General features: G+C 44.5%; 1 protein-coding gene across 1 annotated transcript; it reads right to left on the reverse strand.

Annotated features, from left to right (window-relative positions):
• Positions 1-12,854: 12,854 nt before the first annotated feature.
• Positions 12,855-205,952, reverse strand: GFRA1 (GDNF family receptor alpha 1). Its single transcript, XM_090279561.1, has 9 exons — positions 205,611-205,952; positions 204,514-204,807; positions 203,222-203,305; positions 73,890-74,226; positions 47,959-48,068; positions 44,917-45,051; positions 40,509-40,690; positions 14,246-14,299; positions 12,855-13,137 (listed from the first exon to the last, which is right to left on the reverse strand). Exons 1-9 carry the CDS (start codon positions 205,648-205,650, stop codon positions 12,982-12,984), a joined length of 1,392 nt encoding a protein of 463 aa, XP_090135687.1. The 5' UTR covers positions 205,651-205,952; the 3' UTR covers positions 12,855-12,981.
• Positions 205,953-255,153: the final 49,201 nt, after the last annotated feature.

Raw genomic sequence — 255,153 nt, forward strand, 5'->3', positions numbered from 1 at the left:
TGCCCCCGTTACTGTGTAAGCTCAATGAGAAGAAAGGCCTGTTCTCTTTGATTCTCCACCCCATCCGCAGTGCCTGGAAGGAGGCTCTAGGGTGGACCCGTGTTAGGAAGGCCAGAGGGTCGGGGAGGTTGAGGGAAGAGGGCCTCCGCTGTGAGCAGGCTGCTCTGAGGAGGTGGCTGCTTCTTCCCAGAGGAGCTGGAAATGCTGGAAGCTGAGCGAGGCCCCCCAGAAGGCAGCCCCAGAATCACCTACTCCAGGTGCAAAGGCAGCTGGGCAGCCAGGGAAGGGACAGGCTCGCCAAAGGGGGCTGGGCAGCAAGAACGGAGCAGAGGCACAGAGACGGAGCCCTCCCGGGCAGAGGGCTGTGTCTGCCATATACCAGCACAGACTGCAGTCAGAACTCATTAAAATGTTTCCAGTAAAGTCATCGCCTAAAGGATCGTTCTGTTTCACTGTCAGTAAATCCCAAATTAAGAAAAAAAACCAAATGCATACATGGGTTCTTCACATTACAAGAGGATTACCAATTTAAAACCTTAGGTTTCCTTAAAGATCTAATCCCTCTGTGGCTTTGAAAAATGAGGTGATTGATGTGCAGGAAGTCTCTTTTGGAGTCCGATTGCCACAGGTTATAAACACAGACCCTCCAGTCAGGCTGCCTGGGTTCAAATCCCGGGTCTCCTCTGACCTGTGGGACTCTGCAAAGTTACATAATCTGGGAGTCCATTTCCTCATCAGCAATACTGGATGAGCAGTACCTGGCTCATAGGGCTGCATCAAAAATCCAGAGTGATGGTCAGTGTTGCTTGGAAGACTAAGCACTCAATGAATGAAGGACCCAGGGGAAACACAGGTTTCCTACTGGCAATGTGGAAAGGCAAGGAGCAAGCAGGAACTAGAACAGAAAGGATCTCGATGGCAGGGGGATGTGGGGAGATCTGGAGGTCCCAGATGGTGCCTGAGTGACCTGGGATTTGCTGGGTCTGTGCAAGGCCGGCTCACCCAGCGCCCAGAGGTAAGCAGTCCGCCAGGGGGCAGCGCTGGCATCTGCCCGGTGCTCCCTGCCTCTGCACCAGGGAGGAAGCCACCACCCTGTGCCTCTGCTGCGTTTGTTGTCCCACTATGGCTGAGATCTAGGAGCAGATGAACAGCAGGCAGAGACATCACCTGGCTGCCTGGCGCTGAGCACCTGCCTCTGGCTATCCCCTGATTACAGACAGGGTTATTCAAAGAACACTTAGTACCCTGGGAACATCACCTTGAAAAACTCAGTGGGATAGAAAAACAGAGTCTCTGATGTACTCTGCAAAAGCTGAAGTCAATTAAAATAGTTCGCAATTCCTGAGTGGGTGGAAGGATTCCAGAAAAGGAAGATGGGAAACTGAGGACAAGGCCAGCTTGTGGGGGAGTTGAGGAAGGGTGGCCGGGGTGCAGTGGCTCCTCCGTGGTTGGCCGGAAAAGGCCTTTCCAGGTCTCTCTTTCCCCATGTATACACGAGGGATGATCAGCTGCCACACCTCCAGGGCCACATGCATGGGAATGTGCTCTGCACACTCTAAAGCGCTTCCATGGTTAGGAGACATGACCTGGATACTCAACCCTCTCCAGGGACAGAAACATCTTGGAAGAAGAACAAGGGAGCTTTGCATCAGAGTCTGGTTGCTTTTCTACTGTGATATTGGTACCCATGAATGGTGTCAGGGAGTCCCTATCTATGGAGGGGAAACAGACTTAGAGGAGAAAGGGGCATCACAAGAGAACCTTTTTCTTCTCAATTTGGAGAATATTTCCTGAAGTCCCTTCCCTGGAGTTGGAATGAGATCCCTGCAAATCAAGGGGTAAAACGTGCTTTGCATTCCCAATCTTGGACCGCTTGCTTCCAAAGTGGGCGCCCAGTTCTGCGATAAGATGCAGGGAACTGTGTGACAGGAGTCCTTGAGGTGAGGACGGCAGGAGCCATATGCTGTCTCTTCCCCGCCACGTTTCAGAGGTGGGACAGGTCCAAATTTAGGGCAAGACGGGCACCAGGAACTGGATGAGTTTCCTGAGACAGCTGCTTTGCCAGGAGTCCAGCTCCTACCCTCCGTCACCTCCCCACGGGCCAGAGCTCCCGGTGTTTGCGGCCATCATCATTGAACTAGGCAGAAGAGGCCCAGGGAGTGACGGCCGTGGGGGATCTGGGGAGGTCTCCTGGGCACCGCTGGAAGTCGGAGCTGGGCCAGGCACTTGCAAAGTTGTACGATGACAGGTCAGCTACATTTTCCTGGACAGTCGGTGGGTAAATTAGATCTTTAAAAACACTTAGGCAGACTTTTGTCACTTGGTGTTAACTGTGTGCGTGGCAACTACTTTAATGGGTTTCATGTCTGGCATGAGGGACAGAAAGGAAGTGTGGCTCTCAGGGAGCAGTCCTGGCACTCAGATGACTTGTCATACTTCTTTTTAAATCTGCTATTCCTTTCCTCAAGGCGAGGGAGGTAATCTAATTATCTTCTGAAGACAAGTTTATGCTGCAGTATGTTAACTTGGGCTACTCTCATAACATGGCCCCGAGTGTGGGTAGAGCAGAATGAAGTGGGGGTGTGGGGTTACGAGGTGGGCCTGTGAACATTTCTGCTCAGAAGCCAGGAACTTTCCATCCACAAGACTGGAGGGCAGACAATAGTCTCAATAGGAACTGGCATCAGAAAACTGAATTCAACTCCCATTTTGCTTCCCTTGGCTATGTGGCTTTGTGTCAGTCACTTGCCCTCTCTGAGCCTCAGGCTCTTCGGTTGCAAAACCAGATTATTTCTATCTTGGACTTGCTGTGAGGGCTGAATGAGATCATGGGCATGGGAGCACCAAAGTGGGGAGCTCCAATAACCAACAGTCATTATTATGATTCCTCTGAGGGCACTGTCTGTAGGGCAAGGCTAAGCCTTGACATTCCTGTCACTGAAAGAGCTCCCCTTGGATGGGGTGGGACCTGTGTGTCATCAACCATGGAGTACGAAATTATTTAAAAACCCTCCTCAGCACAGCATGCCTGTGTGCCTCTGTAAAGTGCCTCTTCCCTTAATTGTGGCCGTGACTCTCCAAAGAAGTTCCGGGGGGCAGCAGCTCTCTGCACCTCAGGTTCCATGGGGCTTTGTGGATGCAGAGGGAAGCTGGAGCATATGGTCTGCAGATGCGGGGCACTGGGGCAGGGAGGGGTTCTAGCCCATAGAGTGCTCTGGGCCAAGGGGCCTCTGCCTCTTCCCTCCAAAGAGCGGGGGCCAAACCTGAGCTGGCCTCTAGCACAGCTCATCCTTCCTTTACTTTTTATCGTTTTAAAAACAATGGATAAAAAGAATACACGGGTGTAATAAAAACTGCATATCTAGGTGATAGCCATCCATCATCAATTTATTAATCCATCATTTACCTATCATCTCTCCACTTATCTATCCATCCATTTCACCCATCCATCAATTTATCAGTTCCTTCATCATCCCTCTATCCATCATCCCTCTATTATCTGTCTGTCTACTATTCGTCTATCTGCCTACCCACCTGTCTGTCATCTATCATCTATCATCTGTTTCTAAAATGTACACAGCTAGAACCATACACTTCATCGTCCTGTATCTTGTCTTTTCACTTAATAGACCATAGACCACTTTCAGTTTCAGTGAACATACATTTATTTATTTTTTTAAACAGGAGCTTGATATTCTGTCATCTAGATGTACCGTGAGTGCTTTAGCCAGTTCACAGCTGATGGACTTTGAGCTTGTTTCAGGATTGTTGCTCTTACAAGTCATCCTGCCCTGGAAATCCTTTTGCATGGATTTTGGCGTGTGGTTGAAGAATGAAGGGTAAATCCCTGCTGTGGAGTTGTTGGCTCAGAGGGGATCTAGATTTTAAATTCTAATACCTATTGTCAAACAGTGTTCTAAAAAAAGAATGTCCCTGTTTACATACGCACTCAAAGGCTTCTCAGGCCAAACACTCAACTCATCGTTTATAGACCCAGCAAATCGTCCCAGCCTGCATGGGACAAAGCTTCCCGAGATGGAACCCATTAGGGCAGCCAGCAATGCCTGTTTATGGGATTTTATGGGTCCTCCCACTCATATCTTTCACATCGCAGTTTTCGTTTACGCTTTATTTATATCACCAGACACACACCGTCTTGTATCTTGTATCTGTCACAGTTTTTATTCACTTTCTTGGTGTTTCTCTCACGGTTTTATGAGTCATTTCTTGTTCCAGCTCCTAAAGTTTCTACCACCTGCATCCTGGGGCTTTGGTTGTGGTCGGAAGATGATTAGAATACTAAGGGACTGAGGGAGGGAACACCAAGGGCCCCGCACGGCTCCCTCCCCCCTCTGCTTGGTGCTTCAGGGCAGGGCGTGAGTGTGCACTTCTTTCCCAAAAGCCAGCTGCCCTGACAGTGCTGGCTCTCTGGGGTTGGGTTCCCTGTGAGCAAACTTGGGGATCTCTGCTCAGGCTGCCCTGAGGACCCCCGCGCCCAGTGAGGTGCCTCTGTCTCAGGTTTTGCTATGTCTCTAAAACTCAAGGCCCAGGTCCAAAAGATCACAGAGGTTTTACCTCCGTTGCGGCACCTGGTGGAGATCACTCCCCACTTGGTCATTTGAAAGCAGGCCCAGGGAGCAAGGGAGGAGGAAACCCCCGTTGAAGAGAAATCACAAAGAACCAAGTCATCCTGCAGAATATCAAGGGCAACACAGCTCTGTCTTGAAATGGCAAGGGGTTCTTGATGGTAAGGGGACTGCAAGGTGCAGACTGAAAAGCCGACCACAGCGGCGAAATTCATCGCTACGTTTGTGTTTTGGTATTTTGCCTTCAAAGGTCCCAGTGGGGATAAGGCACCCAGGATGATGACTTCTGCAGAGAAGTGAGGGTGTCATATTTTGAGCCCCCCCGCCCCCCCAGTCATGACCCTAGTTCTCATGGATAAAAATCCAGCCTCATGCAATGACAAGTGACTCTTCTTTGCCAGGCACTAAGCCAAGTGTTGGTAATAAGGGAAACGACCCCCTCTAAGGCTTTACCTTTTATCAAAATACTATTTATGAGTTTACACAAGTAATTCAATACATATATGATAGTAGAGAATCCACCAACCCCGTCTTCTCATTATAAAACTTCACGTTGAAGATATAAAACCAACAACTCTACACTGCAGCCTGGCTCCCTCTGGAGAATATGGGAGCTATTAGGTTGCATCTAAAATGGTGGCTCTCAACAAGGGGAACTTTGCTACCTCCCTGCTTGCTGTCCGTGCCTTGGGGGCTGGGGGCGTGGGTTGCTACGGGCATCTAGTGGGTAGAGACCAGGGATGCTGCTAAGCATCCTGCAGTGCACAGGACCAAACACACCTCCCATTCCACCCCCCACCCCCGCCGCTGTCCCCAACACACACCCACCTGCAACAAAGACTTTTCCAAAAGCACCTGTGTCTCAGTCACATTTAGTCCTTGATAATCATCACTCATCTGCTAGACAAACCCCGATATCCTGACACTGGGGATCTCTATGTGTTTGTAGGCTTTGAGATCATTTCCCAATGAGTTCTGACATGAGAAAAAGATACCATAATAATCCTTTTTGGTTTGGTTTTTTAAAAAGAAAACGTTTATTAGGATATTCTAGGGTAGGGGGATGGCTGACGGGACTACATACATACAATCTGTAGTGCTTGAGCAAATGCGAACAGAAAATTCAAACATCACAAAACCCCTTCCAACATCCAAAGAGCAAAACGTGTTCTCCTCACACGTGGACGTTCCTCCGTGGGTGTTGGTGACAGCTGTGTGAGGAAGCCGCGTGGGAATGACCCCAGGAGGGCGCACAGGGTCCTTGGGAACGCACACACACAGGGCCATGAGATGGGTGTATTATCTTCAGCTTCTACACGTGGACAACTCAGGAAACGCACAGGATGAAATGGGGACCAGAAGGGCAGCTGCTCCCCCGAATCCTCTCCCAACCGGTAGAGTGAAGCCCACGCCCACCCTCACCCCAGCTCTGAGGCGGGGCATCAGAACCCCTGTCCCAGGACATCATCCCCAAACTATCCTAAAACCCAGAATCCTTATTTTATTCCACCTGCATTGTTAACCTGCAGGAAACAGAAAGAACATAAACCGAGACATACCCCTTGGGTTAAGAGTAAAAATGCAGCGCCGTCCAAAAAGAGCGCAACAAAAAAAGTCTCCACATCCTAAGTCTCACACAGCTCCTCAGCAGGAGTTGGATTAAACAAGAGAAAATAATTTCAATATCAAGGGATAATGCGGAGGAGGTGGGAAGACTCTTTAAAGCAAACTGTGGTGAAAAGTGTCCCCCCCTTGGGGGAGGGGGGCAAAGAGAGAAGAGAAAAGATAGATAATTAGGAGAATTATAAGGCGCTGGATTTCAAGTTTCTGAAAGCGGTTCTGTAACCCTCTGAGGACACTGAGCTGTTTCTGAATCCAGAAAAGCACGCCAGAAATATCTGACTGATGAAAGACCCCGGCCAAGGAAGGCAGGGCATGCTGCGATTTGGTGCTATGGCTTCCATTCTCATTTCCCCCATATTTTAGCTGAAGCTAAAAAATAAAAATAAAAAAATAACCAAAATCCAGATCAAGCACACTTGGCATGCTAAAAACGATAATGCTGGATCATACCGGTCTGCAGCATTTGTGACAAAGAGGAGTTTTATCTGTGAACCGCCAGTGCAAAGGTGCGGAGAAGCATGGAGTACCTTCAACTATACCTGCAGTAGACACCCTGCCCAGCCCCAGGGACAGAGGACAGGACTTTACCCACTGGTAACAGCCCCGCGCTTCCCATGCCTAGAGCATCCATCTATCAGTTGTTCCAATTCTCCAACCTACTTTAGTCTTATGATCTGTGTCACATTTGACAAGCATCAGGGGTCACTGCATGTTCAAAATTTTGCTCTTTTAAATGAGCACTGCTATTTGTTTGCTTTCTTGGCTAAAGCAGTTCTGATGTCTCCTGTTCTCATCTGCACCATGGCTGGTACCTGATGGCTGTGACAGTTTGCTGGCATGTCCCCCTGGCCACACTCACAGCCCCTCTGAGGTTCCGCGTGTGACCCCCCTGGACTCTCTGTGGCAGCCTCAGAGGCTTAGGCTGAGTGTAGGAGTGCAATGGTGGGGCTGGGGGGCAGGGTGGTATACATAGGAACACATATGGACCAGAACTTACTTCTCAGAGGCGGAGTCTGAAAAACAGCTTTGTGGACTATTTATACAGAGAAGTTAGATTCTCCAAGGAATACCAAAGCGGAGGGTTCTGCTAATCTGGAAGAGATGGGTGTCTCTCAAAGCTGCTGTCTGAGGGCGCCATATTCTTAAGTGACTCTTGGGGGACCTTCAACTCCCAATGATGGTTTGCCCCATAGAGTAGATGTTAAAAAATGCACTGAATTGGCAAACACCTGAGTTTGCTTCTCAGATTCCATCGCTGGGGTCGGTCTGGGACTGGTGGAGTGGTCCATTCTACCAGCATCCTGAACTTGAGGCAATAAAGTATCAGCAGACTCACTGGCTAACTTCCCATGAAATTCATCCACTCCATTTTGGGTCCTGTCCTTTCTGGGACTGGTTGGTCATGCTCAGCTTCTCCTGGGGACAGATGCTAGTTTTTCCTCTCTTTTCAGGAGACACAGTGGTAGACTTAAAGCTGCTTTGAATCTAATGCTTTCTTCAATTCTTCCTCCCAAGTCACCCTCAATAGCTTCAGGAGGAGCCTTCAGTGTCAATGGATAGCAGCTTGGTGCCATCAAGACTATGTGAACGGACCGGTTCTTGTTACCGTCTTACAGAATCAAGCCCTTCAGTGTTCCAACGTTTTCCATTTGCTGAGTGGGAAGTACCTACTATGGGTCATGCTTTCTGCTCGGGAAGGCTGGGTGAGTAGGAAGAGATGTTAGAATGAAGTAAGGGGCTGCTGGTCTCTGGCCAGTCTCTTGGCACTTTCCACAAAACTAAAAAGGGGGATTGGTAAGAAAGCCCGGCCTGGGCTGAAGAGAAGAAAATCAGAGAAAACCATTGATTGATGCTGGCGCTGGGCTTGGCAGCTGCCCTGCTGCAAAAATAAACTCCCCATGGCAGTGGGACAAGATGCTGATGTTGGCACCTGCCAGAGGCAGACCGCCGAAGTCGCAGCTGCGCTGGTCAGATGAGCCCGGAGACTCAGGGGGCCAAGACCTCAATCACTGGGAGCAGGCTGCACTTCTCTGCAGGCAGTTTACTGGGGCTTCGCCACCCCTCTGGGCCGGCTCTCAGAACAGTCAGAAGTGCAGGTGGCGTGTCCTGCTGCACAACCCGCGCTGCCTCCCGGAGGGAAGAGGAGCTCATCAGGAAGCACAGCGCCACAAAGGGAGGCCCGGGGAGGGTGCCGCAGGCCAGACTAAGCTAAGAAGAGGGAGCTCAGGGGAGGGCAGAACGGATGAGCTTCCCACTCGGGGATTAGCCTCATCTCCAGATTGCCTGGCGCCTGAGAAAGGCTTCTCCATCTTCCAGAAGCCAGGGTGAAGCGTAACAAAGGCATCTGATGAAAGAAGTTTCAATGTGGGTATGACTAAATTTAGAGTGATTAGGATAAAGAATTGATGGGAAGGGGCCCTGTCAGATACTTAGGCAATAAGTAACAAGGGTAGGGGCCGGGGCATCAATAATCAATATGAAATCAGCCAATACCTTAAGACAAATATTCTTGTGAAATGAAATGTCTCACTAAACACATCCCAGGTCAGAGGCAATGGCCAAATCCACAGATTTAAGGCCTCAACAGTGAGAATGTGTTTCAGAGATCTTGTCCTCGTAAAGAATTCTAGACAATAGACTTAAAACAATGGTCCCTTGAGAATAAAAAGCTGTGTCAAACTCAAGACATGTCAGATGTATACATGAGATATTTGTCTTAGGAATAACGGAACTTAGCCTCTTAGGGTAGCCATCAAAATTCTCAACTCTCTTACTCTTTTGGAACTTCAGAAGAAAAATGATCTTCTCTGTCATCCAGATAGTAGCTCTGTCTTGCTTCCCACAGACTCACTGTTGTCTAACTCAAGGGACTTCGACGCTTGTGTTAGGACAAGGTTCCCATCTGCATCAGTCAGGGACATCAGCAGACAGCACAATCCATTCGCCCCCAGCAGGCCTCTCCCTGCACCTTGATTTGCCCCCTCTCTCCAAACTCCCTGAAGTTAGCACGGACCAGCCCTGCTGCTGTGACCGTGCCTGGGCCATTCGTAATGTACTCATATCTATTGCCATGGCTTTTGGCCTTTCTTGAAAAGATGGTTCTCCCATGGTCTAATTTGCTTTATCAAAGAGCAGAAGCAACAAAGATCACAGGGGTCTGAACTCAGGAGATCAAGAACAGAGTCGAAGAAGAATTGGAAAATGTGAATTCACTTACACAGGCCTCTTCTGGCTCAGAGTTTATTGACTGAAATCAGGTGTACATGTCTGACTACATGAATGAAAACATATTTTTGAAAAGACAGCTCCTCTGAGAGCAGTCTTTTATAAATAATAACAACAGAAATACATTTATGCTGGAGTCTAAGAAAGGAATTTGCTAATTATTTTAACTCCCACGGCTCTATGTCTCTGTTCCCAAGCACTTCCCACTGACTTTGAAATGCTTCTGCTCCCCCCCTTTCCTTGTGCGGCAGATGGGCTGTTAGGGAGTGTCTCAGTTAGAGTACAAAGAGGCAGGTGGGAAGTGGGTTGCAGCTGGAGAGGGCCCATCCTCAGAGCGGATGCATGACGGGAGCAAACCCAAGGCCACCACCCTTCTGGAGGAGCCCTGAACTGTGTTTGATGAACTCAAACACAGAGCTTCTAAGACATTTTTAACTACAGGATAAACATTTTTTTAAAAATTTTCATTTTAATGGAAACCACACGTCTATCACACTTTGGATACAATTTGCTCTACTCGATGAAAAATAACCTGTGTGATTCTCAACTTACATCTTTTCTACTAGAGGCTTGAGAAATTCAGATATGGAAAAATAAAGATTCGGGTGGCATTCTGAATTCCCTCTCTTTATTGTGCACTTTCTTCTTTCATGTGCTCTATTAAAAAGATACACAAACATAGATTAGCTAAAGATATTCAACATCAAAGTGGGATGAATGTGCTTCTAATCAGTTTGGCAAATTTGCCTTACTTTTTCTTTGAAACAAGTGGGGCATGGCTAGACTTGATCTGGGAGTCATGGTCTACATGAACAGAATTTACTGTTTATGTTTTGTCAAAGTCAACTACCATGAGATGCTTTCTGCAAGAGACCCAAGCCTCAGCAGACAGCTTTCATGTTGGGTGGTTCCCTAGATGCAGGGACTGAAAGACAAGAGGTAGTGAATACATTTTGCTTTTAGCACTGCAAACGAAAGTGAGACAGGGAAAAGATTTAAGTCGCTTGCCTGCTCCAGTCCTGGGACAAATGATGGTGTTTGAGGGGCCACCGAATTAAACTGAGATCGCACCGAATGGCAGAAACACGTGCTTGGCATGATTTTCTAAGAATCTCTCTAACGTGTTGTCACTGAAGATCCTCCCCTCCCCCCAGTTATTTAATCAGCAATTTATTTTCAAATTGAGGATTTGGTAACTCTAATATGCTTCTATCGCTGAAGAAAAAATGGGATGCTTGTTGGTGATAGATGAGGTTTTACAAAATGTAATTTATATGTTGTACATTCATGCGTTCCTCACTGAAGGATACCCTTGTTAGCGCTGATAACTCCCGTTTCCTCTTGGTCACTGAAGCTAATTAGAGCTGCTGTTTACTGCAGAAGTAATCAATAGCTTCCCACAGTAGATAACATAGAATCATACCCATATGCAATTAGGCCAGTGTAGATACACAGGGATATCTTAATTAAAACAAAATATGCCTTGTAAGAGATATACTCTCATAGGTGACTGGAATTCCAAATATTTTGACACATTTAATGAGTTCATTTAAAGTAAGTCTTTAGGAAACATTTCACGAATCAAATTTGTTTGAAGAATTTTCCTTGAAAACATTTTGAAGTGGAAAAAGTTGGTCCTTAGTATTATCCATTTATGTTTATTAATATTTGGATATAAATGCACTGCAAACACAAATCGAGCTAAAAGATTATGCCTTCATCTTGTATTTAATCAATTTTCCACTCCAGTAACTTGACTAATTCTTACAAGGCAAACATCGGTGGGCAAGGGGTTCAGTATAACGTGGGCACCATGGCTTCCTCCTCCGGCCCCTCTACGGATGTGACAAGAAAGGCAATGCTCCCCCGCACTCTGTGAAGGGGGAATCACCTCTCCTCTATTTGGTTTTGGAGAAAGATGGCAACCAGCACCCCATCGATGGCTGTAGATTCTGAATCTCACCATTTCAACCAGATTTCCAAAGCGCACATTAGGGTCTACTTAGGGGAGAACGATGGAAGACGGTACTCAGCGCATGAGCCTTATATCTTCAGTCCTGTTCTGTTCTGGGTGTCTGTGCCAACCAGCTCATCTCTGCAGACCTAACGTTCACCTTGATCCATCAATCTTTCTTTTTCGCATCGTCAGCCATGGTCTGTAACGGAGGACACAGAGCAAGGTGCAAGCTGACTCCTGATGACCTCCAGGCCAAACCGCTCTCAACAGCCATCGCAGCTGGGAGTAAAGACAATCCTTAGGAGGAGAACTCTGGACCCTGGCATGGATCCGCTTCAGAAGAGAGGGGAGCATGTCTTTGTTCCCTGATGACAAAGGCAACATGAAAACCGAGGTACTGGATTGCGTTGATGGCCAGAGTGCCATTTGACATGGCAGAACACTTACAAGTGACCACCGGTTTCTTCACAGTTACGCACGCTTGCAAGCCAAGACATGAGAAGAGACAGCACTTGGCTCCTCCGTTTCCTCCTGCCTGTCCACAGTAATGGGGTGGAGAGCTTTCTGCTCAAGCACGAGGCTCCTCAAGAGTCTGCTTCTGACGGGCTGTAGTCGGGAAGTTCGTATCGGAGCTAACACCGCTTAGGAGAGGAAAATGAGCTCCGTGGGTTTTGTATTAAACCATCAGTAAAAAAATGGAGACAATATCTTTACCTTCAAAATATAGAAAGCCAATAGAGGAAATCATTTAGTAGTAAATTTTTTTTCTACATAGAACCTCATGTGTGTAAAGAGTATTATTAGAGCGACGATGCTCCCGCTATATTTGACTCTGGTTAGTTTTAAGGGCTTCTCGTTCGGGTAAGGCTCAGGAGAGTGTCGTTCAAGGACCAAGGCTCTGGGGTTTCACTCCCACGCTCACTCTCTGTTTTCACTAGAAGACAGACACTACATTTGGATGTGACAGGTGCTTTTTGTTTGGTAGGAGAGTGCAGAACTGTTTACAGAACATAAATGTTGGCGTGGAAAAGGACCGTACATACAGAGAGGTGAACATTGGTTCAAGCTTGTTTACACAAAGTCCGCCAGGATTCTCTTGATGAGAATCTTTGATTTGTGACCAAAAAACCTGTCGGGCTGCAGTTATGTCATCAGAAATCAAAGCCATTGCATGAAATATGGAAGATTCTTGGACAATACTCTTTTGCTAGCTAGTAAAGGCCAGAGTTAAATTGTTAAAAAAAAAATCATCATCATCATCATCATCATCAAAAACATGGCCCCAGTGGGCTTTACAGCCAAATTTCCACACTGTTCCTTTACAATATAACATACCCTAAAGACTTTTGAATTTGGAATGTAGCACTGCATTGGGTATCCCATAGAAGCCCCAAGGATCACAAGAAGCTTTCTTTAAAAAAAAAAAGAAGAAGAGAAAAGAAAAGGAAGAAAAAGTTTCAGTAGGGTAAAACTGTCTGAGCAATGTCTCAACTGAGCGCCTAAAACTGGAATTTCAGATATACAAGAGGACAGGAAACAGATAGCTTGATTTTTGCCTTTTTACATGTCCATATTGTTTTTGAAATGCAGCTACAATGTTCCCACCAAAGACAACGATAAAAGGGCAGGCAGGGCAGTTACCACCAGAAGCAGCCGTGCACTCAGACCACAGCGTGGAGGAGCAGCCATTGATTTTGTGGTTATGTGGCTGGAGGCATCTGCGAGACCGTCCTTTTCGTAATCACGCTGTAAGAAAGAACGTTTTCATTACCATCACCGCATGTGTTCATTCTGTCACAGTGTGTTTTAACCACACATCTTTCTCTCTTCCACCCCCTAACCCCTAACTAGCTCTGTCACTCACCAAAGCTGACCCAGGACTTTACCAATTCACTGACTGTGGTTTTATGGGAAGCATCATGAATCTGGGTGAGAGCCAGAAACGTTTGTCAACTGTCTGCTCAACATGTATTTTCTTGCTCCTCTTACATATTTTAAAGATTAGGGGGGAAAAAATGTGAGCTGCCACATATCCCCCTTCTCTCCCCAGATGCCCCAGTAGCTTTGAAATATGGAACCCTTCTCCTTCTGGGTACCATGGACTGAGGAGGCATGCTGGCTGTCCTTCCCCATCAAGGAAGGGGGACAGGAAGAATCATCTGGGAAAACCTGCCCAGGCCAGGACTGGTTCAGATAGAGATGGATCACAAATTGTGTCGGAAACCAGCAGAGAAGGCAGTGGTAGTCTTTCCCTCCATGGCCATGCAGCTCTAGGTTTTATAGTTAAGGAACCTGCCCTGCTTGCCATTTAGGAGAACCCAAACCAGAACCCAGGCTTCCGGCCTACCAGCCAGCACAGCTGTCCTTCCCCAGGATGAATTCCTCCACCCCTGCTCCAGCACCTGCTCAATCCCACTATCCTGCATCTCACACAGTGACCTATGATCACAAGAGCATCATCCATCTCCTCACCTCTGAATTGGGGAGAGTAACATGGCCTGCCCTAGACATCTCTGGGTTGCTATGGCAATGAAAGGAGCTGTAGATAGAAGACGTCCGGTGAGCAGTGAGAGTAGTTTCCTGGTATTATGTGACTGTGACATCGGAACAAGGGTATTCATGCTGGGCCCAGCTCTGAGATGGGCAGCCAGGTCCCACACTTAGTTCTAACTTTGTGTGCTGGGGTCCGATGACTCTACCTTGCTGCAAGGCCAGAGAAGCATGGAGGGTGCCTTACATTGTTTCTGGACTGGGAACCTTGTTGTCTTTGAGCCCTTCACATCACACCCTGCTCCAGGGCCCCAAAGGTTCTGTCTCTGGAAATGCAGGGAGACCCAGAAAAAACATAACTTACATCAGAAAGACAGAGGTGTGTACTGCCCGATACGTTGGATTTCAGCTTCTGTGCCTGGGGAGAGACAAACACACACACACATATAGAACAACTCCCACGTAATACGAAAGAGTAACTACTGATGATCCATTAATCAACTGTCTAGGGCAGTGCTATTAATAGAAATATGTGAGTCCCACATATAATTTTAAATTTTCTAGTAGCCACATAATTAAATACATAACAGCTGCAGTTAATTTTAATAATGTATGTTATTTAATCCAATATTTGCCATCTCAACATCTAATCAATATAAATATTACTGAGATACTTTACATTTTTTTTCCATTCCAAGTCTTCAAAATATGACACAGCCCATCTCAATTTGGATCTGCCCCATTCCGAAGGTTCAATAGATCCCTGTGGCTGATAGAGGCAACACAGGGCGAAGGTACTAAGGACAAAGTTTTGAAGTCCCTTGTATTTTGAATTAATTTATGTTTCTAAATGTTAATTTTGGGGAAGAGCCTTTAAGGTAAAACTGTTTCATGAAAAATCCCCATTTAGTAATATAGAGAGAGGTATTACTGAAGCTTGTTTGTTTGTTTGTTTGTTTATTCATCACTCCAGTCAACTCTTACCAAGCTATTTTCCAATGCTGGGCATATGGTGATATGAACAAAAGGATGTAGTCCCTGGGCTCATGGGGTGGCCCTCTAGCCAGTAAACCACCCATAGCTTAGGACCTAAGACACAGGGCAGGAACTCTTCAGATGGGTCCCCTTGAAGAACTGAGAAATCGTACAGGGCATGACAGATGCCCGATCCAGCATTCTTAGCACTCCTTTGGGAGGGAGCTGAGCTGTGAGAGCTTTCAGTTCCCTAATTCCTTGCACCTAGAACAAGTCTCCACTGGGCTTAGACCTGAGAACTGAGTTGAGGGAAACTTTCCATTGCTCAAGCAATTGCAATGGAACCTGATGACCCAATATGGCCCTCTTGTTTTTCAAAGGTAAATATTTAGGGTGTAGAGAAGTTAAGTGACTTATCCAAGGTCACAGAGCAATTTACTTGTGAGTCAGGATATAGACCAGGTCTCTAATACTCCTGAAGGAAAATGTGCTCTTTCCTGCATTACATCATTTCTCGCAGGGAATCCTGGCATGATTGACTCTTCAAGCTCTACCTGCTCCCAAATGCACACAACCCTTCCCAGGACCTCTACTCACTCAAATAGGAGCCCAATGGCAACAAAAGTCAAAAAGCTCATTTGTCAACAGGATGGCCCTGTTAAGCATCACACCAGAATCAAGGAGTATCTTGGGCAGGCAGCTCCATATGAAAGGCACTGGAAGGCCGCCTGTTGCAGGAAGACTTTGCAACTCATTGAAGACATGCTAGCTGAAATGATAGCATCTTCACCCAAGGAGTAATTTATAGGCCATAATGCTGCTTAGGAGGCATCATAATCTTCATGTATATTTCATACATGCCAGCTGTGAATATGAAATAGAAACCTTTAAACAGGCATCAAGAATAAGACACTGGGAAGCATCCCCAGGCTGTTCAAAGGTCACTGAATGTTATGTTTAAGAAGATCAGAGGGGAAATTGGAAGAGGAATTGAACTTTACTCCAAAGCCTACTTTTAACCTATATTGAGAGAAAATCTGATCTACTGCATTGTTACCTGCAGAGAATAACGTGTAGAACATCACGTTTTATTTCTGTTCAAGAAATAAATTGGAATTGTGCCCAGACACCAAAGTGGCCCTAAAACATCACATTCTGTCTTTTCTTTTCTAGGCCATAATCTACAAAAGACATAAACTTTTGCAGAAGGCCTTTGCATGACAAAGAAGTTTACTAAAATGTGCAGAGAAGGCGGCCAGACTTCCAGTCTGGGACACATTATAACTTCAAGCTGTTTCTGGACTTGTGCTCACAGCTAAACTGCCCAGAGTGGCCTCTAAGAGTTCTAAGGGCTGGGTAGGCCTCCTTCCGACGTGGTTCTGTAGAATTAGCACCAGCACCCGGTGTTTTCCTCATTATACAGCAGTCCCTCACTATATCGCGGTTCACTCATTATGGCCTCATTGTATTGCAGGATTTTAAAAAATATCATATTTAATTATTTATTGTGGATTTTTTTTGCTATATCACGGGATTTTGCGGGTACTGTATACGTATGTTGTTATGTAGGTTTAAGAGTGTAGAATAAATGTAAGGTTCCTACTTCGCGGGGGGTTCTGGAACATAATACCCACGATAAGTGAAGGAATACTGTATACACAACCGGAGATACTCACTAGTTACACATCTTAAGTCACTTCAAGCAGCCGTTGAAGTACTAGTAGAGTAGTCACCATGATTAAATGATTGTAAAGGGGCTTCCACCCATACACTAGAAAAGTCTCCTATCTTAACAGATTTTCCTAAGCGATTTATGGATCTGCATGGGTCGATTTCTGGTCCTTATTAGTCACTGAGTGTTCAACTATGTACAGGATTATAGGCATACAACCAGGTGGACATGCACAGGTCTAACTTCCCAGGCTCTTGCCCTCTATCTGGGAATGGCTGGAATAACTGTTAAATCACATGGGAAGATGCATTTAGACCGGTTCCAAGTCGGTAAAGCCTCTGGGCTCTTCTTCCCTGAAAGTAGGCATCCTGTTGGCCTCTGTGGAAAGGAAATGGTCAACTTCTGACTTTGTTTCCTTGTAACTCCCCTAGCTTCACTAAATCTGGGGGCAGCAGCCCCATGCTCATCTTGTCTCGAGGACCATTCTGGGTGGTGTAATTGGATGACAGATGCTCCAAGCAAATGCCTTCTCTCCTGTAAAACACCTTTCGACACACAGAAGCAATTAGCACTCCAGAGACTCAGTAGTCCACACACACAGGCCTTTAACTACTCTGCTTACATAGTAGATTCACACAGCTTCCCACTGAAAGGTCTGGGTGCAGAAAGGTCACGGGGTTCCAGCTGAACCTGGCAGGGATCTCAGGAAGTTCTGTGAGCCTGATCTGCCTAGACTGAATGCCACCAACTCCAGGAAGAATGACTGGCTGGATGTCCAGGACCTCTCAGGGTTCATAAGCTGTGGATGGAGGGGCAGAGCCTGGGAATCTGACCGGTGCATATCAGGCTGGTTGCATTTGACCATCAGTCCTAGATGCAGCCTGAACCTGCCAGGGACCCCTGAGGTCAGAAATCCACCTACGCAGCTCCAGTGTCCACCTATGAAAATCTGGCTTTTAAGGCCCCTTGTAGAAACCCGAGCAATCTGTCATTGCCACATTTTAAAAGCTTTTATCCTGAGCATTTTTGAAAACACCATCAAGCTATCACTGTCTGCTAGTCAAGAATGATAAATGTTAACATCAAATTACAGGGTGTCCCCCATTTTCGACTCTTGCAAAGAATATTTACATACTTTAAACGCTATCTCGGTTGATGAAAATTGGGATGGTCCCAGGAAAGTTTAAAAAAAAGACAAACAAATGCCTCAGACCTTATAAGATAGAAAGTAAGTTAGAAACCGGAAGAGCACCTTTTATCGCTGAGTTCTAGACAGGTAAAACCAAAAGCGTAACAACGCGAGTGTCGGCGCAGCGCTCAAGGTCATGTCTGCGAGCTGGCAGCCCTGCTCATTACCAGTCTGTACAGGACACCAGCCCGACCTACCCAGACAGGAACCCTTACAGTTTGTGGCTTTAAAATGCGATGTCTCTTAAAAAGGGGAGAGGGAAAAAGAAGGGAAGAGTACATATTCATCTCCCTAAAAGTCAATTTGAGCCATTGTGACAGCCTGCTGAAAATGAATTATTTAATCTCTTTTAGGAAAGAGTGTTTCCCAACAGCTAATTCATAGGTGCATGGTTACGGGGCGTAAGAGGCCTGACTTGGAGCCGGGGGGGATGGGGGGGGACACCACCACCAAAGCACAGAACCCCGAAGTCTGCATCCTGAAAACAGCTGCCCGGCTGTCCTTCTGGAAATCCTGAGAACTTGCTCTTTAGGCACTTCATAAGCCTGTCCGGCATTGTCATTAAATTGTCACTGGCAGTCATCCGCAAGTCCAGGCACATCACATAATAGCATTTCCATGGCATAGTAATTATGGGGCCAGACCTCACCGGCTCCTGGCACTAGAGGGTTAATAAATGCATTAGATGCTGTTAACCTCTGTTACCTGGAGTCAGACTGCCGACTCTCCTGCTTTTTACTTCTGTGATTAGCATTTGGAAAGCCTGTCGTGGTGCCAATGGCTTTGCTGTACAGAACGCACAGAAACGCACATAATTTATAGCTCCGAGCTGAGCCTGCTCATGAGCCACTGCGCATGCACACACCAGTTCTGCCCACAGTAGGCTCTCCCCAGCCTCGGGGGCCAAGAGTCGGGCTTTGGAGCCGCACACTTCCTCTGTTGATGGAATTGGAGACTTAAAAGTGCACCCACTCAGAACCTGGCATTTGCGGCCCCAGGACTCCCTTTCTATAGAGAAGCCAGTGTTTAATCTCAGGGTTTTAGGCAGCTGTCAGCCAGCAGGGTATGGAACATTTCTCTGCTCCCCTCCACACAGAAGAAAAGCCAGTTTATGCTCTACCTCCAGAAAATTAAACCAAAGGAAGTTGTCCAATCCAATAGTAGCAGACTGTCCAGGCTGCAGCCAAATGGTCATAATTAATGATGCTTCTGGTTCTTTTCTCCCTTGCTTTACTGATTAGAGAGATTTGCTATATTAGGAACCTGTTTGCTTAATGACAGAATACAAGCAATAAACAGAGAAATACACAGACTGTAAAATGCAATCAACTTTGCTTTCCAGCACTCACTAAGTACCTAGCTGCATCTATCACACTTGTCAATAGCAGTTTATTAGCATATGAGTCTCTTCTGCAGCATAAATTGGACCTTTGCTAGGGAAAATCATTGCATGAGTTCTTCCCGAAATAGTCCAGAAACTCGCAGCCATTTCTCAACTTAAATCTATGCACCTTACATTTTCTTATAAGACATAGGAAGAAGGATGTGTCCTTAATTCTGAAGGATAACTGAACAGACTAACCTGCTTCAGAGCCTGCATTTTTCACATTGCATTTTAATAAAACCAACTCACCTGATTACACATTATAGATCTAATGTGCAGATATATATATACCTGATCTGATGGGTAGTACTTGCTATATAACAATTCTATAGGTATTTGACTGATAATTTCTGCACGATAAAAAAAGAGAAAAGAAGCTGCCTGCTGCTGCATCCAAGCTAAGTAATGGTGGAGTGTGCCCAGTGCGCTGTAGTTTTTTACTCCCTTCAGCTTTTCGGATTTTGCCTTTTGGACTTGGGAGCGCCAGGGGAGGTTTTACTGCTGGTCTGGTCACACGCGGTTGGCCAGCCTTTCTAAAAGCCGTTCCACTGTCCATTCTGAAACTCACCTTCCTGGTGATTTGCTTTTCCTACAAACTTGGTAACAACCACTTGCAACCACTGGTCTGAAAAATGCGCAGTAAAGTCAGCTACGTAAAACAAGCAGACATCTCCCTAAGGTCTGCTCTGAGCCCTTGGGCTTGGGGTTTTGTGCCTCAGAGCCTGTGCTTGGCAGGGAAGGGGTTCATTTTTCCAAGCTGACTTATGCCAGCCCCACGGACCCTAGCACATGTCAGGGAGGGCTGAGAGGCTATGAGAAGGACAAGGGTAGGATGGAACAAGCGTCCTTCTGAGAAGGGCATGGTGATAATCCTTGGGCAGCTTCTCTACCCTGTCTCTTCTATCCACTCCCTTCAAGAAACTGTGTCTACATATAGTCTGAACCTCAGCCAAAGGCTTTCATTACATCAAGCTCTAAGAAGACCTTATAAAGATATTTCACTCAGCACAGGGTTCGGAAGCCCACAGGGTGCCAAGATTTGTTAGTCTGGCAGGCTCTGGGCAGGTTGGATCTGGCCATAGGAAGGGGGTGAGGGAAGATCTGGAGGCTTTAAGTCAAGCTTCCTTATCAGGAAAAAGCACAGGCTCCGATCCCGGTTGGGTTGCCAGATTGAGTGGGGAAGGGTTGGGGGTGGGGGCGGTAGGGGGGAAGGAGGAGGTGGCCTTGAAGGTGACATATATTCATGTTCTAGAATCTGGAAGTTCTTGGATTTCTGGCACCTGTGGGATGTTCCAAGTTGAACTGTTTGATTTGAGTTGAACCTAAAGTAGAAAGTCCCCTACCTGACAGGATTGGAGACTGGGCCTACAGGTTATCAAGTCATTGAGGAGTAAGTTAAAGGACAAAATCATTACATACTTAGAAATTATACATTTGTATCAAACTTTTTAAAATTTCACAGCTTTCTTTTTTAATTGTGGTAGGAACACTTAACATGCCATCTACCTTCTTAACGAAGTTTTAAGTGTACAATACAGTATTGTTTCTATAGGCATGAGGTTGTCTAGAGATCTCTAGAACTTATGTAACCTTGCATTCCTGCAACTGTATATGAAGAACAACTCCTCGTTTCCCCCTCCCCCCACCCTGCTCCTAGCAACCAAAATTCTATTCTTTGCTTCCATGAGTTTAACTATTTTAAGCACATTATCTAAGTGGAATCATGCAGTATTTGTCCTTCTGTGATTGGCTTGTTTCACTTAGCATAATGTCCTTCAGATTCATTCTTGCTGACCCATACTGCTGGATTTCCTTCTTTTTAAGGCTAAATAATATTTCACTGTATGTATTATAATAAAAATTTTAATTTTAAATCCGAATATCTTTGACTTACTGATTTTTGGATACAGGAGCAAGGCCACGCTCTTTTGAAAGTTTTTTTTTAAAGAAGGGGTTTACTGAGCGGAGGCCCCTGGTTTATGCTACACCTGTAATTCACAGTCTTATATAACTAAGACTGGAATTATAATTAACAATTTCTAGTCTTAGTTTCTTTAAAACAGGAGGGACACTTGACTTGTTTTATACCTCCAGAGGACTCTCTGCACAGTCTCTTTCTACATTTTTATAATTTTTGTCACTCACACCTAATCCAAAGGCTTTCTTCTTCTTCTTTTTTATTTTTTTTTAAGGAATTAGCCTTTTGCAATGTGTTCCACTTAGGTTTCATTGAAAAAACTATGTTTTCTTTTGAGCTCTTATTTCAATCATTCACGTAATATTTAATTCAACGATGTAAGCAAACTACCAAATATGAGAGCCCACAAAGGTTTGAGAACAAATAAATGTACCTGGCTCTTCTAAGCCTGCCTCTCACCTGGACAGAGCAAGGGGCAGAAGTGAGCAGAGGAGAGAGGCCAGCCACATAGGGCATTCGGTCTGTGCTGGGCATTTAATGTTTACAGGGGAATGGAGAGGTCAGCTGGCTAAGGTTCTCTGGGTGGGAGTCTTTTAAAATCTACATTGCTGTTGATGATCTCTTAGCCTCTCTGTGGTCCCTGTGCCGGTCATTCATGGGTTCGGAAAACACTCAAGGTACTTTGGCTTGTGAACATTTTATATACAATTGGCTCATGAGTGTGTGTGTTTCCTTAGATTTAAAAATGAATGCAGTGCAAGAAATACAGTCCTGGAAGATATATCAACAGGCCTCCATTAGCTAAGCAGCCCCTCGGGCTGGCCTTGACAGGCGCGCCATAAAAAGGCTGCTGCAGCCCTACACTTGTGATTTAACGCTAATGACAGGTGTCGTGTGCAGGCCCCGTCTACAGCAGAGAGCTTAACATGCACCGGAGCTGGCCTTGCTTCTTTCCATAACTGCGCAGGATCAACTCCCATCTACTTTGCTTTTCTCCAGGTTGGGGCAAACTCATCTTGCCGATGCCATCAGAAAACTGTGTGCTTTTAGCTCGTGGTTAACTAGCTTGGTTAGTAAAAAGTGCAGATCAGAAGCAATTATGAGATGTATTTTAGAAAAGTATGCCTAATTAACAATGAGATTATGCCAAACAATGTGTGAAAGACGTTCTGGTTTGGGGTGCGGGAAGCGTTCTGGAGCGCAGACATTCAGCCATAATAACACGTGTAAAGGCAACGAGGGGGGAGGCCCTGATGAAACATTTGTCTTCGCAAAACGGGCAAGGCGGAAATGCAAATGTGCAGGAGCAACAGAAAAGATGCATTGTGCTCCCTGATGGGAAGCGCAGGAGGCCCATCTCCTCCTACACGCATCCTCATCACCATCAGATAATATTTATTAAGCCTCTCATTCTCCTGCGCACTTACGTGCAGCTCAGTGCGGCCCCGTAATGGCTCTGTGACTGACAGTGGTAACTAGGGTTTGAGAGAAAACGCCGTGGCCTGGACAAATAACAGACCCAGGGCTTCTGTTCACATTGGTTCCCAAGAAGGAGCGCGGTTGGGACTGCAAAAAACAAGGTGACCGCCAAAAATTTAAAAACTTTTTAGAAAATGTGCTTGAAGTAGACAGAGAAAAGTATTTTCGAGAGCAGGGAACCAAGTAAGCTCATCAGGATAATGACTGTGATGACTGCTATTAATGAGAGCCTGCAGGGAAGGCAATCCAGCCGCATTTTACTGAATGCTCCCAAGGGCTGAAAGGACGTTCTGAGGGGAGCACTCCCCTTTTGTACAGACTTGGGGCTCTTTGCTTGGGCTGGGATTTGCCCAGGTTTCTGCAGCTTAGGCTGACTATACTGAGATTTCAGCTCTTTGACTCCAAGACCCCTGCATATAGTGACTCCGAGATAGGACCCACATAATTTTCCGCAATCTTTTGATCAACCTTGGAAGTAGTTCTCATTACCCTGGTGATCACTGGGGTAGCAGGTTCTGAGGGGGCAGGGATAAGCGCAGGTCACACAGCCGGCATGAACAGAGCCAGCTCGGACAGCCTACCCTCAACCAAGGGGCTAAAAGGGGGTACAAGGCACTAGGGGGTCCTCCTAAGCCTCACCCCAGAAACCAGAGAAGCTTGTGCAAATGTGACTCCTGCCGCAAGTCAGAGGTCAGGCCGATCCTGGTGGGTTTTGTTCCCAGGGAGCCCAGAGGCGAACATGTCTCCTGCCACACCTGAGGGGCCTGCCTCAGAGGGGCGGGCAGGAGACAGCCCCTCGGGGGAAACTTCGTGCAGTGTCCCCGCCTGCCTCTCATCCTAAGCTTCTTCTCTAGACAGCCTCAGCCATGATGTGACTCTTCTTGGGCCCCAGAGAGGAGGGGAGGGGAGCCCTGCATTGAACCCCACCTTATGGGAGCAAAGCTGTTTTCCTTCCATCGTGAGGTCCGTGGCTCAAGCACATGCAGAGCCAATTATTCAGGGAGCCACGGTTGGCTAAAAGTCCTAAGGATAAGAGGTCAGTGGGGGATACAAGAAATTGGATTTATTTATGGTACGTGATCTAAGTGTGCTCAGATGTATTCTTGTAGGTTACCCAGAACGAGAGAGCATATTTATAGCTAAGATGGTACAGACACCCTATTCCTTTTTATTAAGCATGTTTATTACCCAGAAATTGGGTTAAGCGATTGTCTGACTGCTGAATTACTGTCCCTCTGATGGGCCGGCATTATTGCCCAGGGGACCACAGGTGCAGGTGGCCTAATGGCTCTTCCCAGAATGCACAGAGGGAGCCTGGTCATCCCATCCCCATCCTTAAGTTGTTCTCATCTTTTGAGAACAGTGGTTGAAAAAAAGATGGATGGTCATAAAAAATTAGTTCAACCAAAGGCCCACTTCTGCAGGGTACTCACCCTATATGATGCCCAAGTTCATGTTCCAGATGAATTTTGGGCAAAATGTCATCAAATTCCCCCTTAGCACAGACTTCTTCTGTCACATGGTCAGCGCAGACCAACCAGGAAGATAACAAAATAATAATAAAATATCTGCTGTGCTAGAGGCTCTGTTACTGTGCTGAAGAATTTTAATTTGTTTAATTATCACAACCCTCCTAGGTGGGAGGGTTCATTATTCCCGTACAGATGATGAATCCAAGATTAAGGAGATTAAACTACTCACCATTGGAGCCCACAGGAAGGTTAGAGTTTATTGTAGCAAAAGCCTGATCCTTCAATATTTCCTACTCTTAAGCTTCTTCTTCTTGGAAAAAAACAAAAGCAGCTTTGAGAACTAACCATGCCACACTGTTGGCCTATTTGCATGATCCCTTGTCAAACTCTGACACAGTTCATGCTTAGGCTTTATTATCTCACAGTGAGCTTGGTTTCGGAGTGAAGTAAACGATGGTGGTGACCCTGCTTCCCACAGGACCTCGGAATCACAAGATGCTACCCCTCTCGCTGTTATGATATGGAGGTTGTCATGAGCTGGGGCAGATAGCAGGTGGACACAACAGTTGAAACTTGGAGTAAACACCTGTCCCTGGCCAGCCAGAATGGATTCCAGCTGTGACATCATTACCCAGATGCCCTTGGGACAGACAGCCTTAAGTTGTTTCAACCAACACTGAATTTCACCTAGAAATTTGCTGGAGCGGACAAAGAAGGGGGAGGCAACTATAGAACTGAGTGGGAGACAGAGGAAAGTGGACCCATATCATTTCAGGTTGATGCAAGAGAGGGGTGCTAGCCAATATGGGTGACCTCTGCCCAACTTACTTACCAGGTGGGTAGTTCAGCATCAGCTTCCTTACCATTCCCATACCAATACCACTGTTTATAACAAAGAGTGGAAACGGGCTGTGAACCCCAAGACCCTGGAAGGCATCCCAGACAGGAAGGTGCCCAGTGCCTGTGACTTCCCTGACTGTTGCTATTTCCGTGTTACAAAGCTGGGCCAAAGCTGGTTTGCCCTAGAATCACGCTGCATCCGAGGGTCCTGGGACCGTACTCCCAAGGCATGCTCCATGTGCTCCATGTTTGTATACCTGGTCCAGGGCCTCCTCCTCTATTGCATTCAGTTGTCTGACAACTTACCCTCTCGAAAATCCCAGAAGTACAATAACATGAGCTATAATTCCAATGACAACATGAGATAGTGCCTTCTTCCTGATGCTATATGCTAACACTTCTATCACTCCTAGTGATAGTATACAATTATATGAGAATTTAGGACTCTGTTTTGTCATTCACTTCTTGGTATGGTGAACTATGGGTTATCTGGAGGCACTAATAAGACTATTTGAGTCAGGAGCTGGGGCTGACGCAGTGTGATGAAGGGGCCAGCTGGGAAATGGAGAACCCTCTCGAAAGAGATCCCACGGACGCCCTGTTCCTGCCGACGCTCTGCTGGCCTAGCTGGTGTTCACCTCGTGCTTGGCAAATAGGCTTATTCTGGCTACAGAGATTAGGGATAAAAGAGAATAAAGGGAGAGAGAATTTAAAACTCAGAGATACGGCGCTCTGTGTGCTCAATTGGGAGGGTTTTGTGGTTGAGAAAAATAGGTGGCATGCTCTGCCTTTGTTGAGAAGGTGACATCTGGGTTTGTTAAAGGTGTGCATGAGATTTTGATAAAGGCTATTTTTCTAAGTCATTAAATTGGTTTTTAGGAACTTTACTCTTCTTCATTTGAACAATTATTAAACTGTAAAATAGAATGGCACAATTGCTAAAACCGTAATCTGAAATTTTACAGCCAGCCATAAAATGCTATATTATTAAACTATACTAAAGATGCTCAAGCCCATTACAACTTTATAAATGAATTATAAAACCCTTTAGTGCTGATCAAATAATCTTAAATGACTATTGTGTATTCTAACAATATGGTGAACTGAAGTATTGCTACAACGCAAATGTGCCAATCACAAAGAAATCATTACTTGAATTAAGTTTGCAGAAGCCCAAAATCTGATAGCATCTGCTTCAGCAAGGCAGAGAACACCTGATGTTTGCATGCTGGGCGGGAGAGCTCATCCCCCTCACCCAGCAGGTACCCTTTCACGTGGTCCTTCAACCACAGGCTTAACCAGGAGCCAGAATTTCTCTCATGAAGTTCAAAGGCTGCGCTAATGATACAGAGCAGGACCCTGTGGATTGGGAAAGGCTTGTTGTGCTAAGAGCCTTTTGCGCCTTAGCTTTGCCCCATAAGTGAGATTTTGACAATGACAAATGTTTAGTTACTGAGTACCTGCCTCTTGGTTATAGGCTGAATTATGTCCCTCCAAAATTCATAAGCTGAAGTCCTAACCCTCAGTACTTCAAAATGTGACTATTTGGAGATAGTGTCTTTAAAGAGATAAGTTAAAAGGAGGCCATTTAGGTGGGCCTTAATCAAGTCAGACTGGTGTCCTTTTATGCAGAGGAAACGCAGACACACAGAGAGATACCAGGGATGCTCACACACAGAGGAAAGGCCATGTGAGGAGCTACGGAGAGGGGGCGGCCATGTGCAAGCCAAGGAGACAGACCTCAGGAGAAACCAGCCCTGCTGACACCTTGATCTTGGACTTCCAGTCTCCAGGAATATGAGAAAAGTTTCTATTGGTTAAGCCACCCAATCTGCCAGACTTTGTTCAGCAACTTGAGCAAATGAATAAAATGTACGACACCGCACTCCATGATATGCCTACCCTCCAGGAAGCCTGGCTTTTCAGATAAAATTCCTATTTTTTTTGTACAGGTTATACTCTGCGAGCTTCCATTTCCAATAGGGTTTGAGTAAAAATTGAAAGTGCATTTTGGCCTGCTGGATTCTATGGCAGCCTTAACGGAGTCAGGCTCAATTTTGAACCCTGAATTCAAGCACTCTCCTGGATGAAGAGCTTTGAAAATGCTCTCTAAGCAGTTATTTCAAAAAGTGTTTTTACAACAGTCTCTTTCCTCCCGGGGCTAACGTGGGTGGATTCTGGGACGCAGCTTCCCTCTGAGCTCATCACTGGCACCTGCAGCCTAGGAAATTAAGTCCCAGGACGCCACTGGCAGCCCCTCCACGCAGGGAGTAGCCGGGCCCATCGCACAGGGCCCCGAGGCTACTTGGCAACCGGGTCCAGACTTCTGCTGTGAGGCTACCAGAAGCAGCCTGGATGGGGGTGGTGCTGGGGGTAGGGGGCCCTGTGGCTTACCACTTCACTAAGGGAAGACTCCCCCCACCCCCCCACCCCACAGCTCACTTCTCCCAGAGTGGGAAAATCAACTCACTCGGAGCAGGAGACCGTTATGCAAAGGAAATGCTAGGTGTAGCCAACATTTGGATTTCTTTTTTTTTTAATGAGACCGAAACAACATCAAGTGCTAGAAAACACCCTGTATTATGCAGACAGGATGGAAACCTCACAAAGACCATAAGCCCAATAGCACAAGTGCCACGTGGCACCAAGACCATTTTAAACAAAAGGCTCAGGACGTAGCAGCTGTGTTGCCACAGTCATTTAAATTCAGAGCATGCGCTGAGGGCTCAGCGTTGATGTGTCTGACTTTGGCTGTGGGATCGCAGCCAGTCCTAAAACGCCCTCCGCAAAGTCCATATGTGAGAAACCCCACTGTAGTTTGGTATAAACACTTCCATCCACTGTGGTCATCTGACAAAATTTCCTTTGAAATGACAGCTGTAGGGTACTTGTCCATGCTGCTAGAGGGATAAAAACATCACTCAAGAAGTTGAGTGTGAGGCCCTGAGGGCCGGGGACTCTGGCAGGTCCCTGGAAGATGAGAACAAGATACAGAGCCTCCGGTAAGCACACCTGTGATACTACTCAAGGGTCCCTCTCTGAGGGGAGTGTTGTCTTCAGAAAATTAATGTGTGACCCCAAATGGGCCTTGGATGGTGACCACAGCCCCTTTTCCTTTCCTTGCTTGCATGCCTAGGAAAGGTTTGATTCAATGCACCTGTCCGCTCCGACAAGTTCTGTGCTCCTTACATGTAAGGATGACGAAGCCTGACAAGACTCTCCAATGCCTCCACTTCCTCTGTTAGCAGAAGGAAATGGGGATCTTTTAGGTAGAACCCATTCACTTCCTGAAGAGTGGGCCTCAACCAGCAGTGATTTTGCCACCCAGGGGACATTTGGCTATGTCTCAGAAGATTTTTGTTGTCACAACTGGGGACAGGTGCTATAGGCATTTAGAGGGTAGAGGCCAAGGGTGCTGCTGAACACCCTACAGCCTCACAACAAATCATCCAGCCCCAAGGTCACAGGGCCAAGGTGGAGCAAGCCTATTTGGAGAACTGTTCAATTCAGAACCAGGAGGCCACTGAACAATCCTGACTGAGGTTTCCAAGATCAGCATAGAAGTGTGCAGCCCACAGCAAAGAAGGCCAAGGAAGAAGTGACTTTCTACAGAGAATCATCTGACTCTAAATTACATTTCAAACCATCACTATGGCCCTGGCCCGGTGGCTGAATTGGTCAGAGCATCATCCCGTTCTCCAGAAAGTTGCGGGTTTGATTCATGTTCAAGGCAAATACCTAAGTTGTGGGTTTGACCCCCAGTCAGGGCTCAGATGGGAGGCAACCAATTGATGTTTCTCTCTCACATCAATGTTTCTTTCTTTCTCAAATCAGTAAAAACATGGAGATCCTAGATGGTGGAGGAGTAAGTGGAAGCTACACTAACCTCCTCCCAGGACCAGTCTAGATTTACAACTTAATTTTGGAGAAATCATCTGGAATAACCAACCAAACACTAGCTGGAGAGAAGTCTTATAACCACGGAGAGACAGAAAAGGCCGCTACATCACAATATGACCGGTAGGGAGTGTGGAGACGCAGAAGGACTGGCTGGGCTCCCACGGGTGGCAGCTGAAGGGACTGAGAAACAGCTCAGCAGCCGGGGGTTTTCCCTGAGAAGGGCAGGGTCTAAACCCGCAGCTGGGCTTCCCAGCCTACAGCCACAGTGTGGAAAGTAAAATAGTATCCAGCTGTGAAAAGCAAAAAGCCACAGGGTTTCTTGCTAGCCAGAGAGAAACAGCAGGAGAAAAAGAGCTCTTAAGTGGATCACATATGAAAATATTTTGGCCCCCACTTACCCTGGGCTCAAGCAGAGGGAAGGCAGAGAGGACTGGAGACACTTGGGGAGAGTTTGGCGTGGTGGCTTTGAGGGGAGAACTAGGGTAGCAGCCGACCAAGTCCCAGGGCTGACTCATCCCCAGTACTGCAGGCAGACTATACCCCTCCAAGTGGCGTCATCCTGAGGGGAAGCAAAAGCCCTGCCTACAGGAATTAAGCTGCCACACCCACAGTCCTGAAGCCTGACAGCTAATCACAGATTGAATAGATTAACAACTAAAGACGTCAGACAAAGGCAGCAGATCCCTGGAAGTCTCCAACAGGCTGCCTAGGACCAGACTGGTAGATGATCTGACGCCACCAGAGGCAGATCCAGGAAGTGCAGATCACTCTAAGAAGCACCAACAAACAATAGGTGTCACAAAAATGGGGAGACAGAGAAACAATCCCCCATTGAAAGGAAAGGTAGAATCCCCAGAAAGAGTGCTAAATGAAATAGAAGGGAGCAAACTATCAGATATGGAATTCAAAACATGGATTATGGAGAAGCTCAATGAGCTCAGCGGAAACTACAAAGAACTCCAGGGAAACTACAAGGAACTCCAGAAAAACTACAAGGAACTTACTGAGAATTACACCAGAATGAAAAAGGACATAGAAGCTATCAATAAGAGCCAGGAGGAAATGAGGAATATGATCTCTAAGTTGAAGAACACAGTAGAAGGAATTAAGAACAGGCTAGAGGAAGCAGAAGATCAGATCAGTGAGCTGGAGGACAACTTAGACAAAAACTCCCAGACAGTGCAACAAAATGAAAAAAGACTGAACAAGACTGAAGAGGCTCTAAGACAGCTGCAGGACAACATGAAACGTAATAATATCCATATCATAGGAATTCCAGAAGGAGAAGAAGAAGAGCAATGGATAGAAAACCTCTTTGAAAAACTAATGACAGAAAACTTCCCTAACATGAGGAGAGAAAGAGTCACGCAAGTCCAAGAAGCACAGAGGGTCCCAATGAAGATGAACCCCAACAGGCCCACTTCAAGACACACCATAATTAAAATGCCAACATTCAAAGACAAAGAGAGAATCCTAAAAGCAGCAAGAGAGAAACAACTAATAACATACAAGGGAGTTCCAATAAGGCTATCATCAGATTTCTCAGCAGAAATGGCAAAAAATATTCCAAGCAATGAAAAACAAAGGCCTACAACCAAGGATACTCTACCCAGCAAGGCTCTCATTCAAAATGGAAGGTGAAATAAGGAGTTTCCAAGACAAAAGAAGGCTAAGAGAATACATCTCCACCAAACCAGCATTGCAAGAGATGCTAAAGGGTCTGCTTTAAGAAGATGAAGAAACAGAGAGAGACAGAGAGGAACATGAGTACAAAGGGGGAAAATGACAATGAATAAGTACTTATCGGTACTGACATAAGAACAGACATATAGATCAATGGAACAGAATAGAGAGCCCAGAAGTAAACCCAGGTCTATATGGTGAACTAATATTTGACAAAGGGGGAAGGAACATAAAATGGAGTGAAAAGAGCCTCTTCAACAAATGGTGTTGGGAGAACTGGACAGGGACCTGCAAAAAAATGAAACTAGACCATGTGCAGCTTGAAGCAGCTAGAGGAGCTTGAGACCTTCACCCATTGTCCTTTATAAGATTATAAAGGGTCTTAATATCTGAGAAGGAGAGATTGTTATTTTTTATTATTAAAATAATTAATTAATCATTTATTTATTTAAAAAAGAAGAATATATGAAAGGCTGAAGCGGGAGAGCTTGTATGTACGAACCATGGGCATGAATTTTGGGGGGGATTGATGGGAGGGGGGTGCTGGGTGGAGGGTAGCAAAGGGTAAAAAATTGGAACTATTGTAACAATATAATCAATAAAATATACTTAAAAAATAAAATAAAATAACTGCATTGAAAAAAAAATCGGTAAAAACATATCCTCGGGTGAGGATTTAAAGAGAAAGCAAAACCATCACCCTGACACTTTTTGTCACTTTTTCTTAGCCACAACAAGTCTGTTCTATGGGGCTTTGCCCCATTGGCTACCAAGTTTAGAAAAGTCACTGGAAAAAACAGGACCCATAAAGCAATGCATAATTCAGCCTGGCCCTTCAGAGCATTTCTCTGTTACTGAAGGTGGGACAAAGGGGAGTGGGGATATCTAAGTGCCAAAAGTCCCATACACTCATAGAGCATAAAATGCTACATAGCAGCACCGTCTCTGAGCATGCTTTACATAGAGGATCACACTTCATCCTCAAAATGCCCAGGGGGCTCTATCACTGCCACCCCCATTTCATGGATGAGGAAACTGAGGCAGAGAGAATTAAGTAAGTTGCCCAAGGTTTCGCGGCTGGTAAGTGGTGAGGTGAGCATGCTCAAAATTTCAACTGCAGCTTCCTTAAGAGAAGTTTCAAAGTTTTTCCCAAGAAATAAAATCAGAATTTGACCACCTTTTGTTCCTGGTTCCTGGGAGATCACCGCTAAATCCTTGGAAGTTCTTGAGTGATTGGGGTGTCTTTGTTATTCAGAAGCCCTTTGGAGAAGACCCGGATTTAGTGAGGTGACTCAGGATGGGGGCTGTCTCTAGAAAGACCCACCATGACTCAAGGGTAGGGTCTCAGAGCCACATGAGCTCAGCCTGATCTCCTGACCTCCAGGGAGCAAAGAGGGGTAGGAGATTGCACTCAAGTGCTCAGTGAGCCAATGAGTCATGCTTTTATAATGAAATCTCAATTAAAACACTGACACTCACTGATGCTTCCTGGTTGGTGACCACATTGAATGTGCTGAGACGGGGGCTGGTGATACACCCTATTCTGTAGGGAATTATGTGGAAGAGGGAGGGTGCGTGGCTCTCCACTGGAGACCCTTCCAGAGCTCAGCCTAAGTATTTCTCCATTTGGCTAGTCCTGATCTGTAACCTTTAGAGTAAAACTATAATGAAAAGTATAGCACCTTCCCGAGGTCTGAGTTCTTAAACCTGGGGGAGGGGGGTGTGGGAACCCCTGAATGTGTAGCTGCTTAGCCAGAGTGCAGGTGGCCTGAGGACCCCCAAAAAGTGGCCAGCATCTGAAGTAAGGGCAGCCTGGCTGAGAACCGTGTCCTGAACCTGTGGGGTCTGTGCGAACTCCCAGGCCTGGCATCAGAATTGAGTTGTATTGCAGGACACCAGTCGGTGTGAAAATAGGCATCGTTACCTTTCTTTATGCTGCTTTATGAGCCAGTCTGGTACTTCAATCTGCCAGATGTTCCACAAGATTTTGGAGACTGATTTAATCTATATTGAATGAATAATGTTATCCAGAAACAAAAAAGGTAAAGTGCTCTGATTCAGGTAATACAGTGTGGATGTTAAAAACACATGGAGAGGAAAATGTTGCTTTTCTAGTTCCCCTCTCCTGATTAAGCCCCTCTGAGTCTCAGGTCTATGGTCCAAAACGATGGGAATTACAATAGCGCTGACCTCGCAAGGCTACTGTCAGCATTAAATGTGTCTATACATATATATATATACATATATATATGTGCGTATGTATGTATATAATGTACATATAATATATTATGGAATAGATGTGTAGAATATAATACAATGCATGTATACTGTACATATACATACACATGTATACCATGTGCTTAGATGAGTATTTGACTCATGAGAATTGCTATTATACACATTTGCTTTATTAATACCAGACTGTAAAAAGCAGAGGTAATGCAGGTTATCCAAGTAAATAGTTTGGGGATCTGTCATATGATTAGATGGTTCATAATGTTTCCCAAAGTGGGGTCTTGGGACCACTGGTGTATAGGACATTAGTTAGGTGGCACAGAAACATTTTTACTGTTTTAAATTTAATATTTATGTAAAGAGCTAGCGCACGGACTCACATGCATCTCACAAATGTTATTAACAGTACATCTAGTCAGTGAGCTGGAGGAGAGACACTAAGCAAATGGGGGAGCTGGGGGAATGCAGATATGGGCCGGACTGCCAAAGCTGGGTCTTGGAGATGAAGAGGCGGGGCTAGTTCTCAGACATCATCTTCTCTGCAACTAAGAGTGGTTTCTGTTTACAATTGTGTCCCCTCTTCCCAATGTCAGCACTGATTAGAGAGACATGGCGACAGCCCCTGGCAGACAGTCCCATTCTGACTGTACCCAGGCTGGACCCAGATCTGACGGCCTCTGTCACTGCTCCAAGTGACAACTCCAAGCTGATTGATCATTAGGATGTCGCTCCCAGAAGACTCCTTCTGAGCACAGAGAGATGTATTTGGGGGCAGTGCTAACCCCTCACACCTGGCCCTTCGTTCATTGCCTTTTGGTTTCCTTCCTTCTTAGCCTGGTGTCCAAGGACCCTTACCCCACCCTGTCCTCTCCGTCCTTGGTCTACAGTGACCACATCTTAGAACCAGCGGGATATCACTTGGTTCAAATGCTTCTTACAAATTAAGGAAGCAAAATCCTAAGGCGCTCCATGTCCGTTCCCTCCTTGGTCCCCAGCCCCTGGGAACAGCCCTTTCTTTACAGAGCCAGTGTCCAGGGTCAAAGATCTACCGTATCTCTTCGATCAGGATAAGGATGGCGGCCACTGACCAAGTGCAGTGGGCTGGCCAGTCCCGCTGGGACCTTTGCATACGGGCACTCGTTCTCTTATCCTTACAACAAACCTAAGAGGTAGGTTTTACAGCAGACATCCAGAGAGGGTAAGAAACCTGCCCTAGGTCACACAGCAATAGGAAGTGAGCTGGGATCTTCACTCAGGTCCAGCTAACTCCCAAGTTTCTTCCCTTCTCCTAAAGGCAATTCCTAGGCTGTCAACCACAGGTGCAAAAGAAAGCTCTAAGGGGGTGCCCACAGTGTAGGTCTGCCTGCTGGTAGGGGTGGCATGAGTACACAGCATGAGTGTCCCCAGGCCAGGGGTCTGGTTTAGAAATAAACACTTCCCCCTTCCCTTCCAGCTTTCTGCCCACCCATCAGTCACCCCGGGCAAAATCACCACCCCAGCCCTGCATCAGGCACCCGTTCTCCAGTGGAAGATTAACGGGGCACCAAAGCACCCCACGGCTCTGCTAGCATAAATTGCAAGAAAAACATTTAGAATATTGATTAAGTGCTTCATGCTAGAAGATTTAAATTTACCTCCTGTATTTCCAGGATTAGCTGACATAATGGGGTCAGTCTGCTGGCACAAATGATTTACAGAACACCCATTGGCAACTTTCCTTTTAAAGCCCAACACTTAAAATTTTCATTTGGTCACAGTCAGTGGAGTCCTGGGTATTGAGCAGGTTTGGATAATCGCCCCCCTGTCACACCCAGGCTTTTGGGGTTTGGCCCAGAGAAGACTTTCAAAATCATTTCTGGTCTGGTATGTCCCTATCCGGTACACATGGGCTTTGTTTAGGTCTCCTGAGACATGGGGAGGGACAGGGGTGATGTTTTTCCATGATGCAAAGTCTTATTTCAGATAGAGATTATTTTCAATATTCAAATGCAGTATTCTAATATTCAACATTCAAATTCAATACTCAAATACTCTATGTAGGAGTTAACTAGATTACAAGCAGGTATTAAAGATGGGAAAAGCCCCCCTGCCCTTGCCACACCTCCTACCAGTCTGTAAACCAGGTACTATAGCCTACCAGTGCCCAGCTCATCTCTACAAGCTCCAAACTGTACTCAGGGAAGAGAAGGGACTGGAGTGCGGCTTTCCTGGGAGGCCCGGGAGGTGTAGATTTAACTGAAATTCAGTGGATATTGCAGGTCGTCCTCTGCTGCAACAAAGAACCCCACCCCGTGGCCCACAGAGGGGCATCAATGTCCCAGCTGTGGGACCCCTGACCACCAGCGTAGATGACACGCTCCTTGAGGGAGAAGGGTCAGCTGGCCTCTGCGTTGTCGATGTTAGCAGTAAGCATTCTTGCAAAGGCTCTCCATTGGGAGTCTGCTCACATCTTTTATGACTGAGAAAGCTGCCTTAAAAGTCCCGTTAGGATGGAGGGGGGGCACGGCACTGAACTTGAGATCTACAGCTGCTGGGCCCTCCATACCTCACCCAACAGATATATTTTATTTGGCTCCCCCAAACAAAGAGACAGATAAAAGAACTGACTTTGAATATGGCCTGCACTGTTCACCAGAGCTTCCACACATTGCCCATAACTCTTCTCAATCCGTCCTGCCAGCTTTGGCTCCGAGTGTGGGCTCTGATCTATTAGACTCTCTCCTTGCAATCACCTACCACACCTCTTTTGAGGAAAGCAGCAGAGGCCATTAAACTTCTCAGTGGTCCCCAACCTTAGTCCCAAGCCTGTATTTTTCAGTCTCTATAATCCTATTTGACCATGGAAATCAGGGGCCCACAAATGCTACTTTGAGAGGTCTTCACCTAAGCCACCAGAGTTAAGCGGTGGAAGTGATGACAAATAGAGATTTTGCCAATACTTACACCTCCCAAAGATATTTGCTTTAAATAAGTGACAAGTACAATCCATATACTTTACATATCCTGAGCTTTTTCCAGCTACTTGATCACTCAAGTGCACAGAAGACAAAATAATTGGTAGACTTTTAAAATATTTCTTTGTTTCTCATGTGATCATTGTTGACCGAGTCAAAGAGATGTGCCAACAATAGGATCGTCTGTGTCATGCTTGTCACTAAAAAGACTGCCAATTAATCCCAACATGGGAGCTTGGCAGGTTACCCAAAACCTGATATTTTAGTTCCTCAGGGAGCCAGCGCTTGGACATTTCCGTGACATTTTATACTAATCAATCAACTTTCCTTTTTGAAAGCTGAACCTTTCATAGAAACTACAGATGAGTCTTATACGCACCACGCCCGAGGCCACCATTTCCCCAAACAGAACTCTGTTTGGTTTGTTGATAATTACACTTCGAAGCTGACTTTTGAAAATGTTTATTCTTATTTCTTCCCTTCCAAGAGGGAAATCTATCTTAAATGTTAAGACAGAAACTTAAGTCCCCGAGAGTGTTCTCATATTATTGTATATTTTAAAATATTACAAGAAGGTGCTTCTCAAGGGAAGTGAACTTTATAGCTGCCAAAGACAGTTGACTTTCTCCAAATCGGTTATCAATGGGTCCCAAGCTGGTTTAAGTCAGTTCTATTCGGAGTAATGACATGTGCAGCCAGGACAAACACCATTCTAAGATATTACTAGGATCCCCTGGCAAATGGTGGCTTATCTGGAGACAGCCGGGCAGGCAAAGGAAGGGCAGATGGGGAGAATGAGTCTCCTGGGGGCATTATGCCAAAGCAAGTGTCCTGACTCAGTGCCAGGGACCACGTTCTCAGGGGCTGAGGCCTGTCTATCATCACTTGCTCATCCCCGATGGATCCTCTGGCCTCCAGTGATTCTTTCGACCGTTCTCCATCTGAGTCACGCTAAAGAGATCATCAAGCTGCAAAAGGCTTTACTGGCAAACTTTCAGTCCTCCCCCTGCACCCTGTCTCTGAGAACTACAGCAGGAAGCAATCCCGCCCAGATATGAGCTTTGTGTCGGCCTATCATCTGCGTCGCCATTTTCAAGCAGAACTGGGCACACGGCTCACTCAACACCAGCCTCTTCCTCTGCATCTTTTCTCCCCTCTTCAGCTTTATTGAGTTATAATTGACGAATAAAACTTGTATATATGTAAGGCATACGATGTGATGTCTTGCCATATGTAAACATTGTGAAAGGTTTCCCACAATCGAGCTAATTAACACATAGGTACCATGGCGGTGAGCTGTTTGGGAACACTTAAGATCTACTATCGTAGCAAATTTTAACTATGCAATACTGTCCATTGGATTCCCCAGGACGTATTCATCCTGCGTAACTGAAACTCTGCCCCCTTGCCCAACATCTCCCCGTTTCCCTCCCCTACCCAGCCCCTCGTAACCACAATTCTACTCTCTGCTTCTCAGAGCTCTGCCTTTTTAGATCCCACATGAACCTGGAGGACATTATGAGCGAAATAAGCCAGACACAGAGACAAATGCTGCATGACCTTCTCTTCTATTTTTTACTTCCATCTCTCTGTCCATTCCTAATTCAAAGACAGAGCCCAGGTTGTCCAAGGTCATGGAACAAGGCAAAAGTTCATGACCTTGAAACAAGGCAGATGTACCCTGGCTGTGGAGCCAGAAATGCCGGCCCTGTCAGGGAACTGCCATGTGAACTCAGTCAAGTCACTGGCCTTTCCCTGCCTCGGTTGCCTCATTTGTAAAAGGGAAGGGTGTCTGTCATACCTGGCTCACAGGCTGCTGTAGGAAGGAAAGGGCACAAAGCAGGTGAAATGTTTCAAAAAAAAAAAAAAATGACATACACCATACACCTGCCGGTGCTAACTCACACCAGTTTTCCCTAGCATAATACCCAGCCCCATGCGAGGTCTATACCGCCATCTGTTTACTATGGGGAATCAGACATTGCACGTCACATTTGGAAGGTCCCGCCCCAAGCACTGTGCCATGGCCTGCTTTAGTCCTCCCAACTCTAGCAGCTGGGCCGTCCTCTGGTTTCACAGATGAGGAAGCTGAGGCGTGGGGAGGTCCCGATGTCGCAGAGGACAAGAGCCCGGGCCTGAACTCAGCCTTAGCTGCCAAACCCCTGCCCTCACCCCTGCCTCGCATGTGCAAAAAAGCAGAAATCACCTTAGGCTGAAGGGTGAGGTTTTGTGGACTCTGAAGCGCTCCCGGCAAGGGACATGCTGTTTAGCTGTGAGAGATGTGGACTCTGTGAGTGTGTCACTGGGGAGACAGCGGTGACCATCACCTCACTGCTCGGGAGGGCACGCCTCCATTTCCCCTCTGCCGAGAACTTAAATGGCAGCCCTGACAGAAACACCATGCCTTCATTTTACTCTGCTCCCTATTTATGAGGCCCAGTTCCCACCGTTAACACATGAGAAGGAAAGGCTCTATTTCTTGGGAATAGAGCTCATGTAGCCTCTGACGTTGCCAAGGCAACGCTGCAGCGCACTGAGTCCTCCGTGCAGGGAGGGGTGACCAGGCAGGTCTGTGTTGGAGGCAACATATTGAGTGGCCCAGCCATGCACGGGGTCACGGGAAGCAGAAGTCAGGCTCTGGGTGGGGTGAGGAGCGTGTAGATAGGGGAAAGAACACCTGCTTATGGCTGACAGGCCCCCCCTCCTACTCACGGGAAAACTAAATTTGTGGTTTTCCAATAATAACTGTGCTTCTGCAATGGCATCTATGCACTTAATCTGACCTTCCAAAAATGTTGACGGGCTGCATCTGGCCTACTAGTTGTAAGGTCACCGAGGTCCGAATTTGTTTGCAATGCCCATCTTCACGAAGTTCCTGAAGCGCAAAGGAGCTTAACAAACAGGCTGAAGGCTGCCTCTGAGGTCGTGCTCTGTGCCCTGAGACCTGTGCCGAAAAGACCCCGGTTTTGCTACAGCAGGGTGCACCTCTTCGGCTGGTCAGGAGCACCTCTGGGCCACTGTTAGCACTTAACGGTGACAGGGCCCTATCTCTCCCCTGCCCACTTGTCTTTGCTGACGCTGGGATCTGAGCAAACCCAACAAGAACAAAAGGCAGAGCTCCGAGGAAGCAGGATGCTGAGCGCCAGCCAGAGCTGAAGAAGAGACTCTGCCTCTGAAAAGCTGTGTCTGGTTCCAGACCCACCTCCCATGGGCTGGGGCACTTTGTGCAGGTAAGTCACTTCCCTGCCCTGAACTTCAGGCCCCTGCTGCAGGATGCCATAGCACCCACCCCCCAAGCCACTGCCAAGCTTCCTCCCAGCCCGGCATTTTCTGCACAGTGCCTTGGAGATGGCCATGTTCAAGAAGTGCCTTAGAAGCAGGAAGGACATCTGGCTGACCTGAGGCTGTGTGGCTGAGGGTTTGTACTGGGGTGTGGAGACCCAGGAGGACAGATGACAGAGACCGAAGTGCAGATAAGTAGCGTGGAGGGTACCCAAGAAGAGGGGAGATGCGGTAGTGAGAGACGATATCAAGCTAATCAGAAGTGGAAAAAGTTGGGGGGGGGGGGGGACTGGGACAACTGTAATAGAACAACAGGAAAAAAAAGAAATTAAAAACAAAAACAAACAAACAAAAAAACCAGCATGGTACAGCATAGAGCCCTGAAATAAACCCATACCTTAAAAAATAAAGAAAAAAGAAAAACTGCCCCAACGCCTTCTAGAAAGGGAGCAAAGTGCGTGTGGATCAAGATGGTAACTGGCCAAAGAAGGCTCTGGTAAGTGTTCTGGTGGGACTGATCCTTAGCGGGGAGAGAAGGGATGATGTGCTCCAGCGACAAGTGCGAAGTGTGACAAGTGTGACAGCACAGTGCTCAGCAAACATCCCCTCCCACGACAAGACAGGAGGCAGAAGTCACCAGGTCAGCACTGCCCCACAATACAGGAAGAGCCAGGAAAGGGACATAAGGCCCCTGGGTCCCAGCGCTGGTACTGCGACTCACCAGCTCTGCAGACTCGAGCAAAAGTGTGACCTTGCTGAGCCCCCATGTCCTCAAATGAAAAAAACAAGGCTGACAGGACATTCATAATAGCATCTCTCCTGCAGCCGCCAGGAGGGTAACATCCAAGGAGGTAAAGTGTGCAAAACCACTTGGCAAACATATACACACATAATGCCTTGCCAAGCAGCTGGATACTCATGACTATGGAAAGAACCATTAGGAGGCAGAACAAACACCCTGCTTTGATAAAAGTCAAGAATCGGCTATTAGTATGGGGTGGTCTTGCCCTTGGAGATCTGCGTTAACCCCAAAGACATCTCTGGGCCATGATGCCCGGACTGTGCTCCCAGGAGGGGTTTGCAGGGCATTTCCTCACAGCTCCTCCCACTGTGGAAGAGCCTTTCCTTTTGCTTCCTGAAGAACAACCCCTACGGGACTCTACATTTGAGCTATGGCTTCATCAGTAACACTGTCTCTGGTTCACGTGTAGATACAGTTAAATCATTCCCAAGCAATGGGGACAAAGACAAAAGCTCTTTTCAAGATGCTGCTGCTTTGTAGGGAACACAGAATAAGCACAATAAAAAAAAAAAAAAAAAGAGCCAATCTAGCTTGACCACCCTACAAAGAAAATCCTTAAGGACCTATGGGCCAGGCCCCACCCCATTATTACAGGTGAAGACACCAGGGGCAGAGAGATAACCCAAGAGCCTTGATGAAAGCCTTACCCCTTGTAAATAGCAGTTGGTTCCAAAGCCCACCTTTCCCTCCACTCTGTGTCATGTCCCAATCTCCACTCATCATGGTGAAAATGCACCTTTCGGCTCCAAAGCTGGGCATCATCTGCCATTTACCTCTGAAGAAAATGAGTCTGTGTCCTGCCAGAAGCGAGCTCCGACAGGGAGTTCGGCCGCCGCCCTTACCTGCAAATTTGCACAAGGTGGTAAAACATGAGTGGGGATTTCATTCTCAGACCCTGCTGGCCCCAGAGGTTGGTTCTTGACCCGAAAGGCGGTGGTGGTGGTGGCAGTGGTGGTCTGAGCTGGGAGGGCTGGCTGCCACACGGTGACATCGGAGCCATTGCCAAAAGCTTGAATTGCATTTTCTGCAGTAAAACAGGAGGAAATCCAATTTCAAAGTCAAGCAGCAAATGTACCAGACAAGCTACATAAAGCCAGAGAGGCGCACTAGAAACTCTGACTATAGTGCTGGACTTTTCTGGCCAAAACCCATCTAACTGTCTACATGTGTGGAGAGCCAGCCATGCAGTCAGATGTTCAAAAATCAATTCATTCATTAAACACAGGGCTGAACACTTGGATTCTCCAACTGCAACCCTGATTGTGTCCCTCTTTATGCGCCAGGTCATTGCCTTGACATACTCATCTGTTGAGCCCTTTGAAGTCCAGCCTTGGACCTGTCATTGGGGATCACAACTACCGCCCCATCTTCCTAGAAGACCTTTGTGCTCTGTCAAAATTCTATACTAAAAGCAAACTCATTAGCGCCTTTTTTTTTTTAAAGTATAACATCCCTAATTATGAGACTAATGTGACTTAGTGACATTCACATTAATTTTTCAGGCAGTAAAATCACACAACAAAAAAAAATGTGATTCAGTAGCACAGAACACCTACTATGAGGCAGACATTGCTCACAGGACAATTGCAACCAGTTTCTTTAAAGGCAAGATCTCCCCAAACCTCCGTCCTAGTCTGGTGAAAATTTAAGTATTATTTTATCCCTTTCTGCTCCCGGTCTTCTAAACAAAATCTGCATAATTAGGTAGGAGCAGCCCTGCTTATATGAAAAGTTTGAAATGTAAAATTTTAAAAGCTTATTACAAGTTCATGGGATTAGATTGTTTGTATGGCAAGAGTAAATTGGTTGTGTCGTTCCCCTCCCCCAAATGAATAAAAAACAGTTTAATCAGGTCTTTGGGGATTTGGCCTGGATTTAGGAATTTCTTTATTTCATATTCATTGTATAAGAAATCAAACTCTTCCATTTGGGACCTGAATGTGCAAATTGTTAATATACGACTCTTAGCTGGCATTTTTCGATATACAAGACAGAGTAATTTAGGCTTAATGGTCCTCTTAGAAGTGACATTTTGTTCTAAAATTGTTATCCTTTAACTTCAGAAAATGGGGAACTTGTTTTCTAAGGACTTTACATTTTTAAGGCTGTAAGAAACAGCTTCAAATTAATACACACGCACTTCAGGCTTTTAGCCTCGTTACATGACCCGATAGGTGGGTGAGACGTAGTGAAAGGTATATGGGGGACTCGTTTCCTTGAATGACCCAGAGCAGTGACAACAAAAGAACAACAAAACTTTCCTTTTCCTTCTTAAGACACGTACAGTCAAGAGACCCTCTGCCATTCATTGAAACTACCTGTGCTTCTCAACGTGTCTGCATGTGGGGAGGGTGTTCACTTGCTTGTTCAGTCATTCAAATATCAACGGAACATCTGCTATGTGCTGGGCACTGCTTTGCACTGGGGATGCTGCCATGAACCATGACAGCAATGAAGGACCAAAGTCCCTGCCCCTGGGGAGGTCACATTCCGGTTGGGGGTATAGAAATAAAATGTATAGTACATTAGGCAGTGAGAAATGCTTGGAGAAAGTGGAAGCAGGTGGGGAATGGGGAGCCCTGGGTGGGAATGGGAGCTGCAGTTTAGAGGAAGTCATCTGGGGAAAGGAAGGTGACATCTAAGGAAAGACTCAAGTGACAGTAACAGTCACCTCCACCTTATCTCATTATTTGTTCTTTCTTGCCCTGACATCTGCCCTGCCCCTTTGGTGTAAAAATCACTGCTTGCCCCCAAATAACCATAAGTAAACCATAGATTGGAGTGGGGTTCGTGACAGGGGAGTCTGGGGGAGGGTTGGTTAATTTGAAGAGAGCAGAATCAGGCTATTGCATTTGGGCTGGAATTTACAAATTCCAATTCCTTCTACCCTAGGGCCTTTGCCAGAGACTGAATCTATAGCACTGTGTCTTAGGTTTTCTGTGCTCCTTCTAAACAAAGTATAAATGGGATAACTGTAAAAAATTCTGGCTGGCTTTGGTCCCTGTTGAAGACCAAATGCATTTATTTTTATTGAAAAGTCATTAGCAATAAGATATTAGACTATTCTCCCTTTCACCAAAATATTATTAAGCAGGGACAACTTTAGTTTCTCTCTAAAGGAGTTTTACAGCCAGCATGAATGTCTTTTCTCATGCTGACGTCTATTGCCATTGCTTTATCTTCATTAAATCTTATATTCCACCAGGAGAGCACACGGGATATGAAAAAGAGGATATATAATAAATACATTTTCTTTTAAAAAGTCAGGATCAAACAAGAGGCCCATAGTATGCCCAATGTCTTGGCAAATGGCTCCATACTCAAGACTAGTTTTGTGGGTTGGGATTTCTTTTAAGTATCCAAAGGCTTGTTTTACTTTTAACAATTTGGTTATAGCCACTTGACTCAAGTACCTAGCGAGCAAGTCATTTAGATTTGTCTTTTCAACAAAGGACACAATGAGGAGGTTTTAGAAAAGCAATACTGAAAAGCTTTTCCAATGTGGACACAGCAAGTTGTTAGTTCATTCTTTAGAAATTAGCCACCATACAGCAGGGCTCTCAGAGGGGTGGCTGAACCCTGACTCCTAGAAATTTGGTCCACACCTGCCACTAGGAAGTTAGACCTGGTCCCTGATGTTCAGGTATATGTTCTTGTCCAACGGGCCCTTCCACAGCAGGCATGACAAAAAATCCTCAGGGGGCAGGGGGCCGCAGAAGAAGGAATTCAGGCTTAGGATCCTGCCTTTGGCATGGACGGTCTATGAAGACCACGCATTCATTCAACTGTGAAATGGAGATATTAATACCTCCATCTCCTAGGGTTCTTGTGCAGATCACAGTAAATCGTCGGCAGCCGTCCGTCTCGAGAGACGATGGTGTAGCTTCTTAAGAGTCTATCTGCACCGCCGAGAATGGCTGTGCAGTCCGACTCGGGAGTGACACGGTATCTGTCTCCTCCCGTGTTGAATCGACATCTTGCGATGACGCTGGAGTGTCCTCTCCAGTGAAGCTGAAGCTACAGAGCCTGGGCATGGTGATATGGAGGGTCTGCTGTTGCCCATGCAGCAGACCCCCCCCTCTCTTCACAGCTGAAGGGTCCAAGGGAAACACGGAGTCAATACAGCTTGGCTTCAGGTGCGCCGCAGGAGTTGCCGGTGTTGACTACAACGTCAAACCGCCTTAGGGACTCTGGCTCCGGATTTTCTGTCGGGGTTTACTCCCTTAGCCTTTCCCCTGAAGAGGTATGCCGCAAGGCAGCGGAGGTTTTTTGGAGTCAGAGTTTTCCTTCTCTGATGTGCCCTGACTGGAAGATCGAACCAGCGACACTTAGCTCGCAGGCCGACGCTCAATCCACTGAGCCAAACCAGCCAGGGCTTTAGATCACAGTAAATGAGATGGTGTATATATTAGACTTGGTATGGAGTGAACTGAAGGTACCCAGAAAATCACAGCGGCTGCCACAAAATGTGAAGGAGGTACTCAGGCATCTCAGCCAACTCGTCACCTGGAGTACACACACTTCCATGGATGGAAGGGAGACCAGGCACAGTGTTTTTGAAGTTCATCTGATGAATGTTGTTCACACCTGTATGTTTCTCTCTATCTCTCCCTTTTTGGGAAACATGTTTCCCACTTGCTTAAAAGATACTGCAGTAATAAGCGGGACTAGTTCCAAGCAGGGGCCCTCTCCCCACCCAGAGCTCATCTCCGCCTCCGGAGACAACTGACCGTCCTGAGAGGCTCCTGCTGCACAGCCAGCTTCTCCCACTCGAGAACTGCTGCTTCTCCTCTGAGCTGACCCTGAACATCATGGAGACTACTGATGTTCACTTCCGATTTTTCTCAGAGAGCCCTTAGGGGCCTACCCCCACCTGATTTGTTGGCACGTCTCACATTGTATATTGCACTCAGGTTTTAAAAACATTTGGAACAGATATGGCGCCGGTTGCCAAGATCAAGATTTCATCTGTGGGTAGAAGTGTTCCTTCCCACAAAAAAGACCCTCGGCTATTGGAATCTCTTGCTCTCTTGAGCTTTTGGAGTCTCAGCCTTGGCAGCACCCAGTTGATCACTTGCTGTGTTCCCTGCTGCATTACACAGCATGACCAAAAGGGGCTGGATGCACCGGGAATGAGAGAGGGAGAGAGAGGGCAGGCAGGCTCCAGAAAGAAGGAACACAAGGAACACGGGAGTAGGGCTTGAGCTCAGCAAACGTGTTTCCTTTTATTTTATTTTTTTTTAAACTTACTAAGACACATATTGTCCTTGAAGAAATTCAAAAACTTGAAGCACTCCTCCAGGTCATTCCCACTGTTGCTGCAATCACACCAGGGGGCCACGCTGAGGCTACTGGAGTCTACATAGTTGGGGGTCATGACTGTACCTGAAGGAACAAAAACAAAGTGTTTTATTCCAGGGTGATGATATGGACTCTTCTACAGCCTGAAAAGAAACAAATGTTCCTCTGATGGTGGATGCACCGTAGATAATTACAAACACCGTGTCTGCTGAGTGGGAAATTATGTTAAGCAGTGCATTTTCTTGGCCATTTATCTTGAGCACATAAAATAATTTACACATTTACTTAAAAAATTATAACAGAACTCCTTGAATTGCACTTAGGGTATTTTTTTTTTTTCTGCACAAACGGTATGCATGTCATAGAGTAGGAGAGAATTAACTTTGAATGCATGAGTTGCCAAATCCCTTGCATTTTCTTGAAAATGTCATTAATCTTCATAAATAGATAAAGCTGGTTTTATATATCTTAAAAATCCTTTTAGGACTTTGAATCTTTTCCCCTCGGAAGCAAATGGCTTCTTCAGAGAAACAAGGGAAGCTTCAAAGCTATCCTTATGGGTTGTCCCACACCCTGAATGTATATAATGAGGCCTCTGCTCACCAGACTCCAACGGATTTAAATAAAGTCTTCCAAGTCATGAAGGAACTGGAAGCAAACAGTGGAAATTCTCTAAGCCGATGGCTCCTAGAACTTTGTCTCAATAGTCCTCAAAGAAATACTGGGTGGTCTCTCTTGCCTACACTTCCCATGTTTATGCTTTTTCTGTTGAGTTCTGTGCTGGCACAAATAATCAATGCATTTCTACTAAATACAACCTAATGCCTTCTCCGGGATGGCTTGCACCAGGCAATGCCTACTCATGCCAACAAGCCTTCTGTGTTTACATATTTTGTGGAAGTAAGAAGTAATAAGTGGTCAGGGATCTACAGGATACATTTGCTTCACAAACAGAAAACAATTTCTTTGTAAGCTCTTCTGGGTCAAGGACACATCTTCCTTGCCTTACATTTCTTACTGACTCAAACTCAAGTCAATTATATGCCACCATACCTTAAGATGAGAACTTTGACCCATAACAAAGAGGAAGCTCCTAACTCTGAGTGAGAAAGGACCCGAGCAAAGAGGTTAAAATGTATCTCCTAAGCATGCCTGGTACCACAGTGGATCCCTGACACATGGAAAAAGTAGAAGCAAGCTTTGTCCTCAGAGATGTAGAACTGAATGACCATTGTGGAGGGAGAGATTCGGACCCAGCAGAGAAATACATGTTGGTCTGTAGAATGCATTGCCTTGACCGCTTCTTCCCTTAAATGACAAGGATTTCATTCATCATCCTCAGGCATGAGACTGTTCGCCTTGGCAGTTCAGGGTGGATTTAATGAGCATGTGTGCCTGGAGGGCTAGGGACTAAGGTGTTAATAACAATTACATCTGGGAGTGGACTTGAAGATCCTTAATACTGTTTTCTTTGGGCTTCTCTGTTTGTGTGTGTGTTTTTCTAATGTCTTATAATGAGCATGCCTTAATTACTTCTGCTATTTCTTAAACCTGTAATTCCATAGTTGATAAGTAATCCCTCCTGGGGACTAACGTACTTAAGAAAGGGAGAGAGCATGAATGCCAATTTGGAATACTGACTTAAGGCAGATACACTCACTGAACGTATCCATAAAAAAGGTCAGCAACCTGACCGGTGTGGCTCAGTTGGTTGGGCATCGTCCCACAAATTGAAAGGTCGCCAGTTCAATTCCCGGTCAGACCCCATGCCTGGCTTGTGGGACAGTCTCCAGTTGGGGTGCCTGCGAGAGGCAACTGATTGGTGTTGCTCTCCCTCTCCTTCTCCTTCCCTTCCTCTCTCTCTAAAAATAAATAAATAAACTCTTTAAAAAAAAAAAAAAAAGGTCAGCAACTGGTGAAAGGTATCATCCAACAGGGCACAGGTTTCCTTTTAAAAGAAGTGGGATGAGTGTGCCGGTAATATCCCTGCATGAAGTACCGCTGTTGATTTTCCCATGGTTCTTGCTGAAAAGACTCTGGTGACAGAGAATTTAGTCAGTGCTGTCACTTGTGGTGTGAAGTTCCTCCTGCCTGGAGATGTGCGTGATCCTGGCAGGAATGCACGCCCTGGCTGAACCATCACGCTTCTGACCACTTCGATCTCCCTCACCCCTCCATCACCTTCACGACGCGTTGCTTCTTAAATGTCAGTCGTGACAGTTGAGCCCTGTCACTGAGGCTTCCGCAGTCCCTGGAACCTGGAGCACCCGCCTGTCCTCCTGCCTGCCACGCTAACCCATGCGCATGAATTTGCCTCAGTCCTGGCTCTCTCCCAACTCACTGGGACCCTGTTGAATTGTACTGTCTTCCCAAAAGCTGAGAACCTAGTTCTTCTAATGCCTCAGGTCTTGAAAGTCAGAAAGGACTGTTTCTGCTATGTCTATTCTCAGGGAAAATAAAAACACGTCAGCTAAACCACCACCTGTGCACCAGGAGCTGCATTACCAAGAATATTAATGGTGAGAAGGATCCCAGTCGCGAGGGGTTTTCTTTTCAAAGGGCCATTTCTGGGAAATAGCCTTTTTGATTTCCCCAGAGTGGTATGGCTTCCAAGTTCCCTGTCTCCAAAGTTCCCTGATTCAATTAACTTGGCTCGACTCGCCCTCCTCTTCCCTAACCAGGCTTTTTCTGTACTTTGGTTCCATGTGGTCAGTTCTCCAACTGGGATGCTTCACGGGTCTTCACGCTGCTGTCTTTCTGCTCATTAATGATCCCTGTTTTCTGTCTTTGCCTTTGTACGTGTCCACTGGCCTCTTTCTCGCTTTTTTTTTTTTTTTTTTTTTTTGTATACAGGCAACTCCTAGAAGCCTAACTAAACCTCAACGCCGAGGGTCACTGGGAGATTGCTACTTTCACAGGTAGTGACAGGCAACAACGGGAAGAGGATTTGTAAACCAGACATTCCTCCTGCCCCACTTCATCCGATCTTACCAATAAGCCCTGAGTAGGCGAGGAGGCAGTCTGCATAGTTTTCCTTCAGACAGCTGCCGACAGCCCTGGACTCAGGCTGGCAGTTGGTGAAAAAATCAGCAAGGCGAGATCTGTAATAAGAAGAAAGCGGAGGGGGTGCTTTAAAATAACCTGAGCCTCTAGGCAGACATAAAGTTCCTTTATTCCTTGGTTGATATGCCTTTTGCCATCCCCCCAAATATAGAAAATGTGATGTCTTAAAACATTAGCATCCTGTCTCACACGACCCCCCAACCATCCCTTCCATCCCCCAGCCCCCGCCCACCTGTGCATCTGCTTATTTGCGGAGAAGTCTTCAGGGCCTACAACTGGAGATGCTTTGAAGTTTCCATCCAATATTTATTTCTGACTTGACTTAATTTGCATCTTTAGGAAATATGCTTCTCTACATACTCACCGAAGACCCACACTGGGAAAATATTTACTTTATCCAGAAACATGTTCCTGGCATCAAAATATGCTCCTGCTGCCCATCTGCTCCTGTAATTCCTACTGGCTTTCAAACTACGCGTATCTGTCTTGTAAGTCCCCTCGCATCCCCCAGCCCAGGGAGCAGTGACCATTCCAGCGAAGTGAGAGTGAGGAGAGCTGGCCTTTCTGGAACTGAAGGGGATGCTCCCTTCCGCCATGCTTTTTCACTGTCACGGACGGGGTGTGGTGGGTCTGTGATCGGAGAGTCCACTGATCAAAATGCAGCATCTGTCTGCAGCCTGGGGACTCCCCAGGGGCCAGCTCCATCCGCCCAGAAGTCCTGGGTGCTGGTGCAGGTGCAGAGACCCAGAAGCAGATGGGGGCCGCAAGCCCCTCTGTGGTCTGGGGAGGAAGCGGCCTCTGTGTGACCAACTGGCTGCTTTTCAATCTCAAGAGGATATTGTTGGAGAAACCGTCACTGGGAGCTGGGCGCCCTCTGAGGTCATCTCTCAGCAGACAACAGCTCTGTTTCTCTGTGAGGAACACAATGGGCTGCCAGAAAATTTAAATTCTCTGGCAATTAGGGAAGACAATGAATGGTTGTCTCAGCTTTCCTCTCTTTCGCTCCTCCGAGTTGGCAGCCAACATACCCGGTGCTATTTGTATTTCTTTCCATCCAAGAAATTGTATTTACTTCACATGTTTTATGGTACAAACGAGCAGACAGAGCGAGGTAGGATGTGTGAGGATCACAATGGTTTATATAAGGCCTGTAACAAGCACATCTGGGTCCCTTTTTCACAACCTGAAGTGGTAGGGGATTCGGAGGTCTGATGACATCCTCCAAGTTCACAGCATACTGCAAAGGCTGTGCAGCGTTGGTACGAGGTTGGTCTCTCCTTGAGCCCTTGTAAACAAGGCGTGTCTGAGTCTCCCTATCTGTGCCAATCTGTGCACTCCGTGTGTTTCGTGCCTGGTTTCGTTCCTGTGAATCCCCGGGGCAGGTGCTGGAGCTCAGCTTTATTTTCTTTGCACAGCATCTGACACTCCTCAGACAGGCCCTGTAATGGCTTCCCAGGCAGGGCCATGCAGTGAGGCTAAGGGACTGGCTAACCTCTCTGTTTTAGACTTGGGCACGCCCACAGCCTGAGGTTCATTGGTGCCTTCTGACTCTAATTGAACACACTGAAGCGCATACAACCTGGCTATTTTCTATAGCCTCTTGAAAGGATTTACTTTTTGGAGGAAGTCCCTAAAGGTGGCTCAGGCTTCCTCAGTAGGCTCCAATGGCATCCAGCTTGGAATGAGTGTTCATTTCAGAGAATCTTCTTGGTCCTGAAAGTTAACGATCTAGCGGCACTGGGTTTCTAACTTTGTAAAAGCCAACTTCCGTTTCTGCACACATCCTAATCAGCTCTCTGACCTGGCAGCCCTGTGCTCCCGGCCTGGACGAAAGGTCGCTCTGTCTACGTGTCTCGCCGCTTCTCATGGTCTCTCGAGTAGACTATTAACCGAACAGCCCAGTGATGTGGATTACTGTCTCTCGGTGCAAGGCTACTGCCACCAGACTCATTTTGCTTAACAACCTCAGAATTGACTCACAATTGGGCTCTGGAATGAAAGGCTAATTGAGTCAGTCTGCTGCGGAGAGCATAGCCCTGATTGAGAGGATAAAACTCTATCTACGGCTCTGAGCAGAGCGCTGGGCAGGCTGGCATTGGAGCGAAGAGATAGCACAGAGCCTGGCCCCAGGGCAAACACTGCCAGTGGAGGGAAAGACAGCGTCCAAACTGTTGTGAGCACATGACGCTTCGCTAAAACACTAACATCTCCATGCTGCCTTCGCACGGGACCCAGCTTGCCAGGACGTTTCTATTTGGAGACAGCGTGGTCACATTATAGGATCCCCTTTTACAGAGAGAAGAACTGAAATAAGAAGTTTGCACAGTGGTGTGCTGGAGCTGGCTCGTTATTGGCTGGCTGGGAAGTTTGCAGGGATTTTGTGAGCCGGTTAACAGCGCCACTGTGGTAGCTCATCAGCGGCCTTGGTGGGAGTGTTTATGCCACAGCAATCAGCCAACGCTACAAATAAGGGCTCTGCGTTGTTCTTGCGGGACAGTTTTTACCTATTTACCAGCATAGTCCTGTTTAAGAACCAGTATGATACAGTCAATCCCACTGATAAAACATATGTCATGTCTTGGGAGTCAGTTCCAGTCCTTCCTGGGCAGATGTCCTCTCTCATCCCCAGTCACCATTGGCTGAAATGAAATGGTGTAGCACCAATGAACTTCTGGTCTTCAGTCCCTTCCAAAGAAAGGCAACAGGCCTCCCCAAAAGATGCTTCCTTCCTAACATCTTCTCCGACCCACACTGTCCCCTCAAATCTCTTAAAGCAACACATGCAACAGTTACATGTATTGACAGAGCAGCTAAATTTATGTCCATTCCATTGACTGAATGATGTGTCAAGTGCTTGTGATCCAATGATGAATAAGGTCCATGTCCCTGAACTCAAACAACTCACAGTCTAGAAGCTGAGAGGAACATGCAGAAAGAGTGTAATGATACAGTGGCTACTTTCTGAATGACAAGGTAAGAAAGGCTGCTAATAAAACTAGCTAATATAAATGAAGTATTTAGTATATGCTAGGTATGTCTTTACACCGTTAATATTTTTTTTCCTGACAAGTCTAACAAGGTAGGGACTATTTTACTCTCCTAATTTTATAGGTAAGAAAATCACAGTCTAGCAAGTTTAGACTAGAACAAAATTGTGAGTTGTAGAAGCAGGATTTAAAACCACACATTCTGATCCCCACAACTTAAGCTTTTAATATTGCACAGCTGCAGAAGCTGGTTTCAGAGAGGCCGGGGTATTGGGACTAGGACTTCGAGGGTGTGTTGGGTCTGTCAGGTAGAGGTGAAGGGAGGTATTCCAGGCAGGAGGAAGAGGCATAAGATTAAGTCACTACACTCGTAATAACCCAGGGTAACAGTAATGCGGTGCTTGTATGTGCCAGGCACTGATCTAACTGCTTGACCTGTATTCACACACTTAATTCTGACAACAGCCTTAGTAGGTGCTGCCAGGAGCCTCATTTTATAGATGAAAAAACTGAGGCAAAGCAAGGGTAAGTGACTCCTTCCAGGTGGGAGTAGAGCTGTTCGGTAGAGCTGCAATGTGACCACCTTCAAGCTGACTCTGGAGCTGGAGATCATATTCTCAATCACCATGCTTAACACAGGCATCATCCAGAAAACTGTGAGGCACTCACTGGGGGTGGCAGGGCCACAGGACGCCAGGGCTGAATGATGGGAGATGGCGCGGGCAAGACGGCAAAGAGTCTTGAATGACCAACCCAAGAGTTTGGATTTTACTCTGAAAGCAATGGGGGCCACCGAAGGATTTTAAACAGAGAAGTAACATGATCTGATGTGCTTATCAGGAAGACCCTTGGGTCTTTCAGTTGTTCAGCAAAGATTGCTTAATACCTATTCTGTGCTCTCACTGTTCTAGCGGCGATGGGAAGAGCAGGAAAATGGCCAACGATGGGAAAAATAGTGAGTTAGGAAACTGCAGCCAGCAGTGAGTCAGAGGAAAGAACTGAGGGTCGGAAGGGGGGAGGGGGAGAAAGGATGCACTGGGAGGTGGGCATCGCTCCCACAGAAGCTAAAACTGCAGGCAGGAGGGGGCAGAATGAGGGCCCGGACAACTCAGCAGACAGTGGTGCTGTGGGGGGCCGGCATGGGGGTGACAGGTCTGTAATGAAGGTAGCAAGGTGGGGTGGGACCGGGTCGAGTCCACGGTGCTGTAAGAGCCACGTGTCTGGTAGGTTGTTAGATCCCAGATCTTCATCTGTGCAATCACCAGCCACGGCCTGAGCACCTGCTATCCGCCCTCCCCAGAATCCCAGGACAGCCTCACTGCATGGGTCCCCTGCCCACCCTGGGTTAGGAATCACGCCGTATCCTGTCTGAATGGCTTCTCCACCTGGGCTGCAGTGATCCTAACCAAAAGCTTACATATCCAGTGTGGGATTAACAAAGAAAAAGTCACAATTGGATTTCTTCTGCAGACATGAAATCTCCATGACGACAGCAGTGATGAACATGATTGTTTTTCTCTGAGAAAGTGAAAATGAAATGAATAGGCACTAATGGAAAAAGCTATCTCCTCTGAAAGAGAAAACTTCCCAGCCTTAAAGAGGAGCAAAATGCCGGCAAATGCCAAGCTGGCCTTAGCAAGTCTGCTGAAGAGAAAACAGTGGTTTGTGCAGAAACTACCATATTAAAAGAAGCCTGCTGCTAACTGGAAATAGAAAAATGATTATGACGATAAAAATCTAGGAGTGTCTTCTCAAACAACAGATGGTCTTTTGACAGTGGGGGGGAAATCGTTTACCTACTTTTTCCTAACACTTTTAGGAGAAAGTGTTATGGTGAACAGGTCAAAAGCATACTATAAATGCCCAATTTAACCCATGCTGGATTATCCTAATCCTTTAAATGTCTTTCCAGGACAAACCCCACACCTGGACATGAGGTGTGTGGTTTGTGGAATGGAGCCCCGGACTAAGACTTGTGAGATCTTCGGGGAGCTCTGGATTCTGACACTAATGAATCAGAGTCCCTAAATACGTGGCTTGATTCCTTAAACTCTTGGTTCTCCCACGCACTTCAGAAATACAGTCTATGGGACCCTCGAAGCTACTTGGGAAAAGAAGAGAAAAAACCCACTTGTTTTCAAAGCATTACTATTTCTCTTACCCGCGACTGCATTCTGCCGTTGCATGTGACTTTAGAGTCAAGGCGTTTGACTCTAACAACTTTTCTAGAAGAGCCCCTCATCTCACAGACAAGCTCAGGGACACAAAGGTTCGGGTCCTGGCCAGGGTCACACTCACAGTGGGTGGTGGCACAAGCCCCTCCTTGTTCTTCAGGGCCTTCTTCCAATTGTTCCACTGATTAAGCCTCAGCCAGCACTTTGAACTCAGCGCAGGCACACAGCACGGGCCAACGGTGAAGACGGAGCTCAGCACAAGAGGGTGGCGAGTCTATCAGCAAACTGGGCTTCCCCTTACTAAGGGCCTTCGGGACCACACCACTGCCCACACAGGACTGCAAGATGTGACTCTCCAGCAGACACCCAGATCTGGGGACCAGATCCCTTTATGAATCTGCTTGTGTAAGGCATCACTAGCATTTGTCTCTGAACCCAATGTGTGCATGAGGGCTTTAAAGTCCCCGGTTTCAGTCCCAGGAAGCACAGCATGACAGACCTAAGAGTGACGCGTCCCTGTTTCCAGTCCCAGCCCCACCTTTTAAGCGCTAACACCTTAGGGAATTATTTCACTTCTCCAGCTCTCAGTTTCTTCACCTGGAAAATGGGGTCAATGCCATCTACCATCACTTTCAATGGCTGCAGTGAGCCCGAAATGACAGACACCTCACGTGCCTCACCCAGAACCCAGAATACGCATTGCCCAATAAACTTGAACTTCCCATCCCTTCATTTTTTTCTGCCCCATCCCTGGTCTCTTCCAATGTTAAGCCCTTGTAATAAAAACACACACCAAACACAGAGAAACATACATCTTTGTCTGTCTTCTGCTGCCTCTTACATTGCGTACTCTGAACAGGCTACATCTGTGTGGCTGAAGTCAGCCCCTTTGACCAAGCTGGGGACCCCGTGGTGTCACTGAAGACATCTTAGTCCTATGAACTCATAAACTAAAATCATTTTAAGAAAAGCTACTTCATTCCTCAGGGGTTTAGGAGGGAAAGGCATATGTTTAAAATGACTAAATATCAGTAAGGTTGTTAATACTGCTAATCTCTTATGCAGAATAAAAATAATTTGAAAAACATGCTGCTAATATTAGACCTGGGATGACAGAGCTGGAGCCCAGTAATGGCAATTTTCTGCTACAGTGACACAAAACAGATTTTTCTCATTCTGTTTTTAGTAAATTACCTTAGTCTTCCTTCCCTGGCAGCCTACTGGAGAGCACATCTGGAAAGCATCCTTTGGCAAATCAGAGCCTCCGTGTAATATACTTTGCAGGTTTCTGGTCTTACTGTTCCCCACTTTGGACTGTGCACACTGGCTCCTCAGAGTAGAGGCCCCGTATATACTGGGGACAGGCTCTGGAGCTGGGGGCTCAGCTGCCCTTCAGAAATCCCAGGTCCTCCCCTATCTGGGAGACAGCAAGTCACTCGGGAGCAAAGGCCCTGGGGCAGGTTCACACGCCCCAGGCCCGGGTGCCCAAAGCTCGTACATCTTGTGTTCCTCAGCCCCTGACCATGGATTCCGCTCCAGGTGGGATGATTAAAGCCTCTGCCTATTAATGTGTCACTCAGTGACTCAGCCGGACCACAGCCCCATGTTGTTGGGATGGAGCACTCTGAGGTCTGAGAAGCCTTTGAGACTTGTTTTCTGGGACGGGAAGGGCTCTGTGGCCAAGCAGAGATCAATGCCTACTCTCCCCAGTCCCTGCTCAGCATTACTTTTGGTATGCGAGAGGCCACAAGCCCTTTTACAAAACCCCGTGCCCCACTTGCCCGAAGGAACCCTGATGGCGGTTGCTGGTCTGGCTCCTTGACAGCCCCTGTGTCACTGGAGGCTGTGGTCACTGCACTCTGAGCTTGGCCAACAGGGCTGTGAGAAAGTGTTACCCACAGAGGAAGCAGTGCAGGGACCCAGGTAGAGCCAGGCTTTATTTTTGCCCATGTGTCTTGCTCGGAGACTCTCTAGGGTGAGAGCTCGGTGACTGGCAGGCTTCAGGGAAGAGCTGTGGTGATTCCTTAGCCTTTCTGACCACATCGCACTGTGGCAGCCCCTCGGAGGGAAGTCCAGGGCAGCATCGGATCCGTCTTGGCATCCCTCACGAAGCCACCTTGTGCCTGTAAACGCTGACAACCATCCATCAGCATCTGCAGAGAGGCTGATGGGGCTTGACAGCTAATCTCTACGTGGCCCATTTGAAAAGCAAGCTATAGTAGTAGCAAGGGAATCCATTCCAACCGAGAAAGGGACTTCATCAGCCTCTGCTTAGATGCCCCAGAGCTACCCTTCAGCCAGGGCCCCCTCCGCAAACCATCAACCAGTTTTCCAATGCACAAACTGATGTCCTGGTTAAGCAGACTGGAAGTCGTAATGGGAGCACAGAACATGGCAAACGACCCTAAGCGGTGCTGCCAAGTCAATCAAGCTGCTTCACACTCTCCGTGCTACAACTTGTCCATTAGTGTGGAAACCCTCACCCTGGCAGCACTTGCTTTATGAAATGGAGGAAGAAAAGACATTGGAGGTTTTCTGGTTGCTGAAGTTATCCGATAGCTTTCTGATGGGATACCAGCAGGTGACGAATACGCTCCAGCCCCTTAAGAGTAAATTTTGTCCGATGAGTCTTTTATATTTGTGCAGGGAAACTTTGGAAATCAGTTGTGTGACTTTGCACCTCAAGGAGACATAGAAATCTAGATGTTCAACAAATCTTTCACTAGCAGACCCAGAGCGTAAATCTGCAGACAACATGGTGTGGATTTATTTTGTGTAGAATTCTGCAGGCACCTCCACCTGCAGGGGTGAATCCAAAGCTGCCTCACATTTGTCCTGGAGCCTAAGAAGCTCAAGTGACCTTCTCAGGAGCCCTGGGCTACAAAGGTCACCCTCCATGGCTCCATTTAATTATTTATGCCCTCTCTTGCTTCAGAAAGCATTTTGAGATGCATTCTGATGTAGCTTTAATGCAATAGAATAAATGTAAAAAAATCAGTGAGGAAATTGGTGGCCATAGAGAAGTAAGACAGAGGTAGTAGACAGCTGGTACAAAATGGGCACATACTGCCAGCTGGATGAAAGCTATGCATTTGATTTGGTCCTGTGCCAACATCTGGGAAGAGGGGGGAAATGCCTACTTCCATAATTCATAATATACCAATATTAAAACCAAGATAGACGCTCAGAAGAAACACTACCTATGATAGGCAGAATAATGGCACTTGAAAAAAGTCTCCACTCTAATCTCTGGAACACAGGAAATGTTTTAAGACAAAGGGCCTTTGCAGATATGATTAAGGTTGTGGACCTTGAAGTGGGGGGGATTATCCTGGATTTTCCAGGTGGGCCCCAGGTAATCACGAGGGTCCTTAAAAGTGGAAGAGGGAGGCAGATGAGGAAGTCAAAGTGATGCCATGTGAGAAAGGCTGGACTGGCCTTTGCTGACTTTTTGAAAAATCCTCACCCGAGGACATGTTTATTGATTTTAGAGAAAGAGGAAGGGGGAGAGAGAAAGAGAAACAATGATGTGAGAGAGAAACATCAATGAGAGAGAAGCATCGATTGATTGCCTCCTGAACATGTCCCAGCTGAAGACTGAACTCGCAACCTTTTTGTGCACGGAACAAAGCTCCGACCAACGGAGCCACCTGGCCAAGACCTGGCCTTTGATGATTTTGACAATGGAGGGAGGGGCCTTGAGCCAAGAAATGAGGAGAGGAGGGAAAGCAAGAAAATGGATTCATCCACCCCTAGAACCTCCGGAGGGAATTCAGCCCCGTGGACACCTTGATTTCAGCCCAGTGAGGTCTGTGTAGGCCTTTTAATCTCCAGAACTGGGAGAAAATAATTCCTATTGTTTAAAGCCACCTGGCTTGTGCTTATTTATTAAATCAGCAACAGAAGACATAATCACTACGAAAAAGCAATCTACAGTAGAGGTTTTCAACAAACAATTTGAAGATGGGCCAGGGCTTAAATTTCAATTCAACTATCATGACATTTTAGGCAAGTCCCTGAACTTCTCTGAAAATTCACTTCAGTTGAATGTCACTACGGCCTTCAAAACGTCCCTGGAGGATTAGGTGTAGCTGGCACCTAACACCTGTTCACGAATGTTCCAGATTCCTAGATGAGGACGAGACTCATTGGCACTGGCACCTTCTCTGCTCTGGACCAGCCCAGAGGTCTGTCCCCGGGGGCCTCAAGGCCTCCATGAAGCCCTAGGGTAGAGATGACCACACTGATGTTTCCCTTAGAATCCACCTGCTAATCACTTGGCATGCGAAACTCCTTGTCCTGAGGTCACTAATTCACTTGTTTGACGCCTGTATATGCTCGATAAAGTCATGATTAATATCAGGCTTCTTCGTACCAGGAAGAGAAGGAGAGATTTCTCCTGTGTGTTTTCCATACCTTCAAGCAGAGAAATGCGTTCTATAGACCAGCAAATCACACCCATGGAAGCAGGCTGAGGTAACGACACAACTGGTCACTCGCTACATGGGGTCCCCATGCGATGTCCTGGGCTGGCTCGGTGGGCATCAGGCCTGTGTAAATGGAAGGAGGTGCTGTCTGCACCCTAACAAGGAAGCGCTCACATCGTGATGGTGATAGCCAGAGAAAAGAATGTCTAACTATTTTTGGGAAACATAGGTAAATTCTAGAAATTATCCCAAATGCCACCTGGCCAACTTCAGTCAAACTTTGCTTCTCTGGAGGGTTCCCAGAAGATGAAAAATTTAAATTACACAGGCTCCCTTGACTTTAATAATTTGAAAAACTCCTTCCCTTGCCACCACTTGCAAAGGACAAGCACTAAGTATCTCTGAGGTGCCTGTACCCCAAACTCTAAACTTATCAGAATGTTAATTTACCTTCCAAACATGAAAGAAACTGAGTTTCTGTGTCAGGGAGGCAAACCGGTGTCTGAATGGCTAACAGCCCACACATGCACACATAGACTTTAAGCAGAAACATAGGAAAATAATATCCCCTATTACTCTTTAATAGGGTCTCAGATGTTCTAAGGAAAAATCGTACTCAATGGTAAATGTACACGAGGTCTCTTTTCTTCCAGGCAAGTTGTTTTAAGGTCAACAGGGACTTTGAGCTCAGCAAACAGCTAGCCCCTAACATCTTCCTTCCTTTTGCTCAGGAGACAGGGAATTGTGCTGTGATATGTCCAGCGAATACATCCCTTAGTCCATTGTCATCAGAGGGTGATCCTCCGCTTGTCAGAAAATCCATACGCCTTCTTTGTAATCCAGTCTCATGGTTAATATCTCTCGCCACCAACACTCCTCGTCTCGTGCCCAGCTTTTCTACGTTCTATCCAAAAGCTCTCGGCTACTGAACTGCAGGACCTCTCTTTTCTTCAGGGCAGTGCAGCTGATTTACATGGTCCACATAAGCCGTTTTAATAATGAACTGTCCCTCCAGCCACGCCACCCACACAGGCAAACCTAAGGGATGTATGTGTGTATGTTTGTTTGTTTTATTCATTTATTTTTACCAGAACATCATGGAAGTTTAGTTCAGATGTTACAGCAATGTTAAAACCAACACGTTGAATTCTTAACCGCGTCAGGAAAACTTAGCCATTTACGTATGTTTAAGGTTCTTTTCTCCAAAACACCGATGGAGCCTTTCTCTTCCACCCCACATCCTGCGGTTTCCCAACAGTTTTGTGTTTGGAAGACTTTCGCTTGATGAGTCAACTGTTTGGGGGATATTTCATAACTTCTTCCCCCAAAGAAAAACTAATCTGAACAAATTCTGTATTGCACGGGTTGCTCTGCAGATGATTTTGACCCATTTACAGCGATCTCAAGGGTCTGTCCTCAGCCCTCCCACCAACTCCCCTCCCCCCGGTTCCAAGCCCCTAGGGGGGGCACCCATTTTGGCCCTCCTGTCCACACCCCCAGCCCATCATTTTCTATCTTACATCTTCACTCTGTTAACAGTTTTGGCTTCATCATGAGTAGGTGGCACTTAGGCTCATGCCTGGCACAAAGATGTTTACGCAATATTTGTTGAATGAGTGAAGGAATGAATGTAAGTGCTACGCACTATCGCTCCAATCACCTCCAGATCAATACTCATCATGGACATCTTGGTGTTACAGATTCAGCACAAATGAGGAGAAATGGCAGATGCATCTGATTGTTCCAGACACTATCTCAGAAACAACTACTTCGACTTAGAGCCAGTTGCTATGCCCTGTGCTTCACAGGCCGGTGTCATTTCACACCCAATCACCCGACCAGCCTATGTAGCCTTTTTCACAGTGGAGGCCAGTGGGGTCCAGAGAGGTCAGCACTCAGCCAAAGTCATAGAGCTGGTGAGAGTTAGTCAGATTTCGAGAAGACCACAGATTCTCAAGCTCATACTTACCCCCAAGAGCCCTGCAAGAAGAACTGGTGCTGGGACTTTTGCTGCCATTTTCATGTGAATTGGGCCCTTGAGAAGCCAGAATCAATGTACGTAGATACAGGTGATCTTTACTAGGCCCAATAAAGTATAATGACAGAATTGCTGGGCATTTTTTGTTTCTTTAGCTGTGCTTGCAGTTTAAAAATATAAAAATATAATACGTGTGGGTACCCCAGCCACGACTGTACTGGCTCTCCTGTGACCCCTCCTAAGTGTCAATGCCTTGCAGGGCCCATCTGGCTGCCACCTCTTATCCTCAGCTTTGCGCATCCCTCTGAGAGCAGAGTGACGCCCATCAGCCTGGGTCACCTGGCTGACATTTCCTAAGGCAGTGCATCTTTGAGTACGGACCCTAGATCAGCATCCTCATCATCACTGTCACTGCTCTGGGATGCAAGTTATCAAGGTCCACCCAGACCTCATGAATCAGAAACTGATGCCCTGGAGCAACGGCAATGGGGAGAAGTCCCTGACCCCACGCCTCCTCCCCGTGCATGTGTGTCCTGCTAACAACATGCTTACCTCTGGCCTTCTGGGCCCTGCAAAACACCTGGCATCCCAGTGTTGCTGAACCAGTGAGTAGACCAACCTTACCAGCCAGAACACAAAGCAAAAAGCACCCTTCCTGGACCATAAACCTCATTCGTAGCTAAAAATGTTTTCACCTGAATTTTTGAACCTACCATGGAAGAGGTGTTTCCATTGGCTTTTGTCCATTCTGACAGAAAGGTTTTCTAGCAGGACAGCGTCGAGGTCCTTTACTGGAGTGAACATTCTTGGAGAGATGCCATTTTCTTTCCCCAGACCCCCATCCAAAGAAGTTCAAAGTTGTCAAATGGAGCCAGCTAACTCTCCAACAGGAATTCCAACTGCGGGGCACTCATGGGAATCTAGAACTTGCAGCTTCCTGGCATTTCCGATTCTAAGGGTCATCCCTGACCTCATGTCATTATAATCCTTTAGCTCTTTCCGTGGCAAATGGTCACAGGCAGGAAGCGCAGAGAGGGGGTGGCTGTACCTGAGATGGCTCACATCAAGACCACCACCCGCTTTCCAAGGAGCAGAGGCTTACCTGTGACACACCCCCATAACCCCTACATAAGAGAAATGCACCAGAGTCTTTCTGGACACAAAGTGTGTATACACAGGACCCCAGAGTTCTGCATCACTGAGCTGAATCTGATGTTAAGATCCTTTGCTGTGCCAAAAAAAGGTAAGAAAGGGCTGTCTGTCTGGAAGGTATCACTCAGAGCCGGAAACCAAGCTGGGTCAGGGACATCAGCAGCCACCCAGCTACAGAGTGACAGCTAGTGGGAAGCTGTCACTATGTTCCCAGCACCCACTTCCTCCAGGACAGGCTCCAGCGTAGGCCTCTCACGACACCCCACAGCCCCGCCACCCCAACCGACTGGCATGTCCTGGCCTTGCGACCCTGACTTGCAGGAGCTGGTTGGTGGGCACAGGCAGCCACACACACCCAGGCTGTCTTAGTTCAAGGAACTTTTGTGCACACACATGTCTTCTAGCCCGAGATTATTCTGGCCCTTTTAATGCAGCCATTCTCAAAGTGAGGTCCCAGCACTCTGGTAATCTCAGAGGGCCTTGTAGGGCCCATGAGGTCAAAACTAAGTTCCCAGCCATGCTAAGTTCTTACTTGCCGTTCTCACTTTCATTCTCTGATGGGAGTACTGTGGAGCTTTCCCCAAGACCGCAGGACATGGGATAATGCGACAGACTGAACACCGAAGCAGAGAGTAGTGGCATCGTCTAGGCAGGCGACGCTAGATTGTAAAAGTGTAAAACAGTGCCAACTTCTCCCTAATATATTTCTGTTTCGGAGAATATAGTGATCGTTAGTGAAAATACATTCTGTTATTGATAATAACATGTAATGGGCTTCTGGCATTATTTTTAAATAAAGTAATAAATATGTAAACATTTCTTCAGCTTTGATTCCAAATATGGTAAGTATCGATAGATATTTTTCCTACAGATAAAATAAAGCCTTTTGGGATCATTAGTAATTTTTAAGAGTGTAAAGGAGCCCTGAAACCAAAAATTTTGAAAACCACTGTTTTAATGCAATGTGAAATATATTTGCTGAGGGGCACTTAAGTCCTATCTTGATGAGGTTCAAAGGTCTCTTATTTAAGCTTTTTGTTTTAAAATAAGAGTTACGGAGAACAGAGTGCCAGTTGCCAGAGGGGAGGGGGGCTGAGGAGCAGGGTGAGAAAGGTGAGGGGTTAAGAAGTACGGATTGTTAGTGACAGAGTCACGGGATGTAAAGTACGGCACAGGGGGTGCAGTCAGTGACACTGTAAGAACCCTGTATGGCGCCAGGTGGGCACCGGGAGCGTCAGGGGAAACACTTTGTAACGCACATGACTGTCTGACCACTTTGCTGTACACCTGAAACTAATACAAAATAATATTGAATGTAGACTGTGATTTGAAAAAAAATTTTTGAAAGCAAATTCTAAAATATAAAAAAATGAATACATCAATGTGACCATAAGGTCACCTCCAGTATGCAGTTGCACAGACCTAGAGTGTCTTAGGAAAGCCCCGTGGGTGGTCAGCAAGATCTGCACACTTTGTACCAGAAGCAGGCAGCCCGAGTACAGAATCCAATGGGCCATCTGCGTTTTCACTCCAACGGCACCGCTTGGGCACCCGCAGAAGTTGCTCAAGATCGCACTCGTCATCAGTGAAACGGGGAGGAGGATGACAGCCCCCACATCCAGGGTCGCTGTGAACTGCTCAGCACAGTGCCTGGCACACAGTAAATGTCAAGTAAATGTCACTCTCCTCGTCATCCTCCTCATCCCCTTCACCATCATCCACACGTTCCTGCCACGACGTCCCAGGCTCTGCAGACTTGGGGCCACTGAGTCCTGTACAACGAGCTATTCTGCCCCCGGTGGCAGCTCGCTTCCTGACGTGTTGATCGGATGATTCACAGCACAGACCCACCCAGAAGTGAGGAAGGTGCCCATCCAGGCACTGAGTCAGCGACTGCCCTTTCCTGGGCAGCTGGCGTCACTGACTCGGGCGCAAGCACCTCTAAGAACCCTCTGTTCCCAGTTACCCCGGCCAGTGAAACAGCACGGGCTGCCGGTGGCCCCCAACGCCTATTCAGGTCACACAATGGTGAATCTAGGCCTCCAGGCCCATCGGTCTCGTGGCCAGCGCCATTCACGCCTGCCTGTGTGTATCTTTGTGTGTCAACAATTGTCTGTTCTGGACAGGAATGTTGTTGCGATGACACACGCTCCAAATACCCCTGGATTTGTCAGCCCCCGCCTCCGTCTGCCAGTTTTCCCTAATGGAACAAGACTGAAAAGATGCTGATGTGTAAAACTTAGCAACACAGCCTCACAGAGGGGGCTGACATTTGCACGCGCTGCTTAAAGCCGTGGGTGCGTACAAGTGTGAAGCAGTGAGAACCTGCCCCTTCCACCCACAGATCTTACAGTGAAAGCCTCTGCCTGAAACTGGGGGGAAACGTTACATTTGGAATCTTAAACTTTCTTTGTCCCCGAGGACAAAGGGAGAAAAGAGGGGCAGACTGAGTGTTTGCTGTGTTAGGCGGCAGGCCCCGTGTTGATGGATTTGCACAAAGACCTCATTTAGTCCTCAGAGCTGCCCTGGGAAGGTGGAGTCATTACCTCCATTTGTGGATATAAAGCTGAGGCCGTTAGCTGCCCCCATCCTAGAATCGGCCAAACCAGGATGAGGGCCCAGTCCGCCTCCCTCAGGGACACACTCACAGTGACTGGAAGGAAAAAAAAAAATCCCCACTTCTGCTTGGTGTACTGCTTTTTACATTGATGGTTCTTTTAAATCCTTGTTATTCTTGGAGGCCACATTTTCTGCATAATTGATTGCTTTTGAAAATTACAGAGCGATTTCCCAGTCACTGAGTTGGAAATGCCCACGGAGATGGAAATTCTAACGCGACTACAGGATAGCAAACTTGGGGTGATGCCTGGGCGGGGCTCTGGGGGTCCCCTTGGGTGGAACAGAAGGGCCAAGCTTGGCTGTGAGACATGGGCATTCATTGTATATGACAGCCACCCAGCCACTGAGGGGGGGTTTCCCCACCCAAAACTGAGATGGCTCTGGGTCACAGGCTATGTGCACTGGCCAGTACAGGATGCCCTTGGACCCCACAGGCTGTTGTCTGGATAAGGAGGCGGCCTCTTGGGAATACCAAGTCTCCCTTTCCCCATTCTTATGTCCCATTCCTTGCTTTGGGGATAAAATGCATCTGAGCTGTATGAAATGGAAGCATCCCCTTCCCTTAGAATTAAAAAAAGAGAGAGAGATTGTAAAATCTATGTTTAGGTCAGGGCGTGAAGGCAAAGCTAGTTCTCCCTGCATATGAACTTCATGGGTCCAAGAACATGAAATGGCTATTGGGCAGAGCCACTGAAGAGGAACAAGCTGCATGAAGCAATTGGGGGTGGGGGAATCAGTCGGGGTCTCTCTTAGCTGCCTGCAGTCTCACACAGGGAGGTCTGAGTCTAGGGCCCCAGAGACCCCTTTAAGTACCCCCTTTGGCACCTCTGGGCATGATTCCAGGTCTCTCCCCATCCACACCTTTTACCAGCACTGTGCTCAAGCTGCAGTCCACAAAGCAGAGGCTTTCCTGTGATTTAATGAATTAACCACAGGGCATGGAGCAGGTAGGAGGGCAGACACTTGCATGACTCCAAGTCGGTGACATAACCATGGATTATTTAGAGCCAGTTGTTACTCTATGAGAGCACAGAATTCATTTCCCAGGAGATACACAGCCAGGTCCTTGATATCTGTCCCCTTGGGGGGACTGACAGCTGAGGACTCAGAACTTCAATGATGCTTCAGCAGGGAGTTACAGAGTCCAATCAGGTGAGCGGGGGCTCCTGGGAAATGTGCACATGGCTTACTTACATCCTAGGACCCTTGGGATCAAAAGACTGTACTCCATAAATGTGACTGAGTTCATAATGACAATAAAACAAAAAACAAAGAATAAAAACAAACCCATTGTGGTCCAGGAGGATTTTTTTCCTCTTTGTAGAAGTGACTCTTGTCATCACTAAGCTGTCACAGAGAAACCACTCTATAATAAGCAATGAGTGCTCAAAAGGAAATTAGATAAAGAACTTAATGAGCATGTATTACCTGAGTAGTTTTTCCTTTTAAATGATGCTAAGAGGCTCTGATGGACATTATGTCCTGACTCTCCGTGAAAATTGTCTTAAAGCTGATGCTGTCTTAGATACTGAGCCGTAGAGAGCGCCTGGATTCCGAGACTGCCTGGGATTATCAGTCTGCCTGCTTGCAACTCAGGGCAATAAGGCTGAACCATGTAAGAACATTGTATTCTCATCATGAAAGACAATCATTTGGAAGTAGTGACAGAAACCAGGTTTCAGAGTTAGCAAGGCCAGGTTGATTCCCAACTCCTCCACGTGGGACATGGGCCCTGCTGGGCTCGTCACCCCACTGGCTGACCCTGTGCAGGGCAGCTGTGCTAATGAAAGATGACATTTGCGAGCTGTGCGGACCAGTGCTGCTCATTGTCAAGCCCAGCACATGGGCCATTGTTTTACCTCCCAGGCGTTCTTCAAACCCACAGTCCCAGGCCTCTGCCTGGTTACTGCCACAGCTGCCCTCTCCTATGTCACTCATCCTCCCAGCCCAGCTCAGGTGGCAGCTTTTCCAGGAAGCCGTGTTGACCCGCCAGGCTGTGTTGGCTATTCTCCCAAAGTACTTTGTACCTTCCTGACCACAGACAGCCACTCCATGCTGTCAAGACTGTATGTGTGCCTGCTTTCCTCTCTGCGCTATAGGTGAGAAGCCCAGTTTTTATTCCTGGCATAATAACTGCAGGCCAGCTGATGAATGGATCGATGGGTGGTTAGATGGATGATGGATGGATGAACAGATAAATGAATGGGTGGTGAATGAATGGATAGATGCATGGAGAAATGGACAGAGGGATGTAAGGACAGGTAGATGGATGGATAAATGAATGGGTGGTGAATGGATGGATAGATGAATGGGTGGCGAATGGATGGATAGATGAATGGAGAAATGGACAGATGTAGGGACAGGTGGATGGATGGATGGATGGATAAATGAATGGGTGATGAATGGACAGATGAATGGAGAGATGGACAGAGGGATGTAGGGATGGATGGAGGGATAGATGTATTTTCAGTGTGCTAAATCCAGTGTCACTCTGAGTTCTTTTCTTGCGCCTGCCCTATGAGTGGCTAACCCCAATGTCTACCACTCCTTAATCCTAAGATTCTGTTCCCTGTCCGCTTTGTTGAGGTCTTCGCTTGGTTCTCCACTACTCCAACTTCCTACCTCGCTAAGGCCTCTTCAGACACTTTCCCTATAGACATGGTGTTCCCAAGGTTTCAGTCTTTGGCTTTCTTCTCTTCTCACTCACTCTCCCTGGGGAATAAATTCTAACCTACATCTTCAACAACCTCTGTGTTGATGATTCTAAAATCTACCCCTACATCCCAGCCCCTTCCCTGAGATCCATTCATGTTTTAAATTAATTCACTCATTTACTCACTCAGCAAATATTTAGTAAATAAAAAGCATAGTTTTAGGCACTTGGGATATGTCACAGATGGAGAACGCTGACTGGGGACTTAAGGTACAGGGAAGAGAAGAAGCAAACAGTAATCAAAGCAAATAAGAAAACTATACTGTGTTAGCAGGTGCTAAGTGCTTTGGGGGAAAACCGAAAGTTGGAAAGGTACACTGGGAGTGCACATGTCCAGTATTAGACACAGTGACCAGTGGAAGCCTTACTCAGTAGGGTAACATTTAGGGACCCTTGGAGGTGAGGAAGTTTGCCTGAGAGCATTGGGGGAAAGCGTGGCCCTGGTACAGAGACCAGCCAGAGCAAACACCTGGAAGCACAGTGGAGGACCAGCAAGGGGACCACTGCGGCTGCAGCAGAGGGAGCAGAGGCAGGGTGGCTGGAGGAGAGGCCAGACAGGTAAGGGCAGGGGGCAGCTCGTCTCCGGATTTGGGGCCATTGGAAGAGCCATGCCTTCACCTCCTAGTGCCTGGCTGTACAAGCCTGCCATCTCCACATGGACATCCTGATGCACGGAGCGCCCAGTACTCCTTCCCGGCCTCTGGCACTGAACTGCTAAAGATGGTTGCAACTGGGCCATAGTGTGCTTTGCCTCTGGCCTCAGTGGTTGGTCCAGGGATGGGAATGTGACCCAAACAAGGCCAATCAACATTCTTAACTGGGGTTTTCCTAACAGGTTTCAGTGGGGGAAGAGTCTCTGTCTACCTGATCATGAGCTGATAGGACATGTGCAGGCAGCTGCTGGCAGCAGCGCTCCCCAAGAAATGGTACCACAGAAGGAAACAGACAAGCAGAGGGGCACAGAGAAGTGAGACTGGAGCTACAGTACCCTGAGCCCTCAGTCTTGGCCGTACCTAACTACCTACCCTCCCTCCCCTGTCCCATGAGGTATCACCACCCCTCTCTCCAGCATTAGCGAGTTTAAGCTAGGTTTCCATCATGGACCAAGACCCTTGATGAACGCACCCTGCACACTTGGCACGGCCAGAACAATTCACAATCTTCTTTCCTCGCCTCCAAGGCAAGAGACAGGTCTGTCCCTCTTTCCTCAGTTCCCCGTGATGGTTCTTAGCACCATCGGCTGCAGGGTTTCCAGGCTACAGAAGCCCACGCTATCCTCTGCCTATGCCGGCAATCAATAAGTCACCCAATTCTTCCCTCCAAGGTGCTCTTGAGCGTCACAGCTTTCACGCTGTCCCCCAGGTCCCTTCTCATCTAGTCCAGTGCAATTATCTGGCCTCCTGGCCTCACCTCACTCCACCTGGGAGCTCTCTGAGGCCCAGCCAATCACGTCTCTCTTCCGTTATAAACTTTTGATGGATAAAATCTAACACTTCAACATGGCATCGAAGGATCCCCCCACATCTTGCCTTCATATTACACGGATTTTTCTCCCTCTGACTCCAGGATAGTCCCTGAGTTCCCACATCCTACCCCTTCCCTGCACCTCCCCCCCAAACTAAGCACCTTCCTTCTACTTGACTTTCCCTCCTTCTCTGTCACTGAGGCCAAGTTTGAGTCTAGCTCCTGAGACCCTCAACTATGACACCTTCTCCTGCAAAGACGCATGGGGCACCCTGTTTGGGCTTCCTGGATGGATTCAAACCATTCCTTTTCCATCCACTTTCACACTGAAAGACAGTCACAGAGGCTGGTGCCAAGACTCCATCTGTTCACATGGCTCTAATCACCTGCACAATGCTCCCATGGAAAGAGAAGGAGTCTGATTCTTTCTGTCTCACGGCCAAGCATGGCAAAAGTGACTTTGCTGAGGACGCAGACAGGCGAAAGAAGGAGCAAGGACTGTGAGGCAGAGACTCGGAGCTCGGGAGGCGCAGGGAAGGGGCCAGCTGGAGGGAGGGGAATTCGGAGTAAATCTAGACAAGCGTTCTTTCAGCGACAGGCTCCTACAGGAGCAGACAAATGGTTTTACACTTGTCTCTGCCAAAGAAGAGATAAGGAAAGAGATAGGAGGCCACAAGGCAGAGCAGGTTGCAGCAGGCTCCCGCCTGACTCACAGCTCAGGTTTCCCCTGTCAGCCAGGGAGATGCTGAGCACTGTCCCCCACTGCCACCCAGCCACCAGTCTCATCTCAACCACACAGGCTCAGGGTAGAGACCTAGAAGAGCAAACAAGAAGCCCACTCCTCCTGCCTGCTGGGATCGAGGAAGAGGTGGCGGCGGAGGTCAGTCATCCTCGCTCTTCTCCCAGTACCTCGATAAGCCCTGGGCACACCCGCGGGGGCCCCTGCAGGAGTCCAGGTGGCCTCCAGCGCAGAGGCTGGTGGCAGGCAGCTGCACAGGTGGAATGCATTAAACACCGAGCCATTTGGCACTCAGAACACATTGCTAAAGACACTCGTGTAATCGTTTGAAATGAAAATTGCTCAAATGAACTGGAAAATGTTTTACTTGTATTTTCTCATATTCCCGAAACTTCCTTTCCATGGTTCAAAAGTTTGCATTGTCTAATTGCTGATTTCCATTTGTGAATGAATCAGCGTAAAATAAAATTAAGTGCCAAATTAATCTACGCATCTCATTTTAGGCATTAATTATCCTCTGAGACATTTTCTCCTGCGCTTGTGGCGTGTCAAGACAAGGCTGGATGTAGTGATGTAGAATTCAGTTTTCAGCTCAAGCATTCAGCCAGGCAGTGGAGCATGACCTTGGTCTCTAAGGTCCACAGTTTGCCATGTGAGAGGGGTGTGATCCCAGGTGAATAAAACACATTCCTCACCTTTTAAAGCTGCCCTAACACTGTCAGATCAAGTGAGTGACTGGAGCCGAAATGTGCTGCGTGGTTTTGTGGCATGTTTCCCCAGCTGTCCTGGTTAACAACTTAACGACATTTCCTCTAAGTTTAAAAGGTCAGCCTCAGTGTGGACAACGTGGTACAGGCTGTGCAGAATTCTGGAGATGACCTATGCTACTCTTTTGGAGCTATACCAAAGGAGACCTTGTTGGTTCTGCTAAAAACAAGCAAGCAAACAAACAAACAAACAAAAAGAACAATCCAGAAGTCCACAATATAATTATAGGACCCTCAGTCCCTGGGGTAGAACCGGTGCCACCATTCCTGAAAACTATGGGGACAGATACCAGAAAGTCAGTAAATCTCCAGCAGGACCAGGAAAGACTTGGGGACAGAGGGCATACAGGTCTTTTGAGGTGCAGCATTACCAGGATCTTTCTAGAAGAAATGAGATATCCTTGGCCAAGCAGTGTTGCAGGCTTTAAAAAGGAAGGAGCTCTTGTTGAAAGCAACAACACAGATGAACTTGAGACTTCATGCTAAGTGAAATAAGCCAGCAACAGAAGGAGAGATAACTGCATGATTCTACTTATATGAGGTATCTAAAATCATCAGTCATTGGCAGTAAAGAATAGAATTGTGAGTGCCTGGGGCTAAGGAGAGGGGAAAGCAAGGAGTTGCTGGTCAATGGGTATGAAGTTACAGTTATGAAAGATGGTTCTAGAGATCTGCTGAACAACATCGTACTGTATTAGGCACTTAAAAATCTGCTAAGAGGGTAGATCCCATGTTAAGGGAAGGGAGGAAAGAAGGAAGGGAGGGAGGGAGGAAAGGAGGGGGGAGGGAGGAAAGGAGGAGGGAGGGAGGAGGCACATGACTCCATTCCACCTGGATGCACTGTCAGGACAGGGAGAACCTGGGATACAATGTGTTCAAGTTGGAGGGCTGTTTCTGGCTGGAACCCCCTAGCACCCAGCCCCTAGGGCAAACTGTCCTGCTCTGGGAAATGGTAGCTCCATACCGAGGGCGGACTAAGAGTTGTTACCCTGAAGCCCAAGGATGCAGCACCTCTGCTGTAAACGCAGAACGGCTCAGAAAGGCTTAGCCACTGGACCACAGGGCACCCTCCCAGCTGCTTCCAGCTGCCACATGGTCGGATGGACTGGTCAATAGCTTCACGATCCCTCCTTGCTTGGCTTTGGAAGCACCATTAATGGGTCTGGGGAATATAACACTGTAATTCTTAGAAAAAATAAACAGGAAGGGGCATTCAAGAGGAAGATGCTAGCTATCTTGGTAATAAAATAGCTGAGGCGTCTTCATGATTAATTTGAAAAATAAAAGAGATAGGAAGATATTAGCTGCACCCCGCAGCAGCGCTCAGGTGCTGAGCTTACTTCGGATATCAGGGTTTGGGGAAAAGGAGGTAAGCCACACACTTAAATTATGTATATATAACAACAGGGATCAGGAAGAAAGGTTTATGCTTCCTTTATGGCCAAACCCAGGCCTGACAGCTTTCAGGCACTAAGAAAGCGACCCTAAGGAGACCGGCAAGGGAGACGCTGTGCTCCAGGGGAAGACTGGCAGCTTTTACATCTCATCACACCCGTCTAATAACACCTCCGCGGGTGCTTGTCTCTAACAAGCTCCGAGGCCCCACCGGCAAGCGCGCGTCTCTCCCCGGCAACCCCAAGAGGAAGGGAACCTGTCAGCTTCCCTAAAAGGGAATGGAAGAAAGCAAAACAAAGTCAAACGGAAAAGCCTGCGTTGCATCTCCTCTGTTGGAAGGCACCAGGCGGGAGAGAGAGAGAGAGAGATGGGTTTTGCTCACAGAGGCTCCGCTGGTCCCTGGCAGAAGCGAGCCTGGGAGCGGAACTGGAAAACACCGAGCGTGGAGAAGCTTTCACCAGCCCGAGCTGCTGTTCGGTCGTCGCTGACGTGAGATGGCGGTAGGGCGTTTGAAAGTGTGAGCTTTCGAAGAATGAGGTTTTTAGGAAGTGATTTTCCCTCTTGCCCTCCCTTGTGCTCTGGGGATTCGCAGATGAAGCCGTAAGTCATCCCAGCAGCCTCACCCCCTCTCTCCCGATGGGGGTGGATCAGAGTCCATGGAAGGCAAAACCCTTCAGAAGCCCTGGCTCCAGTGGGTACCAGCTGCTGCTCTGGGTCGGAACGAGGGCCTCCCTGAGATGGGTTAAGGGGAGTGGAATGAAAGGCATCAAATTAAAGACAAAATGAATAAAATCTGATCAAAGGAAACACCACTAGACTACCTAGCAGCTTAAATTACATTCCCTGCAACTGACAGGGAGCAGGTAATCATGAATAATAAGTCCAGGCTCTGGAAAGGAATTATGGGCTAAATAACGACAGATAACACCAGGGGAAGTCCCTGATTCACCTTCCCAAGGAAGACTCAAGATGGGGCAGAAAGGCCATCCATCACACTGAGGTAAGTTTCACTTGGTAGGGTCCCTAGACAGTGCAGGATCTGGATTCCCAAACAGTTTCCGAGTTCTGCCTGGAGCCAGAAATGAGGCAGCAGCACGAAGACCACATCCAGCTGACTTTCCCCCCGCCTCTGCGTAGTGGCCAATGTCATATCCTGGCTTTGGCACAACCAGGCATAGTCAGATATTGGGCCAGGGCTGCCCCTTGCTCACATCCGCTCCATCAGCCGACGCCACACTATGCTATGGGGATACAAGACAAACAATTCCTGGAACCTTCCTACCAGGTCAGTCTGAGGCCGGAAATAGTACTTGAATCATCGTGTTATAGGCAGGTTCCTGCCCAGAGCACCCTGAGTTCCCAAACTCCTTGCCATTTGTCACTATAGCTTAACCGGAAAGCAATCCGATGCGACTCATTCACACCAACCCTCTAAGGATTCTCTCTTTTTAGAAGAGCAGGCCAGGAATTTCAGCCTGGGTAGGGGATGTCGGGGACCTCCTCCCGACCTCCTGTGCAAGATGACCTTGGTGAGAAGAGAAGGCTCCACCCCCACGCCCTCCCCCACCTCCCAGCCTTTGTCCTGTGGGTGAAAAACCCACCCACTTCTCCCTCCACCAGCTATGTCCTGACTTGCGCCTGTCAATGAACAAGATAACATCTTAATGCAGAGACAAGGAAGAGCTACAGTTGTCCAGGTTCAAGACAAGGAAAATCCTGGAAACCCAGTCCTGCTCATAGAGGAGGGATCCCTTCTGCTCAAAGACTGGAGGGGCCCAGGAACTTGGGTGTCAGACTCACAGGTCTTCAGAAAAGGGGTCTGCAGAGTCTCGGCCCCCTAATATCCTACGCCCTGAGCAAAACTCTTACATGTTCTCTGCTGTGTCCTGCTTCCCCCCACCTCCACCTCCTGCAGGGGTCTGTGACCCCTGGCTGAGTGGCTTCCCCAGGTCAGAGGGGTAGTGAGGCCCTGCCCCTTCTAGCATAGACCACCCCGATCCGAGCCCGCAGCTAAGAGGTTCTCCACAGAACAGGGGTGTGGGAGTGAGGAAGACTACCTGGCTCCTCCCAAGACCCACTTGATCACCTGGGCTCTTCCTCATAGAGCAGGTCACCTGCTTTCAACTTAAAAAGAAATTAAAGTGGAGGGACATTACTCTCAGAAAATCTTCAGCAGAAGAGGGTTCTGCTTTTATTCTTCTTTGGTCACTCTTAGAGCTAGCTTAAAGAAAGGCAGGGATCGCAGTCTTCCAGAATAAAACTTAAATTGACCAGAAACATCACCCACCGGCATCCTCAATATATCAGACCATTTTTCCAGCTTTTTAGAAATGGGGCACCTATGTGAAAACAAACACATAACACACTCTCATCTACTTGTCCACTGTGAGCATTTATTGGGCACCTAGGATTTTGTCAGAGATGACATTTGAATGTTCCTGGCTCTACCCTGGGGACCAAGTACAAATGTTGTCATTGTGATGCCTCAGCTGAATCTCCAGTCAAGGAACCAACAACCTTCACAGGCGTCTGCATCTGAGTGCCACACCAGCATCGCCTGAGGCTACAAAGACTTACCTCTCTGTTTATCAAAATCTACTGGCTCCTATCAGCAACTGAAGTCAATCCTAAGCTCTGGAAGGACTCCCATCCCACCACATTGTTGATTGTGACAGTTGGGGGCAAGTGAGAGAGGCATGAAGAGAGACCTTCTCTTTCCCTCCACCTAATGCAATATTGCTTAAAAAAAGGGGGGGGGGGCTGTTCATAGACTCCTTCAAACATTAAGACAATAAGTGGCCAAAGGGCAAAGGGAATGACTGTTTTCAACAACAGGTCCCAGGCTTAGCAGGGTGCCTGCTTGATGGAGGCCAGGATCTGGAAGCATGGCCAACCAGCACGGTGATCCCTCCTCCTAACCACATCGGAGAATAAATGGCCCAGAACAGACCGAGGGATCCTGGAAGTTGTCTTTAGGGCTCAGACACAGCTCAGTCCCTCTCTCTGGTCCCCTCCAGTGTTCTGACCTTGATGGCCAAGAGCCTCCATATCTCCAGCCCACCCCTCCCCTGACTTACTTCACACACCCCCACACCCCATGCCCCCTGGCGCATCTCAGGGCGCAGGGAGTGGGCATGTGCCTTCAAGCTCACCTGGCCTCAGGCACCTCTCCCTGCTTACTAAGCCCGGAGGTATTTTCCTCATTCCAGCATCTCTCAAAGCTTGCCCTGGGTTAAAGATGGGAACCTCCCCCAGCACAAGAGCCTGACCAGTTTTGGAAGAACCGTGTGTCAGGCAGAGGTCAGTTTCTGGCCAATTCATTCCAATGACTGCCCACCCCTCCTGGCTCTCCCCTGGTAGAGACAGGAGCTTGGACACAGAAGCAGCCACAAAGTTCTCCCTGCCACCCCATTAATCCCCCTCCCCCCAGCCGCCGGCACTTACCTGCAGATGTAATTTGTCTTGCAGGAGTCCTGCAAATTCAAACAGTTGGGCTTCTCCCTCTCCTCATAGGAGCACACGGGCACGATGGTCTGCCGCCGCCGCTCGGTGCAGGCGATGTCCCTGCAGGAGCAGAAGAGCATCCCGTAGCTGTGCTTGGCCGGGACCTTGTCAAAGAACTGCCTCAGGGCCTTGTGGCACTTGCGCCGGTTGCAGACTTCGTTGGACACGCTGGTGGTGCACGGGGTGATGTAGGCGGACCTGTACTTCTTGCAGGTGTCATCAAGGTTGCAGGCCTTGGCGGCGTCCAGGCAGTTGTTTCCTTTGGAAATGTGCTCCACTGCAAAATGACAGAGAGGCGGGCGTGATCACCGTGCTGAGGGCCCGGGCGGCTCCCACCTCCTCTGTTTCCAGCGAGACCTTGCGTTCACCTGGCAGTGCTGGGAGCTCTAATCAGCGCGGAGTTTTTAAGCTCATAACTTAATGAGTTCGAGACAAGGAGGAAATATTGAGTGCAGACCCTGGGAGTGCATGGCGGAACACAAGCTCCTAGCACTCTCTTCGATGTATAATTAGGAGGTATTGAGAGAGGCCTAGGGAGTTCAGGCACCTGCCCAACTCCACATAAACAAAGCCGCAGGAGGAGAAGTTTCCAGCTCCTTCTCAGTACACCAAAATTAGGATAAAAGGAAAAACAACAAATTATATACTTGTTCATTATACAGTATATAAAATGATATGCTGAATGTAAGTACAGCCATGCAATCCTCCAGGAATGTAATTATGTAATAAATGCATATAGTACATGCTAATTACTATATGATTACAGAGTAATTACACGGCTATTTGAGCCCAGAAGACAAAATATTATGCCAGGCTTTCTAAACAGGAAGAAGCAACTACAGCGAAGCTGTATTTAAGTTCTAGCTCATAGGCCATTGGAAGAAAATAAGAATAAGTTATATAAAAACTTAAACTTCAATTACCACTTAACTTACCACCTATAAAACATGGGATCCATGAGTATTGAGGTTGCAGATTAGAAAAATGTGACTAGTATTTTGGGTAGAATTTCAATGGGCTTATAAGCCACAGGCCTTTGGGATCTCACAAAACACATTCCACTGCCCTGACCAATGTGGCTCCATTGGTTGGGTGTCATCCACAAAGCGAAAGTTCTCTGGTTTGATTCCCGGTCAGAGCACATGCCTAAGGTGAGGGTTTGGTCCCCAGTCGGGGCATGTATGGTCCCCCAGTCGGGGTGCACATGAGAGGCAACTGATCGATGTTTCTCTCTCGCATCAATGTTTCTCTCCCTCTCTTTCTCCCTCCCCTCCCCTCTCTCTAAAATAAATAAACTAACAAACAAATAAGTGAATAAACATTGTTTTAAAAGAAAAAACATGTGCTGCCTTCTGCCTAAGCCCTCTGCTGTCAGGGACACTAGGGTCGTCCACTGGTGGCCTCCAGAGAGAGCAGAGACCGCAGGGATGGCTGGGTGGGGTGGCAGAGCCAAGCCCAATGGGGAAAGTTAAAAGGTGAGGGGACAAGAGAAATTAATCTCATTCACCACGATTCAGGTGTTTTCATAGAGAGAGGAAGAGATAAAAAAACCTCCGGAGCCAAATTAGAAGGCAGTGCATAGAAGCTCGATGGTAAGTTGTAATAGTGACCCTCTAGAAACAACAGGGAGGCAGCAAACACCACACATTGTGGGATTTGACCCCAATCAAGTTCCAGCTCAGACCTCAGCCCTTCCTTGGGTTCTGGAACCTTCTTTCAATCTCTTTACGACGACCCCAGTCAATGCACACCACGAAGGCAATTACAAGAGAACTGGCAACAGAGGAGAAAGAGTCCAGGTGGCTGAGTGGGACTAAGACAAGGCACTGCATTTAGTATACATCTGAAGGGTACATGCAATATTATGCAGTCTTAAAAAAAAGAAGAAAATCCTGCCATGTGTGACAACACAAATGAGCCTCGAGGACATTATGCTAAGTGAAATATGCCAGCCACGGAAGGACAAACACAGTATGATTCCACTTATATGAGGTATCTAGAACACTCAAACTCACAGAAGCAGGGAATAGAAAGGTAGTTGCCAGAGACAGGGGTGGGGGGAGGGGAAATGGGGAGTTATTACTCCAGGGGTATAAAGTCTCAGTTATGCAAGATGAGTAGGTTCTAGAGATCTGCTGTATGACATCACACCTATACTTAACAATACTATATTGTACACTTAAAAATCTGTGAGGAGAATAAATCTCATGTTACACATTCTTACTACAATGAAAAAAAATTTTTAAAAGTGAATAAGTAAAAGACGCACACAGCAAGTCCAACAATTCTCTTTCTGTTGTACCGACAGTGTGCCTTGCTTTAAGATAACCCCAAATGCAAAAATCTAAAAACAAAATTATACCCTGGCACCACGAGCAGTATTTTACCGTGCTCCAGGTTCATGTCCCTGCCTGTGGCATCTGAATGCGGTCATTTACTGTGGAAGGCAATAAACAAGACGTTGGCCCTTTCAAGGTGAGCGGCGCACGAAGCAGGCAGCTGCACCTCCACCCCCGCTGGTTTAACAGGTACACCTGGTGCATTTTCTCCATCACGACCTTCTCAGTCTGGCTTCTCTCTCTCACTCCTGTTTTCACACTCGGGCTCCTTGGGGCTCCGGGAGGGAAATATTCACCATGTGCCCTGACAAGATCACCGGGACCTCCAGGCCTTGGTGACACTTCTAGCCTCTTCTTCTTTGGAGACTTCTAAAGTTGTTCTATTGGGCCCATGGGCAACACAGATTTATATTCTTGTAGGTCTACAGTTTGTTTGCAGATTTCTCAGTTACGCTTTTTTGATGATAATCTAAAGTAAATTAATATGACCAAACTCTAAACCATCTACATTAGGCCTCTAAGGCTAGATATTGGTATACAATTTGCTGCATGCATTTATACTTGCCTTGGTATTCAGTGATACTCTATAATCTCTGGCTAAACAGAAAAGAGGTGCAGAGGTAGAGCTGACACTTAAATGATGCAGCCAGTGATATACAAGCCAACACTTCCTGTAAATTCAAATGGAGGAAAGCAGCAGAAGAATTAAGTCATCACATGGCCCCCAGGAAGACAGGCCCGCCAAACCCAAAAGAACCCAAGCTGAAACAGGCTACTGCCTTCTGAGTATAAGCATCAGTGTAGCTTCAGCAGAACAATATCACCCCTTATATGAAACCAATGTAATTAACTTGCATTTCATTGTTGTCAAAGTTTTCTTTATACTTAATTTGTGTGCCCGGCTTTTATGGTTGTAGAAAAGCAAAGAATAAGAACTTACATTTTTAAGTTTATCGCTTTCAAATAAAATTATAACAAAAATAGTCAAACTCAACAAGTAAGGTCCAGAAAATTTAATTTTCTCTTAATGTAGTCCACATAATACACGAGTTTTTAAAAATTGGTCTGGAAAAAAAAGCTCCTTGCATGACCCTTGACGATAGTTTTTTGGATGTGACGCAAGCAACAGAATAAAAAATAAGTGAACAGAATTACACCAAACTAAAAAAGCTTCTGCACAACAAAAGAAACCATCAACAAAATGAAAAGGCAGCTGATGGGGTGAGAGAAGATATTTGTAAATTATGTATTTCATATGTGGTTAATATCTAAAGTATATAAAGAACTCATATAACTCAATAGCATAAACACAAATAAGCCCATGAAAGAATGAGCAGGGGACCTGAATAAACATTTTTCTAAAGAAGATATTCACATGTCTAACAGGTACATGAAAAGGTGCTCAGCATCACTAATCATTAGGGAAATACCAAGCAAGACCACAATGAGATACCACCTCACACCTTAAGAAAGTCTATCATTAATAAATCAACAAGCAACAAGTATTGGTAAAAATTTGGAGAAAAGGGAACATTCATGCACTGTTGGTGCAATTGCAGATTGGTGAAGGCTCTGTGGAAAACAGTATGGAAGCTCCTCAAAAATTAAAAATAAAACTACCTATCTTATGACCCAGCAATCCCACTCTGGGTATTTATCTGAAGAAAATGAAAACACTAACTCAAAAAGATACATGCATCCCCTATGATCGCTGCAGTATTATTTACAATAGCCGGGATAGGGAAACAACCCAAGAGTCTGTCAACAAATAAATGAATAAAGAAGATGTATTTATGTATATACAATGGAATATTACTCAGCCACTAAGATTTGTCCCAAAATGCAAGGTTGGTTTAATGTTTAAAACTCATCTGACTTCACCATAGTAACAGACAGAAAGAAAATCATATGATTATTGCAATAGGCAGAAAAAGTTATTCAACAAATCTCAATTCCTATTCCATAATTTAAAAAATGTTGAGCAAACTAAGAACAGAAGAGAACCTTCTCAATCTGAGAAAGGTCATTTATGAAAAACCTACATCTAATATGATATTTAAGACTGAATTATTGACTGTGTCCCCCCTAAAATCAGGAAGAAGGAAGGATGCCCATTCTTACCACTTACAGTACTGGAAGGCCTAGTCATTGAATAAAGTAATGGAAAGAAGTAAAAGGAACTGGGATGGGAAGGAACAGCTCTATTTGCAGATGCCTTGAAAAATTCTAAAGAATAAACAGAACAACTACTAGAACTAATAAGTGAATTTTTCATAATCAAAGGATACAAAGTTAATATATATAAATCAATGGTAATTTTATATGCTATCTACAAAAACGTTAAGAAAAAATTAAAAATGACATTCCATTTCCAATAGCACCAAAAGTTAACAAAAAAAGCACTTGGGAATGATTTCAACCAAAGACATGTAAGACCTCTCTACATTGAAAACTAATGTACATCACTGATAAAATTTAAAAAGACCTAATAAATGGAAATTGTTGCCATGTTCACAAACCAGAGAATGTAATGTTGTTAAGATACCAATTATCCTCAAATCATAATACGTTTTGAAGCTGGAAAGCAGATTCTGAAACATATGGAACTGCAAAGGACATAATATAGCCAAAGCAATTTGTAAAAGAACAACAAAACTGAAGGACTTCACACCGACTTCAAGATTTACCATAAAGCTACAGTTGTTTATCAAGAAGGCATGCTATGGCAGTGGCACCACCAAATTAAACAATGGAACAGAAAACAGGGCTCAGTTCAATGCACCTGCACCCCTACCATCGTTTGGTTTTTGCAAAGTCACAAAAGAAATCCAATGCAGAAGGAAAGTCATATCAACAAATGGTACTAGCATGATTGAAAATCGATGTAAAATAAAAAACCTCAACCTCTACTTCACACCACACATAAAAATTAACACAAGATGGATCACCGACAAACAGAAAAGCTTAAATGACAAAGCTTTTAGAAGAAAGCATAAGATAATCTTACAACTAGACAAACACAAATTCATTTTTCTAGAGGACCACAGAAAGCAACAAAGTTAAAAGAAAGAAAAATTGGTGAGTTCGATTTTATTTAATTTAAAACCTCTGAACTTCAAAAGACAAAAAAAAAAAAAAAAAAAAGAAAGAAATGAAGAACAGACAAATCATGGACCAGAAGAAAATATTTGCAAAACATATACCTGACAAAGGACCCATATCTAAAATATATTTAGGAATGCTTAAAGCTCAACAATAAAAAGGAAAACAAACCATTTGAAAAATAGGTCAAATATTTGAAGCCACTTCACAAAAGAAGACATATGAATGGCCAATAAGCACATCATTAGTCATCAGGAAAATGCCAATGAAAACCACAACGAGACACACCATACACCCACCACGGTGGCTAAAATTAAAGCGTGACAACCCGAACGTTGTCAAGAATGCAGAGCTCCCAGAATCTCACATTGGTGGTAGGAGAGTAAAAGGTCCAATGTCTTTGGGAACATGTTGGGCAGCTTTTTAAAATAAAACTAAACAGACACCTACCCTTGGCCTAGCACTTCCACTTCCAGGTATGTATTCAAGAGAAGGGAGCACATAGGTCCACAAAAAGACTTGTACAGGAATATCCTAACACTATATTGATAATAACACCAAACTGGAAACAGCTCATTCATCAATAGGAAAAGAGCTAAAGAAATTGTGGTCTATTAACACAATGAAATACTACTCAGAAACAAAACAGATGACCTGCTGATGCACATAGTTACATGGATGAATGTCAAAAACACTGCGCTGAGTGAAAAAAGAAAAAAGCCTTACATAAAAAGGTACACACCATCAGATTCTATATATGTGATATTCTAGAATAAGCAAAACTATATTATGAAAAATATCAGAAGAGTGGTTGGGTCTAAGGGATGGGGGTAGGGGTTGGCTGGGAACAGGCAAGAGGGGACTTTCTGGAGTGACGATAATGTTCTCTATCTTGATGGAAGCGTGGGTCAAAACTCAGAATGGGACACTTAAGGTTTGTATATATATATATATATATATATATATATATATATATATATATATGTATATATATATAAACTTTTGTCTCAAAAGAAAAAAAAAACCTAAAAAATGAAAACTGGTTGATGATATGTATGCTGGAGCATCTAGGGGAAGTATATTGATATCAGCATTTTAGAAACTTAATGGACTGACAGGTGGACACAAGGATGGATGGGTGAGCCCAAAGCAATTACTTTCAAATTTAATGGTAGAATCCAGGCGACAGGTTGATTGTAAGTTGTGTCCACTTTTCTGTGTGTTCGAACATGTTCATGTAAAAGAGTGGAAAAAATAGATTCATGTCTATCGTATTCTGTTTTAAAATGTTTCACACACACAAAACACGGAAGACAGATCAGCCTCCACCTCCTCCTTCTCCTAATCTCCTCCCAGGTCCCCTGCAAGTCTCTCAGGTAACCAATGCTGCGTTTCCTGCTGCAGTGAAGTTCAAAATAAACGCTCCTGAAGTCACAGGACATAGAAATTGAGTTTTCACTTGGTAAGAAGATTGATCCCCTATATCTATTAAAACAACCCCCCAGGGCCCCAAACGCTACCTCAATGACTTGAGGGCAAGGGAAGAATGAGCAGAATGATTCAAGTGAGGCCACTTGAGTCACACCCGATGCTCCAGCGGCTCACACGGGCACGGAGGGGTGGGCACACGCCTGTGTTTTACCGTCTGGGCACAAGTGCCCTGTCGCCTGTGTGGGAAGGCTCCTGAACAGCTTTGCCATAACTCTGAGTGCCATCCTCTCCACAGTTCATTTTAGAGCTCGGCATTAAAATGTTGCCTTCCCTCCTCCCTTCCTCCTCTAATCTCTCCCTCCATCTGCTGTTATTCATTCTTTAACTCAGTAGAATGTCTGGGATGCTGTCTGAATGGGAAGTATTCTCAGAATGAAGGCTGTTTACTAGAAATCCCTTTCTCTTGGCTGTGGGTTGTGCTAACTAATGAGCTTCTTGCAACACCAGCCCAGCGCAGCGTTACGGAGGAGCCTTGCCATTTCAAAGTTAGACAGAACCACGTCGTCGCTTAGCGGGTTTCATGTTTGCTCTATCATCATTCTCAGCCTCTCTGGCTGTAATCACATCTGATGCGACTGGCTTCCTGTTTTCCTGGGCACGGGAGGTATAGCCTTCATAGCAACGGGTGGCCAGCTCCAAGACCATGGAATGAAAAGGGGCAGGTGTTAATGAAGAAACAAGGAAGTGGGAGCGGAGGGATTAAATTTGATCCAAATCACACAAGTGTCTTTGGACAAGTCACCTGTCCCTCAGTGGGCCTCAGTTTCCATATTTGTGGGATAATGCATCTAAGGTCCCTTCAAGCCCCAAGCTTCTTTGATTTGAAGGTTGTAATATAAATTGCCTTTTCTGATTATAACATCGAGTATTTGGGATAAAACTTGATGATCAGGGACAGAATGTAAAGCCCCAGCGCTGGGAGGCGGACACTAGCCTCTCAGCTCTTTGCTGCTCCAAAGGGTACATAGACCAATGATTTTTGACACTGACCTACAGGCAGAGCAAATGGAAAAGATCCAACAAAGGGAGATGTGGAGGTGTCAGGATGAATTATGCTCCGGGAGAAGCTTTCACATTCTAAATTCCTCTGGAGCGAGGAACTGCCTTTATCCCAAGTACAATCCTCACACTGTCCCAAATCAAAGAGGCTATCACTGTGGCCGGCAGCCTCCCATTATTTACACTTAGAAAATGCCACTGTTATTGGCAATCGCTGGGGCCAGCTAACCGGTCCAAATGATGCAGAATGAAACACAGATGCGAGCAACTAGAAATCCATTTCTATAGATTATGAGGGGAAGTAAAACAGCACAGAGATTAAAAATCTACATGGTCTACATGAAGCAGAACGTTCACAAGACTCAGTGAGAGAATGTTGTTTACAAATGCTTGCCTATTTCCGGGTATCTTTCTGCCTTTCTCCTTAGGGCGGCAGAATTGAATTCACAACTCTGGTTTCCTCTTCCTTTCTGACTTGATTCATTACCATGTAAACATAACTACTCTTTTTCTAATAGGCTCCCTCTAACATGTTATCCCGGCAAATAAAAAATGGGCAAAGAGCTCCAAGATCCTCACAAGGGCGGAGCCTTGCTTTTCTGGACCAGCCTTGCAGTCTGGTCTTTGGAGAGCCACATGGATCAGATGGCAAATCTGATCATACAGGTTGCGACCTTCGTAATCAATCCTTCAAGAGTTTGGTCTTTTCCAGCTGGGATGCCAGAAATTACATTTCAAACACACATGTTGGCTCTTGGGAGTACATTTTGTCATTCATACGCCATTGTAGACATATTGTATTACAGGATGATGAATTTCCTCCTGGTCCTGTTTTTCTGTGCCTTACGTGACTACATGAAGCCTCAATCCGTACTCAAGTTTTCTCTGGGGCTCACAGTGACTGAATTAATCTGAATACGTGTGAATTTGGAAATAACTCTTCTGTCTGGTGAAGACAGTGCCCAATGTGAAGCACCGATCATGGGCTCACCCCATGCTCACTCACCCCGAGCTCACCCGTTAGCACAAGCTGTTCCAAAATGCACACCCCATCCATACCTTCAAAAATAAGATACCATCTATAAGTGGTGTGCGAGTTACATGCCTGCTCCTACAAAATGATTAATAGGGCTGTCTCAGCAAATGGGATCATTACATTTTTAATTAACCTTTCCAACCTCATCCACCTTTGCTTTTTATTATACATGGGCTCTCTGAAGTTTTTACTTGTTTATGTTCAACTCGTTTTGCAACAGAAGCATGAAAAATGAGAGCCCGTGTTGCAGGGGTCAGGGCAAAGGTGAGGTGCCTGCGGAGGTGTGTGCCTCGTCGCACGTCGGGTCTGGGGACAGGCACTCAGAGCTTGGTGGCTGGGTTCCCACCTAATTTTTGTTTTGGCAGCTTAGAGTTATTTAATGGCCTTGGCTACCAGGAAACTGGCTTTTTAAAAAATCTCTTTCAAGCTAATTATAATTACTGTGTATAAATCATACAATGATCAATTATAAAAATCTCGGGTTCATAAATATTTAACTTCGCATTTAAATCCTCACTGCAGGAGTGCCTGAAATTCCAGAGCCCTTCTCTTTGCAAACAACTGCTTTATTACAGTTCCGATGCCAATTACTGAAAACCGAACCAAGTCTGCCTTGCAGCACATGCGGGCACATATTTGAGCATAATGCCTTACCCTGTATTAAGATGGCACAATTCAGTTATTTCTAAAATATGCATGCCTCTCATTAAAAAGATATTTTGCAAAATCTTCTATCGCCATCTTTTAATTCCTCAAGTATGAAGAGGCCCAATTATGATATTAGACATAAAAACACTCATTAAAATATGTTTTTATCTAATATAAGGTTGATTCTGAGATAACTGAGGTCAGATTTGTTTGGAAAATGTATTGTGGCATGTGCAAACACTGATGCAAAGAGGAAATGAGCTTCGAGGAGGACGCGAGCAAAACAGCTAAATATTTTTCAGCAGAATCACAAAGCCATAATTGGATTTCAATTTAGTAATAGTCGGCCTAAGACAGGTCATTTTTAATAATCTAATTATGTTCGGGGCCTACCCCAGAACTCAGTGACTGCTTCAGAACTATTAATTGTACTCAAACCCTGTTGCATCTTCAACCATGAAATTTGCTATTATGTGTAGGACTGGCTCTCAGTTATGAGTATTTTTTCCTCAATCTCAGATAATCTTTATAACATCCACAAATGCCTACACCTTCAACATCCTAAAGGTGAAATCTTGTAATGACTTTCTCTGAACCAGAATACTTGATCCCAGCAGCGCAGAATTGCGATCCTTTTACAGACAGGAGTCAGAATGACAGCTACAAACATCTTCCCTATTTTGATGAAGACAAAGAAAGAACATCCCTTGCTTTTGTCTGATTTTCATTAATTAAAGGTATTTAATTGCTCCCATCTCATTAGCAATAAAATTAATGAGTGCTTCAACTACAGGAAGAGATCTGCATGATAATGTAAACCTAATTCATTTTATGGGGGTATACACTGCAACTCCACTAATATCCAGGCTCTGCAAGCTCCACTGATATTTAGCCATTTCAGCAGTAAAGGGCTAAACCCATCTTCAAAGCCGATGCTGCCGCTCCCCAGAGAAAACTACAAATGTGGGCCAACCAAGTAACCAAGTTCCCCCTCACTGTTCCACCAACATATTGCCACCAAGAGGGCTAAGCGGGTTAAGTGAAAGGAAAACCTGAAGTAGGTTGTTTATAATAATTTTCTAAATAAAACCGTAGCCTTAAAAAAAAGGTGCCTGAACTTTTACCATAGCATACCCAAATTTAGAAATTTCTTGGGCCATGCAAAGTAACTGCTCTGCGAAGCTGGACAGTCAACCCAAGGAGGCCGCCAGTACTCCAGTCATTTCATAAAACCCTTCCCGAGGAGCCTGGGCATGTTCTCTGCGATACGGTGAGCTACAGACAATCTCTGCTTTATGGATTTTAAAAGCCAAATGTCACTTCCCACTCAAGGTGGTCCTGAAATGGCGCTGGTGTCGGACAACGCTTAGGGCGAGTAAATAAGTGAAGAGCACCTGTAAGGAATTTTTGTCCATATGCATGACTTAAAATAACCAGTGAAGTGGCTTTGCTGAAAGGGGCCAACGATAGCACTGGGATGAGTGTCTGGCTTCTCAAGGTGACTACTTGGAAGGACAAAATTCATTTGGGTGTATGTGTTCTTGGTAGGTTTGTTATCCACAGGGATCATGTACATTTGCCAGGTTTCTCCAACGAGCTATTGCTAGACGCCCAAATGTCACTTTTACTACACAATCTCCCCAAAATTGTTCTGCCCTCCAATACACCTAGACCAAAGAAGAAGGATGCATTCTAAAGCCAAAGAATCAGCTGAAACAATGAAAAATGAAGAGGCTGAAGATCCTATAAGTATCCTGGATGACGCTGAGATAATAATGAATCATTGATGATCTTAGTGGTTGTCAGGGCCCTCACAGCGCGGGATTTTCAGCAAAGATAAGCTAAATATCAGGTCTTTATTTTTAGTTAAAGAGCATAAAATTCAACACCTTTCCACCCACGAGCCTATTTACACGCCTGCTGTGCTACCTATTTGCCTTCACCTGCTTCCCAATTAATACCCCATTAAGCTGCTCCACCTGCAGTGGCTTTTATTTCACCCCAGTCCTGCAACCATCGCTCATCTGCTACAGCTCAATTGTTTCTTTTGCGAAGATAAACAGAAGCTGCATGAAGACGAAGGGCAGGACTTTGCGTCTGCAGTGTGAGTTCAAAAGCTAGGAGCCAGACGCCTAGGCCAGTTTCAGGAAGAGAACGCCACTGGCTGGGCAGAATGTCTGGAGTTCAGTGTGGCCATGTTCCAGGAGGTTGTTCGGGATAAGAATGGGCATCTTCATTAGTCAGATTTTGTGAATTCCAGAATACACACGCACACACGCACACACGCACACGTACACGCACAAATGTTAATGGTGTTTTGCTTTCATGTCAAGATGGGTTAATAATATTTTTGTGTAACTGAGGGTTCTTGGGTGACCTATTTTAATGACGATTCGCACACTATTTCTATTTTATGCAAACAGGTTGTATGTGTTGGAAAAGTTGATTTTTTCAAGCAGGGACCAAACTTAGGGGGCACCAACAGTCCTTGGAGACCAAACCTTAAAGAAAACACATTAAAAAAAAAAAAAAAAGAACTATAGATTCCTGGGTCCTGTCCCACCCTATGTGAATCCACATTTTTACAAAGCTCCCAAGTACTTCTGACGATCGGACTTGGAATTCACTGATCAGGAAATTAAACTTTTCCTTTTAGATACCCACCTGCACACCCACTTACTTTCCTAGATAGTCCCAGATTTCTGGTTGGTTCTGGTCCCATTTTCAGCAATGTCATCCCTACGAGGTGCCTTCCAGTGGAGAGCTCATTCAGGTGTCATTCCAGAAAGTTCTTGTTGATGAGAGGGCTTCCTTTGCCCATGTTCCCAGTGTAATTCAGAATGAAGCCTAGACTAGATTCACCAGGTGGCCCCCGCACAGACACGTCCAAGGCGGGCCAACACAAAGCCCCCCACCAATGTCCCACAGCCCCCACGAGCTGCAGAGGAAGCAGACAGCAGGCTGGGCGTGTGCGCACCCATCCGCATGCCTCAGTGAACCTCTGTGTTTCATTTTAATGGTGTATTGGCAGGTGCTCCTGCTCATTTCACGTCTAGCTTTAAATTGATTCCAAATGCATTCACCCATTTACCGTTCTGAGCCCCAGTATAACCGCTTGTTAGATCCCCATTTGAAGGGCTACACCAGTTAGCTCAAGGATTAAGTGCAAACCCTGGAATTTTTACATTAAAATTCCTTCGTCAAGACCTCCACTGTGTCTCTACAACTTAAATCTGTGGCTCTGTCCCCCGTGGGAACTGCAGAGTAAATACAGCCACATCCACATGGTCCTCTGTGGGCACCAAGCCACCTCTCCCTGGGAGGTGTCCTCCCATCTGGCCCCGGTCCATGGGGATGCTATGAGTCTGGCAAGGCGGGATGAAGCAGGTGGGGAACCCGGCATGCTCAGGCTCCTTGGGAAACATGTCTTTCCTCAGCTGCTCATACAAACAGTCATCTATGGAGCTGCCACGTCCCTGATGTACACGTTATGCCCCTGATGTACATGTCATTGAAGAAGCCTAGGCTAAATGATCCCAGCTCCTGCAGCATGAAAATTCTATCTAGCTATTTACTTAGTACAAAAAAAAAGGGTATACCAGGAAAATGCATGTGTTCTACTCCAAAACTCCTTTAGGCTTCCAAGTGTGCCTTTTCTGATTGAGACCTGAACTTGCACACTAGCTATTACTGTAAAAATGGCCACTTGAACAGTTACACGTAATCCTGGGTGGGTCTGAAATGGGATGTGAATATTGGGGTCAAGATGATCCCATCAGCTTTATGCCTGCACAGATCAGAATGACATTCAGCACAAGTGCTGGGGTGCAGGCCAGCTGCTAATGCTATTCTCAGCGCCCCAGGACATGCCAGAGGCACAAGGTCACCGTTTCAAGAGGGCATTCAGGGACGACAGAAGTGAGGAAGGCCAGACTCAGAATGGGCAGCCACACTGCCTGTCAGTGGGGATGTGATGAAGGGATGAAAAGCAGCGATGAATTTCTGTCCTATAAGAGATCAGCTTGGGTCCCCAACTAACCCTGCACTAATGGTAGAGGCTCTGTGTTGCAGAAACTCCTGTTTTTCTGCAGGAAAAACCACAGGAAGAACCACACAAAATCAGACCTTATATCTCTGTGATTTTAGCCTCCTTACCACGAATTGTCAAACAGAGGAATTAGCCTTTGACCTTTTGGCCTTAAAAAACGAATAATGAACAGCCCCTGAGAATTTCCTTGATGTGTCTAGAGTTGCCTCCAATTACAGGAAAAGACCAAACAGTCTTCTTGCTGTGCCTGACCCAAAAAGCCAAGAAAGTCTCTAAGGTGGAAAATATGGTGGAACTGAAGTTTCTAAGGAGAAGATGAAGGTGAAAATGGGGACTGGTATGACTCAGTAAGGAAGCGGGCAGTCCCAGGACAAGACGGAAGGCCGGTGGGCTATTGGGGTGGGGGAACCAGGCTTCCTCAGTTTCTGTTTTACTTATTGTGCAGGACAGATGATCTTCAGTGCTAGATGTAAGAGCTATTTGATATAACTGAAGGGAGATCCCTCCCCCACCCCAAGTTTTCCACCAGCCCTTTGAGAATTCCACATGAGAAGTTCTGTTCAGTAGCATCAGTGGGACCCTATTTAGTGATGTTTAGCAGTTATAGTGGTAGTTTAAGCAGTTCAGCGATTTGGCTTAGGAATATATTTGTAAAAACATTTTAAAAAGCAAGAATTATAGCTTTAGGAAGATAGATCAAAAGTATACTAACAGACAAGCAGAGTTTTAGAAATCTAATCTGTGTCCTGAAATTGAGAATTCATTTCTAGTATGGTATCTGTGTATTAGAAAGAAGGGGGGAAAAAGCAACTGTCTAAATCTATTTTTTTGACACCAATGAGAGATCCTCCTTCTGTGAGGAAGACTTTATAAATTTCCAGTAACTCAGAAACACTTTTGCATGTGAGAGAATAGAAAGGAAATTCTACATGCAATTACAAACACCACATTGTCTCAATCATCTGCTAAAGCCGAACACCACAGAGGAGGAAGAGGTATCCACGGGAGATTAGTGTGTCAGTAAATACATAAAGTACAGAAGTCCCACATATTTGACATTTGAAGAACGAAGCTATCCATCAATGTCCTGGCACAGATCGATGAAACAGAATGCTACTGCTAAAAACCTAATAGTGGGATGGTAGTAATGTAGCCATAAAACTTCTGGTCTCTAATTGACTGCTTCCACTTGAAGCTAACATGTCTAAAACAGTGACTAATGCTCACCTAAAAATTTCCCTCGCACTGAATGACAATCTGTTATACCTGACAGTAGTCTCAGTGGATGGCCTATGCCAGATAACGGCCCAGGGACAGACGCCAAGGGGGGTGGGGAGTATATCCCCAAACAAACAATGCACGTCTGTGATGCTTAAATGTGGATCTCAAGTATGTTTTCTCTTGGCCTTCAGATGGGAGGAGGCTGCCACTTTCTGACAAAGTAATTAGAAATGAGGCATCCTGTACTATCATCGCAAGTGCCTCAGAGTATCCAGGTCTTAATTGTTGAGTTTTGCTTAGTGTGCATATTACTATAAATCACATTCCCAGACCATAAGAGTGTGTGCTCTGTCTCTCTTCTTGCCATCAGTAAGCAGATGCGGAGAACCCAAGAGCAGGGGGCTGTGGTGGGGCACTGTGTTCACATGTCTTGGCCTTCCCCCCTCATTTTCTCTAAAGCTTCCATGAGTTCTGGGTGCCAATCTAGTGAACAGTTCCGGTTAAGTGGGTGTTCTTAGATGAGAGATGTGGCTAAGCTGTAGGCAGTGAGAACCCAATTTTGAAAGGAAAGCTTATTACTATCGCCCGAAGACTGAACAAAAGATTATTTACCTCTCGGCACAAATTCAGAGCCCGCCAGTAGGACAAACGGGTGCTGAAGGGGCAGGGACCACCCCGCAGTGCAGGATTATTACGGGCACAATGAGCTTGATCAAGTTCAACAATATCCATCACTCATCAGGACCAAGAAAGGGCTATGTGACACACATCTTAGTGCTTTGATTTGTATTTAACTTATAACTGAAAGGAGACGATTCTCCCAGAGTTTCATTTGTCTCCCATTGAGGCTTTACCTGTGCTAACTGGAAGCCGCTACCACTTCACTCATGCTTAATTTCAAATTATGAAAATTCCTCCCTGCCCTTCAACAGGTGCACAGTGGAGAAGCCCTCTGCATCGTTCAATTCACAGTTCTGAGTGAAACCCCTTTCTGTGTTGGATTCAAGAAAATAAAGTCATCCCCGGGTTTCATTATGGCAACAATCTCCAAGAACCTCCCTGTGCCCAGATGAACTTGCAAGTTCCTGCTTTCCAGTTAGCCAGCAACTGTTACCAAAAGCAGAAATAAATGTTTAGCCACACTGTAACTAGAAATGTTAATTAATATGTCTGGTGGCTTCTAATGGACTTTGAGTATAAGTCAGATTGCTCTGTGCCCTTTGATATATACTTAAAGGTAATTGGGTAGTCTTTCTGATGTATTTTTAAAGAGAAAACTATTGATTAATAATGTTTCAGTATTAATATAACCACTTTGTGTAGATCAAGAAACATCAATAGCAGAAAACCCATATTTATCTGCAAATTAACAACTCTATATAGATCTGTTACTTTAAGCTAAATGGAGTGCATCCACTCCTTGCCTTCCAAGGGGGGTTGGGCTCCTGGTAATCAAGATGAAAGCCGGAGTTGGCCTTATTTTTCCACTGTGCAAAATGAATGCTCTCACCACTTCGTGCCCGGGTGCAGCTGAGCAAGAGTAGCCGTAAAACACAAGTCCGCTCCCCACTCTGACAGGCCGGTATTTTTAATACCGTACTTGATAAAAGCATTTTATACTTTGGGAGCTTTAATTGCTGCCACTGCTGAGCAGAATGAAATAAAAAATGATTGTACCATTCAGGATGGAGGTGGGGATGATCCCGGCTTTATCACTGCTTAAAACAGTTGTGCGGTTCATATATTTCGAGGGTCCATTTATTCAAATTGATTACTGCAAAGAGGAAAGGCTAGAGAATTATGGAGACTTGAAATGAACCGGTTCCTGAGGCTGGGTTTTAGGATCCTGGGCAAAGCACTTCTCAAACAAATGGGAACTGTTGGTTCTTCCTCTTCTTCTTTTTTTTTTTTTTCTTTTTCTTTTAAATACCTAGAAGGGTTTATGATTCTACTAAAGAGGTTGGTGTGAACAGCATTCTTCTGTTGTCTTGAGCATGGCAGTTTGGGTCCACTAACCTTCAGGCAGTCGGTGTAAACAATGATGTGAGTGGCCGAGACAGTCTACAAATGGCAAGCGGTGGCAGTTTCTGTGCGTGGACCACATGCCAAATTTCCACAAGGGTCACTTTGCTCTGAGCTGATGACAAAATATCCAGACATTGCAAATGCTACCTGAATGTTATTTAGATTTATGGAGGGAGAAAAAGATAGCAGTAGCTGGCAGGGCTCCTTGCCCTAGTTTAAGTCTCCCTCTCTCCCCTACCATGAGCACGGCCGATTTCAGTGAAAGTCTCCGACGAGCTGGAAAAGCCACCGATGGAAACTGATACGCAGAGAACTGAGGAATGAGCACAGCGAGGTCACACGGTAAGTGTTGGGTGCCCTCAGAAGAAGGCTGGAATGGGAGCATCCCAGAGCCTGATCCTGGGCCAATGTTCTTTCCACTCCAATGGGTTTTGACCTACAGGTCTGTCTGGTGGCTTTGCTACAAGAGGAGTGCTGGCCTGAATGTCACTTCTCTATTTGGTAGAACTCTGAACAGGGCTCTGAATGACACTTCATTAAACCAGTGACTCATACATTATTTTGTACATAATCTCCTGGAGAGCTGGGGTCCCATCCCCACAGAATCTGATTCAGTGGCTCTGGGATGGGACCCAGGAGTCTGCATTTCAACACACTTCCTGGGATTCTGTGACACCACACTTTGAGAAATAGTTCACTGCTAAAAGAGGATGGCTCTTTAGAAAGCTAAGTCTATTAATGAGAACAATTTTCCGCATCCAAAGAATAAGATAAACCAATAATAATTTAAGCTACACCAAGTCTTTAAGTCCATCACACAACTCTTCATTCATTCATAGTGTTTATGCTAACATTTGCAGTGTTTACTATCAGGCTAAGACATTTAAGTTTTGTCCCTATTATTCAAAGACTAATCTATCACTCACGTTCAGTTCAAGTTAGTGAACATTAACCACACAAATGCCATGGTGTAAATGGGCTGGTTACCCGCTGAGCAAAAACTAACCCCTTCTTGTTCAAAACGTAAGAAGCAATTATACTCAAGGAGTAACCTAGTGTTACATATTTATGGAATTTGGCAGGAACTCCTAGCTGGCAAAGGATAAACTACTTAAAAACAGTCCTGTGACAACTGAGTATCCCCTTAGAAAAATATAAAATTATATTTTTAAAGCATTCATACACAAAACTAAATTCTAAGTGAATGAAAGAATAAAATGTGAGAAACAAAACTTAAAAACTTTTAGAAAAGAACATAGCAGACTATCTTTATGACTTTGAGATAAGGAAGAAATACTTAAAGAAGACACACATACCCCAAACTATAAAGGAAGATTAATAAACTGACTGCATTAAAATTGAAAACTTAGTACAAAAAAAAAAAATCCCAGAAGCAATGTACAAAGGTGAGCCACAGACTAAGAAAAGATACTTAAACTCACAAAATGACAAAAGAATGATACCCAGAAATCATATAGAACGCCTATGAATCAATATGAAAGAGAAAAATATGATGAGGTAATCAATAAAAGACTGTAAAGCCTAATAATATATTGCATGATGATAACATTCTGAGGGTGGAAAAGAATAGAATTTTAAGTTCAAAGGGCAAAAGGAGTGATATAAACTTTCTAGCTATTAAGGAAAATCTTAATATATTATTTAAATGGACACTAGTGAAAGCCAAATCATTATACTATTTTCATTTCACTGAATTCTTTGAAAAGACTGATATTTTATCTTGAAATATCTATATTAAATATTATGCAAATTAAATCCTTTCCAACTACATAGACTTACGCTGAAATGCTTTAGCTGTCAATTAGATTATGTATGAGGAAGCACACAGTTTTCCAAAACTCTTTCGGAAACTATCAGAGCACGAGTTTGAAGACCATACCTACAGAGGACCTCTCATACGTATGAATAACTATGAGGTTTCATTGCCCCTTGTTTACTTCCAATGAATAATTATTATAACCCAAGTGCTCACTGACAGAAGAGAGGCCAAATATATTACGATATATTCAAACCATGAAATACTACAAATGGCAGTGAAAAATGAATAAACAAGAGAAACACGTGTCTAGATGGATAAATTTCAAAACAATGCTTGAAAATGAGGCAGGATGGAGAAGTGTATGTGCTGGATAATATATTTATAGAGAATGAAAACCTAGAATACAGGTGTGTGTGTTTATATAGTTGGTATATGCACAGTATAAGTGATAATGATGTATACCGAATTAAGAGAGGAACAGAATCCAATATCTAAGGGGACCCCAGGTTTTGCAGGGCCACAGCATATATAATTTAGGATGCTTTCTTTAAAACATGAACACAAAGTTTTGAACAGAAAAATTCAATCTGTAAGCATTGTATATGCTATATTATCAAGGATATTCCTGAGAAGATGACTTCCAATTTCAGAAAGTGTGGATATGAGTAGAAGCATTTGCTTATAATTTGATATGTTTAATGCTTTCACATTTTTCCCCATAGGCTAGTTTCTGGCTCTATACCTTTCATCCTTTGTTTCACCTCGACTATCCACAAACATCAGATGTGGGCACCATGGGACACATTCATATTGCTGCTCTATGACCTCTGGTGCTATGGCTTCGTGACATGTTGCTGGTGAGTGGGAACAGTGGACGGTGGGAGTATTCCTGGAAGCCATGCCATTCTCTTCCCCTGGGACAACTCGCAATGACTTAACAATACATGCGAATAACTGGGACCCACGTAAATAGGGTCCATTAAACCCAAAATAAACACACCCTTGATGTCAACTTGCCCTTCCCCAGATGCTCAGCTATCTGAGAACTATTGAATCCTGCTGGACAAGGGAAAAATCAGAGCGGAAAAGAGACAGTAATCTTCACCAAGTGCAGCTGAAGTCTTACTTCCACAAACTTTATAAATTTTTACAAAAACATATAATCATGTCAACACACTGCTAGAGCCTCTCCTAGGGCCTGAGGAAGGAAGAAGCCAGCATCTTAAGTTTCATCAGCTTCCCAGTAAACACAACCCTGGGGATCTGGGGATGAGGAAGAAAGGGATCCGTAATGATTTATTTATGTGTGTATTTGTGTGTGTATGTGTGTGTGTGTGTGTAGAGAGAGAGAGATCTCAGATGCAAATATGGCAATATGTTAAGGTTTGATAAAGCTGGGTTGGTGGGTACTTGTGTGTACACTTATATTTCTGTTTACATTTGTTCTGGATGTTTGAAATGTCCCATTAAGAGGTAGAGAGAGAAACAGAGAAAACGCTGAGTGTGCTTGCATCCTGAAATCTCCTGGGGAGCAATCAGTGGCGAATTGTTGGGGGTGGGGTGGCAGCCTGATAGATCCTGTGACAGCTGTCAGTCACCAAAGGTCAAGCCCTGCACTCTCCTGGCTGGAGCTGGGAGTTCCTAATAATACACTGTCGAATTTAAAAACACACGTGTGACACATCTTTCTTCCAGAAGAGACCAGCTTATGCCCCCAGTCCTGACTCCCCACAGAAAGTGCTACCTGCTTTATCGGAACAAAAGAAATCGCTAGCACCAAGCATGACTCTGTCACCACATGTCACTTCACATCAGCTGGCACATGTCAAAGAATGACACAAAAAGCTGCCACCTGCCGTCCTCTCACAGAGCACATCAAACTTCTTTTTGTAAAACACTTCAACGGCAACAGAGAGAAAACTCCCTTTAGGAACCACAGGGCCTCCCGTGAATGAGAGCGAGAAGGAATCTCATTTCCTAGAACCAGAGACGACAGAGCAGAAAGCAACTCTGCAAAAGGTCTCAAGTTAAAAATAGACCCTTGTCTCTTCCCACCTGCAAACAAGCGTACCGCCCCCAGATATCCATTTCCCGGGGACCACAGTGGAGGTGTCAAAAAGCCATACGGAGCCTATTCTAGAGTATGAGTTGTAACAATTTCTGCTTAAAATGGCAATTATTATAGGATGTGATGGCTGGGCTATTTTCCACTGTGCTTTTATCAAAAATGAGAACAAAGAAAATTATTTGGTGGTTGTGGGAGCAAAGGCGGAAGATGTTTTGAAAATTTTGCCTTTTGTCTTCTGGCTTAACCTTGGAATACTTTAAAATAATTACCAGGAATTAGAAAGTTTTAGGGCCAAATATGAGCTCAGGGATAGTCCAGTCCAATATTCTAATAACAGTCAAGAACCATAGGATTTCACTCATGTTCAATACATGGGATATAAAAATGAAAGCAATGAATAAACAAACAAACAAAAGCTCATAGACTCAAGACAATAGTATGGTGGTTACCAGAGGGAAAGAGGGGTGAGCGGAGGTAGAAAAGGGGGTCAAATATATAGTGATGGAAAGAGACTTGACTTTGGGTGGTGAATACATCAGGTAATACACAGATAATATGTTATAGAATTGTACACTTAAATCTTATGTGACTTTATTAACCAATGTCACCCCCATAAGTTTAATCAAAATTTAAAACACAGCCCTCCTCCCCAAAAACAGAAAAGTAAAGGTGAAGGAAAACAACCACGTGCCTGAAGCCACACAGCTAGTTGAAGGTAGAGCCAGGACTCAAGTCTCCCCGTAGCAGAACCTACAGTCACGTGACTCTGGGCAGGTTACTCGGTACCTCTGTTCTTCCTTTCTTCATCTGCCAAATGGGGATATGGTAATAACAGTACATACAGACCTCACAGAGTTGTTGTGAGGATGAAATGGGACCACACGTGCCCAGCACACAGCGCGTGCTGATGGTGTGGGTTGATTCATTTTATCATTAACCAGCTCACGACCTTCTTCCACACCGCCATGACTGCCGCGATGGGCCCTGCTCCAGAAGGAGCTTTATTTGGAGGACACACAGACAGATAAATACATACAAAATGACTTTTGTAACATAACTGACTTTGCTATGAAGAAAAAAAATCATTAAACACGAGGATGCAGCTGTTTCCAGGACATGGAGCAAAGAGAGGCTGGATGACAGAATAAGGAGTTGAAATCTCGAACTAGGGAGGACACAATTGAAAAAAAGATATCTGCACTCTAGTGGCATCACTTTTTACCTTGATTCAAATTAAATTTCCGAGGCAGGCATTATTTTTTCAAAGGAAAGAAATTGTTCTAATAAAGAGAGCACACAGGGTCTAAGGAGCATCGCACACGTCCAGACAAGTAACCGGCTGGACACGGCTCCCACGCAAGTGCCCCCAAGCCTAGGGGGATCCCCAGAAAATTCTGCAATCAGTAAGGTAGCTCCGACATTATGCACATCTTTAAAATATGCTTCCAGGATGTTCCTAGGAGACAGAGCTACCATATGTTGGAGAAGTTATAGCAAATTAATAAGGACCTTGACGTGCTTGAGAATACTGGGGGTATCACAATGAAGCTATCGATACTCTTTATCTCTTTGAATTCCAGGAAAGCTAGAAATGGCAGCACAATAAGAAAAGCTTTCATTACAGTTGATTAGAAAATATCGCCTGCAGAAAATCAGGCTCTCGTCGCACTCTGCACATTAAAAATCCAAATATGTTCAAGAACCTGGGATTTTTAACCCCCCACGCCCCCACGGCTTTAACACAAAGAATCACATTAATAAGATACAATTTAGATTTGCATTTTTTAATAAGCTTGGGATCAAAGGGAACGCATAGCTGAAGGGGCATTAAGCTGTGCGCATACAAACTGCTCACAACACGTTGGAGGGAGAAAACATGTCTCTCCCCCCTGCAGAAAGACACCTATAATGTGAGAAGTTGAAAATGTATTCTTTCTTTGGTACATCATGACTGCTTCACAATTCCCAAGCATTTCCAATCGGTCACCTGCCAATCAGCTAATGGACTCAGTTCATCCTAATGTTCCAGCCCATTAATTGGGGACATCAATGAAAGAACTGACGGACGATTTCTCCTCTTATGCATATTTCTCATTATGTCAAGATAAGAGTCCGTCCGTTCCTTAACTCCTCCGTTTGGGTAGGCTCTGAGTGTGCTTTACTATTTATTAAAACATTCTTCATTATCATGAAAAATAAAACAACTCCCATTTTAAGCTTTAAATCAGGATATCAGGGTCTAAGGACCTCACACAGAAATCCTCCTCTGGCCATGTTCCCAGCAGTCCAAGAATGACCTGACTGGGGACAGTGCAGTTAGAGCCTCTAATAGCTGTGTTAGTGAATATTTCCGGAGGGCTCACCATGTGCCTCACGTGGTGCCAACTAAGAACTCTACATGCCTTAGAGTATTCCCTCACTTACCGCGGGTTTTACGTTCTAGGCCCCCCTGCGACGGGTGAAAATCCATGAAGTAGGAACTTTACCTTTAATTTAGTATTTATATATATTTCAAGGCTTTATAAACCCTTCCCACACACTTATAAACTGTTCCTAGTCCCTTATTAACCTTTCCCACTCCCTTATTAACCTTTTCCACACTTTTATAAACACTAGTTACATTCTTAAATACATTCTACACTCTTAAACTTTAACAACATACGTATACAGTACCGCAAAATCCCGCGATACAGCAAAAAATCTGCGATAAATAAATAAATATAATATTTTTAAAATCCCGCGATACAGTGAGGCCACGATAAGTGAACTGTGATATAGAGAGGGACTGCTGTGTTTTACTTTGTTCTCCCCATTTTAAACATGAGGAAAGGCTAAGTGGTGTGGCTGAGATTTGAACTCAGGCCAATGTCGAACCTCTGGGTCAGCTCCATTCCTGAAGGCCTATTACTCTTCCTCTCTCACCCACTAGCTTCCCCAACCTCAACCCACCATATCCCAAACCATCCCAGCGAACAAGATTCCTCTAATCTCCTAGGCTGTTCTACTGCTCATCACGAAAGGAAAAATCCTAGCCCCACTGCATTTCCTTCAGAGGGCTTCCCAGATCAGCACTGGCCAGCCCTGCCTGCTAATGTCCCTGCCCAGTATGTGTTCTCCCAGGCAGGGGACATGGAAACGTCTCTGAGGAGTTCTACAGTAGGCACCCCCCTGGGTGTGCACACAGTCCACATGTCCCTAAGAATGGTTTTCACACACTCACTGAGCAACCATCTGAGAGTCCCCCACCCCAGCCATCTTTGAAGGGACCGGCGGTCACCACCTGGATCAATCAAATCTGCTGCCTGCTTACACTGAGACTAGATATCAAGCCAAGGCCTCTTGGAAGCCCCGCACGTGCTTTCTGGTCCTAGGTTTCTATAAGACGTGCCTGGGTTCTTATTTCCCAACCAAGATGCCACTGACCATGAAACATCCCAAAGGGGAGCCTTGGTAGTTTATGTTACTGAATTGATGACAGGAAGGAGACCCGTCCCTGGCAGGAATGCTAGGAACACCCATACCTGCTAAAAGGCCAAGCCACTGCCTCCTCTCTTAGGTGGGAGGTAGCTGATGATCATTAATACGGCAGTGGAGCAGTAACTTTTGTCACTGGATCAATGGGACGCAAGGAGACACTGGAATAGAAACAATGAATCTGCTAGATGAGAGGCTGCCAACAAGATGAAAGGAAGGGGCCCTGTCTGAAATTTGTGACCGGCACTGAGGGAGGCAGAGGGCAGGCCTGGTGCTTGGGGAGAACAGGAAGCAGGGGAATAAATACATGAGGAAGACCTGGCAGACGGCTGGTCTTAAAAGACAGGATGGGGAGAGGCTGATAACAAGTGGCCACTCATTTATTGAATTGGTTAGTGGGCACCTAATATATCCCAGACGTGAACCACAGTTTAGAACCAGAGAGGAAGAGAAGCAATGCAAACACCCCAACAAATGAACAAGGTCTATACTGTGGAGGGAATGATATGGAAAGATGAGCAGTCAACTCTACCACCCAGTTTTAGGACGAGAAGTCAGAGAAGAGCTCTCCCAGAGGGTGAAGGTTAAGCCGAGCCCTGGGACAGGGCGAGAAACTGGGTGAGACACAAAGAAGGGGACTTTGTGTCTAAGTGCAATATGGGAAGGAGGGGGGCGGTAGGAAAAAAATGAGGTCAGAAAAGCTGGCAAGAATCAGGTATTCAGATTCATACACACGGGGAACAGTTGGGGTATTATTCTAAGTGCAAGGGGAAATCACTGAAGGGTTCTGAGCAGGGAAGCGGCAAAATCCAACTCACACCTGCTGCGGGGAGGACGCCTGGGTGTGGAGACATAGCATGGCCCCGAGAGGAAGCAGCGATACCAGTTAGGAGGCTATTGCGATAATTCAGGACCCCACGCTGTGTGATTGCCCACCGCCATCTTTACAGCCACCACTTAAAAGTGCTCACCAAAAAGCACCTCTCCGGCAGCCCATTCACCCACTCAGTGGGAGTCAGGTATACTCCTGTTTAAGCATGTTAAGGCACCGTCTTTTACGTATTTATTTATTTTGGTGATGTTTCAAAATCACACACATTTGTGACCATGGTCATCAGACAAAGCTGTCTATGGACTTCTTAACATACGTAGACGTATTTTAGTATCTGCCACATCACATTCACTAAGCGGAGGGCACTTTATTATTCAGCAAGCAATCACTGCTGGTTAGGAAGGAATTAGAAGACAAGTTCTTTTATTGAGCATTGAACTGTGTGTCGACAGTAGACTAAGTACTTTATAAAACTGGTCTTATTTAACGGTCAGCATAGTTGATCAGTTAACCAACCAACCATCCATCTCTCCATCCATCCATCCATCCATCCATCCAACAAATAGATACTGAGTGGTCCTCTTTATTGCCCCAAGTTTACAGGTCAAGAAACAGTCTCAGGATAGTTAAGTGCTTTGTTTAACACAATAAAGCCAGTAATCTACAGAGTTCCGAGCCAGGAGAGAAGATTTAGATGTTGGACACAACATTTAAAAGGTTTTCACGAGGTGCAGAGACAGGGTAAGCGAGGAAAGTGCCAAGCAAAGGATTCACCATGCCCTCTCGCTTTATACATCGTTCTGGAATCCCTAAAGCAGGAATGGGTTTGTACAGGCAAGAACTAGGGTGCTTATGAAAAGTAAGCCATCCCCTGCAGCAAACTGGTCCAGGTCAGGCACTGAGTGGAGCCACGGGGCTTTGTCAGATGCATCCCACCTCAGCAGTGCTAGCGACCCTGTCACATTGGATGTTATCTGATGCTTTGGAAATTAAACTCCCTCCCCTTAAGAGATCACCTTGGACAGCTTTCTGTGTAGCTGAGAGCTCTTTAAAAAGTACTGACTCTACTAACTGTGAAAGTAAGTAATCAAGCTTCTAGAAAGAAGGAAAATATGTTAATGACCTGGGAGAAGCAAAGATTTCTTAAAACACAAAGATCAGTGTACCATAATGAAAACTGGCAAATCGGACTGCACTAAATATACAAACTCCTGTTCATCACATGATACCCTTTAAAAAGTGGAAGATAAGCTACAGTGTGGGAAGAGATATTTACAACACATTTATCTCACAAAGGAGTTGTATCTGGATTTGATAAGCACTCCACAAAAAATCCCAAGAGGAGAGACAACCCAGCTTCACTGTAAAGTAAAAATATTGTTAATAGCTTCTCAGAACTCCTGCGACAAGAGCTTCATTTCATTTACTCCTCCCAACAAGCCTATGAGCTATGTAGTATTGTTCTCATATTAAAAATACAGAATTAGACTTAGAGCAGGTGAAATGACTTGCCCAAGGTCATGAAGCTGGTGCCTGGCAGAGCCAATGGATTTAACTTTTGGTTCCTGGGCTCTCATGTCCTTTAAAGACTTGGCACTGCTATTTCCAACACAATGACACACAGTCCCTCTAAATCTTCCACCCTCTGAAGAGGCCAGCAGGAGAGGCTACCTGTCACCTGCCTGTCACTCAGAGGGTGCTAATGGGCAGCCGCAAGATGAGAGTGATTTGCTCCAGTTCACCTGCAAAGGTCTAGAGGGGGCCCTAGTGAAAGCAATGGCCTTTCTTCCAGAGCTCAGCGATTGATAAAACATTAATGAAATACAAATGATAAAATATGTGTTGGTGTTTCACCCCCAAATTCGCTGATTTGCTGAGTAACTTTTTTCCTTCAAGCACAAGCAGGTTCAGAGAACGCGGTTAACAAAGGCGAAGCCCTGAAAGCCAAGTGCTGAGGAAAATGCAGGAAAGCACATTTATTCCTCCAGCCCCTCATGAAAAATTGAAGGTTAGGCTGTCAGGGCGTAGACAGCCCTGGTTCCGAGCCACCCAACGTCTCACTTGGCGGATGCTGGAACGACAGGCAGTGCCAGAGCCACAGAGGTTTCGGACTTGGTAAAAAATAGACGGTTGTAAAGACCAGCTCTGGTTTTTGAATCTAGCTGGCTGGAAAGGGAGAAGCCCCCCGACAGAAGAGCCTCTCCAGCACACCCACGGAAAGAAAATGCTAGAAAACAAAGAAGGCCTGAGTGGCCCATGTGAATCAATTTCACCTGATGTGGATAACGAATGAGGATGCTTTCATTCACAAATGGGTTCCCTTTGCCTCGGAAAACAGCAACGCAGGCCTCATGTCAGAGCAAGCCAGACAAAGCATGTCGCTCAAAACAGGGAACAGAGCCAGGCTTCGTGAACTCTTCCTGGTGCAGGAGCCTAGATGGTAGACCGGCGAGGACAACAAAAGACTATTCCTTTTAATGAGAATAATCTATCACCACTACATCAATTTGATTAATGTAATGGGGCCAGTTCAAAGGGAGGAAATTACAGGTCATTAGGAGTAATCTCAAATTAAGTTATGGGTTCAAATGATTTTCTTCAGTTTATTGAAGAATCCCCCCAGAATTTTATTTTTGCATGTTTCATTCACAGGACAAGTAATATTTACATGATTTTACAAACCTGTCTGTGCAAAGAACTGTGCGGAGGCCGGAATGTTGGACTCCGACTGAAACTGTTTCAAAATCTGTCTTGCCCACCCCCACCCCCGTATCTCCTATACGGTGTTTTCGGGTTCAATCAAACATGTATCCCATCCCTACCTATTCTTTACTTCTCTTATTCAGTGATAAAACAAACACCTCAACCCCAGGTTGTTTTCAAAGAGTTTGATAACAATTAAACGGCTGAGAACTACAATGAGAACAAAACTATAAATCATGTTAACCATCTGTGTTTGGCTGATAAAGGCGGCAAATGGAAAGGTTAAGTTGACACTTTGCATTTAATCGGTGCTATTGTGGAAGGAAAACCCAATTAGTGATGATATTTCATTGCGAGCTCTACACCGTTTCCCTTTTGTTGTTTAATTTGAGTTGTACCATTGTGTTACCACCTGGAGAGAGGGGGTTCATTGTCTCCTCCTACAAAGCGTTGCATGGGCACCCTCATTTATAATTATCATTGCCAATGCCGGCTAATTATAACCAGCTAGTCTCAATGCCGAATAATAACTTTGCAAGTTTAGCAGCAGAAGTGTCTTCGATTGCAACCTGCGTTGCTCTCCCGAGTAGAAAGAATAACGTGAGAGCTCAGTGAGAAGGTGCTTTCAAACATTAAAAAACTGAAGGAAAGGTTAATCCAAACATCTCCTCGGGCATTAGCTCCCTGGGCTCCACTTGGGGTGGACAGAGAAATCTAAAGGTAGACCATTTGCAAGTAATATTTTGCAGAAATGCTGTTGGTTGATCTGGACACAAATTGCTCTCCATGTGGGTTCCAAAGGAGGGATTTAGTGACTTCTTTTAGGATTCAATACTCAACAGCTACTAGACCTGGGCAGCAAATGGCCAGAAGGGGTGGACGGGCTGCTTTTTACACTTTTCTGAGCTAGCCACCTGGGGAATACCCAGCACACCAGCTCTATGGTGACTACGGGCAATAGGGGGTGTCCTACCTGTCACTCTCCCCAGAATCTACAGTCCTGCTCCCCTCAGCCTTCATTCCTTCTCAACACGCTGTCCCAGTGCTATAAGCACCTCCTTGCCCCCCTGGTGATGTCCTATTTGACCTTGAAGAAGACGCCTTCCCTGCCTTCTGCTCCAATGAGTCTCCTCCTCCTCCCTGCCCTGGCACACCTTCATCGCACTAACACTTGTCACAGTGTCTTTTCCTGAATCTGTCTGTCCTGCTAAATTGGGAGTTCTCTACTACAGAACTACCTTAGTAAGTTTTCTATTCCCAGCACCGTATACAACAGATGATGATGTGACGAAGGGATGAATGAATGGACAGACTGCCACAGTCCAGTTCCGCGTCTTGAACTTCAGGGGTGGTGATGGGGCATCTCTGATCTGCTCTCGTGCTCCCTGGCTTTGCACAAACACAGCGATCTGGACAGACAAGGACCTTCCATTCCTTACTCGGTGAGTTTGACAGGTCTTCAAACTTCTGTTATAGGAAGGTCCCTGCTCTCTGGGTGACTCCCATTAACTAGTTCTGGTGACATGACCGGTCATTCCCACTTCATCAGGGATTGTCTCTGAGTCACACTGAAGCAGAACTTCTATAAGAGCCACACGCCCATCAGTGGGGACAGTAAGATGAACTCAGCAGAGTAAGCAGTCCCTGGTCTGGAAGGTGGTATTATTCCTGATCAGAGAGTCACCTCACGACTGGAGATGTACTTTCCCTGTGACTGTAATCACCAAGAGCATCCAGAAATTACATGACCAGGTACGTGGACTGTAAGCTCTGTGGATGGGCAGAGTACCAGACTCAGAAGATATCTGTTGAATAAATGAATGATTCAGGCAAAAACCTTGGGGGCTGGGCCAAAAGGTGCTTTTCTCTCCATTTTATTCATGAGAAAACTCTGCAAGCCCAACGAGGTTGCTCTGTGCGAGCTGCCCCGGAGTGAGGCCAGTCCACGGGAAGGGAGACCGTTATTCCAGCCAGCAGTGCAGGGAGGACAGGGTCAGCACAAGGACAGTGGCGCCCAGACAATGCTCAGCAGGATGCGGAGGGCCACCACCAACAAGGAACAGGGGGAGATCTGCTCCCTTGGCCCCCAGGGGCACTGAGAGAGAATAAAACAATGAGGACTTTTGCAGAAATCCAGAGCCCAGGGTCCAGGGTCTACCCTTGGCGCAAAGGCAGTGGGTGCCCAGCGGCAAGCTCACAGGGTCACGGAGAGCTCGGTGCCAAAGGCCCCCCACCGATGCAGTCTCAGCCCTGTGAGCAGTGCATGGGGTCCTTTAAAGCAGCAGTCCCCAACCTTTTTGGCACCAGGGACCAGTTACCTGGAAGACAATCCTTCCACGGAACGGTCGGTGTCAGGGGGATTGTTTTGGACTGATTCAAGGGCATTACATTCAAGCTCACGCCCCGCTGTGCGACCCGGTCCCTATCAGGCCTGACCCAGTATTGGTCCAAGGCCTGGAGACTGGGGACCCCGGTTTCAAACCACACATACACACACTGGGACCCTGGGTGCCAGCAAACACTGAGGCTGCCCATCCTCCGCAGCAGAACCTTGCACGTGGAGGAAACAGTGCATCGTGATACGCTGAGATATGAAGGTATGATGCAGATACTTTTTTTTTTTAATGCCAACACATATCCTGACTGTATCCAACTATGAACAATGCAGCCGCGGGCCTGAATCAGTAGGTGTAGGCCAAAAGGGAGGAGGAAAGCCAAATACTCTCTGTCATGACTAAGATCAGAGTCCCGGGCTTCTTTCTGCCCCTGCCTCTCTGAGAGGGCAGAGCAACCAGGAGCCCCCTGTCTTGCCCCACGGATCTTCTGATGCAGCACGTCCCGAGTGCGCTCCTCAGAACTGGATGAAGGGCTCACAAGCAAAATGTTTCCTCCATCAAATCAATGAGAAGCGGAGCATCCCTCTCTTTTTTCTTTCTTCCACTTGCCCCCCACCTCCCACCTCCCTTGCCCAGTGCCTCTCTCTTGAGCACATTTCATCCTTGCAGAACTTGGCAGAGCCTTTATATTGTACCACGTGGCAGACCCCCAAGCAAGTGAGTGTGTCCACGATGTGTTTCCCGTCTTACGTCATGGAGTGGTAAGGGAACAGCGGAAGTACAGAACTTCCCCACAGCAAGGTATAAAGCGCCAGGTGCCCCAGCCCTGGGCCCTGGGTCTGCAGATGTCGAGGGTGGACGGGAAGCATGCACTCTGAACTTGAACCACAGGCTGCACTGCTCTTGCCTGCTTCTCACCCTCCATGGACAAGTGAAGTGAGAGATTATAGCTTCTGGGCAGGCTGGGGCAGCAGACCTGCTCTGCTGACCACCAGGTGCCCCCGAGGCATGCAGGCCACAGGGGACCACACACAGAGAGCCAAGGGAGAGCACATCTTCCCTCCTCCCGCCCACCCCAGCTGCTTGTAGGTTGATTCGGAAAACAAAAAGGGAAGACGACCTATAATCCCACAACTTACGGATCACATGTTAGTATGAATCCCACCTCCCATCAATAAATGAACCATAAAAATTTCAAAATGCAGAATTTTTTTTTTCTGTATAAAAATGGAATCACGTGAAATTTACCTTATTTCACTAACCCATGGATCAGGGACATTAGGAATCGTCGCATCCATGCCATCAACTGCATTCTACTCCCTTGTAAGAACTGTCACTTATTCCCCGGCCCCCTGTCTTTGGACGTAAAAGGCCTTTGGTTTTTGCCTTTATTTGTCGTTTCAAATAATGTTGCAGTAAGCATTCTGGAATGTATGGCTTTGCGCAGCGCCTGTTTGTACACTAAGTTCCTAGAAAGAGGATTGTAGAGTCAAAGGGAAGAATATTTCTACTTTTAGAAGATATTGTCAAATTACTCTCCCAAACTGGTGTAACTGTCTTACATTCCTGCCAACACTGGAGAAGAAGGGTGCTCAGCATGTTTCCGCGATAGTTGCGTGGGTATTGTCTCATTCCCACAACCAGTCAGAAAATGCCTACAAGGCAGCAAACATCACTTATCCATCTCTGTGTATCACGCGCTTCGCATTTCATCTCACTCAGTAGATGCTCCAGGAATATTTGCTGGAGGAATGTCAGTAAGAAATCATTAGGCATCATTCAAGTGCCTGGGATGAAACCATAATCCACAAGCAATAAACTAAGATCCAGTGTTACACAACATGACAAAGGCATACAATTATCTGTAAGAATAACTGTCCTAAATGGGCTTGAGATCAATGACCAATTAATGGGCAATATAAGTTTCACAAAAAAAATGTATTGCCTTTAACAAATCATGCATTTAGACAACCCCCGAGAGGCGGGGACCACCATGCACACAGCCATTAATGGATCCGAACATCCACTCACAGGTTGGATTCAGTTCGACGCAAGCCAGGGCTTGTCTCTGAACTACGTGGAAAGGAGGACACCTGTCAATAACAATGATGAGTTATTAATTCTTTGGTTATAGGATCTTAATTTACTGCTCACCCTCCATAGGAAATCCATGCACGTGTAGAAACCAGGACACACCCAGGACTCCTGCCTCTCAGGAGAATTCTGGGCAAGATGGTACCAGTGGCTGGAGTCACTGGATGGTTTCCAGCCTGGAGGATGGGCCTGGGAGGCATAACTCAGGCGGAAGAGCCATGGGGCCAAGCTGTTGAGGAGAGGTGAGCGCTGGTGGCCCGTGCTTCATCCTTGGGACTAACCAGATGGAGGGAAAGGTGGGATGTGCATCTTTAGCCACAGTCTTGGAAAATTTCAACTAGGAAACACACTTTCCACAATCTTCTGGAACTCTAGGTTTTCTTTCGTGAAGTCACTGGAAAGCTCAATTCTTCCACCCGATGCTTCCACCTTGACTCGTGGCTTTGATGTGCTGTTTTTCCTGCTGCTTCTGAATCCAAGACCCTCCTCACCTCCCAGCTCCCAAACATGCCGATTCTTATCTGTGATGAATCCCACCACGTTCTACCAGAACTAACTTGGGAAGAGTGGCAATTCTGTGATAGATCCTGGAAGGAAATTGACTACAACTATTCCCTGAAAATATAGATCTTATGTACAATTTTACTACTGTTGTGAAAAACAGCTATAAGCCAATATGCAAATGGGTCACATGGTCCTATTTAGGGCCATTTAAAAAATTTAGAATGACTGTAGGTCACAATACAGATAGCACCCAGCTGAGGAGGGGCTAGTTTTCCACGTTGTCTTCTGCTTACTGGTTCTTTCTCAATCTCCAGGTTTCTGAGCAGCAGCATCTTTACAACTTTGTCTTCTGAGATTATTTTATGTGCTGACCACATCATGCTTTATTAGCTCGGACAGAATCTAAAGGGTACTGAGGCTGGGATAACCAGAAGTAGATGGGCCTGAAGTCTATGCAACCAGGCCTGGCTGGACCCATATCATGAGCAGGAGGAGGTCAAGCCAGAGACCAGGTACTGAGGTCTATGTAGGGAGAGGCTGGAGATCAGAGATCCTGGGAGAGCAACCTTAACTCTCATCTCAGAGCTTGGAACCTACCTTTCTCCACCAGCTTAAGCTCTGCATTCACCGTGGTCAGGAGGTGGTTGGAGCATTGAAGGCCTCCTGGGCAGGCCTTGGCAAGCTTGACTGGCTCTGGACTCCCTTCTTGCCAAGCTCATGTGATCAGGCCTCACAGTCCTTTCCAGAGAAGCTCACCTGCAGAGACTCTGGTAAAGGCATGCGCACACACACACGCACGTGGGCACTTCATTTAATGGCCAAAGCTCCCAGGAAAGCAAATATCCCATGTTGAAGACTTTCAACCATCAAAATAGATTTCTATTGGAATAAAAAGACAATTATCCTATTGCTCCAAGGTCTGTATGTTGTGATGTTTGCACAACCTTGTGAATATACTAAAAAGTACTTTAAAGTGTGATGTTTATGGTATGTAAATTATATCTCAACTGTTTAAAGAGAAACTTTGACTTAGATTTCTTTGCAGAGGTGGTGCATGCCTTTGGTGGATGGACAATGTGACAAGATTCACAAAAATAGGTTGGAGATCTGGATCTCCTGTCTTAGAAAAGGCAACTATAAATGCATGTGGAACAGGATGGGAAGACAGTCACCTTATTGTTGTAACAGTCACAAGGCTGCTGACCATTCTAATATCACATGATGATGCTGGTCCATAGTGTGGGAAAGGACAGGTGCCCTGCTCTTAATTTTCTCAGGCCTGGATGAGGAAAATCAATGTAATGACCCATAAGAGGAACTCGCTCATAAAGAAGGTCACTAAACACCTCTAGTTATTTGCTGGCTCTTTAGGAAAGAAAATACCATAAAATTCTATGAGTAGGGCATAACCCCATGTTCCATTAACACATGTGATCTGGGGAGGAAAAGCACTCATGGGCACTCACGCTAACATTTTCTTCCTTGTTTCTGTCCATAGCAACTGCCCTTGCTTGGATCCAGCGTTCCCTAAGTACCCAGGGGCCGGGCACTTGTTTGAGAAACATCGGACATCAAAGTACTTCCGACAGTAAGATAAGCCTTTTTGTTCTCAACGCATTGAAAACGTTATCAGGAAACAATTTCCACACAGACCCAGATTTCCAACACAGACTCAGATTTCCAATGTCATTGTGTTGCCTTCAAGGTTCCGTTCCATCTTGGGTTGTCAGTTGCTAAGTGCAAACTCCAAGCCACATCTTGAAACTCACACAAATTCATGAATAAATACAATTTGTTCCTTGGAAACATGCCTTCCCCTTCCCCGGGCTGTGCTGTCTTGCTGCGGTCCCCCAGCATCGAATGGCCTGCGGCAGGTCCTTAGAACTTAAAGCACATGGCCCCCACTTGGGTGTCCTGGTTCTTGGACCTTCCCTTTTCAGATAGGAATGTACATGGGGAATGTGTGAGCCACGGAAGGAGGAGGATCTAGGTGAGCCAGAATCTCACACTCTCCTCAAACCTTGGCCACAGATTTTCTTCATGGGCCCTACTCATCCAGGGATTCTAACTCAAGTGAATCCTCAAGGGTCTACCTCCTCAAGTTGAACTTGGCTCTCTTGCACCAGGGAGATGTTAGACAGTGAAAGCAAACAGACCTTGTGTGATGTCGACAAAAAGTCCTTGCTATAGATGCTCCATAAATGTGCCCACTGAAGCCCTGGTGCTTCTTTTCAGATACACCATTCCTAATCCTGAAGAGGTGTGCTACAGCCCTGAGTCAGGAGGATGTGGCCTCTCACTCCCCCGGGGAGAACTACACACGACCGCCATGCTTCTCAGCCCTCTCTGTGTCACACCAAACCTGTGGGCCCCAGACAGAATGCTAGCTAATTCAGGCCAACAAACCCAAAGATCAGACTACTGCATGGTCTGTCGTTCCCCAGCTCCTCATTACTGGATGTCTGACTGCTCTGTATCAGTTCAAAGTCATGGGGCTTAGCACCATTCACTGGGCTTCAAAATTAGCAGCCCCTCTCAAACCCTGCATTTCTTTTAAATAAAAATCCAATGCTGACCCTCCCCGATCTTAGAATGTTTTGTTTTTCAGTTTTCCTGTGTGTGTAACCAATTAGGCTCTTTTGTGCTCTTGGTCCTGCCTTGGTTTGGGTAGGAGTGAACAGCATTTAAAATGAAGGCATTGTTTATTCACAAATCAAATAAGCTCCCGACAGCTGCCCCAGTGGCTTCCTCATTCAGTTAAATTAATGCCCAGGGCCTCAGGGTGAATGGTCTTCTGGGGAGAATGTGGGCATTTATTTTCAGATTCCTGTTCGGTGTTGGGTCTTTTAATGTCAAATCCTATTTAATGTACTCGTGTTATGTTAAACTGTGTGCAAATTTATTCTAGGGACTACTTGACAGAATTCATACTATTAAAGTCAAACACGGTTTGCACTTGAAAAATAAGATCTTTACTTCACTTTCAAACAGCAGCAACCTAGTGTTGCCTTTAACAGAGTTTAAGGCCAACCAGAACCCGCATCCGTCTACACCCGGCCCTCATTTTCCTCCCAAAAGTCCATTGTCGGAAAAGATCCTTTACAAGGACCGCAGACATTTTGTTCCTAGCTCATGAAATCATTTAAATTAAATCTCTGTACGTTTCTTTGTTGTTCTTCTTAAGCATGTAACCAGCACTGTTTGTCAATATCATACTTTCCCCCTCTACCTTGCACAGGAAAGATGGTTCTTAACAACGTGTTACTGAATTCTACCATATAACTGTCTTTCGGATGTCGTATTCTCCGGAAACACTGAGATTTAAGAGCTTTTGCCCATGAAATCTCTGACTCTGAGGTGAGTTTTGAATAAACCAGAGTCTTAGTTTCTTCAGTGGTTTTGTCTTAATATCTTGGCCAGCCTTCAACACATCGTAGTCCTCGAAAAGATCTCAGGAATGCTCAAAACAGCAGACCTATCAAGACTCTGTGTTGCAATGTTTCATGCTTATCTCTCAACAGTAATTCCCCTATTGTGGATAATAAGAAATTACGTTCAATATTCCTGAACTGCTTGGAACATTTTTCCACTTATAACACTGAGGACATCCCCAGGAGACAAAGTCTTACTCAACAGCATAGTCAAGCTGTCGTTCTCTTGAAATTGTACTTCCTGCTCTCTCAATTGGCAATTCCCATCCGCTCTCCAACCATGGCCATTAACAGCATTTCCCTTGGCCCCTGAAGTCACTTCCAACCAGGATAAGTCTGGTGGGTTATTCTTACCCTTCCTGGCCACAAAACTATTCTAGAACTTACTGTGCAAGTGTGAGGTTTCCAATTACTGGCTTGGTCTTGGTTTCCTGCTCTCTCTCACTCTTCCTCTCTCCCTTCTTTACACACACACACACACACACACACACACACACACACACACACACAGAAAGAGAGAGAAAGAGAGAAATCGGACTGCATGGCCATTTAAACTCCTACACTAATGCTCCCAGATACATATTGCTCTGCGGGACCACTTCACTTCTCTCTTGCATCTTCAATAAACCTCTCTCCTTCCACCGGGCACTCATCTGTGCATAAACACATTCAGATGTCCTTCATCTGAATGTATCTTCCCTCAACCCCTCAAATTGCCACCTAACTCCCGACTGTCTCTCCCACATTGTGGAGGCAGGGAGGGAGGCACTTCCGCTTTAGTGTCCTTTCTGCACCTGCTAGTCCCTCCCATTCCTTAAACTCTGATTTCAGCCAAAACCTGCCTAAAATCTTCCTCAATAATCTCATTAATCTCAAATCCAAATTTAACCTTTAAATAGGTTAAAGGTTCTTTAACCTTTAAATAGTAGAAGACCGTCAACTGCCCATTTCTTCATGGACTTTCCCTTCCTGACATCAGACTCTTGAGATTTTCCTAATTGGCCAATTGCTCTTTAAGCCTTCCCCACATCAATACTTTGGCTAAGAAATTCCTTGGACTTGAACTTGTGCTCCCCGTCATCACCAACTGTTTGACTCCTACCCAGCACTGCAGGACCTGCAACTTAAGGCCTTCCTTCTGGCCTCCTGTGTCTTTCTCTCCCTGAAAAACTGGAACTCTATCTGACACAGCCCCCTGACTTTCTACTTCATGGTTATCTCTGTTCCCGTTGTTTCTCCCTGGCCAGATCCTTATTGTGGGTGGAGATTGTCTCAATTCTCTTAAAATCTCCATGCATTTGGCCCAATGCCTGGTATATAATGTCTGCTGAATGCTGAATGAGTTCATTTTCAAAATTGGTTGTAACCGAAGTCATATATTTCCTTCCCATTTTCTTTGTTAGACTCTCATTTGGCACCTGTGAGACAGAAGCTCTTGGTCTTTACTGTGCATATAATCCAGAGATTCCAAGGCTCCACACTCAGATAAGCTGAAGCAGTGGTTTCTGGGTGAATCCCAAGAACCTGCATTTTCCTCATGCATTCCAAGTGACCAGGCGATGTGTGGAAGAAGGCCATTTCATATCTGTAATCCCAATATAACCACTGCTACAAAATACATGTGCGAGTTAACCTTATGGTCAGGTGCAGCATTCAGCCCTGATTCATGAAATTCTTAATTCTTATGAAGAGTCAACAATCAAAAACCTTATGGACTTCATGGATTTCTTTTTTAGGTGAAATAGGCACATCAACAATTATTTACTGAGATTTAGCACTTGGAATATAGCGTGAGTGAAAGTGAAAATTCCTGTGGCCTTTTGGCAGATCCTGGGGGCCAGGGCACCCTCCACTACGTTACCACTTACATCAGTCTCAAGACAGGACAGAGAAGAAGCCAGGAAAAGAATTGGCTCCTGAAGTTTTCACTAGGTTCAGAGCACGGATGTTTCTGTAACAAATATAACCAGTTTCCACAATGGGCATCCCTGGCCCAATGTCCTTCTGGGTCAGGCACTTCCTTCCACAAATGTCTACCTGTCCTAGTGTCCCAGCTTGGTCCTGGCCTTGCTCCACCTGTTCCCCGGGCCTCTGAAGGAAGGGCGTGGGTTCTGGCCTCTAGAGGTAAATGCTCAAGCGCCTATGGGTCTACTATGCAGAAGTCCCACAGAGCTCTCCAGTCATGGCCATTAACAGCATTTCCCTTGGCCCCTGAAATCATTTCCAACCAGGATAAGTCTGGTGGATTATTCTTACTCTCCCTGGTCACAAAACTATTCTAGAACTCACTATACATGTGTGAGGTTTCCAATTACTGGCTTGGTCTTGGTTTCCTGCTCTCTCTCACAAGCCTGTAGGGACTGGGGAGGAATTCTCTCAAGATCCCAGAGGGCCTCCCCTCTGCTATCTGCCAGGTAGAGACTGGGGCAGGTGCTGAATCTTTCCTGCATATTGGTTGCCACTAGCATTGTTTTATTCATCATTATTTTTATTTGATCCAACTGTTTCATGAAACCATCCTCATCTAGCATGCAGATTATATGCATACCAGATTTTCTTTCAAAAATAAAACCCACAATGACTCCGCTATGTAAACAATCTCAGTACTTCAGAGCGTTTCAATGGCTTCCCTTTGAAAACAAAACCCTAAGTGGCATTTAGCTGGGGGCTCCAGATGAGGCACTTCAGCGCACTTGCCCCTGGGAAATGAACAGCAGGTCCATGGCTGCAGGCCTCCATTCCCTGGCCCTGCCTACTCCCCTTGGTCACCCCACAGCCTGCTCCCTGACAGATGATTGCCTTTGCCACCCTGGAGTCCTGCCTCCAACTTTAAGACACAGGACTAGCTCCAGGGACACTAACAAACTCCCCCAGGACCCCTGAGATCATCAGGAGTCTCCTTGACTTGCCCAGTTGAGTTCACTCTGCCTTCCAAAGACTCCAGGATCCTAAACTTTAGTAAGTGACATAAGAAGTTCTTTCTTGTAAAGCTGTTCCTAATCACCCAGTTGTCAGAGGTCCCCAATGAGCTAACTTTAAGGGTAGGACCAGGAGAAAGTCACCAGGGTTCTCCACAGTGTGACACTGAGCCGGTCTTGATATGGATTCCACCAACACAGGGAACAAATGGAGGGGGACCCTCAACTACCTTTGAGCACCTGCTGGGTGTGTGGCATTGAACAGGAAAGGTGAACATCACACCCTCTCCAGGTGCCACAGTTCCCAAGTAACTGCCTCTTTACTTTCAAGTTTTGTATTGAGAACATTCACACATGATGCCTGGAATATGATGACATGGATATTGTAGTCACTTAACAGAGGGCGGCTCCACTCACCCTTCTAAACTCCTGTCTTTTGGACCAAATCAAAGGGAATCTATGTCCTATTTGGTACTGACTGCAGTGGCAGAAGTCTCTTTCACCCTCCCCTCCCCACACCCCCTGCCCTTGAACATTTAAAATGCAGGCTCCGTATCTCCTGACTTTGGGGTGCTCAATAAACATTTGATGGCACCTTATTTACGTTCATCAAGGCCTTGGGAATTTTGAGCTAAAGGCTCAAGGAGACTCAGAAGTCGATTTTCCAAACGCTCCCTGCCCTTTCTAACCTGATCTTAATAAATTCAATGAAACAAACAATACTGTTTATGTAAATTTAAACCTATCAGTTGATAAAACGGAGCTTAGATAAGCACGAAAACCCCCAAGAGTTTAGACGAGAAGGCACCAGACAAAGAGCTCCTCCTGAAAGCTTATCTGTCCTTCGGGACCTTGATTTCAGCGCTGCTGTAACCTGGTGTCTGGAAGTCCTGTGGGAATTTGTTTTAAATTTTAAAAATTCACAAGCCACCTCCTTTTGCTAACACACCCTGGCCAGGGTTCCAAAGTCATCCCCACAAATATTTGCAGGCCAATCTTTCTCCGTTTAGCTGTAAAAGCTATCAATTAGGAAAACCTCTCTCTGCTGATCAGAAACTGCGTCCCGTTTTCCTGCACACAGACACCCAATGAATCACAGGCTTCGCTAATCCTTTAAGAGTGTTACGGGGCCCATGAGACCGTTCCAGCAAAGGCAAACCCTGCCCTGTATTATGCTATTTCCTGCTAATCCTAGGAAAATGATGTTAATTTATCATGAAAAAGGGTTAATTATGCATTTATTTCCGGCGTAGGTGCATGAGATGAGCCTCAGAAATAATACTGAGTATAATTCTCTTTTAAAGGAGGATTCCATTTTAAGCATTTTTATCAAACAGACGTTCAACCCAGAGCAACTGCGCCGAAGCAAAAGAGCGACTAGGTAATGACAAGACCCGATTACAATTTTAATTAACCTTCTGATCTTGCTTAAATATATTTTGCCTTGTAAAAATCTGTAATAACATCGATCTCAATCTCCTCTGCCATTAGTTATTAAATTGAAAATGGACGCCTAGACTGATTTGGCAAAGAGATTCAAGAAACTTTTCTTTATTCTCTCTGGTTTATTAAAGTAATAATTTGTAGCCTAAAACGCACTCGGATTAAGTAATTTAGGGCAATTAAGTCACCAGACTTATTAGGCTTCCCACACAGCTGGGACGATGGTGACTGTTGGCAGATGCCAGGACACATGCCCGTTTTGATGGTGGCTTTCCTTGAACTTCCCTGCTGCTCAGACCAAGGATCTGTCCATTTCCCAGGCCCTCTCCCATGGTCTCTGAACGTCCGAAGGCCTCTGCTATCAGCTGCCTCCTGCTCACGGTGAAAGAGGAGTCCTCAGGAAGGGTCGCTCTGCAGGTGTCAGTGTGGCAAGGAAGCAATCCTGAGACAAGCCCACAGGCAACGGTCGCGGGGCCCAGGTTGGTCGGTTCTCCTCTTCCCTTCTCCCGCCTCCACGGGAACCCCCAACGGCTCCATTCGGAATGCCTTCCTCTTTTTGAGGACACACTTCAGGCTTTAGTCTCGCCTGCTCCCAGCCCTGAGGATCCCATGGAGGAGGGCACCTGGGCCAGATTCTGTCACCTTTACGGAGCCTTTGGCATTTTGCTGGAGGATGAGTAGAAAGCAACCAAGATGACTCACAAATCTGAGTGGAACATGCAGACCTGAACTTCTGCAATGCTGTTCTCTCCTGCCCATGGACATACAGGAGGCTAAAAGGTTAGAAGTGGGTGCTCATCCATCTCCGCCCACTCACCCACCCAGTGTCTACTGGGAGCCTCCGATGTGTTTCTTGCTGTGCTCTAGGGGGAGCGGGAGAAATGAAGGCCCAGTCATCCTAGTCTCCATCTGTCCAGAGTCCTTAAGAAAGGTAGACGTGAGACCAAAAATTCCAGTAAAACCCAGTAAGGTCATCTGTGGCCAACAGTAGGAAGCCGAGGCTGAGTTGGGAGGACGGAGGCAAAGGCTTTCACAAGGAAATGGTGCTTGAGTCCCTTCTGGAAGGAAGAGCAGACTTGGAGAAGGCATGCCAGGCAGAAAGCAGAACAGGTGTGAAAGCGGAGGCCACCAACGGCCTGGCCCTCTGGGGACATTCAAGTCATTCCAGCTGGCCTGGAGGGAACAGACTGGAGAGTTGGCAGGAATCAGAAAGTGGCCCTGTGTCTCAGACCGAGGAATGGGGACCTTAATCGGACAGGGCTGGACAGTTGCCCCCGGAGGGATTCAACACCACACCCTCTTTGCTGCCGGTGGGCTCACATTGGCATTTGAGCAAGGTCTCCCTGGCGGAGGTGAGGAAGCAGGTTTAGGGAAAGGCACCCGCAGGAGCCAAGAGCCCCTTGGCTAGCTGTTGCAGACACCCAGAGGTTGAGGACAAACCATGGCCACCATTCAGGGGTCCACTTTGAAGGAGACGATGTTAATTTCGATGCATCAGTTCATTCACTCACACACCAAGCATTTGTGGAATGTATTCTATGGGCCTGGTAATGAACAAAATACATATTTTCAAAATTGGAAATGGTTACATGCTCAGTTCTTACATCCATACGCTTGTAAAAGCACTTCCATACAGACAATTCAATCTCCTCACACTCCCACATCTCTGGGGACTGAGCACACCTCAGTCCCCAGGGCCGTGCTCTGAGGCTGCTGCATTTTTTGGTGGCTGATCTTCTGCTGTCTCCCGTCTCTGCATAGGAGGCTGGATCCCAGTTCTGAAGTTGAGTTTGTGGTGTTATGGCTCCCATTTTACTGATGATGAAGCAACCAAGGGTCAGAGTGTCCAATATCACATTAGCTTAGAGATGGAGTTAAGACAAAAGGTCCCTTTGTAATCTTCCTAGTGCGATGGTTTCTCCTGTGCTACACTGTCTCCAGCCTAAGACAAATTTTATATTTTAACCCGTATCCGATATAAAGAATACACTGACTGTTTTCATGGAACTGCCTTTCCAATAACTCTACACATTTCCTCTGAAGTGCGCAGGATAGACTATCACCCCCAAGGGATTCAGAAAGCCTCTTATATTCTAAACTGAGGCATAAAACCTGATTAAAAAATAAACAACAAAACATTGCATTAAATACTAACCTGAACTAGAGAAAACTTTCTGTAATGTGTCTGTTTAGTTTGGGCAGGACAGATTTTTTTTTTTTTTTTCCAGGTGAAAAAAGTCAGCCAGTGGCCAGATCTGCCAACCCTGATCTTTTCCATGAATTAAGCTTCTCAGAAAAATTGCTTTTCTTTTTTTCTTTGCAAACGCACAAAAAGTGAATATGTCCTTGTGGGCTAAAATATGATTCCAATATATTTCTGATCTGTATAAATTTACTATGTAACCAAGAAGTCCTTTCAGACCCAGATATATCTATATCTCAGGGAAGAGTGCTAAGTGAATTCTAACGAACAAAATGAGCTAATTTTGTGAATCTTCCAACTGGTCTTTTTCCCTGCATTCTTCTCCTTAATAACCTATAAATTTTAGTCATGGGAATCATTCCTCAGTGTCTGGAGCAGTAAAACTCTTGCTAAAAATCAATAGTCTGCCTACTTTCAAGACTTCAACATGTTGTTAAGTTGCAGCAGCCTTTCTTTATAAAACTCCATCATGACTGAAAGCAGATTTGATGCAAGAAATCAGAATCCTCACACTAATAGGCTTTCATTTAAGAAGCGTCTCCTAACTGAGAGCAGACTACCAAATGGGTTAGATTTTTTTCAATTTTATACCTTAGTCCATAAGTGTTAATTTCTCAGTGGGACAGCCAGATAATATACTACTAGAGATGACTGAAACCTCTAGTCACAGTTCTGAATTATTAATTTAAAAGGTTATGCACCAGTGCTAATATAAATTCTTTTAACACTATATGGGTAACATTTTAATAAGCTTTAAAACCTCATTTTTCACTCTTGATGTTGAAAGCAAAATATAATGTGGAAATGGCTCCGAGAGAGCTATGGATTTATCGTTTTTTTTGTTTTTTTTTCCAAAAGATTTGCCCGACTATTTCCCATAGCTGATGAGAAAGCCCCAACCATGGGTCCTGCCAACAAATGCGCTGTCCAAATCAATTGAAGATGGCAGGTGTTCCTTGCTCCCTTTATCCTACGACTCGAAATGAAATCTCTGTCTTCACCACCCTGGTAGAAAACCTGTACGCGGCATTCAAGCTTCACCTGAGCACATCACAGGGAAGAGCCAGGATATGGGCAGGCCCCAAGGGAAGCAAATAAAATACCAACGCTGCAGCAGCCTGCAGAAATGTCAGCTTCCCTCCAGGTGAATAGCGTCTGTTCTGTGCCCAGTGCGGAAAGTGCACCAGGCTTTCTCCTCAACGTGGAGCCATATCCTTGAGAATGAGGATGATTCAGAGAAACTATGTGACTTCTTAGCTGTCTAACTAACTACATGCCAGCTCCAAATGATGGCTTGACATTGATCAAGAAGCCTGAGCTAGCGGGAGCCCAGCAGGCTGCCTTCTGCCAAGGACAGAAGAAGAATTTTTTTAAAAAATGGAATGTTAGAGTACCATGAATAGATCATTAAATGGTGAAATTAATGCTGGTTGATCTTACGTTCATTACAATCCTTGCCAGGGAAGCTCATCCAGGATTCCCTTGCCAGCTTTGCTTGGTGAGCTAATTGAGGAATTTGGGGAAAATGAAGGACAGGTAGCTGGCCCACACCTCTGCCATCCTCAGGGTCCTTCTGTTTTGCCATAGAGCTACCATGAGGAAATGCTCACCCCTCAGCCCCCCCCTGTGGGGACTGCTCCATTACAATGTTGCAAAAATGGACACGTGAATGTGGTATTTAAAGGAAGCAAAGAATTCAGGAATTCAGTCACACAGCTTTTCAAACTCAGGAGGAAATGGAAGTCTTCTTGATTTCTCTCTTTTTATGTTCATTGCCTCATTTTCCAAAGGGACCTGCCCATTTCAACTTCGCAAGGACTGAGCATTAAGTCAAAAAGCAGGCCCACATGTGAGATGGAGTTTCCAGCTGGTTACCAAATGACCTTCCTTTAGCTTTTTCCAAAGTAGATGTTTTTGTTGTTGTTACTTTACAACAGGGGCTACTAACGTCCGATGCAGGCAGATTGTTACCACCACAAATAATCCAAAAAGTGCACCATTTTTTAAAAATGATGAGAAACAAATCTTTAATTTATAAGCAGAGAGAATAGCAACCAGTTGCCTGGTTTTTTTACAGCTCAAGAATTTTAAAGTACATTTTCCACAAACGCATGTCAGTTGGCAGGGATTTACTAAGAGCCTACGTGTTATATGCCTGCGCTCCCGGTCAGACGTGGAGCTGGAAACAAAAAGTACACAACACCCTTAGGCACCTGGAAGATGGGACAGAAGTGCCTGCATGGACGTTACTTTAGGATTCTAAATGGGATTCATGCATTCCTTTCTTTCATCTTCCCCCTTCCCCTCTCCCCCCTCCCCCCCTCTGTCCCTCCCTCCCTCCCTCCCTTCCTTCTTCCCTTCTTCTCTTCCCTCCTTCTGTCTGTTCAGCCATCTCTCCTTCCATCCTTTCAACCATCCCCACACCAGTAATGTCAGGCCTACCACAGACCACACACTGCAGGTACAGAGACCGGACTCGATGGCAGCCTTCAGAAGTCAACTTCTAACAGGCCAGGAGACAAGGAGGGGGTGGCCATTTCGTGTGGCAGGTGCCATAGTGGAGATGTGGTCCACGTGCATAGCTTCACAGAGAAGGGACCCTGAGCTGGGTCAGTAGGTAAACAAGGTAGGCGGAGACCAATGGTGGCATGAACAAAAGCACAGAGGCTGTAACGTGTCTGGCTTGTCGGGGGGAAAGTAAGAAAAAAAGTCACAGATGATGCTAGAACATAGTCATAGAACATAGATGATGCTAGAGAAGATGAGGCTGGAAAGAATGGTGGAGGCCTAACTCTAAAGACTATCAAAGGCTCTGATAAGGAATGCAGGTCTCCTCCTCTGACAATGAGGAGTCAGCCAGGGTGCTCAAACTAGAGCATATCCATGTGTTAGGGCAGTCACCCTAATGATAGTGTAAAGGACAGAAAGAGTTGGCCCATCCGGAGGCTTCTATAGTGGTCCAGACAAAATAATGAGGGCCTGGGCTAAGAGAGGAGACAGCAGAATGGAAACGAGAGTAAGGATTTGAGACAGACCCAGAAGATAGAATCCCAGGACCTGATGAATGTCCACATGCTGAGTGGGGGAGGGGACGAGCATGAGAAAATTGACTAACTCCAGGCTCGGGCCCAAAGTGGGCCACCCTCTGCAGCCGGGAGCACTGGAAGAGGGCAGCCCTGGGGTTGGGTCAATGAGGAGTCAGCAGAGGCTGCGGGACAAGCACCAGGAATAAGGATGTGGAGCTTGGGAGGAGGCCTGGGCCAGAGCTGGCAGGTTGTCATAATACAGGTGGATAACATGGAAGCAGAAGAGAGTAAGCAAGAAAGGAAGGAAGAAAGGAGGCATCAAGCATCCGCCCCCATCCTCCATTCTCCATAGGAACCCGAGATACCATCAAGAAGATGATTATTCCGTGGGGAAAATGAATCACATGAACACGAAAGAGTAAAACTGCTGCCTCTCTGAGTGGTATCGCTGTAAATTCAACACCTCTATCCAGCCCCTGCTATTTCTTCTTGCTGCAAATAAGTATACACGTGGACACATCCGGGTGCACTGAGGACAAAGCCAAATGTTTCGAGTCCTGAGCTGGAGAGGGGACACGCCATGACACAGTGTCCACCAAAGAGCCCAGGCTCATGACAACCAGAGGCAGAAGGCCCGCAGAGACCCAGTCCCGAGCTCGTCCTGCCGTCCCCACTAACAGCAGCTACTGCATGCTTGCATTTTCAAACTCTGAACTTTGGCACCTCTTCATAAGTATGCACGTTAGATCTGTAAAATGCACAGTTTTAAAAGCAAGGACAGTCCTGCCTGCAGCTTACCGAGGTGAAACTGCATACAGATTTTGTTTGCGCTTGGCATCCTCCCAACTGGTAAATTGTAACGTTTTCAAACAGTCCCTACACACAGGCATCTCCACTGTGCCAGAGCTCTGCCCTGGAGCACTCCAGCCCAAATGGGGCTGCTGGGGGCCGGGCAGGGGGGGCTTCTCTCCCCCCAAACTTACACAGCATGTATTCTTTGCTGTCTTGTACTGTCTGTTAACCGCTTCTTGATGCATTATCCTTTCCTTGTCATTTAGTCAGATGTCAGGCTTCTTGAGAATGGGCGGAGTTACAATGGTCTCTGTGCCACAAAGCAGGTACTCAGGGACTGCACCATGTCAAGAATCTAAATCAGGACAAAGCCAAATGTTTGGGAAGCCATCCAAGGTTTCAAAACTCAGTGCAGGGGACAGGTTCACATCTGATGAGTAACTGTGTAAGAGTTTAAAGGAGGCAGAAACGGTGTGCCATAGTTGTTCAGAAGATGGCGGATTAATCCCCCCCCCCCTCTGATCTGATTGGGGTCCCCCAGGGTAGGTGTCTAGTATCAGTAAATACACTCAAACAGGGGAGCCCTGAGTGGGACCAAAAAAACACTGTTCCAAAGGGAGGAGACCTGTGCAAACAAAATCATCACCCTGTGTCTTCTACAGGGGGCTTTCTCTCTCCTTCTCTCTCAGGGCTCTTCCCCAGTGGGTCAATGAGAGAACCTTGGTCGTCCTTTGAGGCCCCCATGTACCTGGGGAACCCTGTGTGTAGGTGGAGCAGGCCTGTCTGCAGGAGCCAGAGCTACCCCTGCAGCCAGGGCCGCTTCCCCTCCGCTTCCCCTGCACAAGGGCTGGTGTGTGCAGTCCTGTGTTTGATGCAGAGGGAGCCATGCTGAGGTTGGCAGGCCCCCAAGCAGCTTACCGTTCAGCTAAGGAGACCAAATCCAGCCTCAAGCTAGCTACCTAAACCCTAAGTACTGAGCGGCTGTTCTCAGGGTTTTATTTCACATGTGCGTACATCCAGCACTGATCTAAGAGCTTTACCAATAGCAACCCGTTAACTCCTTATAAAAACCCGATGAAGAAAACACTTTCGTCACGGTTTTACCAGTGAGGAAACTGAGGTATAGAGGCTAAGTGATAAGTGGTCACATGACTGGGAAGTGGCAGAGCCAGGATTTGAACCCATGCTCTTCACCACCATAGTATCTTGCTTTTTGTACTCATACAGACACCAGAGCCCGACACTGGAGACCGAAGCTACGGCCAGCCCTTTGGGGCCAGTGGTCTGAGACAATGGTCTGAGACAAAGAATTGTGCCTTGGGCCTGGAATAATGAATGGATGTGGATAGGGACAGAGGGCCAGGAATGGGCCATTCCCTGCAGAAGGTGTCCGAAACAGAGCCAGGAACTGCACAAGGGGACGATGAGCGAGCTGGCTTGGCTGGGACAGTGGCCACATGGCAGCAAGAGATGACTTGTCCCACTCCTGAAGGCTCTGAAGAGCCACAGGGTGTGGCAAACATGTATATGGACAAAGGGACATGCTTTCTAGCTACGGCAAGGCAGGATGCAAGTTCTGGAGTTCCAGGCGGCATCAGCCCAGAGAAGCTGATCCTGTGTACTGTCCCCTAAAGAGGAAGCAGAGATTCTAAGTGTCAGCCTCTAAGTTGACCTTGCAAAGGAGACTTTTTGCTTCCTACACCATGAATCTTGTAACTCTGGCAATCCGCAGTTTGTCAAAAGAATTAGATTCCTTAATAATCATTATTCCAATGCATGCCAGCCAGCAAATATTTCTTTTTGAACAAAGACATAATTAATTCAGAAAACACCTTTTTGACTCAAAGGTTTTAAAGTGCCTGACTGAGGTGAACATTCAGGAAAAATAATGGTATTTCCAAAGGAAAATTCATACAAAGTTCAATTTACAATATTGTAATAAGACTCTGCAGCATAAATTCTAGTGCACTGGACAGAAAAGCTATTTGTGTAGCGTGTGAGAACATAAATAAAAGCCAAATACTTATACTGTCCTCACAAATATGAAATTTTCTTTTGTGAATCTAGACTCCACGACACATATTCCAACAAAGTTGGATCCCATGATAAATATTTTGACTCAAAGGTCTTCATCAATATCAACTCTCTCTCTCATTATTCACTTACTAAATAAAAAGGATGGTAATAATAGGGTAACAAATAACAGAATAATATAATTAAAGTTATGTATCAACTTTCATTCAGTACTCAGTCACGACAAATTTTGTCACCAACTTCTTAACTTTTTCTCCCAACAAAACAAATTTATCTCATCCTTACTTTTTTAGCTTCTACACTCCTCAGTAGCCAATCATTGGCCTCTTGATACCTGTTTTTTCATCTTCTCTCCTCTTCTTCTAAGGTTTCTTTCTAAGTGCTCTGTTTTGGTTTTGAATTCTGGGATTGGAGCTTTGTTTATTTTTAAGATGTTATTTATTTATTTTTTGTAGAGAGAGGGGAAGGGAGGGGGAAAAGAGAGGGAGAGAAACATTGATGTGAGAGAGAAACATCATTTAGTTCAATCTGGTACATGCCCCAACTGGGGACCAAACCTGCAACCTGGGCATATGCCCTGACCGGGAACCGAACCAGCGACCTTCTGTTTTGCAGGACAATGCACAACCACTGAGCCACAACCACTGAGCCTCATCCACCAGGATGGAGCTTCTTTTTATGTTCCAATTGGAAGCAGCATCCCTTCTGTGCTTCCACAACCCCACCATCACGCCCTCCAAATAAAGTTCTTTCTAGATCTTTCTGTAAGTCACATCTGCATTCTCTTTCGATAATGCATCCCTTTTCTGAGAGCCCTGTTCCACTTCTGAATGGTGTTTATAAGCCTTTTATGGACCTACCATTTTAGCAAGGAAGAGCCTTTGGATTCAGAAGCCCAAACTCTCCCCTCCTTCTCAATCATCATGTGCACCACTGCCACCACTGTCACCCATAAATAATGTTTCCTGGCCAAGAGCCGATTCTGATGAAGCTCTTGAGGTGGATGATAGTATTAAACTGAAATAAGCCCATTGGACTCCATTTGTGAGGACCTGGGAACAAAGATGCTATTATTCTCATGCCTATAAGAATAATAACAGGCTGGCGATATTGCCTTTGCTGTAGTGTGTGGGAGACGCTGCTATCTTGTGTTGAGCAGCAGAGAGCAAGAAACATGAGCAGACATACATGGTCTGTGAGCACAGTCATCCATGCAGAATAAGAGAATGGGGTGAGGAGAGGCCAAAGGCTCTGGAGCCCAGCTCCTGCCCAAGGACTTGATAAGGATGTAGCCTTCAAGACAATCAAGGTCAGATTCTTCTATAGGCTCAAGTCACTGAGGGAGTTGAAAGAAGGAAAAAATCTGAGGTCACTGGCCTAAAAGTGGAAAGGATACTGGCCAGGAGTCAAGAGTAAGGCCTAGCTCTGCCACGCCCTTTAACAGATGTACCCAGGCTGGAAGTCTCATGTTCTTCATCTGTGAAATGGCCACAGCGATGCCTCACTGAATGGTTAGGTCATGTTTTTTCTTTTTCTTTTCCAGGAATTTATTTAAAAGCTCCTGAAGCAGAAGATATAAACTAGCTACATATACAAAAACAGGGGCTGATCTTTAAAAGTTTTCAGTGGAGGCCCTGGCCAGGTAGCTTAGTTGGTTGGAGCATCATCCTGATACACCAGGGTTGTGGGTTTGATCCCCAGTCAGGGCACATACAAGAATCAACCAACAAATGCCTAAATAAGTTGAACAATGAAAGATGTCTCTCTCTCTCTCTCTCTCTCTCTCTCTCTCTCTCTCTCTCTCTCTCTCAAAAAATCAATAAATAAAAAAAAATTTTTAAAGGGTACCATGGTAATGGTAAGAAATTGAAAAAGCATTGTAGTGTAATATATCTATATTTTTTAAAAATCATGGGCATGCAGAAAAATGTCTTGTTCAAGGATACACACATATTCAAGAACACACCCATATTCTAGAGCATATATTAAACACATGAACGGGGAGAGAGGGGAAGAGGGACAGCAGAGACTAAGGATGGAGCGAGGGAAATGGAGATAAACCATAGACGTGAGCTGTCCCTTCGCCAGTGCGATGATAAAAGTATTCGATCAAGGAGGACAGTCATCTGACTATCTGATGACCAAATGACATTAATAATAATAATGAATAATAATAACAGAAAAATAACTCTTTTGCTGGCTCTGTATTTTATCTGGGAACTGTGAAAAGAAAACATATTTTAAATGCTTAGCTAAAGAGAAAATCTGTTTTATGCAGCAGAGTTTGGACTGAACCGTGCTCTGTCTGCAATCACTCTCTTCTCTGCCCCCCAAAGTCACAAGCCTCACTAAACCCTTCAGAAAGTTGCTGAATGAGCAGATCTGAAGAGCCGTTGCTTCTGTGGTCAGTAGTATTCACTGAACTACATTCAGGAAATCCCCCAGAGGCTAATGCTGGTTCCAACACAAAGCAAGCTGGTTCCCATCTTCAGAGCTGGAGATGACCCAGACGGAGCTCAGTGACTCAGGAGCCAACAAAGCACTGCTTGCTTCATGTCTAACTTCTGGAAGCACTAGGAACTGGACTCATCCAGTTCCCAGGATCACAAAGGGAAAGAACTACAAAGGACCCGTCGCTGTCACTTTGCCAGTTCTGAGAGGTACCCAAGCCCATGCCTGGAGGGGCAGCAGAAAGCCAGCAGTGCCTCTGTCTGAAGGTCGTAGTCACTAAGATAGAAGATAATGACATCCACCTGCAAGTCTCACTGAGCACTGAGCACCCCAGAAAGACATCTCATAAGGACCTCAAGGTCCTGTTCTCTCCACACTTCCGGCCAAAAGGAGCCCAGGAGTTTGTGATGACCTCATACAGCGCCATTTACCTTTTGGAATCAAGGTCACCCAAAGGCCTTCACAAATGTCTGGCTGAACACATTTTTCCCTCTTCAACTTTCTTTACCTTCCTGACTTTCCCAAGTCTCGAGTGTTGGAGGAAAAAAGCACTTCTTCTCTGAGAGAACAAGCATGGCATTTGCTGATTGATTTTCTTTTCTCTCACCATTTCAGAACCATCTAATCAGTGTACTCCAGAAAGGTGGGGAAGGAAGCTTTGCTTCCTGGCTTAGGGTTCAAGGCTGATCCCCTCCAGTTAGACAACAGCTGCAGGGCAAGGACAGCACTCACACTGGGAGGTTACTCACCATTCAGGGAGCACCCCGATGGGTCCACCCCAGTTCTAATAGCTCTTACTCACAGAATGCAGAGAATGCCATGCGCCCATGTCCTCTAAGTAGGTTAAATGTATTATGTCATATAATTGTCTCAATAGCCCATGAGATGCCCTTTATTATACTCAGTCACGGGGAGCTCAAGTTCAGAGACGTTAACTTGCTCAAGATCCAGATGGTATATGTGAACTCTGGTTGGTCAAAAACCATGCTCTTTCACCCTATTTTAGCATTGAGTGGGAAGGGTCCAATGGATAGAGAACCAGATGTTCACATGCTAACAATTGATTGGGACATGAGGGGCAGGTAGGGAACACCACTACCAGGCTCTCTCTTTTCCCAGCCTCCTCCTCTCCAGAAAGGACCAGGACTCTTGGAGGTGGGGAGATGTCCACCTCCGGTTCTCCCCTGTCTTTCATCCCCTCCCCCTCTCTTCCTCTTCTCATTCATCTACTCTTTAGATCCACTGGGTGTCTTGCTCAGACAGGGCAACAGAAGTTGATGCTGCTTGACCCAGCATTTTTGGTGCCGTGTTGGGTAGCACACCAGGGCCCTGGGAGAGTGTTTGCTCCATTTCAGCATCCCCAGGGACATGCTCTGATTTCACTATCAGGACCTGGGACAGATCCCCAGATCGCCAGATGAATACTGTTTTCATCGCCCCACAGCTGCCCCTGGGAAACTGGCTAGAGTGGAAGTCACTGCCTGACCCAGTGCTTGAGAACATGCCAGGGTGCTGGCTGCTGAAAGCACTTCCTGAGATTGCAAAGAGCATTTTTCACGATATACGGTGCTGACCCCACCAGGAAGCCTAAGAAAGTCACTCACTTTTGCTTAAGCCTAATTGTTCATGAAATGCACACTGTGAACAGACCCTTTGCTTCTCTTGATGCTGTAAAAATAGGACAGGAAGGGCAGCTTTCCTGAGCCTCTAGTAACTAGTTCATGCAATCTCCGGGCATGCAGAGGAATTGTTAGCCAAAGCCCCCAGATGGCTTCGGGGAGCTCCTGAAAATCATGGGCTGCCAGGACCGGTTACCTCCCGGCCTGCTGCTAATGGAGAGGTCCACATAGCCTGGCGGAGGATGGATGACAGACTTCTCCCCAGGCCCACATGCCAGCATCCATCAGCTTCCCAGTTCTCAGAAATTGCCCTCACTCACCAAGCGGATGATGAATTACAGCATTTCCCCGGAAGAGCAATGTGTGTTTCTTTCCTGGGCCTACCAGGGACCTGCAGCTCCTGGGAACAGCCCCAAAGCAGCCCCCCAACTGGCTGGGGGGTCGTTTCTGGACATCCGAGAAGGCCAGCTCTCTCTCTCTCTCTCTCTCTCTCTCTCTCTCTCTCTCTCTCTCGCTCGCTCGCTCCTCTGGTCTCCAAGAGGAAGTGGCACCACAGCAGGGCTCCCTGGCTGGCTGCTCACCTCTAATCGAAATGTCTCCTCAGAGGTCACAGAGGAGACAAGAGGCTCCCTCACTGCATCTTCCCTGTTGTGACGCTGGACTGAGTTCGCAAAGCAGGAGACCCAGGGGAAACTGGCTGCATCAGTCACCCTGGCTCCCGGCTCTGTAACCAGGACCTTGGACATTGGGAGCCAGGAGCTTCTTGGCCCTGGAGCTGGGATCAGTGCAGAGAATCCCTTTGGTGGGGCACCTCTTCCCCAGGCACCCACATGCCCCCAAGGAGCCTTCATCTGAATCTGCTTTGGTTTCCTCCACTTCTTTGTCCTGCTTTCCCTGCTCCCTTCCTTGCTAGTTCCTTCAGGGGGCAATTCCTTGGGAAATCGTTGGCACACATGTTCTCACCTCAGAGTCTGCGGATCACTAGCGGGACAAGAAGTCTGGGCATGTTGTTATTGTTGTTCTTTTAACTGTCATTGTACCCTTCACAATGTCCCCTGGGACTGAATTACTCTAGGTGATATCTAGGCATGAACTCTTTGTACCTCCGGGTAAGCTGAAATTTTAACCCTTTTTCTTTTATTTTACCATCTTCTTTTGGGGGAAAAGGAAGGCATTGTGGGAGGAAGTACCAAGGAGATTTTCTTCCCAGAGCCTCAGAACACAGTGTCAACCAGCAGCAGCTATTCTGTGGCTTGACCATGGCTCAGCACAGGACCACAGGACAAGAAATGGCACCACAAGAATGAAAGCCTCCTGTGTGAACTGGAGGTGGCAGCAGGCACTATTGTCCCAGGGACAGTCCCTGGGAAAGAGGGAGACTTCTGAGGGTTCAAATGCAGTTAAAACAGATCTAGACCACATCGCCGCTTCCCAGAGAGGCTTATCATTTACCTGTGATGGAAAGCAACTCCTCCATCACCCCCTGGGGAACTAAGTGACACGAGAAAAAAGCCACATGGCTTCACACAGAGGTGGTGGCAGTTCCTAATTACTGATGCACCACTAAGCAAGGCCTTGCTAACAGCCAAATGAGCGGGTGCACTTATAAAACGAGGGCCCGTGGCCCAGCTGATTGGTTTACACATACATCTGCGACATGACACAATCCTGAAAGGCCAATCTTTCTTTATCTGTATAAGTCAAAGGGGAAAGGCTCTGTTCAAAAATCCACATTTAAATGTCATATTGTTTCCCATCCAATTATCTCTGTACTCTGTACACCGACGAGCAAAAATGCTGAATGTTCATTTTAACTTCCATCTATCATCTGCTTAATTAATCGCAAGCAAACCCCTATTTTCATTTCAGGTGAACAGAACATAAAAGAAATATTTTTTTTCTTGCTAATGAAAGTACTGTATTCATTAGGAATATGACTGCCCTTAGTGAAAAAAATAAAAATTAACTGCAATTTGCATCTCAAGTTCCTGTGACCTCTAAGCAAAATTAGAATGCTTCTTCCTCTCCCTGGCCTCAAGCGAATTATGTCCCTTCAAGCTGTTACCCCGAAAGCTGGAAGATGACTTTGTTCATATCTCGGTTCTTTTCTCAAGTACCAGTGATGTTCCTGGGACCTTTAATGTTAGGATTCAGTGAGAAAGTAACTTGACGTTTTCATAAGCATGTTCAGATAACTGCTATTTTAATGATCAAAGCATTGTATGTGGATGGAAGATCGGGTTTTATAGGCAATGAGGTATAAAAAATGATGACTGCAATACCTGCATTAATTAATAAAGGCACCAAGTAGTCTAGAAAAAACCTAACTCTTCCTGAGTGCAAATGATCTGTGAATAATTAATATTTGTATTTTTTTCATTCAAAAATGTTGGGTCATGAGGCTAGAGCCCCGGGTTCCAGTGTCTCCTTGACCAGCATCTCTGGACAACTATGACATCCCCCGAAATCACCAGCCTATAAGTTTCTTCTTCATACAACGAGTAAGTTGGACTAGGTGTTCAGGGAGACCCCCTAAGACTTCAGCCTTATTCAAGTAGTTGCTTTAATTCTCTAGGCCTGAAAACTGCTGTCTTACTTTTAACATTAATGAAGTCTAATTAGCATAACAGTCTAGGAGTTAGTGGCTTGGACAATCCAATAAAGAAGCTCATCCATGAGTCATTTTATCTGGTACAAGAACACAGGAATTGACTTTTCTGTAGTAGGCTTTAGCTTCTAATTGTTTTCTATTTAGACTGGCAATAAATTTGTTTACATTCCCTGAGCATTCATCTGAGCAGGAACTATGAGGAAGGACCCAAAAGAAATCTGGAATTATCTTCTGAAAGGCAAGCTCCTTGCAGTACAGGCTTCCCCCACTACATGAGTGTTCTAGGAACCCATCTGTATCAGTGTACCAGCTGGTGTTGTTGTGAGAGGCTGTGTTTGGCTTCAGTGAATTTTTCTGAAGACTCTTTCAGTGCATTTGCCTATTTCATGATGGGCGATTTACAAGCATGCCCGCCAACACCATGCTGAGTGTTCAGCACTTTTTGACCAAAAACAGCATGACCCTCATGCCCCATCTTCCCTATTCACCCAATATCACTCCGAGCTACTTTTTTTGTTTCCCTGGATGAAAAAAGTCCTCAAAGGGAAACATTTTGCCAGTGTGGAAGAGGTGAAATAAAAAATGGCTGAAGCACTAAAAGGCATCAAAATCGACAAGTTCAAAAACTGTTTTGAGCAGTGGAAAAAAACATTGTGATAGGTGTATCGTGTCAAATGGAGAGTACTCTGAAGGTGACTGAAGTTTAAACATGTAAGAATAAATACACAATTTTTTATAAGTAAATTCTGGGTTTTTTGGGTCCCCCCACATAGAGCAAAGCAGTCCAGAACCATATCAGGCCATGAGAGGGAAATAGCTTGTGATCCAAAAGTTTGTCATGGAGAATCTATGTGAAGGCAGCGCAAAGGCTATTAAGTATGGCAGCAGTAACTTAGCATTCATCTCTGAGGCACTCAAAACACAGCCATATGTATGATCTCATGACGGTTCTTGGCCAAGGATACAGAAAGAAATGTGTTCTTCTATCCCTCCTTGCAAGAGTCTACTGAGCACTTACTATGTGATAAACACTGAGTTACACTAAGATACAGATCTAGACATTAAGGGTCCTAGTCCTCTCAGATCTTAAAATCTGGTACAGCAGTTAGCCAACGAGGAGGAAACCATAAATAGATAGATAGATAGATAGATAGATAGATAGATAGATAGATAGATAGATAGATAGATAGATAGATAGATAGAGATAGATAGATAGATAGATAGATAGATAGATAGATAGATAGATATAGATAGATAGATATATAGATATACAGAATTGTACACTAAAATAGGAGAAATAGGGCAACAACCAGGATACAGGGACCAAGAAGAAAGGAAAGGGGACCTCTTAAGTTAGAATAGCTGGGAATGGAGGCCTCTTTAAGGCAATGCCACTTAAGCTGAGACCTTCAGGGTTAGGGGTCCAACCATATGCAGAGGTGCCCACAGGCACTGAGTTTCAAAACAATGAACACTGGTGCCCCAGCTGCATATGTGGGCTCCAGGCTATGGTCAACCAGACCCCAAAAAGGTAGGCAAGAATGAAAGAAGCCAGATGCAGAAGGACCAATAGCACATGATTCCACTTATATAAGCTACCTAGAATGTCAAACTCAGGAAGACAGCAGCAGAATGGTGGTTACCAGGGGCTGCGGGGAGGGGCATGAGAAGTTAGTGTTTAATGGGGACAGAGCTTCACTCTGAGATGACGAGAAAGTTCTGGAGATAGATAGTGGTGATGGTTGCACAACATTGTAATATATACCTACGATCGCTGAACCATACACTCAAAAATGATGAAAATAGTAAATTTTATGCTATGTATACATTTTCGCACTAAAAAAAAAAAAAAGAAAAGTGGCAAGCCAGTGGGCATTTTTAATGCACCTAAACAAACTTCATGAGTCAGTCAGTGAGTCTACTTGCAGAGACTTGGTTCTGCCTCTTCACTAACTAAACATCTTTCCCCAACGAAGTGCAACTATTTGGAGAGGCATGTATACCACCAGGAGGCACCTGGCACAGGGTGCTTCTGTTCCTTCCAATCGTAGCTCAAGAAATACTTCTTCCAAAGGGTTTTCTTGATCAACATACCTTGTTTCCCTCGCAAAGGAATACGGTCCCCTCAGCCCCGGTATGCCTCTGGTTCTTTTATTTATGTCTGTCTTCCTAACAGTCTTAGGGAGCATCATCCCTCTGTCCTTCTCCCACTCCTTCCCCCACCCTGTCCAGCTACACTCTAAAGTATGGTTTACCCTTTGCAGAAGCAATTTACATTTTCAACTACATAAATGAACCATCTTAAAAGTTGAATTCTCTTTAACTGTCAATCATAGCAGAGTTATTACTTAAATGGGTTCTGAAATTCATTCATTCACTCATTCATTCATAGTTAAAGGATGAAACACCTTTTAAGCATCATAAATAAGGAAAGCAGGTGGAAACCACTGACTTCCACAATTTTATTCAGTGCTTTGCGTTTGATTTCCTATTATAGTTTACATTTCTAATTTTATCCAGTGCAATGCTTTCTCCCAAGCCAGAAACAGAATTTTCTACGAACCATGGATGTATAATAGTTATCTATTTCTCCATTTATAGGGCTCATCATTTTAGAAGGTCAAGGCAAATGCATTAGGCCAGAGGGTTTTTTTTTTTTTGTTTTTTTTTTTTAAGGTCTCTTTTCCTGATGAAGGTAAAAATGGGCATAGTTCTCTATGAGAAGACAAATGCCCCCCAGAGAGGCATTTCAAGCCTGCTAAGAGCCCTGGGAGAGGCAGAGGGAGGACCAGAGCTGGGGAGGGTGCTGTGGCACAGCAACTGGAACTCAGCTGGAGAGAGCCCTGGTGAGTGAGGCCCAGCACTGACGGGGCCGGGGAACACAGCAGCACACTCCCTCCGAATGGGAGAAGAATCATTTATTCAACACATAGACTGAGCTTCTTTTCTCTGAACAGATCAGCACCCCTCATTACACAGAGCAGGTGCACTCAATACTGGATGGATGTTTAAACTCAAAATTCTAGAACTAAGTCATCAGCAGTCTGCTCCTCTCTTGACCCAGGCAGAAGAGATGAGCTGTGCACCCCTCTTGCTGGAGTTCAAGAGCAGTGGCTCCCAGGAACTCAGGTCCACCCCAAGACAGATCTCTGCAGTCAGTGGATGGGAGGAGGCTGGATTCATGCCTTTTTCCAGAGCTCCCCTAAAGATGCAGGCCCAGGGGCTTCTGCAGAGACCCAAAGAAAGCTGCCAGGATCCAACTCCTGTGTGAGGAAACCCAAGGTAGGATGTGTGTTTCATCCAGTCCTTCCCAAGAAGTCTGAACAAAGCTTTCCCCAAAACACAGAATCATGATCTTACCAGTTCCCCAAAGCAATTTACGAGTGCTTCCGAGGGTCAAAGTAAGGGAGGGGAGAGAAGGAGGAAAGAGGAAAGAAAGCTGAATCTGACTTTGCCTACAAAAAAAAAAAAAAAAAAAAAAAACCTTTCCTTTTCCTCCCCTTTGGGCCACCATCATGGGTCATTTTTTTGGTGACAAAGCTCTGAATGTTAATTGAATGCCTTAAAGGGATAATAACACAATTCAGAGAATTGTTTTTCTGTATTTTTAAACTTCCCATGTGCCTGGCTCCCTACAGCTTGAACAAGAACAGGTAAAAGATCTTCCCGAAATGAAAACAAGGGAGTTCGAGGTAGGGAGCAACTAACTGCCTACTTGAGAGTTCATGGGGTTTGCAGGGAGAAAAGGGCAACTGCCCGGCGCAAGGCAGTTTGGTATCAATGCAATAATTTCTGGAGAGCTGCCAGCACTAAGGTTAAAAAGCAACATTACAAGGCTTCTATGATGACAGCCTACCGGGAGACATTTGTTGAAAATTGCTTTGCCTATCATTTAGTCAGCAAAAAAAGCCCACAGTACTAGTTACGCTCGAACTCTGTTGAGTGTGCATCTATAAATGATTCAAATTGTAAGCACATAAAGCCCCCATACAGGTAGATGTAATCACTGTAAAAGCCTGGAGCCTCAGCTCTGTTCTTTTACATGATAGGCCGTATAAATGTTCACCATATGTTGCCAAATAGGAGGCATAATTATCAGGGAAGTCGATTCTGAGTTTTCAATTCAACTTTCAGAAATGAAATCAGAATGACTTTTTTTTTTTTTTTTTGGCACAAGGCAATAAACTTCTCAGAAGCCGCATCATGCCAAACTGACATCCGAAACCATACAGTACCCAAAACCTGACTTCATGTAACTATACCTTTTCACTCTGCAAAAAGGGCTAGCTTGAATGTTGATGGGGGATAATTACAAGGTTTTTACTAGGCTGTCTCTTCAAGTCTCCAAGTAGCTGAAAATATTTTAAAGTGAGCTAAAGCATTGAAAAGGAAAAGAAAGGACTGTTCCTTCAGTGATCAGGGCAGTGTGAACAAATCCAGGTTAGTTTGCAGTCCAGGGGAGGTTTGGTGTTGCCTGGCTAACAGGGCAGAGTCCAGAGAAATTTGTTCTTTTGTTCCTCACCACAATGTAAGGACTGATTTTATGTCTTACTTATTTGGGGCTTTTTACCTGCACTGGTATAAAATTCCTTGCTTTGACTCGGCACCTCCATTTTTTATCCCAATGGGCCAGGAATATGTATCTTAACGCAAATAAGTTAATCCTCATTCCTACCAGAAACTGGGAGTTTGGGCGTGTAGATTGGGTGTCTTGAGGCCCCTTGGCTGTGGAAGGAGCCAGGGAAGGCCTCTGCTTGCATGCCTGCCCTGGGCCCCCTGATAGTAGGGACATACCTGTCCTCAGCACCACCAATAGCCTTGGAAAACTCATCTGAGGTGACTGTCCCCCCGAGAGCCATACTTCCAGGGTCATCTCAGATAAGGTCAACACCATGGTCGAGTGAGGGTGAGCGAACCACCCAAGGCAAACACAACACTGGCTGTGTGTGTTTGGAGACTGAATGCACAGAGTCCAGCTGTACCATCCGAGACTCAGAAGAAGCTGCCTGCTGCATCTTCACCCCAGAGGCAATCCCCTTGCAGAACTGACAAGCTCTTGTCCGTTCCGCCTCAGCCTGTGCACACCCTCTTAGAAACGTAACTCAAAAACACACAGGAAACTGCACATGTGTGTGGCTGGGTCCCTCACGGTGCTGAAGATCCACCCTGGGCCATTCAGCAAACACCAAGGATAGAATCAGGAATTGGAGGTGCTTCGCTTCCTTCTCAACCAAGCCTGGGGATGCAAAGGCAGTCCCAGGAGAGGGCTGGACAGTGAGTTTCGATCTTTATGCTTACTTTTACGTGGTCAAATGAAGGCAGGAACAGCTGCCATCTAGGAATTAATTCCCTGTACTTTTTCTGTAACTCTGCCCTTTCATTTCTCCCCCACTTCCTTATACACACACACATACACGCATGCACACAGCCAACCCCACGACAAAGAGGTGTTCTATGATCAAGCTGGGAGACCATATTCGGCAGGCCAATTTTCAGAAGTCACTAAAGTGACCTGGAAAAATGGAAGCCAAGGAGCCTCAAGATTATGAAATAAAAATAGACTTTTTTTTTTTTTAATCGAGGCATTTTAAGAGCAATTATGTTGCTGCAGTCATAACAGCCACTTGTACTAACAGCAGGGTTAGGAAGTACAAAAGACTCCTGCCACCTCCACACCCCCTTCAGGGCTATTAGAGTTTGGGGAGGGGAAGGAAACAGAAAGGATGTTTAAGACTTAGGAGGTTTTCAAGTTGATTCTTGAAAATCTATTAGCATATTCTTTACCACTGAAAGGAAAAGAAAACCAAACACACTTTGGGGAGATGAAGTGAATAGACTACACACTGGAGGTGAAAGGTAAAGGGTTTCTTCAAGTCCCAAGTTCACGGAAATGTCGCCAATCCCTCACCATCAATCACATCTGTTCTGTATTTTCTGATGCAGCCAGCAAAGAAGGACCGGTCTCCTAAGAGACACAAAGCCCGCCTTTGTTGGGAAAATTCTGTGCTGTGCTACCTGAGAGGACAGCCAGAGGGGCGCAGAGAGTCCCTCAGCCAACCCCAGTGGGGGTACTCTAGCGCTTGACCTTGCTTCCCAGGAGCCATTTCCCACCCGCATCCTCCTCCGTTTACCACAGTTAACAATCTATCCAAAGGAAGCTCATTACAAAGCCTGACATGAGGAGCTTTAGGATGGCCAGTGAGCTTCTAACAGCGTGCTGCTTCTGGACCTGCTGTATATGCAGAAAGTCGTTTCTAAAAATTCCCATGAATTTGTTTTACTATTTACAAATTGGACCTGTTGGGTAAATCGATGTTGCCAAAGTTGACTGATAAATAAGAATAGAATACCTAAAAATAACCACATGTATTCTCTCCCACCAGAAAAATCAAAACAACAAAGCCATTGCCAATGAGTCATTCTGGACCCAGCTCACCTTTCTGGGTCACCTTTAACCTCCCCGTCTCTGCCGATGAACCCCGTGGATACTCTATGTGCTCTCATTTACCCTGAAGAAATCAAAAGGGAGTTTGAAAGGTTAATTAAAATTTCTGCTTTCGCTCTTGTCAATATCTAACTAAGTACACAATATTTAGCTGGATCAAGGACTGGGTGTCTGAATAATTAAGTATTCTGGCTGATAGAGAATTACCCTATATCCATAGATGCTCAGTAATTAGAATAGAAAAAAATAACACTGAGAAAGTTTTGTGGGTTTTTTTTTTTTTTTTTTTTTTTTTTGATGATTTAACTGTTAGCCTCTTGATTCACACATAGCAGGGCATCAGGAATTGTTTGCTACAGGACTGAATTAAGAAGACACTTCAGTATTTAGGAGCATTGGTAGGCTCATTTCATCACTATCAGTATTTTCATCTTCATTCCCTAAATAGCTAAAGGAACATTTCTGAAACTTCTGCTTCATTATGGCTTCTGACCAAATACCTGCTATGGAGACACAGCAAAGCAGGGGTCAGCGAACGCATCCTATAATGGCCCAGATAATAAATGCGTTCAGTCTGCAGACTATACAATGTTTGTAGAAACAATTCCACCCTGCCACTGTGGTGCAAAAGGAGCCATACACAATATTTAAATGAACGGTTGTGGCTCTGTTTCAAAATAACTTTATTTACAAAAATAGGCAGGCCACAGTCTGTCCACCCCTGCACTAAAATAATAGTTTCTTGTCCTTCATGGTCAAGTTTAGAAAACACGTCCCCCATGGAGCCTTCTTTAGTGCCTTTCAGAAGAACTCTTTTTCTTCCTCTACTTAAAGATGCCCTATTAATTTAGTCCTGCTTTTTTTGGTAATATTTTCACAGTTAGACTGAGACACGTGGCATGCCAGGCAGACTGCTAATTCTGGGCCTTTCAAACTAATAGCCTTTAAACAGTTGCTTGGCCTTTTTGTACAGGGCAGACAGAGTGCTATGTCAGGGAAGAGCAACAGGGACCATCAGTGGGGCACTCAGATTGCCCTGCCTAGTTCCCAACAATTCAGCTCAGACCCAAATTTGCAAAGCCATTTAGTGAAACCTAAGCCTCACTAAGGAAGAGAGTTCCTTTGGGTTCTACTTCTTAATCCAAACTCCTTATCACTTTTTTCCATACACAGCCCATATTCTTTTCAAGAAGAGTCTGTACGGTCTTCTCTCAGCCATACTTGATGTTCTAACCCCCTCTCATTGATGGATGCCCTGAGCAGGTGCTTGGCTGACCCACCCGTCATCTGTAGAGCTTATTTTCACACTTGTGGTATTATTCTTATACTAATATACTAATGTCTTATCTTCCCTATAGAACTGTAAACTCCTTGAAGGCTGGATCTGTGTCTGATTTTAATTAATCCAGCATGTCCACTTTTTGCTTTACATAGTGTCTGACATATAATAGACGTTCCATAAATGTTAATTGGATGACAAAATACATAATCCTCTTGGCCAAGTAACCCCCTTTCCTCCAGAATTTTAATCTAATATTAAAGCCCCCGCCCCCAACTATATTAGTTTCTTATTGCTGCAGTAACATATTGCCATAAACTTAGTAGTTTAAAACAACACAAATTTATTATCTTACAGTTTTGGAGCTCAGAAGTCCTAAATTCAAGGTGTTAGCAGGGTTGTACTCCTTCCAGATTTTCTAGGAGAGAACCATTTTCCTTGTCTTTTCCAGCCTCTAGAGCCGCCTGCATTCCTTGGTTTGTGACTTTCCTCAGTCTTCAAGGCTAACAGCATAGCACTTTCAAATCTCTCTCTCTCTCTCTTTCTCTCTCTCTCTCTCTCTCTCTCCTTCTCTGACTCTGATCTTTCTATCTCTCCTTTATATGTACCTTTGTGATTGCATTTTGGGCCCATAGAATCCAGGATAATCTTCCCACATCAAGATCACTGTCATCAGCAAAGACCTTTTACCCATGTAACATAACATATTTGCAAGTTTGAGGGATCAGGATGCAAACATATCTTTAGCAAGCTATTTTATCAACCCTGACCCTCACCCTAACATCACATCCTATCTCTGACTCAGATGAGCAGTACCACGCCTGATGACTTACTTTATTTAGTAAAATGAACTTCGACTGAACTTGAACTTGTTTCCAAAAGCTGGATTCATCCTCACTTAACTAACACATGCACTAGGAGAGAATATTAGAAAACCTACACTACATACTGTTGTTTTCCCTTAAGAATAAATCAAGCTTTAATTATTTACCAAAAAAAAAAAAAATTGGAGGCTAAGGGGAAGACAGGTTTCATACAGAAGTACTTGGAAGGTAACTCCCTTTGGTAAAAATGCAAGAAATCTGTTCATGGGTACTGAATCTGAAGCCACACATGCTGCAGTGCACGGAAGCTACAGCAGTCATGCTAGCACATCAAAACATACTTCTTTAACACATAATTGACAGTATGTACTTTATTTACAGGCCCCTGGCTGGTTTGGCTCAGTGGATTGAGCGTCGGCCTGCGAGCTAAGTGTCGCTGGTTCGATCTTCCAGTCAGGGCACATCAGAGAAGGAAAACTCTGACTCCAAAAAACCTCCGCTGCCTTGCGGCATACCTCTTCAGGGGAAAGGCTAAGGGAGTAAACCCCGACAGAAAATCCGGAGCTGGAGTCCCTAAGGCGGTTTGACGTTGTAGTCAACACCGGCAACTCCTGCGGCGCACCTGAAGCCAAGCTGTATTGACTCCGTCTTTCCCTTGGATCCTTCAGCTGCGGAGAGAGGGGGGGTCTGCTGCATGGGCAACAGCAGACCCTCCATATCACCCTGCCCGGGCTCTGTAGCTTCAGCTTCACTGGAGAGGACACTCCAGCGTCATCGCAAGATGTCGATTCAACACGGGAGGAGACAGATACCGTGTCACTCCCGAGTCGGACTGCACAACCATTCTCGGCGGTGCAGATAGACTCTTAAGAAGCTACACCATCGTCTCTCGAGACGGACGGCTGCCGACAACGACGACTTTATTTACAAAAGAACAAGCTTAAGTTTTGTGTGTGTGTGAGAGAGAGAGAGAGAGACAGAGACAGAGACAGAGAGACAGAGAGACAGAGAGAGAGAGATAGGGAGGCTGGTGAATAGCACCAAGTACACTATTAAAAAACAGGTACAAAACAGTTCCATGGGAGCCAAAAGGGATGACTGATTTTAACTCATTGAGGTTGAGAACTGGAGGAGAGAGTAAAAGACAGCAAGGCTTCATCAGGAATCAAATCTGCAAGATGGTCAATCCAAAGCCAAGCTGCAGGTCACAGGTAAAATCTAATGACTGCTCCAGATGTGCTCCAGTAACCAGGGTACAAAATCAAATTCTGTTCTTTTTCCCTTTGTGGGGAGAAGAGAAGATCCGTGACCCTTGAACTGCAATCTAGCTGAGCGGGAAGTCCTCCCGCAATCTGTGGATGCACACCTGTCCCTTAGAGGTGCGGATCGCACCCGGTTCTCTCCTCCAGGTCAGGCCCCCAGAGACTGCAGTCATAGCTGTGCTGCTGTGCCAGCATGGACTTCCTCCCTCCAGGACAGGCTACGCACCAAAACCCCTTGGGAAAGGTTCTAGTTCCCACTTGTGATGTATAAAGACTATACTAGGGTGTTGCGAGGATGGTGTAGGGATGCATTTCAAAATAACAACAAAGCTGCTGTGATGTGGAAGAATAAATTTGAACTTGGGGACACGAAGGCTTAAGTTTCAATCCTGACTCTTCCAAATATGTGCCTTTGGGCAAGTTAAGAAACCTCTCTGGGTGTCAGAGACCAAGGCCACAATCCTAATCTCACAGGGCCCATTAACTTGACAAATATTTATCAAGCACTGACGATGTGCCTGGTGCTGTCCTAAGCCCTGGATGCAGGAAAGAGGAACACAGCAAGGCCCTTGCATTCAAAAGGTTTATAACCTGGCTGGAGAGACAAACCAGGAACAAGAACACACACACACACACACACACACACACACACACAATGAATGAAGTAATTTCAGACAATAATGGGTACTGTATTTGTTTCTTAGGGCTGCTGCTACCAATTACCACAGGTTTAGTAGCTTAAAATTTTTAAAATGTGTTTTCTCACAGTTCTGGAGGCCAGAAGGTTATAGTATTAAGATGTTGGTAGGGCTGTATTCCTTCTAAAGCATCCAGAAAAAAATCTTTCTTTGCCTCCTCGAGGTCCCAGTGGCTGCAGGCACTCCTTGGCTTGTGGCAGCATCACAGTCGCTGCCTCCGTGTTGCTGTGGCCTCCTCTCTGTGTCTCTCTGGGTCCTCTCCTCTTCTTATGAGCACAACTAGTCACTGCACTCAAGGCCCACCCTAAATCTAGGATGAGTTCATCTCAAAATGGTTGCCTATCCCTATTTCCAAACGAGGTCACATTCTGAGGTCCCAGGGGGACATGGACTCAACCCATTGCCCATTTTGTACAAGTGCTGTGAAGAAATGAAATGAAGAAATGGGGGACAGTGTCTGGGGGTGTGGAAATTTAGCAAAGCTGGCCAGGGAAGGCAGCTCTGAGAAGGTGATTGCCTAGCAAAGAGTAGCCTGCTATAGCAGAAATGTTCCGGGGCCCCGGGGAAGCTCAGAGGCTGGGCCCAAAGGTCCAAATGAAAGCTGGAGGAGGTGACTGAGGGAGGGGAGGGGACACTCTAGAGGGAGGCAAGACCGGGACATGCTTGGGGCCCGATCACTGGAGCTGATGTGAGAACTGAACGTGGTAAAAGATCTCAAGAACTAGAATGCATGACCTCCCTCCCCAGGGCTCAGAAGGCTGAATTTGTAATCTGCCCACCAAAGAGAGTGGGTGGTCCGAGCTCAGGAAGCCCCAAACCACAGCAGGCCTCTCTTCAGAGAGCGCATTAACTGAGAGGCCTCTCTCCCCCCCGCCCCCTCACGATGCAGGTGGTTTCCTGAAGCAGGATATTAACTTTCAGCGGCTGGAGGTCCCTAACCTCCACGCAGGCCTAAAAGGTTTCCTCGGGCTTGGATAAGCCTCAGATAAGGAGTTGAACTTTTGTGGGCTTATGAGAGAACTGCACCTCCAATCCTTCAGAGATTCGCTCATCACGAACCTTAATCCGTCTCAAATAAAACGTTGTTTCCCACCATGGCTGTTTAACAGGGAAACAGAACAGCTTTGTCTGTTCTGCAAAAGCCTCCCCTGTACACTTGGCTCATGGATTTCATTTCCAAGATTTACATTGTAATTCTTAAAGACATTCAGGAGATAAATGCATCGGGAGGCCTATGGCTGCAGTGCACGGCCCTTTCCCTTTCCTGGAAAAACCTGTGTGACTTGTTTTCTTCTCTCCCCAGCGTCGGTGTCTTCCTCTTACCAAACTTAACCTGATTTCCCCCTCCGTTCTCCTCAGGACTTCCTCCTTGTCTTTCAGCCCCTTGTTCTCTTTTCTGCCCCAGTCCTCCCCTAATGCCCTGTCCTCATCTGGGGATCCTCAGATTGGTTGGTCACCTGTCACAGTTGAAGAGTGTCCCCCCACAAATTCATGTCTGCCCTGCCCCTCAGCATGTGACCATACCCACCCCTCTAATCCATCCCTAAATCTGTTTTTGTTGTTTGGATGCACTTCAAAATAAAGTATAGTCTACAGCGCACTCGCCCCTAGATACTTCAGTGTGCCCATCATTAACCAGAGTTCAATGTTTGTTTACAGATTTCTTTTCTTTTAAGGTAAAATTTACAGGACTGAAATGCACAAATCTGAAGTGTATGTTCTCTGAGTGTTAACGAATTCACACACCTGTACAGGCCACACCCCCATCAGCCAGAAAATTCCCCCTTGCCTCTTCCAAGTCAGTCTCCACTCCCATTTCCTCAGAGGCAACCAGCACACTGAGTGTTGTCCATCACAGGTTAGTTTTAAGAATGTTATAGAAATGAAATCATGCAGCGTGTCCTCAGTAGCACAGTGTCGCTGAGGTTCATCCATGTTGTTGTGTGAATCAACATTTTCTCCTTGTCATTTCTGAGCAGCATTCCATTCCATGTGAAAACTACAGTAGTTGATCCTTCCTCCCGTGGATAGACAATGGGGCTATCCCCAGTTCTAGGCTGTTATAACTAAAGCTGCTGTGAAGACCTGTACACAAGTTTTCTGGTTGACCATGGCTTCTATTTCTCTGGGTTTGGCTGGGACCTCTTGCCTGATCATGGCACTGTCTATCCTCATCCATTGGCAAGTCCACCTCAGTCTTCTAGGCCCTCCAAGCTGTCTTGTGTGATGTGGTCATTAAGAATTCAGACTAACGAGTGGGTCAAAAACTGTGGTACATTTACACAATGGAATACTATGTAGCAGAAAGAAAGAAGGAACTCCTGCCATTTGCGACAACATGGATAGAACTAGAGAGAATTATGCTAAGTGAAATAAGCCAGGCAAAGAAAGCAAAATACCATATGATATCACCTAATACAGGAAACTAAAGAGTAACACAAACAAATGAACTAAATAGGACAAAGAGTAGAATAGTAGTCGGTAGGGGGGAGGGGGAGGGAGAGAAGGGGGATAAGTAAGGGAAGGGTTTAGTCAAAGAACCTGTATAAAAGACTCATGGACATGGACAACGGGGAGGGGTATGATTGCGGGAGTGGGGGTGGGTTGGGTGGGGGGAGCAATGGGGGAAAAATGGGACAACTGTAATTGAAAAACAAAAAAATAAAAGAAAGAAAGAAAGAAAATAAATAAATACAAATTGGAGGGAAAAAATAAAAAGAATTCAGACTAAGTCTAACTGCTTGGGTCTGAACTCAGACTTGGTATTTCATTAGCTGGGAGACCTTCTGTAAAGTAAAACTTAAGCTTTCTGGATCTATTTCACTATTTGAAAAATGGGGGTAAGCATGGAGAAAAATGAGTATGCAAACCTTATTAGACTATTCTGGGGGAAAGGTGCATTCATGCATGCCCCTAGTGTATGCTAAGGAAGGAGAGAGGCCATCTTCATTCTCTGCCACACAACGTTCAGCACAGTTTTATTGTGTGCATAACTCTTGCTCTTTCTCTGCTCAAAAAGCTATCACGGCTTTCTTGACTTTCCTAGAACAAGTTTAAACTTTGCTGCCTACATTTTAAAATAACCGAGGCCACCATTGCTCAAGCTGTCTAAAATATCAAGCTAGTTTTTTTTTTATGGACTTAAATTTCATCAACTCAGAGGCATAACACTCACTGTGCTGATCAGAAATGCTGATGGGTTGATTGGTCACCCTTGAGTAGAGAGAGGAGTCATAAAATGGATAATAAAAAATGGGAAAACTCAATAACCAATACTATGCATGTGGTAGATAAAATCTTTTCAATCATCCTGGGGGGTCACAAGGGGGCAAAGACATTGCTGACAATTGGCAGGTTGTGGAAGCTCCATAACTGGCCCCATCTAATCCCAACCCTGAGCCGATGAGGTTCATGGCTTCTCGATACCCCATAAACACAACACTACGTATTTGTTTCCACCTCCATTCAGACTGTCCTTCCCTACTGTTCCCACTCATGGGCCTTTCCATTCAGACCCTCTGCTTCCTTCAAAACTACCCACAGCAGCGCTCTGCCAGCAAAAACCCCCTTTCCCAGGGGCTCCTGTCCTCTGGGACTTCCTCCAACACTGGGAGAGGACGGCACCCACTGACCCACACACTGACTAGCCTTCGGTCTCCAGGGAAATGGTCAGCTCTTGAAAGGTAAGCACAGTGTCCGCTAATACTCCCATGCACCTGGTCATGTCTTGCACAAATGTGAGCAACTAAATGTTTGCTGAGTTATTCTAGGTACAAATACTGTCCCCTCAAAAAAAAAAGAAAATGGTGGTGAAGACACAAAATGGAAAAAGATTTTGGGACTCAAAGATAGGAAATGATTTGGCTTAGTTATTAACCTGAATGTCTATGATGCTGCCAACATTCTGTCCAACTTTGTTACAGAACTTAGACTGTCAGACATCAAACAAGCATGTGCATGTCCTTACACATGTGTGCGTGCATGTGCATGCATCTACATGCACCAGCCATGTGCAAAATGTTCATCCCTCTGAGTCTTATTTCACTTCCACGTTCAGTCGTGGAGCGTCTAGTGAGTACCTACTATGTACTAAGTACTGCATTTGGTGCTAAAGATTCAAGATAAAAGACAAGATTCTTTCTCTCTGGGACTCAGCGTGGTGTGGTAAGACAAACGACTAAAGAGACCATTACGACAATGTGGGAGAAGTCCTGACAAAGTGTGAGAAGCGGATGGGCACCTCCAGAGTTGAGGGCAGGATTCCCCACCGGACCGGGCGGGAGTGAGTGGGGATGACCTAGCAGAGGAGGCTTAGGCTGAGTTTGAAAGAGTAAGCAGGAGCAGAGACATATCAATGAAGGGAACTGGGTAGCACTTTCTCAATGATTTCCAGGTAAAATGCCATCCCGGCAGTTGTGAATATTGTAATAACAAGACATTAGAGAGCCATGTGAAAATGACAGTCCGCTTCTCACAGCACTCACCCCTGGGCCGGCCACCATGATGGCACAACCTGGGTCCTTTTCTGATGGCGAGGTACAGAAAAGGACAAGGGTTGCTGAAAAGAGGAGAAAATATTCCCAACAGAGCAATCAACAGATCCAAAGGCACAGAGGCATGGGTGAGCATCTGGAAGAAGAAGGATCAATCTGGTAGGGCCTTATGGGGATGAATGGGATGAGATGGGGGAGGGGTGCCAGAAATGACGAGTGGGCAGGGCTTGAGGAGGTCTGTCCTAGTGTCCCCTAGAAGAAACTGCTTGTCGACGAGTGTCCACATCCAGCCATCAGCCTGGGAATATGCCATCAAACCAACCATCAAGTCTAAAGAACACATTTCTATCAACTCCCAAATGCTTCCCAAGATAATGCTTCATCTACCAACGAAACATTTGAATGAATCAACTACAATTGTTGGTAAGGTTCTGTGGCTTCCAGCAAGCCAGACTCCAAAAACAACAGCGGTTGAGCCCCCTGACATCATGGGGTTCAAGAGCCCCCACTCCCTGACTGCTGGCCTGCAGGTGGCCAGGTGCACCAGAGGTACCACGGGGCATTGGCAAACAGGTAACAGCTGCCTCCACAGGCGTCCCCATCAGCCAGCTGAGGCCTGCAGACAACACAGGCAAGCCTCCCAGTGAGAACATCCTCTCTGCCTGGAGGGGACAATACACTAGCCCAGGCAACTGGGAAAGGATGTCAGAGACAGGAAGTAAGGGCAGGGGGAGGGAATTTGGTGGTGGTGCCAACCCAAATAGATAAACATAATCAACCCACCATTCACCCTCCTGCCCAAGCAGGAAACATGGCCTCATAATCTGTCCCCAGGACAAACTCAGCGACTGAAAGCATGGGTCTGTCTTGGACCCCCCATGAGCAGCAATCCACCTAAGGAAGGTGCAGGGGGTATTAAACACCCAAGAGCAGGAAGATTGTAAATACATCAGTTGTTGTGTCCCTGGTCTGCCCAGGCTATGGGAGGAAGTGCAAATGTCTTAGCTCAAAAATAAGGCACCATGCAATCAACTTCTGCCCTAGATAGAGCAAACCCACTTGGGAGCTCTTGGAGCTAGAACAGGCTAAGAAGTCACAAGAGCACCCTGAGTCTGGTGTGTAAGCAGGGCTCATTGTGATGGACTGAAGGTTTGTGTCCCCTCCAAGTTCATATGTTGAAATCCTAACTACCAAGGTGATGACATTAGGAGGTGGGACCTCTGAAGACGGTCCAACCTGGACAGTAGAGCCCTCATGAATGGGACTGGCACCCTTGCCAACGGGACCCAAAAGAGCTCCATGCCCCCTTCTACCATGTGAGGACACAGTGAGAAGACAGCTGTCTATGAACCAGGAAGCAGGCTCCCAGCGTGAGAAAGAAACGTTTGTGGTTTGAGCCCTCGGTTTATGGTATTTTGTTATAGCAGACCAAACTAATGCAAGTGCCCAGTATACCCGCCCTTCTGCATCTGGGCAGTCATGTTAGGACCTGTTGGGAAGCATCAAGGACCTGTGGCTGCATCACAGCAGGGGTAGATGAAAGCTCTTCTTTAGGGAGTCACGAGAGCATATTCCATACCTGAAGTCACACTACCCGGGTTCAAAAGTCAGGCTCAGCTGTCTCACTCTGGGAACGGGAATGTACAGATAAACAAGGGGAGGGAGCTAGAATGACCCATGTGGTGATGGGTAAGAGTTAAAGACATCAGGAAGAACTCACTCTTAAGTTAAATATAGGTACACCTGGTTACATATAGAAATAGTTATGAATATGCACATATACACAGGTTAGTGTACAGTACACATGTGTATGTCTTTGCTCTGACAGCTGACAGCGCTTGAAAGAAATGACACTCAAGTAGCAACAATCACACCTCGCACTTGATCTTGGTGTCTAATATCATTCTCCCATCCTGGAGAAATGCATGACTAGAGGACAGAGGTGGGTAATACACAAGATGACCCTAGAGCATCTGGTAGTAGCCATAAGTACTGCAGAAGTGCTTTAAAAGTAAGTGACAGGGGCATAAGGAGCCAACAGAAAGCGCTCCTGATGGCCAAAGCTGGAACAAAGCTGGAAAAGAGCTTCTAGCAGCCAAAGCAAGAACACAAATAGAGCTGTATTGCATTATAACCCAATGTATACAATAAATATCTACGAGTCCATATTGACCTAAATAAATGATTGAATAAAGTAATACACAAGGAATGAGAGCCAAATTTCCCACACAGAAGACTAGTTTATACATATATTATTCCCTCAATGGGCTGAACCATAACTACCCGCTTCTTCGGTGTGGGCTTTGCATACATTTCCTCCAAAGAGTGCAGGAGGATAAGGACCTTGGCAGTGGAAAAACGTGACAAACACTACTTCAGCCAGTGGTGAAGATCAACATCAATCATCATACGTTATGTTCATAGAAGGGGCCTTTTAACAGAATGCAATGTGAGAGGCCTCGCATTACCTCAATAATCTTCCCTAAAACCCATAACCTCAGTCTCATCATGAGAAAAAACATCAAATTCCAAGAGAGGGACGTCCTACAATATATTCCTCAAAATACCTGTGTTCCTCAAAACTGTCAAGATCATCAAAAACAAGGGAAGTCTTAGAAACTGTCACAGCCAAGAGGAGCCTAAGGAGACGTGACAACTAATTGTAATGTGGTGTCCTGGATGGGATCCCAGAACAGAAAAAGGATATTAGGTAAAAACTAAAGGAATCTGAATAAACTATAGACTTTAGTTAATTATAATAATATATCAATGGCAGGTCATTGATTGTAACAAATGTCCCATACTGATGTAAGATTAATAATAGAGGAAACAGGGTGTGGGGTCTATGGAAATTCTCTGTACTGTCTTCACAATATTTTCTGAAAATCTCAAACTTTTCTATAGGATAAAGTCTCTCTATTTGAAAAAATCCTGGCTCTACCACTTACTAGTAGTTATATAACCATCACTTTGTCGGGTCCACTCTGTGCCTTGGTTTTCTCCTCTGTAAAAAGTGGGATTAGTGGTTGTAATACCTACTAACATGCAGGGGCAGATTCAATGAGAAAATGTGTGTAAAGTGCATCCCAGTGCTTAGAACATATGAGGTATAAAAATGTTGGTGTTATCATCATCATCATCATCAACCCAATAAAATAAAATTTTAAAAAGACACACTGCTCTTCTTGATGGCACTCAGAAAAAAATTTTTTTTGAAAGTTCCCCACTTCATTGATCCTGCAATTTTGAAACTCAAGCTCCTGGGAAGAAAGGCTTTGGAACTTCCCAGCTTCTGGCCTGTGATGGGAGTGGGTTCACAGCGAAAGTGCTACAATGAGAAACCCACCCCAAGGTCACCTGGCAGGGAGCAGGCAGTCCCGCGCAGCCCACGAGGAACGTGATAAAGCATCGCAGAGAATGCGATTATTTAAATGTGGTTATCGTCTTCCTCATACATCACCCCCACACACAAAGTGAATCTGTGGAAAATTAAATGGTAATGTTGTTCAGTTTGTGCTGGAAAGATGGATGCATTTCCTACATGACTCAGAACAGTCTACTGATTCTGGACCCAAAGGGGGATGATATACATACGCAGTGAGTGTTAGCATGCAGGAAACGTGGCCGGGCAGCCAGCCACTCGCCACCGTGAAAACGTGAACTCGTTTTTCTCATTTGTTGGGTAACATCATAAGACAAGTTGGATTTTTTTTTAACCTGGAAATGGTAACAATAGATTTAATTTATTCCCGCAAATCCCCCTCTCATGAAGAAAGCAATATTTCATAGCGTATAACATTACCAGAGGGACCATAATTCATAGCTAAAGGGTCAGAGCTTTATAATAGATGGCTTTTCAGAAGTGGTTGGGAAAACCTGAGCTCCAGCCTCAGCAGTTCAACCGATAAGTTTGAAATATACAGAAGAGCTCAAGCACGCTGAGAATGGCCTGGTCCCCATCACCACAAGCCCACCCCAACAATTAACAGGCTTGGCTGGGCTGCCAGAAAGCAAACTGTGATTGATTTTTCTGTTCAAGTGAGTAAAAGCACTGCCCTCCATTGTGAACGCCGTATTAATCCACGTGGAAAAGCGCCGGTGCTTCAAAATGGCCATGTGCGTAAGTTACACTTGTGAAATTGCAATTCTTTTCACCTTCATGCTCAGCCACAAGGGAAGCCTCTCTTTCACCCAAGTTCTCTAGACAACAATCAAAACCTGTAGCATGGGCTATTTCTGTTCACTAGGAAGGCAAATCCATAACACAGAGCCTGAGCACGAAGCCTAGGTGCGCCAGGGATCTCCCTGACTCTCTCATTGTAGAGATGAGAAAACTCAGGCTACTGGTCCAAGTTCCCCACAGAGGCAGCAACCCTATCATGAGCCAAATTGAGGTCTCCTAAGCATGTGAACATGCATCTATATTATTGTACCATACACATGATACACATGTGTGTATGTACTGGAGAAAAGTGGCTTTTTAAAATCTAAAGACACAGATAGGAATATCATAATGAGGCCCTTGATGAGCACTACTTGCCACAGCCTTAAGGAGTCGTGGGCACAGGGCTCCCCACAGGCAAGGCGGGCAGAAAGTGTGGCACTCAGCAGAGGCGAGCTGCTGGGAATGGGTTGCCCGGTGGGTCCCATGGCCCAGGATTGCAGAGACCCACTAAAGGGAGAAATTAGGACCTGTGGGCAGGGCCCCATCTCAGCTGGCTGGAGCCCACTCAACGCTCTGTTCTGGTCCTGCTTTGACTTCTCACACACCATCCTCGTGCATTTACACGGCAGCCAGCGTGGCAATGTTTAGTGTCAATAAGACCAGGCCACTGTTCTGCTCAAAACCCACCACCGGCTCCTTTCCTCTGATCCCCAAAGGACCATTCTTTCTCTCCTCTGCTTGTTCCTTCCACACAACTCTCTCCTTCGCTCACAAGCGCCAGCAACACTGGCTTCCTCTGGATCCTGGAACAGTGGGTGCTTCTGCCTGACAGGCTTCTCTCCCTTGCAAGCTCCCCGGCTGGTTCTCTGTGTCCTGCAATAGCTGGTACTTCTCATCGTTCTCTGGTCTCCCCATCCAAAGTGGCCCTTCTGGCCACCAGCACACCACTCTGTGATATTTCCCTCTCTGCAGATATCCCCCCAGCATTGACTGATTTGCACGCTTGGCACCCATGTCCCCCCCAGCTAGGCTGAGTTCCATGAGAACAGGGCCTTCGCTGTCTTGTCCACTCCCCCTATCCTCAAGGCCCCGAAAGTGCCTGGCGCAGTTACCGGTTGCAAAATAAACAAACGTGCTATGCTCCAGAGGTATCAGAAGTTACTTGAGCTGGAAGACAAATCCCTCCGGTAGCAAGATCCCGGCTACAGGTGGGAACGGAGGAGGAGGAATGGCCATGCCTCTTCAGGCTCAGAGTCTATAACAGACTTCAGCGCATAGCTCAGAGCAGAGAATTAACTCCGTGGTGCAGTCTTTACACTGTGCCGCCCACTTACGCTTTCAAACACCTGCTGAGTGGTATCGCTTGATTTCCAGCCTGCTTGCTCGGTTTCTGTTCGATTGCAGAATCAAGGTTGAGCCCACGGAAGAGCATTCAAAAGGTGCTTCAATAGCTTCAAATGAGGCGTGTGTGTGGTCTCGCTTTCATTATTAAAGGATTGGTATGAGTGCGCTAACACTCGAGAGTCTAGACACGTGTGCACGCAGAACATTTTCAATTGCATCTGACACAGTGAAGAGCGATCCTATAGCACTTTGGAGTTTCTGAGAGCCATCTCGTGGCTCTCAGCTCTGTGGACAGTAGGGAATGTGGGTCAAGACAGGTTCCTGGAAAACATGCCACGTGGCCCTGGAACTTATACATATGGAAGGCGCAGCTGTGGGCCCACTGACCTTGACCGTCCTCGTGCCCTGGGTCTAACCGGCCCAGCAAGCGGCATTTACAGATGAAAGACCCAAAAAAGCCATAAAGGCACAGGAGCAGAGTAGAAGCCCGCTCCTGCGTGCACACAGCACAGAGGCAGCAGAGAAAGGCCCAGCGGTGGCCGCTGCACTGTCATTGACTATAACAAGATTGATCTGCAATGAAATAAAAGGTAATGTAATCCAGAGGAAATAACTCCGGCTTCCTCTGGGGACGTCTGATGTCGTCCACTTGCAAGCCTGCACCCTCTTCTCCTGCTATGGTGCACGGCTTCCCAAACACACACAGACTCCTCTGGGCAGAAAGCCCCCACTCGCTCACGGCCAGACCCACATGCTGGCAAGGCAGTGTCCCCCCAAACTGTCCAGAAGCAAGCAGGGCTGGATGCCCACGACAGTCAGGAGCCAGAGCCACGCAGAGTTGCCCTGCATGCATGGGCTTCAGAGACGAGCCTGTGGCTTCTGTCCATCTGAAGCTGACTACTTTCCTGGTTATTTCTAGCACAATTCACAGCCCCTGTGTTTCGAGTGAACAGCGCAATTCTACAACAGAGTTTCAACCACAGAAGATGTCCCGGAGTCATGTTTGAGATTCCGCCTGTAATACACAGAAGCAGTTGCCTTGGTCTCATGCAACTGTCACTGGTACATTTTTGCCATCACGTTTTCCTGAGCATTAATTTCACAGGAAGAATGGCCAGAAGCAAAGGTAAGGAGGAGGGACCAGCTGGCAAGTTCTCTGCCATCATTTCAAGAACGTCCCTGCATACGAAATGGTCCTCAAGGCTGCTGCCATGTAAATAATTTACAAAAGTCAGCTCAGTTCTCTCCATTTGAAATCCTATGAACATCTTATAAGGGGACTGCCATCCACCACTGTGAGGGACAACGGGCAGCTAGCAGCTCCGGTCTCTGGAAGATGCTATTAAATCTCGATAGCCAGTGATTTGCAGATAATTATAACATTTGCTCTGCATATCACTGTTACTGACAGGCAAATGTCATGCATCAAATGGCATGACTGATTCAAAAAGGAGGCAGACTTGACACAGGCGGTCTGATGGGTCATTTTTTATGCCAATGACAACAACCGGGAGCGCTCACGTGCTCCAGAAAGACTTTCCAAACTCAGACGTGTTGTGCCTCCCAAGGAGAAATGCCATTCAGCATTGGGTAATACATGCAGTCTAGCTCACTGAGACACAAACAAACAAACATTCCTACCCCAGAGCACCCCACTGAACCCCAGTTTGTCACGGAAGAAAACAGCACAGTCAGGGGCTCCGATGGCAACCCTTTCATTCCATGAGCAGGTGCAGTTCCTTCTCAATTTTGTTCATATCTTAGTCTCTAGCCAAATGGAACTTATTACTTGAGCCTGTTGGGATTTATGAATTATTTATAAAAGCAGGTCTATGACTCCAGACTCTTAAAAGACAACACAACAGTCCCCTCACTCTTAACATCCACAACTGTGCTTTTATGAGGGAGGGTAGGCAGACATTCTCTATAACACGGGCTGCCCATTGGGGGTGAAATAATAGTTATGAAAATAGCAAGCCTTTAAGATTATTGGGAAGCTATTTCTGGAATTCTTGGATGTATTTTTAAACTGGTCTCTTATTCTGAGCCAGACTTGGATTCAAGAAAGATGTAGCAGACCGTGCTACAAACATACTTCCCAGCTTGAATACAAACAGTTATTCCTTGCCACCTTGCCCATTAGCTTCAGACTGTGACTTTTTAAAAGGTGGGGGGGGAGGGGGAGAGGCTGCTCCCCTTCCACGTATGTCTAGCAGGTCAACAAGGCCGTATCCACAAGTCTCCCAGAGCCCAGTGGCTGTGCATCCTAAGTGGAGACTAAGACACCTACCAGAAGACACGGTTGGGGGTTAAGCTTTCAGCCTCCAGCTCCCAGAAGATGGTTCTCGCCCTTGCCTGGCCTTGTTTCTGTTACAGGCCCAGGTGGAGGGGCACCTGGGTTGAAGGGCACAAAGCAACCAGCCAGCTATGATTGTGCCCACACGTCCAGGACAGTGACATGTTTGCTTGGCAAAGAAATGCCCACGTGAAGCTGGTATATGGAGCCGTGACCAAGCTTCAGCTGGCCCTGATAAAGGAGCCCTGAGGGCCGGGGCTCCACCTGACCCCCTCCGGAGATACCCGCTCTGCCCCCATCTCACGAGACCTACAGCATCCCTGCCCCAGCTGTCCGGGTCCCGTCCTCCCCCCAAACATGATTGAGACGAAGCACCAGAGGCTGGATGGCACTTCAGGTCATCACAGGCCATTGTCCTCAAGATGCCTCCTAAAGCCCCCGTGACAGGCCTGAGAGAAGGAGAAGCCCCATGACCCTCTGCACACAGACCATCCCCTTGTTCCCCAAAGAGCACAGCCAATGGGAAAGCAGGCAGAAGGCAGTGAACTTACCTTGCTGGAAAACATCTGCCAGGAGGGAGGAAAAACAGCAGAGGAGGGCGGGGAGAGAGAGAGGAGAAAAACAAATTAATAACGATGTCGAACATGGCGGTGATGAAAATCATAGCTGCCATATGCTAACGGCTAAGCGCTCTCCATGCAACGGCTCCTTCAACTCGGAGGCAGCGGTTTGGAGCACAGGCTCTGGAAAGAAGCCACCTGGGCTTAAATCCTGGCTCAACACCGCCCAACACTGTGGCTGGCATTCTCCAAACCACACGCAGATAAAAGGATTGGGGAGATTAAACAAATTATGGCCTGTGTTTTAAAGGCTTAAAACACTGCCCAAGACACAGTAAACACACCAGCTTTGGTCATTAATATTACTAATACTCTTATTCTCACAACTCTATAAAGTAGGTTGTATGATCACCCTCATTTTACAGATGGGGAAACCAAGGCTCTGGAAGGCTGAGGAACTCATCCTAAACCACAGACAAGTAAGTAATGGGCTCAGAGGTGATTCCAAAAACCATCCTCTTACCCACTAAGCTGCCTGACTAGTTTATAAGTGTCAGTGAAGGGAACAAGGGCGCACAAGAGGATAAACAGAGGGAAGGCCTTGGACTGCACTTAAGTTCCATATTTAAATCATGTAAATAAAAGAGTAGTTTAAGGTCTCCACACCATAACTCACAACTAATAACACCGGTCTCCATATGAAAGCCTAGGTCCAAGTCCGTGGAAACCACCAGCTGGACTTCTAGCACCTTACATTTGTTCTGACTCTTTGTGAGCTTTGTATAAATGGACTGATACAACGTGAACTTTTTCTGTCTGCCTTCTTTGCTCCACAGCGGTTGTGGGTCCCACAATGCTGTGGTAGGTATTAGATCACTCATTCTACTGCATGATTAGATCATACTTTACTGAAGCATTTCTGTATTATTCTAATTTTTGACAACGAACATGGCTTACACTTCCTGGACCTTAAAACAAGTTCTTTTCATCTCAAAAACTAAATAAGAACTATATCATCAACACCAAAACCTGCTGTCAGTCATCAGCTAAAACATCAGCTCCTACAAGGTCACAAAGAGCCAAGGGCCTGTGAATGGCGCGGATGAAATATGCGCCTGGTGAGTTAAGCAGATTGCAAGGAGAGAAAACCCGTGGGAGCAGGCTTCAGTTCAGTGGGGCACACGTGACCCCTCTGAGGAATGTCATTCGCATTCAATGCACGTGCTCCCGAGGCAACACCCAGGCCAGACTGCAGACTCAGAGTTCCCAACTCCAGAGGGTTGGCTAACAGACCACTCTTTCTCTCGCACTCTCCAAAGTTAACTGCGAGGTAAATGGCCCACCTGGTACCAGTCCGGGACAACTTGAACTCTGCTCTAATTTATACGAGCCATCCATCGTTCCGTAGCCTCGGGAATTCATCAGTAGACACAGCAGTGTGTGCCATGCCACTCACCTCCCACACCCTGACACCGTCCGGAGGCTGAGAAGAACTATATGCAGCTCCCCAAGTTACATGCATTTGCTGCCTCCAGTAGGGTTGGAACCACCCACTCTGACCAGCCTGCACACCTGGAAGAGCCCTCCTCCTCAGCCTGCGAATGTCACAGCCACTGCAAAGCTTCTCAGAGCCTGTCCCCACAGAGAGGGACATCACTATTTCCGCCTCTCTGCTCCTAATTTGTGCCCCTTGCAATTATAGCTCCTATTATAATTATTTATTTATGTAGACCCTGAGCTCCTGAGGACAAGAGGTAGGTAGGTGTCTTAATCGTGTTTGTGGGTCCTAACTGCCTGGCACGGTATGCTCCCCCAGGAGGGAAGAAAAGAGGGCTGGTTTGTCTTAACACTCACCTGGTCTGACCCCCTCACTTTACAGATGAGGAAACTGAGTCCTACAGGTGTAAGAGATTCTTCCCAAGGTCCCACATGGTGTTAAAGGCTGAACCAGGATGACATGAGAGTCATTTAACTTCAGTGAAGCACAAAAGCTCATCCCTATTATTAGCAAAGTACAAATTAGAGATTTATCATTCTCCTCTAATGAATACAGACAAAAATTTCCAACCTTGAAAACATCAGTGAAATAAGATTAGTCTTTCAAATACAGATCCAGTCTCAACATCCGTCCAGAATCCTCAACCTCCTCTCCACAGCATTTGAAAGGGAGCACTTCCTTCGAAATTCAGTGCAGATTTGAATCACTGGAAAGCATCAGCGGACAGGGAGGCAGGAAATTCAGGCAGGGATTTAGTGATCTTCTTCCTCCCAAATCCACTGTGTCTTTTATGCCTTAGCAGACAAATCTGCACAGAGTCCTATTCACATCTTCTCTTCCCCAAAACTCTCTTGATTTTCATATAAGCTATTTAGATTTTTTAAGGAACCCTTTTCAGCTTCATTTACCCTTGCACCTTTTTATTCAAATACAAATTTTAATAAACACCAGTATAATATTGCAACAATTTTGCCCAGGAGTTATCTTATAATTTACACTCTAAATTTATGTCTTTTGTAGTCTGTGGCTCTTTGCTTTGTATAATAATGGCTTGAGTACCTTCTTCAAAATTTTACTTTCCCAGGCTGAACCAGCCATCCAGGCTCAGGCTCAAATGATTCAAGGACAGAAGAGAAAATAAGTGAGAAGATGGTAAATTTTGTGCTGTTCAGCTACATTTTACTTCCACTCTCAACTGCAGACCTCACAGGATATTAGCCACAAAAATACTCTTACCATCTTCTAGGCTGGAGTTCATGTCCACCACCCCCATCTCCCAAACCACAGGGATTAGTCCCTATACCAACCAAACCACCTTAAATTTGAGTGTGATATTCTTTTAATCTAACCAACCTGTAAGAATTATTTGGGAGTCACTTACACTCTCTGAGCTTGTGTTTCCTCATTGGTAACCTGGGTATGTTTTAATATCCACGACAATGGTGTTGGGAAAGTTAAATCAGATAATTTACACAGACCTTTCCCATCAGCTGCTATGGAGAATCGGTCTGAGAAGAAGACCCAGTGCCATCTTTTCTGCTCTCCCCAGACCTGGAAGTCACACAAGTACAGAGCTGGGAGCTTCCAGTGCCCAGCCACCCTAGCCACAAGTCAGGTTGGGCCCAGAGGGCTCCAGGGACACTTGTGCAGAGGAAATGAACTTCAGACAAAGCTCTGCTCTTACTCACTTCCCAAGGGACAAAACCTCAAACCCCATTTGGTCCGGGGAACAAAGAAAGCCTGTTCTCCAGCCCCACCCCCCACCCCCTGAAGCCCTTCTGGTTCTATAGATAGATGAAAGGCCATGTATAAGTTGGTGACTCAGATGTGGGAAGAAGAAAATTAGAAAGAAGGGACTTAGATAAGCCTCAATGTCCAGTTTCTTCAGTGAGGAATGAACATCAAGGATACTTGTCATCCTCCCCCATAGCTACTGAGAGATCCCCACTCTAGAGAGATCTGTAATGCACAGAGTCCTTCAGAGACAGGGGCCATAAAGAGACTAGATTACTTATTAGTACTAATAAGTTATGGCAATTAAGCTGGGTGATTCCTAAACGTTGCTGATTAAAAACTTCCTTGAGTGCTACTCATCCACATGGCCAGTGTTTACCTCTATTAAAAATGATTTAACTACACTCTGGGTGAACCCCTCTCTTGCACCCAGGTTAATAATTATCAGTGCACAGAGCCATGTGGGTTAAGTGAGCTGGCTCTCCTTTATTTATCTATTGCTTTGTGTTCTGAGCAGAACTGGATGGCAGTCTTACTCCCCATTCAGTCTGCTAAGAATAATTTACTATATCAATCCACACTCCATAACTACGGTGGGAGAAGCTGTCACTATTATTACAATATCACACTTAGTCCACACCCCACAGCATTAAAGGTTTGCCAAACAGTGAAAGTGTGCATGACTTCCCTAAGACCAGGGGAAGAAAAGCTACTAGTTCCCAAACAATCTAATCATACTGCTCTATCAATTTTGCTTTCTCTCCTAGGTTAAATTATATATGAGGAGAGTTTAGTTTCTTGAAAATGCATGCACTTAACTCCCATTTAAGAAATCTCACCTGGGGAGACAGCTGTCTTGTGAGTTCTCCTGTGGTTTGAGCTACAGAATGAAAATTCTCTTTCAAGTACAAGTGCTTTTACAGTAAAGCCCTGTAAATTTTACTGGGACCCAACTAACCAGGGGCAAAGGAAGGGAGGTTGGGAAGAGGCAGAATGAATGCTGATCCCTAGAATGGGGTCAGGCTCACCACTAGCCAAAATCAGCTTCAAGATGGGCTAGGCAGCCCCCTTGCCAAATTTCAAAAACCAGCCAGCTCTACACACAGATTTGAAGAGTACCACAATTCAGTCTACGATTTTTGTGTCCTGCAAATCTCTGTGACTCAAGCAAATTCTTTCTTTTCTAGGTTGAAACGTGGGTCCTTCCAATGCCTCCCGTCTTGTTGAGTGACAGCACTCCAGAGGAGATCTGCTTCAAATTGACAAAGCCAAGGTCCAAAACTGGCAGGGTTATCTCCTTCTCTCGCAAATCCAATCCAGCGCCGTGTTACGATATGATTGTGGCCACTGGATTCCACAACCTAAAACTGGGTCCCAACTCACTCATGAGGTGGAAACCTCTTCTAGTCCGTGTTCTCATCTATAATATGGAGATAATAGAGATAACCTTTTTCCCACCAAAGGGATATCATGAGAATCAAGGCAGATAATGTCATCAACACAGCACCCATGACCGTAGGAGTCTCGTACTGGGTTCAGATCCCTGTAGTCCTCCATCTAAGCCATCCTGGGCTAGCTATTTAACGCCTTTGGGTCTCTGCTTCTTTGTTTATAAAATGGGGATAATAAAACTTATCTTTCCAAATTCACGAGGACCGCCAAGATCATATATGTTAAGTTCTTATTTAACACATGGTAGCTGGTTTATGGTACATGTTCAGTTAGTGTAAGCTACCACCGTTTTAATAATAAGCAATAAAGCAGGGTAGCAAGGAGCTCAGGTCTTGAAGTCAGAGCTGGCCCCACCTCTGGCTGTGTGACCTTAGGCAAATGACTGAGCATCCCTAAGCCTAGCTTTTTTCATCAGCAACAAGAGGATAATAGCAATAGCTAAATTTTGTGGTACCTCATACATCACTATGGAGATTAAATAAAGTAATACATTTAAGAGTATACAGTAACTAGCACTCAGAAAGACTTCTATGAATTGTAGTGTTATTAGTCAACAAACATTTATTGATTGCCTGCTCTTTGAAAACCTTTGCGACTTTCTATAGTTCTGTAGAAGTTATCATAAGAGGAAACCCACTAAAATAAAAACGATCATTTTAATTTCATTTTATCACGTTGCTACATGCCATTAAGAAATTCTAAAGCAATTCTCAAATATTACCTTATGAATGAATTATTCTTAATCTTTGAGATTTAAGAGGTCCAATGACATCCCATCTTCAATCAATGATCTAAGGGAGCGGTCCCCAACCTTTTTGGCAACAGAGACTGGGTTCACTCGCTCACCCACTGCTCACCTACTGCTGTGCAGCCTGGTACTGGTCTGCAGCCCAGGGCTTGGGAACCCCTGATCTAAGGGATTGTAATTAGAAGTTCCAGAAACCCAGGCCCCAGCCTTTATCTTCAGCACCATCCACTCCTCTGACATTGTCTCCTCTGGACCTGTCATTATCTCCCAAGGTTACCAGGTAAGGGGCTCACCCAGCCCTGCCCCAGGCTTTGATCAGGGTTTCAAGCCATGCTCCCTGGAAGCATAGGGTTCGAAAGAGGTGGGGACTGCACGGGGGCAGCGGAGCTGGAAACCACTCCTCAGTACCATGGGGTCCTGTGAGGAATTTCCCTGAGAAAAGGGTTCTGCTACTTTATTAAATACATTTGTTAAAGTTTGAACACAGCAAACCACTTAAATGGAGCCCCTTCCTGTCCAGGTGCAGGTCTGTGCTCTCCTGGAGCACAGCCAAAGTCAAGGGCTCCTCCAGAGTCCCTGCGTGGCCTCAATGGCACCACACGGAGGCTGTGATTAGTTTCCTGTGTCTCCAAAGCCAGACAGCTCAGGCAGCCGTGTGGCCCCGCAGCCAACATCCATGCCCTCCTGCTTCCCGCAGGCACACTCGGGCTGTTCCAACTGAACAGAACCCAGCGCGTCTTGGTTAAGGACTCCAGTCTCCAGCCTTTGGTTCCCAAAACGAACCCCTTCTTTAACGCAGACAGGCTCTGCATCCCTCTGTCCTTAATCTTCTCTGTCTCATTTTTGATGCAGGCTGGGAAAAGTTCTGTGAGCTTCCTTGCTCCTGACCTTCCCTCACCTTTTGTCATGTTATAAATGAAGATCACGACTTTGCCTGTCATTGTCATACCTCTGAAGACACATGGCATTCAGTAAATGCCTTTTATTTGTGAGTAAGAAAAAAATAAATTTAAAGCCCTGAAATATCTTCCTGCTACATTTTCTAGGGAATGTGCTACCAACATCAATCGTAGGCCATGTGCTTGTGACCCATCAGCCTACGGTGACTTGGGAAGGCAGTGCAAGGGACAGGTGCTAGCAAATCCCCAACATTTTTATAACATTCCATGCCTAGTATATCTCATTTGTCACACAGAGGGCTAAAGCTTGTAACTACTGAAAGTACATAAAAAAATGATTTAAGAATAATACTTTTTATGATTGCATTCTGTATACAGTAAAAGTTATGTTCAAATCTGCAAGTTCTTTATGTAGCTGATAAAGTAGAACAGGATGGCTTCCTAGCTAACAGTGTATTTTATATCCATTTAAAATGTTTTCTCTTAAATTGAATTACTTTTTGAGTAATTATAATAAGACTAATCTGGGCTTAATGAATTCATGTACAAATACTCTAGACTGTATTACTAAAACCTCTCTGATATGAAACTATATTAAACTCAATCCCTTTAGCAACCAGTGTTTTTCTTTGAAAAGAGCAGCATACGTGACTTGATCTGAATTCTTTTAAAGCAGCTGACTAAGAAGTCATAAGGCCATATTAATAACTCAGACAAAAGAAGAGGTTGACTATCAGTCAGTTCCTTGTTTCTGTTGGGGAGAGAGGGGAAAGAAGGGGAAGGGTCTAGTCAATGAACAAGTATAAAGGACTCACAGACATTGGACAACAAGGTGGGGATTGACTGTAGGAGAAGGGGTGGGTGGGGTGGGGGGAAGCAATGGGGAAAATAGTGGGACAACTGTAATAGAACACCAATAAAAATAAGAAGAAGAAAGAAGAGGCTGACAAATAATTTTGGTCTAATGTCCCTAAACTTACATAATTGAGTATTAATTAGGAGTCACGGGAAGTATTTTTATTAAGCATCCACATAGGCAAAGAGTTGGTCCATCTTCCAGAAGAAATCGGTTTTAGCTCTGATTAGCAATGACATAAAACCACTGATGGTAAAAACAGTAACAGTGAATCTGTAAATCTTAAGCCTCATTTTCTACAAAGTCTCTGAATCCAATAGTCTACATATCTGGATTCTAGTTGGCACTGTAGGCAAAGCCACTCATCTTCTCGGGGATTCAGTTCCTCCATCTGAAAGTTGATTTGTACTGGATGATCTCTAAGGCCCCTTCCAGTTCTAAAACATGATGGTTTCAAGTTTAAAATTACACACATTAAATCAAATGGGCTGTTATTGCATGGAGCTTATTTATCATCTTATCCGCATTATATTACATTCACAGAAAAAAATTTTCATTCCCTGCAATTCACATATATCCACAAATACATTCATGATATGGCTGGTGATTTCAGATTTATCCCAAGATATTATCTTGGTGGTAAAGTATTTTTCCCATTACAGATAAATTATACACCGGATGAAATCTTTAAGGTTACAGGACCTTCTTGAATGAATTTCTGTTTGCCCCACCACTACCATCTACCCAACATACACTTCCCAAAAGATGCTCTGTCATCTCCATTTTCAAGTCACAACTGATTAGTGTCATCACGTATTTATTCCTCAGGCAGGTCTGTGAGATCCAAGTTTTCATAGGACTGGTTACCGAGTCTCTTAAATTCAAACTATGTATTTACAAATGTCCAGCAAAATAAATCTCCTTCTTTGTCAGGTGATCACTACCGGGATGGACAACTTTAATGTAAACATAAGACAATGGTCATCATCATTATTCTGACGGCTTGGCACAAATTACTATCAGGAGAGCTTCCAGGAGCCAGAGACGATTAAAGTCTGAGTTCAGAGAAGCTGCCCCCAACATCAAGCACTGCTGATTACAGTGATGTGGAAGTAAATATGTTTCAGCAAATTGGCCAAGTCTTCAAGGAGGAGGTTTGACCACGTGATCCGTTCTGGCCTGACCTGTTTCAGGAAGTACAGGTTTCTGGCCAGGCCCTGCCATAAATCCCCCAAATAAAGGAGGATAAATCATTTAAGCATTCTGGACGGTTTGCCTGGAAAGTCTGTGCAGTCCCTTCCAGTTCTAAAGTTCTATGATGAGTCTCTCACTAGGCTCCTTTGCTATTTGCTCCTAAGTTACCAGCACATATTTTTGGTGCACTAACATCCTCGTACAATTTTCTCTCTCTCATTTTCTCTCCGACTAAGTAGAAAGCACCACGTGCCAGGAGCGTTTGGTCCATGTTAGCCCCCAACTCGTGAGTAAAATATTACAGCATATGATATAATGTTAATAATAACTAATATATTTTCAGAGCTTTCCACATATTGGGCATTATTTTAAGTACCGTGTGTAGACGACCTCAATCTTCTCAATTACTCTAAAAGGTAGCTATCATTATTACCCTCATTTTACAGATGAAGAAACAGAAACCCAGGAAGGGTAACTAAAGTTGCCAAAGGTCACAGAGCAGGTGATCTGGGATTCAACCCAAGCGGTCTCACTTCGGAGTCCACACTCCTAACCACTAAACTACACTGTCTCCCATGAACACCCAGTTGTTACATGTGTGGAAGGATGAACAAGCAGAAATCACCCAGAAGGGCTACTTGAGCCACACCTATAACATTTTAATATCGTAATGACCATATTTCCAGAACTCTGACCACACTTTTTCTGTACCTTTATTATCTGTGGATCTTGGGTCCAACTGAAGAAGCCACCTGAATATGTCTGTACTTTTTCAAACCTTTACAAATTAATTTTCTTTTTGAAAAGAATAACGCAGCTATTTCAGCAGGTTTGTGGCAACAGCTAAGGTAAGGACATACGGAAAGGTTGTCGGGCTGGGGGAAAAGATGAGAATTCCCAGGAAAAGGTAAGGAAAGGGAGAACAGTACAGGGGCGCGTGAACGAGCTACAAAGACCTGTGCGGCTGTGTCTGATCCAGCTGCCGTCTCACTGGGATTCAAGAAAGGGAGGATGTGAGCGGTGGAGGGAGGGAAAGAACCAGGGGACGAGGTTATGCAGGGCAGGCGACCCACATCCTCAACCTGCCTCTGCCCTGGGAAAGTCCAATGCTCTCTCCACGACTCAGCATCTCCAGCTGACACCCAGGGAGTTACAGGGGCTGCAGTGGGGATTAAAGGAGATCAAGATCAAGAGGCTTGATACAGTGGCCGACACACAGATGGCACTTCGTGGGAGCAGGTAATTTGGAGACTTGTGAGAAATTAAGTTTCGGGTTATCATTCAGATCAACAAAATTCTCTGGCGCACTGGTGACTATGCCTGTTGTGATGAGTAACATGTACTTGCATGGAACTTAAAACCAAAAAATCAGGAGCCCGGGGAAAATATGCCAGAATCTATATCCCAGGCCCACCAGCCCCCAACATGGAATGAGGCAGAGAGGGAAAAGAAGGAGGAGAGCATCTTGAGTGATGGAGCATCCATTCTCTCCTAATCTAATCTGTTCCTTTGGAAGCAGGATCGATGTCTATCCGATGAAGAAACATGAAACCCTCTCAGTATTGCCCCACACACTATATCACATAAGTGCCAGTATTTTTCATCAGAGGTCGTTGGGAGCAAGAAATTAAGTGTGAACTATAGGCTGTTTCATGAATGTTTCTGTGCTCAGGTCTTTCTTCTGGAAGGCACCTGCTCCTAGGCTCAGTAGCTAACATGGGTCCTCTCTCGATCTCATCCTCCATGCACGACAGGACCACGCACCGGGCTGGGCTCTTCTACCACAAAGACAGGCAACTCCAAGGTGCAGAGTACCAAGAGAGCTGAGGGCACCTTCCAAACAACCTCTCTGCAGCTGTGCGTTTTCATCCTCATGAAGAAGACTGAGCAAGCAGCAAATCTGGCTACCACAGATCATACCCTAACATGCACCTTTTCAAAAAAAAAAAGTGAGGTTCCTTCTGCAGTCTAAGATTCTTTTAAACCTGTCTGATATTATTCAGTGGCTTAACACAGGCATGAAATGTAAATGTCACTTTCATGAAGGATTTGTGCAGCTGGCCTGCCCTGAAAAAAAAAAAAAGGTGTGAGCGGAGTCTAGCTATTATTTTTCAAGTCTAGAGAACTGGGTTCTAGGTCTACCTCTGCCCTAACTGGCGATGGCTGGTGGCTTAGTCTCTCTTGGGGCACCTTAATTGCAGTTAAAGCCTGCCTTAACATTTATCTCTAGGTCCATGCCCTATCATGAATTAATTTTTGTGTATGGTGTGAGGTAGGAGTCTGTTTGTTTGGTTATTTTTTGTTCTGTATGGGTGTTCTAGTACCATTTATTGAAGAGTCTGGCTTTTATGCCATTGGATTGCCTTGGTTCCTTTGGCAAAAATCGAAAGACTGTAAAATTGCACGTCTGTTTCTGGGTTCTCTCTTCTGCTTCATTGATCTGCCTGCCTGTCAGTGACACTGTCTTAGTCACTGGAGCTTTATTCTGTGTCTCTAGGTCGAGCAGCGTCAATTTCCAACTTTGCTCTTCTTTATCAAGATAGCTTGGCTGCTCTAGATTCTTACATCTCTTATAAATTTTAGAATTGGCTTGTCATTTCCTGTAAAAAACTTGGTGGAATGCCTATTGAGATTGTATTGAGTATATAGTCGAATTTTGTGTCTGTCTGTCTATGGATATGGCATATATTTCCACGTATTTAGGTTTCCTTCAATAACCCATGAGCCCATTTTATGTTTTCTGACTCTCTTGCCCTGTTGCTGCATAGTCTCTCATGTCCATCTCTGGGTCTCACAGTGTAGTGGTGATGCAGGAGTGTCCCTCAGTTAGGTTACCCCTAGAACCTTTGGCAAATTAACTTATTGGTAAAATGAAGCTGAGAATGATATGCACTTCACAGAGTTGGGGGGAGCATTATATGAAAAGGCTAAGTAAAGCACTAAAAATCGAGGGCCCAATAAATGTTAGCTTTGTTTAGGACTGTCCTTCATGAACCAGCTTATATTTAAATTGTACCTGGTCCATGAACACTGCTCGAAGCCCCACCCCCCAAATTCTTCTATTTCTCACTGTGCTGTTTTCATTTCCACAATCCAGGTATGTGCCCGTATCAGAAATCAAACCCATCACCTTTCGGTTACAGGTCAGAACTGTACACTTTAAATGGGTGAGCTGTCTGGTATATAAATTATGTATCAATAAAACTGTTTGAAGGAAAGTCCTGGGCTGTGATTACATTTCTAATGACTAGCATTGTCAATCTCTGTGCCTCTCGGAGCCACAGCTCTGGGCATGCCAATCTCTCATACCTGTATGCAGCTCTTCGTGTGATGAGCAGGTCTAAAGAACCACGCTCAGGTGCTGGTAGCACGCTAAGAAAGCTAAGTCCGGGTGGCATACGACATCATCACTGCCTGGTGCTGCAGCCCACACCCAGCCACCCATGGCTACTGAGCACTTGAACGTGGTGAGTCTGAATTAAATATAAAATAGATGCCGGATTTCAAAGACTTGTTAGCGAGAAAAGTAAAGTATCGCATTAATAATTGTTCATATTGAGTTACATGCTGACATGACATGGATAAATTAAGTCAAATTAAGTGTTATTAAAATCAATTTCACCTGAGTTTTGTAATTTTTTTGAATGTGGTACTAGAAAATTTAATTTTAATATGTAGCTCATTTATGGTGTAGTGCTGGTTTAGATTTTTAAATATAAATAAATCATCAAAACTATCTGGATCCCCAGTGTTTTGAGGGAATTATTTTATGCAGACTTCTAAATGGTAATTAACTTTGAAGTCCACTCAGCAGTTATAAAATGCCTGCTGCTTGGCAATTAGGAAGGCACAAAAGGTTCCTTGTTTGCTGCCCTGTGCCAATTGGTCCCTCAGACTAGAGCTAAGATGCTCAGTGTGGCCTTTTAAACATTGGCGTGCCCAGTCTTTAGAAAGCACAATGTTTCCCAAATCAGGCAGGCCCAGAAAACCTCCTCGGCACGCTTTAAGAATCACGATCAAACGGGCTTCCTTTTGAAGATGATTAAAGATCAGAGTGAGATGATAGACCGCTGTACACTGAATGAAAAATGTCTTCTCAAAGGGGTTTTATCTAGAAGGGGCTTTGCATGGCATCTGTGAGGGTTTCGCCCTTCACCCCTCGCTCGTTCAGGAAGCTTCTTACTTCTCCTGCCCTGGGTTCCTCTTTGACCCAGGGGCCCAGGGCCATGAGAACAGGACCATGAGGCAGAGGCAAGCTCTAAACTTTGGCTGTGATGAAAATATCCAGAGATATATCTGTGTCCCAACAGGGAAAATGGAAATGGATCTCAGCTGTGGCAAAATCTGGAGATAAAGATGTTAATATCAGAGGGCAGCAGAGCAGAGACCCTCCCGACCAGCGTGTCTGGTTCCTCCTTTACCCAGCCAATGCCCCAAGAACTGAGTCAACTGAGCCCTTCACCTCACTCTCTGGGGTAAAGAAAGCAGGTTTGGTGGTGACGTCGCGTGGCCAGAGTCACAGACAGTGCCGGCACTGACGTCGCGTGGCCAGAGTCACAGACAGTGCCGGCATGTGGTACAGTCACAGCTCCAATGCAGGTCTGCCTCATTCCAAAGCTAACGCCCTTAATGAACAAGGGGCTGTACTGCCACCCCTGTATCCCACAATGCTCCTCCGGGCTTCGTGCTGAGAAACAGAAGGTTAGGGTGTTTTTTATTTTAAAAAAGGAGGGGGAGGAGGCAAGGGGAGGGGGAGGGGCAGGAGGAGGAGAAGAAGAAGAAGAGGAAGAGGAAGAAGAAGAGGAAGAGGAAGAGGAAGAGGAAGGAAAAGAAGAAGAAGAAAAGACTGCCCTGGCTGGGTGGCTCAGTTAGTTGGAGCATCGTCCCATACACCAAAAGGTTGTGAGTTCGATCCCCAGTCAGGGCACATACCTAGGTTGTAGGTTCAATCCTCAAGTCAGGGCGCCTCCATACGGAAGGCGACTGATAGATGTTTCTCTCTCACATGTCTCCATGTCTGTCTGTCTGTCTGTCTCTGAAATCAATAAACGTATCCTCGGGTGAAGATTTTTTAAAAAGTTTAAAAAACATATATGAAATAGAATCATGCCTCCTCAACTGAGACACTCCTAAATCCCTGCACCTACTTTTGTCTGGGATCTCCTGTAACAGAAGACAGCTTCATTGGCTGAATTGCCGCCATTGCGTGCATTATGGAAGCAGAGACAAAATCTCTCTGGATCCTTAATCGCTCACGGGCCTGCGCCGGGTAGAAGGGGGAAATGAGGTGCTTCATTCTGTGTCGCGCCTGAGCCGTGTCTTCTCCGTGCTCAGAAATGGGAGAGCACAGCATGTACCGGCTTGTTCCGGCACCGGGGCCAGGCCGTGCAGCGTGCTCGGCGCTGGGCACAGACAAAGATGAATGTACCACCATCTCTGCTTCTAGGATGTTCCTCAGTCCGTGCCTAACAGGGCATTTTAAATGGCCTGTGTTCGGGGCAAAGTGTGCTGTAAAGAACAAAGCTCATTTCTGGAGCTAGCTTGTGGCTTGAGACATCTTCAAATTACAGCAGTTGTTACAAAATGTACCTGACTTAGAGTTTCAAAAGAAGGGGCTGTAACGCAGCTGTTTCGGGGCTGAAGTAATCAAAGCCGTCTTTTTCCATTCTCCTCCCACCACTCCCATTATCTGCCAGGCCTGGTGGTCGGTAAGCGTTTGGCTGGTTTAGGAAGACCTGGGCAGGGATAGGTGGGAAGAAGGGGCAGGGGGAGTGATTTGGAAAGTTAAGGGAATTATGACGGAAATGTCATTGCAGGCCACCAAATGTCTGGAGGCCTCTGATGAAGAGATTTAAAGGTGCCTTTAATCATCTCCTGGCCAGAGACTCCTAAGAAGCCAGAATGGCTCCAAAGGATGACCAAGGGTACCACCCTTCTCCATCTCTGGCTATGGTGGGCACGATAATGCCCCCGCCCCCAAGAGATGTCCATGTTCTAATCCCTGGACCCTGCAAAATGGACTTTGCCGATTGTAGTTAAATTAAGTCTTGAGACGGGGAGATTTTCCTGCATTTTCTGGGCAAGCTGATTCTAATATCACGTGACTCCGTAAAAACAGAGAACCTTTCCCTGAAGAGAAGTTCAAACAGAAAAAGGGACAGAATGATGCTCTTTCGATGACTTTGAAGATGGAGGAAAGGGGCCAGGAGCCAAAAAATGTGGTGGCCTCTAGAAATTGGAAAAGGTATGGAAATATTTCTCCCTTAGAGTTCACAGAAAGTCCACAGTACTGCTGACCCCAGAGTTTAGCTGAGAAAGACCCATACTGGACATTTAATCCATAGAACTATAAGATAACAAATTTGTGTTGGTTAAGCCACTAAGTTTGGGGTGATTTGTTATAGCAGCAACAGGAAACTAATACACTGGTTTTACACAGGCAAACAGTGGGATGGTCAGACAACGGGGGCAAGTAACCAGGGCAGTGACTGCACAGTCAGAACAGACACTGGACCAACTAGTCAGTTCTGTCCGAAAGAAAGCTCAGGCCTATGGAGTGAGCCATTCAAAGATGGGACTATAAGCACAAAGGCATCAAAGCACTGGGCACACTGGGTCAACTTTGGGCACTTTGGGTTGATTCTGTGCGCTCTCGCTGGCCCTACAGAATCCTCCTTCATTCTTTGATCACCTAGGGTCTGCTCAGCACCAACGAGAGTATCAGACAGACCTCTTATCATGTGGAAGGAGATTAGGGAGTCAAAAAGCAGTGTCCCCAGAATCTTGTTCCTAAGACTTGAATCCTCCTCAACCCTACTAATTGTGGCATGATGTGTTCAATGCAGAATGATACTTGGAATGACCCATGACGGTGAGGAGGTGGCTCCTCTCCCAGTTTAAAGTCCCTATGATGCTTTTTACAGACAGTCAGTTCTTGACGAAGGACTGGGTGGTTGGAGGGACTGGTGGGTGTCCTTCTTCTCCCTCTCTTTTTTTTTTAAGGACTTAAAAATGGTCTAAATATGGTTCCTGACCAAATGGATTCCTGATACATCATGATGGTTCTTACCACCATATCCTAGGTGCCCACTCTATCCCAAGCACTTCCCATGTATTTTCCAATTTAGTCCTTACAGCATCCCTGAGAGATGAATATTATTATCCCATTTTAGAGATGAGGAAACTGAGACTGATACTATCCTTGAGATCACAGCAATAGTAAGTGAAGGAGCCAGATTCAAAACCAGCACGAATTCTTCTCACTCTGCTGCATGGCATCTCAGGATGGAAACTATCTTCTCCCCACAACTTACTGGGGAAATGGGGCAATGACTATACAGATCTACACAAAGACTGCTCTATGTCAGTTCTCAGTCGAAATCTACCTTCCCTAGCTAATTAAGGGAAGAATTCTTGATGACATAACTAAGACTAGTTTCAGCTCTAGAAATGTTAATTGAGTGATTACACAAAGAGAGCAGAATCCCTCGCCTCTACTAAAGAAACTAGGCATGCACTCACTCATGCGCGCACATACACAATTATGATGTAATGCAGAAAGTAAATATTTTGTCAAAGCTATCAGCAAGAGAAGTGTTACAAAAATAAGCAGCAGCCACAACAATGAATTCAGTGAGCTTCGGAGAGGAGGTACACTCAAGAGTAGACACAGAAGGAAAGCATGGATGGACACATGGCACATCTCCGCATGAATGGAGCATTTTAGTGTTCTTTGGGGAAGCAGCGAGGTAGGGCAGGCCTAGATTACAGATTGGGGGTGGCTGTGAAGATCATGTGAAGGGAAGTTTGGATTTTATTTCCTATTTTTAAAATATATATATTCTTTTTATGTATTTTAAATGCATTCCATGGGGAGCCATGAAGACTTCTGAGCACAGAAGTAAAATGTTCACAGCTGTGTTTTAAGGGAATTCCATAAAGAGACATGGGGATTGGCGATGACCAATGGGTCCCTAAGAAGGCAACCAGCCAGGTACAAAACCTGTCCTCTTGAATGTGCTGAGAATCAGTGAACTATGATGCAAAAGGGTGTAGATGTCCAGCCCCAGCTCTTTCACTAGCTGGCTCTGTGACATGAGTCAAGTTGCTAAAACTTCCTGAACCCTGGTCCCCTCTTATCTTAAATGATGAGGTGGAAGTAAATAATGGCTAAAGCCACATTCACCTCTAAAATGTTAGGATTCAAAGTTATAAATTCTTGCACACACAAGAGAAGTGCCTTTTTGTCATATGAAGCATGGAGACAACTAGCCCTGCTATCACTTAGACCTTCTTGTGGATTCAAATGATATATTTTGTATAAAGTGTTTTTTTTCAATGCGCATATGTTAGGTACATCCAAGTGTAAGCTTCTTGTTGTAAATGTTCCCTTGATAAAATAATCCGTTCCTTTACCAGTTTTAAAGAGTATTCCCCATTTCCCTTTCCAACTTCTACACATTTGTCTTAACAGTTGGCCAAAAAGTCCGTTTAGTTTTTTCTGTAAAAGAAAAGACACATTTTTCATGTTCACCAATAACTTTATTGATTTGGATATTTTGAGTGTGTTGGCTCTCTCCTGGGTGGTTTTATGCTGATTGTTCTCAATTAATGTCTTGATTTGATCGCTGTCAACTTCAACTTGTCTACCCGACTATGGAGCACTGTCCAGAGAGAAATCTCCAGCACGAAACTTCACAAACTACTTTTGACACATTCAATCAGTCACAGCACCTTCTCTATACCATGTACAAATCTTTTTTGTGTGTTTTAGTTGCATTTTTACCTTTCTTGAAATAATAAAGCATAATATGCTGAAAATGTTGTGTATTTTCTTCCAACTTCCATATTTAAATGGCCACAAAAAAATTCACCAGTTTTGACAAGTATTTTTTTAACACACACTGATATGACAGCTGTCACAACACAATCTAACAAAATTGTTTCAAATGAAGTTAGAGACAACTACGCACTACTAGAGCCATCGTATGGGGGGGGCGGGATGAACGTTTTGGCCAACCCAATACAAATAGCTGCCAACCTTTTCCCAACTCACCTGAAGAAAAATAATCTGTTGGAATATACCCACAGATTTAAATTCTAACTACAATATAAAAGCTAATGCTCTGTGACAGGCATTATTTCCTGTTTCCACAACACCTAAATCAAGACCTGGGCATTCAAGCTTATTTCAAATGAATTCAACCAAGTTGTGAATCAACTGCACTTCCATCTGTGTGGCCGTGGCTACAGGGGACAAGTAGATGTTATTACTGGGACCATATTGGGATCCCGTGTGGGGAGAATGGCCAAGGAGGAGAAAGAAGGCAAACTTACCTCCTTCTTAACACATTGCGTACCGAGGAATTTAAATGCCTTTTAGAAACGATGAGAATTCTCGCCACCCGTACGCAATGTGTTTAATGGCTCACTTTGTCTTCACACCGACAACTATCTGATCCTACAGACCAGTGGGAGGCTCAGGTAAGAGTGTTGCCCTGTTATGTCAAACTATCTGAACCTGCTGTTGGACTCTGGAAACTTTAATAAACAGGTTAAAAATGAAACAGATTCCATATGATTCAGAAATAACATGAGCAAAAACACCAGCCCCTCCTTCCTCCCGGGGAATATACATTACAAAGTCTAATTTGGCAGACCTCCAGGATCTTGTCTTAAAGAGCTGTTGGGTGATTTAAAGCGATAACTATTTTAGTACCTTGACTTCTCTTTAAATATACACCATTTGAATGAATCCATTGGTTGTAAATATTAAGGCATTGTATTTAAAATTTCATATCTCAAAAAAAAAGTTTTTTCTGCCATTTTTCTTCAAACCTTTCAAGATACTTAAATCATTCTTATTTTTTTTTAAAAATATTAATCCTGGTGTTTAATGATGATAAAGGACTTGTCTGTTTTTGTAACAAATCACCAGAATAAAAAGCTATCATGGAGTAATTAGACACCATATTCAGCAAAGATAGGGAGAAAAGAAGAATTACAAATTAGTTTTTACAGCTTGTTCTGAAGTTTTCTGAAGGGCAATACATTTAATCATTGAACTCCTCAAAGGTATTAAAAAGTAATCAGGAGTGTTATGGGACAACCTTCAATTCTGGAGCCATGAAGCTTCAGATGTTTCCAGGGCCTCCAACTGAGGGTTGTCACCAGTCTGAGACCCCCGCCTTTGATAAGCCCATTCAGAGGTAATTGCTAGAAAGCCCACTTTTCATGTGTTTTCCTCTTTGGGGACCACAGAGATCTCTGGCCTTTAACTAAGTACAGTCCACTAGGTTTGGCCAAAGAACAAGTTACTTTGAGTTCAGGCTGAAACCAGGATCATAAGAAGCCATCTTCAGTTCTTTCTTGTTATGATATAAAAGGTACAATTATTTTTAATTGCATTACCTTTCTGAGTGCACCTGGCAGTGTGTAAGCAGAAGGATTCCCTGCCTCAGGGAGTTCCCAGGATTCATGCCCAGTGCCTCAGAGGAACCCAGTGAATGACTTCCCCACACTGACAGCCTGGGAAGATAGGGCCACAGCCTGCCTGGTCCTGCCTTGGTTTAAGCCCCCGCGACTCACTGTCCTCTCTGGTGGCATTCTCTACACTCTGCCTTGTTAGACTAGAAGATCCCCGGAGGCGCAGCCTGTTCCCCTTGGTCACGGGCCCCCTCTCACCATCTTACCCAGAGCCACGACCTATCAGGTGCTCCCAATCTATCGGCATCTTTTTCCTTGGAGGACATCTGTCCTGCCCAACAAGATTCTTCTTTGCTAATGGAAGGATCTAAGACTCTGCCTGGTTTCTTATAACAAACATATTTGATATTTCATTTTTCCCCTAGCACAAGTTATATATAAAGGCCCCTCTTACATAAGAGGAGGGGAAAAAAAGAATTATGTTGCTTAGACCTTTCTACCACGGCTGTGGGGAAGAGTCTGTCATTTACTATAATCGATGTAACTTGCTGTGGATGACGGGAGCAGGCAGCTGAGGAGGATCGATTCGTTTTTGGATACGGCTTCTTTGTCTCTCTCCTCAGCCCCTGGGTTCAATAACCGTTTTAAATCTCCTTGTCTTTGGGAGAAGGTAGAACTGTACTTATATTTACAACCCTGACACAGGCAGGCTTTTTGTGCTAAATCGGACCCCAGCTGATTTTATCCACTTTCTTTTTTTTTTGGCCTGGGGGTTACCTTTCAAGGGAAATGCCCCTGTTTTCCCCTCCAGTGAAACTTTGAAACGCTGGGAAGAACTTCCGGCTATAGGAACCCATTTCATCCTCATTGGGCCAGAATCAAACCTGCTTTTAACTGAACATCATCTTGGGATCCAGTGAAATGCAGACACGGGCATGAAGAAGCAGCCGGCTCTGGCTGGTGTGGGGGCGTAGGGGCTAGAATCCTCATGCGGGCCAGCCCTTTCACCCAGGCTGCGTGCTTCTGAGCCCTGCCTTTGCCAGGACACACAGAACTGGGGACAATGCCCCTGCAGCAGAGAGAGGGGCCCTCCAGTCCCCAAAAGAAGGCTGCCAGCCCCTTCTCAGACATAAAAGGAGAAAAGTGCCTACTGTTTCATATTTTTAAAATTACCAAGTAAGGACAAATCTCTAGGAAGAAACAAGCCAAATGAATATGGTTCCAGCCTCCCAGGAGGCAAGTGATCTGAGAAAAAACAGACCCAGAGGGGGAAAAAATGATTAAAAGCAGGTAACTGATGAAAACCACTAAATAAGTCCCCACTCTCTCTACGAATTAAACATACGCGATGTATCTGCCATGGGAGGGAAGCAGCAGCTGTTAGAACGAAATAACCTGCATTTAATCAGAAGGGAGTTGGGAGAGGGGAGTAAAGGTCCAGTCTAGTGACCACCTCTGTGAGGCCCCCTGCCTTCCAGAAAATTAAGGGACAACTTCATCTGTGCTTCCAGACAACTTATACCTTCCCCGCCTCCACCACATGGACTATATGCTGTGACTACCCGTCTTCCCCACATAACAGGAGAAGTTTACGTCTGTGCAACCCTCGTTCAACCCCCACAACATAATGTTAGTAAAAACATAATTTCAGTGCTTACTTTCAGCCAGGCATTGGAATAAGACCTTGGCGTGCATTATCTCATTTAAGCATCACAAACTTACAAAGCTAAACTATTATTAGTTTATAAGACATAATATATCTATATGGTTCAGAAACATTAATTACAAAAACGTCAGTGAAGTTCCCCTTCCACTCTGTCCAAATTCCCACACCCCCTTCACATGTAACTATTATTATTAGTGTTGTATATATCCATCCAAGGTCTATGTACATATAAGACTTAATGTTTTATATAAAAAGTAGCACGTTCTACAAGTCACTCAGTACTTTGAAATTTTTACTTATCTTGGAGATCTGTATTTTTATAGCGGTATTGTATTTCACTCTGGTTGAACCATAAAATATTTAACCACACCTCTATTGATGGATCCTTCCATTATTATATTTCACAGATGAGAAAACTGAGGCTCAGAGAGGTTAAGTGACTTGTCCAAAGTCACACAGCTGGCAGAAGTATTCAAGCCTAAACTCTTACACAATTTCCTGTATTTACTGCCTGGCACAATACCGGATACGTAGCAGATACTCAATAAATACTTGTTGAATAAATTAAAGAAGCAACAACCAATAATAAAAGAAGAAGAAGAAGAGAAAGAAGCAGCAGCAGCAGCAAGAGGAGCAATCCTGCTCTTTCCTCGATCCCTCACTGCCACCGCTGCTCTTCTTTCTCCCTCTGGAGATATTTGCATCTGCCTGCATCCACTCCTGTATCATCGGAGTAGTAGAACAAAGAGGTTTCCAGCCATTCCTGGGTCCTGCCTGATCCCCACACATTATTTAATACTACGCAAGCCCTGGGCAAAGGACATCTTGGAATGGATCCAAGCGTCACCTCAGCCTGGCCAAAAAGCCCCAAACATCTGCTCAAGGAGGTCACGAGGGAGGGAGGAAAGAGAGTTCCCGGGGGGCAAACAGCACCTGTGCAGAGATCCCTGGGCGTCACATAGACACATCTAAGTGTCACTGTGGATTAGACCGCCAACTTCCACACTTTTCTCCAGGGTTCACAGCTAGTTTTCCTCTACCACACAGACATCTGAAAACATTCAACTCCTTCTAAAAGTGCCCAAAAGCTGACACATGTAGCCTTGTTTTTACACTGTTGTACAAGCGGCTCCGACATCCAATAAACTTAACACTGGAATTATATACAACACTGAGTGTGCTCAAACATGGCTGATGTCTTCACAGGCTCTTTGGTGAACAGCTGTTGGGAAGGTGCTGCACCTGAGACAGCGTTCCAGCCCCTGGGGAACATTAGCCTGAAAGGTAACCTCCCTGCGACCTCGCAGGGTATCAGAATGGTTTACTTCTCCTGACAAACTCTGCCATCTGCCTCCAGCCTTCCAGCCCCCCAAAGGATATCAACAGCTGTCTTCAGAAGGCCCGGACTTAAAATGATTCCGAATGTAACACACACTATTCTTTATCTACATTCTCAGTACATAATCCGCATACGTGTGCAATTTCTGGAGAGTGGGCAACTGTATGGGAAACGCACACCCGTCTTTCCGCTGACACTTTGCTGTCGTGCTTGATAATAAGAGCTATTTATTTAACAAGAGCTCAGAATTACAACTTAATTGGTTGTAATCTGCTCAATGAAAGAATAATGTCCTCTACAATTATTCTAACCCAATCCATTTAATCTAAAATCTATGCGACATTAGAGATTTTTCTGAGATGGAATATTTAAAATCTCTTCCTGCACATTTAATTTAAATTATTGACATGCAAAAGAAATGGCCATTCCTTTTAAAGACTACAATGCACACACACACACACACACACACACACAAAGCTATAATTCTCGCCCATGTTTTTGGTTGCTAGCTGAAGGCTTAGCGTTTGCAATTCCCCCAACATGAGAAACTTTGAAAGAGTGTGTGTTTTTCATTTTTCTCAACAGGGCTCACACTGAATGAAACATGTGGAACAGAACTCTCAAAGCAGGAACAGCATGAGCCATGTCTAGCTGTATCCAAAGCAAATAGGAAAATCCATTTTATCAAGCTGTAGAAAGCGATCAGCTAGCCAATCACTCAACAAACAAGTTCATCTTCATTCATGAGCTTCTATTATAAATGTTGATATGATGGCTCTTCCTAACACAGCAATGTTAATAAATTTTGTTCAAACAAAGCCTGTGTCTAATCACTGTTGCACTTTGCATGCCTTGTGTTTCTTGGGTTTCAACTAATAGTCACGATGGAACAATTTCCTGACATTTTTGTTTTATAATTATGATTATCAGAGCGCAATTCTAGTGGGGCTTTGCTGGATAGATATCAGAGGTGAAAATCTTTTTAAAGTAAATCATTACGAAATCCCTTTCCTTTCTACTGTGCTGGAAGTGCAGTGTCTAAAGGTCTTTCGGGAAAATAAATAATGGAAATTTTGTTATTGATCTCATGCAGACCCAGTGAATCTAATGAGTTATTGTTATTTTACCCACAGCAAATATTATGAGGTCCAAAATAATAACATTCAATTAAAGAAAGAAAGCCAGATAGGATGCAAGATAAAGGCATGATTTAACAATGAGTTCCTGTCCGCACTTCCTAAATACTAATATAGTCTGTCAAACATTTAGAATGAAATTCTTTTTGAAAAGTTGTTTCCCATGCCACAGCAATAACGAAAATGATTTCTTATCTTGTGCTAGACAAGGATCAGCTTCAACAAGGTTATTGGTCTTCATTAAAAGATAAATTATACTTGGAGTTTTTTTTTAATCTAATAGCAATAACACAACCTTAAGCTAATAATCAAGTCTCCTAGGAGTTATCAAAATTTTTGAAGAGTTCGACTTGAGCAAAACTATAAAAGCAACTTCGAAAGTGTTACCTAATTGAGCCCTGTTAGCACGGCTCGTCATTACATGAGTTGGGGGTCATGAGACTAAAAGGTCACAATGTGTCCCTTGGAGCTTTGCTAGATCCAGGAATTCAGGGTCTTTCATAGAGAGACAAAGGATCTACAGCAGGTGTTCATCTGATTTATCCATGTTGTAGTATTAAAAATGGGAAGCCATTCTATTTTTAAATCACACATCTGGTTTACAAAGCCATCAAGAAACTCCAAGTGACTTTTGAGTTTTAGGAAGTAGCTGCCATAATCTGGAGTCTTCAGGACAAAGCCCCCACTGTTTCGTCCAGGCTGACCTAACGCACCCGCCGTTTACTCCCTTTGTTGGGACCTGGTTGGCAGCTCGGCTCCTGTTAGCTAGATGGGGAAACCTCCCAACACTGGGCTCACTTATCCCCCTTCACCCTGCATCACCCTTCCTGTGCCACCTCCCCAGGCAGCAAAGAGTAAGATGGAGACCTGGACACCCAATGGCTCTTTTCATTCTCATAAACAGGAACAAAGCCACGTTCACCAAGAGGCATTTTCTAGAAATGGATTTCTCATCAAGGGGATGAGTCTTACCATCTTCCAAAAATCAAAGCAACTAAGGAGTGAATGAATGACTCACCTTGAATTTCGCCCTTCGTGGCCACCTAACACAACACTTGGGTGGGGTGAAAAGGGGTCCTCAAAACTGGAGGGGGAGAATGCCTAGAAAGGAAGTGTCTTTCTACCCTCTACTCGCCATAGAGTATCACAGTAACTTTCACCTGCTTTGCTAACCCATGAGCCCCCCAGGCTGCTGGCTAAAGGGGAGAAACTAAAGATGCATTTTTGCAGCCTGGCATCCTGCACAAATACCTGCAGAACAAATGAAGAAATGAGGAATAAATGAGTGAACACCAGCCAGCAGATACAGTGCTCCCCCTGCGGTCAGGGATGACACTGAACTTTCCATCTGCAAAACAATCTCATAGGTAGGTATAATTAAGATCATCCCATTTTACAGAGGGTGAAACTGAGGCTAAAAGAGGGTAGGATTATCCAGCTGAGACTTAAGGGGTTGAGATCTAACACCAAACCCTATCTTCCAGACCTAACACCGATCACAATCGCTATGAAAAAGTGCTTATTCATGAATAGATTAATAAAATGCCTCAATCTTCAAAAGCAAGTCCCTACTTAAATACATCTATTTTCCCATAATGGATAAACCTACTTTCACATAATGGATAATTTATGATTTCATAACACATTGGATTGCTAAAACATGTGTTTTTGCAAAAAACCTCTTAGCTATTGAAGCCACAAAGTGTGTCTTGCCAGAAGAATTTAAAGAACTTTGAAAACCAACAACAGGAGGATAAAACCATTTCACACATATCCCAGAACCTATCACCAAGAGGTCATGGTCCCCATGCTTGGTCCAACGCTCCTGTGAGCATTTCAAATTGCCTGGAAGAAACGGAGAAAACAGAGGCCTTGGAGAACCAAATATGTCAAAACAATTCTCAGCCACACAATTTCTCTGTTCTTCCAGGGCCTTCATTCTGATGCAAAAATGCGGGGTCTCAGGAGGACTCAGCGGCCTCCCAGCTGAGTGTCTGCATTGTTTCCCTTCCGCATGTCAGCGTCCTCAGCTGATCCAACCGGCAGCTCAATGGGCATTAATACCTATTGCCACACAGTGCAGATGAGCTTGGGAGTGGAATTAAAATGCATTGGCTGAGGCTCCCCTTTGGCTGTAAACCAGAGGCTCATCAGAAGCAGGTACCATCTGGAACTGTTAAGATGGTCAAATTGGAATTTCTTCTATACATGCCATATTTGCCACGCTATTTGTGATTGTTAGATACAGGTGAGGACAGAAGGGTTTTTTATGTGCAGGATTTGATAGCACTGGATAGACAACTGTGTATCTTCTCGAGGCTAGCTAGAAAAATCCCTAGATTCAGAAAGCAGTTTCTTCAGCACTAGGTTTAGGAAAAGCAGCTCACTACCCAGCCCTTTTCATTGAAAGGCAGCGAGTAATAGCCAAGGATCTGAAAAGCGGGCTCCAAAACACAATCCCTGAGCAAGAGTTTTGATCTTGAAAAATGATTTCCCCAATGGAAATTTTAAAAAAAGAAAAAGCCGTCAATCATACAACAACAGCTGTGTTTACACACAGAAAGTGAAGTGGAAAACTGAGGCAATTGCCCAGATGATTTCAATCAAAACATCCCCTCAACTGAAATATCCAGAAAACTGAAGATATAATATGAGGGATTCTCATTTTTTGGCTTGGGTTATCCAGATAACTGCTTCATCTCTCCACTGTTCTTATTTAGACACAGCCTAAAATCCATCCTATGCATTGACAGCTGAAAGTACATACAAGGTCTGTCCTGCAAAAGTCCAGCCATTGTTAATATAACGAGAATGATTTGAGCAACATCAATGTAACCTGGCAGCCAAAAAGAATGGACTGGAATACACATGCGTAAACAATGACAACTTCACTGTGCTAGTCAGCGGGGGTAGTAGATGCTGTTGAGTGAGCGTGTGTACTATGTAGCCGTCACATTAAAAAATGACTAAGGAAGTAGAGCAACAAATCTGCATCAGATTTTGCATTAAGCTTGAACATTCTTCTCCAGAAACTACTTGGATGACTCAGAAGGCCACAGCTATGGGCAACTGGTGATTGGCAGCTTCATCATGACAACACTCCCACTCATGCATCACATCTCATGCAGAGTTCTTTGGTGAAACATCAAATCATCCAGGTGACTCAGCTCCCCTACAGCGCAGATTTAGTGCCCTGCAACTTTTGGCTTTTATCAAAACTAAAATCACCCTTGAAAGGGAAGAGATTTCAGACCATCGATGAGATTCAAGAAAACATGATGGGGCAGCTGATGGCGATTGGGAGAACTGTGTGAGGTCCCAAGGTGCCTACTCTGAAGGGGACTGAGGCATCATTGTCCTATGTACAGTGTTTCTTGTATGTTTTATCTTCCTCAATAAATGTCTCTATTTTTCATAGTACCTGGCTGGATGCCTTCTGGACAGACCTCATACTTAGGAACACAAGTATCTATAGTGACAATTGTGGGCAGATGTAACTCACCACAGGCTAGAGCCAAGTCAGAAGTTTTGTAACCCTTTTTTGACAATTTAACCATAAACAGATCATTCCTTTTAAACTTCACCCTCTATAATACATCACTTACGCTGATAATGACAATTTGTGCCCCTCCCAAAATGAATCCATATACAATAAAACATACCCATAAAACTTCCCCATTTTATCCTTTTATTATTTGAAGAGAGAAGGCATCCATGAACACAGAGTTTTTAATAAAAAAGAACCCTTTCAAAAATCACCCCCTTTTAGTTTCTGAAATCATATTTTCTTAAATCAAATAGAAAAAAAATTGCCTCCTTTCTAAATATTCTCTCTTTGATGTTTGAACAATCTATTTTATCCATCCCCTCAAAAAACAATTTCCATCATTTCTTTTTTTTTCCTTTAAAGTTCATGTCTGATCTCTTTATTTGTTATTATTTTATTTATCTGTTTTTAGAAGGAGGGGAAAGGAGAAAGAGAGGAAGAAAAACATCAATGTGTGGTTGCCTCTCAAACACCCCCAACTCCAATTTCCATCATTTCTTATGTGACATTTAAAATCACATTTATTCTCCCCCAAATTTAACTTGTTTTGAAATATATTGTCCACCTGCAGGATATATTCAAATATCTGTATTACAAAGGAGAAGCAGACCAAAACTGTAAATTCATTTTAATTAAAGATATGTGATAAGCACACATACTGGGAGAAGTGAGTGGGGGAGGGAAGCATACAAAGTTATCTTTTGCACAAAAATTAAAAATTAAAAATTAAAAATTCCAGAAAGACTTCAATAAGCCAGGGAGGTCTCTTGAAACCTTCTGTTTGAATCTTTTCATTTAAGCTCCCTGGTTAAAATTCGGTGCTTCTCATTTCTGGTCAGTATGGTAACCTAAACTATCCCCAGTATACAAGAAAAATACAGAGAAAATACTAAATGTAATGTAATTTAAGAAATGAAAGCAAGATAAAAATGGTCGCATACCAATAAGGCAATAATTTTTAACTTCGGCCACACATGTAGAATCATCTGGAAGCTTTAAAAGCATCTCTGGGAGTGGGGTCCAAGCATCAGGACCTAAAGTTACCAGGTGATTCCAATGTGCTGCCCATCTTGAGAACCACTGTGACAGGCACATGAAAGACCAGCTGCCACAGTCGCAGACCCTTGTCCAGGAAACTCTCAAAAATATCATTTCATGAAACCAGCAGCCAAGAAGGCCTAGATCTTGAAAACAGGTCCAGAGTATCTTTGTTCATTGATCTGAGTATAAAACACAGGAAGAAGCTTGAATTGTGTAGGAGTGTGGGGTCCCAAGGACATTCTTCACGTGGTGTATGAATTCCAAGACAGGAAACTCACTTAAAAATGGCCCATAACTCATTAAAACCTGTAAGGCCCAGGCCTACAAATATAGATTTTTCAGGACTCCATCATCTGACTTTGGTTCCTGCAGCTTTTTTAAAAAATAGGGGCAATTTTTGAAGGGGTTCTTTGTTGTTAAAAGTTCTATTTTCACGAATACCTTCTCTCCTCAAATAATGAAAAAAGCCGAGTAGGGCCATTTTAAGGACACATTTTATTGTAGATGGATTACTTTTCAGGGAACAAAGTGTCATTATCTGGTTAACTGACTTTTTATAGGGGGTGGAGTTTAAAAGAAATGATCTCTGGTATTAATCAAATTTTCAAAACAGAGTTCCAAAACTTCAGATTTGACTGTGGTCTATAATGAGTTACAAAACCTTTAAAACCTTATGGAGGACTCTTAGGGAAAGCCATTGTCCCTAGACATGAACTTATGTGAAATATTAAAATGTACAACAAAATAAGTAGTCATGATAAGATTTGCAGGAGCAAAAATTGGATTGATCTGAAAGGAGGCTTAAAAATATGTTCAGTGACAAGAGGAACAAATGGAAACCACAAAAACATACCTTGTTAAAAAATATTTCAAATATATATATGAATTATAGAATGAAAATATATAGCTGTTGAAATAAATAACTCAATACATGGGTTCATTGAAACATAAAGAGAGAATGAATGACTAGGAAGACAGACTAAAAGACCTGACCCAGAGCATACCTCAGAGAAATAGGGAAATAAAATATGAATACAAAGTTCCAGAAAGTGGAGGAAAGAATAAGCGCTCTGTCTTCTACTAGAAGTTCAAAAGGAAGATAATTGAGATTAAAGAGAAATATTTGATGAAATAATCATGGAATTTTGCAGAACTAAAAAAAGGCATGATTATTCAGATAGAAAAAAAAAAGAATCATATCTAATACCAAAAAGAATAAGTTAAAAACAAATCATACCTAAATATCAGTGAAATTAGAGAATTAAAAACAACAGAAATTTTAAATTACTGGAAATAAATTCAAGTAAAAAGATAGCACAAAGAAACAATAATTAAACTGACAACACATTTCACATCAGCAACAACAAGTGCCAACTGGCAATGAAATGACAGTACAAAAGTACTAAAAGAAAATAAGTGCCAAACTAGAATATTATACCCAAGTAAACTAGTCAAGAATGAAGACAGATAAAAACATAAAAAAGATGCAGTGGAACACACATCTGATAAAGGATTTATATTCAAAATATACAGAGAACTCTTAATAAGAAAACCCTATTTTAAAGATGAGTGCAAGATCTGAACAGATATCTCACCAAAGAAGATACACAGAGAGCAAATAAGCATGTGAAAAGACGTTCAACATCATATGCCATTACGGAATTACAAGTTAAAATAAAACAACCATGATATACCACTATCTATACACCTTAGAATGGCTAAAATCCAAAAACTTGACAATACTATGTGCTGACAAAGGTGCAGAGCAACGGGAACTCTCGTCCATTGCTAGTGGGAGTGTAAAATAGCACATGCACTTTGGAAGACAGGTTGACAACTTCTATAAAGTGAAAACACAGACCTAAAAATACAATCTAGCAGTCAATATCTAGTAAATTCTAGGTATTTATTCAAATGAGTTGAAAAAAATTTCATCTATACGCACACACGAAAATCTGAACACAGATGTTTATAGCAGCTTTATTCATAATCCCCCAAAACTGAAAGGAACCTACGCTAAAGGGAAGATGTCAATAGGTGAACAGATAACCAAACTGTGGTACATCCAGACAATGGACTATTTACTATTCAGTGATAAAAAGCAATGAACTGTCAAGTCACAGAGACGTGCAGGAACCATAGGTGCACATACTAAGTGAAAGAAGCCAATCTGAAAGCCTTCCATAGGACATTCTGGAAAAGGCAAAATGATGAGGACAGTAAGAAGATCCGTGGCTGCCAAAGGCTCAGCGTAAGCAGAAGATAAACAGGTGAAACTCAGGGCAGTTTTAAATAGGTGGAACTATCCTGTATGATACTGTCCTGGTGCATACATTACATACTGTTGTCATAGCCCATAGAACTATCTAACATAAAGAGATACCTATAAGGTTAAAAATAGGCTTTAGTTAATAAGAATGTATTGATGTTGGCTCATTAACTGTAACAAATGCATCACACTAATACAAGATGTTAAATTAGGAACTAAGGGGGGAAATGTATATAGGAACTCTCCATACTACCTGCTCAATTATTCTGTAGATCTAAAAACTGTTCTTAATAGTATAGTCTATGAATTATAAAATATTTTAAAAAATACAGTACTTACTATGCATAGGCACTTGATGAAATAACTATTAAAAAATAAGCATCAGGAAAAAGGGACACTGAACCCAGAGGAATGAGCAAAGAAACTGGTTAAATATGTTAGTAAATCAAAAGATGTACTGACCACTTAAAAACAAAATCCAGCTTTGAAGGGTTCAAAAACAAGGTGAAAATGTGTGTCCCTGTGTATGGTAAGTGAAATATATCTCAATGACACTGTTACCAAAAAACTATGCATGGCCCCTAACTCCGTAGTTCTATTTCTAAATATAAATCCCCCCACAGAGGCACTGAGAGGTCAAAGTAAGGACGTGACTGCAACATTATTTGTAATCTCCCAAAACAACGAAAGAACCTAAGTGCCCAACCGGAGTGTAATATTGTTCATGAAAATATGCCTGCGGTAAAGCATAAAATGGGGACAGGATGAACAATAGCTCCATGAACACTGAATTCTGGAGAGCAGAGAAAAAGACATCTGCTCAGAGAAGTAAAAGGTATTTCAAAGGTAACATGTCCAAAATGGAACTCTAAATCCTCACCTCCCAAAGCAAAAATAAACCACTTTTCCCCACTTCAGAAAACGGCACCATCATTCACCCAGGTCAATGACAACACCAGATCTGCTTGGAAGTCACCCTTGACTTCTCTGTCACTCTCACCCACTCTGCCTAGTCCAGCATCACCTATCCTGCTCACTTCTGCTTAACACCAACTCATCTGCTCTGCAGTTGATACCACAACTGCCCTCTAGCCCTGTTTTCTGCTTCTCCTCTTGCCCGTCTGTACATGCTCCTTTACTTTCTGTTGCTCCCTAGACAGAATGTAGGCTCTTGGAGGGCAGGGCCTTTTCTGGCTTGTCCCCCATCCCCCGTATCCTCAACACAGAGAACAGTACCTGGCCCAGAGAAGGCGCTCCAAAAACACCGGTAAACTTGATCAATCATCCAGTGGTGCTTTAAGTAGATTTCAACTTTACTGATAATAACTCCTTTTATAAAACATAGGAGGCCAACTGGGGAACCATTTGTGTGTTCTAAGAGCTGAATCAGACAGATCTGTAGTATTGAACTTTTTCCTTCCAGAATGCGGCCCGGGGCGGTGAAGGGGAATGGGGGATTCACAGTTGGAGACCAAGAGCTTTGTTTTTCTCTTGCTGCAAAGCTGGGGGCAAGTCATGTACTGTCTCTAGACCTGAGCTCCACCTAAACCCTCAGGCTTGTTCCCGTCAGGTGGGAAGAGGAGCAGCCATTCCTTTCCCTGGGGCCTGAAGGGCATGGACGGGTGCACTGCCCACAGGAGAGGGGAGATGACCGAACTTGAGCTGACCTCAAATCCCCAGTTGGTACAGAGCCTCAACAATTCACATCTCACCTTCCACAGTCTAACCAAAAGGTCCCGCTGGCTCCTTCTGATCCCCAAATTCTAGGGCCCATTGTTTCAGGCTGTCTTGAATCCATAGCTCTTCCTCCAGTTGAAGAAAATCAAAACAACCAAAAGCAACTTGAACTACAAAGTTCAGAAAGTAGTTCGTCACAGGTCATTTCACGCAAGCCTGCCAACAAGTCTATAAAGTACCCCAGGCAGGTATGAACATGACCCTAGTCCACAGTGCAGGAAGCTAAGGCTGGAAGGGTTAGGGGGCGGGCCAAAAATAATGTCATTGCAAAGCAAGTGAATTAAATCCCTAGTCTGCCAGCACTTGTGCTCCAGCGGCCTCTTTTCCCAGATGAGTGCAGTTGGTCCCTCTCAAATGTGATGATGACGACAATGGGCTGAGAAAAGCACGCAGGCCCCGCAGTTCCTGCCACGGTGCATTCCGATGTTGTGGCACACAGACTGAGTGTGCAAGCCTGCACCTCCCAGCTGAGTCCTAAACAGACTCTCCAGTCACATCTCACACTGACCTTGGCCGCCTACTTCCTCACACCACCAGCCTCTCCCTTCCTCTGCCTGAGTCTCTCTTCCCACCTGGACCACATCTCCCTGTGACAGGATCTCATATGGCACCATCTGCCACCCCTAGAGAGTAATTTTATACTTGAACTTCTCTATACATTAGGGTCTCTCTCCCCTGCAAGACTATATCCATGAAAATGGGGGCAATGTGACTTTACTCACCATTAAATCCCAAATACCTGGCCAGGGATGATGCATGCAAGGCTACGAGGTCTGCGGATGTGGAGGCCTTTTTGTGACCATGAGGGAGGAGTGAGGAGCTGCTGGAAAATGTCCCTCTGTTGACCCTGGAGGGGACACCTCAATGCAAAGGGCAGATCCAAGAGCTGGAGGTCAAGAGGTCATATTCTTGGTAATCATATTAGAACCCTGCTCTAGCTCTGGATAGCATACAAATCCCAAGAACTAACAATTCTCTTTCTCATCTATGCCTGTCAAGAGGTGACTTTTCTGTCATTCATAAAATGAAAGAATCCCAATGACTCCTCTCTACCAAGACTGTAAGCTCCCATCAGCATGATTCTGCACACTTCTCTCCTACTCACCTAAGTGCCGGGCACCAAATAAGTGCTTAATCATTGGTGTTCATCTACCTGGCTCACCACATACTCATTTATTCATGTATGCATTCAACAAATATCTGCTAAGTGCCTACTGTACAGCTTTCTAGGATTGGAGACAGAGAAGCAAGACAGCCAGATCAGGTCCTTGTTTTACGCAACTTAACATTCTAGTAAGAGAAACGGGCAAACAAGTAAATCAACAGCATGTTCTGGACAGTGTTGCATCCTGTGCAGATAAAGAAAAAGTGAGCTATAACAAACATTGAGGGAGGAGGGGCAAGTATTTAGCCAGGTGGTTATGGAGAGCCTCCATGTTGAAAATGACAGGGAGGAGTCAGCCAAGGGAAGATGACAGAGAACATTCCAGAGAAGAACATTTCAGAGAAGAACATTTCCGAGAATGGGAGGAACAAAAGACAGAACAAGCTGATGCTTTTGAGGGGCAGAATAAAGGCAGAGTGACTTAAGAGTCTGTGACCCTTCCAGGGGAGAATGGGACAAGATGAGGCCAGAGAAGTGGGCAGTGACCAGATTAGTTCATTCTTCTTCCAAGGGCCGTCTGGATGCCTGCAGGGACAGAGTCTTCTCACCTCTGACTGTACTCATCCTCAGGCCTTCTTACTTGGACATATTGCGTGTTCTCATTGAGGAGAGGAGAGAGTGTGGGACTCAGCTCTAGGACCAGTATGTCCCCTACCAAGTCCCCTAACCAGTCCAGCCTTTAATTCCATCATCCATCTATCAACCAAGGGCCTGAACTTGGCGGTCACAAAAGACTGTTTCTCCAATGTTCTATAGTTATCTTTCCTTTTTGTTATCTTTTTTAAAAGAAGACAAATCAACAGAAAATATAAACCCGGCCCTACAAGAGAACTCGCATTTAAGAATTATATTTTCAAAGCATGCATTGGAAGCACAACAGGGCAAAGTTTGTCACTTCGGTCACACTCAAACACAAAGCCTCTGGTTTAGAGACAGCTGTTTTGCTGGCCTTTTTGGAATTTTAGATCAATGACATGCAACTATGGCTGCTTTCTGTGTGAGGGACATGAGCCCCCTAAAGTAGGGGCCATGGCTCTGAAGTCTCCTAGTGGCCCTAGGAATCCCAGCTGTAGCTCCTCCCTGACCCCTGGTGGTCGCTGGCCCTCTGCCCAGGGCAGCAGAAAGAGATCATCGCTGACAAAAAGGCACAAGGCTCCAGCCAGCGGGCCACCCTGTTTGCGGAGCCTGCACCAGGCTTTTGCCCACCCGGGGGCCTTTCCGATCCACTAAAAATGCATTTCGGCCAGTGCTCAGAATGACCAGTTCTTCCTTGTCATTTAGGTCTCAGGGCAAAGTTACCTCCTCGGAGAGTCCTGACTTCCCTGCGTAATGGGGTTCCCCTCTCCCCGCTAACTGCTGCCATATTGCTCTGGCTTCTTCAGAGTGCTTATTGACATCAAAAACCACTTGTTGGTTTTAACTCATTTGCTTCCTCCACCAGACTGAGCTCGGGGTCCCATCTGTCCTGTCCATGCCCATTTTCTCAACACCTGGCACAGTGTCCAGCCCACAAAAGGTTGTCTGGGTAAATAATTGTTGGTGGACTGAAGGAAGAACCATCCAGATGTCCTTGGCAAAGCATCAGAGAGCATGTGGCGGGTAGGAACTGGGAAGATCCCTGGGAATCACCCAGGTGTAGCAAAACAATTTTCAACTGAGACAGCACATCTGGGGTGGGGGTGGGGAGAGCTAGCAGAGTGACATACACCTTCTCTGCAGGGCACCAGGACACAAATGCATGAGGTCACCAGGTGAGAACCACTGGGGTGGCCCATGTATTCTGCCTTGCCAGAGAGGAACAGCAGGGTCTAGCAAAGGAAAGTAACTTATTTCATGGGACGTTCCGAGACTCCAACCCAGGTGTGCGACACATGCAAAGAATTCCTCAAGTCCCAAGGCCAGCCCCCTAGTGGTGTAAACACCTCTGTCAATAGAATTCCTTTACTCCTGGGAGCTGGGGAAGAGGGTCCGCCAGCACCTGCATTGCATACAGCACGTGGAGATTCAGGGGGCGGAGCCAGGCCCAAGGTCAGGGCTTACAGAGCAAAATCCCCAGGTTCACCGGGACAGTGGAGGTATGTGTCTGAAAGGGGGACCCGGAGGAAGGCTGCCTGAGAGAGGGGAAAGTACTGGAAGGGACAGGTCACGGAGGCCACTGCTTCGTTGCCTTCCTTGTTATAAAAGGCCCCTCAGAGGAAATGGGAAACAAAAGTAGACCTTTTCTTTCTTTTTTTGTTTTTTAATGATCAAATATAAAACACCTGAGTGTAAATGTTTTTATTTTGAAGTTTCTAAACAACACTTAGTACGTGTTTTACGCCTATGTTAACTATTCGCTGCGCATGTCTGGCTCCTGGGAGATGCACCAAACTGTTTAGTTCTGCTCTTGACAGGAAACTTCTCCATTCACCTGAGAACACTCACCCCACGCGTAGTCCAGAAGCACACCCCTCCCTCAGTCCTCAAGGTGCACCCACAACAGGAGCAGCCCCAGAACCTGCCTAAGGGCCCCTTCTGGGAGGTGCGTCTGTCCGTGTAGGCTGCCCTTTCCCTTAATTAAAGGTGAGGGACAGAGGAGCAGGTCCCCGACCGCCCCTGCTCTCAGGACTGTTTGGGGACACTCAGTCACCATGAGGCAGGACTGCAGCTTGTGACAAGGAAGGCACACAGCTGGCACGCAGCTGGCACACAGTTAAACACATCGTCTCACCACTCCGATCCAGTCCTCACAACGACCTGGTGGAGGAGAGGCTGCCCAATTTTGACAAATCAGAAAGCAGACGCTTACAGCAGTTCGATAAGTGGCCCGCATTATAGAGCAATGAAGTCAGGGTGTAAACCCACATTCTTTCCACTACAGCACTCCTCCTAACAGCTCCCACAAAAGAAGATAAAAATACCTCCCAGTTCCCAGGTAGCGCAGTTGGTTGGAACATTGTCCCAATACACCAGGGTGAGGATTGAATCCCTAGTCTGTGCATATACAAGAATCAACCAATGAATGCATAGATGGGTGGAAAATCAAATAGATATTCCTCTCTCTCTCTCTCTCTCTCTCTCTCAAAAATCTCCCCAAGATTCTAACACTCCTCTTCCTGGATCCTTGGGTTTAAGAGAGAAGGTGAGTTCGATACAGAGCATGACTGACATCCAGCCAAGGTAACTTGGGGGAACAATCTAGCAGGCAGCTGAGTGGATAGATCTAAAAGAGAGCTTCCCAGATTGAGCCTGCAGAGACTGAACCCCAGACAGGAAATACTGGGCAGAGCAGGGGGCTCACAGAAACTCCAGATGGGTGCACAGGTGGAAGCAGAGACCACAGGAGAGCCCACATCCTTGGAGGGCCACCATCACCCCGCCAGCCGGGCAGGCCCTCAGCAAAGTGCACCAGGTCAAGGGCAGGGAAGCACATGGGAAGACCTCTGGCCAGGTCCGTGGGCTTCTTCCTCAGCCTCCCTAGTATTAGAAAGATGTCCCTGTTTCTTATTAAAATACAAAACAGTGCTTAGATCAGAGAGGGCAGAGAAACAAAAGCATTTGGTAGCTTTGCTCTTGACCTAACAATCGAAAAGGCAACAAGCAGAACAGCACGCAAGAAACTAGGCCACTAGAGTTGGACCAACTTGGCTGGAATTCAGGATCTTCCAGCAACTAGCTGTGTGGCCTTAGGCTAGTCACTAGACTTCTCTGAGCTTTGGTGTCCTTTATGTAAAATGTGAATAGTTCTGTACCCCCCCCCCCCACATCCAATTTTGGGCCAACACTCAAGGCTTTTGTGAGGATTCAATGAAATAACCTAGGAAGGCCTCTCCTACTGCTGGGCTCCCAGCAGGCATTCCACAATTAATGTTTTCACAATTGTCCTCTGGCAATCACAGCCAGCTTCCACACTGACCCTGGGGCTGGGACTGGAGTTCCTGGGGACCATCACAGCTAAACCTTCAAGCCTGAAGAGACTTTTTATGGAAATCTCGAGGCTTGCGGGTTATGCCTATTTTCCTAAGGAGGAATCTGGTCCCAAGAAAGGCATTTCCAAGAGCCAGATCTTTGGTAAAGATACATACGACCAGCCAGCCAGCCAGCATTCCAGAAGCAGCTGCCACCAAACCCAAAAGGAAGTCATTTCCAGACCCAGTCCTTCTAAGAGAGGATTCTAGAGGAATCTCAAACCCAGACAAAGGGGATTTGGATGAATGGGTAGAGCTCAAGAATTCTGACCCTCACCTGACCCCATGCACAATGTCGTAGTAGCACTAAGTTCACTTTCTCTGCAGGAACACGGCCACCAGCAGCTGGGGAATGTCAAAATCAAGGCGGCTCGGGTCTAGAGTTACCCCTCCTTCACCGCAAGAGGAAAGAAAACACATTTCTGAGTCTCTACTTCTGTATGTTTTGCTCATGAGGAACGGATGGCGACAAGATATAGGATACACTGCTGTTTGCCATCAAAATGCGCAGAAGATAATTTTACACGAAGCTACACCCGCTTAATTGTAATGCGTTAAGTATTATGTTCATTGTTTCTGAAACTGGGTAGAAATGAATAATTTATTTCAGACAAAGAAAACTCTTGAATATGAAATGCCTCATCTTTTAAAATTAGAATTTGGAAGGCAAGAATGAAAAAATACCACTAGTCAGTGAACCTTAGACTGCTAATAGAAAACAATGCTTCGACTGTTTCTACTTTGTTTGCAAACATTATTATTATTGTTTTTGTTTTGTTTTGTTTTTCTTTTTTTGGTAAACAAAATTTAATACAACACACTTGAGAATGAGCAATCAGCAAAGGAAAACCCTGGGTTCCTCCCACGCTCACAGCTGCTCAGCACAGGGCCAGCACACTCAATATTAATCTTCTGTGCTGGGCAAACACCCTTTCCTTTCCCACCAAGGTTCCTGGGCTCACCTGAGTCCACTCCCCATCCTCCTGTACCCCAATCTCTGCCACCTCCCTCTAGAGCTTGCTTCCTGGCATCCAAGCTCCTTTGCTCTCTTCTCCTGCCCTCTCCCTCCACAGCTTTCACTCTGCTTTTCCCTGGCTCTCCGTCATTCCCCCAGGACAGCGCCAGGTGCGGAGCGAGTTCTCAGAGAATGTGACCAGCAATCAATGTTTAGGACTGAATGGCATTGGTGATTGTCACTTCCTTCACGGATGCTGGTCTCTCTCTCCCTCCCTCTCAGCAGAAGAGACCTACATCCACATAATTATCCTTCTACTCCTATTTCATGCTGATAAACTGGGAGAGGATGAAGAAGGAAGTTTGGGTATTTATAACAGGAGGAGACTGGCACCTACCATTTACTGCGCATTTTCAAGTGCTCTTTCTAAGTGTTACCACCAGGAACCTTGTGAATTGGGCACTAGTATGAGCCCCATTTACAGACAGATGACCTAGAACAGAGGAACTGTTCAGCCACAGTCACACAGCTAGTAAGTGCAGCAATGTGGAATTCAAATCTGGGGGTGTTTAACGCCCAAGATTTGCTCTTTACCATGATTCTTCCTTAGCTCAGGATTCCCTGTGCTCATGAGGACCTCATCACCTGCCCTTCCCCGGTCCCACCCCAATCGCTGGAATGAATGCACAGGGTTGGCCTGGTGGTTCTTGATGTAGGAGAGCGTCGCCTGGCTCTGGCTGCGTTCCTACCCAAGATCAGCTGCAGACACAAAGGGCAGCCCCTTCTCTCCCCACCCCCACCCCCACAATGTAATTAAAACAATGCCATAAACACACCCTGGACTCAAGAAAGGGCCTACAGAGAAGGTTCAGTAACTCCTCGGAACCAGCTCTGTGACTTGCGGTAATTACTGGCTGCAGTCCCAACAGCCTCCCTTCCTCCGCCTTCCCTCGCCGCATGCCCTGGGGTGAGCGGGCATCTCTTTCAATTAAGACAACTGCCTGCATTTAGAATCTTGCAGTGAGTATTCAGGCACTCTCTTGTGAAATGTTCTGAAGCGAGTTGAAAATTTGGAGGAGAAAACCGCCAAAGGAGATGCAGAACTGGGGAGCTAGAAGAATTAAATAGAATATAGAAAGTAAATGAAGAAACCAGCCCATACATTGAGTCCACTACTCATCAGGCCCACAGAGAGGTTGGGTAGGGCCATCCCTCCCAGCCAGGAGGACAGCATTGGTCTGGGGATCCACTCACACTTGCCTGAGCCACTGTCCCCAAGTCAAAAAGTGGAAGGCCATCCTGAGTCCGGGATGGAGGGCAGCATTGGGGTTGGGGTTGGGGCAGTGCAGGAAGGCAGGTGGGGGAGCCAAGACTGTCCACATTCCCACTGCTCACCAGCCATGTCACTCAATGTCCAAGGGGCCCCACGAGCAATTTTCCGTGACACCCTTTCTCCTAACCACACGCCAAAATGCCTTTTTCCCACCACTAGCAGTGAGACCCTTCATAATTAGCTCTAGACCACTCTGCTTCCTGCACCTGCTATACACATGCCCACCCACCTGTCCAGTACCATCCTGTGAGCTGCAGGCTGCCTCCATGACTCCTGCTCTTCTGCCCACTGCTGGTACCTAAATAGGGGACTTTGTACACTTCTCTTTGCATCTTGAAGCCTTGAGCATTCCCTAGACTAGGAGAAGGTAAGTCTGGAGGAGAACTTGAACTTAACCCACACTTTGCTCTAAGTCCCCCAAGAGCTGAGGCAAATCGCCTTATTTTTATTTCCCCAGAAGGTACCTTGTGTGATGAGAAGTTACTCATCCATAACAGGCCATCTCTGGTCTAGAAGCATCCAGGGGCTCCGTGTATGCTTATATGACACAAAACTGTATTAAGTTGAACCATATGACATATCTGCTAGTCTACCCTGCTGACCTACAAAAATGTCAATTTCATATGAGTCAACTTAAAAAACTCCAGTAAGACTGAGGTAAATTGACCAACATCCTTGCCTGGTTCTGCTGAGACAAAGGCTAAGCCCTGGAGTGGGGCAGAAATGCCTCTCTGCCCAGATCTTCTCCCACCATGGCTCCTGCCTAGCGCTCCAGCCTTAGCAAGGGGCTCATTACTAGTGCCTCGGACACTTAGCGTCTTTGCTCATGCTGTGGCCTCCGCCCACCTGAAATGCCCTCCCCTCATCTCTACTTACCAAACTCCTATGCATTCCTCAAAGCCCAGCTCCAAGTCACCTTCAGCAAGCCTTGTCAGACCACAACTCCAGCTAGTCAATTATTCCCTCCTGGGGGCTGCATCTGAGCCTCGCAATGAGTTCTCCTCATTCACCTCCCACTTTGCATCATAATTCATTTTGTTTATGCCTATCTCTAAACCAAAAAGAGAATTCTTAGAAGGCAATGGTAAGGCCCTATTTACCCCCGAGTCACCTAGATTTCATACTGAACTCATAGCTCTCAGTAAGTATCCGATGGATGGATTTGGCAAAAAAGTTATTCCATCACACTGAATGCTGAAAACTGATAGAGAACAGAGAAATTGGCTGATTCTTCTCTTCATTCTAAATACATGAAACCTATATATTATATGTAATATGTGATGTGGTGTGTGTATACATCACTCAGTAAAGTGCTTAATAATCCTTCATGCAGTTTGAGCACTTAACTTTCATGGGCTCTCTCCTGTTACACTCACATATGGGTTCCAGAGCCAGATTTCCTGGATTAGAATGTGCTCTTCCAATTCCTACCTGTGAGCCCCTTGAGAAGGTTCTTAGTTGAACCTCAGTTTCCTTAGCCAACAAGTGGGGCTAAGAATACCTACTATTCACATGAATGAATCAAGTTATTACCTATGAAACACCTAGCTCTTGGCATCTCACAGATGTTTAATTACTGCTTTATTTCTCTTGAGGTCTCACGGAGAGTTAGTCATTGCCAATCAGGAATATGTTGAGTTTCAGCCTGCTCACGCCTTTTCCCATTCAAATGCCACTTGCCACATTCCTAAGCATATAAGGAAATAATGGGGTTTCATCTAGGACTCTCCCAAATTCATTGATCTCCTGGTATCTTCTTCAAGAGTTTATTTGAAACTCAGAGATTAGAGATCAATGAAACACTTCATAAGCATGGACTTGAAGAAAGCTGCCGGCCTGTACCTACAAAGACTGTAATCAATACTTATTTTCATACATTATTAACTGTATACAAAATGATAATGTGCAAAGGGCACCAGAACTATCGGTCGGCATGGCACTTCTTAGACCATCCAGAGGGCCGTGAAGGGAAGAAGTAGCAGCAGCGTGGTGGAAGACAAATGAATAGCGGATTAGGTCACCTTAAAGAGGAACCGAACTATGTATTCCTTTCTTTACCACTGTGGAATGCTATTTATATGACAACATGACAAAAAAAGGCCTTAAGCATTTTGCTCTGCTTTAGAAGCCTTCCAGCTCACAAGGAAATGAAAAAAAAAGATACAATCCAGAAATTGCTTCTTTGGTTAATATTTCTGCAGTTCTGCAGGAATGGTTTAATAGTGTGCACGTTCTGGGTTTTGGTTGTCAATAAGGAAGGCATCAGAATGCAGGGATAAATATTAAAATAATAGATATTGGTGGATTTCAACTTCAAAGACACTTTGTCAAATAGTGGTTTAGGTGGAACATAAGGAGAAAGAAATGGGGACTTAAGGAAGGACAGAAGGAACCAAATATTTCCTCAATAAAAGAGCCAGGTCTGTGTTTAAAAGTTCGTCATATAACAGTAGGAAGAGCAGAGACTTTAGAGATGCAGGAACAAGATGTGAATCTGAAATCTTCCACTTCCCAGCTGTGTGGCCCTGAAAAGTTACTCAACCTCTCTGAGCTCAGGTTTCCTCTTCAGACATCAAGCGATAATTCCTAGCTTTTAGCGGTGGCTGGGGACCAAAAGGAAATACTGCTTATGAACAGGCTGCCCAGGGTACTCAGCAGGGTCCCCCAGGGGTTTTCCTCTCCCTGCACTTCCCTCGCTTTTAAAGAGGGCAGGTTTGGCGATTACAGAGCTCGAGGACTGACAGGCAAGGTCCCAGAGGGAACTGTGGCTTCACCAAAAATAGGCCATTTGACCAAATGATTAAAAGTCTGTCATATGTTAATGTGTGGATGGCATGGACCCTGGGCCAATTTAGTAGGAGTAAATTGCGATTGATTTTCGAAGAAATTGCTTGTTCTCGTGCCTTTCCTCAGCTGTGTCACAGTTTCTGACACACAGCTGCCTTTGTCACAGCCAGAACCAACTGAAACACATGATAAGGAAGGTCTTTTTGAGGCAAAATGTTGAATAATATAGACATCCACACGCACGTGTGCACTATAAGACGCACACACATGAGCAGGCAGCGATACAAATATATTGATATCTCTGCGTATGCATGTTCATATAGATGTTCAGAGGGCGCAACTGTAGAAATAATTCTGCATCGTAGTTGGGGCCTTCTGTGGGTTTTGCAAATCCCTCTGTGGTTGGAGACCTACCCTGAGTCATTTTTATTTTTACAACAACCTACTCTTTGAATAAAGATCATAAAACAGGACACCCCTAAAATCTCCCCAAGCACAATCCCAGCCCTATCTATGTGAGTCCCTGGATATTAAAATGGTTAGCAGATCACAGGAGATAAAAAAATCATAAGAATAAAGGTTAACAATGGCTGCCTTCACCCCTAATTTCTGATATGGTGATAAGCCCTCTTATAGCCTTAATTAGAAAGGAAAGAGATGAAAGAAATGCCCAGAGGACATAATAAATTAGCCCCTTATGCAAATCACCCATTCGTTTTCATCATTGACCCAGCCAGTTGAGTCTCTAAATTACGGGAAGTGGTTAGCTTCTTTAACAAAAATTCCAGATAAAGGATTAATTTTTTTTTTTTTAATCTAAGGGTTGGGGCTGTGAGGCTTAAAGCAACAAACAATTTCTCAGTTTCCTGCAGGCCACTCTGAAAGGCACCAAAAGATATTAAAATTAACATTCAAGCCACTAGTTTCTGTCGCCAAACACAGACTTATGAATTAACCCTTAGAAACAATTCCAGGGCAATGGACAATGACCGCCATGACTAAGCTGACAGCTGTGGTTCTCACCTGTGTAAAAACAATGTGGGGAATTCTGAGCGGGGCACAGTCCCAAACAGATAAGGGACAATTGAGAAGAGGTGGGGAAATGCCAGGATGTGGAGAGTTTCAAATATCAATTTACAAACAAACACACACCTAATTTTACTTGTCATCGCTCTCCTAGACAATTTATGTTCCACTGTCCTAGAAATTTATGGAACTCTCTGTTTTGTTATCAGTAAAGTAAGGGGGTTGGCCTGGAATGACCTCCAAAAGTCCTACTGCATCTACAATCTGGTGATTTTATTTATCCTTTTGTAAAACAAACACGGCACTTCCTCATATTTAATTTGTTTAAATAAAATCTTATAACCCACATTTTGTCTGCTGGACTCACTCCTGGCTTCCTTTTTCTCTCTCCTACTCTCATTTTCCCTTTGTCCCCACCTTCTCCACTTTCTTACTTCTTATTTTGTTTTATATTCTTCCATGTATTCAAATGAGATGCTATAAATAAATTCTGGTTCAAAGTAAAGTATGTATTTAATAAGTCATCCTTTATGAGTATTATTAATATGAAAACTATATATGCCAAGATTGCAAGTCTCTTTGGTGTGAAGAAAATGCTAGAAGAAAAGTAGTGAGTCCCAGAATAATACAAAATTAAACAACCAGGCCCTTAGAGAAGGAAGGAAAATACGTTAAAGATGATTCTTGTCCATTGCCCCATTTTCATAAAAGGATGCCTCTCAGGAAGAATAGACATGTGCCCGAGGTCATCCGGCTAGTTAGGGGTAAAGCTGGAAGTCTGACTCCTGGACCAGTGCCCTTTGGACCAAACAATCCTGATCTGGTGCTTTCTCTTGAGAATTTGGTACCAGATCCCAGAGGGGGAAAAAAAAAAAAAAAGACAGCCTTTGGAAAGAATAAGCTTCAACAGCAGAAAATTAAGAGATGGCAGAAAGGAATACCCAGAGGACTAAAGAGAAGAAATGAGGACAGATATATTGGCTATAAATTATAATGCACCTTGTAACAATCTTTAGTTCCCACAATTACTTGTCACTCACTGAAGTTTTATCTCCCTTCTTCTGGTAACAGAACCCACAGTCACTCTGTGCAAAATATTTGACTGTTTCTACCTTCCCAGCCCTCGCCATAAGGATCTAGCTACTGCAACGACCTGCCACTTTATTCATGAAACTTCTTGAGGTTGACAGTTAATCATGATAATAAAATTTGCCTTTAGGAAGTGGTCAGTGTCACAGGAAGACACAGATTCTTCAGGTCATCAGGTAGGTAATAAGAAAATACATATAGACTATGAATCCATTTTTTTTTTAAATGAAAAAGAAAATATATTTGTATGTATGTATGCATGCACATATCTATCACATATCTATACACATTCATATATCAATATATAGCAAAAATCTGTAAGGCTCATATCAACATGTTTATATGATGATCTTCAGGAGCTGGCGCTGTAGGTGATTTAAATTCATTTTCCTTTTTGACCCTTCTATAATATCTTATTGTTCTATAATAAAAATGGATTGCTGAGAAGCTGGAGAGAGAATAAAAGCCAGAAGTAGTGGCCTGTGAAAGTGGAATGGAGGTGTACTCGGCACAGCCTGCAGAGACGGAGGCATCTCCCAGCTGTAAGGCATGCCCTTCTCAGGGAGCAGTAATTTTTCCTGCGATGAGGGGACTTGGAAAGAAGATTTATGGGGAGAGGTTAGAAGAATGGGAATCAGTCAAGCTGAGAGGGGAAGGCTGATCACAAGAATTCTTAAGCGCAGGAAGAGCTCCCACCCCACTGATCCCCGGCTGCAGCCAACTCTCCTCCGATCAAAGAGCAGAAGGAGAGGACCCCAAAGGAACAGGAGGGACTCGGCAGCAACAAGGAAGACCTTCCCTAAAGGAGAGTTAAAGCTCAAACTGGGTTATGCAGAGACAGAACTTCCCTCCAGAACCCATTAGATAGAGGATAGGAAGTTTATGAATAGCCTTCCTAAAGGTTTGGCATTGCTCTTTTTTAGGACATAGCTTCATCGTTCCAAGATCAGGGCGTATGGGTCACTGAAGAGAGCCCCAGTCTTGGACCCAGGAGCAAGTCAACAGCAAACATGGCCCGGGTACGGCATTAAAAATGACTGAGATTCATCGAGGATCAAATGTGTTTCAGGCTTTATGCTAGGCATTTCACACAGTGCATCTTTATTTCACAGGAACCTATAAGGTAGGCATTACCTACATCACACTTTACATCCAAGGAGCCTGAGGTGTAGTTAGTGCAGAGGTCTGCCCCAGACAAATTGAGTGACAGAGCTCAGATGCAGCCAGGGGGGCGGAACTCCAGAGTATGTTTTTCCTCCAGCATCCGTGTGTCCAAAGACATGGAGGCACGAAGCTGCCCAGAGCACTATTGGGACAGCATCTGGTCAACTCAGCTGGTTTGCACACAGAGTAGCTGGGGTGAGACAGAGATCAAATAACAGAGGAATCTAGGGGAGGAGACTGAAGCCAGGTCACCAAGGTGCTAAGATAAGATCTTGCAACGAGGAAGCCCCAGATGGGATTGGGAGAAATTAGATGCAGGGAGGCCAGTAAGAAGGCCAGTGCAGGGGGATAATGGGGGAAAGAAGGGAAGGGTCTAGTTAAGGAATGTGTATAAAGGACCCATGGACGTGGACAACGGGGTGGGGGGGGTGGGCAGGGCAAAGGAGAGCAATGGGGGAAAATTGGGACAACTGTAACTGAACAACAATAAGATTTTTAAAAAACGGAATAAAGGAAGGCCAGTGCAAAGTTCAAGTGAGAGATAAGAAGGGAATGGAGAGAGGACAACAATTCAAGATAGTAAGTAAAATCAGCAGGACTTGGTGATGGATCTAGCTGAAGGCATGAAGATGGTATAGGGGGTGAAGGTAACCCTAGAGCTTATACCTTAGGCAGGTAAGGCTATTCTGTAAGGCAGGAGACTGGGAAGGAGAAGGGAACCAGGAGAAAAGGGGAGAGGTGCTGAGATCCACTGTGTATGCACTGAGTTTGGAGTAAGTGAGATATATCCAAATGGAGACACCCAAGACTCAGATGAAAGTACTGGCTTAGAGCTCAAGAGAGGCAGGAACAGGAGGGAAGACTGAGTCATGGATGAAGTGGTAGCCGAGGTCCTAGGAATAGATAACGTTTGTCCAAAGAGTATGCAGAACAGAAGGAAGTCAACATTGGCCTGCTCTAAGGCAGTGACATGTTTGGCAAAAGTCTTGGAGGCTACCCTCAAGCACTGTGGCCCTGGCCAAATCACCTCCCCTCTCCGAGCTTCAATTCTATAAAAGCAGAAGGTCACGTTAGATCTCTAAGGCCCTTCTTCTCTGATATTCAACCACCCGTCTTTAATGGGATGCCTGCTCAGGGCCAGGAAGGGTGCTCCATGCTGTGAAGACACCCAGCATAATATTATGTGGGTCCTGGGCTTTCTAGTGGAAGAGGCAGATGCATAAATAAGTCTTCTCAATATGCTGTGATTAACAGCGATCACAAAGGCAAGAGCAGGATGCAGCATGGGAGAGTCCTGAGTGGGAGGTGCCTGTCAGGGAGAATTGCAACATGGCCCTCAGAGATGAAATTTTATCTTGGTCCTGAAGAACCAATAGGGACTTCCCGAACAGAGGCATAGGCACGAGAAAGCGAATACACATGAAGTGCCTGGGGAATGAATAGCCCAGTGAGTAGAGAGAAGGTGAAGGGGTCAAGCTGGCCTGCTAAGGAGCTGACCATATGCCAGAACAGGTAACAAGAAATGAATGGGAGTTCTCTAATAATGGGACAACATAGTTAACCATTTTAGAGAACCGAGTGGAAAGGAAAGAACCACTATACACCCCTAGCTGCTCATATTTTACAAACCCTTCCCTCTCATCATGATTTAACAGGATATTAGATGACATTATAAGACTCTTTTTTCAACAGGTAAAAGGCTTTAAGAAAGTTTTTTTTTAATAGTGACATAAATATGATGGTACATTATAACAGAAATGCTAAGCATGGCTAATAAGTCATAGCATTATTCAGAAAAAAAAAAAAAAAGAAGGAACCAGACTCAAGAGAGTTTACTGGCATTTCATCCTGGAGCAAACCGTTACTTGGGAACCAATTTCAAGTTGCTTAGGCTTGCTGGGAGGGTCTAAGCCACTCCAAGGTCTTGGAAGGAAATAATAACACAGTGAGAGGGCTAGAACCTTGTCTTTCACCAAATCAGACTTAGGCTGTTCAAATCCTAACATTATTCTTTCCCCATGATCTAGCCACTTGATTCTTGTTCGCAAGTCCACTGACTTGGACTATATTCTAAGAAGGCCAGGCATCTCTTGACTCTTCTCTACAAAGCCCAACCTCTCAATCAATACTTTCAAACGGTGGAACCCTCTTTTTCCCTGACTGCCATCTAGGCCCTCCTATCCTCCCTCCCCGCTTTCCTTAGCACCCTACCCTACTTCAAAAATCTCTCTCTGTTTTGCTCTCCCTGCTCCAGAGAGTCCAACAACATTGCCAAGTTCATCTTCCCTCCCAATCACTATTGACTTCTTGCTGCTTCTTGAACTTCTGCGAAGAAGAAAATACAGGCAGAGTAGAGAGTAAAGAGCTGAAAGCCCGGGCTGCCAGAGACGCAGGTGCGACTCCCCAGCTACGGCTCTGTCCTCTGGGCCTCCGAGCGCCCCCTCTTGGTCCCCAAGGCACTTTTCTGTGTTCTCTCCTCTCCTCCAACCATCTCCTGCACTGGCTCATGTTTTCTTTTGTGCAATCCCTGATTCTTCATGTCCAAGGCCCCTAAAAACCTCCCCAGTATCAACCCACAGGAAAGGTACCCCCTAGAGTCCTTAAAAGAGCTTCGGCTCTCAGGTTTCCACCAGAGTGGTCCCTCCACCCCCGCACTTCTCGCCTGACTGGGCTATTTCCCATCTGCAGCCCAGGCTTTGGAACAGGTGACAGTTTTTAGATCTGACCTTACTTTGATTCCCTCTGGTGTTCCTGCCAGGCCCCTGGCAATCCCTCAATACGGCCTTTTAATTGATGATCAAGTAAACAACCGCAAAGGTGGCTCTGGGTTTTGAGGAGTCAAAAGAAAATAGAAACTCAAGAACGTCAAACATGTCAGGTTCGGTGAGAGGGTTCAGCTCCCACTTAATGTATGTAGATAAACAGTCTCTTCACATTGGGCAGAGAAATCCAAATATGGAAACTCTGATTGCTAGCGTATCTGTAAAAGGCAGAGAGGCCCTGTTGTCCTGGTTTCCTCAGAGAGATTTTCAGGACAGAAGATATGTTCTAGAAACTCAGATTCAAACTCTGCAGAGCAACATTTATCATCCTGCTCCTCTGTCCCTCTCCACCCGACAACTGCCAAACTGGATAATATGCATTATTCAGCGACTTCAAACCTCTCAGGGCTGCATTTGCCTTTCCTGCACCCACTTAAGGCACGGAGTCCCTGTCAAAAGTCAAAGCTCATTAGCGCTGGAACCTAAACGCAATACCCTTGAGAGAGAAAATGCAGGTCTAGACAAGGCCTTCTTGGTTCTGATTAATTCATCGCGACTTCCGAGTTCTCACAGGACACGTCTCACAAACTCAGTGTCATATTTGCTATGAGGAGACACCCAGCTGAGGGAGGGATCCCAAAAATGAATGCGTGAAACTTGGTCCATGCAGAAGAATTCCTAGTACTCATCAAAGAAACTCAGACAAGCCAGTGTATCGGAGACTGACCCAGCCACGTGGAGTGGCGTGTGAAGGCCAAGGATGGAGGAGACAAGTGGACGAGCACAGTGGAGGTGGTCTGGAGGTGACCTTGATCTTCCCTCAGAACCATGGGCTGTTAGGACTGAACATTACTCACTCCAATGGCCTCATTATACAAAGAGAAGAGAGATCCAGAGAGGGGACTTGAGTCTGCTCAAGTTCCATAGCAGTTTTGAAAATAAAACCCAAATGGCCCTTCCTCCTTGCCCCCTTCTTCCCTCTCCCTGCCCTTGGAAGGTCCTTATCCTCCCAGGCATCAGTACTGAGACTGAGGAGAAACGCATCAGAGGGCAGGCAGCAGGCTAAAAGGCACTGCCCTCCAAAAGCACTAGGAAGGCCAAGTTCATTCTGGTGCCCCCTCTGTCACATGCCATCCTACCTCTTAAAGACCTGTTTCCGTGAGGGCTCAGATGGTCACGTACACTTGCCCTGGCTGGGCTAAGGGGACAGAGAGCATTAGTAGGAGTTTGGAGTGGAAAAGTTGGGCATTCTTCAGGATTCTGTATGAATGCCTGATACTGAACTTGTACCTTTATATCTTATCCCAAAACGCATATGCACGCATGCATACATGCATGGGCACATGCGTGCATGGGCGCACACACACTCTTCTCCTCTGAACCCAGAGAAAGGCAGAATATTGTAGAGGAGTGCTTCTCAGGCTTCATGAGCATAGGAAGCACAGAGATCCTGAAATGCAATTCTCTGATTCAGTAGGGCTAGGACAGAGCCTGAGATTCCGTTCTCCTAACCAGCTTCCAGGTGGCTCTACACTGCTGTTCTGAGGCCCACACACTGAGTAGCCAGGGGCAGACATGACACAGTCTTGGAAGCAAACAAATCTGGGTTTAAATTCTCATTCCACCATTCAGGAGCTTTTTGATTCTTGGACTGGTTTCTTAACTTCACACTGCCTCAACTGCCTCGTCTCTAAAATGAAAATAAGAATACCTAAGATGCACTTGACGATGATTACATCAGTTAACGATGGGAGGCTTTTAACACAGTGTTTAGTATAGTATAATGAGAGCTTGATAATTGTCCGTTGCTGGCTGACTCTAAGATCCATGAGGGAGGGCAACGTCTGCCTGGCTCACTGCCAAAATCCCAACGGCTGGGACATAGTAGGTGCTCAATGGATGTTTGTGAATGAATAAATGTATCCATAACACACCCACACAGACGCTCAGTATTTACATACCCCCTTGGCCCTATGGCTATCTGCAGGAAAACGTATAACATTTAGAACACCGGAGCACTCTCACCGGTAACAAACCATCATCTCATAGAATCAAATTCTACTTTAACCGCCACGTATACCTAATTACTACTGAGAAACATATCATTTGCGATGGCTATCTACACTTGAGAAAATATCTTCCCTGGAAACAAATAAAGACAACATCAGTCAGGAATCTGAAGATCATTAACAGAGATTACTGCCCTGCTCATTATTTATGTGGCTGTTTAAAGGCAGACGTTATGACAAGCTTAATTCTAAAACTAAGTTCACATCCAAACCAAATGTAGAATTGCAAGGAGAGACAAAACAAACCCTGGGAAGCAAGATTCCTTTTTAAACGGCCACAAGGATGGTAATATATTCTCTTACATATGCACACACTTGCCCAGGAAAAATTAGAAACAAAAGAACTGCTATCAAATGGTAGAGCTTAATCTTTTAAATCAAAGGCAGACAAATGAGTAAATCCAACATTCTTCAGCAACCTCAGATTATCTTCAGACATCTCGTAAAGTAAGTGGCATCATTCAAAGAGATCCCATTTCAGGGAGGCCCGGTATGCAGCTTGTAGCAAGAAGGGACTACGATTGCCACCTACAGACAGAACCGGCACTCCCTTTGCAAGAGCTGGCCAATCATATCTTAAGGTGAAAAAAAAATTCAACCAAGTCACCTCCCTCCAACCTCTTCCAAACCACCACACCACATGACTTCATTTAGAATTACTCTCAAGTCATACAATCATCTCTAGGCATTCTGCCTCTTCATTATCATCATCCTATTTCTAATTTCCCAGAAACTCTGTGCCATTCAACTTCTTATACACTACCTGAGAGCCAAAGAGAATGCAAGCCAATGGATTTCAGGCAGGCAAGAGCCCCAGAGCACAAGTATAAATCTGCTTACCTGGTATGAAGGGGACCACCCGGAATATATCAGACAGTCTGCTGTTAACTGGTTCATATGGGGAATCTTCGAGCAGATCATTTCCTAAAAACAGAAGAAAGATTGGGCTCAGATAGGGAATACAGACAGATTTTAGGCAGTTTTTGTTACCGAATCTGAATTCTAATTATGTTATGATTGTGTAGCAAAAAGATGCTGAAGCTTTCAAAGATTTCAAATGCCTCTTTGGCTACGGTTGTTCTCCATTCCCTCTGCCTTTGTTGTCCTTGCTGTCCCCAGAGTGCCATGAAAACACTGAAGAACAACCCAGCCTGATCTTGCCAGAAAACTCTCCTACTTTTGCAAAGGAATGAAATCAGAGAGGAAGAAACTAGCAATATCACATACCTAGCTTGCCTCCAGAAGCCAATGGAAGAGAGGGGACTCCAACAAAGCCCCGTTCCTTTATTCCCAAAACATGGCATGTGGTCAGAAAGCAGGTACCCTGGCTAGTAAACAGTCAGTCTTTGAAATGGGTTTTCACTAGAGGTTCTGGAGGACGTGGCGGCTGATAGGCCAATCCTGTTTATTACAAATTTTTGGTGTGAGTCTCAGTGGAAATTGAATGCACTGGGCGTTTGTGTTAGATTTACAAGCAAGAGCTACATCTGTCACGCAAAGACCAGAAAACTGCCATCGGAGTGGATGGTCAAGACAAGTGGCCCTTTCCCTCACCACGGAGCCACTTCTGGGTTAACCAAAGCTGAACCACACCAGCTGGTTTAAGACTCAGCTAATCTACAGTGACAAATGGAATGGTTTTTCCCACAGCAGCCTTTGATCAGGTTGGAGGGGGCCAAAGATGGAGTTGATTCTGCTGGACCTTTAATGCTTAATTCTTTATCTTATGTCAGAATAGATAAAAGGACAGAATAAAGGGAAACACCAGGCAAGATGCAATGCAAGTCTTAGTATTATTATTTTGTGACACCCGCTCTCCTTACAGAGCAGTTGCGGTTCCTCTGGTGGCCTTTAATGGGTTCCTACTTGATGCTCTGACCAGGTTTCAAAGAGGTCAGCTGGGTCCTGGGGTGTCCCTCCTCACCCCCTTTTGGAGTTTCCAACAACCAGGCCCAACAATGCAGCTGGGGGGGGGCAGTAAACACCAGCTGCTGCTGTCCCCGGGGGCCAATGAAAGGTCCTCTTTCTGCAGCTGGGGAGATGTGAGTGGAAGATGAGGTCAGCCAGCCCTGGAGTGAGGGGCCCCGCCTGCCTGGGGGGCGGGAGGGGGAGTGAGGATGGTGGGCGCGTACCCTGCAGGCTCTGGTACATGCTCCAGTAGATGCGCAGGCAGTTCTTCTCCTTCTTCATGCCCCGCTTGCAGCGGCAGTTGTAGAGCGACTTCTGTTTGAGGGCCTCCATGGCGCTGCGGCACTCGTCCTTGGCCTCCAGGCCGGATGTCAGGCTGAAGTTGGTCTCCTTGCCCGCCACGCACTGCCTCAGCGTGCGGTACTTGGTGCTGCAGCTCTGCTCCTTCAGGCACTGGTCGCTGGCTTTCACACAGTCCAGGCGGTCCCCGCCACTCACCTCTGCCGACAGGAGCACGTCTGCGGGAGGAGGGGAGGGGGCGTGAGCGCGGCGGGACAGGGGCCAGCTGCTCTTACCCCGGGGAAGGGCGCTTGCTAGTCTAAACTCCTGGGGCGACCTGCGCAGGGAGCGCCCCCCATCCCCCCCCCCCCCACACACACACACATTGCACCGGGAGCACATTTTCCATCCCTGGGACCTCCTGCCGCTTTGCTCTCCCACATCCGACCCTCCCAAGCCCCCGAGGTATACGGACTTACTAGGGTAGGAGAGCTAACGCAGCCCACCCCACGTACCAGCCCCGCAGCCGCAGGGCAGACCAGCCGGAGCCCTGGGCTCCAGCATCTCGCTCAGCCCGGGCCGCCTGAAGCCCAGGGACTTCCAGAAGAGGACAGCGGCGGGCGGCTGGGCGCAAGGCGCCGGGGCGCGAGCCCCAGTCCGCGGCCCGCCCGGTGGGGAGCACCGGGGCTGTTACTTGGGAAAAAGTTTTCTCTTCCAAGTTTGTCTTCTGGTCCAATGTTCGCCCACACCCCACCTGCCCCGCCGCACCGCCACGAGCTCCCCGGGATTCGCACGGGGCGCCAGGTATCCAGGATGGAGGGCTCGCACCCCTTTATTTCCGACAGGCTAGGTCACTAAAAACCACAGAAAATTAAAACCAAGCACAAAAGCTTCGGGCCTCCCTAGCCTGAGCTGTGCTAAGAATTCACGATCCCCTTCCCCAAAACGAAACTTCGCCCTCCCACATCCACTGCACCCTGCTTCTCGAGGACTCCTTGAAAAGATTCAGCAGGTAAGAAATCTAGCGGCAGCCTCGACTTACCCAAAAGCGGCAGCGCGAAGTACAGAGTAGCCAGGAACATGGTGCCGGCGCACAGCTGGTCCCCACCCCCCAAAAAATCCTTAGCCGCTGTTTGTCTCGGGAAGGGAACTCAGCATGCAGCGATCCCTGGATGGTCGCGCTGCTCTGGCCGCCCAAAGTTCAGCTCCATCCAGTACGAGAGGAAACTCCCTTGTCCGTCTGCTGCCACAGCCGCGGGCGGCTGGCGCACGAGGGTGGGAGGCGGTTCCGCTTTTATGGGTTCAGGTCTGACCCAACCTGGAAGGGAGAGCGCGCTTTGAAATGCTGGCCCAGAGCTCTGGAGCTTCCCCTACCCCTCTAACCTCCTCGGCTCCCGCCTTGGAGTACTTTCCAAGCTCGGGTGAGGGCCCCCCCCCCACCCGTGTCTGGGCGCAGGGCGGGAGCCAGGGGTGTGCGTGCGCCTATATTCCGCGGAGCCGCCCGCACCCACAGAGGGGAGCTGGAGAGGTCAGACGCGGGCTCCCGAAGTCCAAGGTGGTGTCTATCTGGTCCAACCCAAGAGGCTGAACGCAAGCAAATAAATAAATAACGTTACTTTCCGAGCGCTGAGAGTGGAGCCGGCCGCTGCCTGGAGTGGAAGGTCTCGGTGGCGGCAGCTCTCTTGCCAGCCCTGGCGCGGAAAGAGCCCCTTCTCCTGGGAAGTTCGTAGCCCCCTCCTTACGCCTGCTCGCTAGCTCAGCGGCCAGTCCTCCCCGCCCAAACCACCAATCGCTGCCCCCAGTCGCTGAATCCCCTCCTCCCTAGCTCGCCTTCTTTCAGAGGCAGCCAGGCGAAGGGGAACCTACATCCCAGCTCAAACTGAAACCCGGCTGATGCGCCCCTAATCTCCTCAAGTCCTCGGCTCCCTCCCCAACGTCCTCGCCGCGCACACACTAGTCCAGCACCCCAGACTCCGGCGTATCAGTGCCACCAGCCTGGGCAAGCGCACCGGCTTGCAGCCCCTGAGCGCCAGGGCAGGTTCAGTCTCGTGCGCGCGTCCCCCAGCCCCAAAGTTAAGGGGCACCTGCAAGAAGGGAGGATATGGGGGTGGGGGGTGGGGGGGGTGGAGCGGCGATAGGTTCCTAAATCTGCAGAATGAGAAAACTCTCCAAATGCCACCAACCTGGACTCAACTGACAGTGTCCAGCTTCAGCGAGGAACAAGTTTGTTCATTTATTTATTTTAGGGGGTGTCCCTGCCCCCTCCTTCCCATTCCGGGCTCATTTGTCTGCGCTAGGAAGGAAGATGCGGTAATCTTCGAGAGCTCAGAGGATCTAGTTGGCCAGGACAGTTTCCGAGCAGAGCCCCCTAGGGTTCAGATGCTGGTTACGGATGTTAGTGGTTACTGGGAGCTCGTTGAAGATAGCGGTTCAGGGATCAGGAGACCCTGGGCCTGCTCCTACTCGCTCCGAACCGCAGCACACTGCCAGCCCTCTCGGATACTCGCCCGTCAGGTATGCCAGAGATGAACACACTCTCCTGCGCCTGCGGCGGGACCCCAGGACGAACCCAGCATGCGCTCACAGGGCACGCAGAGCTATGCAGCCAGCTGCTAGCGCTCTCTCTCTCTCTCTCTCTCTCTCTCTCTCTCTCTCTCTCTCTCTCTCTCTCTCTCTCTCTCTCTCTCTCTCTCTCTCTCTCTCTCTCTCTCTCTCTCTCTCCACAAAAGGGCACCATGCAGGAGGACTCTTAAGCCCTACTGCAATCAAACCAGACCTTTGTTCCGGACACAAAGTTTTTTTCCCACGTCACTCGCGGCTGTGGCTCAAGACTTGGCGCGTTAAAGACACACTCAGACACAGACCCTCCGAGCTGAGATTGCTGGTTGAGCCCACCCACTCATCCACGCCAGCGCGCGCACACACTCACACATGCACACACAGTCTCTACCTCTGTCCTCATGCTTGAGCAAGGAGACAAAAGCGGAACCCAGTGCGTTTAAATCGCGCCAGACCTGGCTTTGGGAATTACGCATAAGTAGACTTCCATTTTGGCTGTTTTCAAGAGTAAAATTTAAAGTAATAGATTTAAAAGCCCAACATATACACAATCCCTCGCCCCAGTCCCTAGGATCACTCGCTCTCAGCCGAGCTGCTGACCATCCCCGTGGCCCTCCCTGAACACTTGCTCCTCTCCCGGCACGCCTACGGGCGCCAGAGCAACGAAGCCCACACTGGGTCTAGACAGGAGTCTGGAGAACAGTCTGCAGTGGCGGATGGCGGCCGTGACGCTCAGGGCTTGTATTTGGGATCCTTCCTCATGTCCAAGTACGTATCTCTGGGAAACCGAGTTTGAATCAAGTCTGGCTGAGCCCAGCTGTCAAATCTGCAAACCCATCACACCAGACAATGGGCTGCAGAAGAGAGAAAAAAAAAACGCTCATTTTGATCAAGGGGGGTTAATTGAAAAGGGCATGGGCTTTGGTTTAAGTTTGAGGCCGGGGTGTGAGGGCGGCGAGAAGAGGAGGAGGAGAAAGGAGGGGTTCAGAGCTCTCCATTCAACTACGTATCAACCAGGCGCGCCCCTCCGCTGCAGCAGCGACTCCAAAGCGCGCGGTGCATTGTTTGGAATGTATCTGCGCCTTGGTGCATGCCCCAAACCCCAGGGACACCCAGAGGATCAGAGCTCCTGGGCACGTGTTCCTGGGGGCTATTGACTCCCTCATCAAGCAGCACACACACACACAGCCTCACCAGATGTGGATTTTCCTTTCAGTGCATCAGTTTACACTTGGCTGTTGAGTAAACAGAACAAACATATGCCACGTTTTCTCGACAGATGGTTCAAACGACCGGCTACTTACGTTCCCTTTCTCTAGCAGTGCTAACAGTCTAAGGTACAGGGTGGACTAAGCAGAAATGCAATTAAATCTTTCAATCAGTTTCTTCACCGTAAATAAGTTTATTCCCAAATTTTCACATACCAACCAGAGAAATCCTAGGGAGGTAGTTTTAGTGAAAAGAAGTGCCAAATTAAGAGTTTATCTGAAAACTGTACGTCTTCATGGACACCCAAAACGTAAAATCCTCTTTCATCATTCTAGTTTATACGTGAGGGTGAATGTCTCCCCTTTGGAAAATCAGTAATTGAAATTCCAGTTTTTAATGGATAGACTAGTGCCTGTCATTGCTGAACACGTGATTTAATGAAATAAGATTCCATTTAAGGACATCATCCACATCTTTTGTAAGTGTTCTTTGTTTAGAAATGACTCTATATTACCATAATATTTCCCAGACATCTTTTAAGTCAAATTTTAACAGGGTGGGGGTAAGGGTGGAATAAAAGTTCTCCAAATGTAAAATATGGGACTTCTTTTAAAATATTTGTGGCTTCAAGAGTATTTCAGAACCATTTACATAAACTAGTCCTCATTAAGTTCTTACTGATGATGAAAACAGAGCTTTATTCTTTTGGAAGTTTTTAAAACTAAACTACCAGCCACACTAACAGTTTTGTCCAATACCATAGTCACTAGCCATGTGGCTATTTCAATAAAAATTAATTCAAATTAAAGAAAAATTTAGCTCCTCAGAAGCACTCGTTGCATTTCAAGTGCTCAACAGCCACATGTGGCTAGTGGCTGCTATATTGCAAAGCATGGCCATAGGACATTTCCATCATCACAGGAGGTTTCTATCTCCCAAGAGAGCTGTGTACAAGAAAAAAAATTGGCCCATGCTCTACCCTAAGACTCCTTATAGTAGGAGCTAATTTAAAAATCACTGTTTCACAACTATATCCACTACCTTTTAAAGGTGGAAGAAACATATGGCTGGAAGGCTTGGAATATGGAAGATAAAAATGTAGTGTGACTTGTTATATTAATATGATAATATGATCTCTGTCTCCTTGGAGCTTATCTGTTTCCATGTGCACGGGATTCATCTCAGGATAAAAGGTGACACTGAAATATCAAATATTATTAATAATTATAAAAACCCATGCCATCTTCTGTGACATGTTTACTCAGTAGGGCATTGGTGTGTGTGTTTTTTTAAGATTTTACTTATTTATTTTTAGAGAGAGGGGAAGGGAGGGAGAAAGAGAGGGAAAGAAACATCAATGTGTGGTTGCCTCTTGCTTGCCCCCAAACAGGGACCTGGCCCACAACCCAGGCATGTGCCCTGACTGGGAATCGAACCGATGACCCTTTGGTTTGCAGGCTGGCGCTCAATCCACTGAGCCACAGCAGCCAGGGCAGGAAATTGGTTTTAATGCTACAAAATTAGCTTCAGTCCACCTGTAAGCGTGAGAAGGGAGCAATTTTCTTGCACTTGTTGATGTAAGTGTATGTTCCTAAGTTAACAAATGAGTCATGGTGAGAGTGACAGTTTCACACCACGCGATACTTTGTCTCCTACTGTCATTGCCCCGGCCCTACAGACTACAATGTAAAATACATTCATTTTGTGAAATTACACTGCTCAAAAATCACTCAAGTTTCTTTAACTCAAACTAGTTCATCAAAGTATTTGACATTACACAGTTTGCTAAGCTTACCTCTGTCACTATACAAAACCCCTCACTAGTACCTACACGTGCCACACTTTCTTTTTCCCTGCTGCTGTGTCTTTGCTCATGTCAGTTTATGAGCCACTAAGGATAGCTAAGATGCCTTCGGTCGAGAAGAATAGCTCTCTGTGTATTGGATGCTCATGACCCTGCTACAATCTTCATTACAGCTCTTGTCACACTGCATTGTAGCTACTTGCTAAGTCTGTCTCTTCAACTAGAATGTGAGTTTCTTGAAGGCAGGAAGTCTCCTATTCTTTCTTTTTCTTTCTTTTTTTTTTTTTTGCATCCTTAACATTTAGATTGATGACTGATATACACAGTCACCCACAATAAATGTATATTGATTGCCTGAATAATAAGTGATGATGTTCCTCACTTTTCTCTGACACAATAATTCTACTGAAAGGTTTGCATAAAATCTCTTTGCTGTATGAACAATACTAAATATAAGAACCTCATGCAATTACTGGTATTGCTATTCCAAGAGTACTATCAAATATGTATTATTCCTTTGGGGGGGTTGACATGTACTTTTTTTAAACAAACCCATTATTGTAATAGAATGCTCTTTTTCTGGTTCACTTTAATAGTAACCTATGACATATTTCATTTCTGGGAAATGATAGCTTGCCTTAGGTCATATTTTAAGGCATACAGCCAGAGGCAGAGTAACATTCCCACCTAAGGCTCTCTAGTCATCTAGAAGCGTGCCTCTCTCTGGGAGAAAAGGATTTAGAAGGGCCAGATTACAACTACCCTGGAGGCTTTGTCTTCAAAGGCAAATTTTTAAAAGCCCAATTTGACCCAAGAGTGTTAAAAATCCTTTTATCAACACACAAGACTTGGTGCAATCTTTTAGGAAAATGAGAAAATGGCAAACCCTCCAAACTCGGAAGGCTAACGTGAGGGTCTGTGGGCTGACACCGATCTCACCTTCCAAGGCTGCACTCAAACCTTTGCCCTTTGGCCATACAGGAAGTGCCAGTTGCTCTCGGATTTCAGAGTCCTTGTCCAAGAAGACTCTATGAAGATGTGTCTTTTGAACATTATTTGAAAATGGCAGCTTCTTATTGGCTGTCAAGGTGCCTGACCCCCAGGAACCTATCTTACTTAGGAGCCCTCTCTTCCTCCCTAGTTTTCACATTAATTCTCATTTCTTGGTACTCTTAAGCCAGTACAAGGGTTTTAATGCATTTGTGAGAGACGATTGCAGTTCTCGAGCATTCAGGTCATTTGTACTTTGGCCTTCTGCCACAAAATGCATTCAAGGTGTGCAGCCCTGATGAAATAAAGTGCCTGTCACGTCTTATGGACCGGATATAAAGCAAGAGAAACCCCATCTTCAGGGGACTTCCCAGGCTTTCTTGGCGCTCGGCAAAGGAGCTGGATTAAAAGCCCTGTATGTTTCAGTCCTCTTCATCCAGAAAGGATGGGGAACGGCCACACCAAGGAAACACCTCTTCTCTCGACCATCCTCCTCATAACCCCTAAAGCCTGTTCCCGAGTGACTGTTTCTTCGTAAGGGCAAGAAAGAAGCTTAATCCCCAGCTTTGTCCAGCAATTAGTCCCTCTCTCTCTCTTTCTCTCTCTCTCTCTGGAGGCAGCAAACACAGATGCCAGTTCAGATAAGCTTTGGGACGCAGAATGAAAACAAGATGGGAAACGTTGACTCATTTCTTCAGCAGCCTCTTAGCAGCCTTTAAGGCAGTGAAGTCTTCTGACTCCTATTGATGCTCATGAGACCTGCAGTGGTGGGACGTGGCTGCTCCCAGCAGCCATCCAGCAGGGAAGAAGCAAAGGCAACCAGAAACGTGGGAGCGAGCAGCTCAGAGCCCCTGGCTGCCACGATGCCAGGCTCTGTAATGCACGTGTCCTTGTCGTGCCACCTACCTGGGCCTCTTTCGGTCAATGCCATGGAAACGCACTCTGTACCTAAACCGAAACTTCTGGAAGCGCTGCGGTATGAGCCCAGCAACACAGTAGCTTGTGGCTAATGATGATGTCCCCACCAGAGCTAATTAAGCCAATGGTGCTTGAAGCACAAAGGATCTGGGGTCTGTTTTAAATCACGTATTGTGACATCATTTAAAAATCATTTCAAACTCATCCGAGACTGTCGCTCTGAAAACAAACGCAGTGTAATGGTTCATAGAGTTGTTGGGTTTATTTTCCCCTGTCAAAAACCTGACAAAAGTCAGTTGAAACTGTCAAGGAAAAAACATCACACAATATGAGGTTTTCCTCAAATTTGAAGTATAGACGGAATGACAAATCTCTTATATAGATTACTCTAGCACAAAAGTGAATTAGAACAGCCTAGGAGATACACTATTATTATGAATAGATGAGGTTGTCCTTGACACGGTTCATAAATTTGAGGCCGTGACAAAGATTTAAAATGAGATCAATTTGGTTTTGATCTGAGTTATCTGTTAAGCTTAAAATACCGGAGGATTAATAGGATGGATATTTGTGTGAGTGTTTTATCTGTACACAGTCCTACTAAGAGACAAAAAGAATTTCTCCTTTTCTCAACCCTAAAGTATCTCTTGGTGAAAAACCCTTCTAACCTTCGATATTTTGTCTCAAGTGTCAGTAGAGATTTAGTTATATTCTCTACATTTTCATTGACCAATAGATTGATTCATGAACAGGCTGCTTTGGTTTATTTATTTATTTTATTTTATTTGCATCTATCCAGTCACCAGTACTGTGATGTATGGTACAAAGAATGCAGGTCAGTGATCCTTCCTGAAGATCAGACTGCATGCTTCCTTTCCAGTGGTGGAGATTCCTCATTACCCACTAGATTTTTCTCTCATATTTCTATTATAGTACCTTTCAAACTGCAGACCACACTCCATATGTTAGTTATAAAGAGCATTCATCTTATAAAATACAAAAAATGTGAACATTCAGTATACAAAGTATTATTTTTTTTAAACTTTTAATTTTTACATGTGTATAGAGACTGTATTAGATTGTCATATAAAATGTCTTTCTTGTTGCAAGTCATGTTAAAGCCTTCAAAAACCACTGCTTTAAAATAATAATACTCTGATTTTTATTTAGACATCTGGCCACCCAGAATAAAGACTAAAAGCTTCCCAGCTTCCACTTAAGCCAGTTGTGGTCATGTGGCCAGAATCTGACAAATAAGTTGTCACAGAAATGATGCAAAGAATCTCTGATGGGAACCCTTATTCTATACTTTTCCTATGTCCAGCCACCGCTTGGTGTGGTGCATTTGATCAGGCAGATGAGAATCATAACTAGAGATGGCAGAGTGACAAGACAGAAGGAATCTAAGTCCCAAGATCACTTCCTGGAGCAAAGCTGTCTTCCCGCCTTGGATCTTCCACCTTCATACTATTATGTGAGAGACAAATACACTTGTCTTATTTAATGCACTGTTACCCTGAGTCTCCAATACATGCAGCTGACCTTGTGGAACCAGTATATCCAATTTCTAATGAAAGACAAAAAAGAAAGGAAAATAAATTCAATTTAACAATGATTTACTGAGACTCTTATCATGGACCAGCCTTTCTGCTAGGTCATTATGGAAAGTACAAAAGAATGTTGGCTCTGAAGGAAAGTGTAATGTCATTGATGAGTGGTGTATCTGATATAATCAAATAATATTGTAAGGAAGTGTAAGATGAATTGTCAACATGAATGGAAATAAAAACAACACTCTATAAAGTCAGAAGAGATAGATAGAAAATGAATGGATCCATGGACTTGAGAGAAATGGAAAAGAGAAAGTAATATAGTAGCAGAAATGTTGCCAAGATGTTTTCAACTACTCTGAAGAGAATGAAATTAAAGACCCCCAAAATGAAAGTGGGACGCCTCTTTATCCCAGGTCTCCCCATTTCAGTTCTGAACAACATTCAACTAAGGCCATCAGCCAGGGTCCTCTTATGGCAAAGTGCCTCATCTATGAACTTGCTCCTATCCTGACACAAACTCATTCTCATTTGCTAAAAACCCTTATTTTATTACCACCATGACAGACCAGAGGCTGTCGCTCCTTGGTTAGAACCTCATGCTAAACAGGATACTATCCTTGGGGGAAGTCTTTCTGGATTTGGTGAGAACAGCTTCCTTGCGGGGTGAGAGCCATCCCACCCAAACATACCTCCGCTTTAGGGTGCATTGGCCCCTGCCCTATTCTACACGATTTTGATGAAGCTTCTAATATTACTCTAGGCAATTTGCCCTGCTAATGATGTGGATATTCTGGAATTCTGTTTTCTGCCTATCCGCTCAAAACCATTTAACGCTCTGGCCTCCATGCTTGGAAGATGCATGGCTTGGAGATGCCTTGCTGGCCAGGCAGGCACATGTGAAAAGGAAAAGTGTTATTTCAGCAGACTTGCCACAGAGGAATGTGTTAATTAAGTTAATTGTGCCATCAGTGATGCAGACAATGACAGTAACTGCTCCCCATAACCGGGCTGGGTTATTGCCATCATTTATTAAACGTGCAAGTTTTCTTAAATGCAATCACTTTCCCTTATTTTTTGAGTGAGTGCATGCACACACATGCACACACATTCAATTTATAGCTTACGACGTCTTCCATATGAATTCAGTTACATGATTTGATCCTTACATGTCTAGTGACTTGCTGAGGCCACCCACTTTCTTAGTCAAGGACCCAAGTTGTAAGTCTAGTGTCCTTTCCCACATGCCACCCTGTCTATTCAAGGTTCATGATATTCTGAAGGGCAAAAATAAAATTTTTATATTTTACATCTCCTAGCACATGGACTTGACAAGTTGTAAATACTAATGTATCTTTTAAAATGAGTGGTGAATCTTCTAATTTCCCTTTATGGAGGTGGTCACCTCATATGGATTGATCAAAACCAAACACTATCTGGATAAGTAGAGATTAGGATAGTTTGGAGAGTCACCTCAGGTCCCACTCCCTACATGTCTCTCTAAAATATTAGGGGACAGTTGGCTTAACTTGAGTTATTCTCACTATAATTACTATGAAAACTAAGAAATGGTTAAGAATGTCAAGTCAATTCAGCCTTTCAAAAATGAGACTTTTGTTAAATGCTACCAGTTCTACAGTGAGTCAGGGGCCACAGAACAGTCCTCTGTCCTAGAAAAATGATTTCCTACCTTGCCAGCTGGTGTCGGTGGGCCCATCTTTAAAGCGTTGGTAAAATTAGTGTGCCTTGCCAAAACATCAGCATCCTCGGGAGAGTTAACTCAGAAAGGGTTTTAATCAATCCCACTTTAGCATGACTGACTTTGTGGTCCCTTGGTTGGAAAAACAAGGGACTTCTTGAATCCCTGACCTGGTATCCTAGAGTAGGTGAGCATCGAGCTCCCCAAAAGAATCCCACTTCTGGAAACTGGTCAGGCATGGCGTTGTTCTGAAGGAGAGAACCTCAGCATGTCTAATGGTACCCAAACACTTGAATGTAAAGCTTCTAAAAAAAAAAAAAGTATGATAAATTCTCATTTCCACCTCATGCCTAAGCAGGTAGTAGAAGCAGAGATAGAAGGTTTCTTCACTAGATGACTAAGACTGGGTGCCATCTTTGAAAGACTTCTTAGAGGAGTCCTCTTAAACTGTCAGACAGAAGAAATCTGAATTCATTGGCAAATGAGTCCACTCAGCGTGAACTGCAGAGAGTGTTCAGAGAAGCTGATTTGCACTTCAATTCACTATTTCCTGTTAGTGTAAACATGTATCAGCAAAATCGAATGAGTTTTAGAAAACACAGATTTGGAACTGTGAAGAAATGAGTTAACACAGCAGGCCTGAAACTTATCCTTGAAAAGGTCTTCTCGCAAGATTGGCCCTGGCTGGAGTCTGGGAACTTGCCTTTTAGGAGGTTCCCATCATTTCCTAATAAGAATGGCTGAACGATTGGTGAAAGTCACATGATTTATGTTCAATATTTTTCTTCTGGGAATCTAGAATTTTGGTTCATGCTAAGAAGAGAGTGACTATGTGAGAGCACTTCCCTGCTAGACAACATTTCACAAGTTGTCACAGCTCCTTGCTGGGAAAATTAAGCAGACCCTGTGTGACTCCTCTGGGAGGGGGCTGTTGGAAGCTCACCCCTGGTTTCCTTTGGAACTTTGCACCCTGTGCCTTTTCCCCCTTCTGATCTTGTTTTGTCTCCTTTCAGTGTCATCAATGATGACTATGGGCACAACTAGATGCTGAGTCCCGTCTTGAATGTGGGGGTGGTCTTGGGGACCTCCAGCACAGAAATATTTAATACGTAACTCATGAAATGAACAGACAGCAGTATGACGTTGGGAAGGATTATGCTGGATGGGTCCAGGCGGGGGTGGCTTCCTGAACAAGAGGCTTGTTGCAGTCCGCACAGTGCCCCAGGCTGAGAAGGGCCCTGGGCTTGGTTTAATGCTCTGTCACTATGTGCGAACAAAGGATCTTGAATTTCCATTTTGCATCTGCTGCAAATAACACAAATGGCCCTGTGTCAGGGTGATCCTTGGAGACTAAAGAATGAAACAACTTGTCACCTCAGAGGCTTATTCTCTAAACACGTGTGGTTTTTCAGTCAGCTTTCCACAGGGCCAAGAACTCTACCAATTAGTCACTTTCTGGAGGAGAATGTCCCAGGAATGTTAAAGGGCTGTCAGTTACCACTTCAGCGGGACTTACTTCCTCATTCACTCACTGCATAGCCACCTCCTAACCCTTAGCTAAGTTCAAAGCATGAGGTCAGCATTTCCCAAAAGGCATCCTTCAGAATACCAATCCCTATGGAAGGCGCTGGGCAAAAAAAAAAGTCTTAAAGTCTTGTTGTTAAATGCTTTGAGATACTCTGTCCCTTCAGCGTCAGCCTGCGAGCTAAGTGTCGCTGGTTCGATCTTCCAGTCAGGGCACATCAGAGAAGGAAAACTCTGACTCCAAAAAACCTCCGCTGCCTTGCGGCATACCTCTTCAGGGGAAAGGCTAAGGGAGTAAACCCCGACAGAAAATCCGGAGCCGGAGTCCCTAAGGCGGTTTGACGTTGTAGTCAACACCGGCAACTCCTGCGGCGCACCTGAAGCCAAGCTGTATTGACTCCGTCTTTCCCTTGGATCCCTCAGCTGCGAAGAGAGGGGGGGTCTGCTGCATGGGCAACAGCAGACCCTCCATATCACCCTGCCCAGGCTCTGTAGCTTCAGCTTCACTGGAGAGGACACTCCAGCGTCATCGCAAGATGTCGATTCAACACGGGAGGAGACAGATACCGTGTCACTCCCGAGTCGGACTGCACAGCCATTCTCGGCGGTGCAGATAGACTCTTAAGAAGCTACACCATCGTCTCTCAAGACGGACGGCTGCCGACGACTCTGTCCCTTCTTGGAGACGTTTGGTGTACTGCATTAGTCTATGAAAACCTCTGAACTTATTGCCCTGAAATAAGCTGTCTGTTTAACTTTATGATGATTGCCTAGGTTTCCCAAACACAGGGCCACAAACTGGATGCGTTGAACAACGGAAATGTATTGTCTCATGGTTCTGGAGTCTAAAAGTCCAATAGTCAGCTGTTTGCAGGATTGGTTCCCTCTGAGACTCTGCGGGAGGATCTGTTCCATGCCTCTTTCCCCTTCTAATGGCTTGCTGGCCTCCTTTGGTATTCCTGGGCTGGTAGGTACATCACTCCAATTTCTGCCTTCATGTTCACATGGCCTTCTGCGTGTGTGTGTGTGTGTGTGTGTGTGTGTGTCCAAATTTCCCCTTTTTATAAGGACACTAATCATACTGGATTAGAAAACCACTCTATTGACCTCGTTTTAACGTGACTGCCTCGTAAAGACCCTGTTTTCAAATAAAAGCATATTCTGAGGCACTGGGGGTTAGGACTTCAATATATGAATTGAAGAGGAGATTATTCATTTTTTCCAAACCTATTTAACTCCCTGAAAACCGAAAGTCTATTCACACCCTGCAGAAGCAGTGTTTCATGGCATAGATTGAGTGGCACTCCAGTTCATAGGGAGAGGAAAGGCTGTGTGGCTAACTGGCTACAGTGCAGGGTGCCAGGGCTGGGGGTTGGGTGGGGAAGGATTTAATCTGCAGCTCTTTTGAGATGGAATGAGGAGAGGCTGGAGGCAGGCAGACTGGGAGGTTATTTCCAAGTCTTGGGGAGTGATGAAAAAGAAGCCCGAACCATGGCAGCAGTGGTGGTGAGGGGGAAGAGAGCCACTCAAAAGGTAATTTTAAAAAAAGCTGTACACCTTCATATATATGTGCACATATATAAACAAATATGTAGTTATGTCTAAATACATATGCATATACAAATCTGTGTTTACATGTGGATCAATGTAATAAAGGGATATAAACAAATATGTAGTCATGTCTAAATACATATGCATATATAAATATGTGTTCACATATGAATCAGTGTAATAAAGGTATTATAAAAATAATTGAGGGGCTAGGTGATTTGAGAGCTTTGAAATCAGTTTGGAACCCTTCCTTAGCAAAATGACTGACATATGAGGCCACAGTCAAATCCTAAAGGTTTTATATTAATTCAAGCTTATTCAAAGAAACTTCCTCTTTTTTAGAAAAAAAATGGTTACCAAGATTTACTTAAAAAACTTCATAGACATCAAATCACTTTTATAAAGAAAAGGGAAACATGTGGATTACATTTCCCTTAAATTCTCTTGGGTTTGCAAAGTGGAAAGAAAGGTTTGGGATAAACTACATTTTTTATTTTTCTGTAGTCATGTCTTTGGGAACAGTGATGTCTGAGATATTCAGGAAACTGAAAATATGTGTGGGTGCTTGTTTAAGTCCTGTTATTTCCAGTCGCACAGTAAAGTGGCTGATAAGAAAGAGGAAGTGGGCATTTAGCATTTCAAAAGAACCGATTCAAAAAAAAATTTTTTTTCTGTGCAGTTTCACACTCGAGAAATCTCCCTCTGCTTCGCCCCCACCCCCACCACAATCGATATTTTTCGGGGATGAAGGCAGAAGGAGGAAAGAGTTTATTCAGGCTTTTGTATGTGACTGAGCTGTAGAAACAGGATGAAGATTTTGCTAAATCTGTCCATTAAGTGCCTCTAAGTGCTTTTAAAACATGACCTAGAGCAGAATGGAGGCCACAAGAAAGAGAAACTGGAAATTAAGGCTAAATGATTACATTTAAGTGTCTTGATAGTGGAAATGTCAGGGAAAAAAAAAAAAAAACAGCAGAAATGATGAGCAGATAAAACTTCAGATGCTCCACTTAAATCTTTTGTTGAGCATCCCTAAAAGCTGAAAAGTTGTCTTGGTTCTAAAATGGTGAAATTATATAATTTTTATGGAGTGAGCATTCATTTTTCTTACCTATCAGGATCGATATATAGTTCTTTTCAAGATGCACTAGATAAGAATTGAGTTAAAATATAACAGCCTAAATGCTTAAGATGATTACTAGGCATTTCAACAATTTACCTGTCAGTAGAAATTTACTTTCTAATTTAGATAACTTGAATAACACTTTCAAAATAAAATCAAGCTTCACACTATATAGAAAAAACATTAATGTGAGAAAAAAAAGTGAAAAAATGAAAATAATTTTTGATAAAGATTTACTAATAAGTATTCTAGTAAAATAAACATTACTAATAAATATTCTAATAAAACCACTTTTGCACATGGAGTAAATAATGTTGAGATGACATTAACCTATTGCTACTTAGAGATGACAGTGAAGGGTCATCCATTTTTAAACTTCAAACTGTTACAGCAAATCTATTTGTGTCTGAAAGGTGGACTGCTAGAGCCCTCTAGCTGTTGGAAATAATTCTGTTCCCCATAACCTAACTGTACAGGCAGTAAGTAGTTCACCAAGAAATCTACTGGCACAACTGTAATTGAAAAACCAAAAATAAAAAAATAAAATAAAATAATTAAAAAAAAGAAATCTACTGGAAAACCATTAGATAAAAACATACAACATGACCTTCAACTATTGTCTTACTACCTGGGTTGCTAGTAAGGTCAACACTATGGTGAGCGTCCATGGACACCTATCCTGTCCTTCTGTACCCCCGATCTTCTCAACAGGTGAATTATAAGGATACTGTCACCACCCTTTCCCCGTTTGTTTTGATTGGTTTGAACTGGATGAGCTCTCAAATTCAGAAATAAAGTTCACCAGTTTCTTTTCAGTAGAAGGAGGATCTTTCCTAGGGACCTAGGATACCCTAGGCCTTGGCATGAATCAGGGGTACAAACACATCCCCCATGGGTGAATGTGTTTTGTTTCCTTTGTCCAAGCCTTAAAAACCTTCAAATAACTTGGTGACTTTTAAAAATTGGGAAAACTAAGATGAAAATCCATTTATTCATCTCTCTTGAAAAATCAAAAGATCTGGGAGCTCTAGGCCTGGGTACCCATATGGTACCAACAGGCAAGAAGAGCTAGGTGGTGGTAACCTGCTTTATTTGGAAATATAAGTTCAGTTCACCAGAGTTCCCACCACTTCCTACTGGACAATGTAAAACCAGCATGCTGAATGCAATTACCTTACCTGCTTAGAACCCAAAGGGACCTGAGTCTGTAACTCCTGGCCTAAACCCTGAATAACTATATTCTTCCTCCTCCTACAAACAACAACAATAATAATGCACATTTTGGTGATTGAATAGTTAGTATGAATAAGACATGGTAAGTGGTTCTTTCTGTGTATTATCTCGAACCTTCATGTTGGTCATTCAAAACAATTTTCCTATTTATTTTATAAACCAAAAATATGAGACTCATATTCAAATAAAGTAGCTCAATCAACATACAATGAATGCCACTCTGAGCCAGATATTGTACTAAATGCAAGGTATACAGCATTAAACAAGATAGCACAGTCCCAGCCCTCGTAAAGCTTATGGCAAATTACAAGCATGAGCACCAAGTGGAAGTGTAGATTGCTACAGAGGGGTAAAGCAAGAGGGATTTAGTGTGGTTTGTATCGGTATTCTCAAATTTTTGTATATCAGAGTCACCCGGAGAGCTTGCAGGTTCCTACTGCATCCTTATCTCTTTCTCTCAATATTCTTTATTTTTAAAATTTCTTAAGTATATTTTATCGATTATGTTGTTAAAGTACTCCCAATTTTTTCCCCTTTGCTCCCCTCTGCCCAGTACCTCCATTCCCTCCAGCAATCCCACCCCCCTTAGTTCATGTCCATGGGTCATGCATATAAGTTCTGTGGCTTCACTCTTTCCTACATTATTAACTTCCCCCTGTCTATTTTGTACCAACCAATTATGGTTCTCAGTCCCTGCACCATTACCCCATTTCTTCCCATTTCTCCCCCTACCCCCTCCCAGCTGATAACCCTCTAAATGATCCCCATACCTATGATTCTGTTCCTATTCTGGTTTGCTTAGTTGGATTTTGTTTTTATTTTTTAGATTCAGTTGTTGATAGTTGTGAGTTTGTTGTCATTTCAATGTTCATAATTTTGATCTTGTTTTTCTTAAGTCCCTTTGACATTTCATATAATAATGGCTTGGCGAGGATGAGCTCCTTTAGCTTTACCTTATTTGGAAAGCACTTTATCTGCCCTTCCATTCTAAATGATAGCTTTACTGGATGGAGTAATCTTGATTGTAGGTCCTTCCTTTTCATCACATTGAATACTTCTTGCCAGTCCGTTCTTACCTGCAAAGTTTCTTTTGAGAAATCGGGTGGTAGTCTTATAGGCACCCTTTTGTAGGTAACTCTCTGCTTTTCTCTTGCTGCTTTTAAGATTCTGTCTTTATCTTGAATATCTGGCACTTTAATTATGATGTGTCTTGGTGTGGCCGTCCTTGGGTCTAGCTTGTTTGGGATTCTCTGTGCTTCCTGTACTTGTATGTCTATTTCCTTTGCCAAATTTGGGAAGTTTTTTTACATTATTTTTCCACTTAAGCTTTCAATTTCTTGTTCTTCTCCTTCTGACACCTCTATGATTCGGATGTTGGTATGTTTAAAGTTGTCCAAGAGGTTCCAAAGCCTCTCCTCATTTTTTTCAATTCTTGCTTCCTCATTCTGTTCTGGTTGACTGTTTTTTTCCTTCCTTATGTTCCAAATCATTGATTTCAACCCCAGTTTTCTTCCTTTTATCATTGGTTTTGTGTGGACTTTCCTTAATTTCATTTAACATAGCCTTCCATTCTTCCATTATGCATCTGCCATATTTGAGCATATCTGTCAAGCCTGTGAACATCTTTATCACCAGTGTTTTGAAATCTACATCTGTTAGGTTGGCCATCTCCTCGTTTGTTAGGTTGGCTATCTTCTCTTCACTTAGTTCTCCCCCTAGAACCTTGGTCCATTCCCTCTTTTGGGTCATACCTCTCTGCATCCTCATCTTGACAGGTTCCTCTGTTTGTTTGCCTCTGTGTCTTAGAGCTGTCGCACCTGTTATGTTGTAAGGGGCAGAGACTTAGGTATTCATCAGTATAGGTGACCCATTTCACCACATTGTGACACTGTATGTGGAGGAGGGGTCTGAGAGGAAACAATGCCACTTGCTCAACACTCACCCTTTTCCAGGCATTTCTCCCACTTCTGTATGGGACTGGCGCCCCTCTAGCTGCTGCTTCCCTGGCTGTCATTCCCAGAGTGGGTGGTCTGTGGACATTCTAAGACCATGGGAGCCCTTTAGAAAAGCAGATTCTACTGAGAGACTGGCAGTTTCTTCCTCTGCCCCAACCCCCACTGGTTTGCACAGTCAGAAGCAATGAGGCTTTATTTTCCCTGGCACTGGGACCATGAGCTCTGCAGTCTGGTCTGGTGCTAGGAGTGCTCCCCAGGTGTCCCTCCCTACTTTTTAAGACACGTGACTGTACTTTCTGCCAACCTGCCACTGCCGCCGCTACTGCCACCACCATACCATATCCTCTCTGCCCCGGCTCCAGCTCTCCTACTTGTCTGGATGAGTACTTCTTCTTTATATGTTTATTTATTGGACTTCCATGCAGATTGATTTTTCTGGAACTTCTGGTTGTCTCTAGTTTTGAGGTAGTTGTATTCCTTCTTAGTTGTGTAGGGAGATGCAGTGCATCTGTCTAGGTCTCCATCTTGGATGGAAGTCCCTCAATTTTCTGATTTAATAGGCCAGAGTGGAAGCCAGGAATCTGCCCCCATTTTTTCATTTTGTTCTGATTTGTTTTTTATAAAGTATAGATAACAAAATATTTACTATTTTAATATTAAGTGTACAGTTGAATGGCACTAATACATTCACATGGCTGTGCAATGATCAGTAACCTGTCTCCAGAACTGGTTTCACCTTCCCAATCTGAAACTTCATATAACAATTTCCCATCTCCCATGCCCTTCAGAAGCACAAGGTCTTCAACGTTCATCCATGTTGTAGCATGTACCATAGTTTCCTTCCTCTTCGAGGCTGAATAATATTCCATTGCATCCATAGAGCATACTTTGTTTATCCACTAATTTGTTGGTGGACATTTGGTTTGTTTCCACCTTTTGTTTATTATGACTAATGCTGCTGTGAACATGGATGTACAAGGATCTGTTCAAGTAGGAATCTGTACCTTGACCAATACACTAGGTAAATCTAATATAAGATGGTCATGAGCCAGACTTTGGGTCTGAGAAAATGTCCCTGAGAAATTGACATTCAAGCTTAGTCTCAAAGCATAAATAAGAGTTGATCAGGTACAGGAGAGGTAATAGCAGTGACTCTGCTAACCCAGAAGTGTGAACTGCCATCTTTACCTGAAATACTGAGATGTTGATATTGTCACAAGAACATTCATCAGCACTCACAACTGTAATTGGGTGTCATAACTGGGTTGAGTACCTAAAACAAGAGTTATTAATCAATCATTCCTTTAACAAATATTTGTGCAGTGCAAGGCACCTTGCTAGCTACAAGAAATATCATGTGGTCATTCAGCTGTTCACTTACAATGAGCCAGGCACTGTGCTAGGTGCTGGAAAATTCCAGGAAATTGTTGCTGTATATAATTTTGTTAGATGTCTTACAAAGTCCAGTATATTACTTACCAGTAAATTCCCTCCATACTGATCCTGGGGAATGTCAAAGAATTATTTAATATTTAAATATCTATCTATAGACATCTGAGCTGATGGTATTGTTTTTTTACTTAGCCATAAAGGAATTATCATTGATGATGATTTATGAGTTTTTGAGACCATTATTTATTTCAATAATGAATCCATCCTTTTGTTATTGATGAAATACTGGCATTAATTTCGTGGTTTCTACCTTTCAGAATGACTCTCAGCTTTACCAGAGTTCACCAATGCTACATCTTGACACATTGATTAGAAAGCTGTGGTTCTTTGAAAAGGAAAATTGAGAAAGTCTTTTATGCTAAATTACTTTTTAAAAATCTGACATCATAAAAAAGTTCCTGGTGAGATATAATTATTTTATGCTTGAGCCCAAGATGAAAAAACAACAACTTTTTCTGCTATAGGAGTCTCAAAGAAATTCAGGAGAATGCTTTTCTGAACACTTAAATCACTTAATTTGGATGACACATTATTATATACCTTGTGTATTTATGATTTTTTTTCTCATCAGATTGAAAGTTTCTTGAAGGTAGGAATAATTTCTTAAACATCTTCGAACAGCTCTCAGCTGCAGTATTGATAACTCACAGCACCGAATAACTCATAACATAATATGCTGGATACATCCTTAATAAAATAGAGATCCAACAGAAGTTCAGTGAATGAACATGATTCAGAGAAGAACAATTGGGGAAGAAGCATAAATGGGTTATGAATTGCATAAAATTAACACATTTGTTGCTATATATAATTTTGTTAGTTGTCTTACAAAGTCCAGTATATTACTTAGAGAAAGTAGACAGCAAAAACAATCATGAAACAAAATGTTGCCAATAAAAACTTTCTCTTTAAAAAAAAAAAAGAGTGATACCTCAAGAAGCTTGTGCCTCATCCTTCAAAAAAGTGCTTTTTTTCAGAAACGGGAACATGTCTTGAAGGGCAACCAGAACAAGCATCAGACCGAGGGAAGTTTAGGATCCCACACTGCCTGCACTAAAGGGACTTGTCAGAGTGAGTTACAGAACATGAGACAGCAAATGGACATATTTTGTTGCCTCTGCAGCAAAGAACCCAGTGGCTCAGACTGACCCCCGGGAAAGGGTCAGGACAGAGGAAGGGGTGGAGGAGAAGGGGCACAGAGGAAAAGGAAAGAGAGCAAGTGTTGATTCAAGTTTCAAAGACTCTTCCCTTCTATTGCAGAGAAAGAGAGTTCATCAAAACAGTCATATACAATGAAATATTACTCAGTCTTTAAAAAGGAGGAAACCCTGTAATTTACAACAAAATGGATAGACCTGGAAGACATTTTGTTGAGTGATGTAAGCCAAGAACAGAAAGACAAATATTACATGATGTCAGTTACATGTGGAAACTTAGAAATAGATGTTTATAGAAGCAAAGAGTAGAATGGTGGTTACCACGGGCTGGAGGGTGAGGAAAATGGGAGACGCTGGTCAGAAGGTATAAAGTTTCAGTTATGCAGATGAATCAGTTCTGGAGTTTTAATAAGCGGCATGGTGACTATAGTTATTAATACTGTACTGCACACTTGAAGCTTGCTAAGAGAGGAGATCTTAAGTGTTCTCACCACAAAAAAAGGGAAAGTTATAGCTAATAAATAAAGCAGTCAGTAAAACAAAGATTGAATCTTAAAATATTATTTTAAGTGATATCAAAACATCTACTTCTGAAGTAATCTTTTCTAAAAAAATATTTTCACATTTGGCCATTTTCAGGGGGAACATTTCTTGCAATTGAAGTTGTTTATGTTGAAGCTCACATATACCTGCTTATCTCCCATCTGCTCTTTCCAAGAGTTAATCAGGGCCCAGTTATCGCTTCACTGGTTTTAATGGGAGTTCAAGAAAAAAACTTGAATCTGTTTATTTTATAGATTCTTGGTAACTGGTTTCCCCTGCATTTCAGTCTACTGCCTGATGATTCTCAGTTCTTTGGCCCCCATTTAACCAGAAACTTACTTTCAAGTAAACTTTAGTTAAGGCCAATTTTTATTTTATTTTATTTTTTGTAAATGAGGGAGGCTGAATTAGCAAAATAGAGGGAGAATCAAAGACATCCGTATTGGGATCTAAGAGAAGATTTGGAAAAACAGAGGGAAGAGTTTGCAGATTCCTCCAGTTCTTTCCAAATGCGCAGAGGAAACGGTCATGCTGGCTAACAAACTGTCCCTTTAAACCACATTGTTTCCGGAGAGTATAATGCTTGCACATTTTTAAATTCCATCTTCTCCTGGAGATCTTGGGGAGTCTGAGCAGAAGGGGTCACAGTGTATGTCAGCAAATCAAAATCAAGTGTGTAAACTTCCTCCCAGCTTGTTCTGGGCTGTATCTTACAGAACTGGGAATAAAGCAGGAAATGCAACAGCTTCCTCTACCGTCTGACCCTGACTCGTATATCATTCCTGGTAACTTCACTGCCTCTGTGGGAAAAGGTAACGCTTTTTTTTTTTTTTTTTTTTTTTTTTTTTGAAATTTGGAATTAACCACATAGGAAAATGACTGTATGCAACAATGACAGTAATTTTAGCTTCCAAAAGGGCACAATATGGAGAAAACCTACACCAGGCAGACACCTTGTCCTTTTAGTCATCTCTCGATACCTGGCTTGCTGGGGAGGCTCCATAAATATTTGTGGAATGCAGCAGAATGAAGGAAATGATACTATGCAGATAATTGTAAGGCATATAATTAGGAAGAGCTTTCTAACTCATAAAGCAAGCTGTTGTCCATGTGAAGTCATTACCCAATGTAACAATTGTTCATTACTCAGCCCTTTGGATTAATTCAATGTGGAAAGCGATAGATGGGTTTTATTAGTTTGAATCAGATGAAATTACAAACACTTGACCATTTTTGATCTCCCGAGTGATCGTTTAATGTGGTTCAATCTAATATTCTAATTACTGTACTAATAGTAATAGTAAGTTGACCCATATGAGATTGCTAGTTTTGTAGATCAGATACTGTTGCCTTCCAACAATTTCGTAGTTTAACTATGGCAATAATACCCACCTATTTAGGTATCATATAATTATTCGTCATTAAATAGCAGTAATAGCTACTGCCACCTATTGAGTATCTACCATGTCCACACACTTTGCTATATAGTCTATATGCATCAGCTTCATTTAGTCTCACGAGGTAGGTTCTAACATTACTTCTCAAATTATGCAAATACTCCAGGAAATAGTAAGGCATTAAGTTGCCAGTCACTTTTGTCTCATGAGAGCAGTCTCATTACTGGGCTTAGTGGCAGGTTTTCAGGGACATAAGGATTAAAGTTTGAGGCCGCAACCTTACAGGGTGGCAACTTCAGTGAGGCAAGGGCTTGGGGCTGAGGTTTCAATTCCAGGGGATTTTGGTAGAACACACCTGAATTTCCTACATGATTTCCAATTGGTCCCGAGGTCGCAGCAATGGGAAAGCTAGTGTGTACACTGATGGGAGATAAGACACACATACGTATGTACACACATGCACACAAACACTAACAAGTACAGAGTGGCTCTATAGATGGGCCACAGACAGTGAGAGGGATCCTATGTCCCACTGGGCCCAGGACAGTACTGATTTATACCTGCTGTCGCAGCATAGTTATTAAAAGTCCTCCAGATTACCCTTAGTAGCAGAGTCAGAACTAGGGGAATGAGGCAGGTGAGGTATTTGCTTAGGGTGCAAAATCGAAGAGGCGCCGAAAACTCAGTAATCAAGATGTCATATTTTAAGGCAATATATATAAAGATCTAAATTAATACAAAAATGCCAAAATATTAAATAAAAAAGGCATCAGTATAAGCGATTTTTCCTTTTGCCTCAGGCTGTGCATCTCAGTTCGAGCAATAAATTACACGGTGACCCTAATTTAGAGTGCTTCATAAAATAATGGCTAATGCTTACTTAGCGATTCCTGGATGCCAGGTACTATTCTAAGGGTTCTACCTACGTTAACTATGAGACAAATCCTGTTATTACCTCATGTGCAACTGAGGACACTGAGGCTTGGAAAGTTTTAGTCATCTGTTTAAAGCTGCACAGCTAGGAAGTGGAGAGGCCAAGTTTGAAATCCAGGCAGCCTGCCTCCCGGAGATACCACGTCTCCAAGAAAGATGTTCACAAATGTCGTACCGTGCGTGATATTATAAATAATAAAGAAAGAGAGGACCATCTGGGAAAAGGAAGTGGGAGGACAGGGAGAGAAACTTCACCTGCTTCTCAATTTGGACCCAAGGACAGCCCAGAATACAGCTGTTAGCCAGCTGTGACTTCACCTTCTTGAGCCTCTGCTTCCTGTCAAGTGAAAAGATTGGACCAACAGATCTCTAAGGTCTCTTTCAGTCCCAAATGACAGCCTCTTATTCTATGAATCCTTGTTAACTGTAGAGCATTTCTCTGGCACTTGCCAGTCATGCAAAGCGTGTTTCCCTTTCCATTCTCAGTTCCCTGTGTTCCTCCCCGGCCCTCCTTCCACATGGTTTTCCTTGGTGGTCTCATCCATCGTTTCCAGCTCACACCTGTGTGTGGCTGACTCCCAAGTCTTCTTCTAGCCTCTCTCCGGCTGCATTTCCAGCTGTCTGCTGGGCTCTTCTACCTCTCACCGGAAACTTGAAGTCAATGCACCCGAAATGGAAGTCAATCTCTCCCATCACCTCCCCTTCCCCAGGCTCAACCCCTCTCATCCCTTCCACCCTGACAGTCATATCTCTGCCTTGTCGCCTTCCTTACTCTCCTTTCCATTCCAATTGCCCTCACCCCAATGTGCCCCTCCCCACCTTCCTCCTGGACGTCGTCCTCCTGTCCACCCCACCCCCATGTCCAATAAGAATGATGCTGGGATGCTACCCCTAGACTGTAACCACAGTCTTGGCTCTCCCATCCCCCGAACATTTAGTGGCCTCTTGGGGTCTGCAGAGGAAAGTCCAAATTCTCTTTTTGTCAGTTAAGACTTGCCCTCCCAGACTTTGGCTCCAATCTGCTTTTCCAGTCTTCTCTTCCATTTCTCTGCTCTCTACATTTTATATGCCATCTGTATGGGACCATGTTTCCTGAACACATTATGGGTTTTTCTGCTTTTTGTGTGTATGATTCCCTTAGCTTTATGTTCTTCCCTCCATCTCTCTTTACCTGCCCTTCAAGATACAACTCAAATGCCCCCTCCTTGTAAAGTCTTCTCAAATTTCCCAAGGTAGAGATAGTCTTTCCCTCTTGTAGATATTTATAGCACTTTATCTATACATCTCTGCCAGCATTCACTTCCTTCTCCAGTGTCTTACAGTTCCATATATTTCCTTTTTGATCCCACCATACTAGCGGCCTCTTAGCTGCAAGGGTCATGTCTTTCAGCTCCCCAACCCCGAGTCCTTCCATAGAGCCTATCACATCATCCCACCAGAGGGGCTTGATCAAAATGCAAGCTAAATCGCTTGATGTAATTTTTATTAAATGATCATGTCTACAAGATATAGAAACTGACCTAAATTCTGAGTGAGTGAAAGGACAGAATCCAGTTTCACTGTCTCTCCCGGAAGGTAATTATCCTCTGTGAAGAGCGGGCCTCTCCTTCTAACAGCGGTCCTTCAGGGACAAGCCTGCCTGCCCAGCCTAGATTCTGCATCCCTTTTAACAGCTTGAGCATATCTCATCCCTCTGGAGGAGTCTGAAGTCTTTCTTCTTCTTTCCAAAGATGCTCCTCCCAGGATTCTTGGGTGGCAGCTCATTGACGTCTCTTCTCCCCAGATGTGCTGAACTCTGGTGTTCTTCATAAGGGGCATTACTCAGCTACTCCCAACCCCAATGACTTCTCCCTGTGTGGTGTGCGTGGGGTGGCATATTCACCGTGTGCAGAGAATGGTTTTGAGATCAGCTGCCCTTATGATCCCTGACAACACTGATGATGTGTAGAAGTGGCTAACGATCACTTTCCACACTACATTTATAGTTGGATTAAGACCAAACACAAGAAGTGGGTTACAAAGATGAGTAAAAAGAGTTCTTTACCAAAGGTCATTCATTCTTAACCTAACAGCTAAAAGACAACGTTTGAAAAAAAATGCATTGCCTGCTCAAGTTTGTTCTTGAACTAACATCTGATTATAGGGTTTTAATTTAATATTACAGCATATGTTGTCATTCTGAATTTAAAAATCCATGACTTGACTCCAAAATGTTTTCAAGTTCTGCAGACGAATAGTCTCACCAAAATAAGGTCATTGGTGGCAGGCAGTATTTATAATAAATTCACAATTTCTGAAAAACTGGAATCAATATATACAATTAATATTGCAAATAAACGTCAAAATGACATACTTCCCGGTGTATAAATGAACCCTGTTTCACACATAAATGTGCTCTATGGCAGTAGTTCAAAACCCTTTTTCTTCAACGGTAAGCAGATTGAATGAAATAAAAAATGATGTGCCAGGATTTAAAGGTACAAATGGTACAAATTTCAAATTATTGATTGCTGACTTTGCTTACAGACATCAAACAATACTTTTTCAGGCAGCTCTAAAAGTCCCCTTCAATAGAGACATGATATATTATAGGAAAATTGGAAATGTGAGGACTATTTGACTGGTCAATGGCCATTTTAAATTATTAAGGTTTGGGGTTTTGTTTGGTTTTTAGGTTATAGAAAAAAAAACAATGAAAACTAAGAGGAATCTCATTAATGTCAAACCTTTTATACCAAGCACCTTTATTATAGCTTGAAAAGCACTGTGATGTCCACTTAAAATAGAAACTCTCTCTTCGTTAGAAGTGCACATTTGGGCAGACTCCACGGGATGTGACAGCCCTTAATGGAAACTCTAGCAGGCAAAGCAATCACTCCTGAGGGACCCAGTGTATATTAATGTAGGCAAGAAATTTTAGCAGGAACTAACTTCCGATGCATCGTTGAGGTGTGTTCTCCTAGAGTCTGAATGTGAATTCACTCAACCTGCTCACCTCTTTAAAACCCTTGTTAGGCAATATCTTCCCAAAAATAGCTAAGAAATTGAGTCGGTGGCCCTACATCATTGCACATGAAATGCTCTTCCCATAACCTGGAGATGGGAAGGAAATTTGTGCGTTAGAAAAATCAATTGGTCAGAACTCTTTCGGTTGCAAGTGACAGAAACCAAACTCCAGCTGGCTTGGGCCAAAAAGAGAATTTATTGTTCCATGTTATTAGAGAGTTTAAGTAAGGCTTAGATGGTGTTATCAGAGGACGTCTGTTTCTCTCCATCTCTCAGCCCTGCTCGCTTTGTGATGGATTTATTCCCAAACTGGCTGTAACCATGTGGAGGGCCTGATAGTCAAGGCTGCTGAGAGCTGGTACAGACTGGAGGGCATTTTTTTCAGGTGCTTCAGGGTAAAGTGGCTACAGATATTTACACTGCTTTTTTATAGATCAGTACACTGAGGCCCAGAGCACTCTTCTGGATCTTCTACCCTGTAACATGTACTATCACCCCCCTCCACACACACATTCCCAACTCTGTCGCCTCTCATTGGTCCAGCTCATGGGCTGACATGATGATTCCACAAGACAAGAGTCTCTATCTGTCTCTGTCTTGCCCTGTCTTTGTTTCTCATTCTCTCTTCCTTCTCTCCCCATTTCTGGACCCTTTCTGATCCATATCAAACTTAGAAACAGAACACCAACTGGTCCTGCTAAGGTACACACCCACCCCCAACCCTGGCCAATCACTGTGCCCAGAGGGTTGAGTATTCTGATGAACTTAGGGTATGTCCATTCCCTGGGAGCAGAAACATATATTGATGGACAGCTCCTCGTCCCCCAGTGACATGTGCAATTGGAATAAATAAAGCAGTTCTCCAAAGGAAATGTTCTACCAAATACAAATAAGAAACAGACTCCACCTCAACTACTGAAATCGGGATTTGTTATTTTATGTGATTTTCCTTCATCTCAGTTTCCTGAATCAGTTGAAATCCATAAAGCCAGTTGACATAATACCAATATGGAGATCTGTCCCTGGTAGCTGAACGAGGCAAAGGAGGCTTGTTTCCACCTGATGCTATGGCATTGGACCTATCCTCACCAAAAAGGTGTTGCTTAAAACTTCTACACATGTGCCTAGGCTTCAGAACAAGGGCATGGTGCCAGGTCGTGGAGTAGTGAAGCTGGTATTAGCTCCAGGAAATGTGGGGAGGCATTGACATGGCAAAAATTCTCTTCCTTTGGAATCTGGGTAAGCAGGTGAATATTTATTTCTGGTGCAAACCTGGTCAGATAAAGATGTACTGGGTATCTCTTACATACCAGGCATTAAAGAGATATTTTTTAAAAATCCCTAACTTCAGAAAATTCACAGGCTTTAGGAGAAAAGCAAATAGCTAACAAACAGAACATGATCAGTGTTAAGGAATGGTGTCACAACGTGTAACAGGTGATTACTTTTGCTGGGGATGGAGGGAATGAGCAGTAGTCAGGGAAGTGGAGGGAGAGGGATGTCAGCAGAGGTATCCCAGGGGAGGTGGCATCTGACCTGAAGAATGAGAGGAAGTGTGACAACTTGGGAGGAGGGGAACAACATTTTAGGCAGAGGAGACGGCAACAGGGAGGGCGAAATCAATCTGACATCTCGAATAGTCATGGGCCAGGTTTCTACAGCTAGCACAGGAGGGAAGATTGAAGCAATTACTGAGAACACTGCCTGAATTCTTCCTTTCCTCCTCGCTGTGGAAATCTGGCCATTGAAGCACTTTTGTAAGAGAAAGACTTGATTCCAGAGACCACACAATGTTGAGTAATGGCAGATTTTCGGGACATAATAGAGAAAAGCCAGAGCACCTGAATTCAGCTGGGAAAACTAGGTTTTATAAGAAAGGAAAACAAAAACCTTTCTTCTCTGTCTCTCTCTCCACTCCTCCCTCTTCTTTTTTGGGGGGGTGGGGGTGGGTGGGTGAAAGGTGAGGAGAGGTTCACTTCAGAGAGCAATCCACCAAGCAAAAACCATGTGTCTATATGCAGTTGATGCCTTGTAAAAAACTTAGTAAATAGTGGTGGTAAGGTGGTGATAATTATTCAAATAACTTTTCAAGAATTTACTAACATCAAAATCAAAATAATGTGCAATCCAGGAACTGAGTCTCATGCTCTCTCCTTTGTTACCCCATCTGCCCAAATGCCTAGGTGGCTTATTAGCATTCAACACATCTTTGGAAGATTAAATAGCATTACATTTTTACCTTGCAAGGAAAGAAATTACAAATTTATGTGGAAACAAGTCTTCGTAAAAATGTTTGCAGAAATCTGAAGAGGGGAGAAATTCTCAGTTAAAGTCCACAAAAGGTATTTCAAATTAACAGAAACTGAGTGGGCCTCAGTTTGACCTTAAGCACCATGATTTACTATGTGGCTTAAGACAAATTTTTAAACTTTCTAGACCGCAGTTTTTAAGTGGGAATAATGACAATACCTACATTGTAGATATATTTTGGGCATTAACAGAGACAATCCATGAAAAAAAATAGTGTACATGGCACACAATATTCTCTTAAAATCAGTAGTGATGGAATTACAAGAAAATTGCTCCAGAAGTGGTAGTAACCACGGAAGCAAACATTACATCAAGATTTGAATCTTGCCTGGCCAGGTGTGTCAGTTCGTTGGAGGGTCATCGTATATACCAATAGGTTTTGGGTTCAATTCCCAGTCAGGGCACATACCTAGGTTATGGGTTCAATCCATGGTTGGGGCGCATACAGGAGGCAACCGATCAATGTTTCTCTCTCTCTCAAGTCAATAAACATATCCTCAGGAGAGAAATTTTTTTAAAATTCTAATCTGGTACCATCTATGTCATCTGTTCATCTCTTCATCAAGGTGTTACATTAACAAGCTTTGGGAACCATTATTAAGACATTGAAAGAGATCCAAGATGGTGGAGGGGTGAGTGGAAGCTACACTGACCTCTTCCCAGGACCAATCTGGATTTACAACTTAACTGTGGAGAAACTATCTGCAATAACCAACTGAACACTAGCTGGAGAAAAGCCCGATAACCACGGAGAGACAGAAAAGGCCTCTTCATCACAACGTGACTGGTAGGAAGTGCAGAGACGCAGAAGAACTGGCTGGGCTTACACAGGTGGCAGCTGAAGGGACTGAGAAATAGCTTAGTAGCTGGGGGTCCACCCTGAGAAGGGCAGGGTCTAAACCCCATGCTGGGCTTCCCAGCCTACAGCAATAGAGCAGAGAGTAAGATATCATCCAGCTTTAAAAAGTGAAAAGATGCAGGGTTTTTGGTTGTTGTTTTTTTTGTTTTGTTTTGTTTTGGTTTTTTGCTGGCCTGAAAGAAACAGCTGGAGACAAAGAGCTCTTAAAGGGATCACATACAAAAATATATTAGCACCCACTTACCCTGGGCTCCAAGCAGAGGAAGGGCAGAGAGGACTAGAGATGCTTCAGGAGAGTCTGGTGCTGTAGCTTTGAGGACAGAACTGAGGGAGCAGCCAACCAGGTCCCAGTGCTGACTCATTTCCTATACTGCAGGAAGACCACTCCCCTCCAAGTGGCATCAGCCTGAGGGAAAGCAATAGCCCCACCTGAAGGAATTAATCTGCCCCACCCTCAGTGCTTAAACCTGGTGGCTGATCACAGATTGAGCAGATTAACAACTAAAGAAGACAGACAAAGGCAGTAGATCTCTGGTAGTCTCCAACAGCCTGCCTAGGCCCAGACTGGGACATGATCTAATGTCATCAGGGGAAGACTCAGGAAGTACAGATTAATCTAATAAGAGGAAACACACAAGAAGAGTCACAAAAAAATGGGGAGCCAGAGAAACAACACCCCATCAAAAGGAAAGGAGGAATTCCCAGAAAGAGTGCTAAATGAAATAGAGGAAAGCAAACTATCAGATATGGAACTCAAAATATGGATTATAGGGAAGCTCAATGAGCTCAGCAAGCTCAAAAAAAAAAAAAAAAAAACTACAAAGAACTCCAGGGAACTACAAGGAACTTACTGAGAATTATACCAGCATTAAAAAGAACATAGAAGCTATCAATAAGAGCTAGGAGGAGATGAAAAATACAATTTCTGAATTGAAGAACACAGTAGAAGGAATCAAAAGCAGGCCAGAGGAAACAGAAGACTGGATCAGTGAGCTGGAGGACAAAGTAAAATAAATAAATAAATAAATAAATAAATAAATAAATAAATAAATAATTCCCAGACAGTGCAGCAAAACGAAAAAAGACTGAAAAAGAATGAAGAGGTTTTAAGAGAGCTGCAGGAAAACATGAAACATAATAATATCCATATCATAGGAGTACCAGAAGGAGAAGAAGAGGAGCACAGGATAGAAAACCTGTTTGAAAAAGTAATGACAGAAAACTTCCCTAACCTGATGAGAGGAAAAAAATCATGCAAAACCAGGAAGCAGAGAGGGTCCCAAAGAAGATGAACCCCAACAGGCCCACTCCAAGACACATCATAATTAAAATAGCAACATTGAAAGACAAAGAGAGGATTATAAAAGCAGCAAGAGAGAAACAGCTAATAACACACAAGGGACTTCCGATAAGGCTATCATCAGATTTCCCAACATAAACACTACAAACCAGAAGGAAATGGCAAAAAATATTCCAAGCAATGAAAAACAAAGGCCTACAACCAAGACTACTCTACCCAGCAAGACTCTCATTCAAAATGGAAGGGGAAATAAAAAGTTTCTCAGAAAAAAGGCTAAAAGAATACATCTTCACCAAACCAGCATTGCAAGAGATGCTAAAGGGTCTGCTTTAAGAAAATGAAGAAACAGAGAGAGACAGAGAGGAGTTCAGTTAGAAAGGGGAAAATGACAATAAATAAGTACCTATCAATAATAACTTTAAATGTAAGTGGATTAAATGCACCAATTAAAAGACATAGAGTAGCTGAATGGATTAGAAAGCATGACTCATGTATATGCTGTCTACAAGAGACCCACCTCAAAACAAAAGATCTACACAGACTGAAAGTGAAGGAATGGAAAAAAATATTTCAAGCAAATGGACATGGAAAAAAAGCTGGGATAGCAATACTGATATCAGAGAAAACAGATTTCGCAGCAAAGCCCATAAAAAGAGACAAAGAAGGACATTTCATAATATTTAAGGGAAAAATTCATCAAGATGATATAACTGTTGTAAACATATATGCACCCAACATAGGAGCACCCAAATAGATAAGGAAAATCTTGAAGGACTTCAAGAAGGATGTTGACAGCAACACACTCATAGTAGGGGACTTTAACACCCCATTGTCAACAATGGACACATCTCTGAAGCAGAGAAACAACAAGGATATTGAGGCAATGAACAACACTCTACATCAAATGGACTTAGTCGATATATATAGAACTTTTCACCCCAAAAGAAGCAAAATATAATTCTTTTCAAGTGCACATGGAACATTTTCAAAGATAGACCACATGGTAGGACACAAAATAAGCCTCAACAAATTCAAGAAAATTGAAATTGTATCAAGTATTGTCTCAGATCACAATGGCTTGAAATAGGAAATCAACCTCAAGAAAAAACTCAAAAACATTCAAACTCATGGAGAATGAATAACATGCTATTAAATAATGAATGGGTCAACAATGACATCAAGGAAGAAATAAAAAGTTTCTGGAAACAAACGATAATGAACACACAACGACCCAAAACCTATGGGACACAGTGAAAGCAGTCCTGAGAGGAAAGCTCATAGCAATACAGACCTACTAAAATGGATAGAAGAATAAAAAAAAAAAAAATCTACAAGAACTAGAGGACCAACAACAAACAAAGCCCAGAGTAAGTAGAAGGAAAGAAATCATTAAGATCAGAGCAGAATTAAATGACATAGAGACTAAACAAACAATTCAAAAGATCAATAAAACCAGGAGCTGGTTCTTTGAAAAGATAAACAAAATTGACAAGACTTTAACTAGGCTCATCAACAAAAAAAGAGAGAGGCCCAAATAAACAAAATCAGAAATGAAAGAGGAGAAATCACAACTGATGTCACAGAAATACAAAGGACTATAAAAAACTATTATGAAAAACTGTATGACAAGAAATTTGACAACCTAGATAAAATGGACAAATTTCTAGAAGCATATAATATTCCAAAACTGACTCAAGAAGAAGCAGAAAGCCTGAACAGACCAATAACAACTAATGAAATTGAAGCAGTAATGAAAAAGCTACTGGTACACAAAAGCCCTGGACCAGATGGCTTCACAGGTCAGTTTTACAAAACATATAGGGAAGAGCTACCTCCTATCTGTCTCAAACTATTGCAAAAAATCCAAGAAGAGGGAAGACTCCCAAACTCTTTCTATGAAGCCAATATTACCCTAGTTCCAAAACCAGGTCAAGATACAACAAAGAAAGAAAACTACAGGCCAATATCACTGATGAATGTAGATGCTAAAATCCTCAACAAAATATTGGCGAACGGGATCCAGCAACACACTGAAAAAATCATATACCACAATCAAGTGGGATTCATCCCAGGGATGCAAGGATGGTTTAATATTCACAAATCAATAAATATAATACACCACATAAACAAAATGAAAGACAAAAATCACATGTTCATATCAATAGATGCTGAAAAGCATTTGATAAAGTACAGCACCCATTTATGATGAAGACACTCAGAAAAATGAGAATAGAGGGAGTATACCTTAACACAATTAAGGCTATTTACAGGAAACCTGAAGCCAACATCACACTCAATGGACAAAAACTGAAAGCATTCCCCCTGAGACAGGAACAAGACAAGGACTGAATGTTCTGAGACATCCTGCAATAAAGAAACCCTGTAGTTTAACAAAATATCCCCCAATGTATTTGCCATGACCTTTTCTCACGAGGCATACTTAATCATGTTAGGGTCAATGACGTTCTGCAATGTACAATTTGTGGTTCTGAGCCCGGTATGCATTTCTGTTACAGGATGCTCGGCTTCCCTCTGGCCGGGAGTTCTAAAAGCTGTGATCCTGGTCTAGGCTAGCATTTTGGTAAACTGCTGTTCACCAGGGGGATAAGACATGAGTGTATGTTTTGAACAGAGTAAATCACCTCTGATTATTGTGCTGCTAAACTACAGGTGCTCTTGATGATGAACGTTTTCTAGGCACTTACAACATGTAGAGACACAAGTCTTAGGACTTTAACCCACACAGGCATACCTATACATTGTTTTTCTCTTCCAGGCGAGGAAACTGAGACACAGCAAGATGAATATTAAGTTACTGGTAGGGCTTATAAACAAGTAAGTAAGATTCAGATGTAAGCCTTCTGGTCCCAGAATCCCTACTCTTAATCCATGTGCACACAAAGACACACACACACACACACACACACACACACACACACACACACACACTGGTATTTACAATGCATAGCTGGGCCTATCGATTTTCATAAATACCTAAGTATGATCAATATTTCCTTATGGTAGGAATGCAGACTGGTGCAGCCACAATGGAAAACAGTATGGAATTTCCTCAAAAAACTAAAAATGGAACTGCCTTTTGATCCAGCAATTTCATTGCTAGGATTATACCTAAAGAATCCTGAAACACCAATTCAAAAGAACCTATGCTCCCCTATGTTTGTAGCAGCACTATTCACAACAGCCAAGTGCCGGAAATAGCCTAAGTGCCCATCTGTAGATGAGTGGATCAAAAACTGTGGTACATTTACACAGTGGAGTACTATGCAGCAGAAAGAAAGAAGGAACTTCTACCATTTGCGACAATGTGGATGGAACTAGAGAGATATTATGCTTAGTGAAATAAGCCAGGCAGCAAAAGACAAATACCATATGATATAACCTAATACAGGAAACTAATGAGGAACACAAAAAAATGAGCAAAATTGATCCAGAGGCATGTAAACAAGGAGCAAACTGACAGTGACGAGGGGGAGGGGGAAAAGGGGGATAAGTAGGGAAATGATCTAGTTAAGGACCTAGTATAAATGACCCATGGACATGGACAATGGGGTGGAGATTGACTGTGGGAGAAGGGGTGGGCAGGGTGGGGGGGCAATGGCGGGAAAAGTGGGACAACTGTAATAGAAAAACAAACAAAAAGATTTTTTTTAAAAAGGGCATTGATCCATGCTGGTTATCACCAGAGGACCAAGGGATGACCTCCAGTGCTTTTTACCCTCTTGTTATTTGCAAAGAGGAAAGATAAGGGTATGGGACTCCTTTTGCTGAAAACCTCAGCCATTGACACCACATGAGTTTGGTTGTGGAGAGAGGAGGAAGTCCCAGTGCAATGTTAGTTAGCGCTGGGCCCCAAAGGCCAGGAATCAAAGTCTTTCTCCTCCCCACCACAGGCAGAACTTCCCCTCTTCATCTGAACATACACTTCAAGAACAACATGTCACTTTCTGGGCATTAAGTCTAAGAATTGGCTAATGTGTCACCTTTGACTTAAGCTGCATATTCTCTTTATTAGACAGAAGGAAGCCTAAGCTTCTGAAGTGTAGTGTGGGTACCAGTGGGATTTTCTGTGGTTCAGAAATGAGGATGAGCATACACATAAGACGCAGGTACGAAATTCAGTGCTGCATGTCTTTATATTTGCTTATCGGAGTCTTCACCTAGAATTCCATTTCTTACAAAGGAGCTAAAATCTGAATTTGTGGGGAAACAGAAGTCATGGCAAAATTTTAGATGGCTCTATTTAAGTAGACTTTTTTGTACCTTACTCTGCTGCTTTGAAACATAATTCATCTCACTTAACATACAAGGAAGAAAGTATGACCTATTGCAGACAGAATGAAAATAAACATGTGAAAGAGCGTGCTCAGGGCTATACACTTTGCGGACAGATTTTTTTCATGACTTCATTCACAAACCTGCTATTCAAATTCACTTTCAGTGAGATATGTACACCAAAGGCATGGGTTGACTGTTTGTGATTTATTGAAATAGCCAAACAGTTGCAGAATATGGTTCCTTGTGGTCATCTATTATTCTGAATGATAATTAAGAACAAAGGGGACTTACAATTTAGAAAAAGAGCAACGTGAATTTGGGATAACAGGAATGGGCCGCACGATGGTTTGCATTCACAATGAAATTTGAGAAAAAAATTTAACCAAAAAAAAAATCATAATAGATAATATTATATTTTGCAAAAACCAAATAAACATGACTTTGCAGAATGTGTAAAAACCATGATTCCTAATCATAATTAAATACTAGCATCTTAGGTCAATTTTTCAAGTGAAGTTATTATGATCTTTGGCTGTATCTACAGTGACTTCCCACCTTCCTTAGCAAAACGCGTGAAGTTGAGGGACTTTTTGGAATTGAACAAAAAAGCTCTACATTTTAAGGCTTCTAGGTTCAAAAAATGTCAATCAAAACTGGGGTCGATTGAGCTAGAACCAGGTGTCTTATGAGCACATTTGAGCAAACCAGAACCTCCGTGGCTTGATCTATCAATCAGAGAAAAGGATTATAATTGTGCTGCTTCCCCACAGAATTGTTGTATCAGATGAGATGACAGGTGTAAGATGGCTTTATTGGCGTCTGAAAATCAATTAATTTAAAGAGAATGACTTCCATCATTTCTTCTTAAATAGCTTAAGCATAGTCTCGTGTGGAAGCACCGTAACATAATACATTCTTTCCAAAGGTAGCTAGTGCCTTGAAAGTGAGGTATCATTGTGCTATTTGTTTTGTAATCTTATTTTTATTGCCAGGCTGAGAAGCCATAAGGAAATATTGGTCATACTTAGGTATTTATGAAAATCGATATGCATTGATAGACCCAGCTATGCATTGTAAATACCAGTGTGTGTGTGTGTGTTGGTTTGTGTGCACATGGATTAAGAGTAGGGATTCTGGGACCAGACAGCTTACATCTGAATCTTACTTACTTGTTTATAAGCCCTACCAGTAACTTAATATTCATCTTGCTGTGTCTCAGTTTCCTCGCCTGGAAGAGAAAAACAATGTATAGGTATGCCTGTGTGGGTTAAAGTCCTAAGACTTGTGTCTCTACATGTTGTAAGTGCCTAGAAAATGTTCATCATCAAGAGCACCTGTAGTTTAGCAGCACAATAATCAAAGGTGATTTACTCTGTTCAAAACATACGCTCATGTCTTATCCCCCTGGTGAACAGCAGTTTACCAAAATGCTAGCCTAGACCAGGATCACAGCTTTTAGAACTCCCGGCCAGAGGGAAGCCGAGCATCCTGTAACAGAAATGCATACCGGGCTCAGAACCACAAATTGTACATTGCAGAACGTCATTGACCCTAACATGATTAAGTATGCCTCGTGAGAAAAGGTCATGGCAAATACATTGGGAAACGTTTTGTTAAACTACAGGGTTTCTTTATTTTAGGATGCCTCACAACGTTCAATCAACTCCTGTGCATTGCGAGTCTCCAAGGAAACTGTAGGATGCAGTTTCCCAATTTGTTTTCATATAGAATCATTGTTTTGTTTTTTAAAGGAAGCTGGTGCATGCTTAACAACAGGATGGTAAAGAACAAAAAGTACTCAACAAAATGCTCTTTTAGGGGGCAAAGGGTCTCATGGAATCCTCCACTGAAAGATCTTGGGGTTGTCTTTGTTAGTAATAAGCTAATCATGGCTTGCCAGTAATTTTAAAGGGATGAGCTCCAAACCCTAGACTTTACTGTGAAACACAGAACAGGGTGCACCATGACAACTGGACGTAGGTGTGATCTTTTGGGAGCACTTTTGTACAATTTAGAGATAATGAAAACTTCTTTTTTGTGTGTGGATTAAAACAAAATTGTTTACTGCAGAGCACACGTCAGGTCAGAGAGATACATTGCTCCAGAGAATGAGCTGATGGTGATTTGTATTTTATGGTAGCCAAAGAGTTTGAGCTGCTTGTTAATGAGATCAAGCACCATTTCATATGGCATCCTCCGTGGCTGCTGATCTAGTTTGAAATATCTTTATGCTACATTTGTTCACAGAATTGTCTTTCTGTTAGAAGAATTCACCTGTACATTAAATTTTCTCTAGAACATACTACTGATAGATTAAAGAAATACTTCTGTGTATCTTATTGTCTGAATTTGGAAGCTATGTATTTTCTTTGAGTTTCATTTCTTCTGAAAACTAGCTGTTGACACATACAACTGTCACAGTGATTGTAGGACTGAATTACCTTGTTGATTTCCTAATTCGTTGTCTGAATTGTAATGATTCAAAATAAGAGCAGCCTCTCTAAAATATTTTGTCATCCTATACTGTTTGAAAGATAAATGGTCTTAAATAGAATTGTTGAAATTCTTTGCTAGAATTGAATTTTTAACATAAAGGTCTCTATTCGATAGAATGTAGGGGACAGGGATTATTCTTTTGGGGGGGGGTAGGTTTTTCTAATCAAAGCAGGAGAAGTCCAGAGGATCAAATCTAAAATAAAGGAGAGAAGGCAATGGTGGTAGATTTCCAAGTCAAAAATAGAGCTGGAATGTATATTAAAAAAGAGTAACTGGTTTAGGTCTAGATCTTCATCAAGTCTTGGGTAGATCAGGCAGCTATCTGGGTGTCAATTGCCATATTTATGAAATGAAAGGAACAGACTTCAGTAATCCGTAAGGTGCAACATTTTTCATTAAAAATTCGGTATGGACAGAGAGGAAAACAAGGAAAAGTATGGGGCCTTAGCAACTATGAGAACTATAGAATTCTTTCCATATGTAAAGTGGAGGGGAAAGTCATACTATTAGGAGGCATAATTCTGTATTTTTTGGTTACTACTTCACATCTAGATTAGCAATGGCTATTGCTTTGGGGGATTTAGCATTTCCAAACTGGACTCAATTTTCTGCCTGGAATTGTTGTATGTCATATGCCCAGAATTATTTTTTTCCCATTTCTCCTTTCAAAGGCTTTCACTTACTATGCCTATAAGTTATGATATTAAGGCTCAATGCCAGTAAAATTTCATGGAAAAGAGTGAGAAATTTATTTAAAAGGACCACTTTTTGATAATGGCAGTGTTTTGACAGTTTGTGACAGGCAATTTAAAATAATGCAACCTTCTGGATCTCCGCCAACCTCTGAAACGGGCTGTAATTTAGAACGATGGCAGCTCCTATGACCTCTATATTGGAGAGTCACTGGAATTAAAAAAATTTTCCCCCAACAGTTTAGGTTTATGTCAAAAGTCTAGCTTAAATGTTCTGATATGCAGTCATTTTACTAAATGAAAGCACTTCCTTGTCTTATGCACAGCTTTAAATACTTATTCTAAAGCTGGGCAAGATTTCCTGCCGTTTTGTGTCTGGTAAAATTCTTCTGCTCGGATTCCACTCCCAACCAGATTGTAAACATTCTAATGAGCTGGTTGGGGGCATGTCTGCCCTTATTGCCACTGGACGAAAACGAGACCCACTTGGCCCTGGTAACTATATCACGCTGTCATTCTGCAGTGCTGGCAAGTCCTGCGCTGTTACAGCTCCCAACTTCCTCCACTCATGCAAATGTGGGGTCTCAGGTGCAGAACTGGGTCCTCAAGGCCCCATTGAAAAATAGGTTCTATTACTCCATTCTGAGAATTAAATGCTTTTTAAAAAGTTGTGTCAGCTAGAGATGAGCTGGGTGTGTCGTAGAGGGTTTTTAACGGAACTGCAATTCTCCAAACATACCAATATATTCCAAAATTGCCAGTTGCAGGTCATAAAATATTTACATTCCAGAGTAAATAATGTATGTTTAGTAAGAAATGATGAAATATTTACAGTTTTTCTAAAGATACTGTATGGGTTTTTTTTCTCTACCACAGCCATTTTTCTTGAAGCAGACAACATAGGCAACTTGGAGCGTTCTGGAAGCGTCTAGGAAGGGAGAGAATGTTCTGAGGCAGTAAGTGGAAAAGTCCCCATAAGGAAAAGAAACCACAGCTGATCTAAGATATCAAGATAATATATTTCATATGGTTAAAGGTCTAGGGAGGCATTAGCAAATAATTTTGGTATTTTTACCATTAAATTGAAGAGTTGCTGGGTCGAGGTCCCATGACACAGTCATTTGCCAAAGCCGTTCTGTGGGAGTGCGGTGAGTCTCAGAGGGTGGCATGACTTTCTAAGCTTCCAAACAGTGACATTTTTCAAACCTGAACCACACGCTCATTGACCCTGAAGAACTCGATCACAGTGTTACTAAATCCTCAGGGGCCTGTGTTTGGGAAGGAGCCAGCAGAAGTGCTTCACAGAACTGGTCAACAGCATCACATAGAGAGCCTTAGAAAGAGATTTTTGGGCCCCCACCCACAATAAGAAATTCTAATAGGATCACTCTACTGTAGGGCCTGGGAATCTTTATTTTTGAAAAACTCCCTGGGTAATTCTGATGATCATCTGCATTTGGGAACTGTGGTAGACTGCTTACTGGATTCCCAAAGATATCTAGATCCTAATCTCTGGAACCTGTGAATGTTACCTGATCTGGCAAAAGGAGGTTACAGATGTAATGAAATTAAAGTCTGGCGATGGGGAGATTAGCCTGGATTATCTGGGTACTGCTTCCAATGTCCTCCTTTCATGCAAATGTGTTGCCTCAGGTTTGGAGTTTGAGCCTCAAGGTCCTTTTGAAAAATGTAATTACTAGTATCCTCATGAGAGGGAGGTGGAGGGAGACTTCATTGTGGAAGAAGAGGGCAAAATGATGACAGATGCAAAGTGCTAGGCTTCTGACTTTAAGATGGAGGGAGGGGCCAAGAGTCATTGAGTGCAGGTGGGCACTAGAAACGGGAAAAGACAAGGAAAGAGATGCTCTCCTAGAACCTCCAGAAGGAACCAGCCCTACTAACATCTTGACTATAGCCTAGTGAGACAGATTTAGGACTTTTAACCTTAGAACTGCAAAAGCATAATTTTGTGTTGTTTTATAAGCTACTGCTTGTGGCCATTTGTCACAGTGGTCATAGGAAACAGATACACAAACCATGGCTCTAAACCATCTCAGTTTTCACAGTCCTTTGTTGCTAAACACAACTCTTCAAGCCAGAGCTTCAAGGTCCTAGGATTTAATCCATTCCCCAACTATGGTGGGACATAACAGCAGCCTGGTCTCCAGAAAATACTATTGCCCACCCCTCTTCCCATCTTTGCTGCGCACCTTGCTCACAGTCACATTGCCTTGAGGATGTCATCAATGCCCCAAACAGAAAAGGCAGCAGTGTGGGACTGTGGCCAATAACTTCATCCCTCAAGCTTGGGCATCAAGCTGCAAGAATTCATCATACTCTGCCTGTGTGCTCAGCATTCTGCTTGCCATTGTGGGGAATTCAGGGAGTCAGGAGAGGCCACGCTCCACTCTCTTGCAGAGTACAGAAACTGCAGAGTGATTGCAAACCCTTCAGTTGCATTTTCCAGGATCGTCAAGGCTGAGCTTCCTCTGGGCACAGAAGATATTGTCTCATTTGGGGAATACGGCAGATGCATCATCGCAGTTTAGAAGAAAAAGACGGATGTCAGAGCATGGGCTTCCCAGTTCTACTCTGATTAGAAGACCTAGAAATCGAGTCATTTCCGTAGTTCTAGGCTCCCAGTGAGCTGAGGGACATATTAGCAAAATTACCTGAGCAACATTTGAAATGTATTTTCCAAGGTGGGTGAGTGTGTTGGCGGAGGGGGAGTCGCTATATTTTATCAGTACTTGTCCCTATCAGAACTCCACACAGTGAAAGAGAAAATAAGATGGCAGCTGCATTGAGCTGGGATAGCATCTTGTTTCTATGACAACAGTGTCTGCTCTGCTCCCAGGCTCCATCTGGTATTTTCAGGCCTAACACGCAGGTAGCATCTACATGCTTAGTGGGGGAAAAAAGGCATCGATGGAGATTCTTCAGCTTAGGGACAAATGAACACAACAACCTCCTGCGCTTTCTAAGAAAAACAGTGAGTTACTTCATCAGCAACAGGGTGTTATGAACACAGACCACTTACTGCATTGAACATGCTCACCTCTAGTTTATGGTCTAAATCAGCACAACATGCACATAAAATAAAGAGCTGTTGGGGCTGATGGGAGCTTTTTTCTTAAAGGCAATCTAATGAGGCCCCCATGGGCTGAGCCTCTCCTGCTTTGCTGCTGCTCTCTTTCCCGGTCCTGCTTTGCGGAGCTGTGTGTGCTTTAGGTAATATGGATGAAGCCGCTCCTACCTGATCTTCCCTCCAGATTTTATCCTTGCTGATTACTGGCAGCTCTGCAGAATTTATGACGAGCTGAACTTCAGTCCTCCTCCATCGGCACTCGCTCACAGAAAAGCATGCTTTCAACATAGCACAATATGACACCCCGGTTTTCACCTTCTCCTCTCTGCTTTTTCAACACAATCTAGGGATAGCCCTCTCTTTTTCACCCTTGATAACACCAACGTTAAGAATATAACATCGTCACAAAGATACAACTAATCTGAAATACAATGCAGTGTGATTTTATAGCCAGGCTGTCATGCAACGTTTGGGACACACTTATATTAAAAACAATATTTGTTGTTTATCTGACAATCAAGTTTAACTGGGCTAAATCTGACAACCGTGTTTATAGATGGAAATATCGGCCTTTTCAATTCAATTGATCACTTAGACTTTGATACAGTATATCGAAACTGAATTGAGTATCAGTTTCCAGCATTTTCTGGTTATTAAAGGGAACATTGAAATTACACCAAACCTTTGCATACATGCATCTTTCCCTTCATGCAACACAGAGTCCCAGGGTACCCGCTCTTTATCTGGCACTGAATCAGGGGTGCACAAGACCACGAGCTAACATTCAGTTTTGGCTCCTGGGTTTTATTTCAGGATGTTTACATACAAGCACTTTGATATACAAAGACCCATCAGATATGGTCCTGTCCTCTGAGAACAGATAGACTGTCCTAGACTAGTTGTCCATTACCCATCTTAAAATTTCCCAAACCTCATCAATCAATTCCAAGTAGTTTCATGGGCATTAAATCACAGAGGAAATCCAAATGGTCATTTTTCACTTCCTTTGTCTTTCAGTACCCCAGATTAAGAGCCGATTGACCCTGAACGCCTTGGACATTACCTGGTGCCACTCCACCATCAGTTTCTGAAATCACCTCATGCCCTCGCTGGGGCCCATCCACTCAAGGGTCCTTGCTCTGTCTTCTTCCCCCCCGAGCCCTCACTGAAGATTTGGACATGAGCGATATTTATATTCTTTCTCTCTCCTCCTGACTCCTTCTCACTTAGGGCTTTTATTACTAAATTTTTAGATATTTGTTTCAATTTATTGACTAAACTTTTCATCTGTAAGTATTGAATATTACTTGTTCCCCTGTATTCTATTTTTTCCTTTATATTTATTCTGTCTGTCTTTCATATCCTCATTCAAAAACAAGTAAAATATGGGGAAAGGAGAGTCAGTGACTTGCTCAAGGTCACATAGCCGATCATCAGGCAAATTGAACCTTAGGCCTGGGTCAACACCATCCATCTCTATCCAGGGATGTGGAGTCACTTCACCAAGGGGACAGTGCTCGGTGGTCATTGTCTTATTCTTAAAATGCAAGCATTCCCTTGCAGGACCTTCTTATGGCCTTCCACTACATTTTGAATAAAACCTGAACTCCTTCCCTCGCCTGTAAGGCCCGGCAGGATTGGGCCCTGACTTTTCTCCACCCCGATCTGTGCAGCGATCCCGCCAGCTTCCTCACGGCTCTTCCAATGCCGGTTGTGCCCAGCCCAGGGGCTGCGTGGAAGCATACATGTGATATCCACACTGTCTATGGCAGCCCTGTGCCCCAGCTGTTAGGTTTTACACCGGCACCAGGTCCATGTGTACTGAATTAATGAATGCATTTGCTTCTTGCTCCCCCTGCAGGCTCCGTGAGTACGAAGAGCTCATTCATGCCGTTCCCTGGTGTGGCAGGGACTGGTACACAGTAGCTCTTCAATGCACACTTAGTGAATCACGTTCATGGTCATTCCTCAGGGCCTCATCCGAAAGTCATACCACTACTCTCAGGCACAGGATTCCTAGTCCGCATTGTAAACCACCGAGACAGGCAACCCATCAGATGCTGGGAATGAATAAAGGAAAGACAAGTTGTCTGGTCAGCTATATAAGCTATATAAAACAGAATAGCTGGAGCGGGGGGGAGGGGGGGCGGGGGGGGCGGGAACGGGGTTGAGGGGAGGGGGGGAGCTTAAAGGAACTGGAAGCTCTTTTCTGACCTCTTCCGTAATCAGCTTACACTGTGGCCCAGGAGGTTTGAATCCCCATATCTACTTCTAGATGAGAGTCTCATGTCTCATGTACAGTTACAGCCTTCTGGACTGAAAGATCATATTTTATGAATAACAGCATCTGTAAGTAAGATAAAAGACATCACAAAAGAAAATGAAAGCGTTTAAAATACAACAATTACCGAAATAAAATCATCTGGAGGACATTCTTTTGACAAGTTCTCTTAGGTTTTATTAATTTCTTCTAAGACTACCACCATGAATCTTTTTTATGCGTGTTTGGCTCCCAGGAGTGCAGCGCTCCCATTTATTCACCGGAGGCTAACACACGAGAAGTACAGGATCTTAGCTGTGCTAACACCGTGGAAAAGGACATGGTGAAGAAAGCTGGATTATCAAATGGTTTAGGAAACCCTAAATGTACACATTTTATAAGTAAAATAATGAGATGTAACAGGTACAGGATTGCAAAACTGCCAAATTTCAAATGACGATATATATACAACTTGCGTATTTCTAGTATTTTGCAATATTTCCTTATTTGTTTTCAGATATTTAAATTTCACTCTCTTTATTTATTCCCTTAAATTTTATTCCAAAACTGCTTATGATTACCTATGGAATAATCAGCTTATTTCCTGTTTGAATGTTTCTTAGTGAAATCTCTTTTATTTAAATGCTAATTAATTGTTTTCTTTAACCATCTCACAGATTCTCCATATTCTATTATCAACACACCTGCAATGTCAAATAAAAGATAAAGTTTATGAGCCATGTAAACTATGATACAAAATTTTGAATTGTTTATGGCATTGCAAAGGGAAAATAATGGCAGTGTCTGCATTTTATAATATAATACCATTGTACTAAGGCCGCTAAACTAATTTTAAACATTGGAAGCATAAAGTACTGTTATGTTGATAAATGAGCAATTTTGTAAGTTGTTTTAAGAATAATTAGGATTTATGGTTAACTCTAGCTATACTCATATATGTACATATGCACTGTGAATAACGCATAGATATAATAGAAGTATTAACATTTATAATGGATTTCCAAATAGTCACTATAACTAATTCACTCAGATTAATAAAATCTTCACAGAAATTTAGAGTAGAATACATTAATCATTGGTTTAAATTTGGACCTATTTAAAACTGAAGGATTAATTATCTACTAAGTAACCAAGTACTTATCAGGTAGACAAAGAATACATGAATGACTAAAACATGTAACTGGTAAGGAAAAATTTTTTTGAAAATTCTCTTCTAATTCCTTCTATATAATCCTAAACCACTTACCTTTATTGTCATGGAAACTACAACTTGATACAACCAAATTTCAAGCCTCTTATTTTCTCCACCTTTGTAACCCCTAATTTTTACTTGTTGTACTTATAGTACATACCCAATAACTAGTTACTAAGCAAACAAACGAATTCTAGAAGGTGGAAAACAGTGTTTCCCAAGTTCTGTTTTCTGGGGCCGACGGGCTCTTCTCTTCAGTAGGCAGCTAAGCTGGGTTCTGGCCTCTGACAATGGGAGCATCCGAGGGCACAGCTATGTTGCACCCTTTCTTCCTCCAAACATTTTGATATTTAATGACTCCCAATATGTTAATGGATTTTTTATGCAATATATTTCACAACCAAACAATTTTGGTTTCCTTAATCAATAATTAAGAAATGACAATTCACTTAAATTTCTATTGTCGAAGTAAAGACTGAAAATAAAATTGACACCTTAAGCATTTACACTTTCATATATGACTTTATCATACGTATGTGTATATGTGCATGCACATGTGTTTTTTCTATATGTACATGCCTCTCTGTATCTATCTATCTACCTACCTACCTATCATGTATTTATAACTAATCTCTGTAATGGGGAAGAACTCCTACAGTAGATGAATTACCCCAGGCCAACTCTGTATCCTGTTATACCCTTTCTTCAAAATCTTACTAGAGAGTTCAGTAAAGCAAGAAGATAAAGCAGAAATTGTTATAACTGAATCCATTGAAAGCCATTTGTAAACACAAAAGATCTTTCATTGGAGCAGAAAGAACTAGGAGGGAGTTCTAGACCTAGCTCTGGTGTTTATTGCATGTGGTGTTGGGGAAATCCATCAACTTCCATTGCCTGAGTGTTAAAAATCTATAAAATAAAAAGATTGGCAAGATGTTTTCCGAAGTCCATTAAATGATTTAAAAATACATTGATTATAATAGAAGCAAATCAGTCATTAAATTTTTTTAAAACTCCTAACCATTTCCCACAAACTGAATTTTAGGTTCTGTTATGTGGGTTGAGTTGTGTCCCCAAAAAGACATGTAGAAGTCCTAACTCCCCAGTAGCTCAGAATGTGACCTTATTTGGAAACAGGGTCATTACAGATGTAGTTAGTTAAGATAAGATTACACTGGTGTAGGATATGACGGGTGTCCTTATAAGGAGAGGAAAAGCGACAAAGAGGCAGAGACACACAGAGAGAAAATCCAGGGAACAAGAGCTACAGAGATGGGTGTTGATGCATCTACAGGCCAAAAAACACCAAAGATTACCAGCGACAACCAGAAGCTATAAAGAGGCAAAGAACAGATTCTCTCTCGAAAGGCCCAGAGGAGCCATCCCTGTGGAGACCTTGATTTCTGACTTTTGACCCCCAGCACTGTGAGAGAATAAGTTTTTGTTATTCTAAACCACCCAGTTGTGGTACTTTGTGATAGCAGCTGCAGGAAACTAATATAAATCTTAAGAAACAAGTACAATACTTTGAATACAAATTTTATTTTTATTTTTACATATTAGATATGTAGCTGGTAAAATAAGAACTTACAAGGCATGATCCATTCTCAATTATTTTTCCTTAGATCACATTTAAATTTAATGTTATAGGTGTATTGTATTACTAACCCACATTCTGGAAGTCTGAAAATATCTTCAGAAAAGATTAATTTGTTGCTGATAAGCATTTGTTAGGAAATGTATCTGCCTTGAAATGAAGCAGTGCCGCTAAAATAGTCTCATTTTCTCCAGCCTCTAGTTTTGGAGGCAGTAAATGAAGTGGTTAAGAGTTTACCTTGATTGACTATCAGGGTTCAAATCTTGATTCTGCTATGTGACCTAGGACAAGTTGCTTAGCTCTCTCTGCCTCAGTTCTCCAATGGAATGTCAAAATAGTAAAAGCATTGATTTCACAGGTTTGTTGGGTTGATTAAAAGACTATTTAGTGCTTCTAACCCACCGCCACAGACTGACTGCATGAAGCGACTCTGATATGCCACTCATCTGCTAGAAAACATTACATGTTTCTCCATCAGATGCAAGAAAATGTTGGACAACATCCAAATGTTGGACCCATCTTACTTACTTTCTGCTTTTCTTTTCCCTTACTCACTTCTATTGCATTCCTACCCTCCTTTAACATACAGCTTGTGTTTCATCCACTACTGGTAAGATTTCCCAGCAGGCCTATATCAGACTTATTCTTTCTTCCTCCGCCATATTCCCACAGCACAAGGGTGAGACTTTTACATACATCCTGCCTAGGAATTATTTGTGCATGCTGTGGCCCATTTGATAGGTTATAACCTCCAGGAAGACAAGGCCGGTGCCCTTAATTTTGTACCCCCCACAATACCTAACAAAGATTTTACACTTAGTAGCTACTCAATAAATAGTTGTTAAACTTGGTGGAACCCACTTTTTTTTTTTTCTTTTCAACAGATGCCATTAAGAAAAACTTAAGATAAATGAATTACTTTTCTTCTTTTCATTGCAATATATATGCCCTGGGCTAGTGGATATCTGCAAGCCTGCTTTAGAATTTAGGGAAGTCATCAATCTAAGAAAGGAGAGGTAATGCATTTTAAATCACAAGAGCAACACAGCCTTATATAAGGCCTTCTAGCAAAGCAATTATTGATGGCTCAATAACCCAGGTGCTGGTGTTATATGAACAAAAGTCTGAGGTTTAGAGACAATGAGTGATCTTAACTTTTATATTCCATAGGTATGCAATTCAATAAAGCATGTGCAGATGGAAAGTTTAGATCTGAGAATCATATGTGGGTATCATAATGCAAATAATTGGCTTGCTCTCTACAGAACATCTGTTAAAACATCTGAAAGTAGTTGTTGATACTGCTTCCAAAATGTTAAAAATATAATAATTCTCTAATGAAGTTAGGAATATCAGGGGAAGAAAAATACTTTTTATGTAGTTCTGTTTTTATTAAATTCCGTTGTTGTTTCTCTAATATGGCACATAGGAGATGCTCAATAATATTTGTTGACTGAATAGCAGAGACTCGTTAAACAGTTGTTAAATGAGCCGTTTCTCTTCTTTTAGATTTACAAGATACATTTTCAGAAAATAGTATGCTCTAATTTTACCATGTCATATAATATGTTTTCAGCATAAATTAAAGTAATGCTACTCTTGCTCTGAGGTATATCTATAAGGAAAAATGTATGACTAAAGCTAGACATGGAATAGCAATATTTTTTTCCTTTTTATTGAATTAATTGGAGTCGAACTAACAGAATTATACAGTTTCAGGTGCACAATTCTACAACACATCATCTGTACACTGTATTGTGTGTTCACCACCCCAAGTCAAGTCTCTGTCCATTGCCATTAATCCCTGCCCCCCATATATCTTACTATGTTACTTTCACTCATTACTATGAGACACTTATAAAGTTTGAATTGTGGGCTTGCGGAATCATGGTTACTTTAACAAATAAAGCAAAACACCCTCCTAATGTCTATAGTTGTGGTTCCTCAAAAAAGACTCAAATTTAGGATTTAAAAGCACTGAAATATTCTGGGATTTGACAAAGACTACAGAAGATGAAGAAGCCATTTCTCCCAATAACCCCTTCCCAGAATTTCCAGCAGCTCTCTCTTCCCTGCACCTGGGTGAGTGAGGCAACTGGGCTCCCTCAAGGCTGCCCAAATGTCACTCTGCCAAGTACAGAAAAGAGCATGTTAAATAATGAATGTGAGTTTGAGTGTAACTAATAAAATTAGAATGTTAAAGAACAGCATGCTTTTGAAAACCAGCCTCTTTATGAGGATGCTGCCTGTGTAAGTCCACAGGAAATAATTTTGAAAGGAGTGATATTAATTAGTAATGTAATTTGTCTTCGGGAAGCCCTGTCCTTTGATGGCTGCCCAGGCATAGCCTTGAACCAAGTGCTCAGAGAAAATGGTTCACACCCCAGTTTCAGCTTTGTTTTTCATCCTTGAATAGATAAAAGAGTCAAATTTATTTCAGTATTTAACATAGGCATGTATATAATGGAGGATTATGAAGTTGTAAAAAATATGCTTATGAAAAAGAGTTTTCAGTGAAATGCTAAAATGCTTGTGATGTAATAAGAGGAAAAGAAAGAGCAGGATCCAGAATTAAGTTCATGGCCTCTGATCCCAGATTTCTTGGTTTCAGAGCATGCTCTGCTATGTACTAGATATGCAAATTTGGCAAGATACTTACCTGTTCTGTGCCTCAGTTTCCTCAACTATACCATATAAGTAATAGTAAAAAAATGCATCGCAGGAGTGTATAGTGCCTGGAAAATACACTCAAAAAAGAGTAATAGTTGTTATTACTTATTCACAATATTTTCAAGTTCGTAAAGGAAAAATGCGAGGTGAAAAGGATTACCTGGAGAGCAATAACGAAAATATTATTACTATTTACTTCTAAATGATATGTTTGTGGGCAATTCTTTTCTACTTCATTACCTTTTCAGTATGTATTCTTTCATAATAAAGTTTAAAAATTAAATTTTATGCATTCGTTGCTTGGAAATTAAGATGGAAATCTGGAATAGGTGAAAATTTATGACCGATTATACTATGGTATTATGAAATATTAAGTCTATTACACAGATGATGTGCCAGAAATTACATTTACCTTGTTTTACTTAATTCTAAATACATTCTAACTAGAAATTACTTTTTCAAGTTTAACCAATGTCAATGTAACGTTCCAGAGTAAAGTCACATGTTCACTGTAATCTTAATCTTTTGACCTACTAAAATTAAAAATATTTTATTTTTTAATTTAAAAAATCTCATGCAAAAGTCCCAAAGGTGCCTTTCATGTTTAAGCTTTAATTAGCAACCACTTTGGTCTCTGACACATATTGCGCAGATATTGAAGTGTTAATATTACTGCAGCTTGATTACAAAAGGCAATGATTAATTTTAAAGCAGACACAAATGATATGCCCTGATTACAAAGGAATGATGAAGGCGGAATGTCAGACATTGCTCATTTATAGCAGTCTTTGCCATATTCAAAGGATAAGACTTGGCAGAAGTTTATATTTAGAAACACAGACACTTTGTTTGCCCTTTTCAAACCGGACGTCTGTGCCTTGGAGACAGATCCCCCCCAACCCCAGGTAAGGCCCAGGACCTTCGGGGCCACGTGGTCACAGCAAAACGCTTGCACGCAGAATGGGCCACAGGGGCCACCGTAGTTTTTGTCCCGCCTCCCAGGCTCACCGACGACAGCTTTCGAGAAGGTGTCCATTGATCATAGCATCGTTAGCAAGGCCACCTTTTGCTGAGAGACAGAGCACTTCGAGGACCTTCTCTCTCAAAACAGGGGGAGCTGAGAGGTAAAAGCTGAGGACATGAAAAGCTGCTGCTTAGAGAGCTGGGAAGGCGATGCCTGGGGTCTCTCTCTCTCTCTAAG

The sequence above is a fragment of the Furipterus horrens genome, unplaced genomic scaffold, assembly GCF_987537825.1.
Source record: "Furipterus horrens unplaced genomic scaffold, mFurHor1.1.pri manual_scaffold_5, whole genome shotgun sequence".
In the NCBI taxonomy this organism is placed as follows: domain Eukaryota; kingdom Metazoa; phylum Chordata; class Mammalia; order Chiroptera; family Furipteridae; genus Furipterus; species Furipterus horrens.

Excerpts from the sequence above, each read along its gene's own strand:
- GFRA1 (XM_090279561.1), bottom strand. The coding sequence starts at position 205,650 with ATGTTCCTGGCTACTCTGTACTTCGCGCTGCCGCTTTTGG. Across the intron at positions 204,808-205,610 it reads CTTCGCGCTGCCGCTTTTGG|ACGTGCTCCTGTCGGCAGAG; the intron begins GTAAGTCGAGGC and ends CTCCTCCCGCAG. Across the intron at positions 45,052-47,958 it reads CGCCTACTCAGGGCTTATTG|GTACAGTCATGACCCCCAAC; the intron begins GTAAGATCGGAT and ends TTGTTCCTTCAG.